Raw genomic sequence first — 288,358 nt, 5'->3', positions numbered from 1 at the left:
GGTTCTCGGGACAGGATTCCCGATGATGTCTCTGCCAAAATGCAATGACCAAGCCGCAGAAGCCATGTGGCCTCTGCGTCACGGCGTTCTGACCTACAACATGCCTCCCCATGGGCCCGAGTGAAGGTCAAGGATGACTACTCAGACGCCCAACGTCAGGCCTAGCACACACCCATAATTCAGGTTTGCGTTCCCCACCCACCCGCACGCCCTCAGCTACCGCCTGCCAGCCCTCCACCACGACCCCCAGTTACGAGGATCACAAGGACTGCTGTGGCCCTTGGCTCACTCATTCAACACATAGGACAACGTGCCCCGAGCCGTGAGTGCTCCAGGGGCCAGAGCCACGGTGTGGAACAGAACGGTGGAAGACAGACTTACAGATGAAGGGCTAGGGGAAGATGGAGTGGCCACGACTGATTCTGCCTGGAGGAGGGATGTAAAGGGAAAGGCTCAGGCAGAGTGACATTTAAAAAGCCAAAGAGCTGTCAGTTCACTGAGGCCACACCTCTTCCTTGCCTGAAGCCCTCTGCCCACGGCCTCCAGGGCTGGGGTTTAATTTAGTGTTTGTAGGCAGGGGACTATTTGGAGACCTCCAGAAGGCTCCGCCCCTCACTCCTGAGGAAACCTGGCTTCTTTAAAGGCCGGCGCGGACCTTCCTTGGCAGAGGCCACCGGGGGCTTTGATTGAGTTTAACGTGTTCCCTCTCCTCCAAGGACAGGAGCCCAGCCGGCCAGCAGATGCAGGAAGAGGCGGCGTACGTTGCACAAACCGGGAACGTGCCTGCAACACTCAGAAATGGAATGGGTGTCCCGGAAGGCAGGGGGTCTTTGTCCTGCACTTGCTGCAGCGATGAAGATGGGACGGTGGTCAGCGGTGCACCACAGACAGACCCCGACCCGACAGGGCCGTGGCCTCTGAGCCTCACCCCACTCCTCCGAACAACGCAGACAAAAACGGCACCGGCCTCACAGCCGTGGGTTCACGTGCGGTACCGTGTTTGCAGCAACGACTGGTGTGTAAATGACCCTACACACGACTTGTTCCGAGGCCCCATCAGCAAGATCAGCATCGGTGTAATTAATGTACGAGCTCTTCAGAAAGCTCTAGGTGGAAGTTATCATCATTCCTCTTGTGATGAATATTTCTGTCCTTTTTCCTCTTCCCTATTTTCCTAGTAAATATGAAATCAGTGTCTTCCATGTGCACGCCACAGTTTGGGGCACTGTAAATAATAAAAAGACCAGGGAGCATTGTGCAATAAGATCTAGATTAAAAAAACAGACTCTTTCTTGGACCCTCAAATTGTTTGTATGTGGACAGTATTTTATTGCATTTCTGTTACATAAATGGAAACAAAAGCAACATAAAAATTATATGTCTACTTCCTGCCCCAGGAGACGAGGAGACCTGGATGTGCCCAAAACTACGTGGGGCCTAAATCCTAATCTGCCTTTTCCCTCCAGACCCCGCAAACTCCCCAAATACAGCTCCACCTGCATGTGGGAGAAGGTCACTGCAGTGGGTCCCCCAAATTCATGTCCACCTGCAACCTTGGGTTGGACTTCACACAACGCACCTCCACACAATGCTAGGACCGTGTCCTGCCACAACGGGCCCTGCCCTTTGGGGACCCCCGAATCTCAGCTGGTAGTCTTCCCACAACCTGGGACCAAAACGTCCAGAAGAATCTTAAAAGTGGTGGCTTGTAAGGGGTGACTTTGGAATACTTATTTTGATCATATCGTTTTGCAGGTCTTAACGGTTGGCACGCTCCCAGTGCGAGGCAAGACAGGAAGGTTCAGGCAATCGAACCTCCTCCACCAGAGGGACTTCCTCGGCGCCTTGTCCCCTCTCTCAAAGATTTCAACACGGGATAGAGATGCTAGCTGTTCAGTGAAGGAGCTCTTACTGGATGTCCTGGGCACCTGACCCATGTGCATAAGACTCTCGGAGACAGATGCCCCCCTTTCCATGAACGGCCCACTTTTCCTCTGACTACACAGCTAGCAAGTGAGTGGTCACCGCAGACCCCTCCTAACATCCTGTCTCCCACTTTCTCCACTTTCTAAATCATAACTCTGCATCGTAGAGTCTTATAAGCCTGATCTGGGGAAACCATCTTATTATCAAACCCCAAAGTTAGGCATCTCCAGGAGCAGTTCCCACAATGCACAGCATCAACCTCTGTCACTGTCAACCTATGACCGGATGCCATGGACCCAGAGCAACGGCCAACGGCAGGAGTCTGAGCCTTCAAAGGAGCCACACCTGGATTTCTGTGGCAAGCATCTTCGGCCTGCAGGAATTAAAACAGTAAAGAAAATCAGCTTTAACTCCCCTTTCACTAGGGGCACGTCGTGAGCAGAGGCGCTTGGGGAAGCAGATCTTGAAAGCACAGAGCTGGGCATCGTCCCCCCCTGCGCTGCTGATATTTGGAAGGTGCCGCTCCGGGTTCTGCGTGGAGACAAGTCAGCACTTGGCATTTCCCGGGAGTGCCCTGCTCCTGTTAAACGCGCCTCCCGGTCACCCTTCCTGGAAACCGTCCAGCCTGGAGATGGGGCAGCCCTGACAGAAAGGTTGCTCTCCCTGCCAGCTGGGGGAAGTGGCCTCCTCTGTCACAGCTGAACTTGCAAAGGGTGTGCACAGGGAAGGTGGGGGCCCATCGGCTTGGACTCACCCCCAACTCCCTGGTGACCCTTGTCTGGTCACCTGCCCTCTGCGTTCCCGGTGCTCATGGAGCAAACAGAGAGGACGGGGACAATGATGACCACTTTCAGCAATAACATTCAGCAACTTAAAGTCCAAGGACTTGCCCTGGCTGGTGTGGCTCAATGGACTGAGTGCCAGCCTGCAAACCAAAGGGTCGCCGGTTCAATTCCCAGTCAGGGCACGTGCCTGGGTTGTGGGCCAGGTCCCCAGTAGAGGGTGCACAAGAGGCAACCACACATTGATGTTTCTCTCCCTCTCTTTCTCCTTCCCTTCCCCTCTCTCTAAAAATAAATAAATACAATTTAAAGAAAAAGTCCACGGACTGCTTCATTCTCCAGGATTCAGAGCTTTCTAAAGGTTATATTGGGGGTAACTCCACATCCTGAGTTGGCACGCCATTTTTTGCCAGAGCAAACGAGGTGACTCAAGAGTCAGGTTGGTTGTTTCCTAAAACTGGGTACAGCACGTGGCCAATGGGGATGCCAGGGGCCCACAGCGGTTGGGCGGTGTGTGGGGACACAGAGGGTGAAGGGCAAGGCGGGGTCAGCAGACAGGATCCTCATAAGAAGACAGTTCACGTGTCACCAAACAATGCCAGTGCCATCCCCTGCTTGTCCCTCCTCTCGTTCAAGCTGGCTGACCCTGTACGGCTCTGCACTAGTGGTGTGAACAGCAAAGTCATTGACTCCAGTGGTCAGGGTTCCCCAGAGAGTGGGGGACGGGGACTGAGGAATGGGCTCCCACAGGGGTGGGGCTGAAACCCACCTGAAACGCACAGGGCAGGCTGGCAGCTGGGACCCAGGGGGTATGGGTCCTGCAGCCTCGGGCCTGAACCCCACAGGGCAGCAGGCTGGAGGCTCAGGCAGCGTCTCTATGTTGCCGTGTTGCAGAGGATCCCACTGTGTTTCAGGAAGCTTCTGTCCTTTCTCCTAAGGCCTCCAACTGGCTGGGCGAGGCCCCCCACACTATGGAGGGTAATCTGCTTGACTCCAAGTCTGCGGAGCTCAATGAGAGCCACGTCTTAAAAATACCTTGGCCACAACACCTAGACTTGTGCTTGACCAAACCCCCAGGCGCCGCAGCCCAGACGGAGACACAGAACGCAGACCGTCACGGAGCCCACATCCAGTGTCTCCCTGAGGAGGAATTCCTGGGTGCAGAGCAGGGTTTTGAAGGCAGCCCTGCCTGCCGAGAGAGAGCATTCACTGGGACCCCCTGCAGACCCTGGTGGCCCCCGCAGTGTCACCCCCGGTGGCCGCTTTCATTACCCCAGTTTCCAAAAGTTCAGAATCGGGACTGGTGCCTCGAAAGGCCCAAGGGGGCAGAAACATCAAGGCCACCAAAGAGCCCCAACGTCCCCTCCCTGAAACAGCACCAAGTTTATGTTCTCCTGCCAGGGCCCCGCAGGCCAGAAGAACGTTGTGCTCTCCCCTTTTGTTGTTTTTCTTCCCCTAAATCAGGCGAACGGCAGAGCCCGAGGACCCTGGGTCAGAGGCCACTTAGCTTAATTGAATGGAATGTGATTTCCAGGCGGCACAGATGGCGATGGAGACGCTGTTGTGTGGCTTATTATCTGACCTGAGGTGGCGGCCCCCGAAGGAGCTGCCTCCTGATCACATCCAACGGGCTGCCCTGGCAGAGGCAGGGGCTGGGATCAGCTGGGCATCGGGAACAAGCCTTCCCATTTGGTGCCCCGACCGGCCCACCCGAGGGGTGCATGAGGGATGGAAGAACTGAGACCCGGAGAGCTGGGCTGCGTTTCCCAAGCTCACAGGGCCAAGGCTCGGCGTCTCCATCGGATTTCCCAGGCAGCTGTCTCCCCTAGAACACCCCACCTTTTCGGGTGACTCCTTGGGGAGGTGGGGGACTGTGAGGAGGAAGAGGTGGAAACTTGTTTCTGAGAAGTGGATCATGAGGAAGAGGAAGCCCCACCGTGAACTTGACTCCTGCAGCCCAGGGTCCGCACAGGGTCACAGGCTCTGCTCTCAGGCAGTTCCGGTCCCAGCTCTGCCCTTCTGCCCTTCGCGCTGCAGAAACTCCTGCAAGTTCCTTCTGCTTTCCGAGCCTGTTTTCTCATCTCTGGGCTGGAAGCATGAACGGGCTTTCTCAGGTAGGTGCCTGCCGCAGGGATTAAATGAAACAGTGCGCGTTCAGGCCCCCCCCAGAGCGGAGCGCACAGTAGGTGTTCCAACACTGTCGGTGAGCTGACTGTTACCAACACTGCCGTCTCCTCCGTCCTGGTGGAGAGGGCAAGCCTGGGGCTCGGGGGACCTCAGGGCAGCCCCCTGTGGGACCTCCGCCACTACTTCAAGCACTACTTCTGTTTTCTCAAAAATGGACATTTCCCATAAGAATGCACCTGAGTGCAAACACGGTGAGTTTACAGGTGCCTCTCCCTCCCAGAAGGCCTCCCTGACCACCCCTGAGTCACCAGCCTTCCTCTGCCCCTCCGGTCCTCACCACTTTGTCCCCTCTAAGTTCCATCTCTTTCTTTTTCCATCAGACCAAAGCTCTGTCCTTCTCCCCAAAGCACCAACCGCTTCCATAGGTCGCTGCCAGGACCAAGGCTATTCCTGCCCCCATTCTACGCATCCTCTGTATCGTCCTTCGTCTCTGTTCAGCTCGTACTGGGTGCTTGCACATGGAATTAATTAATGATGCCTTTGCAAACCTCATTACCTACCGAGCAGGCAACACCGAGTGGTGAATGCCCGGACACAGACGGTACACCCCGCACACGGAAGGGCAGGCCTTGAGAGAGGAGGACCCAGTCCTCTCTCGACACCCGCGGCTTCCTCCTGAACCACCGCTGCCTCCTCCCTCCACATTTCCCCTTTCTCATCTTCCTCTCCCTCCCGTCGGTTCTGACTTGGTGTTCTCACTCTTCTGCCAAAACTCCACCCGCTTCTCCCTGGGCTACATAGTCTCTACGCTGTTGGCCTGGGCCGGGAGGGAGAAGGTCAACTGCATCTCTCATGGGGACATCTGGCGCTCAGGAGGGAGAGTCCTTAGGACTCAGAGATGGATTAGAACGTCTCAGGCCATGGGGTCACCCTGGAGCAAAGAGAAGAGAGAAAGGAGCCGGTGGCAGGTCCTTGCTGTCAGGGGCTGGGCCTGGGCTGTCCACATAGGAGTGAGCAGAGCACCTGCCCCACGGCCCAGGGGAAGGAGGAGGGGATCCAACAAGTGACGGAGAAAAGGGCTTCAGGAAGGAGGGGGCAGAATAATCACCCTCTCAGCTCTACTCCGTGTTCTGGGCTGGTATCGGTTTCTCCGGAGGCCTCACAAGACAATGCTCGTGGAGCTTTTCTCTTTGCCAAGACAGAGTCTGCTGCCCTCTGCTGAGGCACGGGAGAAAGGTGCCTACCTTTCTCACCTGTTCACACACGTTACTCTTCCTTCCGAGGGCTGACCTCTGGTCCTATGTCATCCCCACATGTGTGTGAGGAGCAAAGGCAAAGCAGCCCACCACGGTACGGAGCAGCCTGTTCTATGGGCCTTGTTTCCAAAAGGGGCGAAGCCACGTCAGCTTGAGCATCTGAGCAGGCTTCCTGGAGGAGGGGGCATATGAGCGGAGGCTGGGAGGATCAGTGGGGGTGAACAAGAGCAGATCTGGGGACGGGCACTGCTGCTGACCTGTAAGCACGTGGTTCTACCGCAGGACGGCCAGCACACAGCCCGAGTCCTCTATGCCACACGCCCTTCCTTTTCCACCTGAGCACACTTCCGCGTTTCCATTGTCTTACACGGGCAGATGTCTTGGGATTAGCTCTGGCAATGACAGCAAGAGTAAGGGGGTGGCGAGGGAGGTGCTTCTCCAGTCCGTTCGTTGTGGCTGCCCCCCGAGCAATGTCCTGACCTCGGGTTCCCAGCGGATGTGTGTTGGACGCAGGCAGAAATTGGAACGTGCACTCCCACGACCTCAAGAAAATGGTCATTTTCAACAAGAATCTCCTCCTGAGACATACTCAGAATGAGACAAGGACAGAGAGCAATCGCCTGCATATTTAGATGGAGGTGATACGAAGGGTGATTAATTAACGTCTTCGAATGTCGCAGGCGATGCCTGCCTCATCTGCGCGCCCGACTTGGCCTCTTTTGGACCCACTACGTTCCCCTTGTTTGAAATGAGGTTTTAAATGGGCCTTGCGCGTGGGACCGCGACAGACAGGATGCCAGGGATGGTGATGGTCCTCGCAGGGCGTTCCCGCCACGTGGAAAAGAAGGATCGCAGGCACTAGAGTCAGGCGGCCCGGATGGAAATCCTGGAAACCCTCTCTTCTTCCGCTCCTCTTCCTGGGCCGTGGCCGTGGTGATTTTGTTTGGATGTTGTAAGGACCACACGAGGAAGTACACACATTAGAACAGGTGAAAAACAGGACTGGGGCTAACAGACACGAGCTCCGCAAATGTCTGTTTCCACCCTCCCTGCTCACGCAGACTGGTGTCCTTCGGGAAGCAAGGGCAGCGAGGGCCTGGGGCGGGGGGGACTGTTTCTGTCCCCAAAGATCGCAACTTCGGCCTCTGAAGAGGGAAGACAACTGGGACCGGGGGCCCTCTGGTGATCGGCAGAAACAGGGGGACAAACAGTGGGACAAACAGTGGGAGTCTCTTCAGAAAAGATGACGGTCAAGGCCCCACAACTGTGCGATGCGAGTTAGTAAGGAGAGTGCTCACTGAATGCCAGGTGCCCGTCCCTCTCCGCGATTTATCATCATGGCAGCCTAAAGATGCAGTTTCTGGGATCGATGGGGAGAAAGAGAGATCGCCTTGTCTGGGCACCAGCCGTCACCAGGCCCGGGGACCCAAGGGAATGGGGTCAGAGGGAGCAAGCGTATGGATGAGCTCCATGTTCCCTGGAATGAAAGGGTTCGGACCCTCTCCGCCAGCGTTTACAGGCTGTTAGCACCCAAGCAGGACCTGCGTCCCTGGACCAAATCATCCCCCTTCTCCAGGAAAGGGCAGGAGCCACGCTCAGGTGTTCAAAGCCCTGTTCTCTGCCCAGCCCTCACCTGCTCCGTGAGCATCTTCTCTACTCGGTTCCTATTCTGATAGAGGGAAAGAGAAGTAACTCAAGGACGATAAAGATGTAGGAAAGAACAAATAGGACTCAGAGCCTTAGAAACACAGGCATTAGCAAGGACAAAATGGTCAGCAAATTAAACCTTACTATAATCCACCGCATACATTAATAACCACCACGATCACAGCAAATCAAGGTCCTCGCCGCCCCAAGGCAGACAGGCGACGCGCTTCTGAGCAGTTACGAGAAGCCCAGCTCCCTCTGATTAGGCGTGTGCAGCCAAGTCTGCAGCGTTGTGGACAAGGGTTGCCCGGCAACCAGGAGGTTTGGACAGAATACTAAATTAGAGTCTTCAGGAAATTCTAGTTATGCAGGAGTTTTAGCTTAAAAATGTCAAATATCAGTCACCTTTAAAACTAATTTTTGGAAGGTTCCTGGAAAATTGGCCTCAGGCACTTCAAAATATGACTTGCTGGTGCCCTGACTAGTGTGGCTCAGTGGGCTGGGTGTCTTCCCACAAATCCAAAGGTCATTGGTTCAATTCCCAGTCAGGGCACATGCCTGGGTTGCAGGTCCGGTCCCCAGCTGGGGGCATGCAAGAGGCGGCAATGTTTCTCTCCCTCTCTTTCTTGCTCCCTCCCCCTTGTTCTAAAACTAAGTAAATAAAATCTTTTTAAAAAATACGACTTGCCGGAACTGTGTGCTGTTTGCCCATAAGGGACATGGATGGGGCATGTACTGGGGGCCTTGCTGGCTGTGCCCAGGAGGACCCCATGGTGCTCCAGTGGACAGTCACAACACCACTCATGGCTGTGCTGTTAAAACCACAGTTTCGGAGCAGACACCCTGTGCACCCCGCCGCACCCTTCTTCACCCAACCTGAGCTCACCGGGGCAGGCCTGGACTGCAGCGGGAGCTCTCCGGCCGGTGTCCGGACTGAGGACCGGCCCCTACCAGAGAGCCCCGTGGCTTCCTGCCAGCGCATCCTGCACTCTCCCCAGCTCCGGCCAAGCCGTCTCCGTCGTCTGTCACACAGACTCCTTCCTGGAGTAGACGGGGATTCACCTGAGCTAACCGCTGCCTGTTTGACTCGTGACAGCGGTGAGGATGGTGATTTACGTCCTCCTTTAGCTGTGCAATTAAAAAAGAATTTATTGAACCCACTTTTTTTTAATGCCAGACAACTGAACCACCAGAAGCCCAGAGTCCAGAATTAGAAGCCTGAAAGCCAAGTCCTAATTTTTTTGTTCTCTATACCTGACTTCATTAACCCTCCTTTATACCAATGGATACACATGGGGAGGGGGTTCCCTACCTAATATCTGAAACTTTCATACTTCGCAAAATAGGGGGAAGAAGTGGCGTTCCACCCCTAGGAACTGGAGTGGAGAGTTTGTGGGCCTGGAGATTTTGCTCCATCCGCAGAGTTAACAAACATATTGTGTGGACCAATCCCCTGCTTAAAACCCTTCCAACGACCTGGGAAGAAAGCCCGTCTTCTCTTCACAGAGCACAGGTTTTCCTGATGTGGGCTCCAGCCCCCTCCTCCATTTCCACCTCTCACTTCACACTCCCGTGGCAGCAAACGTGCGTTCTGCGCGGGTCCTCACCACCGGGCTCGGGCTCCAGTCTGCCTCCGGATCTAGCACGACTTCCCCATCGCCGTCTGGCCCCGTTTCCTCGACGCGTCCTGCAAACGGAACTCAGGAAACACCAGCTCCGGGAACCTTTCTTTGTCCACCTTCCCGAAAGACGAGCATGCCTTCCCCAGGTGTCTCGGGCATGGTGTCTAGTGCAGGCTGCTCCTGACTTCTTTTCAATTTTGGTTTTCATTTGCAGTGTTTATTCCATATTATTTTGTACTAGTTTCAGGAATACAACATAGTGATTACTAGGCATTTCTATACCTTATGAGGGTCCCCCGATAATTCCAGCGCCCCCAGCACCACACACACAGTTATCACGATGTCACTGACTGTGTTCCCTGCACTGCCTTCCCATCCCCGTGACTGTTCGGTGACTGCCAAGCTGCACTTCTCCGTCCCCTCACCTTTGCAGACGGCTCCCCTTTGACAGCCATCCGTCTGTTCTCTGTGTCTGTGAGTCTGTTTCTATTTTGCCTGTTCATTTCGTTCGCTCTTTAGATTCCACGTGTGAGTGAAATCGTAGGGTGCTCACTGGTCTTTGTCTGACTTATTTCAGGCAGCGCAATACCTTCTAAGTCCATCCATGCTGTCCCAATGGTAAGGTTTCCTTCTTTAATTAAGGCTGAGTACTAGTCCATTAAAGGTGTATCACAGCTTCGCTGTCCACTTGTCTACCGACGGGTACTTGCGGGGGTTGCTTCCGCAACTGCTGCTGCTCCTGATTCTTCTCTGCTCTGCAGTTACTCCGTACCTGTTCTGACAGCACTTTGGAGACCCTGTGGGCCTGCGTGCCCTTCCCTCAGCGGACTGAAATCTGTGATGTACCACCCTTCCCATTTTTGTTTTCCCAAGACCTAGTATTGCCCCTCAATACTGGTATGGGCTCAATCAATGTTCTTTTGAAAGCAATTTTCATAATCATAGCTCATAAAAGCTAGCCAACACATGCAGAAAATTAACAAACAAACACGTTTGGCATGAGGTCAGTAGGTAGGAGGGAAACCTATTATTTTAATAATAGTTTATGTCTGCATTAGCAAAATACCAGGTTGCCAGATTTGCGTTGTACTCTGCACCGTTATCTGCAGAAAAGAAACCTAATTGAACAACATCTCATCTCTCCTGACTTGAAAGTAACAGGAACTTCAATTACTCAAACGATGCTAAAGACAAAAACTGTGTATTTGAATCTGATATTCAGACTCTACCAAGTATTTTTCGTGCGGAGAAGACCTCCATGAGAAGAGGACCCAGACAGAAGAGCAGACTTCAAACACGGAGAAGACAGCACTGAAGCCCTCAGCTGGGAGACCTGCTTTTATCTGTTTGAAGAGTTTCAGCGAGGTTTCTCGTCCCTCCAGTTTTTGTTCACCAAAGCAGTCATGCATTAAGTATACACCTCCGGTGTACCAGGCACGGGGCTGGGATAATCCCGGTCGGTGGGATGTGGATAAATGACTCGTATAATATTACTACATTCCAATTTATAATAATAGTATTTTCATGATTTCCCATACACTGTGGTCATAGCATATCTATAAATTCATTGTGAATATTATTATATGAACTTTGTCAAGGGGAAAACAGATTCAAAAGACTAAATGACTCTTTCATTATCCTGTCATTGATTTCACGCCAGGGCTGGGACTTGAACTCAAGTCTCCTGAAGCATGACTCCCTTGGTTTTTTGGGTGGTTTTGTGGTTGCTTTCTAAAATCTCTTGTTTGTGTCTCATTATCCAACTACGGATTTTATCATTTTAAACATTCTTTCCTCCCTCCCTCCCTTCCTCCCTTCTTCTTTCCCTTTCTAGAATATTTATTGAACACCTACTTTGTGGCAGGTCCTCTACTAAATATCCAAAATCATTCAATGGTTCAGTGATTGAGAATTAATAGGAATACTGCTGGTCATCAATCATATACATATAAAATATAATATAAATTCACAGAAAGTTGGAAAACTATTTATTTCCCAGAATATTAAAATATAGAGAATATAAAGCAGCAGTTGGGGGGCAAAAAAAAGATAATTTAAAAATGATTTCCTTCAAAATGTTAGTGTACAAAGAAGACACTTCTGGGAAAAACAGCTTGTACTATGTTGCATTTCATTTTGAAAATAATAAGCAATGATATGGAAGTTCTTATGTGTTTGCTCTGTTGTGAGAGAACAAGTAGCAGGGCCAGGATGGAAAAGCAATATCCGTTCTCTGTTAGTCTTTTTTTCAACAAAAACTTTTATTAGTTTTATTTGGTTTTGTTTTCCTACACACAAATAATATTACATGTAATTTTTTTAGAAATTTAGAGAAAATGGGAAAAGTACGAAGAAGGAAACACAACCTTCTGTTTCCAGAGGAGAAACATAACTCCCGATAATGCCCGGGATCTGCCCTCCTGGCATTTCCTCACACGCGGGCGCTTTGGTTACATTATTACATTTGCCAGGTTTAGCATCATGTCTGTGCTCCTAGTGAATCGCCCCTTTCTACTAAGTACCATAGCATACCTTTTAAACTATACTTATTCTGCGATTGAAAAAAACGGAGCTTTGAAGTATCGTCCCCTCTGCTGCAAGGAGCTGGCTCCAACTCACGCCTCAGCCTCGAGTCTGACAGAGTGCGTGTGTGGCCCTGGGCACATCCATTCTCTCTTTAGATACCTGTCTCAGCCTCTGGATAAAAAGGAAATCAGACTTCCAAGTTCACGTGTTCTAGAATTTTCCAAGGGTCCATCAGTACAGAGCCTTCCGCCTGCCCACATGCGAGCCTGGGGGATAGTGGAGAGGAGCGGGACTTTGTACGTCTCAGGGGTGGTTTTTTAAAAAATGTTTATTGAATTTATAGGGGTGACATTGGTTAATAAAATTACGCAGGTTTTAGGTGTACAACACTCTAATACACCATCCGCATATTGTACTGTGTGTCCACGGCCCAAAGTCAACGGAACACTCAGCTGTAAAGAGAAGAAAATCTTACCATATGTGACAGCACGGATGCACCCGGACAGTACTACGCTAAGTGAGATAGGCCCGTCCGAGAAAGACAAGTACCGTGTGATTTCACTCATGTTTGGAATCTAATGAACAAAATCAACTAACAGACTCAGACACAGAGAACAGACTGACCGCTGTCGGGGGAAGGGGTGGGGACTGGGCAAAAAAGGTGAAGGGATTGAGAAAAAAAAAAAAGCTCATAGACAGAGACAATGCTATGGTGATTGCTGTAGGGAAGGGGGTGTGGACGTAGGAGAGGGTAGAGGGGGATAAATGGTGACAGAAGGAGGCTCAGTGACACTTGAAAGTGCAAAAGATGACCAGTGGCCGTATTGCCTGCTGCCACAGCTTCTCGCTCTGTCTGAACATCCCCAGAGCCTGCTCAGACCCACCGACAGGGGGTGACAGTGAGCTTCCTGGCTGGGGTTGGCTCCCTTGCACCCTAAATCAGCCCATCGCTTCGACAAGTGAATTCTCTCCAGCAGAATGATTGTGAATAGAGCTGATGACCCGTCTACGTTTGCCCCTACTTTTCAACTGCTCATCGCTCTCTTCTTCAAGTCTTATCAGAGCAGGGAAAAAATCTCCATCTGGTGAGCCAGAACAATAAACAGCTTTTTTCCAAGGACATATAAAGAGACATACAGTAGAGGAGACTCACAGCCCAAAGCCCAGACTGAACGATGCTGTCCCACTCGTTGGCTTTGACCAAGTCACTCCAACTCCTGAGGGGCAGCATCACCGGGGGGCACAGTGCAAGGCTGGAGTTCAGTGGATGCAGGGGCAAGGTGAGTTCAAGAAGCCCACTTACCACCTCTGAGCTGAACCCTAGCCTTACCCTGTACACTGTGTACTGCATGAGTCATCATTATTCTTTCACTAATGTCATCGTGCATTTACAGTGGCCTTCCAGGCCCCCAAGATGTAGCCCACGGCCTCCCTGGCCATTCTCTACCCCGTCCCCTGCCTCAGTCCCTTTAGGGGCTCATGAGCACTGAGAGGGATCGGGGGCACATGAGAGTCAGACTGACTGGCTCCACGGCCGCTGGCTACGAAGGCTGAGCCAGCCGCTTTCGTTTTCCGGGCCTCAGTTGTCCCATCTCTAAAATGGGACCAACAGTAGCTATTGGCTACTTTGTCTTTGTTTGCTGGTATTAATAACACATGAAAAGAACAGAAAGCTGTGCTTTGTTTTACATCAATACTGTTTTTACTTCCTGGAGTTCAAAAATAACAAAGCAAAGCACAGATGCACAGAGGGATGTGGGGTCCTCACTGTCTTCTTGGGAAGCCCCTTTTGCTGTGTCTGCCTGTCTCAGCCTAAGCTCCTGCCGGCACCCCTCTTTGATAGGCCCTAGTGACCTTCCCCTGACCTTTTCTGGTCTAGAAGTCACATGTCCCCGATGTGACACCCCAACAAGGTTTACCGCCTTGTGCTGGCTTTCTCAAACCTTGCCCACGCCTTTGTCACTGGCCCCCTATGAAACGTCCCTCAAGTAACTTGATTGAGCGTGTCATCCGGGTCTCGCCAGGACTCTGACTGATGCCACATTCCGTAAGTAAGGGTTTCCAGGACTTCTGTATGTATACATTTATTCATTCACCCAACGCTGACTGAGTGTGTTCGGTGTCAGACACCGTCAGAGCTGCGGATTTGGACAGTTCCGTTGCCCTCCTTCTCTCTTTTTCCGAAGGTGGAATAATCCTAACAAAAAGTCTTCACGTGATCTGTTCATCCACTCTACACCGTACCTGATGCCGTGTTTCCTGGTCAGACGGGAAAGAGGGGGCAGGGGGACACGCGTGGGTGGACACGTGCCACTCAGGTCTGTGGCTCAGAGACTTCCTGGGGCCCTGGAGTGGGCATCTGCCTGCCTGTCACTAGACCCTGGCCTGACTCCCAGAAGTCACACTGTGTCTAGAACGCAGGTTATCAGGAGGCCTTCCTGGAACACCAGCCATTGCCATCGTCCCCTGTCACTTCTCACAGCCTGACGCGGCTGTGACACTCACGAGGCTGAGTTTCCATGCTGTCCCCCCAGCTCCTAGAGTGGGCTCTGGCCCATAGCCAATGCCCTGCGATCACCTGCCAATGTGCATTAGTGAGTGACCGTGACCTCTCTGGTCCTCTGCCTCCAATTCAGTGTTAAATAAGGCTGGCGAGACCAGGTAACAGGACAACTCCCCCTAGCACCCATGTGACTCTTCAGAATTCCACAAAATGTACAACCTCACGAAAGCACTGGCTGACTTGAGTTGAATGTGCGCGGTTGCCCCTCTGGGTTGTTTCCTAAGGCTGCCATGGCAAAGGACCACCTACCCGAGGCTTCGAACAGTGCAGATTCGTTCTCCCCCTCCGCTGGAGGCCCCAAGGGGGAGTCGGCCCCACGTTTCTCTCCCAGCTTCTGCTGGTTGCTGCAGGGGCAGGAGTTCAGTCTCGACTCCATGATCCTGTGACGGTGCCCCTGTGCGTCCATGTTTCCTGGGTCCAGATTTCCCTTTCAGAAGGATGCCGGCCGGGTGATCGCATTAGATCCCACCCCAATCTATTCTTAACTGGATTACCTGAGCAAAGGTGCCAGGGCTGAGGATCCAACCCTTCTTTGGGGGGCGGTGTTGAACTCAACTTCACGACATCATCCTTTCAAATGGTTCCTCCATACGGCATGGGTGCTGCCTTTGGTAATGAAGACTGCTTTAACCAGATTGGGTTTTCTCCTCCTGCGTGAAAATCACCTCCCAATCTCCTTGCCCCTTGCTGACTTTTTTGCACAGCTGGTCTTTATTAAACATTCATTTTAAAACAGCTCAAGAATTTTATCTGTGGAACGTGCCTGTTCTGATGCCATAGCTAGATACGCAGTCTTTGCTCCCTGCCCTCAGGAACGCAAGGCCCCCCATAGGGAGAGCCCCCAGGACATGAGCGTGCTCTGGGTGGAGGAGGGAGCCCCTGCAGAGGCAGCAGAGAAGGCAGCCACCAAAGGGACCCCCTGGCTCTCCCCCAGGACCCTGGGGCCAGCGTCTACCTACCAGGAGGGCTCATCACAACACTCTTTAATCGATGCATATTTTTAATCTCTCCCCAACATAGCTCTTTATGATGCAAATGAGCCTTTCAGACCTGTGTTTGTTTCTGTTTGGGATAAATTAAAAACTATTTTGGCAGGAGCTGCATCCTTCCAGCAGTCATATGCTGCTGATTAATCACACATCACAGACAGGCAGCGTGTGGGGTAAAACAATTTCATAGCAATCACGGCCCATTATTTAAGATTAGTTTGACACATTGCCTCGTTTTATTATTATGCCTTGGGTGTAGGAGGGGAAGAGAGAGAAAGAGAAGGGAAAGAGAGAGGGCATAGAGAAGGGAGAGGGATGGGGAGGGGAGAGAAGTGGACAGAAAACCCAGAGTTAAAAGAATAGGAAGGAAGGAGAAGCAAAGTTATGTGCTTGTGGAGAGTTCGGTAATCCAGGGGCACCTTCCTGCAATCGGATCACAAGTGCCGCACCAGGAACTGCAGTTGTGTGAGGTCTGGGCAAGAGGGGTAACGGACCTGATCCAGGAGCCAGTGAGAACGGCGCACTGGGAGCAGAGAAGGGAGTGAGTCCCCTTGCCTGAAGACACAGAGTTAGGGGAAGGCTCCCGGCAAAGGGGACATCTGAAAAACATTTTTGCAGGACAAGAAAGAATGCATCTGTGTGCTGGCTAAGAAGAACATCCATGCATTCCGCATTTACTGTGGCGGGCACTCAGCTCCGGGCACCCGAGGGTGGCGTTCTTATCCCCGGAGGAGACGCAGAATTTAAGTGATCTGTCCAAAGTCACACCACTTCTCTGTCACAGAGCAACACAGAGCAATCCGGGTGTGGATGACTCCCCCGACCGGGATCTGTATCGCTGGTCTTTCTAGGCTCTTCTGTAGTTTAGAAGATTTTCTGTGGCAAGTCAGGTCCATGGGCTGGTGCTTCTGAAATTCTTGCCACGGGCGACGAGTGAGCAGGGCCCTCGTGGGGTGAGCAGGACAGGCAATGACACTGAGTGACCTCTGCCCTCCCACAGCCTAGCCCCAGGCGTGGCTTTCCACCACCCACCCTTACAGCAGGGCCCGCTACCTCTTCCAGACGCTGGTTCAAATCCTGTCAATCACCTTCTCAGGAGCCTGAGAGGCCTTGGAATGGGCGGGTCGGTGGTGGCGCTGGTGGGCAGGAATTCCTGTGTGGCCTCTGTGACCCTCGTCCTCTGGCTTGCACAGGGGGGCTCCTTCACATTGCTCGTCACTCCAACCCCTCCTCACTCCAGGGACTTGGAGAGCTCCTGAGATTCCCCATCCCTGAGCTCACATTTCCTGGTTCTTCAAGAGGAAGTGGAAGAATCAGGAAATGTGATTCCTGGCTTCCTCTTTCAAGCCACATAACAATGTTTCTCCCTCTTGAAGGCTCTTTTCTGATCTCTTAAGAGTTTGGATGGTGCGTAGTGGCCAGGGCAGCGATGGAAATGGAGGAAGAGGGGAGAAGGGGGAGGAGGGGGATTTCAAAATCGACTCTCCCGAATCTAGACGTCTCACATCCTTTTCCGTAAACATCGGGCTCTCCGTGCCTGCAGGTCCCGGCCATGCTTCACTAAGGACCATTATTATGCGTTGAATTATTCAATGTTCTGGATCAGTGTTTGTCTTGCTTGAATAATAGTATTATTTGCTATGTATTTGTCATTGTTTTTTCTGGTCTAGCAATCCTATGGGTGCTTTGTTTTGCACAAACACATAAGGGTGTCCAGTCAAAAATCCTGCTTCGATGAAAGTCTGTCTTGAAGATTTATTGTGAAACACGCGAGAGTAGCAACAAGTGTGTTTGCTTTAAACTCAGCGTGCAACCGCCTCCCACCTTCCACGTCTGAAAAAACATTTTCTGCGTAATTAAGGACTGGACTTTTTGGCATGTTCTTCACATGGGAAACTTCCCGCTAATCTAAATAAGAGTTAGGTTGTGTTTTTCCAGGACTCCCGCACACTGTCAGAAGGATGGAAGGCCGTTGGCCAGAACCCTCATCCACTAAAGCAGAAAAGCTCGGGTGTTTTGCCTTTCTTGTCCAATGTGAGTATAATCTCATCGTATAATGGGAAATCCAGACTCATGATATGAATAATTCTCTTTTACGGTCTCAGGGCTTTAACTGGTAATCAGATCTTCATTAAGCATCTGTAACACCCTGAGAGCCGGTGTTTCGGGGCTGGGCCGAATGGAAGGCTCCTCATGTTCGCGGTTCGAAATTTCTCAGAAATGTAATTGGAATTCTCTGAGGACCTTATTTTACTTCTAACCACTAATTTTTCTGTTCTCAAATCACTTTGGTATATCTATTTTTATCAGGATCAAAACTGTCCCCATTATTTAATTACCTAGGGATCAAAAAATAAAATGTAATTATGTTGAAAGACTATAGATTTCAACATATTGGCATTAAAAATTAAATAGAATTCAAGATGTAAGTTTAAACATCTATTTTCAAAATGCACTTTACTCTTCACATATTGAAGATTGTGTACTAACATTAAAACGTAAAGTACAAGTTTATCAAGCGAAAATAAAATTGTAGGCTTTGAATGGATTTCGAAGCAATCCCAACCTTACGAAGATTTGCAAGTGTAGTACAAATGCTTTTTACCTAAACCTTCTGCTCCATCATTCCAGATTCTTTAGCGTGTATTTCCTGCAACTGACCAAAGTCAGGAAAGTGACAATCGATCCCTTACAGGCCTATTAGATGCATCTAGCCCTCGGACCCCAGGTTTGGCCAACCCCCAATAATGTCCTTTAGCATAAACGTTTCCAGTTGAGAGTCACACACAGCATTTGGCTGTCCTGTCCCTCCCTTCCTCCGACCTGGAGCCGCTTCTCGGCCTTTCTCTCACTCTCCTAACGTGGACAGTTTTGAAGCCCACGGGTTCTTTACATGGGAAAATGTCCCTCCACCGGTGTTGCCACGAGCAGACTCAGTTTATGCGCCACGTGGTGGGGATTTCACCAAAGTGAGACTGAAGTCCTACTCAGTGTCACCCTATCGTGTGACCTGTGGTTTTGAGTTGTCCAGGGACCGAACACTTTCGCACTGATCACGTGCTTAGCGTGGTGTGCGGCAGGCTTCTCCGCAGCACAGCTGGCTGAGGCTGTGCGCAGCAGGCCCGTGGGTGGAGGGCGGGGGGCGGGGCACAGGGCCCTAAGCAGCACTGGATCTGGGGCAGGGTGGAGCTGAATGTCAGAGGCTGTGTAGGACCAGAAGGGCAGCCACAGGCAGGGCTTCCTGGCCATGACTTCTCCCAACAGTCATTTCTTTGGATGAGGTTTTGAAGGCCAATTTGAATAGATATTAGGGAAGCCACCTGATGTCAGCGAGCAGGCTCTAAGGCAGAGGGTCAGGTGGAGGCATTTTAAAGAGGGGAGGGGAGCTCTGGAGCATTTCTGTATGAAGACAGGAGACCCAGGGTGTTGGGAGACTGTGGGCTGGATGTCGTGGGGATTTTGAACCAGTCCATGGGGAGAGAGTTGCCTGTTTTCCACACTTAGTTAAAGCAAATCCAGGACTGAAAACTGCTATTCACAACATCTTACCTATTTCCTTCCTCTTTATGCACTCTCTGCCTTTCCAGATGGACATATAAATGAACATAGCTCAAACTTAGAGCCCTGGACCCATCGTCCCAGCTCAACTCTCTCTCTCTCTGTCTCTCCTTCCCTTTCCCCTCAGTCCACCTCCCATAGATCAGAACCCTTTCCTTCAATCCATGGGGTTCTGGATCACAAAGTATAGAAAATATAGTAATAATTCTCTTCCGAGACAACGCTCCTGGAAAAAAGCAACCTCTCTGCCTACAGAGACCCGTTTCTTGTTCACCACCGAGAGCCTTCAGCAGAGCAAGGCTCACGGCCATTCTGAGCTGCCCCGCAGGCTCTATGACAGGCGGGCCCCCCCACCCTGTCGTCCACCCCGTCGCCTCTCAGCAGGGTAACTACAGAACGGGGTCTGGGGCCTGGTGCTTAAAGTCGTACCGAGTGGATAATCCTCATGCATCCTCACAACCCACCTTCCAGCCAAGGGTCACTGCCCTCTTTTTATACATCTGGAAACAGAAACCGAAAGAGGGAAACTAACCGAGACACCCTGCGGGACACCGTGTCTGGACTCCAGCACGCTCTCCGTTACCTCTCGGCTGCCTCTGTTGTAGGAAAGACAATGTTTTCAGCTCGGTTTAATAAAACGAAACAAAAACCAGAACTCTGTGTTTCAGAAATTCTCTTCAAATGGAGACACTTCCCCTTGACCATACCACGGCCCAGGAGCTCCCTCCCTCAGAGAGAAGGGTGTGCGATTTCTCATTGAGGACCCTAGGGCCGGACCCCACGAGAGGCGGGGGGACGGGCGGTGTGGCAGACCTGGCCGCCTCTACGCATCTGCGCTTGCAGGGTATGACCGACTAGATTTTCTTCCCGCTGATGCAATTTTGGATGCAGCTTCAGTTAGAAACTAAGTTAACTGAAAGCCTCCATCCTACTCAGGAATCATTTGGAGTCTGGAGAACTATTTACTTTCCTGCCTAGTCAGACGTTTGGCATCCAGAAGCGATCAGGGAAGAGTCTGCAGTTTCATCGTTTTGGGAGTCCACCTGCCCAAGCAACAAAGTCTGCTTCCACACTGCCGACCTTTGCCCCAGCCTCACCACTGAGACAAGGAGGTGGAAGCCAATGGAAACATCTCCAAGCCTGCTGGACACCCCGAAGGGGGCGATGAAGAACTATGGATTCTCCCCTTTTTGTGCAGAAGGGAGACAGCTGTCTACCTCCTCTCCAGAAGAGAAAGCACCATGCGCTGTTGAAGAACGGAAGGGACCCTGGCTTCCCACTTCAGCCTAACATTTTGGAATGTGAACCTGTCTTTCCAAGGACCAGCTAAACCCAGGAGTCCCCGCCTTTTAAAGCCCAAAGGTGTCTCCTAGAGTGGGGCTGGGTGCCTTGGGAAGTGCAGTCAGCAAGCATAGTCCTCCAATCTCTCTGGCACATCAGGGCTTACCCTAGGACGACAACTACCAGCCGGCGCGTCGCGAGAATTTTTTAAATCCGTGACACCTGACCAGGTAGCCAGGGACTCTAACTTCTTTTCCCTTAGATGGTCACCTTACAAAGCTGACAACAGCCCACACAGCCATAGCTGTGTCCTGTGTGAATGAATCAAAATTACACCTGTTTTCTGTCAGGTCGGTAAAAAATACACTTTTTAGCATGCCACAGTTTAGTAAATAGTTTGTGTGTGCCAGGAGATGAAGGAGGTTGAAAACAGCCACCCCAAGGACCTCCGCAGGACTGAAACTATTTAGCCGTCTGAGATCGGAGCGGTGGGCCTGAGACACGGCTCCAGAGCTAATTCTCAGCGTGCGCGGGAGGTGACATGCTTCCCGGGGAAATAAAAGCAGCCGCTCTCTTTCTACCGTAGACACTTCAGTGTCTCGGAATACTAAGGCTTCTTCCAGGAGCACCGAGGAGTCCCAGGAAGTTTTGCTTTCCCACAGCAGCACCTCACTCCCTCACAAGGCAGTTGGTCGCATTGTTTAAATGCTCTCGTGCCTCTCTGACACCGACAGAAAGCAATATTGAATGTCAACTGCCCCTGAAAAATCAAACATAGAACAACAAATGCTTCGGTGGAAAGCAAGGGGTAGTAGCCATCATACCCAGCATTTACTGATTGCCTGCCAAAGCCCAGGGACCGTGCTAACTGCTTCCCGCACACTTGGCCCTCACAACGGCCCTGTAAGGCAGAATCCACCGTTAGCCCATTTTAGAGATATATAAACTGAGGTGCAAATGACTTAGGAACTTTTCCTGAGGACCCAGAGCTAGTATGTCTTTGGACTCACTCCTCCCTGGCTCCAAGTCACCTCGTCCCGCATCCCCTTATAAGCTGGTTTCCCACTGTCGTCTCACCGACAGGCCTTCCCTTCTCTGTGACATTTACCCTGACAGCTCTTCCAGAGTCTCTGTCAACCTTATCACTGTCCCCTGGATGCTCTTCTGTTTGTCCCAGTCCTTTCTAAAATGAAGTGCTCTGAATAGGATCCAAGCGCTTTTGTGTTAAGATAAGGAACTGACTTTTCTTCTACCCAGTGATTGAGGCTTTGAACGGGAGGACAATAGGCAGATTTGCATTGTATAAGGTCACTTCCACAAGACAATGAACAATGACCTGGAGCGGATCCAGCTGGTGCCCAGGAAGGGACAGGTTTGAGGGTCACTGAATCAATGCAGACTGGAGGTGACTAGCAAAGTGACAGGGCGTGACCCTGGGGACCTCCTGCTCCATTACACGGGCCCCAGTCTACTCACTCTAATTATCTTAGGCTGCTTTTCACCTTTGATAACTCCGGTCTAATTAATTCTTGGCGTTCTTACTATAAATATCTGGGGCCTCTATTACTATGAACAAAGGGGTTTACAGCCCACAATGATAAAGGGAGTCATGGAATGAAATTTCCCAGGACTAGGGGAGGTGCCATTTGGGAGCTGATGGCTCTAATATTTCTCCATAATATTATCTCCACGCTGTTGTTGTTCATCCCCGACAATTGCCATGTTGTTGCTGGAGGGGGAGGCGTGACTATAAAAACGCTATTCTGGGAGGGAAGGGTTCCTCTCCTCTGTGCAAATCGTGGTCCCAGGTGTTCAGCTTTGAGATATGGTTTGGGTCACGCTCTGCCTATTGGCGCAGGCACCCCCAGAAGCCTAATACTCAAGTGGTGAGGGGACAGGAAGGATTCTGTCCCCCATGGTTTTCCTGTAATAAAAACTCACAGGCAAATTCATCCAGGCACAGACCATCTGGGGTCATTTGTATCCATTCCCACAAACAACCAATGTCTGCTCCGTACGGGGACACACGAGGGGGGGGGTGTCCCTGTGCACGCCTGTGACACACTGTGGCCCTCGTGGAGAGTCAGGGGGTGTCTGCCTGGCCTTTCGCGGGCCCCTAGAAGGAGGACGGCATTCAGAGGTCACGGGGCAGAGACACACCTGCTGCCTGGCTTTCAGGCTGAAGAAGAGAATCTGGAGATCGCAGCATCAGCTTTGGAGAAGCTGGTCTTTTTCAGCTTTTTTTCTTCTTTTTTTTTAGACTCTGCCCTTTGCGTTTTTGCTCTGGAATCACTCTCCTCAGACACTCTGGGAGGCTGATGCGGTGAGGCGCTCCTGAGGCGGTAATTGCTGAGCGGCACCACCAAATCAGACGCCCTGCTGGCCAGGGCGGGTGTGCACTTGTGGGCTGTCTCACGTGCTTGAAGAGTACAGAAGGCAGAATTCCATCACAAACTGACAGAAGGTTGTTACTGATTTATTCCAGAAGGAGCATGCCTTGGGGTTTCCTATGTAACCAGCCCCGAATTCAGGGTTACAGTTCGCAGCACTTAGCGGGCCTTCCAGTGAGATACTCGACAGCCTAGGAAAAATTAAGGTGTAAGTCAACCTTGCCAAGGACAGCAGGCGATGTGACTCAGATATTCTGAGGCATTGCGAACAACAAAAGTTTGCAATACGAGTTTCATTTTTAGCTCTTTGTTTTAAAAAATATTTTGCAACTGTTAGAACAAAAAATACAATATTTTAAGAAAAATGGTTTGAAACCCCAAGCTAGGACAATTTCCCTAAATACATCAGGCTCTTTTTTGAGAAACATAGGCAATGCTTAATAAGTTAGTTGCAATAATGAAAAATGATAACAGTCATATATATAAGCTATATATAAAAAATGTCCTAAATGCTTATTGTAGGAAAGCAAGTTGAAGACACCAACCCTACGTGTCTCCTGGATGTTAATGCATTGCTATCATTTTCCACTTAACACTAAGCCTCAAAAACATGTCCAAGCAACTCTGAGGAGGGTAGACTGTAGCTCCATCGTTACCTACAAGATAACTTTGACCTGTAAAGAAGCCACACGCTTATTTATGGCACTCACGTGGATCTGTGGAGTGCAAGAGAAACCTTGAACTCTACACTCGTAGGGGGGCAAAACAAATTTGACACATATTCGCCTTTTGATGTAGGTTTAAATTAATCTATCTTCTGTTTTCGAGAAATAATCGCTGTAACACGTTTGTGCAAAGGATTGTGGGCAATATGAATGCTACAGGAGTCCTGATGTTGGTAGGCAGGCTGCTTACTTTCCCTCTCTCCCTCCTGCCCCAGGCCTCACTCAGCGAGTGGCTGTTTGGTATTCAGGGCAAGACATTCAAAGGGAAATACATTTTAAACCATTTACTTCACTTCCTTAAACATGACACCTTACTTGTGGCAAGAGTCACTCATTTACCTTCTTTCCTCTATTAATATTAGTCTGTATTTTTAAAGGTAGACATGAGGGAACTTAAGAGAGTCATTGCTCCCCCTGTTTTGTAGTTAACTACCATCACACGACCGTCAATGCTTCCTAAGGCTCTGAGTCCATCCGTTCTGCGTGTCTCTCTCCAGCAGCTAAGGAATCTATCAAAACAGCCTCTTCCTTTGTGTGTTTCTAGGAGCTGAGAACATTGAATAAACCCAATCACTGTCATCAAACAGCAACACTTTTTAAAAAAGATTTTATTTTTAATCAGAGGGGAAGGGAGGGAGAAAGAGAGGAGAGAAACATCAGTGTGTGGCTGCCTCTCACACGCCCCCCACTGGGGACCTGGCCTGCAACCCAGGTATAGGCCCTGACTGGGAATCGAACCAGTGACCCTTTGGTTTGCAGGTCGGCACTCAACCCACTGAGCCACCCCAGCCAGGGCAGCAACACTTTTGAAATCATCATTTACTCCCAGGAACCAAAGCTCCATGCAGAAGAACACTGAATGGATCCTTTATAAGAGTGATCAAAAGTAATCAAATTCTGTGGTCTTCCTGGATTATCAGATACCATTGAGCTGCAAACCTATTACATGGCATAGGGTTTGCTCTCCGCTAAAACACCTGCAATGTGGGGCAGAGCTGAAGGAGTTTCCCATGGAAGAGCCTGGGTGAAGGGAGAATGTAGTGAAGGCTTACCAGCACCTAAATACATAAAACTGCAACGACTGGCAACTGACTGAGCTGTCTCTACACCCTACGGAGGCAACCAGGCGCCCAGCCCCGCACTGCCAACTGGTGTTCTTCCAGAACTTGCTAAGCTCTAGGTCAGTGGACAGGGACCTTGTTCACGCACTCCCTGACCTTCCTCCTGCTACCTCCTGGTCCATCCTCAAAAAGCTTCCTCATTTACTTCAAACTGCATCTCCCCTGCCTTCCTCAGGAGCAAGACAGCAATTTAAAAAAAAAAAAAAAAGGAACCCCCTTAACATCGTGCCCATGTGAATTTCTGAGAACATTTTGATCGGAGAAATTCATTTGGCCGGAAGAGCAGAGCAGAGACAGGATAAAATGAGGTGTTGGGATACGTCCACCGAAACCATCGTACTTTCTATTCCTGCAGCATCGTCCCAGCACTGACGGATCCCTGACTTCAAACACGGGGTCTTGTCAATTTCTCACGCTCGTTATGGACGCTGCCTGTCAATCATGTCTACTTGAGAGGGAGCCTTGCAAAAGCTTCCTAATCAGCCTTCACAGCAATATTTGTGTGGGTACTGATTTAATTTATGTTTGCCCTGTCCTCTGTTGCTGTGGGATTAGCATTTTTGGCTTAAAGTGGGAAATCAGCACACATGGCGGAGCTCTTCTTCCCGGGACCGCGCAGACCGCCTGTGGTCCCCGCGCCGCCCTTCATTTCCCAGTCTGTTTTATCTGCGTTTCCTGGAGCTACATATTTATGGGTTCTCTCACCAGCTGGCCTATCTTGAAATGTTGTGTGCATCCTATCTGTTGACTACTGCAGAATATTTTAAAATTTATATTTCCATTTTCTAACCATACATGTAATGAAAAAGTTGCGAAGATTGAAAAAAATGGGGATTTAGGAATGGAAGTAAAGAAGGAAGGAAGGAAGGGATGGAGGGAGGGAGGGAGGCAGGAAAGAAGGAAGAGGGGAGGGAGGGTGGTAGAATGAAGGGAGGGAGGAAGGAGGTAATGGAGGGGGAAAAGAGAAAGAAGTCACAGTACTGTCACAGATGAAATGACTGTTCACAACTTAGCAGGTGTGCTAAGACTGGGTGCCAACAGTGTAAAAATGGAAGCCCGTTTGCCATATCTCTAAACATCTAAACATCATAAATCAAACGGACAAGCTGAGAGTAAGATGTATTTTCCCACCTCTCTCGACAGACCCACCTAAATCATGACCTGGGGGTTCGGACTCAAATAGTAAGTTCTCAGGGTCCCGGGGGTTTCTGGCCTGCACACAGCAGCGGGGCCTGTCCCTTCCTCTGACACCAGTGCTGGCCCCTCCCATGGGGTGCCACACAGGCAGGCTTGTCCCCATTGAACGTAATCCAGCCGGCAGATCTAAATCCTAGGTACAGACTCCAAAATGTCTGTGTCTGGGTCAGCTCTTTGTGGCACAAGGCGTACTCGAAAGGACAGCTTTGAGGAGGAGCCGGACCATTTCAGCAGGGACTTCGAGAGTGTCTGGGAACGCAGACACCGCCTGGGGCAGGGGTGAAGTCTGCGTGCGGCACAGTGTCTGTGACGCAGATGCTTTTGCGGACAGAGAGGACGTCTGAGGACAGCCTGGGCGGGGTCCCTCTTTCAGAGGACTGAGGTGCGTTCCTAGCACAGGCTGGTGCGTTTTCTCCTAGGGTCTTTAAGCACACATTATTTTATCGTTGTAATTGTAGTATACATATGGCTCTGCATTTTAATTCATTAAAGTCATTTCTGGTAGCATTACATATTTCATTAAACATTTCTATGGCTGCAAAGATGACCCTAGTGTAGAATACTTTATTTATCCAAATTCTAATCATAGAAGATTTAAATTTTTGTCTGGTATCCATACTGCCAACTGAAATATGGGATATGAAAGACCTCCCCATTTAAAAAATTATCCAAGATAGATTGCTCAGAGTCGATTGGGCAGAAAGGGCAGGAAGGAAGGAAGCCGGCATTGAGAAGCATGGCGGTGAGAGCAGGAAAGCAGCAGATGATGTTGGGGAGGGACGTGGGTGCGAGACGGGAGTGTGTTGTCATTGGATGCAGAGACACCACTAAAACTAGTGCCCGTCTGTGTGGGGGAGTGGAAGGCAAGGGGGGTGTCACTGAACACATGGAGTGATGGTACCTGAACCTTAGAGGGAGGGGTCACCCTGACCTTTTCCATCCGAGTCCCACGCACAGTATTAGCTCTTCATGAGAACTTGAGAGGTCACTGAAATGCAGTCTCTTTCCTTCTGCGTGGGGGCTGGGGCCGCCGGCTGAGCCTGGGCTGTACAGAGAGATGAGAAGTCGAGCCATGCGGGGATGTAAAACCATCCATCGTGGACAAAGGCAGGAAATGCTGGTTGAGGAATCCCTTCGGGTCCTGTGGGCATGGTCCAGGTGCAGTCACATTTGCAACCAAGATTCAGAGTTTCTCAGCAAGCAGAAATGTGGGATGGTCCCCAGTACCACTCAGCCTGGAAGGAGCCTTGGACCCTACAGAGAATGGCCAAGCACAGGATGGGGCTGGGCAGCAGGTGAAAACCAAACAAAGCAGCAGCGAGGAAGGGAGAAGCTGCGAATACACAGGTCCCAAGGAAAGTGCGGCAGAGGGCCAGGGGTGCTAAGCTAGAAGTAACAGAGACAGGTGTGCTACTGAAGAGAAAGAGAAGATCAGAAATGGAGTGAAGGATGGAGAGGTCCCAATAACTTCCATACTGTGCTCTGAAAGAACCCTGGCAGGATCTGCTCCTTCTCTCCCCAAGGGTCTGTCTCGCGGCAGCCTCGTTTTCAGCCTCCATGACCTCCCCTATCGCTCTCCAAACTCGGCTATGTTTTCATCCTCTCATGACGTCCCCTTCGGGCCTCCCCTTGCGTGGAACTGCATCCCTCTTAAGGACCCTGAATCAGCTGCCACCCTGCAGAGCAGATGCTTGTCATTCCTCTGTCCCCCGTTGATCGTGTGTTCAAGGACACGTGTCTTGTGAGGTCTTGTTCTGTGGTCAAGAGGGCGGCCCCATGCTTGTTTCACCCTGGACTCCCCACGAACGAAGGCAGGGTGCAGGGGGGAAGAACGCTGTTGGTGCCATCGAGAAGCCACAGGACAACTTGGCTGACTTGTCCCTGTGCACGTCCCATCCCATGGGAATCCAGTCATCTTGGTAATTACTAAACCTTGAAGGAGAATTTAGTTGATGGCCTCGTCCTCCAGAGCGGCGGCTTATGTACACGCACTACTTGGTCCTTGAAAGTGGTTTTCAAGCGAGCGTTGAACCCTGCAGTGTGGGGATGGCTCGAGTATCCGTAAATCACAGGCGTGTTTCCAAGCATTATTGATTTTCTATTGTCAGTTACTACTTCATTATGTTTAGGGAGTTTGTTATTTATTATCGCAGCTAAGCCACCCAACGAGGTTGCCACAAATCAAGTTACTGCTTCTCGAACTAGCTGCCACGCTTCTTTATGGCCAGTCTGGGAGTTGACACGATCAAACGGCATCCCTAACTTCATTTCAAAGTACACCACAGACAAACGACGGTAACGTCAGGGCTACTAAGTACTTCACTTTGACTAAAAAGCCCCAAGGGTTTACAGTGAGGTATTACAAAACTACAGGGCACCAGGATTCTGTTCTCCGAGGGATGAGCCCGCAGACCTCAGATTGTTTCAGGCCACGTGCCCCAGAAGGCGGCCCGGTTTGGGAGACAGAATGAACAGGGTCGGCGCAGGGTGAGGAAGGAGCAGTGGGTAGACGATGCAGGTTTTGGACCCTAAGACCAGCTCTGTGAGGGGAGGGAGACACAAAAGCAGACCTGGGGGACTATTCCTCGGTGTGGACGTTGGATATCCCGTTGCCTGGGCGACGCTCCATGGCGATACCTTGGACAGAGTGGGAAAGGCCACACCAGAAGCTCAGGAGGGTGGTTTCACACCGAAGGACGGGATTCCCAATGAACACAGGTTGCAGGTAGTGCGGCATGGCCTCACCACCACCCGTGGTCAGCCTCGTCTTCCTCTGAGACCCCAGCTTTCATGCTATAGGTGGGGAACCCTGCTGGGTTCTACCCACGCGATTTCCTGCCCTGCTAAATCCCTCCCCAGGATGGCAAGCAGTGCGTTGTCACCTCCGCAGACAGATGAGTCCTGTGCGGCATTCTAGCCAGGCGTTTGCTCTCCTGAGAAATTCAGTGAGAATGCAGGAGCACTTGGCTGATAAAGTTGCATAAAATAATAATAATAAGCCTGCACAATTATTCATTGCTCTCATCTTCCACGCTTCAGTCTGATGCCCAATTCCCCATCCATTATGCGCGGAGGACTGTGCTGAAATCATCATTTACGCAGCTATGAAAACATTTCTCTTTATTGACTCAATCTATTTTGTCCTGTTCTGCCAGTTTTTTTAAATCCGTGGTGACATGCTTTAATGAGAAAATGCATTCTTTTACTAAATTTTGGTGTAATTCTGTGCATTCTCTGCCACCTCTGAGTTGCCCGAGGAGTGGACGGTGCTACTTTATAGCCATTCTGAATCATAGCTATGCAAAAATAAAATAAAATAACCAAATATTATTGAGACTTGTGCATCGGAATCCTGGGCATTGTTTCAAAAAATGTATTTCTGGTCTTGCAACCATTTCCTTTAAAATCTCAGGTGATCTGATTAGAAGTTTGAGAAACCACGAATTTAAGATTATGTTTCTTCACTTAAGGAGAAAGTCATACCTCAAAAATGCAGCCAAGAAAAGTTACCTCCGCCCTTCCTCCCCAAAGCGTGGGTGCACCTGCCCCTCCTCACTCATCACTGACGGCGCCTCACCGTCCCCTTTGCCATGTCTGCTTCCAGCTTCTGCTTCAGCGGTAGCTTTCTTCTTGGTTCTACCCTCATCCGAATTTCTTCCCTCTTCCCTTTGTGGCACCAGCTGTTTGTGGAGTAGCTGTAGCTGCTCCTGTGATTTCAACTGTCACCTGTAGGCTGGTGGTTTGGGAGCTGAAGAACCAAGACCGTCAGATGGAAGTGCGGTGAGGCTGGCCCAACACTCGCTGAGAGGTCAGGGGTCTGCACCCCGAGGACACTCCCAGCTGTCTGGGTTCTGAATTTTTATGTGCTTCACTTCGAGCAGTAGAGAACTCTCCTCCAAACCCCCACACTTCTTAAATCCCAGGACACCTGACAATCTATGCTTGTCAGCTTGTGCTTGGACACCAGATCTGTGGGACAAATGGTCTTTCAAGAATTCACACAGATTAGGGGTTTTTTTAGACAAGAAAGACAAATGCAACCATAAGTCATTAATTTGGTGACAAGAGATTTTAATTCCTAGATAAGTTTTGAGACTTCCAGGGTCAGAGGCAAGAGCTGATGGCCACAAGAGTCTAAAGTTTCCCCCAAAGAAGGTGAGATCAGGAAGGAAATCTCGAAGTGATAAGGCGCCTAGACTGAGCTGAGACCTCCCGACAGCACCAGCGTGGTGGCCTTCTGAAAATACCGAGCCGAAAGTGCCATTCCCACTCAACGGAAGTGCCATGGGGACAGGGGGCTGTCTTTCTCCTTCATTGATATACCCCCCGCGCCATAGCAGTCACTAATGTGTAGCAGACCCTCAATAGCATTTCTTAAAGAAGTAAATAACCCCCTTAAAAGCCCCTTATAGTAGGATAAATCCGATACTGAGCAGCCGCCGGGCAGGCAGGGGCTCTCCGTCAGCCTGCGGCCAGCTGGACTGCACGTAGCCGAATGCCGCTCACGTTTCTTCAAAGTTGCTTTTCCTTCATGAAAATTAAATGTAGCCCTTCTCTGTTGTGATCTCGCTGTGTCTAATTCACTCTCTATTTAAAGAATTGAGCTACATACACTGTTTATAACTGGGAATGTAACAGTGAAAAAAAAATTGGCACCCTTGACTTTGAGGGGTTTTTAGGCAAGAGAAGAAGAGAGACACAGAAATGAGAAATGGCCATGAGGAAAGGGACACCCACGGTGTGACAGGGACCACAGTGGGAGCGGAAGCAGCGGGGCTGGATGCCCGGGAAAGGCTTCTCCGAGGAAGCCATGCCCTGGCTGACATTGGACATGTGGGCGGGAGCTTCTCACACGCCCACCCAGAGGCAGGCCCGCTGCCTAGTTTGCTGTGTCTGGGGCCAAATGAGCACGCACGTCCCCTGGTTCAAAAAGTGGTTTGTCTTCCATGGTGTCTTGCTCAACGTGTCCCAGCGTTTTTATTTGGTGTGTAATGCCATTCTTTCTAAGGAGAAATTAAGATCTGAGGTTATTAGTAGGAGTGTATCTTCATCACAACCCCCTGGACTGCGCCTTTTCCTCACTGTGTGGCCCGCAAGACACCCGAGGCGCAGAGGAGCTTGTCAGTGTCGTCCCGGTTGTATTCCCAGCACTGGTGCCGCCAAGGGGGACAAGGACGTGAGTCCCGCCGCACAAAGCATGCCCTTGGCGGTGACCTGGTGGGGACCTAGGACTTGGTGGGCATGTGTGCGCCCAGGACTCGCAGCTGTGACCACTAATGCTAGCTTCACCCCAGTGAATCTTATATTTATATTTACATTTGTACTTATATTTAAATCTTATATTTATCCCTACCTTGTCTTCAGAAGGGTGCCCTGAACTGCCTGCCCGGAAATACATCGAGTCCATAGTTAAAAGACACTGAAGACAGTAACCTCCAGCTTTTCGCGTGGGACTTTTTCCCTGTTATCCTCAAGCCCACGAGTGGCAATCCAACAACTAGGTTGCCGTGGGGGGTGACTGCCGTGGAGTCTGGCAGGAAGAGAACTTGAGTCCCCAAGAGAATGTGCGTTTGCTGTTATGCCTCTAAAAGAAACCACCAAGAGCAAAGAGTCTGCTTATGATACGTGGGTGACCTTCTAACTCACTGAGTCCCTTATATTCCCAGAATCCCAGATTCCAGCTAACGAGCCATAGTACGATGTATTCTTAATGTGACCTTTCAGGACGGTGAATCTCCGTATTTGCCCCACAACTGTGGGGCACCGAAGGTTGATTTTGGAGGGCTTTCAAACTGCAGAAGGTGAAAGATGTAAACGGTAAACAGCTCCCAAAGATGAAAATCTGAGGGACGCGCTAATGAAGGGCGGTGCACTGGGCCTGGGCATCTCTTCGTGGCTCGGAATCTTTCAAGTTTTTCCTTCTTCAGAGAGTTCTGCTTTTCCAGAATTCATTAGGAGCAATAATAACAATCATAATAAAATGAGAAGATCAACATGTAACTATAAGAGACCTGACACAGACTATGATCTGAAATTAACTGGCCAGGGTCCCAGACAGCTCACCTGAGCTTCTGCTGGTATTGGAAACCGCCCTTTTCCTAATGGTTGACAAGCTGATCCCGGGGAGTGAGATATCTATAGTGCCCAGTACAGACTCTATCACCTCAGCGCTACGACGGAACGCAGTTCTGTCTCTCTAGTTGCGTGGTGTATAAAAAGCTCCCTTTGAAGCTCCAAGTGTGAAAATTCTTCAGGTCTGCATTTGTCTTTTTTCCCCTGAAACCTTCCAGAATAAGCCAGGTGACCCATGACCCCTGCATTCTCTCCGAGCCTTTGGTATTATCTATTGTTACATATATATACACCAGTCAGGGTACAGCCAGAAAAAATCCACAGGGACACATAGGAGGTATTTGTCGCGAGAAGCTGGCTGCCACAGGTCCGGGGCTGGTTGCGCAGCCTTGCGAGGGCTGGGTCTCCCACTCAGGTGATGGATCTGAAGTCCCTGTGGGGCAGGGAGTCAGGGAGGGGGTCACGAGCAGGCTGGAACCCCACAAGCATGAGCTGGAGTCCAGGGTCTGGGGGGAGACTACACATGGCACCAGGGTGAGAGTGGATCGGCAACAATGTATGCTGGTTACAAAGTTGCTAACGTCCCTCTTCCGTCTCTCTTCCGCCTTCCCCATCTTGCCAGAATCTCCCCTGTGGCCTGTCCTAGGAGGAAGCCCTTGGGAAAGGGAGTTTTGTAAAATGGAGATCAATCTAGCCAGGCTGACACATTAAAATGACACCCTGCTGCATAAAGAGAGCCTGCCAACGCACAGTGGCTTAAAACGATGAAAGGATAACGGTGATTAAAAGTGTTATCTTTCTCATGATTCTGTGGCTTCTGTGGGGAGCCCGGTGTGGGGTAGCTTGGCTGCAGCTGGGTGATCTGGGATGTTCTCGCCCACATACCTGTCTCAGCTGGCCCGGCTGGGCTCCCTGCAGGCCCGTCTCCTAGCCTCCAGCAGGCCGGCTTGAGCCTGTTCTGATGATTATCATAAGGTGCCCAGGGACAAACCAGGATCCGCACCAACGTGGAAGGACTTCGTAGTTTCCGGCCTATACAAGTCACGTGTCCAAGGCTCCTTTCAAGCGCTGGGAAAATGCACTCGATCTTAACAGGAAGAACTGCAGAGAATGGGGGGCAGGGGTGCCCACTCCTTCTTCCCCACATTTATCATGGTGCCTGCTCCCTCCAAGTTCATGGCCCTGGCACTGGTCCAAGTCCATGGAGACAATGGTACTCGCTCACGGGGCTACCTCCTTTTCTAAACTGTTTCTAAAAAGGGGGACTGGCAGGGTCAAACTTGTGTTTTAGAAAAATCACTCTGGACACTTAAAATACAGCAGAAAAAAGCAGGGGACAGTGATACAGTTTCAGTGGCTTCGGTTAAGGGCCAGCAATGATGGCCCATGAGCCAAACCCAGGCCGCTTTGTCCAGCTGCTAGCGAAGAGTATTTTCCCATTTGTAATGGGGTGTAAACACAGAGAGAGAGAGAGAAACAGAGAAAAAGGTGTGATTACATAGCTCGTGATGAAAAAAGCCTACAAGAGTCACCACTTTGCTGCTTGGAGATGAAATGTGTCCACCGACTCTTGCCCTGCAGCTACTCCTTCCGTGAAATAGAATCCAGGAAATTTTTTAAACACTGGAAACATTCTTGAACTTTACATTTGCACCGTAGCTGACAGTGGTATTTGTGCAGTGAAGCTGTTTTGGTGGAGAGAACAAGCATGTTTATTGGTGCTGTTGAAACCAGGCTTTTAATCCTGAGAGGAAAGGCACACAGACATGGGGGGATAGGCAACAGTTTGGACTGGATTTGGAGCCACTCGGACAGTCCAAGAGCAACAAACCCTGGGCACCCAGGTTTTGGTTTCTAGATACCGTTTCCCATGGAAAAACGAGGGCTCCTTGGACAAATGCCTGAGTTTAGGTCTAGGGTCGGAACGCTCTGGGGTAAGCCAAGGATATCTCATGCCAGAAAGTACAGGAGCTATTGAAGGCTGATGGGAACATGTCAGGTAGTTAGAAATTTGTTTGAAGCCCAAACCCCAGCCAAACATAAAACAATTTAAATAATAATCACAATAAAATCATCTCATAACATGGAATTTAAAAAACCAAAAGTTCATAGAAAGACTCAAAACAGTGGGGTGATTGCAGGGAGGAGAAGAGAAATCGCATCTTTAGGGGGGAATAAGAGCTTATGAATGGGGATATAGTTGTAAAATTGCAAAAATCATCAGTATTAGTCGCAGTTTTCCAAAGGAACAGAACCGGCAAGTTATATGTTGATATCCATGAGGATATTTATCGTAGGAATTGGCTCACACAGTTGTGGAAACTGGGAAGTCCAAGGTCTACCATCGGCAAGTTAGAGAACCAGTAAATCTGGCCAGAGAATTTAGTTCAAGGTCAAAGCCTAAGTAGGGGGAGGGGCACCGGGGAAAGTTTCGGAAGCTCAAGAACCAGAAGCTCTGATGACCAAGGACAGGAGGAGACTCATGTCCCGTCTCGGGAAGAATGAGAGCGATTCCATCCTTCCTCTGCCTTCTTCCCTCTCTCTGATGCCTGCCCACCTTGAGGAGAAGGATCTTCTTTACTTGCTCTACTGATTCGGATGTTGATCTCTTCCAGAACTATCCTCACAGACACACCCAGAAACAACGCTCTGCCCGCTGGGGGAACCCCTTCCCCCAGTAAAGCTGACACACAAAATTAACTGTCACATCGCCTCACCCCAATCACCACCACCCTGTGACATTTCCCTTCCGGACGCTTCCATTTCAGGTGACTGCTTCCCCTAAGTTATATGAGTAGCAGCAGCAACACATTGGATTTTGAAGCCTAAGACCGTGGTCCAAGGGACAGCTTTGGAAATGACGGGCTCTGCTATTTTATTTTGGTTGGAGAGTTTCTTTGAGCTCACGCGTCCCATCTACTCACCATCAGTGGCCAAGACGCATCTCAGCACCATGGACCAGCTGAAATGAGATGGTGGACGGCGGGGTTTTGTAAGCTACCAGACAAACATGAGGTGCTATGAGGTCGCCTGAACACAGACAACAGGGTTCGTTTAAGAAAGTATTCATCGAAGGCTACTCCCTAAATAAAGCTTCACAACAGCCTGAGAACCCCGAGTTGCATAGTGCAGAGTGAGGAAAAAACAGTAGGTGCCCCTCTACGTTTTCTCTCTCCCTCCGATCCTTCCTTTATTTTATTCTTTATTCATGTTTATAGACACCCCTCACTTGTACAGCAAGACGCCAGGCACATGGCTGGGCAGAACCGGCCTCGGACCATTCTCAGGCAGCCCCTTCTCTTCCATTCCTGTTGATATCGGTTTCTACTCAGGCTTTGAGAAACGCACCACCGCCGAGGGTCTGCTGACCTCAGCCTTCCTCACGGGCCAGGTGGCCGGCTGCAGTCACGAGCCCTGCGTGGCCCCCAGACGGCCCTGCTTGCCAGAGATGACAGATGGGCCCGTGGGGAGCCTCCCATGCTCCTTTTGAAGATCCAAGTGTATCTATTTCTCTGTTCATGACCCATGTTTGTTCCTGGTGAGGAAGTGCAGGGGTAGGAGATTTCTTGATTTATCATGCACTTTCTCTTACAATTCTTTTATTTCTGACACTTGCGTGTGGTGCAGAAATATATATATCGTCATTTCAACATCAACACTTGAAATTTTGAAAATCAACAATATACCCGCAGCTAGAGAACAAACAATTAGGAGGGAAAAAGGGTGTCTTTCTTGTGCTTCAGTATTTCAATAATAAGGGAGAGAATGAAATAATTGAGTTCAGTCTGTTCCCCTCCAGTGGTGTGATGTGAAATTGCGTTTCCGGGGACACGTTACAACCATACATGCGAGTGGCTGAGGATTAATCTTCTTATTGCTGGGACTATTTGCAGTGAACAAAGAATCCTCAAACTCAGATATGCTATTTGGAAATTTAGCTTGATTTTTATAAAAACCGATCTATACCGAAGCTCTCATGCAAGATGGGCCAAGGAGACACGCGTGTCAACGTGGTAGAGGTGGATGGGCGTGGAAAGTCAGAAGGGTTTCTTGGCCTCCAGTGCATTGTCCACACACACACTCTGACATGGTTAATCTTTTCAAAACACATCTCTCCTCCCACTGCTACCCAAATCTCTCGGCTAGGCCTTCTGTCATCCCACGTGAGGTTAAAGGAATCCACTGTGGCTCGGCGCTAACTAACCAGATACATCACTGGGGAGGACTCTGCAGCCCCACCTTCCACTCCCATAAGGCTGGTCTCTGGGGTCACAGACCTGCCAACTTCACCCCTGTCCATAGAGTTCCCGCATGTAAAGTTGGGTCCGGTTGTAATGGAAACCGACTCACTGTACACCAGATATTTTACCCTATGAGTTTAAATTCTTACAGCAACTCCATAAGACGTATGTTACTATTACTATTCTGTAGAGGTGAAAAGAGAGGGACAGAGAAATTCATTTTACTAAGTCACAAAACCTACACGTGGCAGAGCTGGGACTCGATGCCAGCTGCTTGCTCCATGGGCCCCCATTTCATCACCGCAGTGTTTCTGTAGAGGGGTGGTCTGTGGGAGAAAAAAGAGCTCTGCATTCGGAATTCGAGTTCTGGTTTTGCCATTTCGGAGCCACTGAGCTAGGGCAGACTCCCTTGATAACAATGCGACTGCTGTCTGTGGAAAGGAAATGAGAGCAGCGTCTTATCAACCTTTGGGCAAAGTGTGAGCAGCGATGGAGGCACCTGTGAGAAAAAGCATGGGAAGTGAAGGTCTGAGGAACTACAATACAATAGACCTTTTCCTTCCTCATTCCATTCTCTAAGGTATGTCTGAGGCTGCTGGAAATTGTAGCGGACTCTGAGGGGTGTACGAACGCATAGAGGGAAGTACGCAAGATGGTTCTGCTCTGACCGAGGGAGGGAACAGAGACATAAAGGGAGGGAGGGTCCCCTGTGTCACCGGGACAGGTGAGACCTCACACCGGGGTGCAGTGGTAAGTTGTGCATACACGGAACGCTACCCTGGAGTCACCGCTAGACAAAGGGCTAAACTACAGAGCCCCATAGACAAAACGCTCCCCCAAGTGCTCAAGTAACCAAGAGAACGACACAAGAAAGAAACCCCAGAGAAAAGAAACAAAAAGATTTCAAAATAAAAGGGCCAACATAAGCCCTCACATGTTAACACGTGTACTACATGTACAAGGTCTGTGCGTACCAGTTCAACGGTAGAAACTGGGAAGGTAGATTTAAAAAACCTGACTCAACTATATGTTGTCTGAGAAAACAAAGCTCATTGAAAATATAATGATATGTGTAGGTTGAAAATAAAAGAATAGAAGATACACTATGTGACCACTAATCAGCATGAAGGAAGACTGATAGGTTAATTTCAGAGAGAGTCTACTTCAGAGAAAATAGAATTATCAGAGGAGAGGGAGGCCTTGCGTGATGATAAATGGGTCAGAACACCAAGAAGACCAAGAAATTACAAATGTGTACACAGGACGCACAAAGCAGGGAAAACGAGAGAAACAGACAAACCCACAACTAAAGCTGGAGAAAATTCTCTCGACCACGCTAGAGCAACTAGATAGAAAACAGGTAGGAACGTGCAAGAACTCCACGATTACCACCGACCAAATGACCTCACGTACAGGTGCAGAGCGACACACTAACAATACTAGGGTACGCTTTCTTTCCAAGCACCACGGATGCCACCCCCACCCCGGCAGCTGATAGGGACCCTGGGCCTAAAACAAGCCTCCACCGCTTTTTAAAAATTGAAATCATCCAGAACGTATTCTCTGACCACAAAAGAATAAAGGTAAAAATCAATGGGTAGATAACAGGAAATCTCGAAAAATTAGGCAACTAAACAACAGACCCTTAATAATGAGTGAGCCAAAAGGAAATCTCAAGGAAATAAAAATACACTGAATTGGATGAAAATGAAAAAATAATACGATGCAGGAAATGGATGCAGGAAAAGCATTTGGAAAATTCAACCCCCGTTCACCACAATAACTCTCAGAGAACAAGGGAGGGCAGGGAACTTCCTCATCTTGATAAATAGTATCTACAGCAAACCTACAGGCATGTGATTTGTTGAAATGCCCTGGAAGAGTTCGTGTTTCCCCACTGGGATCAGCCCTAGACGTTCCGCTAGCCATTCTTACTCAGCATAATGAGACGAGAAGGGGAAATTGCAGGGTCACAGACAAGGAAGAAAGTAATAAAACTGTTTGTATTGCAGATGACATGATTGTGCCTGTAGATACTACACAACACAGAAAATAATTCCTGGAAGTATGAAGTGAATTCAGTAAGATAACAGAATACAGAATCAACACAGAAAAAGTAATGTATTTGCACGGCCTAGCCATGAATGCCCAGGCACCAAAATTAAAGCTACAACACCACTGAAATCACGAAAGAACGAAATGCTTCGGTGTAGATCTAATGTCACATGTTCAGGAACTGCACACTGAAAACTCTACAACGCTGATCAAAGTGATCAAGGACAATTGAAAGGAATGGAGAGAAATATCATGTTAAAGAATTGGAAGATACAGCATAGTAAATATTTCAATTTTCCCCAAATGGAAGAATGGGTTTAACACAGTTCCCATGGAAATGTAATACTCTAAAATTGATATGGGAAGGCACATAAACTGTGATAACCAAAACCATTTTGAGAAAGGGCAAAATGATGGGGAGAAGCACTCCAGCCAGTTTCCAGGCACCCAGAGCTCACGTAACGGGGAAGGCAGTGTGGTGGTGCAGGGGCTTAGACGCATTAGGTCGACGGCTCTGAAGAGAGAACCCGGAAACAGACTCCTTGCGTGTGCGTCCCTGATTGTTTTTCAGGAGGACGAAAGCCATTCACGTGGGGAAGGACAGTCTTTTTAACAAATGGTGCTGAAGCAACTGAAAAAAAAAGGCCTTGACCTATAAATGTCGCAACGTGAGTAAACATGGACTCAAAATGGACCAGAGGCTTCAGTGTAAAAAAGTCAAACTACAGAAGTTTTAGAGGAAAGACGTGGGGGGAAATCTTAACGATCTAGAACGAGGCAAAGCGCTCTTAGACGAGGCCCTGAGACTAGGACGCGTAATGTAAAACACGGGCGCCTCAGACCCCATGGAGAGTGAAAAAGTCCCCGTCTGCAGGAGACTCAGCGTGCGGTGAGGCAATGACTTAGAGGTGGGTAGAAATGTTTGCAAACCACATACCTTGCATAAAGAAAGAACCCTGGCAACTCAACAGTAAAAACAATCTGATTGTAAAATACATAAAATTCATAAAATGAGATACTGTGAAAGGATTTACAGGTGGCAAGTGAGCATAAGAAACAGTGTTTGACGCCGGTAGACATTAGAGAAATGCAAATTAAAAACACAGTGCATTACTGCAAACCTATCAGGAAGACAAAATATAAAGCGTGACAACAGAAAATGACCAGGAGAACCAGGAGGAAACAGGTTGCTAATAATTCTTAGCAAGGATGCCACCTAGCACAGATACTCCCAGAAATGGTTTGCTAGTTTCTTACAATGAACATGCAATTACTCTATGACCCATCAGTTCCATTCCCGTACATTTATCAAAGAGAAATGACAACCTATGTTCACAAAAAGAGTGTCCATAAATATTTGCAATAGTTTTATTTGGGATAGCCCCGAACTTGAAACAACCCAGGGGTCCCTCAACAGGCGAAAAGCGAAACAAAGCGTGGTCTGTCCATGCTCCGGCATCCTGCTCAGTAAAAATAACTGTTGTTACATGCAACGATTTGAGTGAATCTCCAGAGAAATGAGACTAAAGAAGAGTAATTCCAAAATGTTACATGCTGGGCCATTGCACTCACACAGCATTGTTGAGGTGATACAATTAGAGATGCGGAAAGATGAGTGGCGGCTAAGGGTTAAGGACCGGGCGCGGGGCGGGGCTGCAGGTGCAGCTGTGAAGGACAACACAAGGAAGACAACGTGACAAACGTGTCCCGGGGCTCGGCACCTCGGCCACCACGGCCAGCACCCCGAGTGTGATGTGCCCTGCTGTTCTGCAAGGGGCTCCAGTTGGGTAAAATGGGAAAATGCACACGGGATCTCTCTGTATTATTTTTTACAGTTGCATGTGAATTTATAATTATACCAATTTTTTTTTAAAGTAATGGAAAAAAGATGCTCACGTAACTGGTGATTTTTAAGAACTTTCCCCCTAGCTAGGGCAAAGGGCAATTACTCTAGGGGAGTTTGGGTAGAATATTTTTTAGATTGGATGGTTTTAGAGACACAACAAAGAAAGGGATTAAAGTTGTAATTTTTCCACTTAGTAAATATGTGTAAACAAGGTCAATCCTGTGACCCTCAATTTAGCTTCGAAAAGTGAATGAGAAGTCATGTGGTTCAGGGTTATTATGGGGCTGGAAGGGGACAGAGAGGGGATAGAGGTGGGACCACCTGCCGCTTGGAGGCCAGATGAATTTTCCGAATACAGTATTTTGTTGACTCAATTACAATGTAGTCACATAGAATGTGTATTTTACACGTTTAAATGTTAATCAAATGAATTATGCATGGATGTGATACGTCAGGTGTCGCTCAGGCACTTCTGTGCTTACTGTCACTTAACCTTCAATTTTATTATTATTATTTAGTAGTAGTTATTGTCACGTTTCCTTAGAAGGAACTCTATGTCTACGTGGACCTCAGTGACACAATCCAAGATCGCACAGCTAACGAACGTCACCATCCAGGGTCATAAATCCATGTCAGTCTGAGGTTTCAGTTACTAGAGGGTCACACCACAGTCACTCTTCCCCACCTCGGGGTGCAAAGCAGTACAGGAATCTACCTCCCCGGTGAAAGCCGATGGGGGTGTCTTGCAAGTACCTGCCTTGTGCAAGGACTTCTGCAAAGTGTGGGCTACAGGGAGTGGAGAAATTTCATTTAGGGTTCCGAGGAATGCCAAACTGGGGGTGAGGTGGAGGACTTACACATAGCTCTGATCTTGGAAACGCAGCGTGACTATTCAAGTTATTTCACGGCATGGCTCACGCACATTCGTATACTGGGCACATGTCTCACAGCTACACCCTCACCCTCGCTCCCCAGCCTGCCCTTCAGCACAGTGCCCACAGTTACAATCAGGGGTCACTTTGCTGTCCGCAGGGAGCCCTCAGTCTAGTTGAGGTGGAGACTATCAAATGGAGTCGGTCCGGTGAAACACCCGCGTATTCAATGTGATCACATAATGTGCATGTACTGTGCGTCAGGCACGTGGCCAGACTCTGAAGGGCAAATAAGCCTAGAAGTAGTGTAATAGCCCAGTAATCAATCGGTTGTAGTTTGGATAGTAGTAGTTTAGACAACAGTAGGAGGCGGAGGAGGGGGAGGAGCTGTAACAAAATAGAAGAATCACTAGCACCTAGAAAGAGCACAGACCAAATTCAGGATTTCTCATTTGTGGCCCTTGTTACCCAGAGGTCTTTGTGTTATCTGGTACAAGTTACATTCCCACCCCTCTCTCCTTCCCGTCAGTACCTCCTACCAGCGGAGGGAACTGCGGGTTGGCACGTAATGTAAGAATGTACAGGTAGTATGGCAAGAGCACCTGCCCCAGCCCACGCTTCGGAGCATCTGCAGCTCTGGTAGGTAATTACCAGCAAGGTGACTGTGCCTCCTTCTCCCAACTTCTTTGTTTGATGGCTTGCCGTGGCCACCCAGGTTTCTCCGCCAGCGACTGCTACCTGAAAGGAGCAGGTAGATAACACCAGCAGGACCAATGTCCCGCAGTGAGGGGAGGGGGGTCAGGGGTAAGTGACCTCAGCTTATCCAGATTTTGGTAGGAAGACGCTAATGTTTCCTGGGAGACCTTGGGTTTGAGTTCCGGTTGTTCCGAGTGGCAAATCTACCCATCCAGACCCTCTTTGCTGGTTATCCACTTCCCCGTTCCCACTTTCTCACTCCCTTTCTTGTATTGGGTCGGCCAAAAGGTCTGTTTAGTTTTCTTCCATAAAATAAAGGACACATTTTTCATTTTCACCAATAACTTTATTGATCTGGATAGTTTGAGTACATCGGCTATCTCTCACATGGTAGAACGTTAATTGTTCACAATTAATGTCTGGATTTGATCGCTATCAACTCCACCTGGTCTACCCAACAGTGGAGCATCATCTACCGAGAAATCACCAGCACAAAACTTCACAATCCAAGTTGACACATTCAATCTGTCACAGCACCTTCTCCATACACTGCACACATCTCTTTTTGCGTTTCAGTTGCGTTTTTATCTTTCTTGAAATAACAAAGCATAATGTGCCAGAAAATGTTACATTTTTTCTTCCATCTTCAATATTAAAATGGCTATACAAAAATACACCAATTTCCGTTACTTTTTTCTAAATGCACAGCAATATGACAGCCGTCACAATAGCCTAACCAAACTGTTCCGAATGAAGGTAAAGACCACTAAGCCTTACTAGGGCCATGTCACAGAAAAAAACAAACGAACTTTTTGGCCCACCCAACACTTTCTGGAATCATCTCCCAAATAAAGGACTTGCTTCAAAATCCTCATCTCAAGGTCTGCATTAGAACGGGCAAGATACTCTGACAGACAGATACATAACTGGCTATAAAATGAGAAGTGGCAGGCTTCCCTAACAGCACTCACAAATAAGATGCAATAAGCATCACCTAAAAACACTATTTTCAAGCTTGCTAGGACATGCAATTTTTCATGAAGCCTATGGGCTCAAAATGCCAATTGTGAAGAGATAATTAGCTCTCCCTGCTTAGGAAGCTGAGTCCCACAAGGACAGGTCTCATCGGTCAGTTTATACCCCCCAGCCCAGGGCCTGCTCCAGGGTAAATATATAATTTAAAAAACACGAGCACATGAATGAAAGAAGAAAAACAGAATAAGGCTGGTTTTTACTCAGAATAAACGTGTTACTGGTGTTCTGTGTGATGGGTAGAGAGTGTGGAATATCACCCACTAGGACTGATAAATAACTTATTTTTACCGATGGCATGTATATGTGTATACGTGCACTTGCCTTTCCCCCCAGAGCCAGGCTCCTCATAGAAATAAATGGAGTGAAAAGACATCGGAAGCCATGAGAGGGCAAGAGGAAGATGTTCTGAGCTCACAGGGCCGGCAGGAATAAGAAGTTCCTGGATCAGCATTGCAATAAATGAAACCTCCGCGATGCCCACCCGAGGGAGCCGTCCACCCCCTCCTCCATCTGCTGGATAACAAAGCTGTTGATTGTCAGAGGGTTGCCTAGAGGGAATTCAGCCGGGAAAAACACTCTCTGATGAACACAAGTGTTGGTAGGAATGACAACTCTAACAGGATTGGCACAGGGTATAAATCTCAGAGGCACATCACACCCAGGGACGGGGAAGTGCAGTCCATTGTACATGCTCATCACCATGGACACGTGCGTATTCCGCAGCCTCACGGGGTCCCTCCGCAGCCTAGCGGGGTCCCTCCACATATCTAGTCCGAGCTAATGATGGGATTCTGGGGTTTACCTGTATACAGAGACAGCTACAATGAGAATATAAGACATAGGGTGATTTAACAGTCTTAAGAAAACTGTAACCTTAGAAACTTCTATTGATACATTGAAACAAAATAAAAATAAACCCCGTCATGGTTGACATACATGCATTCTGGTTTTTTCCCTTAACTGTAAGTGCGCTAAGGGAGGGAGGCCTTGACTCTCCAGAAAGATACGCATAGCTGTTGTCTCATATATTCAGTAGACATCCGTCTATTAGCACAGCTATCTCTTCGCCTCTGCCTGGGAGAGGAGAAGGGTATAGAGACAGCACTTGAACAGAAAAATCGTCATTCTGAGAAAACCACTAGAAACTGGGCCGAAAATACAGACACACTGACACCCAATGATCACACACAATACACTGGCAACACGAGCACCTGACATCGTGTTCCAAGCTAATGGCTTAAAATAACGGATTAGCCAAAATCCCCACAAGAAGAGATGACAGTTCAGATGAGATGCCATCTTTCACCTTCGAAGACCTGAAGTGTATCTGAGATGCGTTACAGTTGCACACGATGGTGAGAGTAGCAAGCTGAGGCAGAAAACGCTGGGAGCCGAGCCTGAGGACCAGCGGCAGAGAAAGGAGGCCTTAGGAGGAGACTCTGGGTGGGAAGAGCCCTTATTAGTTTATACAAGCGAGCATTCCCAGTCACACCATTGAGTCTCTGAAATTCTTGACTTTTAAAGGACTTTCTTGGGAGAAAAAGGCTCTATTAGGTGAAAACACTACTTCTTTACTTCTATGCATATACTGCAATTAATATTCTAGTTTGGCATAAATAATTTTAACAGACGGTGAGGAAAAGCGTGGGGCAGACAATGTCAAACATTTAAAAGGACTGAACTTGGGGAAAGAATGTTACGTACTCTCCCTGGTTCCAGACAGGAGACCCTGCGATGGATGAAAGATAGAAAAATAGGTCTGACAGGATGTGAGAGAAACACCTCTCCTTGGCTATTTTTGGTATAAAGATGATGCTAGCCTTTTGATATAAATTGGAGAATGTCTCCTTACTTATTTTCTCAAATTACTTTGTCATTGCACATTTACTAAAATTTATGCATAAAATAAACTGCCATGAAAATTTGTGTTCACATATTTTATTTAAGTGAACAATTTACCTAATGATATCAATTATTTTAATTATAGGAATATAATTTAAATTTTGTAATTTTTAAAGAATTTGGGTAGACTACTTGATTAGCTGTAATTTATAATTGTCAAGTTCACCAAAAATGCCAAATTTATTGGCAGGAAGTTGCTCATAATGTTCTCTCTCTTTTAAATTTTTGTCAGGTTTTGCGTTGCCCACCACTGTTCATTCCCGGTCTGTTCATCGTCTCTTTGTCGGTGCTAACAGAGATCTATTTCTTTACTCATTTTTAAAACAAAAATTTTCACTTTATTCCCTTTTCTTCTTATCACTTAGGCTCATGTGTCATTAATTTCTGTTCTCAGCTTTATTGTTTATTTTTCCTCTTTTGTGTTTTATTTTGAATTATTTTAAAAACTTAATTTGAATGGTAATGAACAATAAGGAAGCCTTCCCTCTCTGCTAATACAAGCGTTTAGTGCCCTGCACTGGCCCCAGACTCCCAATTTCGCCGCGCTCCGCCTGTTAGGATGCACAGCCTTTCCTTCCCGTGCTGTTGAATTAGACACATTTCATAAATGCTTAGTAATTCCGTTTGACACATCATTCATTTAACTGTTTAACAGTTTATATATATTAGCGTATTAACATGCAATAAATTGCAAACGTTTGAAAAGATGAGTCACCACCACAAGGCAGGGAACCTGTCCATCACAAGAAAAAGCTTCCCTGTGGCTCCAGATAATCCCCCCATCTGCCCTCATTGCCCCCCCGCCCCCGTGCGCAAGCCACCAGTGACCCGCTCCCTATTGCTGCAGACGAGTTTGCATTCCTAGGCATTTATGTAAGTGGAGTCATACAAGTACGCATGCCTCGTTGTCTGGCTTCTTTTACTCAGCACGATTATTTTGAGATTCAGCTGGATTGTTGCTAAGCAAGATGTCTAATCTAATAACCCCACACCGCGTAGTTTTCAACTCAGACAGCGTACTGTCCATCTCTACAGGCCTGAGGGAGCACCCACTGTACCCCCCACCTCTCTTCTTGCCCTGCTCAGTCCTTGTCCACCCTGGGGACATGTCAAATCCGGCTTTAACTGTGTCGGTGTCTTTGTCCACTAAGGCTGTCATCTGTGACATGTCTGGGTTGGATTGGTTGATATTTTTGTTCACTAAGCCTCATATTTTCCTGCTCCTTTGAATAAGTGACAGTTTTTGATTGGATGCCAATTTTACCTTGTATGTAATTTTACCTTTGCTTTAGATCTCAGCTAATTTATTGCAAATATGTTTGGTATTTGCCTTTACGTTTCTTTGGAGAAGAGAAGAACATCATCTGGTGTAGGGCTAAATTTGTGCCGTTACTGAGGCAAAACTCCAAGTCCTCTTCTTGATATGCCATGATTTCTTTTTCGTTCTAGCTGGTGAGAGCAGTAACCATGTCCAAAATCATTTGAGCCAAGGCTTTGCTCCCTCTAGATCCCCTAGGATGGTTCTTACCCTGCCCTGGTCGTTTGCTCACACACGTCACCAGGGCTCAGTAGAAAACTCAGAGGAAATCTTCCGCAGGCATCTAGAACCCTCTCTCTGTTCAGTCCTCTCCCCTCTGAGACTCTGCCCCAAGTCCTCCAACAGGAGACCACCAAGCTCTCCCCTCTTCCGTGGTCTGAAGACAATGCAGACATTGAGCTGCGGCAATCCTAGAGCTTATTCCATTCTTTCCCATCCTTACAGCCCACTGTCTCTCATTACCTGACGTCCAATGCTTTGAAAGGTATAGTCTTATATATTTTTCACTATATCAGTTTCTTTCCAGACAGGGGAGTTACCTATTTTTTGTTGTATCATCTGGGATAGAACAAGAAATTGCAAGTTCTTTCTTAAAGGCAGATCGAAGGGACACGCTTCCATAACAGACACAGGCAGCCAGGTGTGGTGGAAAAGTTATGATTGATAGGTGACCTGGACACCTGGCGTCACAGCATAATCCATTCTGGATACCAGCTGACGGCAGCAATGACCGAAGGTGGCGGTCAGGATTCTGTCACTCTCTCTAAGCCCTGTCTTGGCAACACCCAGTGTTCTTACTCAAAGTCAATGTGTGCCCATCTTGACACAAAAATTACATAAAAGCATCATTAAAATACTTAGTACTTTTATTTACCTCCAACTGGCCGTATTAGCAAAGATACCACACTTATTCAAGCATAGCTTCAGTACAGGTCTCCTACGCCCTTAACCCCAACTGCGTCACACAAAAGTGCAGCCTTGGACCTCATTCCCGTGGGAATTCTGTGGGCACTGCTGAGTCCTCTTATACCCTAATCAGGTGGCACTGGCGCTGGTTAGGGAGCTGGGTGAGGCTGAATCGGGTGAGTGCATCAGCACACGGAGGGCAGAACCAAGATGGAAGAGAGACATGGTTACCTTCCGCTCAGTGCAAAGGGGTGAGCTTCATAGCTCATTATGAGCCAAACGGAATCGCACAATTTATTCTGCTACCATTGCAGAGCAAAGACAGCTAGCTTTGAGAGTGTAGAAACCTGGAAGCTTTAGAAACTTTAGAGACATCTTTCTTTGCAGGACTTCCATTAGAGGAAAGTACCCATCGATCACTCGGCGCCAACACTCGCAGACCCTGCTGGAGAATGGGTGCCAGTAGCAGCGACTGTACATCAGCAAACAGAGCTTTTGTTTTCATGATCAAACTATGTAGCCTAAATGAGGCGTCCCTACCCAGCAAGCACCGCACCACCAAAGACAGAGTTCCGTAGCTGCCCAGAAAACACGCAAAGAGAAGCCAGATTTGAAATAACCGTTGTTTGCCGCTACTTTATAAGCAGGACAAAAGACTGGGTGACTGATTGCACTGATAGACTCTGGTGCTTACTTAACTGTTAAGGGAAGAAAAGTGCTTCCATGTGAAAGAAGAAATGTTCGATTCCTTGGGTTTCAATTGGACAGAATTAAAGATTCATCACTTATTAGGTGCGATTGCTTTCTAACGTTTATTATTTCTGTAAACTATGGAGCAAAACTGGACCTGTCTCCTCTACATTGTGAGAGTTTACATGGGCCAACAGAGTATGACACATCTCAACTTTTATTTCAGAACTCTGGGAAGAGGAGTTTGGCCACTCTAATTGGAAGTGAGTTGAATGTAGAGTCTGAATTATCACTGATCTTACAAAGCAAGAACATTAATGCTCTAAGGGTCGATTCATGGTAAAAAAAAAAATGAGAGAGAGAGAGATACAAGAAAGTCTTAAAGCTCTTCTTCACTTACCGTTATTATATTATCAAAATGAGAGAGACAGAGGAAGGAAGAGGAAGAGGAGGAGAATAAAGACAGAGAAAGTGGATTCATGGAATGGCACACAGAGGTGGTCAAAAGTGGGGTTACGGTTGTAGTACATGAAACACTGTTTATTCTCGTATTAGTATTCACTGAGCATTGTATTATCCATTGGTGTTACAACTGTAAACCTACGTTTGCCCACCTCTGTATTTTGGGAAGCGCAAGTAACAATGTACCCCTTCAATTATACCCATTTCAGGCTCGAAAAGGCCACAGACACTGAAATGAAGCTGGAATCTGGACACACACAGAGAGCATCTGTGAGCTTTAATTTCATATTATATCCTCTGCAAAGTGTAAAATCAAAAGCATGAGCAGCATTCACTCACTTAAAAAGCTACCTAAAACATTTTGAAATAGATGTATAATAGATAATAGATAAATATTGTGTCCAATATGAATTTTGTGTACATAATTTTATGTAATTATGAATTTGTATTTTACCGTGAACTGTTAATTAAAAACCGCTCCAGAATAGATAGAGAACGGGAAACACATATTGGCCGGAGAAGAATGAGGGAGGCAGGTGTGTTAATTCTGCACCTGCAGGAGAACACTCCCTGGTGTGACAGGCCGCCCTGAGCCCGCCTGCCTCTCTGCACACACGCAGGCAACTTCTCTGAAATGCTGCGCAGTCCACAGGCCCATGGAGGACGCGACCCTGGTCAAGCACTTACTGACTCCATGCCTCAGCCCATGAACAGGCCGGCGATGCATTGCAAGAGGGCATCTCACTGCAAGTGGGGATGTTCATCCGTTTTTAAGAAGAGTGTTTATTCTTCATGGCAACGCTGTGCCTGTCTCTCAGGAATGAAACACCCACCCAACTAGGGGGACCTGTCACAATGAAAAGCACACCCAAGGGTCATTCCAATGGTGGCCATAGAAGGAAGTGTCCAAAGGGAAGGCTGCTGGAAATGACCCCGGAAGTGTGGCACTCAGTCACTCCTGTGTTGTGACCACCCCATGACCCCAGCTACTCCAGTAGATCTCAATGAAGCACCTGCTTCTCTTGGAGAAAGCCATTCAGGTGGCATGGATTCCAATGGCCTTGTAACCGTTTAGCTCTGTGTGCATGACCTTGGGCTAACAAAACCAAACGGACCAGACACATTGGAAGGAGAACAGGAAGCAATACCCCCCACATGCCTCCCATCGCATACCATGAATTATTATCAATACTGTGCTTTTCTGTTGAATGTAGCTGTCTGTGAAGATCCGAAATGCCAGCTCTGTCAAGAGTTCCTCTCTCCTGCCCTGCCCTGGAGCAAATACTGATCATTTCAGAAACGCACAGAGAAATCAGTAAGTCACACAGGCAGTTAAGACTTGGGATTTACTGGAAGTACTACATTTTATTCCTGAATTTTTATGTTAGTGCCCTTTTTCTCCCTGTACCTTGAAAGTTTCCATTTTTAGGAGACACTCAAAACAGCATCTCAGCAGGTGGTCTACAGTGGGGTTTGATTCACAGGGTGGACGGCGCAGTTGCTACAGACACACTTTGAGACGTGTCCATAAAATAAGATTTCCTTGGCTCTCTCTGGCTCCTTTGCTCTCCATCTTTGCTATCAAGGAGCTCAGTTCTGCTATCATACTTTATTATTCCAAATTTTTTCAGCCTGCCACATTTTATAGCATTACTTGTAATTCAACTGCAGATTTATACCATACACGTGACTCTCCCTGAAAGGCATTTCCTATTCTCATTCAAATACGCGTGTTGCCAAAATTGACATGGTTAGCGGCAGATTAAATCTTCACTCTGTTATGGTTCAGTTTGCCCTTCATGCCCTAGTAAACTGTTTCCCAACCTTAGAAGGCGACTAGAGGTAGTCTGATTTGTGCCGGGCAAGTTTTAAGCACAGAAGCAGGAGTTCTGTGGGCTGTGGTGGCGTGTGTCTCTCTCTGCTTCACAGGTGGCTCTGGAATCGTTCACAAGGTGACTTTGGTGCAGTGTGAAGGACACTTGACCTTGCACAGGAAATTTCAGCGACTGATCTCCAAGGAGCCTCCTGCCATCTGCGTCACTCAGGGAGTTGCTGCCGACACCCTGCAGCTCAGACCCCATGATGCGCTGAAGATGGTGATGTTTTGAGTTGTTACTGCTATTGTAGGGGTTTTGGATCACGTGATGGCTTTCAGAAGGACAGAAATGTTCTGATGCCATATAAGTACTTTATGTAGCACCACAGAAAAGCTGTCTGTGTGTGTCCCTGTGTGTATTTCTTCGCGCTTGAAAGGCGCCATGTATGATGACCAATACAGTCTCTCACTAGGAAGGAAAGAACCAAGGGGCAGGGGAATCACTGATTTCATTTCTGTTTCTAAGGACCAAGACCTCTTTATCCTCCAAAAAGAATTCAGAGGAGGAAGCGAAAAAGGGAAGACAGGCAGGAGGGAGGGAGGGCGCACTTCAGGGGATAAAACACATAAGCAGAGGATGCTGTGGGTAAGACTCTGGTTCAAGGAAGGACCGAATCTAAGTAGAAACTGGCGGGGAAGGCACAAACCCAGGGCTGCTGGGTCCAGCACTCTGGCTGCTGGAGTGTGAGCGATCCAGAGCGACTCGGGGCGGGCCACTCAGGGAAGCCCTGCAGGAGGTGGCGTCTGAGTGTGGAAGCTGTGTGGATGGTGACTCCGGCCAAGTACACAGCCCAGCTTGTGACCCTCCTCCCTTCCTGACCATCGGTCTCTCTCCACCTGGCACACGGCTAAGAGACGGTTCGGCACAGCAGTCACCAGGATCAAACAGGACACGGAGGAGACCAGGGCCTGGCATCCTGTGACCAGCCGCCCGGCGGTGGCGATCACATCACTGTTCCCATCGGCGGGACGGATGCTCTCAAGTCCGAGGGTGGGCACGCAGTCCAGCTTTTCTGTTCTCACCTTAAGCACAGCGCTGGGTCTCCCTTTACGTCCCTCGGTTCCTTGTTCATCTGGGACATGAAACTAGCTGATTCGAAGGGTTGTGTGGATTGAAATGAAGCTCTTCCATCAGTAGCTGCCACAAAGCCAACATCTGAAAAACGTTAGCTGTTATTATCACTGCTGCTGTGACCATGAGGATGAAGGTGATGATGGTGATGATGATGATGATGTTAGGAGTGAAACTCGCGGCGGCCAAGCACTTCCCGTTCTCCTAAGGCAAGTAGTTGGGCCACCCCGTAGGGGAAGCTCCCCATGCTGCTGTGTCAGGAAAGCTCCTAGGACACTCTCCACTGAGCAGGGGGACAGGGTGGGGGATTCACCTGTATTGTGAAGCCAGCACGGGGCACAGACTAGGGACTCTTGTCACAGAGCAAAATAAATGACAAGGAGTTGGGATTAAAACCTCCTTCTAATCTCTGTAGTGGATTTTTAAATTCCCAGAAATCAAAGCCTGTCAATTTCTCCACAGCGACAGCGAGACAGAAAACACCTACGAAGGGGTAGTCCCATGTCTGACCGCAGGAACGCACTACGCCTGTATCTCAACACCCACGGGCGGCGCTACGCCTTCTCTCTGCCGATGGTTGCTGTGTGCCTGGTCTGCTGGGCTCTGCAGAAATAGTCACGGACAAGAGAGAGACTTGAGGCCAAGTCCCACCCAAGTGGCAAAAGCAGCCAGAGAAGAAAAAGCCCATGAACGGGATGATGCAAAGGGGACAGGTGAACAAACTAGAAGAGGTGGCAGGGAGTTCCTTAATCAAGTGGGCCCTAGCTGCATGCTTGCCCTTCACCATTACGTGGGCTAATAAATGCTTCACTGCGTGTGGACATTTTGAGCTCTGCCTTTAAATTAACACCGGACAGTGGGCCCTGTTCCGAGTTATTGCAGAAACAAGGGAATAACTCCAATGACGGCAATCATTACGACTAAACAGATAGAGTGCTGTAGCTCCTCATACGGCTAACGTTGTAATTATACCATAAACAATTGCAATGTATCGAGCGCCTATACTACGCCAGTTGTTTTATATTATCTATTTTCTTCCTCACTAACGTCTTCCAACAGGACATGATTTCCCCAGGTTTAGATGCTAGAACCGAAAACTGCAGAATATAAGGGACCTATTTTTTGCACTTTTGACCCTCACAAAGATCTTTGTGTGCCCAAACACAGAGCCCCCTTTATGCATCCCTCACGCAGTATGAGAGCCCCGCATGTCACATGAGGGGCTGGCCTTCATGCTGAACGTGAAGGAGAGATGGCGAAGGGATTTTTAGACACAACATGGACGTGGTAAGACCAAAGTTCATTGTTGAAGAAAGTGTATTTCTGTTACTATAAACACGATATCGTTTCATCCATCTCCTCTGACACGTGTTCGTTTTATTTCTATCTCCAAGTCAGGGCTCTTCCTTACATCACTGGACTGGAACTTCTTGGCATCGTCATCTCTGGTCAATTTATTTTAAATAATGGTATGTACTTTGAAACATCCTTCTTGGCTTCAGTAAGAACTTTGGAATTAAGAAAGCGATACCCCTGCCATTAATGTTCGTTAACAAATGTTTGCCGAAGCGACGACCTTAGAGGGACAGGCCTCCCGTCACCAAAGGTTTCACGTTCTCTCCACGAAGCAGAGAGCTAACGGAACTATTCTCACTGTTTAAAAAAAAAGGATCTTCAAAACATGCACTGTTTCCGTTTAATGGTTGCACAGAGCACTTTGTTTTGGAGTTTTAATGGTTCGATTATAACAGCCATTTCGAAAAAGGAATCACAGCCATTACCACTGAAGGCCCGGCATAAACTGTGGGCCGTAATCGCTCACAGACTTCCCCAAAACAATAACGTGTCTGCATCACATCTGCAGGGTTCTGCTGACCTGATACACGGAGAGAAGGTTATCGCAAACCTCAACCGAAAGGCGGATGAGGGAGAAAGGCGCCTGCAAGGATAAATATCTCCCAGTTTCTCAAAGTGAAATTTAAACTGAATATGAAGTATCAAAACAAGCGATTTTTACCTTCTCCCTCATCAGCTCTACTGTATCTTTCCTGGGTCTGAGGGCTTCAGTGTAGGAAGATGCTTAAAATTATTTAGGGTACTGTATTTTAAATATGGTTTTGGCTATGGAATGCTCATTCACAAATCTTCTATAGTCTCAGTTTAAAACATCTATTAAAGTGGATTTTTATTTGGTTGAATGAAGAGTGAAGTTTTCATAATTTTTGTCCCACAGTCCAGTCCCCTCCCCCATCTCTTCACTTGGCTAAGCCGACGCCACAAAGCACTGGAGAATAAAATCTACAGTCCTGTTCTACTCATTCAATTACACAGCTGAAAGTATCAAAACCGGAAAATATATACGAATTCCTCCTCTATCTCAGACCTAATTAGTGCAAGTCCAAGACAGGAAAGCGGGTTTCCCGAACTGTTGAGCAGAGAACATTCCGTGATGTTGCCTATTGTCCGAGCCTCTCGAGCTTTCTCCTACCTGCTCGGTGCTCGCCCCGACCTGACAGGCTCCGGCCTCTGCTAACAAAGGGTTGGACGTCCAATTACCACTTTCCCGGAGCAGTGAATGTAGCTATATTTAGAATCTGCCAGCGAATAATGTTCTAATTAGAAAGTAATTTGAAGAGGATAAAGGAACAGCTCCTTTTTTCACCAAAAAACACAGAAGGCAAGGGAACGTAATATCTAAAATAGAAATGGCAAAATTCTTGGGAGAGTTCTTATATTACTTGGTAAGCCAATATTTTATAAAATGAACCATCTTTACGCAATTAGTTCAACATCGGCCTCATGTGCCTGTGCCAAAGGCAGAGTCTTGCATCTGAAGTCAGATTTATCAAACGAACCCGCTGGCTGCTGTACAAGTCGGTCGGATTCCTGCTGCAACACTGCCTCCTACAAATCTCTGTGGCCTGAAAGGACAATATCTGCTGGCTGAGTACAGATCTGCAGAACGCCCGTGCAGGGCGGAGCAGCGGGCTGGGGGCTTTCTGTCCCTGAGTTGTCCACAGTCCATGATGAACGCCCAGTGTCCTCCAGTGGGACGGTTCCGATGCAAGATCTACACCGTCTTCCTGAGATTCCAGAGACTTCCAGCCCCCCACCCCGACAGAAGAATAGTAATCTGCTCAATAACACATCTTTAATTATCTTCCTTTCCAGTCTCTTTTCTCAACTCCTACTGAGGCTTCTTTACATGACCTTACGAGTAAGCCCGAAGTGTGCAAATCCTCCTCAAAGCCTCTGATTGTTAGCTAAGATAACAGCTCTTGCAAATCACACAGGAGAGCCCTCAAACACTCCCCCCACCCCATCTCATCCCGGTGTTTTTCTGAGATCCTTCTCCCTCCTGCTTCTGCCCCTCCCCCAATAGCTAAAAGCAGGAGAGCTGAGGTCACCAGGCCACCCCAAGCTCAGCTGCTGGGTCTGCTGCCCTGGAAGATGGTGAGAGATGGCCACGCCCCCTCCCTGTATCCAGGCCATATACCTAGATGCTTTGGATGGCCTCCCAGGGCTCCACCTATGGCTGCCAGCCCTGGCATCTCAGCTGGCAGGAGCAAAATGTGCTGGGGTCGCCATGATGCCTGTGAGCACTGTCAATTTCCAAAGAGGTTCGTGGGGGGATGCCACCACCCTCCCAGCTTCCTGCCACAGCTGGGAACCCTGCAGGAGTGAACTTTCTCATGGCTAATCATTTACCCTGAAGTATTGTTACCGGATGTCCCCTGATCCCACTTGCCAAGACACAGTAAACAAAACCAATTTCTGATTCAGAGCTGTCTTGATTGGCCCTCCAGCTCAGTAACAGACGTCATCTGACCAAGGACAACTGCGGGAGTGGGAGGGGGCCGGGGACTCAAAACCTGGAGAGACTGGGAGCCACATGTGGGTGGTCTCCCTTCCACAAGCCTCCACGTGTGCGCTCGCCTCTGACTACAGAGATCTCAAACCAGCGGCTGTGTCCTGGCTGTTAGCACTCCCGGCTTGCCACGGCAGCCCTCCTGCGAAACGGTCTTCTCCATCCACTCAAACAAAAAGAGCTTGCTCTGTGTTTTTCCCCCCAATTTAGTATCCTACCTTTTTCCTATGCTTGTCAACACTTCTTGAGATGTGTAATTATTTTACCTATTTTCTTGCCAGCTTGTATATTGCTTCTCTCCTTGGACAGAATGCAAGCCTCGTGCCAGCTGGAACCACGGGTGGGGGTCTGTCTGGTCAGTGTACCTCCAGGCTGCAGGCTGCTTGCTTGGTAAGTAACCAGCAATACCCAAGCCAGCCTGATGGAATGAATGAATGCTACCCAAGCCACCTTCTCTTCCTTCTTCTGAAAGCTCCTGCATTTCAGCAACTCACTACCTACCACTTGCTTTTCCTGCCTGGCCTATTACTGGCCAAACCCTCCACCCTGGGGCCCCTTTACATGGCCACCAAACCCTGGGGGGGACTGTCTGGCATCCTGGTCTGAGCACAAAGCTCTGATTCTGAAAGCTGACACCCTGTTTAAAATGCAATTATTTCCCACCTACAGATTTTTCTCTCTCTGGCATGGTCAAGCTCTATTGGTTCTTTATAGCTTCCTCTGTTGCCATGGAGAAAGATGGATTTTTTTTTAGCTATTATCGTCCAAGGCCAAGGGATATACAAACAGAAGAGGTGGGAATTAATTCGGACACTCTTTTTGCAATTAGCGGCTAATGACTGCATCCTCGAAATAGACCGGCTGCAATCCCATTAGTCCAGAGTGGGAGCTGCCCAGGCTTCCCGTAATAAGATGTGGAATGATGACCCACAGCGGGACGGACAAAGGGCTTCTGGGGAGAAGATGTTTACTGAATAAACAGGCTGGTCACCCGGAGGGAAGGACTCATTTGCGTTTCCTGTTTTAATGTGGGCAAATGTTTTTCCTCTCAGAAGGGGCTGCATTAAGGAGCAGGCGCATTTTGCCAGGCTCCTCCTGCAGAGCCTGGAGCCTGGAGCCTGAGTGAGATGGTGAGACTGCATGTGGCGAGGGAAGGGGGGCGTGGGCAGGGTGGGCCATGTCTCTCTGCTCCCAGGACCGTGCTACAAGACTCATTCATCACTCCCGTGGGGTGGGATCTCTGAAAGTCTTCCCATCTGCTAAAGAGGCTCAGAGAGGATGGGGGTCGACCAAGGTCACGGGGCTAGCAAGTGGCAGAGTGAACCTAGACTTTGGGTGCCCCGATTCCTGACTCTTCTTAAGGTGTGTCTGACGGGCTACACGCGTGTGGGAATGACACATCCCCGCGGACTAGCCGCCTTGGCTGAGAGCATCCGAAACGCACAGGACCCTCCCACAGAGAGTGGAGATGATAACAGTCCACGGCCGAGAAAGGGTGCCGAGTCAGGTCACCCTCCGTCCTCATTGAAACGAACAACAGAAGCACCCTTTCCTTTTATCCCCTGTTGTGACCCAAACTTCAGACTCGATTCAAAGGGGGGTGATTTTTCCATGACGTCCTAGTTCTTCGGACAGAGCTGGCATGGCCTGAACAGGGTGCGGTGGACATTTCATATCCCATCTGTTGGTCTCACGGCCCTTGCTTCTCACCCGGTCAGTACGGTACTGGTCAGGCGGATATCAGGGCAGTGCGATGGCCCTGGTGCCGGATGCACCGTGCCTGCCCAGCTCTGCCCTCTGGCTCTGTTGGGACAGCAGGCAGCACATGGGGGTTGTGACCACCAGGGGTTCTTTGACAAAGACACCAGGGGATCAACCCGCAAACACTCCTCCACCTGGCCTCACGTGGGTGGGGCATTCTGAGCCACCTTCCAAGGAGTTCCTTCTAGAGTCCCAGTAAAATTTAGCGTCAGGTGCCTTGAACAGTGACCAGCTCACCTGTTCACCTTTGGCTTGGTCGTTCTGCCATTCTTCTCAGGCCATCTGCTTTTATCCCCTGGGTTTAATTTCCAAAGTAAACTCCCTGCATGCGTGCACTTGCATTCACTCTGCTCGAGAGGAAGCAAGAGAAGACACGGAGCGACGGGAAAGTAGGGACGGAGCGGGGAGAGATGTTTCCTATACGCAGTTGGCTCATGTGAGGACAGAGACGGAGGAGGCCCGAGATCAGCAGGCTGGAGACCCAGGACAGCCCGAGGCACAGGTCCACGTGTGTGTGTGCGAAGGTGCACTCCCATCTCCGAGTGTGTGTCCACTGCTCCATCTCATCCTCACTCCTCCTCACACCAACGGTCTGCTTCGCCTGAATCAAAATAGAGAAAAAATGACCGTTCTCTGTGCTTTCTTTCAGGTGCTTCACGTGAAGGGACGCAATCTGGTTCAAGGCCGCTGCAGGCTGGACAGTCTCGAGGGTCAAAAAGTCCCATAGTGGGCATGGGAGGTAGAATGGGAATTGGACCTTAAATGATTGGGGGAGACTATCCCAGGTAAAATGATAAACAAAAACCACCTGCAAGAGAAACGGTGGGAGGACCAAAAAGTCAAATCAGAGTGAATAAACAGGACACGCAGGAAACGATCGAGAAGAACACACTGGGCCAGAGAGAGAAGAGCCCAGACGGCCGTTTGAAAAAGTCCGTGCCTTCTCTGTACATTGACATCGGTCCCCGGGGGGCTCCCGATGGGGCGACAGTGAGAATTCACACCTCACACGTTTCCGTAATCAGATGTGGCAATGCCAGGTCTAACCGAACCCTTCACCACTGTCCTCTGTATTCATCTGCCCGGTCGGCAAGCACTGGAGCCCCTCTGTGCACAAGACAAGGTGCTCTGAAGTTACGCACTTCTAAGGTATTTGCAGTACAACCAAGATGAAAATACCACAGAGGACCTCGGGTATCGGCCAGGTCCTCGGGAGGAACTCAGGTCCCTGCTCAGGGTAGTGGAAGACCCGGCCCTGGGGCAAGCCCGACTGAAGTGTGCACCCTGCAACAGCAGCTTCCTTCACCCCTCGACGCCCGGTTCCTCCGGGTGAATAAAGGGTAGGACACACACGGCACAGCGCCCGGGAGCGCTACAGTGAGACGGTGCGTAAATTAGGGGCTTAGCCGATGTTAAACCCCTCTCTGCCCCCACGTCTCTCCTCTCTTCTGTGTCTCAGTAATGGCCAACAAGAGGACATCGCTTAGGGCTGCTACTTGGATCTACCCAGCGGAGGAGGGATTTTTACCTCCATTGTTCATATCACCCCACCCTGCATACCCAAGCACACAACTGATCGTGATGCTGTTTCTAGCATTCTGACTTAGATACGTCCCGAACTGCCCTGTGGGCCCAGCCTCTGTCCCTAACTGTCCTATTTACTCCAATATTCCAGCAAACACCTGACAGTCCCCAGCTCCTCCTTCAACTTCCCTCTCCCTCTAAATCGCCATCCTTACTTACATTCCCCCACTTTGCAGCTTGTCTCTCTGACGACAAGGGAGTGACGTCCAGGGACCCCCACCCCCCACTTCCAGCCCAGGGTCTGGTGTGGAGCAGGAGTGTGCAGATGGCTGCTAAATAAATGAGCCCACGGTTTGCACATCATGGGGAGGAGGAAGTGCCTGCAGATGAACCACAGGGGAAATAAACTGTCTTGTTGGAGCCTCCAAAGAGAGAGAGATAGACAGAGATACATTCAGGAAAACAGGGCTAAAGAAACCATTTATTTCACTCAGGGGTGGTGTTTGCAACAGAAATCATAAAAGAGGTAATGTTCCTTCGCGTCTCCGGTGGGCGAATGAACAGAGCCAACTGCAAAGAGAGGGAAGTTTTTCCTCCCAGTCGGGCTTGTGGAGAGCCTTCGACGGATTCTCTAATTCCCATAGTTCAACCTTGAAGCAGATCTTGTCACTTTCCCCTTAACAGCACAATTAGTGCCCGGGAAATGCATTTCCCGAATGTTACTAATGTGTTCAATGCACTAAAACTGGAGAACAGAGGACAGAAGTTAGGATGCTCTGCTATGCCAAAGAACTTCTTACCTTTTGTTTTTTCTTCAGGGTGTATAAAGATATCTGTTTATTACTTTTTACAATCACTTATTGAGCAATGATTGACATACAGAAGCTATACATACTTCATGTATAATACTTGCTGAGTTAGGAGATAGGTACACGTGCATAAAACCACCCCCACAATCCACGCCCTACACACACCCACTGCCCTAAAAGCTTCCTCCTGTCCTCTTCAGCTGTTAGTATTATTTTTGTGTGTCTGTGATAAGGTCGCCGAACATGAGACGTGTCCTCACGGCCGCCAGCGCAGCATTAGCTGCTGCACGCCCTGTGCTTCTGCAGACCTCCGGGCCGGACCCGGCCCGCGTGCCGGACCCCATGCACGCTTTGACTGCCGGCTCTGCCTTCTTCCTCGGGGATGGTTAGCATTTTACCGTATGCGTACTCATTTCTACTACTCAGCCATTATTTGATGGGCAGGGCAGTTGTTTCCGTGTGTGGCTCCTGTGAGCAGAGCTACAGCAAACGTGGCCGTGCAGATACATCTTGGGGGTCCCTTAGCAAGACTAACAGAAAAGAAAGAGAAGCAAATAAACACAATCGGAAACAAAAGAGGAGACATTATAACTAATGCAACTGAAATTTTAAATATTACAGGTATTAGGATGAAAAATCATATGCCAAGAAATTATTGTGCCAAGTCCTAGAGATATACAAATTACCAACTCTTAACCAAGAAGCTGTGGGAGACCTAGACTGACCAATAACAAATGAGAGGGGGGATTGGAAATAAGAAAAGTCTCAACAAAGAAAATCTCAGAACCATAGTGAATATGAATTGCAATTGAAAAAAAATAGGACCAGATAGATTCACAGGTGAGTTTTACCAAGCATTTATAGATTTATAAAAGAATTAATACTAATCCTTTTTAAATTCTTCCCCCCAAAAAGAAGAAAAAACCCAAGGCCAGCAGCACCCTGACACCAAAGCCAGACGAAGACTCTACAAGAAAACTACAGGCCAATATCCCTGATGAACATCAGGAAAAAATTACCCAACAAAATGTGAGCAAACCAAATTCAACAGAGCGTTAAAAGGATCAGACACCACGACCAAGCAGGGATCTCTCCCTGGGACGCAAGAATGGCTCAACATGTGAAAATCACTCGCGGTGATATCCCACACGAACAGAATGAACATAAAAATGACGCGATCATCTCAATAGATGCATAAGTGTTGGGGTACATTTTAGACTTCCCAGTCTCAGAAATGTTTCTCATTGAGATATCGTAGTGAACAGAGGACAGAAATTAGTTTTTACAGATTTGGTCTCCATAGCTGGGGTCTAGGACCTACAATTTCTGTCTTCTGTAGTATTTCTCAATTTATAAAAAGGCATAATATTGAGGGCCGTTGATGCGGGTGTGGTTATAAGAGATTATCCACTCATCCGTCCAAGTATTTATTACCTGTTAAGGCTGGGTGGTGTAATAGACAGCACTCTTATCACTGAAGAGGCACAGATAAAACAAGTTATTTCCATCAAAAACAGGCAGCCAAAAAGGTGTCCCAATACAACATAGGTATCGACATTGCAGAAGGACCTGCAGGAGCACAGAGCAAGGACACTACACACAGACGCAAGCCATGGGGGGAGGGGGGAACGAGGAGAAATTGGAACAGGCAGACGCGGTACGTCACTGGGGTGTGGGTCACGCCGACCTTCCCAGGGCTCAGCTCCCAGCTCCCCTGTTTTCCCGCTCCCTCTCCTTGGTGACCTCCTTCTTTCTCATGTTTTCAAGCACAAGTTTATGCTCACAGTCTCCACATTTACATCTCCTGCCTAAACCTCTCACTTTGCGATGTCCAAACTATCGTTCCCAAGTCCTCACTGACAGCACTGCTTGGATGGACCATGGCGGCCCCTTACACTGCAGGAGGCCCGAGTAATTATCTTAAGATAATCTGCTCTTCAAACCTCCTCTTCACTCAATACCTGCCCTTCTGACATTCTCTCCACGTTTGATTCACCTGACCAGGCTGTAGAACTGGAAATCCATCTTATCCCCTCTCTTTCTGGCACCTCCACTAGCAGCTCCCCTTCAGTCTGCTGGCCCTACCTCTCAGGCAGGCCCCCACTCTGGGCAGCGCCGCCCCCCACCCTTCCGCCACCTCTCTTAGTCTAAGCTGCCATTTTCTGTTACCATCACTACCAGAATATTCCATTTGTTCTTCTCACATTTCCACCTTCTGTCCCTTGTAATCAACTCTGGGCACAGCAGTCTGAAAGGTATTTTAAAATACCAACCTCTTAGGCCAATCCCCTGCTTCACTTCCTTCAAGGAATAAATCAACATGTTTGCCCTGAAATGGAATTCCCACGTCCTCACGTGACCCCGGTGGCCCACACAGCCTGCACCCCATCTATTTTCCAATCACCCGTTTTCTAGCTTCCCTCTATGATTCGGCAATGGGGGCTTCCTTCCCTGCCGGTGTCTCCACCACGTAAGTGCTGGCCGGTGCGCTAGACATGTAATAGGGTCCCGCAGACGCTCTGTACGTCTAGCTCCTTCCCATCCACCCCATCTCAGCTCCAGGAACCCACCACTTCCTCCAGGAAGGCAGCCAGGACCATCCTACGCAGGGAGGTCTTTAGCAACAGGAACAACTTCCCGCTCTGGTTTCCTTCACGGCGTTTATCATGGGTGCAAGCTTACTTAGTTGTTCCTTGCTGTCCCTCGTCCTCAGGCAAGCGCAAGCCCCGTCATGGCAGGGGTGTGTGTGTATCATTTATCAGTGTGCACAGCAACTTCCAGAGTCTCTGACACGCGACAGGAACCCACACAGGTCTGAGGGACTCCTTACCGGCTTACTGCGTGGGTGAGTAACTCGATGAATATGTGTCTTCTATTAGTTGTGAAAGCTAGCTGCTCTTTAAAAAAAAAAAAAAAGCCTTTATTCTTTAAAAGCTAACTTCATGCTCACATGGTAGTTGAATGTGGCTGTTCCCCGGCAGGAGATTCCCTGGGAGACTGTCCTGCGGCAGAGACTGAGCCTCCTTTTCCTGCAGTCCCTCCAACTTCAAGGTTCGCAGAAGTCTCCTCATCACGCAGCTTGCAGACAAAGCTAGAGAGCGGGGTCACTGAGAGGGCGGTACTGGGCCGCCCTTGAAGTGCATCCCAGCTGCCCACAATCCTCAGGCCACGCCTATCACATGACCCATCACGTGTCCTTACCTACCTGCAAGGGAGTCTGGGGAATGTAGCCGAGCTCTGTGCCCCATCTAGAGTGGGTGCCGGCCAAGACTGACGTGCTGGGCCTGACCCCTGTCGGTGCTGAGAGGTGCTGAGACCCCTATCCGGTTAGCAGGAGCTACAATATGGCTGCCAGGTAGAGAATGCGAGAAAAAAGCTGAATTTCAGAAAAACAACAAGTCCTTTTGGTGTCTCCAAAGTGTCATAGACCATATCTATACTTAAAAAAATCTATGTTGTAGATATATGCATATATGTATACATACACACATGGACATATTTTTATCTGTGTGTACTTCACACACACACGTAAAATTATATACATGTATACATAATTCCAATTTGGGGAGCACTGCTAAACCTGGAGCCCGAAGCTAGAAGGTATGAGGACAAGGACCGGACCGAGTCCCTGGACAGGCTTCACGTTAGAAAAGCGAAGACACACGTTTCCTCCCACCGCGCGGCGAACTCTGAAGTCGGAAGCATCTCTGTGACTCAGGCGCCGGCCCACACAGGTCGCGGAAGCACATGCAGGTGCACAGGTCCTGGGCACACACACCAGTAGGGCATCACGTTGGGACACACAGAAGTCCGCATGTGCCACCAGCAGTCACAGAGCGTGGCCACAGCCCCGGAAAACAGCACAAAATCCCCTGACGGTGGCAGCCGGGAAAAAACGGCAAGAGGCCAAAAAGAAGGAATGAATTTTATTTGGTATTGCCCAGTTTGCTGTTTCTCAAAGGGAGTACATTTCCTTTTCAAATTAAAAATATCACACCTCTGTAAAACAGCCTTGGTAGCTCTAATTAGAGTGTTTGTAACCCGAAGGGGCCCCAGGACACCTGTAAGAAGTAATTCACCTCGACACCGTGGGATTCACAGCTGGCCTCGGGCTGTGACTCAGCCCCTTTGGCAAACAGAGCCTTTCACAGGCTTGCTCTGAGAGATGAAGCGCAGTGAGGCGATTTTTAAACTCACAAACCGTTTGGTGGCAGAAATTAACCCAAGGACTTTAAATGATATCCATTACTTGATGGACCGCTGATATTTCCATTTTTTTTTAATTTCTCATTGGAATGTAGAAATACTCCCTTTCTGGTCTTTTACACCATCTCCTTTCCCACCGTATGACTTCCACAGCACAGTTATCGGACAAGACCCACTAACGACAAGGGACTGCAGAGACTGGACTCCTGAACAGGTACACGACAGTAACACTGAAGAGAAGAAATAGTGGAGGGAGCCTCACTTGGCCTTGCGGTGCAGAGGGACAGGAGGGGAACACGGGGCTTTGTCCCCGGGGGCCATGAGACAAACCAGGGAGAGGACTATGAGGCCTGGAGACCCAGCAGAGGGCTTCCCACACCTTTCGCTGCGGCCCATGTCCAAGTGGAAGATGACAAACGAAGACTGCACCCAAGCTGGATTCCTTCAGCTACGGCTAGTCTGTATCCCGATTACACATTTGCAGCAGATTCTGTCTATATTTCTACATTGTACCCGTATTTCTATCACCGCGGCTCCTGTGAACGCCCAGCCAAGGTCTCCTCTGATGATGTCCTAGTGTAAGCCCCTCTCACTGTGCACCCGCGGGCTCTCTCTCTCTCACCCTGGACCGGGCACTCTGGAAGCACCGGAGAGTGTGACTGCAGACACAGTCCTCAGCCAGTCCCTACACGCTGGGGTGATATTGAGGCAGCTTTTACACTGCGCCCCACAGGTCCTGACAGGACCGACCAGTAGCCACAGCAAGTGCCTGCCCAGGAGCAGAGCACCGGCATCGACTCTCTCCTCCACCTGCTCCCCCTTCCCCACTGCACTGCGGGTGATTCCAGGACTGGCTGCCAAATCAGGCTCTCGTCTCAAACCCTTGTCTCAGGAACTGCCTTGGACATCTCAGACAAAGGCAGAAAAATCAGCTTCATACTCTCTCTCTCTCTCCCATAAATAGAGTGGCTACAGCTTTAAATGTTCATATACCTTCAGGTATATTAACCTCATATAGGTCCATCTGACGCCACCACTTTAAATTTCAATTTTGTAGAAAAGACAGGGCCTGAACTCGACTGGCTGCACTCCCCTGAGGGAAAGCAGGTCATATGACCTCTGCCGTGACAAGCTCCTCACCTTTCATTACGGAGCGTGAGCTTGGGCGTTTGAGGGGAGGCGAGGGGCAGAGAGGATGAGCTTGCAGTTCGGCCTCACAGGAAGTAATACAAGGAAACAATGGGCAGCCCCTGTACGCACCAGGTGCCCTTCCCAGTGCTCATTTATGAATGAATGGTAACCACGTGATTCTCCTAACTCCACAGAAGACAATCCCCACTTACTCGTGCGGCATCTGAGACACAGAGAACTGATCTCCCCAAAGGTCTGCACCTAATAAGTGGCGAAGCCAGGACGTGATCCTGGATCAGACAGAGTGGACCCCAAATCAATAAACAAACCGGAAAACACCCCGAGGCTCCAGCTCTATCCTGGCTTTCTGATGTTGGATGAGAGGAACAGACTGGGTCAGAGTGTTTGGCCGGATTCTGCCTTATTTTGTGCAAGAGCTGCCTTTGGGTGGAGCTAAATCTCTAGGACCTCAGTTTTGGATGATGGGGGGAGGGCGAGTCCACAGAGCTGGCTGGTTTCAGGCCAATGCTCCTTGTGTCTGAATTACATTACATCATGAGAAAACGGTCCTAGGTGCCCCTGATGGGACATGCCCACACCAATAGGACCCGCGTGTCTGGACAGGCTGTGACCACGGCGACTCGGAACACAGGCTGTAGCTGGCCCGCCTCCCAGCTGTGCTCTGTCTCAGTGCGTGACTGCGAAAACTGGTTAACTTCCCTCTCAACCAACGCTGTCACCTTCAGTTGAGGTAACGATGTGCCAACCTTTTGGATCATGGGAAAGACCATGTATATACATACGTATATATGCGAGGTCTGTCTGGAAAAGTCCGGCCGTTGTTAATCTAATGAGAACAGTTTGTGCGACATCAATGTAACCTGGCAGCCAAGGAGAGTGGACCGGAATGCACATGCGTGAACAATGATGACTTCACTGTACTAGTCAGTGGGGGCAGTAGATGCTATTGAGTGAGCATGTGTACTGTGTGGCCATCGCATTACAAATGACTGAGCCAGTAGAACAACAAATCTGCATCAAATTTTGCATTAAACTTGAACATTCCTCTGTGGAAACTATTTGGATGATTCAGTAGCTATGGGCAACTGGTGATTGGCAGCTTCATCACGACAACATGCCCGCTCATGCATCACATCTCACATAGAGTTTTTTGGCAAAACATCAAATCACCCAGGTGACTCAGCCCCCCTACAGCCCAGATTTGGTGCCCTGCAACTTCTGACTTTCCCCAAAACTAAAATCACCTTTGAAAGGGAAGGGATTTCAGACTGGCGATGACATTCAAGAAAATACGATGGGACAGCTGATGGTGACAGGGAGAACTGTGTGAGGTCCCAAGGTGCCTACTTTGAAGGGGACTGAGATGACATTGTACTGTGTACAATGTTCTTTGTATCTCGTATCTTCTTCAGGAAATGTCTCTATTTTTCATAGTACATGGCTGGATACCTTCTGGACGGATACCTAGGTCTATGACTATACCTATACCTATATCTACATCCATTCTATACCTGTATCTGTAGAGAGAGACAGAGACAGAGAGACAGAGAGAGAGCGCGCGCTCTTTCAAACACCTGTGGGCAGCGCCCGGCACCTGGCGCCCGGACCGCAGACCCCGTCCCGAGCTCTCTCCCTGCACTCAAGATCGGCCACTAGGAAAATACCGTCTTCATCTTCGTCATGCGCGGTTTCCGTGGGGCACGAAAAGCAGTATCGGATTTCCTTGACTGTAACCTGCTCAGGACGTCGCCAGGTCAACGATATTTCACAGAATGGGAACAGGGTTTTCAGGGGCCCAGATGCCTGGAAGCCAAAGCATTTCAGGCAATAACACCTTGCCAGCTCATCCAGAGGGGGTACTCGTTACAGATAATTATTTCTCCCCTTTTGTGACATCTGTCTCATCCCTCAGGAAAATGCTCTGCTGAGCTCGCCAGCTGGCTGTTCAGATGGGATGTGGCACCACTCAGGTGGTGCCGTTCAGCAGGGAGAAAATCAACCGACGAAGCAGTAAACAGCCACAACCTGCCCACCTCATCACTGAGGACCCCGTCATCCAAGCTGCTGTCCCCAGGATCCCCACCAATCACTGAGCTCCCCGCCACCACATTCTCCCTCCACAGGGTGGCATGAAACGGTTAAATAAACTGATGAGAACATCTCATCTCTATCCGTTACTGGTACCATGGCTGGTTTTCTTAATATGTCAGGGAAATTGCCCATACTACACCTGTCACAGGTGAAAAATCTGCATAGACATGCATAATTCATGAGTTTCCAATCCCAAAGAGAAAATCACCAAGATTTGTTATTGCCCAAATGCCAGTTGTTACAGCGATGTCTCAGATGTAATTGAAGGCTCTGGGAAAAGGCGATGGGTGGAAGAGGGTTTTCCACTCACTCCATATCCAAGACTGCCTGTCGTGGACCAAGATAACTGGTGCTCCCCAATTTCAGTCCCCCACGCCCCACCCAGCATTTCAGCCCAGCAGGCGTGTCCCCGATTTAAGCATGCCGGATGTGCGGCCACCTGGAGCAAGTCGACTGGGTGGGTGGGGTGGGGAGTGGGATGGGAACTCATTAATAGAATATGACAGACTTTCCGGCACAAAAAAAGATAATTTTTGTATTTTCCATTTACCTCACTGCTTCTTTAGAAGAAAACTTGGATTCAGTTACATTATAAGCTTTGACCTTTTCTCCTACATTGTCTGAAATGTTCTCACATTCCTCTCTGAACACCCTTAAATATGGCCACTTAATTATTTTACTTCAATTAGGTAAAAGTTGTTGTAACATTGCAAGACATTTAAACACTATGGAAATATATACATTTTCTTCCTTTGAGTTAAACTCTAACCCTTAGATGTGTATGCTGTGTGTATACATTGATAAGCTCTTGGCTACATGCACCTTGTACACACATTGTTAACTCTTGGGCATGTACACTTTGTATACACATTGTTATACTCTTAGGTGTGTATATTTTGGGGTCATTTTCTATGCATTTGTGTACAAGTAAAGGGTCCGGCAGAAGTAACGCCTGCTTGAGTGTGGTTGGTAGGGCGATACTATGGGTGTAATAACTTACAGTTTTAACTGGAGCCCCGGTCAGGGCACTGTGACTAGCCACGCCACTCCAGCTGGACGGCAGACTGTGTGGCCTCTAGTAACAGAACCCTCGGGTTGTCAGCGGTCCGTGTCACTGGGCTTCGTTTCCCATCAGTGAAGTACTGAAACAACAGTACCACTCTCCACGGTTGTTGCGAGGCATAAAAAGAGTGTGTACACGCGTGTGTGCTCATTACTTCAAACGGGACCTGACGTTAATTAAAGGCTGAGTATAAATAGAGTATTTCACGAGTATATTTCGCTTCAGTAAGTGCTGTGTCCTGGAAAGGAAGTCTGTTTTTATTTACCCAAAAGGCATGGCACACGCACCAGAGGCCCCCAGCCTCGCTCAGAGCAGGCGGAATACAAGTTTGCCGAGTTGACTTTGTGAGAGTAAAACTCTCTTAGAATTATATCAACGTTAAGAATTTGTGTGACATCTTAGGAATTTTTATATCTATTTTCTTCTTTGAATAAGTATGGGAAAATGCTGTTAAAATATCTTAAAAAAAACGTTTAGTGTGTGCCTTCTCTGTGATATGCACATGGCATGAAAGGGGGGGGGGAAGACGTGTCTTGCTTTTGAACAAAAAGCTTATTTCTTATGGAGGGAATCCTTCCTAAAAGCCCAGCGTCAGAGGAGCTCTGTACAAAGTGCCCGGAGAGGGCCTGGAGGGGAAGCCAGGTCTGGCGGGAGGAGCCCGGACGCTTCAGGACGTCGGCCTGCTTTCCGTGAGACAGAGGTGTCCTTCAGCCACAGCAGCTGCCGGTACCCCGAAGGCTCCGTGGGAGGCTGGAGGCTGAAGCAGACGCAGATTGTTGGGTAAAGAGAGAGAAGGGGGTTTGCTCCCGTGAAGAGGGGATAACTCTGGAAGGGCTGCCTGTTTCTAACATAGTCCACTGCACCCACCAAGTATAGAGACGTCCAGAGTCTGGGGGCTGACTCTCAGCCCCAGCTGACACCCAGCACCAATCCAAGCACAGCAGGGTGGGGCGGCTCATCTGGTGTTTGAGGCAAATCTGTCACACATGCCAGAGGCACCCCCAGGCCAGGGCAGTGCAGGGCCCCCAGGTCTCACCTGTCCTGGTTCCCTGTGCTGAACCACACACAGACTTCGGGAACCAGTTTAACTCCCTACTCCCCCAAGAGCACTCCCGAAAGGAGACCCCTACCCCCGGACATCACCACCCTGGGATGAGCGGTGAGCATTGGTCGTTTGGGCTTCTGCCATTGACATCTGTCCAGCCTGCCAATCGCCTTCCTTGTCGGACTGAATTCCACACTTGGTGAGTTTTAGCACAGGGCACAACTGCCCTTTCACTGTGCAGGAAGTCCCATTTCGTCTCTCTCCTGCGCCCGGGCATCTCGGGGTCAGCCTATCCAGAGGCTCAGGGTGTCAGCTGGCATCTTTTTTCACTCTGGTGACAGTGTGGTTGCCTGTGGAAGGGGCCTGGCGAGATCTGGGAGGGGGGACTGGAAGGGTGTGGGGACAGGTTTGGGGGTGACAGGTATGTTCATTGCTATGTGTTGATGTGTGGATGACCTCCTCAATGTGTAAGAGGCTAGACTAATATTATAATACAATATATTATATTTATTATAGATTCAGGGTCCGGCACAAATAATGCCCCTTTTTTATCATAAAATCTTTTATTACAAAACCATAAATGTGTCATTCCGTAACATAACAATATCACACTCAAGCACACTATATGACATTTTAGGTGAAATGTTCAAACTAAAACTATAAATTATAACACCCACATTATTACCCTACCAACCACACTCAGGCAGGCGTTACTTCTGCCAGGCCCTGTGTGATAGAATAAATGTAATACACGGAGAGAGAGAGAGAGAGAAGGTGTGCTTTTTTATGGTGTCATATTATACAAAATAGATAAACACACCACAAAGTTCAGTCCGCAGGGAAAAACAGATTTGGGGTTTGATATAAATTATTTAAATTCTGTTCCTATGCCCATGAGTTGCAACACTGCAGGCAGGTGGTTTAACTTTCTGAGCCCAGCTTTTTTCCTCTGTAAAACGGAAATAACAAGATCCACTGGACTGAATGGTTACATGAAATAAAGGGTATTTCAATTTCCTGGCTCACAGTAGATGCTCAGTTAGTTTTTGAGTTACTTTTCTTCCCCGTTACACCAGTTGATCGATAGTTTTCTATCGACCTGTCCATCCCTGACTTTAATATTTAGCGCATATTCTTCCATTCCCTGTCTGAGATCTATGCGTCTGTAACGGTAGCATGAGGGGCAAGGGACTTGATGAGCGATAAATAATAAACGTTTGGAAAATGAAGTCACTGGTGTTGATAACTGTTTTCTATTTAAACAGCTCTTGCAACATTGTATTTCCACATTGTGCTCAGGCCCACGAGCTCTAACTCTGCCCGGAGTGTACGAATGAAGACACAGGCTCTGGCGAGCTGCAACCTGACAAGCTAGAGCGCTTTATTTCGGAAGGCTGGGACTCATGTGCGCGGGGACGTCTGCAGAAAGGCAAACCGACGTCATTAACGCGTCAACCTCCAGAGACGGCACTGAGCAGTCACCAGTGACCGCACGGGGCCAGGCACCTCTGAAGGGCACAGCTCGGGAAGACAGAGCCACAAGGAACGCTTGGTTTGATCTTGTCAGGGGCTCATAAATGTTTCATGAGGCCTCCTCAGAAGAAAAGGAAGATAAAACCTCTCGAAATGACCTCTTTTGATTTTCTCATAATGGGGAGATAATAAATCCAGATGAAACATCAGGCTGAATGAAGACCTGCCTTTGGAAAACCTGAAACTGCCTTGTCAGAATCCATTCTCTCCTATCTGATCCTGCAAGTCCCGACTCCTCTGCACTTGAAGAGAAGGAAGGTCATCAGATTGTCACCGAAAGGGTGGCTGGGAGTCCACAGGCTGATGGCTCTTTTCCGGGAGGGGGACCCATTGGGACTGAGCCTGACTCTTTCCCAGGCCCCAGGAGTTGGCTCTGCAACCCCACGCTCACGCCCCCCTGTGGCCACTGGAGCTCAGTGACTGCCCAGCTGAGGCTGAGGCTCCCCAGGGCGGATGGTGTGAAGGCTGCACCAGGAAGTGGAGGCATGTGTGAGCCAGGCCTGTACCTGGTGAGCCAGGCCCCGCTGTACCCCAGATTTCTCACCGGAACACAGGTCCCTGTTTATGTCACCAACACCGATGTTCGTTGTAGAAAGACAGGCAGTGTGCATGGACCTTGAGACTACCATGCTAAGCAAAGTAAGTCAGGCAGAAACAGTCAAGAACCATAGGGTTTCACTCATGGGTGGGATATAAAATGAAAGCAACAGAGGAACAAACAAGGAAAGCAAGCAAAAACTCATTGACACAGACATGGAGGTGACCAGAGGGGAGGGGCGGGTAGTAAAGGGTAAAGGGGGTTGGATATATGGCGATGGAAGGAGACTTCCCTTGGGGTGGTGGGCACACAGTGCAAGAGACAGATCAGGTGTCACAGAAATCTATACTCCAAACCTGTATCATTGTATTAACCACATGTCACCTCAATAGATTAAATTTAAAAATAAATAAAATAAACGTTAAAACTCGGTGGAAAATGTACACAAGAGCAAAGAAAACAGCACGATCATTTCCTCAAGAAGCAAGCATAGCCTCTGGTGCGTTAAAAGGAGGAATCTTCCCAAGATAAAAAGTTCCAGGGGCAGCTCAGCTGTCCCTCCAAAACTCTCTTTCGCGCTGCCTTTGAAAACCAGGTGTGATTTACCTGAAGTTCAGGTGAGATTCACCTGGCACCACCCCGTACCAAACTCACTGGCCGCAGGGAAGCTGAGCCTTTAAAGAGAGGCCTTCGAAGGTCATTGTGGTTTTTGCATAAGGCAGCTCACCAATTTAGAAATACAAATAAAAATAATCAGGGCAAATCTCCGGGTTTTAGGTACCATGATACAGGTACAATGGAGGCCAAACACACTTTTTAAAACACGTGTGAAAGTGCTAAGAACATAGTGGAATTCACAGTGTTCACCTGCACACACAGCCGCACAGTAACCGTCTGCCTAAGGCGCTCTCCCAGGAGACACAAAAGGCCCTCTTCCTCCTGCTGGGGAGGGACTCAGCCCCTCAAGGGTCCTGCCGCATCAGGCATTCGTTCACCTAAAGCCGTTTCTAAACATGAGAATGCTGCTGGACAGCAGCCCCTGGGCGGCCAGCAGACCGGCTCTGGGAATGCCTGGGTGTTTCCTGCCTGTTCGGTGTATTTTAGCCACCGTTAACCCGCCAGCACGCGCCGCCCCCACTCACATCTGCAGCTCCTGCTACTCGGCTGGTTTCTACCCCAGCAGCAGGGGCTCTGCGGCCACGCCTTCCCTGAGCAGGCAGGTGGCTCGGTGCTCCCTTGTGAGCCCTGATGTCTGCAGAGCCACTTGCCAAGATGGCACATCCTTTAGGAGAGACCGGGATGTTACACAATAACCCAGGGTCCCAAACCCTGATGGTCTAACACAGCACAGACTGATCCCTCGTGCTTGCGGTGTCGGCTGCAGGTCAGCGGGTGGTCAGGGTTCCCGCAGGGGTGACGCTGTGAGAAGACCAAAACCACCATGTGCAGACCAAACCACTAGGACTCTTGTTAGAGTTCAAATTCTGATTCAACATATTGAACTTGGGCAGCGCCTGAGCCTCAGCAGTTCTAACAAGCCGCAGACGACATTCACACTTCCAATGCACGGACCCCTGAGTAGCCAGGCTCCGTGACACAATGGAATCCAGGGAGTCAGCAGCACTTCACCAACCTGGGGAGGAATTGCAGGTAAACTGAACGCCAACCGCAGTCACACAAACCGCCGGTCACTGATTGGCCCTGTATAAGACAGGATTAGTGTCAGGTTCGGTGACTGGACACCCTTGACTCAAACGACCTGGGTTCTCTCTTTGCTGGGCCAGTTGCTCACTGCGGGACCCTAGCAGGTCGCGCCCCTCTGACCCCTGCCTCCCTTATCTACAACTTTACTACAATGTAGTAAAAGTACCTATCCGTTACAGCCCAGGCAGAGAATGACGCACCGTATGCGCGGCCCAGGCACTGCATCTAGCTCTGTCTCACAGGGGCTGCTCCGTTTCCCCGGTCAGCCATCCCAGTCCTCAGCAGGGAGAATTGCTGACCCTGAACTCAGTGCTGCCAAAAGAGCCGTGGCTGGTAACGACCTGCTTCTGGTCTTTGTCACCTCTCGGTATCTATACATCATCGCCCCAGCAGGCTGCAGCCTCGCTGGGGGACACGTGGGATTTGGTCATTGAGGGGACGTGACAGGTCCCTCCAGCTGGACCTGGGCAATCGGAGGCTCCTCACCCCCACCCTCCGCCTTGAAACATACGCTCTGCCCACCCTGCCCATAGTGGAACTCTTTTCAAGGACACAGCCTCGAGAGAGCGAAGTGGCCTGGGGACCCTCTGGATGGTCTATGGGACTGAGCCCTGTTAAGGCCTCTACACAAACTTTAAAACTCCCAATGGCAGGGGAAGGGATCTACACCCTGGAAGCCCCTAAGACAAGCCTCCTAGGTAAGTCCCCTTGCTTCCCAAACTCGCCCCCACCAACCCTCTGCAGCCTGCCTCTTTCTTCCTTCTCCCCTTGCTCTCCATGTCCAGGGGCCAGTTTGTGAACCTGCGATATCTCAGGTGGCTCATTGCATTCTGGTTTGAATTACTTAATTTTTCGGATAACTCAGAGTAGCTTTTCCACCTCTATCGTTAGTATCAGACATTTTCAGAAGTTCCCTTCTCACTGAAGTGTCTTGTGGTCTGTCCATCCCCATTGGCCAGGCCCGGTGAAACTGTGTTCCTCTGGGAGAGTCCTGATGTCCCGGGGAGGCCCCTCTGCCTGGTCTCAGCCTGCGTGCGCAGCGGGCTCTGTGAGCCCCTGTGTGGCCATGCTCTTCTGAGACGCGTTTTCATGCTGCATGTCTATATTTGTCTCTTTGTTTCTACTGTGAACTTAGGTAACATTAATTTTTAAAAATGTAGGATAATGAAGGTGGTAGCCACTCTGTGGATAAGACCCTGCCAGGTCAGCTGGCTTCCATGTTAGGCTTTAGACTCTGGAGGTTACATAGATCACAGAACATGCAGGCTCAGGCAGAAAGCGTCTCATGGGGAGTCGAGACCACGTTGTGTAAGAAAGAAAGAGAAGGGCAGACAGGCAAGTGGAAATCACATCAGCCTAACAACTGAGACATCCTCTGTGAAGGCGTGGCCAGACTTCCTGTCACACCTCGGAGAGAATTCCATGCTGAAATAAAAGAAGCACAGTCCACACAACAGTTTCAATGGTCCACCTGCACAAACCATGGAGGGACTAGCATGGAGAGCAAGTCTACACTTCCCATCGGAAGGCCGATCGCAGGCGGGACAGCCCCTCCACACGGCTGCCGCCGGTGCTGCACCAAGCAGCCGGCGAGGAGTTAACTGGACACCCTTCGATCTTTGCTCCGACTTTGCGAATCTAGGATTCTGCCTGCAAGCCCCAAACAGGGGGAGACTATGACCCCAGGTCTCCAGTCGGGGCCCAGCCTGCAGGGGGTACTCGGGAAGGACAGACAATGAGCGATCAGGCCTGTTTCCTCCCAGACCCCAGGGAGCTGTCTACCTGGCAGGCACCCTAAACCTGCCTGTTGACGAACAAATACCAAAACAACGCTTTTGGAGCCTCTGGGTACTGGGTTAGCTTTGTGAACAATCAAAGACTTTTGAACTAGAGACAATCCCTTACCCTAAATTTCCCGTTCTATTTGTGAAGACACAAGCAACAAATGTAATCACCTCGTATTCACATTCGTGCCATAACTGTTTCTTACCTGGTGCCTGTAACGATCCCCATTATCTGAAATGGTTCAGTGCCACAGCCAAAAACATGTGATAGTTGGCAATAACAACACAGCTAAAAAGGGTCCGGGCCACTTCATGACGCTGTGGAATCGTTATGTTCTTCAGTATTTAAGTGAGGCAGATAACAAGAGGACATTAAAATTTTAGCATCCTCAAACAACAGTATGGTTATTGCTTATTAATTGTACCAAAGGAGCCAGCTAATTCGTTTAATAGGTAGCATTACGCGTGCCAGGGCCCGACCAGAGCAAGGCAGCGGGCGGTAAGAGTCCTTTAGAGGGACAACAGACACGCTCTATTAGCAGTTACTCAGCACACCTAGGACGGGTGGAAAACACAGAACAGACTGAGAAGGACCTCAGTGTACTGCCCTTTTATTTGGAGGCAGATTACAATTTGTGCATCATAACCATCATTTTTTAAAGATTTTATTTATTTATTTTTAGAGAGAGAGGCAGGGAGGGAGAAAGAGAGGGAGAGAAACACTGATGTGTGGTTGCCTCTTGTGCGCCCCCTACTGGGGACTTGGCCTGTAACCCATGCATGTGCCCTGACTGGGAATCAAACCCATGACCCTTTGGTTTGCAGGCCAGCACTCAATCCACTGAGCCACACCAGCCAGGATAACCACCATTTTCAACAGGAATTATTTTTTCTCCTTCAGAGAAAACTAGAAACCCTTTGCAAACTTTTTTTTTCTTAGCTTTTTTCTCCCAGTAAGGGCAGGAGAGAGGGAGGGAAGGGCGGAGAGAAATGTCTGAACGGTTGTTCGGTGTAGCTGTCATGAACAGAAGTGTATGGAACAAAAGCGAAGCACATTTTGAATTTTAAAAATGCTGAGCCATTGTTTTCTAAAAGCACTTCTGAAAATCTGTATTCCTGTCTTCACATATTAATGAATGTATTTCCCCACCCAAAGGTGATGGTGTCAATACTTTCATTTATTTTTAAATCCCTCACCTAATAAGTTGAAAATTATATCTGATAATTGTTTTAATTCATATACCCTTCATTTCTAGTGCATTTTTCCCTGTCAAGTATTTGCCACTGAGGTCTGTCCGGAAAAGGTCCAGCCATTGTTAATACAGTGAGAACGGTTTGCACAACATCGATGCAACCTGGCAGCCAAGGAGAGTGGACTGGGATGCACATGCGTGAATAATGACAACTTCACTGTACTAGTCAGTGGGGGCGGTAAATGCCGTTGAGTGAGCATGTGCACTGTGTGGCCGTCACATTCAAAATGACTGAGTGAGTAGAGCGATGAATCTGCATCAAATTTTGTGTTAAGCTTGAACATTCCTCTGCGGAAATTATTCAGATGACTCAGAAGACCCCACCTATGGGCAACTGGTGATTGGCAGCTTCATCACAACAACACACCTGCTCATGCATCAGGTCTTGTGAAGTTTTTTGGCAAAACATGAAATCACGCAGGTGACTCAGCCCCACTACAGCCCAGATTTGGCGTCTTGCAACTTCTGGATTTTCCCAAAACAAAAACCACCTTTGAAAAGGAAGAGATTTCAGACCATCGATGAGATTAAGGAAAATACGATGGGACATCTGATGGCAACTGGGAGAACTGTGTGAGGTCCCAAGCTGCCTACTTTGAAGGGGACTGAGGTGACATTGTCCTATGTACAATGCTTCTTGTATCTTGTATCTTCTTCAGGAAATGTCTCTATTTTTCATATAGCTTGGCCGGATACTTTCAGACAAACCATAGATACATAGATAGACATAGATACAGAGGGATATGTGTAGATGGAGATATGTGTGTATATATGTAACTTTTATCTAAGGCCACTCAATTAACTTGGCCATGGAGCACCCAGTGTTCTAGCCTCAATTACCTTCCCAAGAGCTTCCCCTGGTAAGCTGTTCCTTTTCCAAAACTGTGAAATTCTAACTGGTAGCTAGAACAGAATCAGTAACATAGTAACATTTCTCAGGAGCATGCTTAGGGGCAGAATCCTCTTACCCATGCACTCTTGGACTCCCTCCCCCACCCCGGCTTCATTTCCTTGGCTCCGCTAAAGCCAGTTCTCTGCCCTTTATCCCAGCCTCCCCCTGCTTCCTCCTCTACCCTGCATGTCTTTATCATCGTGAATGTATACATTCTTCTGCCAATTGACTAAGAACCACCTTCCATCCCTCCACCTTCCTCTCCACCAACATCCAATGCACCGGACATTCTACAGTCTCTAAGGCCAAAGGTGTGTTGAATCTGTCACCTTCTGTCCACCCAGCTGCTGCCCAAGTGGCAACTCTCCTCACCTGATGGAGGAGTCAGCGGTGTCCTACCTGGGCTTTCCTCCTCCAGCCCCACCTCCTCCACGCCTTATTCCCCAGAGGGATCTTCAATAAACACACCGTGTGTCTCGGAACTGTTTCAATTAAAACTCCCCAACAGCTTTTTTTAATCCTCAGAATGAAGCCCAGACTCCTCACCATGCCTGTAAGGCCCCACGGGACCCGGCCCTGGTCCTCTGACCTCAGCTCTAAGTCCCACACCCCTCCCACGACACGGCCCGACACCTCACTTCCCTTCTGCCCCTTGAACACAGCACGGCGGTCCCTCTGTCGGGGACACTGTGGTTGTCCCTACACCTGAGGTGCTTCTGTTCTGCCTCATCAAATGGCTGTCTTTCTCCCTTTTTTCAAATATCAGCTCAAACTTCACCTTGACCCTGGCACTTTCTTTGTATAAAGTAACACAAACACAAATACACATGCACATCTATTTCCTTATTAAAATTGAGTGTCATCCGGAATTCCTGGTTATGCGTTCGCTGTCTCCTCCCCCCACAGCCCAGACTGATGAGAACAGCAAAGCCGTCTGACCTGTGTGCTGGGCGTGCACATCCCTAAGAGGATCCCCAGTACAGAGTGGGCGGGGACTCAAGGAAGGCTTATGAAATGAACGAGCGAGCAGACGAGAGAACAAGTAAAATATTAAGCTAGACTAGCTTCTGCTTGCCTTCTGTCCCCATTAGCTTATGAGCAGAGACGGGAGACGGCAGTACAGCAATTAATATTTATGAGTCCCACTCTGTGAAGTGCAGGGATATCACTTCCTGCTCAAGGAGCATGAAGATATATTTTCTTTCTAAATTTAGGCTACCCTCTATGAACAGGGACAGAATACAGTCGAAATCAGGACCGATCAATTCTGACAAAAGAAGCGTGAAACAGGCACAAAAATATGAAAAAAGCAACGGTTGCCTCTGAGAAGGGATGCCGGTGTGTTGCGGAGGGACCTTGAGAAAGTCCTTCAATTTTTTCCACCTGTAAATGGAGTGCATTCGATCTCATTTAAAGTCCTTTGTAGACGCGCATTCTGTGCTCCCTAATCGAGTGTCCAGGGAGAAGCATGTGAGCACAGGATGCCTGCTGTGGGGAAGCGCTCCAGGTGGATGGTAGGGAGAGGCAGTGTCTGCGTCCCTACCTGCTTTCCGCATCTGTCAGGTGACCCTCTGTTTCTAGTCGTTTCTTGGGTAAAACAGCACCTCACAGAAGAATCCCCCACATGGTTATTTGTTACCTATTATCCTTAAGCAAGTCACTCGCTTTCTCTTGGCCGTAGTTACTCCACTTCTAAAGTGAGGAAATGAATCTAGCATCTCACTAAGTCGCTCTGATTAAGGATCCGCACGCCAGCGTCTCTGCAACGGTGACATCGCCTGTGAATGCCGATCTTCTGCTGCTGGACAATGTGACAGGCAGATGAGAGAAACGTGTCTAAATCCAACTCAGGGGCGATCACACCGTGACTCAGGTGGATCAGTAATGTTAGTATCGCCGTTGCTGTTATCGTCGTTTTTATCAATTTAGTGAACACGTGTGCATGCTTATCATGTGCCAGGCACTGAGCTGAATGCTTTATAAACTCATCGATCTTTTCAAGCAAATGCGAATGGAATTCCAACTTTACAGATGAAGGAACTGGAGTCTGGGGTAATCAAGTCCTCGGCACCAGAAACCCCCATTGCACGGATATGCATGTTTTGAGTTTAACACATTTGAAAGGACCTGTATCACTTCTCCAACACACAGAACAAAACACGTTATGCTTTGGTTTGCCTGCTTTAACTCCATGCTTGTTGTCCACCTTCCTGAAATGCATCACACAGAAGACAGGCAGTAGGAAACCAGCTTGACCATACGCGATGCAAAGGTTTGGCCGATACAAAATGACAGTCACCAGGTGTGAGCCCAGACCAACTCCTCCAGGCTCCCCCTGCCCGTTCACTGAGGTGACAGGGTCACGCCTTGGGGAGGCAGTCTTGCCCGTTAGTGGGCAGCTTCGGATGTTAAAATGTGCGATGTGACGTCATCGTAACAACTGCTCCTCAACACTACCTTTCATATTTCCTTTCTAGTACTCTGGAGCCTCAAAACGAACCAGACAATAATAATTTTGAAAATCAGCTCACCTGCTTACAGCCGGTGTAAGCAGGGGCTGTAATATCACAAAAAAATCTATTTTTGTGACTTTGCAAATCACCAAAAGATCTATTTCCATCCTCATCGGACACTGAGAAACAAGTATTTTTAATATCTCCGACCACGTGGCTGTCCCAGAGTCACGTTTTAGAGCACAGACCAAGCTCTTCCTTGAATACGTTTTCCTAGCTCCTCATTAAATATTTTCTCCCCTTGCCTACGGCAGTCCTGCCGATATCAATCACCAGATCGCACCTGTCTCCTCTGGTCGAAACTGAAATCTCTTGGTTGACATTTGGAGGCCCTTGGTGAACATGAGCTGTATCCCAAGCACACAACTGATGCTATTCTCCCGTGTTAGTGTTCTGCCTTAGGGCTGGAACTCGGGGGGCTGGGGGCACACCGAGCATAAATCTGAAGAGGGTGACCATGTGGTGGGGAGTGTGGAAACTGTCACGTGAGGAGGGATGCGAGAGTCTGCAGACAATGCACCCATCAGAGGGAGAAGTGGCATGTGCCTTCACATATTTGAAAAATTTTTAGAAAATTCTGTGCATGTTTGCACAGCCCTGGAAGCTAAACTCGAATAGCAGATGGACATTCCAGGGTGACTGATGTCAGCCCACTCAGTCCTGCCCGCTCCAGTCTCATATTTCATTGTATCCTGACTCCTTTCAACGCCTGAACTGGTAAATGCATGAGAGAGACTTTTCCAAAATCACACCTTTGCAAATGGAAAACAGGCCATCTTGCAAGTCTGGCCCTAAACACCTGCCTCTCAACCCCTTCCCCTGAGTGGTATCTCAGGACCCACGTATCCATCCATTCCCCTGCACCCTGTGTCCGTGTTCTATTTTAAACCCCTGTTACATCCTCAACAGAACTCTGAAATAAATCACTTAGGAAGGCTGTTGGCTTCAAGGGAGCAGAAAAGTAGAGTAAAAATAAATGGTGTGGAATTTTAGAGCTCACTCACCACGTCAAAGCCACACAATTTAAGGCTGGACATGCCAATGGCATAAGACAGTGAACTTGATATCAGCGAAAGAAGTGGAGTTACTAGACCCCAACATAAAATGATGTAAGGGAAGTCTCACAGTGAATGGGAAATTGGTTCAAAATTTTTGATATGGGATTTCCTGGTCTTCTGTATCCCAATGCACATTGTGTGGAATCCATAAAATTAGTTAATCGCAATTATGTTGTAAAAGAGGCGCTCTGGGTGTGCTACAGTGCATACACAGCTGAAGAACAAACGCGGATGCGGGGAGATGGGTTACAAATGTTGCCCATTGGTGCAGGTGGGCGATGAGCCTCCACAGGAAGTGGAGACATTAGTACGTCAGCAGACGGACAGCTACACTGTAGCCTTCTTGGGGTCAATAGGGGAGTCCCCTGACACAACTCAGAACCACTCTTACTGTTGAAGGTCAGCTTAGTCTGACCTGCTTTTCCAGGCGTTGGGAAGATGAACCATCTATTTGTGAGGTTCTTTAAAAATGCAGAGCATATTCTGTATTTATTTTTTCATGCGTGCCTCCCCAGCGCCCATGGTAGTGTCAGCCCACCGGGAGTTGGTGCCCCATCTCTGTAGCCCCCACCGCCACCGTTACACCACGGTCATTTGCAGAATATTTCAGAAACATGTCATCCATTTAGGTAAATCTTCCCTAAATTCATTTTCATTTAATTGTATCGATGAATGCGGAGGCTAATCACTTGGAATCGATTTCTATCGATTTGCGTCTAACTGAATTCGGTTAAGCCCCAGCCATGTGCACTGAGGGGATTAAATTGCACAGGCTGATTGCTCTGGCTCCTCTCCCCCTGATGGTCCTCTCCGAGGTGGAGAGCGTGCAAGGGCGTGAGCCTGCTGAGACTGGGCGTAGGGACAGGCTCCTAGGCTGAGGGTTATTGAAAAATGATTAAGATTCAGCAAGTGTTTCGATGATTAAGAACACCTTCTACAGAGAGATGAACTGCATAGGTCCTGCCATTCCAGTGAACTCTTGGCTCTGGAAATAAATAGTTCAAGATCGGGTCTAAGTGTTGCTCTTCTAATGGAGTTTGACCTTAGTCGTGTGAAATGAAAAATGTCTATGGAGACGAAAGAAGGTACAGAGGGGAGTTACAGCTCATTCAGCCTGGGGCGATTCCTGTACCTTTGTTTTCAAACATTAATACACAGAATAAACCTGCAAAGAGGTGCTTGTGTTGACTCCACCTTGTTTAAGGGTTCCAGTTCTCCCAGCATCGCCTGTCCCTTCTTCCGGCCACCCTGCAGCAGCCCGCCCTGCAAGGTGAGTCCTGCCAGACAGAGCCCCGCCTCAGACCCCTGCTGGGCTGAGATCCTGGGGCTTCTCTGTTGACTCCACTACAAGGGCCCAAGGGGTGAAACTTGGAGCAAGGATGAGTGGGAGCTGTCGTGAACTGGATATTTGTGCCTTTACTCCAAAATTCATTTCTCGAAGCCCCAACCCCCAGTGCGCTGGTATTTACAGGTGAGGCCCTCGGAAGGAAGGACATTTAGAGGTGGTCAGGAGAGTAGGGCCCTTGTGATGGGCCTGTCATCCTTGTAAAAAGACGTGGACGAGGGGTCTCTGCCCTGTGAGGACAGGACAAGAAGAAAGCCACCTGCACACCAGGAAGAGGGACCTTGCCAGGAACCAGATCAGCTGGCACCTTGATCTTGGATTCCCCAGCCTCCAGAACTGTGAGAAAAACGCGTGTCTCCCGTTGAAATCGCCCAGTGTCTGGCTTTCTGTTACAGTAGCCTGGGCTGGCTCGTACCGTAATTAATGAATAAATGTCTTACCATCTCCTCTTGCGTGGAGGGCCTGAGACGCTTCTCCTAAGGCTCTTGGAGTGGTGATGTGGGACCAAAGGGCCAGTCACTCAACCCCACGCACACCTGTGCCTCGATGCCCCCCCGCAGAGCCTTGCTCCTCTCCCTGCCCTGCTCCCCAAGTGCAGTCCAACCTTGTTTCAGGTCTGGCTCCTGGGGAACCCAGGCTAGGCCACTGCAGTTGTCTTAGATTTGCGGATGAAGCATTTGAAGCTCATACGGATATTGTTTAGCCAATATTTCACAACACCAAATCCATCGGACCTGAATTCAAATCAAGGTGCCCATTACAATATGCCTCACGGGAGGAGAAGCCAATCAGCATGGCCCATCCGTCATCCACATGGGCATAGGGGACCTCTGACCTGATCCTTGGGGCTCCTGCATCACCCCTGCCTATGCTTTGACAGGCTCTCCAGCATGGATGGACTGACCTCCACCTACCTGAGCAACCTTCTAACCCAATCAGGAGCGACTTTTTGCAGGAGGTATTTCAGAAGCTCTCTGAGGCTCCACACACCAAATGACTTGTGTATGCGGAGTGAGACCCAGGTGACTTTGTCCCCATGGCTGCCATGGTCCTGCTTTCTGTGTTGTTGGCCTTGGATTCTTCCTAGACTTTGGAAGTCTACCAACTTGGATTCTACCAACTACGGATGGGAGAATCACCGCAGGCCCTGGGCCTTTGTCACCAGGGAACCAGCGTGCCCTGTGCTCCAGCAGGACCCCAGTCTCCTTGGAACAATTTCCTAACTTGGGTAAGCAGCTAACACAATGCAGGCCCCCAATGACTGTGAGAAAGAAGGGAAGCAGGAGGGAGGGAGGCCCAAAGCCAGGTAACAGAGAAAACCAAGGCAATGGCTCAGATGCTACCCACCTCCCCTGCCCATGTGTTCTTTCTCAGCCCTCTTCCCGGGACCCACCCTAGACACGCCGAGCTGACAGCGTCTGAGAGAGGTAGGGCTGTATTCACTCCCAGCTGATGACAGACTGGTCTGCGGTTACCTCTGGATGCAGGTTCAGTGCCTTCAGGGGGTCTCTCTGATGCTCCCAGAGAGCACTTTGTTGATGCTTTGAGAACAAAGGTCTCCGTCTTTTCATACCGTCTTGGGCCCTGTATGTCAGGTAGGCAGCCCCGGATCAAGTTGTCGGGAAGACAATGTAGCTGGAACTCAATGTAGCTGGAGCCCCGCTTTGGAAGGGCCCTAGCCAAGTATTCAAGTAGAAAATGTGCAAACATTGATACTGTAACAGTTTATCAAGACGTGACACATTTGCACAGAACTGCTGTGTATACGACCTTCTCAGAGCCACAGAAAGCCATGGGGACTTCTTGGGGCACGCACGTTAACCCCCACACCAGGCTAAGCATCATTTGAAATCCCAGAGTTTTGTTTTCTTTGTCTTAATGCTTTAGCGGGCTACAGTCTGTGGGTGACCCTCTTCCACAGTCTGTTGTAAACTCTGGGAAGATGGAACGTGTGCCATTAACCTCTGACACCCCAACTTCTGGCACGGAGCTCATCACCGACAGGCAGCCCTAAACGACTCTTTGCCTGACTTTCTACCTTTGCAACACTGTGCAGAGAACACCACACAAGCCAATACCATTTCCCTAAAAAGCAGTGGTGGGAACTTTTTTCCCCCTTCAGTTTTACCCTCTACCACTGAAAACGGGAGGGATCCAATGGCAGACAAAGCAAAAAATATTGTGAAATGCTTTTAAGAAATTGCGATCCAAACATTTTTCCTAATGAGGACCCGAGACATCTGTGGAATGCGGGTAATGAGCTCACCATGCCCGGTAACGAGGAGGCAGCCCCGTGCCAGCAGGTCAGAAACTCACCCGTATGTTCCCATTTTGCAGCAGCATCTGGGCACTTCGACTTTAAATCCTGGAATATCCGAATGAGAAAGGGGCTCGGGGAGCATCTGTTCTGGCACCATATTTCATGTTCCGGAAATGTGGACCCAGCACGGACTTGAGAATGTGCCCAAGACCGCATCGGAGTCCAAGTGGGACCAGAACCTGCCATCCTGTGCCTGATGGTCTCTGTCCGCCTAGTTTTAAGTTCTCGGTCCTTATCTCTATCCCTTTCTCCTCCTCTTGCTAAGAAGAACAACAAGAAGCCACAAAACAAAGTGAAGGAGTCCTGACGGAGGGCTGCAGCCACTCCCGTCCATTCCACTTTGAACTGTGGGGACCGGGCTGTTTCCAAACTTACTGTTCAAGTCGGACCTTAACACGATCACAAAGGTGCGAGAAACCTGATTGGACTTTTGCTTGAAGTTCCCAACTAAGAGGAAGGTCTCTCTTACATCCCCAGATGCCACTTGCTCTACACTGAGCCCGTTACCAAAAAGGCCACCTGCGAATCCCTAGGGAGGTGACCAAAGGCAAACACTGGCAGCTCACCTGACCCTGGGCGGGCCTGCCTGTGGGCGGCAAAAACATTTCGAGGGGCTTTGAAAGCTTTGTCTTCTATGGACTTGGCTCCCCTGATCTGGGAATTCTCCACCCTCCTCCTCTGCCCGCCCCCACCCCCCACGTGTATGAGTCATTCTCTGTCCCTTCAGGTTTCTGCTCAAATGTCACCTTATCAGAAAGCTTCTCGGGCCTCCTCCTCGGTACTGCATGCCACTCAATCTGCATATTCCACATCTCCTTATTGTCACTGTGACACAGTTACAATGTGACAATTAATTTTATACAGCGTTACCCTGTGACAGCACAGGAGACACAGCCACTTGTTTCCGTTGTCTCCTCCCCACACCAGACTGTCACTGCAGGAAGGCGGGCACTTCCCTCTGTGGTCTGTCAGCGTGGTTTTGTCCGCCTTTAATGCTGCTGTATTCTGCACAGTGTGTCCTTGATGGCGCGTGTAAGCTCTGAAGGCCTCTATGCACGAAAGTAGCTGTGGCCAGAATGACCCCTGGCTGCATCTTAAATCCCCAGGTGGGGCGGTGGTGGGCTGTGCTCAGCCCCCACATTCTGTCCCTTGTTTGTCCCAGGGTGTCCTCTGGTTTTGGATTCTAGACCTTTATGCTTTCTGCCCTTCCCCCCAACAGCCAGCCTTCCGAAATGGGTGGGACAGCCATTTATTCAGCCCCCAGGTGCATCTCTGTCAGTGGGGCACCTGCCTGTCACAGGGTCAGTGCGTTGGACACCACAGGTTCGGCATGGCATGAAGCACTCCGCTCTGACACGGGTTTTCTTTTCTTTCCGGCAGCGGCACCAGCAGCACAGACTGGAGAGTCCATCTGGGAAAGCAGGATGGCGACCTCGCTACAAGAACCATCATGTAGAAAAGAGAATGAGAGGGAAGGAACCAGGTCCGGGGACAAAGGACTGTCCTTCCGTCCTGGCCGCGTCTGTGCTAAGGAAGGAGGCTAAGCGGTGACCTCCAGTTGCTGTCCTCCCCTGCAGTGTGTTTGCTGTGACAGGTGGCAGTGGTGCCAGGGAGGGGCCCAAAGTCCTCCTTGCAAAAATGGCAGTCCGCAGCCTGAGTGTCCCAGGGGCGAGAGCCTCTTGTTCTTCAGGCGTCTGGATGTCGTTGCCCCGGTATATAAACCACACAAAATTCAATCCTCTAAGGTGCATCAGAACCCTGAAGCACCCCTGCATTCACAGAGTGCAAGCCCTCCTACTTGGTGGGGGCGCGGGGAGTGGTAGCCGCTCGGTAGGTCAAAGAGAACTTGCAGAAATTGTCCCACTGCCCGAAATGTAACTGGGAACCAAGAAGGTCAGCTCGGCATAAGGACACCCAGCTGGGAAGTGCCACGGAGGCGGAAGACTTTGGAACAGAAGGTGAAACTTCTTTCCCCGGGGAGGAACAAGTCCTTCCCAGCATCCCATTCCATATTCTCCCTCTCCTTCTCCACCCCTCGCCACTGCCTCCCCTTCTTCCTCCCTCCTCCCACAGACACACAGACGCAACCTGCAGACACACCCCAGAAGGGATACAAGAGGGACAACTTGCCCACTTTTAGGCAATTATTCCCATATACCGTTAACACAACAGAACTCGCCCAGCCATCTGCACCCCGAGAGAGCGCCCTTCTTCCCTCCAGCCCCCTGCCCTCCTCAGCTCTTCCATGACGAGCTCTTGCCCTTGATTCAAAATGACAGTTCTGGAGGGTTAGAGATGAGCAGTGATTCCACATCAAAAAAACCCACACAAAACCCTTCACGAGGCTGGAGGCCCAGCTCTGCCCAGAGGGGAGTCCAGGGCCACATCCCTTGCCATTATGGTTGCGTACGGAGCTCACATCTCATCTCCCAGAGCGCTGGTGTCAGGGCTGGAGGAAGCACTTGTGTCTCCCGGACCCCACGTATTCGAGTCGGCTCCCTTCCACGCAGCACCGCATCACTTCAAACACCACTGACGCTGGAACTTGAATTTGGAGGTGAGGAGGGAGAAAAGAGGGAGAAGCAGCTGTGGGGTGTGGGGGGTCACTTATTCCACAGAACGGTGAGATGCTCAGGCCCCCAAGAGCAAAGGTGTGTGGGGTGGGGGGAGCGCCCACAGGTTGGGCTTACACTAAGAGTTACTTTTTCTCCCCAAGAGACAAAAGATGAAAAAGTTATTGAAGACAACATACCACACTCTAAGCCCCTTTTGACTTATTTTGTAAGACACGTATGAAGCTGCAGGAAATAGAGCTGGGCGCAGGGTGCCGGGGCCATGGGCGCCTGTGTTCCCTGCTCTCGCTGCGCTCTGGGCGTGTGTGGTGGGGCAGCATGGTCCGTGCAGGCCTATCCATAATGGACAGAGGGCTGAAGTTCAGGCTGAAGTTCAGGCTGTGGGAGAATCTGGGCCAACTCGCCTTCTCTTTGCTTCTCTACAGATATGTCCCCAAAGCGAAAGATGCATGCTTCTCTCTCTCCACTGACTTACCCTGAGTCTGACAGTTTGTATGAGCTTTTGTATCACGACCTCAATTATCTTGAATTTACTGCATCATGCAGAGGGGGCAAGCAGCCTGGGCCAGAGGAATCACCAGGCTGACCCTGCGTCTTGAATTAAATAAAACAGTTGCTTTTAAAAGCCCTAATTGCTTACCAACTATCTGTTAAATAAATTAAATAATAGTGATAGTACAAAGGAAACGAGCTTTATCTTCACGTGGACCATTTAATTATTTTCTCCATGTTTACTCTATAGATAAATAGCTTGTATCTGAGAGGAGAGTAAGGTTTGGAAATCTTAGGTGTCCTTCATTACTAAGCATCTGTGATCATGCTGTGCTACAAAAAACAACAACAAAGTAACTGGATTTGCTCGGAAAAGAAGCGAGCAGATCAGAGTTCTCTGCCGACAAGGCCCATCCTCTCAGTTAGGGTTGGGCTCCTGGGCCAAGGACACGCGCCCAGGAAGGATCTAGCTAAGAGGACAGGAGGCGAGGGGACCGCCGAGCACATTTCACAGAGGGCTGCACGCACACAAAGGATGTGACACAGGGCCAGTCCATCGTCCCCAGGCGGGCACACTGCAGGCACTTGAGAATACGGGTCCTGCAGGCAGACACCCTGGCACCAAACGGAGACAGACAATTAAACAACCTGTGACTCTGAACAAGCCACCCATCTTCTCTGTGCCTCAACTTCATTACCTGTCGAATGAGGCAACTATTGGAACCTAATTCATAGAATTTTACTGGGAGGGAGAAGGGAAATACATGCTGTAGAGCACAGTGCCAGGCAATGAACAACAGTAATAAGTACTGGCTGCTATTATTATTATTATATTCTCAATAGATTGACCTTCAAAGAAACGTTGAGTCGTGGCCCATGGAAACATCTGTAGCTCCATAGGGATGTCTTCTTGGATGAAATCTTCTATTATAATTTTATCACCATTTTCAATAATATTATTACTGTTACCATTAGAGTGAATCATTAGTCATATTACTAAAGGTAAGAAGTTTAACCGTGCTGACATCAGGCAGATAAAAGACATAATATGATTGAACTACAAATCTTGTTTTATTGTTTCCAGAACAAGAAAGGGCAGAGATATAATGTATCAATTACTGCACCAGGCAGTTTAAATGAGATCCTGGAATTCTCATGGTGACCCCACCATGTCTAGTCCAGAACAAGGCTGTATTTCATTGAAGGGATGAAAGGGCATGATGTGGGATACAGTAGAAATGAATGGGATGGAATGAAATGACACAGAATGGGATGGAGTGAATGGGAGTGGATGGGATGGGAGTGAATGGGGGTGGATGGGATGGAGTGAATGGGAGGGGACAGGGTGGAGGCCATGGGAGGGGACGGAGTGAATAAGATGGGAATGGGATGGGATAGAAAGCAAGGCCTCTCTGAAGACCACGTCTGTCTTTCTCAGTTTGACCTGGGGGTCCTCTTGCATGTCCTGTTCGTGTGCTCAGATGCCCTCCCCACGCCTCCCATCCTCATCGAGTGAGGAAAGGAGGCCCAGGTGCCAGCACAGGGCCCCCCTCCGGCCAGTCCGAGAACTCGATACATCCCCAGGCACGAAGCTCATCGTTGCTTGGTATTTGTTTTAATGGTTAGAGAGAATGGATTGTGACTATTCGATGATACTGAAAATTAGGTTTATTTGGAGATAAACTCATCTCAAATTGCTAAAACTGTCATCTCAGGTTGCAAATATTCTGTTCACGCTTGAACAGAAAAGAAAAATACAGCCTCTCCTCCCACCCCCCAGTGATCTATAGGAGAGAACTTGAAAGCCCATCAAATTAGAATTACATTGTTCTCCCTGGCCCTCCGCCAGCTTCTCGCAATATTCAAGGCAATCATTTCATTTCAACAGCCCAGGGAAAAGAATATGTTTTTCTCAGTTAAAAAAAGTTGGATTAAAACTTCAGATTTTAAATAACACCAGGCCCAGCCAAATTCCTCGAGCCCAGCTGTCTGAGACGAGGCTGGTGTGGACACGCTGATGCATATGCTGAAAGGCAGGAGTGGGATTCGGGACCCTCGGGTGCTGGTCCCCTCGGGTGCTGGTCCCCACTCTGTCCCTGGGTTGCTGACAGCCCCTGAGCACTGGCTTGATGGGTCTGACACTTGCATTTGCTCCCGGGGAGAACGGAGCACCTACCACGCGTCCCAGAGGGGAGAGCCACGACGGTGGCCGGAAACCAAGCCACACCTCCCAAAGACTCGCTCCCTCTCACGGGTGTGGAGCTTGTTCCCACAAGACACCTGTGAATCTCGATTTCTCCGTTGGCCGAATGAGAAAAACGGGGCCTTCTTCTCCGAGGCGGGGGCCGAAACGCTCCGCAGGACGGTTGCTAACTGCGGGCCAGAATACGGCCGCCTGTAGACCGGCTGCCTGCCTGCGGAGGCAAAGCTCAGGCTGGAGTGCGGTCCTGCCCACTTACTTACCCAGCGTCCACTGCGGGGCACAGGCTGGGGCCACATGACCCTCAACCCCAAAACAATGACCCTCTGGCCCTTTACTGGAAGTTTGCCGACCGTGGAGCAGAGGGTGGCTAAGGACACTCGCAGCTGTGACGTAGGAGAGAACGCACCCTCTCTTCTTTCTTTTTGTCGCTGTGATCCTGCCCACTCAGATGTGTTGTAAATGGTTTTTGGCCTTCTCCCTTTCTCCTCCTCCTCATTATTCTTTCTTTTCTCCACAATGACAGCCTGGACACAAGTCCGGAGCCTTTGTCAGGACACAAAGATGTGGCCCTGCCTCCTGGAGACTGGCCCTGGCAGCTGGCCCTGGGTGGCACCCTTACTCGGGACGCAGCCTGCCCCGGCTGCAAGCAGCAGCTACTCCTCAGGCAGGCTGAGGCGTAGCCCCGCCCCGCACTGCCCCTCTTTACAAGAGCAGGCGCTTCCTGTCATTCTTTCCCGCCTGAGGGCGAGCGTGTTGCGGCCGGGCTGCCTCGGCCCGTCTCAGGACCGTGTTTACCCCAGGGCCTGCCAGTGAGGCTGCACGGACGAGCATTTTCTTCAGAACTGTGTGCACATCACGCCCTGAGATGGACCCCCAGAGAGGCTGAGTCTTTCTATTGTGTGCTTACCGGTAAGTGGTTTACTGGACGCTGGAACTGACACCCAGGTCTGCGTCACCCACAAGCGGGCGAGTAACTAAAGAACAGCCTTCTACAGCTTGGATGCGGTTTTTACCCTTGAATTGGGAAACAACGAAGCTGGTGCCTCCGGGCTCTCTGCTCTGCAACATTGTTCAACAAGGAAACCACACCGTCACCGCAGGGCCGTAAACTAACCCCCACTTTACCCGAGGGGGACCAAGTCCACCCGCATGGCCAAGTCCACCTGCACGACCTGAGATGCATTTCCACGGCCCACTCATCAGCTCAAAGTGGGCCCAATGATTCGTTCCCTGAAAATGGGAGGAAATGCTGGGCGAGTCACCCACGGAATTCCCTCCCGCTGGGAGTCAAGTTTCCTGGTGTTCTGGGGCACTCAGCAGGTGGCAGGCAGAACCCTCAGCTTTACTCTTTTGGGGAAGGAATCTTTGCCCCATTAGGAATAAAATTCTCCCTCGTGCTTGGTTTCCCTAGAACTGGTTTTTCCTGCCCAGCCTCTCCCGATCGTACCCCGTGACACTTGTGACACTTGTGGGACGTCCATTCCACCTCTGCCCATTCAATCCATAAGCACATAAATGTGGGCAACAGAGGAACAGCAGGATTTCACCCGAACAAAGGCCCCTCGACAACAGAACAGGAAACGTGGAAAGAAGTCCCCGCCAGCAGCTGTGCATCAGGAAGTCTGGTCTCACCGGAATCTGGGTCTGGATTTGCTCTTCTCTCTCCGAAGCTCCCTACCCAGAGGGGTGGGCAGCCTGGCCTTCGGCCCAATGACCCGACCAGGGTGCTACTGGGCAGGCCCTTCAGGTCAGCGTTGGAACAGGGCCGGGCCTAACCTTACTGGGCTCCCGCCCATCCCTTCTCCAGGTTTAGACTCTCTCCTCCTCTTCCACTTTCAGCAGGGGTCCTGCTTGCACGGAATGGATACTCCTTGAGTCACACCATCCTTCATCTCTGGATCATGAATACAAGCTCAGAAAGTACCCAGGGATGCCTGTCTTTCTCGTCCACCCACACAGACCAAAATCCGCTTATACTTTTGAAGTCATTCCACTAGATTTGCAGGGGCAGAATACGCAGAAGTAGGCCCAGTGCCACACCAGCTGGAATCATGCAGGCATCCCCCAGCGCACCTTCTGGAAGCTGCACTGGGGGCATCGTTCTTTCTATATCCCGAGAGCCCATGCTGGGCGCAGGGGTGGTCTCCTCCCGACAGCGACACAGGCGCACGCCTCCAGAGGCGATCACAGCGTTTCTCCCAGAGAGACCTTTAAGAAGTCTGACAAGTTGAGTGATTTGTTCCGAAGCAGGTGGATGTCCCTTTTGGGGACAGGTATATCTCCTGGGGGGACGTTTCTGAGGCCCCTGAAGCTACTTTGGGAATGCTTGTTCATGTCCAGGGCCAGGTGGTGAGAAAAGGAGAGACTCCCCCTAAGAGTATACGGCTGCCCTCTTCGAGCTGCTGTGATGGGAGACAGAAACCGCAGCTCATCCTTGAAAGGCGGGGGTGGGGGAGGGCACATGTGCTAAGGAGCTGGCCGGCTACGGAGCGTGACATGGACGCAGTGAGCTGGATTCAGTTCAGCAGGAGATCTCTAAACAGCCACGCCCGGGGCATGCCCAGGAAACCCGGGAGGGGAGGTTCACCCTGCTGGCGTGGTATCAGGCAAACAGCACATCATCGAATTGTAGGGATGAAATCACTCTCAAGGAAGAAAAGGAGAGTCCAGATTTATTGATCTAGTCCACGAAGGTGCACGCGAGGGAGTGGTGATAGAGGCAAAGGCCGCAGGTGGGGCCAGACCATACAGGTTTCTAAAATCCCACTACTCGTCCATTGACAAAGAGCCCCGGCCCAGTGCCCAGTCGCACGAGGCTCTACCCATACCTTTATAGAGCGAAACCAGGAGCACTGAGAAGGTTGCGACATCATGCCTTCTAGACAGGGGACCCTGGTGCTGGGTGGGAGGCGGCATTTGATGGCCTATAAGACCACCAGTGACTTGCTCTTCAAGCGGGGAGAGAGGTGGGGGCTGGAGGGGAAGAGACCAATGAGGCAGCTCTGGGGACGCAGCAGGCTATCCAGCATTCCATGCAGGAGGACGGGGAGGAAGTTCAGAAAAAAATAGAATAAACTCCCTGTTGACATTTAGCTCTTGAGATTATAAAGCGAATTTATGGTGATTGCTTCCAAAAGGACATGGAGGTCTTGAATGTTTCAACAACTGGTCTCACTCACAGTGAGACCAGCGAAGGGCCAGCGCCGTGGCCGGTGAGACAGGTGATGGGGAGGGAAGTCGCTGAGTGCCTGCTGAGTGACACACACGCTACCATTTCTAACCCTCCGGACGGTGTGTAAGGGAGATGCCGTGCCAGCACTCCGGGCGGGGGCGGGGGCGGGGTACAAAAACATGCAAGAGGACGCGACTGCAACAAGATAAACCGCTCTGACCGCCGACTCTGCGTGGGCCAGCTACACGCTTCTGTGGGTCAGGGGGCCCTCGGACAGGGTCAGTGTTGGGGCCGGGGGAAAGCCGTTAGGACCCTAAGGTGGGCACTCGCCCCCGGGGGTCTGTGAATTGTGCCGTAAGCCATCTGGCCTTAACGGGTAGGCAATGGAGATGCATTAAAGGATTTAAACCCAGGAGTGTGGTGATGCTTTCTAAAATTCTGAACGATCAGCCTAGCACTACATGACGGAGATACGGCAGGATGGGGAAGGGCACGAGGCAGAAAAAGCAGCTGGGAAGCAGGAGCAGTGAGCCAGGCAAGACAGGGTGCAGGGTGGTGAGAGAGCAGTGGGGGCCAGGAGGTGGGACTAGATCCAAGGGGTGGGCCAGGCACGCAGCTCGCAGGAAGAGCCGAGGGTGCCAGGCGAAGGCCGGGCAGAGTGGGCTGGCTTTGATGGGACTGCGAACTCCTGACGGGCGGTTGCCAAGCGCATGCACAAGACAAGGTAAGAGCAAGAACGGGCTGGATTGAGCAGTAAAATCACACCAGACTCTCAGATTCAGTTTCTCACTCACACTGCTCCCTGTGGTCCCTGCCCCGCCCATCAAGCGAGACAACATCAAAATGGAAGGGGCTGCTGACTGTGTTGCAGATTGTGGGGACACTGTGCAGTGGGCCGGACGGTGTCCCCTAAAGTCCTGCCCACTCAGAACCAGAGAAGGTGACCTCACTTGGAAGCAGGGTCTTTGCAACGTAACTGGAGATGAACTCGTCAGGGAGGAAGGACGGCTTAGGACACAGACACGCACAGAGGGACAGGCCGTGTGAAGTCCGAGGCCAGGGTGGGTGGGATGCAGCCCACCAGCCACGGGGCTCCAGGAGCCCCAGAAGCTGAAGAGGCAGGGAGACTCCTCCCCACGCGCCTTCAGAAGGAGTGTGGCCCGGCCAATGCCTGGCCACCAGACCTCCAGCCTCCTGAACTTGTTTTGGGAGCTTGGGGGACAGATGCGCCCCGTCTCTAAGGAGCCAATTCCATGCTGCGGCTGCGCAGTTCCACCTTCTGAAGCTCTGTGTAGAAGCCATGAGGCCGAAAGCACAGACATCCCGAGGACGCAGGAGGCAGTGAGGAACCGTCACATGACAACCTTTCAGGGGAGAGAAGGAAGTGCTGGATGACAGCTGGGTGGCAGCCACTCACAAGATGTACAGTGAGGGTCGCACCCAAGCCCCCCCGTAGACGGAGGGAGGGGCCTGAGTGACAAAGGTGTGGGGACAAAGTGGCACAGAGTGGGGTTACAGAGCATCACGGGGATGCACCAAGCGGCACAGGGAGCACAGCTAATAGCATTGTAACAACTGCGTGGGGGCCGGGTGGGCACTGGCAGGACTGGGGAATCACCCTGTACAGCACGAGTTTCCAACCTCTGTGTTGTTCATCTGAAATGAATACAGAATAACGTTGAAGGTAAACTATAGTTGAAAAACAAAATACACAAAGAGGGGCAGCTTCCCAGGGCCCGGCGGACCTCTGGTGCCTTCCAATTTTATGGCTGCATAGTGGACTCTTCCCTTGGCCCCCGCTCAGATCTGCTCACCACGGAATACAATCTTATGGTGCTGAGAATGTCTACACGAGGCTGCAGACTGCCACCTCTGGTGTCCCTGGCAGCCTGTCCCATTGCCGTTCCCAGAGCAAGCCCCAGGAACAGGCTCGTGGGCCCATGTCCCTCCCAAACCCGCCGGCTTCACAGGGCCCACGCATGAACTTTGTGAAGTTTACCGTAGCACGGGAGAGGTCGCCATAGGGACCATGAAGTCAGACCACTGAAACTTGACTCCTTTGGCTGCTGTTTACCAGCTCTGTCTTATGAGACAAATGACTGGAGATCTCTGGCCTTCTACAGATCACAGGAGCCAACATGAATCACCTAGAACATGGCCACGTGGTGGTGACTCGACAGGTAATCGCTAGCAGTAAGGAAGGTGACAGCGCCACGTCACTGGCACAGAGCCGACTGTGCCCCCGCTGCCCCCACCACAAATACCCCATTATCCTCCGCGAAGACACTCAGTTCTGAGAGTACTAACGCTGTCCGTTTTCCTGGACCTTTACGCTACGTTACACATTCCTTGAGAGCCACGTTGTGTCTTAGTCTTTTTTATATGCCTGCTAGTAGATACAGTGTCGGGGGCAGAGTGTCTCAGCGAAATTATTGCTCTCACCCTCTCTTCCCCTGCTTAATCCTTTCACAGGGTGTACAAATGGGCCACAGAGACTTGAAAAAAAGTGCTCCAACAATTTGAATAATTATATGGCATAGGCATAAAGTATTTCTAAAGCTAAACCCTAGTTATATGTTGGAAAACAATTACAAGGACAGTTTGAAAATCTAAAGCCCATCTTGTACATTTTTCTATTGTTAGAAATGGGCTGAGTCAAACGGTGCAGTATTTTTCCCCCTCTCCTTACTGGTTATTTAATTCTACCAATCTTATTTCCAGTTCAATTATGAAACCGACATGCCACACATACCATACATCCAAAAACAAATTTAGTTTTCTGAATAATAATTAACATTGTTTCAAAGCGAGGGCCGCTGTTTATCATTGATTTAAATTAAATATTGAGAAGGAAATTAAAGAGATTTTTATTTCATTTATTCAGGAGCAACATTACAATTTATACAAATGAAGGCATAATTAAACAGCCTGCCATTAAATTACAATCTGCATCTCGTGTAAGCAAACACATTAAAACCGAAAATGCTTGTCGTGAATATGAAGCCAGCTTGCCTGGGGAAGGATCACCCCGAATGTATGATGTGCGTTGTAGCAACTGCTCCATTTGCTTTCCAAAAAGCATCGCGGCTTTGATACGATCAGACTTATAGGCTGTGTTACTTTTAAGATACATAGTTGACACAAAATAATTCTACTGCTACTACTAACAGCCGGTACTGTGATAACCCTGGAAAGCACTTAACTTCCATCAAGGAATGTAATAAGCTCCTTCCTGAGGCGGGCACCACGATTATCTGTTTAAAGAGTGTCTCTGTTTGGTTTGTTGGATTGACTGACAGGTTGTTTTGGTCTGTTTTAGGGCGGGAGAAGGAGAAGTCACTGCAAGCAGCCCTGGGAGGAAGGAAGGCATGAACGCCCTCCCAGCCTGGATGCCTCATGCCTCGGGGCTGTGAAAGGAGAAACGGGCACTAGAAATGACGACACCCAGCATTCCGTTCTGGGAACCAGGTTGCAGCAGAGCAAGAGGGTGAAGGAACCCAACAGAAGGTTCTAGGATAAGCTCAGTCCTGGGACCCTTCGGTGGAAGGTGTGTGCTCATCGAAAGCCAAGGTCCTCACTGCGGAGATAAGAATGACATATGAGCTTTGAAAACTCAGGATAAGAGCGTTCCCTTATATTAGCTCGATGATTTGAACAGATAACTGGGCCTCTCTGAGTCTTCGCTTGCTCATCTGCCAAAGAAAACAACATTCAAGAGCCTCCCCAAGCCCCCAAGGTCAATGTCACAAGATAATAATAGATGGTGGCTGGTATCTACTAGGTCCTCCAAAGGGACATTCACGAAGTGCTTGAAAATTCAAACTAGAGTTGAAAACAGCTTGCAAGCGAGAAGTGCCATCTGGACCATGAATCAAGGAATAGCGGAGATTCCAAAAAAGATGGGATCTCAGAGAATTTCTCCTTAGTTACCTTATCCCTGTCTCCTCCTCCGCTAGCCCCACCCCCTTGATATCTGGCAGCACGATTGTCCATCAGAATGGCTCCTGCTGATTTACAGTCCCTCTAAGGATGCAGTGCCCATGAACGCTGACCAAGGTAAAAACACATGAAGCAGTAAATATGGACATAAATAAGCAAATGAATGAATAAGCAAGCGAGTTTAGCCGCAGCGATTCTGGGAATCACCAGAGGGTAGTTGCAGAACAGTGGGTGAGACCTGAGGAGCATGGATCGGACCCAGCGAAACCGATGCAGAGGAAATGCATGTGATGCCAACAGACCTTTAATGGTGGGATGCATCTCGGCAGAGAAAGCGAACCTTGTCACCAGATGGGTCAGCTCATTTGACAACAAAGGACCCCAGTGCTTCGCCTGGAGCGGCGCTGGGTGCTGAGCAGAGCGCAAGACCCCCTCTGCTCCATAAGCAGAGCCACTGGCCTGCTTCAGGTCAAGTCCAGGCAACCCAGGCGGCTCCACAGTCAGCCCCACTGAGACACTCTTCTCCACAAACAAACTAATCACCCTTCTTTCTTCCCTCACTGGTTAACAAAACCAAACGGGCGTCAGCAGCTCAATTCTGTGACACGTCACCTGTATGTTGTACTGTATGTTCACCACCCCAAGTCACATCTCCTTCCGTCACCAGTTACCCCTCCTTTACCCTCTGCTACCTCCGCCACCCAAATTAATCATCCTTCTTTTTTAGGGTTTCTTCTTTTAAAAGAAGCCTCAAGCCATCTCCACTTTCCTGTAACTCGTGAGTCTATCCCCACACCTTCCCGGGGTATCTAGGGCTTCCGTAGGAGTTGTGCTAGCTGCGCCCAGGGCCTGCCACTTGCTTTCGTGGGAGGGCTCAGAGGAGCGGGTCAGATTGTCCTTCTCTTCCCAGGGTGTTGGGTATGCCTGTGTCTTGCTGCCCATTTTTCTGGACCCGGAGCCCCTGCTCTAGGGTTACCGACCCTGTGCATGGTGAACTCCCACTGTTCAGCAGGCCTGCGCCCCCCCCCCCACCTCCATCATCGTGGTACAGGCCCCCTCTCCTCCAGTTCCTATCCCTGTGGTGAGAGTGAGAAAGCCACAGGAAACAAAAACTGCAAGCCACAGAGCCCTGTCCCCTCCCCACCCGCCAGCAGGTGATCCAAGACTGGGCTCCGAATCCCAGCAACCGCAAACCAGGATGGAGAGACCTCAGCCAGGGTGAGTGCCCTGTGGAGTGAATCTGAGCAGCTGGTGCCTGGCAGCTACTTTGGGCCACGTAGAACGGCAAACAGTGGCAAGCTGTGCTGATCTCAGCCTGTGTCCCAGGCGCAGCCACCGCCCTGCCCTTGCAATGGCGAGGCATGTCCCCTAGCCACAGCTTCTGCCCTTTACATCCCAGGCAAGTGGGAGTAGGCTACTGCAGCAGGCGCCCTAGACACGGCAGCACAAACACTCACCAAAGCCAGTGTGCAGTTTGCTGCTTCTTCCAGTCCCTCTGGTGGGACTGGGTTTCCATTAACAGATGGCTTGGGGAATATATCCCACTTCTACCCAACTTCATCCTCAGTGACTGAACCTGCATCCCCGGTCAAGTTCGGTTCTGCAACGCCCTCTGGAGAAATAGCTGTGAGCTCCCTGGTTTCCGAGCCTCTGCCCAGGTGCTACCACGTGGCAACCAAAAGTCTTTCCTTTTCAAGGACATGCCGCAGTGTCTTTCTATCCCTATATTTACTCTGCGACTCTTTGTAGCACCACAGAAGAACGAAGGTGTTACTGATAGAGTTCTCTACACAAACTTCGAGGAACTGGCCCAAGAACGCATTTAACGCCCCTCGGTGGCTCCCCACCCTGGCACTGTCTTAGCTGGGGACACACGAAGTTGTGGAGATTTTCCATCAGAAACGCCTCAGGTGCTACTTATTTACCTCCTTAACTTGACGCAACTAAACAGATACACGTCAGGCCTTCCAGGAGCTTCTGGAAGATTCTTTTCTCACACAAAATTATGGCTTTTTTCTAGCAGATTCTAACAAGATACTCTGAACTGCACCTACCACCCCCACCCACATCTCTACCTCCTACCTCCAGAAGGACTTTGCTTTATTACCATTCTGTGTTGATTCAACTCTCTTTAACTACTCACGTCTCCCTTTGCTGAGGATGAATTATTACTTCTTTCCCCAACACAGCCTGTTCTCTCAAGCCAGCCCCACCTTATTCCCCTCGGATGTACGTCCTCGGCTCCAGTTGGCCAATGAAGAGTCTCTCCTAGTAGGAAGCACAGGTGAACCAACACCCAGGTGTGCTCCCTCCTAAGGCAGCGTCCACTCCACGACACCTGTGTGCCACATCACCTGTCCTCTTAAATCTCTCTCAGAATCAGGGGCCGTTTGATACAGTTCAATGTCTGGCCTTGACCCTGACCTTGAGAAAACCATTCTCATCAGCAGAAAACATTTCGGCTGCGAGGAAATGGCACTGTGGAGTGGCCAATGCCTTGGGTCTTACTAAATGGCGGTCACCGATTGGATTGCTTCAGTACCCAGCTGGCGAGACCGGTAATTACCTCTCAGGAGCCACAGCCCTGAAAACCGTTTTCTTTATTGTTTCCTCCCCTTTCTCCCCAAACTAACAGGGACCACGATGGCTCTCCATTTGGCTGTGATTCCTCCCGATATAATCAGTTGTTACAAAGAAAAATCATTAGCATGATGCAAAATTAATTAGAAAGGTCTGTTGCAATTTATAAATATGCATATATAGTTCCATAAATCTGAAGATTTGGATTTTGCTCGGTGCCCCTCGGGGTGGGTGTTCTGCATGCTTGCGGCACACAGAATGAGTAACCCAATCAGATTGGCTCTGCCATAACCGGAAGCCATTTATTTGGCCCTAATTGGGATCTGAGAAGTTATTAAAGCATATTTTTGGAGTTTGTTCAAATTAATTATTGTGAAGCCAATGGATTTATAGGCAAGCTACTTTCTCAAAACATTCTCCCCTGAACCAGCTGTCCCCTGTTCTCACAAGTGGAAATCTGATGATTGGAGCGAATGTAATGGGCTGTCAGAGGCGGGAAGAGGGGCGGGGGACCCAGGTTTATGGCAGAGGCTGGGAAGGTTGTAAAATAAAACCCAGGGGGTTTGCACCCAAGCTCTCAGAATCCAACTCGCAAATCACTTTACAGAAGAAACACGTTCACTGAGAGGAGGAAGCAGCCTGCTATGCATTCCAGAAGGACACGCAGCTCTGTTCTGTAGATTTAGACTCGTCCTTAACACGCGATCGTCAGTCCACTCAAGTAGCCTTAACGCCATGCCCCTGGCTCACGTGACTGGATGGGCTGGCGCACTCTGCCTCCACATTACGGGGTTCAGGGCAGGGCTAACCGGGAGGAAACTGGAGTTTGATTACACGATGACTTAGAATCTTTAATGAGACAGGAGTCTAGGTATTTATGTTCTTTACCCCTTCTCTAAATTACACATGCTACCTACCTGAGTTGGAATTAGGATTTGTAACCATAAAAATACATTATCATCTTAATCAGTGTTTCTAGTCTAATTGAGGCCACCTATCAGGGTGTGGCACTCCAGGCCATCTGTAACCTGGCTGACCACCACGATGGGACCCCTCGCTCCTCAGAACCAGGGACCACAGCCCGACACACCGCCATCAATTCCTTGTATTCAGAGTCCGTATCAAAGAGAGATCCTTACCTGGGTATGCCAGACGGCTAAGGGGACACAGCATCGTGTATCATACCTGTTAGTTCAACACTTGACATCGTAGAGAACATTCCATGTAGAGCAGTTTAACGAGGAATGGGGTATGCATGTATTTTTATTTGTACATGTCTGCTCCTCAAATTTCACCCAAAGACATTTTGTGAAATAGGTCAGCTTTCTGTTTATACTGCATGTTAAGTGTCAGCAAACTTTCTCATGACCCTTTGGCTTCTGTCATTCTCCTCATTTCTCCCTCCCCGGCATGGCTTTCTCCGCAATATAAGCCCCTCCTGGGGCGATTCCAACAGCTGTCCCTCTCTTGTGAGCACATTATGAACATAGCACAGTCATGTGCCAATACGCCCTCTCCAACTCAGCGAGTCAAGAGGAAGCAAGATCAGACGAGAAAGCATCCCACGTACGGGCCACGCTACACACTGCAAAAGTCATGAGTGATTTCTAAATAACCGTTTCGGACTTGCTTTTCTGTGGAAGGGATCTGAGGCAGCACCTGCCTCAGGCACGCCCCGAATTCAGTGAGAAGCAGGTAAACATCACACTACCTTGGGGAGGGGGCTGCATGCGGCAGGCTTCGGGGTCTCCGGGGACACAGCTCCGATCTTCCATGTTTGAAACAATGAGGCTGAAGGTGTGAGTGGTTTCCTGGGGGGGCGGGGAGAAAGAGAGAGACACCCCATCTGAAGCACAGTTCTCTCAAAAGAAGTAATTATCGGTCCCTTACCCCTGTTTGACCTTCCAAACAAAGATGTGGGCCATTCAAGCACAAAGGCGGGCGGTGGGAAACAAAGAAAGCACCGAGGTGGGAGTCATCTGTGGAAAGGCCACCCCCAGGAGAGAAAGCACACGGCAGTTCTCCTGGGACCCCACCCCACTTCACTGCGGGGGCTCGGCACCCCGCTGCCACCACGTCCGTGTTGGGAAGCCAGAGGAGGGCCACTGAGGGTACTGTTAGCGGGCAGTGACAACCAGGGCCCTACCTCACTTCCTCCTTTCAAATCTCATGCAAAAATATGCCAGACCCGGGTTTTAGTGTAAGTGTTTTTTTTAAAATAGCCTCTTGCAATTGGCTATTTTCAGCCAGCAGGTGACAAGGGGGTAAGCTGGGTGAGCCAATGCCAAGGACACAGCGGGAAGGCTAAGGAGCAGAATGAACACAGCTGTGGCCAGAATTCATTACAGCACGTGGACCTGAAGAAATTCCCAGGGAGGGTTCATAACGATGTCGGGACACCGAACATAGAAAAGAGTGAACTGCATTACAGAGAGTGTGAGGACTTAGAAAGCCTGTATCTAATCATCATCCTGCAGCGGAAAATAGAGCAGAAACTATAGCTTTGGAAGCGATTGCTGATAATTTCATAGATGTTTGAAAAACATGAGCCCATGAATATAAGAAACACAGGCATACTGAGTGGAATAAACACAAAGAAATCCAACCCTGGACACCCCGTCACAAAAACAGACCGCTACAGACATACTAGCAACGTTACAAGTAGTCAGAGAGAAAAGGTTAATCATTTGTGATGGAAAAATAACTAGACCGATAGCAACTTCTCAAAAAGAGAGAGAGAAACATAATAAAGAAGAAAAAGAAGCCCAAAACCACGACACAGGATCTTCAAAGCACTAAGGTAGAGTCACTACCGAGCTGGCGTGAGGCGTTCCATGAGACTCTCCCACAAGTAAAGGCACTCCCAGTCAGACACACAAGTGAACGCAGAGTTTATCCTGAATAAAATGGGGCTGAATTATCTATTTTGAAAAAATAAAAACAGCCCAGAAGGAAGATCTAAGAAGCAAGATCTTAATTTTTAAACAAAAATTTTTGCAAACATGAGTAAAGTACATATTGTCTGAGTAAAATAATAATAATAATAATAATGACAATTCTGTTAAATTTGTGGTTGATAATATGAGTCACAACAAAATTTGGAACTGCTATCATGTGTAAATAATGACAGAAGTGATAAAAATCTTCCCTTGTTAGGAAGAGTGAGGTTAATTGCACAGTATAAAAATCCAGTGGAAACATTTGAAAGAACATGAATGAGATGTATAACTTAATATCCAAAGGAATAAAACACCATAAATAAATAAAATGAGAAAATAAATAAAACAAAAGGGATCAGTTCAAAAGAGAGGCAGATAAAGCTTAATTTAAAAGTTTTTAAAAACTATAAATAAAATAAAAATTGTAAAGTTGGTGTAGTTACTCTAATAATATAAATAGACCAAACTCTTCAATTAAAATATTTCCAAATGGATTAAAAATTAACCATAGCTATGTTTGGTTTATGGGACACCACCCAGAAATATTGAATGGAAGCATATGGAAAAAGACATACCCCCCAAATAATCACAATAAGGCTGGCTTAGTTTTTAAATGTCATACAAAATAACTTTGAGACCAAAAGAATAGTTATGAATACAGACGCTTAAATACAGTTTCATACCTATATGATCCTGATAAAATAGCCTCAAAATACTATATAGAGAGGAACAGCCCTGGCTGGTGTGGCTCAGTGAATTGAGTGCCGGGCTGCAAACTAAAGGGTCACTGGTTCGATTCCCAGTCAGGGCTCATGCCTGGGTTGCAGGCCAGGTCTCCAGTAGGGGGCAGGTGAGAGCCAACCACACATTGATGTTTCTCTCCCTGACTTTTTCCCTCTTTTCCCCTCTTTCTAAAAATAAATAAATAAAATATTCTTAAAAAGAATAGAGAGCAATAAAATAAAGAAATCTCCACTATAGTGGAAATTTTGACACATATTTCTCAATGGTTTACTGTGTCGAGCACACAAGATTTGACCTAGATGGATAAGATTTGAGTCAAAGACTAAAGAAGCCAGATTTAATGGACATGTGGAACCCTTCCTCAACCATTGGAGATCATAGTTTTGTTCATAATTGACAAAATTGTATAAATTAAAAAAAAATCCCATCCCATTCTGGATCCTAAAGCCCGATTCAACAATTTTGAAATATTGGCATCATACAAGGTTCTCTATCTCCGATGCGGTCCTGTGAGAAGCCACAGGGCAACAGACTGACGGTGGCCTCTCACAGAGCTCTGGGCTCAGCCATGTGACTCGAAGAGGAAGGAAAGTTGGCAGGAGCTTGGGAAACAGCTTGTGCACAAGTCCTTCTGTCTGGGGCCCGGGCCACTGCCCCAAGCACACGCCTAGGGAGGCTTGCTGGGGACTGTGCCAGGGGAGGGGGAGCACAGAGTTCGTTCTAGACCAGCTGGGAGGCCCGTGGAGGTCCTGCGGGACCCTGACCAGCTGGAATTGTTGAGAGGGCATAGGGTCCCACAAAAAGCCAACGCACACGACCGAGATCAGGCGGTTCTTCAGCGCTTGACTTTATAAATGGGCCGGGGGTATCGTGTGGCCAGATGCAGAATTCCAGGCTAACAGAGTAAGTAGGTTTCAAGTGGTATTGACCAATCCCTCCTCCAACAGACTAGGAGAGGAAATTTTTCCTTGTAATCTCAGTCTTTTGACTACGAGCAAGTGATGTTATATCTCATGTGGGCATAGTTTGCATTTAAACAGGGAAAGGTATTAAGTATTGAGTCAGGTCTAGAATGTAAGGAGCTCAGCACTAGTAAAGAAAATAATAAATAATAACTTTGTGTTATCCATTATAATTTATTACACAGGTAATTATATAATCTATAATATCATGTAATATAATTACATAAGTTATAATTCCATAATTTATAATATTATGTAGCATATAATTTTATAGTTTTATAATTTAAAAATTGTTCAAGAATGTGCAATTTATACTGTTAGACTGGAATATTTATATATAATTTTGCACACACACACCACACCGCATCCGCGCATGCGATGGCCCACCGCCCACGGGCCATGCCCTGGACCGCGAGCCCTCTGCTTCCACTCGGGGATGTTTGTGGAGCGTGGAACCGATGAAAGCAGGCCTCTCCCTGGAGTGGCAGGACGGTCACGCACCAGCCTCCACGGGGCCTGAGTAATTTATGTAAAGGGTGCGCCTGTTCCTGCCAGCTGTGAACCACTTGGTAAGGGGACCTGAGGCTCAGTCCAACTGCCTCATGTCCCCTGCATGGCACGCAGGGAGGGGGACAGTGAGACGTAGGAGGGAGATGTGCTGGCACCTTTGAAGTGGTGGTGGTTGCTACGGAAACCCTTCTGGAGGGTGCACAGGAGAAAGTCTGTCTCCTGAGTTCAAAGGACAGCTTCCGAGACAGGTGTCGGTTGGGGAAGGGGCTGGACAGTGGCCCCAGTCCCTTAATGCCCAGAGGAGAAATCTCAGTCATTAATCGGGGAGGTTGGGGGCTGGAGGAAGCTGCCCCTCAGAACAGCTCAATACAGGGTTCTCAAGAGAAGCCTGAAGTGCACACCAAACAAGGATTAAATATATAGTCAGGTGATAAAATGTAATTCCACTGAATTCAAGGTAAGTCAACAAATACCGCAGGAAGTCTACCCTGCCAGGCGCTGGACCCAGAACTGGCAGTTTGGACGTTTATAAATAAGGCAGAGCCCCTGCCCTCAAAGAGAAAGTCAGGTGAAGATGTAATAAAACGTAAGAGTGAGGAAGGCTCTGACCTGGGCAAGACAGGGGCTACGTGGAGAGAGAGCGGGAAAGTAGGAAGGAGCCCCTGGCTGCGCTGGGGGTGGGGCGTGCCACACTTCTAGGGCGGGATGCTACGCGCCAGGGCTGCAGCTGCTCTCCGACGGGGCCTTACTCTCCTCTGTGCGACTTAAAAAGTTTGGGAGAGTGATTTGTCAGAGAAGGCAGTTCTGCGAGTTAAATGAGAGGCACGCAGCCTGACTCACAGTAACTGCTCCATGCGTGTTAGTTTTTATTACTTCCCTAATCATAGCAGTGCTCACCAAGGACTTAGTAAGGGTGAGGCGATTAGCTGAGTAATTGTTTTTTCAACAAAAACAACTCAAGGAATTGTCACCATCACAACTCTCTTGTACCAGCACTATTACAGTCTCCTCTTCACGATGAAAGCGATGAAGACAATGTCAGGCTAGACAAGGTCAAGAGCACCAAGGTCTTCGTAGCAGAGCCTGTGGTGGAACCCAGGCTGACTGCAGAGCTCCGGCATAAACACATATACTCCGAGCTGCAGCAAGCCCTCCGCCAACAGCAACAGTGAACAGCCCCTGGTGTCTCCTGTGTGGCAGGCAGGGCACCAGCTTCTTCATGCCTCCATCACTTAATATTCTTAACGACCTGGTGTGGGAGGTGTTACCATCTTCACTTAGCAGACAGGGAAAAGGAGACACCCAGAGGTTAAGCAACTTGCCTGAGGTCATGCAGACACTCAGTGGCAACACTGAACTTGGACCCCGGCGGGCTGGTCTAGAGCCTGTGTGCTGAACCACCTGCAGGTCAGCCATTCTGCAATGGACATTCATGCATGTAGGTGGGGAAACTGAGGAAGTGGTCTCAGGAGCAACCCTTGAAGGGGACCGAAGGGAGCAGGGTTGGTGGAAGGGGAAGTCCCACTGAGATGCGCTTACAAAAAGCCCTCGGCAGATCCCCCAGGGAGCTCCCAAGATGGGGTCACCTCTCCGAGTTGTCCCAAGTTGAGACAAGTGGGCTGGGGTTGATTCCGCTGCAGGGACCAGTGATCAGGTGCCATTTGTCTTGGAAGAAGTCACCACCTGAGGGAGGAGGCAGCGCCCCCTGGTGAGGAAGTGCCCCCTGGTGAGGAAGTGCCCAGGGAAGAGTTCAGCTCTAGGGTTGGCTAGAAATCGCCCTCAGCTGTTCACCGCGTTCTGCCCGAGCCGCATACATTTAATGACTCGGGGCTGCGGTCCTGATCATTGCCACAGCCCCTGCCTCTCCCCAAGCCCGAGGACCTCGCCCCTGCCGGCCCAGCCCCCACCCAGCCACCGCAGAGGGAAGCGGAACAAATGCCCAAGTCCCGGGGCTGTTCCCACTCCATCTGCCAGCCGCCCTGCCTCAGAGGGTGGTCAATTCCAAAACGCCATGTTCCAGTTGGCTTTTGCGGGCCACCCCCACCACCGAGCTCCCCGAGAGACTGTGTCTGAATGAAGGAGGCCGAGTGGGGAGAACCCTCCAGAGCAGCAGCATGGGGCGGGGGCGGGAGGGGGGGGCCGGGATTGAATGGGGATATTATCCAGCGGTGGTGGCAGAGACTGCGGTCAGTCCTGTCAGAGTCAGCGGGGGTCAGGGACCAGCCCTTCGGAGCTGCCTGAAATCGAGGCTGGTGCCCTCACCACCTCAGCTGGGCCACGGGCTGCCCCCGGGAGGGGGCATCGCATGGGGCAGAGCAGCTCACCTGTGCAAAAGGCAGCGCCTGGGGAGGATGCCTGTGGAGGACCGGCTGGGCGCTGCCAGCAGGGGACACTCAGGGCAGCCGGGAGCAGGAGAACCTCTGTCCCGCACAGGACTCTGCTGTACACCGCAGCCTTCTTGTACTGGGTGACCCCTCAGCCAGTGACAGGAGAGCCCACGCCGGAACAGTCAAGGAACGTTACCTGGGGGAGGGGCGTGGAGGTGGGGCAGAGGGGATGAACCATTTCAGGTGAGAAGGCTGGTCACCTAATTCACTCACACGGAGCGTCCCTGTGGGGGTCACTCCATATACTGTGGCCCCTGCCACCCCCATGACCTTTTCACAGGCTGGTGACCTGGAAAGTTTGAGCGAAATGACTTGCGGTCTTGCCAGGGGCAGACCGGGTAGGGCAGGGACACTGGGAAAGGGAAGAGGAACCCTGCTGCCAAGGCTCCATCCTGCCGCAGATGTCCCTGCGGCCAGTGAGACTGTGAGACAGTGGTCAACATTCTCACTTGCTTCAGAATTTTAAGTAAATAAAGTTAAAGCATAAGTTCAGTAAACGAATATCACAAATAAATATTTCTTTGTACTCCTTTCCAATCTATTCCCCTTTCTCTGTCCTTACAGGAAATGGTTATCCTAAAGTCCCTGTAATAACTTCTTCTATATACTTTTAATGCTCACCCAGGGATATGTTTACCGACTTTTTGTAGCAAAAGGAAGGGAGGGCGGGAAGGGGAGAGAGAGAGGAGAGACAGAGATAGAGAGAGACATCAATGTGAAAAAGAAACATCGATCAGTTGCCTCCCCTACGTGCCCTGACAGAGAATCGAACCCACAACCTTTTGATGCACAGGACAACACTCCAACCACCTGAGCCACACAGCCAGGGCCCAACAAATATCACTAATAACAACAATTACAGTGGCTGGTTTTCCTGGAGCACTTGCTATGTGATAGAGTCGGCCGGGGCTTCCTCTGTACCATCCTGTGATAGACCTTTGAGATACACTGTTATTTCCCCCCATTTTGCAGTTAAGCAAACGGAGGCACAGAAACTTAAAAAATGTACCAAGCTTACATAATTAACTTGCACAGAAATGTTCAACTTTGCAACAGTGTTTCAAGTCGACATCACCATCAGTTACCCATCAGTTTTTTTCTGGAAGACTCTGAGCCCTTGAAGATACAGTGTGTCCCTTTGTCTCAGCATCCCTAGGCCTATGACAAGTAGCCCCTAACAGAGGAGCACCCAAACGAGCAAGTAGACAAATGGGTGAAGGTCAGTCAGCACAATGTAACTTCCCTCACAGCGTCCTGTTTCCGACCCCCAGGGCAGGAGGCCCTCCTCCACTCCACTCCACTCCCCTCCCCTCGCATGGGCCGTCTTCTTGCTCCTCCCATGAAAGCACCCTGCTTACTGACCCCCACCCACCCCCCTGCAGGAGAAGAGCAGCCCTGCTCAGTGCCTCACATTCTCTTTACAGTCCAAGCGTCAGAGGCAGCTTGGAAGAGGCAGCTTGGAAGACGGGGCACGTGCAAGGTGGGCGTGAGCCCCGGGACATCACAGAGGAGTCGCAGTGGCACCGAGCAGGCCTGGCTGGGAGGGGGCCCCTAACAGTGTGCCAGAATCAGTCAAAGGCGCATCGGAGGCTCGGAACCAGGCGGGGCACAGAGGCAAGGGCGTGAAGGATGAATGAATGGATACATACATGAATGAACAGATGAATGGACAAACAAGTAACACTGATGCACCCCTAAGAAAACGGGCCAGCCAAAGGTACAAACAGATGTCCAGGCGTTGCAGTTTGGACCAGATGAGTAAATCCTCCAGACTTCCGGGGGCTCTGGCAGGTGCCGGCTGGGACGCAGCTCTGGCTGGGGACCACAGCCCTCTGCTGCCCTCCAGTGGTTCAGTCGGCTACAGCGCGCAAAGGCTCCCTCGTGTGTTCAGTCTCCCAGGGCACTACTGTCCCCTAGACAGGAACCTCTGTGACATCTCACGCCGCTCACAGGTGTCAGTGTAGCGTGACGTCAGGCACCATTGCAGGGAAAGTGGAGACACTGACTTTGAGCTTGACCAACAAAGTCCACATCCTAGTCTGTGGACTCCTGCTTTTCAGAACTCGAATGTGGCTCTTCTGCTCCTTTGTGGAGGGGACACTATTAGGTGGGGGGGGGGTTGTGACAGACCGAGAAACTGCACCGGTGCTGTGTCGCTGGGCAGATGGAACTGCCACGCGGAGACAAGGTCCCACGGGGACCTCCTGTCGCACTGTCCACAGGGTTAAGTACACGCTGGCTTTCTGTGCATGAACCCTTCTTGTAGGAAGCAAATGGAAACTCCGTCCGAACTCCTGAGTTTATTTCACTCCATTCCAGGACCGGAAGTGTCCTTCGTGTTATGAAGTACATTCCTTTTTGTTTCCAATGTTTCTTTTGACCTTGAACCTGACACTGGCCGTGTGTCCAACATGCTGTCCGAACCCTCCCTTAGGGACCCTGTCCTGGCCAGCGCGACCCCACTGCAGAATCACAGAATGACCGGCGTTACGTATGGAAGGGAAGTTGGGGGATCCTTTCCTAACTTTCCGCTTTATCTTTAGAATGGGCGAATTTTCACGTGGGCACAAGCAGCAAGTGTGAATAATTTCAAGCTCTTCCACTGTCACACTCAGTTTTATTTCAAACTGATCTGAACTGAAAAGGGGAGACAGGACACAGGCTAACTCCTGCTTTGTGCCAAGCATGCTCAGTGCTCTACCTGCACTTGCTCGGTAGCCATCGCTCTGGTGGAATGAGGAGACGGCGTGCCACGTGACAAGCGCCCAGACATACTGGCTCAACCACAGCTCATCCCTCTTCCCCTCACCATGCTATGCGTTGACTGGGCTCAGCAGTGATGCCCCGCCAGACGCTGCCACGTGGCTGCAGCTACACAGCAGCTACAGAGAGAATCCTCCGAAGGCTGGCACTAGGCCGATGCCCCAGGCGGCGGTTGGCGCTGGTTATGGCAAAGCTCAGGCGAACCCGTCGGAGGGCCTAGGGAGGGCCTCTCTCGGGGGTGGGGTGGTCTTCCAGCACAACGTGTGGGGTGGAGAGCCCACGTCCCAAGAGCAGGTGTTCTGCGAGGGAGAGAGCAGGTGCTCCTGGACCAGCTAAGCAGAATGACTAAAACTGGCCAAGCACCATTTCCGCAGAATTCAATTGGCCAGAGCACTCCCAGAGCTAGTTCAGATTCAAGGGCAGGGAGAAATAAGTATGCTCCACCTCTGGACAGGGGCCTGGCAAGACCCTATGGCAGAGGAATGTGTGGGCTGGGAGACATCGCTGGGGCCCTATTTAGAAAACAGGATCTTCTACGACAATTCACGTACCTTCGCAGGGACACTGTGCCTACCACTCCCCCAGGGACCGCAGCTGCTAACCCTTCACAGCATGGGTTCCAGGCCAGGGTCTCAAGTGCCCAATGGGACGCAGCTGTGGCGATCCCTGTGCGGTGCGCCCATAAACATGGGCCTTGTGAGGGCAGTTCATCTGAGGAACTCTGAACCAAAGATAAAAAGTCATGTGCTCTCCACAGGTCAAAGGTGTGCCAGCGGAAGGGTGGCTGCCACGGGCCTCCCTGTTGGAAGGGGGGTGCATGGCAGGTACCAGCCTCCGCACTGCAATCCCAGAATCCAGAAGGGCCACTTCCTGCCGGAGTTTTGACGTGAGCCCTGTCCTGCTGCCTCCGGAGTGGTTCTCGGGGGCTCTGCCCTCCCGTCCGAACCACCCACCCCTTCCCATGTCAACTAGCTTGTTTGCTGGCGGAGCTGCTGCTCAGCCTGCTCCCTGCCGGTCTGATGTCTGAGGTCCGTTTGTAAGGAGGTCCTTTCCATTTGGGACAATTTCTGTCTCTTCTGTCCAAGCAGACAGTGTTACTGTCTGAACAGTAACAAGTAACTAAACAATAGCGACTAACTAACCAAATATCTTACAAGCATCAGGGGTTTGAAGTGAATCTTACTGAGGGTTAGTCCAGCAGAAAAAAGTCCAACAACTGTCTGAGACGGCTCCCTCTCCGGCTTCAGCCCAAGACCAAGGTTCTAAGGAAAAACACCCAGAACTTACCTAGAAGCCTTTTCTGGATTGTCGAGGAGAACTATATGAAAAGATTCTGAATTTCTTTTTCTGAAACCCTAACAAAGAATTTCACAGCCACACACCTGAGCTGGCCTCTGCCCTGTGGACATTCTGGGGCTAGACCTTCGTCGCTGAGAGAGGCTGCTTGTGAGAAGCAATTTTAGTTTTTAATCCAAGAGGTCCTGAGTTCTATCTCATCTAAATTCTTCTGGAAAGCGGAGCAATTGCGTCTTCAGCTTGTTCCTTTCTGTTTTTACATTATCATTTGTGGTAAAAAGAAAGAACTTGGTATTTCCGCCATTACAACCAATAATCTTTTCAGCCAACGACACCCGGCTGGTACCGTTGTGTCCCCAGTCGCCGTGAGCGGCGTTTCTCTTGCCTTTCCCTTGCCCAGCTGCCACCCGCACCTCTCCCGTTTCTCCGGCCTCCTCCGGGGGAGCTCTCCCGGCCCTTGCAGACCCACCAGCGGTGGTCCCCGCAAGGACCTTCGGCGCAGTCGCAGAGCCGGGGCCACCTGTTCCGGGGTTCGGTCTCAGCAGCACCCCTTCACTTCTGGTGCCGATCTCCACTCTGGTCACCGACTGCTGTGGGACGGAGCACGCGAAAACCTAGTGGCTGGAAAACATTACCTGCTTTTGTCTTTCTCATGAGGCTGCGAGCTGTCTGGGCTCCGGTGACTTCTGTTCACACTTGGGGTCTTTCAGGATCTTCAGACAGTTTCCGGAGTCTTCTGCAGGCTCAGGTGGCTGGACCTTTGCCAAGACTCACTTGTGAGCCGGCAGCCAAGCAGGGGCCGTTGAACGCTGCCCTCCGACACACTTGACCTTCTCCCAGCACGGAGTCTGGGTTCTGAGCTGGAACGGCCCAAGAACAAGGGTTCCGACAGGCGGGGCGTGCAGGCTGCTGGCCCAGCGCCAGGCCTTCACCTGCGCTGTGAAACTCCTGCGCGTATTGTCGGTTGAAGCAGCCACAGAACCCCAAGAGATGGCGGGCTCCATCTCCTGCTGGCTCCTTATGAGATCACACTGCAGAAAAGCTGGTAGAATGGGAGATACTCTTGTCACCAACTTTGGAAAATGTATTATCCACAGAGGCACTGTTCTCTGATTTTATACATTTAAAAAAAAAAGGAAACAAAAGTTTTGCTTTATCTCCCTCACTCAAGGGCATTGCTCAAACAATTATCTTCTGTTGATCGTTACTATTTTTTCTATTTTTAATAAATCGTTTCTATCACCTAGACACGTGCTGTCATCTCTCTTATCATAAAGTGAAAAACTCTCTACTCCATAGCAACCTTCAGCTGACACCCATCTGTATGTCTCTTCCTATCAAGATCTCACCTTCTCCCGCTGTTTTTTTCAACCACTCAGCTCAGGCTTTGCTTTCTCTCAACCAGCCTTCTCTCCTCGACACCACCAGAAAGGCCACTTCACTAAACCCACGGCCACGGTTCAGTCCTCCTGTTACGTGGCCTCTCAGCCACATCGGATACAGCTGACATTTCCTCTTTGAAACTCTTTACTTAGTTTCCCAGCATCTCTACACATGGCTTAACTTCTACCCGATGGGCCACTCTTCCTAATTTTCCTTTTGTAGTTTCCTCTCATCTTATAACCTTAAAGTATGGGAGTCCCACAAGTCTCGGTGTTTGGTCTTTTCCCTTTATATTTTAAAAACTGTATTATTACTCCCAATGACGTCATCCGATATCATCGATTTCAAGACCTCCTACGGGCTGACGTCCTCCAAGATTCCATCCTCAGCTTAGACCTGGACGGAACCCCAGACCATACATCCAAGGGACCACCCGCCTTCCCATAAGGTCTACCAGGCATCACACACTTAGAACACCTCGAACAGAACTCCTGTATTTCCGCCCCAAAAGCTGGTTCTTGTTTGGAAGGGTGGCTTGAGTTGATGGAAATTCCACTGTTCCATGAGGTCAAACCAAAAATATATCGGATCCTCCTAAATGTATCTGTTCTTCTCAGACCACAGGCCTCACCCATCAACACATATGCTTTGCCTTACAGAAACCCAGAATGTGCGCACTTCTCGTCATTTTCATCACCACGAGTCTGGTCCAAATCTCCACCACGATGGTTTCAACCACCTCTTTCCTGTTTTCCTTCATTCAGACTTATCCCCTGTGACCTGTATTCAACCAGTCGGCAGGCCACGCCTGTGAAACCGATGTCCGATTCTTACACTCCTCTGCTCAAGCCTTCCGCGGGCTTTCGATGTCACTCAGCGTGAAAGTGAAGCTCTTTCCGGGGGTCTACAGCAGGGGTCCCCAGCCTGCGGGAGGCAGACCCGTACCAGTCCGAGCCTGGTAGGAACCGGGCCACACAGAGGAGGTGAGCTCAAATGTAATGCGCTTCAATCATTCTGAAACCACCCCTCCCACCTTAGTCTGAGGAAAAATTGTCTTCCACAACACTGGTCCCTGGTGCCAAAAATGTGGGGGACCGCTGGACTCTATAGGACCATGTCTTAGGGTGTGCACTGGTCTCTCCCAAGAGATGTGGCAGCAGCTGTAACAAGGGAACTCCCGTGCTGAAGGGTCTGTGTACATTCCTGACATCAAGGCCTCGCTCTCTACGGCCCCTGCCCAAGGCTGGGGTTGCTGAGGGCAACAGTGGTCATGCCCCTACTGCTAGGTGTTCCCGTGCCTCTTCTGTGGCACATCCTCCCTGGTGGGCATGGGTCCCCAGGCTCTGAACCACACCCTTGTGCCCTCCCACACCCTTCCCCATGCCTCCTCATCTCCATTTCATTAGATGCTGTGTATTTCCCATTGCAGAATCTCAGGGTGCTCTTTGAGTCACCCTTTACTGTAAAAGGGGGAGACAGCTGGCCATCATCCCTGGTACCTCAGCCACCTCCTAGAACACAGGAGGCAGGATGTGTTTGCACACGGCCACAGTGCAACCTTGGCAAGGGCTGAATCTCTAGGTTCCCAGATTCTTGTAACGACGCACACAGTGAAGAAGTCACAAGCTCCCCATGGGTAAATAATGCTCTTCGAGGCCCTGGCCAGCTGGCCCAGTGGGCTGGAGCATCATCCCAATACACCAAGGTTGCAGGTTCAATCCCTGGTCAGGGCACATGCAAGAAGCAACCAGTGGGCACACGGATGGGTGGACCAACACATGGATGTTTCTTTTTCTCTCTCTGCCTCCCTTCTTCTCTCTTGAAAATCAGCAAATAAAACGTAAAACGAAATCATGCTCTTCAATTTTCTTCACTGGGAAATCAGTAAAACGTGAGAACACAAGACAGTTTGCAGCAGGTGTGGAAATTCAGACAGCGATAAGTTATCACTAAATCTGGCACCACACGGAGCAGTATTTCTGAATAATTCCTTTATGCCTGTCATAAGAATTGGGCATGCAATTCTGTGCTGCGATGCATGCCATAAATGCAATAATTTATGGTTTGTTTCTACCCACTAATGAGCAGTGTCGTGCTAAACTTGGGAACAAGCACAATTAGAACTATAATCAGTTGTGACATTTTTTGAAATGTTTCTATTTAATTATTCTTTGCTACAGACTAACATTAATAGCTTTTTTTTTTCAGAAGACAAACCACAGTAATTATTCCAGAGAAAATGACAAAGATAAATGACATCTAAGCAGGAAGCAGAATTGATTCGGAGACTGACGGGTGGTCGCTACGTGAAAAGGAAGGTAAAAGTTGGATGATTTCCTCCGATCAGCCTATTGGCATCATCTAAAGAACGGACAGGAAGTGGTCCAGTCCAGCCTCCCCGGTCCTCTGCTCTCAAGTGCAAAATCTGCCTTCCCCTGCTTTCCTGAACAGTGGGCCTGGTGCAGGCTCTGGAGCCAGGAACACGTGAGGTTGGGGGGGAGGGGGCTGGCTCACCAGGCACTTTCAGAAATGCAACTTGGGCCAGGAGTTTACCCGCTGTTTTCTGGGAATAAAAGTCCCAACTTTTCCAGCGCTATATTGAAGGTTTGGTGATACAATATAACCAGGCAGTGAAGTAGCAGAGGTTTTTTTAAAAAATAGGCTCTAGAGTCAAGCTGCCTTGATGTGAATTAGATTTCTGACACTTTTTAGTTGTGTTAACTTAGGCCAATTAAAAATAATAACTAAAATGTAAACAAATTATATAGGACCTACTCTTTGCCAGGCAGTGTTAATTTATGTTAGCCAGTTAGTTCTCCTTCCTCATTTAAATAGAAAATCATAATATTATTCTCCACTTCTTACGTCGTCACTGAGTGCAGGTGAAATCCTTATGAAGACCCCCTCCCAGGCGACATGCTCTGCTTTTGTGGCCGCAGCCCCGTCTCGGTGGGATGGGGGGTCTCGGAGAACCCTCTCCTGCCTGCATTCGCCATCACTACGCTAACCCTCGCCAGGATCTTCCCCCTCCGTGGTCTGGCGATCCCTCTGGTTTCAATCCGCCTGTACTTTTGCCCATTTTCAGAGGATTCTATTTAAGACTCTTCACCTCTACAGCCAATGGTCCAGGCCCAGCCGGCACAGAGCGTCCACAGAGCACTGAACCCGCTCGGACCCAGAGCCGCAGGTCTTCTCGTGATTCGTGGGAATAAAGGCTAACTCCCTAACCTCCTTGCCCTCCACCCTCCATGTGTGCACACACGCACACACACGCACTGGCACACACATGCTCACACACTCACACGCAAATACTAGAGCCACCATGCATTTCCTCAAGACAAGTGACCGTTCCCTGGACACCCAAGGGCCCCAGTGGCCCCCGAGGCTCTGGAAATGCCACCTGGTGTTGGCCTCTGACCCTTGGCCTCTGACCCATGGCTGTGGTCCCTTCCTCAGAGGAACAGATGGACCCACACTCCTTACAGGTCTGCTGCCCTTTGGTCCTAGAAGGTGTCTGCCCGTCGCTGACATCACTCACAGTCACTGGGTCATTTGTTTTCCTTTCTTGTCACAAGCACATGTTTACCGAGAGGAGAAGCAGCCCCCATTAGCCGGGAGCTGTGCAGTTTGCTGGGCAAAGTCAGTGTTTGCACTGACAATATTATATTCTCCTCAAAAGAATTCCACTTCACAGCTGGGAGGTCAGGCACACACAGGGGCGACTGATACAGTGTCTCATGGTCAGCAAGGAGCCAAGCCACACTCAGGCAAAAGCCATCTGCCTCCCACACTGCCATATTTTTAGAATTGCTGGGCAGCCTGGCTGCTGGCAACACCCTTAGGAGGAATGGAGCGATCAAGCCTCAAAGCAGGTAGATCGGAGCACAGGCCCTTGTTCCCGCAGGAAGAGCTGTGAATCGCACGCGGCATCTCTGTGCCCGTGGCACGGGCTGAAAGCCACAGGCTCGCCGAAGACCCGGACCAGACCGGAACTGTTTCCCGACTCTGTTTAATGAGCATCTCCAGGTTCCGATGCAGACGATTGTACGAGACCAATGGAGTATGTGTCCTTTGAGACATTTACAAAGAAGTTTGTGGAGTAGGTGGGATGTAAGCTGAGACATTCTTTCCCTTCATTGCTGGATGGCAGGCTCTTCTATTTCTGCTAAAATGAGACGTTGGTTTCTCCAAGAATCTTTCTCGGTGCTCCCTCCCCTGCCCTAACCCTTTCGTCTGCAGGCACAGTGCACAGAGCCTCCTCTCTCTCTCCTCTCTCTCTCTCTCTTTCTACCTTCCTCCACCCATTTTTTCTTTTTTTTTTTTTTTGGTTTGGTCCCACTCTCCTTTATATAGACATTTCTCTTATTAGCACTTGCCTTTGGACACTGACAGCCTTTATTTAATCTTTACCTTCACTTGACTTGGAGCATCTGGAAGGAAGGGTCCATTCTGACTCACCTTTGCATTTCTGAGTGAAGCGTATCAATAACTTCGCAGGTGTCTTCTATGGATAATCAAGGGTCTGAATGACTGGGACAAGCACAGCCCGTCCCTCCTGGCACGAGCTAGCAAAAGCACGGCGAGGCCACTGCTGCACTCTGGTGCAATGTGGTCACTCACGGTGAACTCCTTTGTGACTGAAGCTGGGGTGCGGGCAATGCTTGCCTTCAGCGATGAAAGGCAACACTATTTCTTCTCGGGCCAACACGATTTTGCAGTGTTGCTCACTGCCGCTCTCTGTCCAGTTTGAAATTATTTTATTTCATCCAACGGACCCAAATAAAAAAGAAAGAAGACATTATATCCTGGTCACCTTAACAGTATTTCCGTCAGGGCCTCCACTATCATACTTTAATTTTAATTGTTCTTTCTTCTTTTCCTCTTTGAGTTCTATCTCCAAGAGAGGAAGCTGGCAGGGGTCTGCTCACAGCACTTCCTCCGGAGTAGAGAACGAAAGGGCACGGACCAATTCCGTGGGCGGTGGGGGTCGACTCTCTTCTTTCTGCCCCGTGCCCTGGCGGCCTGAGCGACTCCCTACCAAGCAATTAACATTTCAGACTCATTTTCTCAACTTCATAAAACCTTTCATTTCTGAGCTTTTATTTGGGCCATGTTTTACTTTTCCTAATACCTTTTCCATAATTTATCATTCATTTACATTTCAATTAAGGACACTGGCTGTTTGTAAAAGCTACCCCGACAGGGAGTGTGAAAGAAGTGATGGGGGCTCCTCTCATCCGCATTTCCATCACCACCTCATTTTCCCTAATGGCACTGAAAAGATCGTCGCCCTCGATGGAGTTCGCCCCAGTAACGGAACTTCCCTTTGGAGTAGACATTTGCATGCGGCACTGGACATGTTAATGAGGCTGATGCTGGCTGGACTTCGCCCCGGGGACCTTCATCCAGGAGAGTCTCAAATAGAAATTAAACTGCATCCGGCACCCCCAGGAAGATGCCCATGGCCTTGACTAATGAACACTTAACAAGGCAGCCCTTGTCGTCGTCATAATCCCCTTGTCTTCTTTGGGCCCTTCTCGCGCACGTCACTTTGCTGTCGGCAGGGAGACGGGGTGTAAGGGAAGTCCCCAGGGACACGGCCGGCTGTGTTCCGAGGACTTCTGCATATCATCCCCTCGGGGATTCCCAAGCCACTGGGGGAGAAACTGGCACCTACCAAATAATTATAACATAAATTATAAAGGAGAATAACGGAAGGATAAAAGCAAACATTTATTGAGCTCCTATGATTGGCAAACATATTTTCTTCCTAATGTTTTCTGCCTAAACTCATCCCTTGTAGCTTGTTAACAACAGATACAAATCACAGCTGATCGTCATTGCCAATGTGTCACAGAGCGGCAGGCTGTCGGTGGCCCTCTCACCACTGCCACCTCAGGGCACAAAGACCCAGCTTCCAGCTGTCAGCACCTGCATTTGTCTGCCTAAGGAATCTCTCTGGTTTGCCTCCCTGCTAAGCCAATGGTGCCACAGAATGAAAGCACTGCCTTGTCAATCAACAGCTCTCAGCCAATGACTGATGGGAGGTGGTGCCTATCTCTCCCACCTCCCAGCAGGGCTGCCCCAGGGGCACATTCTGAACAGGGATCCAAGATCCCCACTTGGGAGTTAAGCTCCAGTTAGGGACAGTGTCTGGGAACTCACCCTCCGTCGACTTCCTTTTGGTCCTAACTTCTCCCTCACCTGGAGGCATTCTTAGTGCCACCTGTCCAATAAGCTACTTGGGTTTGAATCCTAGTTCTTGGCCTGGGACTGGGGCCCAGACATGCTCTTCTGACACCCTTCATAAAGAATTAAATCCTGCCCCTGAATCCCACGTGGGACCCTGGGTTTATGGTCCCTGAGCACACTCAGACAGACTTCCCAGTACTGCCTGCCTGGCTGGATTTCTGGTTGCTATTGCCTTCTCTTCGGTTTGTCCTTCCCACTTTTGTAATGCCATGGAGCACTGAATCATGGTCCCCAAAAGACATACCCACCCAGAGCCTCTGAATGTGAGCTTACTTGGAATAAAGGTCTTTGTCGATGTAGCTAAATTAAGGACCCCAAGATGAGGTTACCCTGTATTAGGGGCAGGTCTGACCCGAAGGTGAGCGCCCTTGCACAGAAGAGGGTAGGGTACCAACACTCCCGGACAAGTCACAGGAAGACAGAGGCCACATGACACAGGACTACTAGTACCCATAATCACAATATGTTTGGAAGCAAGAATGAAACGTGCTTTGCATTTGTTAGAATATTTTAGTAGTTATATATTTAACAAAGACTTCTATGCAGTCAAAGGAAGGTTACCTTGCCCAACGCCATAACAACCTTATTAGGTAGGTACCATCATTTTCCCAGTCTGCAGATGCACGGATGGGGGCCCAGACTTGTTCAGTGAACTTTCCAGAGCCCCAGCTCTAGCGTGCAGAGCTGGGCTTCAGCCCCAGTGGTCCAAACCCAGGCAGTCCTCCCCTGGAGGCCAGCAGTTCTCAAAGTGTGGCCCCGAGAACACCGTCTTGGTGACACTGGAGGAATGATCACAAATCCAGGTCTCGAGCCCAACCTCACACTGACTGAATCAGAAGCTCCACAGGTGAGAACCAGGCACCTGAGGAATAACAAGCTTTCCAGGTGATTCTGACACCCCCTCGGGGTGGCACAGAAGGGGAGTTGCCTCTCCAAACAGCAATGACATTCAGGAAAGCTGTGTTTAAGTCCCATACAAGCCACCAAATCACCACCTCCATTGCCTGTTTGGAAATGAATTTAATAAGCTCTGTCCCACTTGACTTGAATGAAGCGTCAAGCGAGTTAACAGAAAGAGGACCTTTACAAAAACACAAAGAACTTTAAAAATAAAATAACTCAGCGGGGGCATTCAGTTTTCAAGGAATAAGACATTGAGCTTTTGTCAAACACAGTGTGACGTGCACTATAATCAGACACCTAAGCTTTTATCTAGAAAGAGAATATTTAAGTTCGATCCCCAGAATCAGGCAGGAGAGATTCTACAGGACCCAGGGCAGGACGGTGTGCAGGGAGAGGGGACAACACAGACAAGGTGAGCGACGAGGGCACGTGGTTATGAGGGCCGGGGCACAGTGCAGGTGGACACGGTCAGGCGATGCGGTCACTGACGCGCACAGGGCCCGTGTGCCACACAGAGGACCCGTGTCTGCCCGCCCCCAAATCTTCTGACACCGCCACGCGTTCTCTCAACCATCAGCTCTCCCACCGATGCTCATCTTTACCAGCATCACTGAGATCAAACAGAGGCGAGAGGCCTCTTTGGTAACCCAGAGGCAATTTGCGTTCCCCGAAGACGAAAACTATTAAAAAGTAACGTAAGCATGTGTTCTTATTTGCTTTGCTAAAGACTTGAACCATACTCCCCATAGTGAAATGACGAGTTTCCCACCCATTCGGCTCATCACAGCTATTTGAAGCTGTGATTCAGAGTCTGTCCTCTGTCACCAGAGCTGGTATCCCTCCGGGCGCCTTCGACACAGGCTCTGGACCCCCGGGCCCCATTCCACACTTGGCCCGTGCCCCTCAACTCTCTGGGCCCCCAAGGCTCTGACACGTTTCCCTCTACACAGCCTCTCTGCCCCTTTATCTTCACTACACAAAACTCTTTCTAAGCAAAGCTCGGCCCTCTGGGCACCAGCCCCTCTGCCTCCCAAACCCCAGGACCACCCTCCCCCACACCAGCTGTGAGATCCCACCTGCCAGGTGACACCTCTATTTCCTGCCCAGAGCCTTATTCCAGGATTATAATTCCTTCCTGCATCAGACACTGGTCTCACAAAGCTTTTACAAGGTGCCCATTCATTCATTCATTCATTCATTCAAAAGGATCATATTGACAGGCGCTTCCGTGGCTCAGATGATCCTCAAAGACCATCCCACCTCCATCGCTGTGTAGTTTTATGAATCTGGTAGACCGACTCCTGCTCTATTCCTGACTGATCAACGGTTTCTGATGAGGACTGACTCCAAAAGTTCACCTCAGTGAACGGCGGCACGCCTTCCGGACAGAGTCTAGGAGAAGCACCTCCCTGCCCCCCAGGCACAGACCGGGAGGCCGTCTGCATTTCCTGTTGGAGGAGAACACCCCACGTTTTGCCTGTGGTTTGTGTATCTGTCATTCCCAGCCGTGGTCCCTCACCGCCCCATCCAAATGGCAACGTTGCCTTTTCACATTAAATAACTCAGAGGTAAAAGAAGAAAACAAGGGAGTTTTCAGCAGGTGGCTCAGATTCCTCAGCTGTATCCTTGCGAACTAACATTGTTGCACCGCAAGCTAAGCATCAAATTATATGCAAATGGCACTTCAGAGCGCATCAGCCCCAGGGGACTCTCAGACAGAGTGAGCCGTTTCCTTCTTTGTAGTTTTTCTTTGTTGTTCTCCTTTGTGACATACGGCATTGATGGTAAGCATTTGACCTGCTCTACAAAACCTGGTTAATCAGCCCAAAGCAGATAGCTGGTGGGATAACTGCGGAATGAGTACAAGGTCAAGGGTTACTGTCCAGAGGCGCCAGACTACAGAAAAAGCATTCCAGATTAGCGGAGCCAAGAACTGGGTTTTGGTTTCCAGTGCCATTATTAATTTACACAAAAAGTGTTAACACGGACCGTGGCATCTCTCCCCCGGTGGCGCATCTGGGAAGTGGGGCTGGCCAGTGCGGAGAAAACAATTGGCAAGTTGGAATGCGCAGGAGCTCTTGCTCACACTGAGGTTTCAAACTCAAAGTGAACTCAGAGACAAGGTGCCCCGCCGGCTCGGGCCAGGACCTGAGGGAAGCATTTCTCCAGCCCAGAAGTTCTCGGTCCTGGAACTGCTGACGTGTCAGACCAGGTGGTTTCCTTGGGGGCTGCTCTGCACATCTCAGGACGTTTGGCATGACTCCTGACCTCTGCTTGCTAGATGACCCTGGCACCTGCCTCGTCATGACAACCCCCAAATGGCCCCAGATGCCGCCAAACACCTCCTGGGGAGCCCTCCCATCAAAACCACCCCAGCTAGACCTGACCAACCTGCCCTTTCCCCTTCAGCTCCCTGGGATTGAATCTCAAGAAACGCGCAAAGGTGAGGCGATCAGACTCAAAGGAAGTGACTCACAGAGACCAGACCTGACGGGGCAGATGGAGGAATCAGGTGGCAGTTTAGTTCATGTCAGGGTTTCGCGCTGATGCCGCAGTGACCCACTAACACAACCCCCCCATTTGTGACACTCCCTATTCTTTTTCTTTCTTCTTCCTTTCTCCCACTGCACCCGCAGAAGCAGTGTTCTGCTCACAGGAAAAGAAACACTCAACCCCTCCATCCCACTGGGTACAGAGGTAGGTGGTGAGGCCCTGAGAAGGTCCTCAGCCCCCGGAGAGACCATTTCATCCCGCTCAGAATCCGCTCCACCCCCTGCAGGGGGCAGTGAAAAAGAGCTCGTGCTGTTTTTCCCTCAAGGTGAGAAATCATACCGTGAAAGAAGAGACAGAATAACAAAGCTGGAAAAGTAGAGCCAAGAGCAGGGGGCTCTCGGCTGTCAGTCCAGCTTAAGAGACGAAGCCGGAAAGGCTGCGGGTGTCCGCCCTGAGCTGGGCAGATGTGCAGATAGAGGAGAAGAGGGAAGGGTGGCCATTGACAAAGTAGGGTGCGAGAGGGGCCCACAGCTGCGCCGGGGTCCTTTCTGACTCACCAAACGTGTGTGCCATAGCCACATCTCTGTGACTGAGCCCAGGACCTGGGAGCGTGGAATCAATCCTGGGAGGTGGAGCCTGGCAGGGAGTCGGGGAACGTCTGGAGATGGTCAGACCACTAATGGGCAAGGACCCTGCAGCTGTGAGTGATGGACTCATTCTGGGATGACGCTTTGAACGCTCGCTACGTGCCCGGCGCTGCGGCCGGGGCTGGGGATGTATTAATGAATAGGACACAGAAACAGTCTCTCGGGAAACAAATTCTGAAACAAACGGCTTAAGTTTTCACGGAAGCTGTAACAGTTTCAGCAAATCATACTGATGCAGGAGCAGATGAAAGGCACAGAGAGTGTAGCACGGGGGCTCGAGAGCAGGAGTCGGATCTGAGTCTTCAGGAGCTGGTGTTGTTTAGCAAGGGCAGGCGTGCCCCAGTCCCCCAAAATGCTTTCCCAAACATAATCCTCCTCTGGGTTCCCAAGTCAGAGAATGACACCACCATCCACTCAGCTGCCTGAGCTGAGCCAGAACCCTGAGTGTGCACCCTTCACCTGCCACGTCCGATCATGCAGGGGAAGCCACCCGGGGCGCGCGCAGCGAGGAGGTAGAGTGACCTGGTGGGGATGGTGGCTGTCTGAGAGAGCTGGGAGGACCGCGCTCGATCAGGAGTGTGGAGGACAGACTCTACTCGAGGGTTTGAATTTTATCATACACGGGCTCCTTGGTGACCTCCACCCTTCGGTTAGCCTGACCACAAGCAATTTTCAAACCCTACGTCAATGAAATTCAAAGCATTCAAGGGTCTCCCCAAACCCAAAACAAAAACCAACATTCCCCAAAGTAAGTTTGACTAAAACAAGGAAACGAGGGCTCCCGTATACGTGCGAGAGTCTTCCACACTTTAACGCGTGTCTCCCAGCAGTCCTGGCAGACAGGCAAGACTGACACGTTCACGTCACCGCTCACTGAGGGACCTGGGGTGGAGACAGGGCCCTGGATGTCCCCGGACGAAACTGGCCCTGAAAGTCAGGTCTGTGGGACTCCCAACACACCCTGCAGCATGTCGTGTGGTTCTCCGACGGGCACCATCGCCTGGGGGGCATCCCGTCATCCGCCATTTGTAAGGGGTACAACACCATGGGAGGAGTTGATTCCTGCCACAAGGAAGTCCCAGGACCCTGATGTGAGGACGCCCTTTGGGGAATGAAGCGTGGTTGGGACTACAGGTCGGACGCGAGGCACACTTGGAGGGCACGTAGCTGCTTTTGTCCTGTGTTTCAGGGCAAGAAGATAAGGACTCCTGTGGTTTAAAATAATGAGGAATTTAAGGACATCACCATGTACAGAATGACCATACACTGTCCCCTGTTAGCGGTCTTGTAACAGTGAACGTGTACGTCCCACGGTTACCATCCCAGTTGAATTTTGACCCCCCCAACCGCTCCAGCTGAAGGAGGCAAAGAAACAGAGAGTAACGTCCATTTTTGTATTCTACATCTGCCTAGCCCTTGAGCTCTTCAACGAGCTTCTTCATCTTTCCGGATCTCAGATTGCTGGTGTACGGGAAGCTTGAGAAAGCCTTATTCCTAACGTTTGTGTCAGGATTAATTGAGACGATGTTCCCCGTGGGTACCAAAGTTCCAGGTGAGGAAAGCAGCACAACTGGATGTGACTTCAAATCCCACCCGTCACCCTCTTCCTGCAAAGTGTGTGCCCAACAAATTTTACAAGAGGAGACTTGCAGTGAGCACTGTGGAGTGGTTGTGAGAACACGGGAGTCTGCAGGGAAACAGCCCCACGCGGTGTGGGGAACTTCCAAATGCTCGCAAGCGGTAGGTGTTCTCATAATTCATTCAGAAGCTCTCTACACGCTGACCAGACCCTCAGAAACAATGGCCTCATCGCCGTTACTTTCCGGGCACAAGCAAGATGAATGGCAACATTCAGTCTTCAACTCGTCAATCAAGAAGCGTTAAGTATCAACAATGTTTCTCATCTTTTCTGGCTAGGTGTTTAAGATGATTGACAGAAAAGAGTCGGAATGGTATCGACTTAGAATGGTACTTCTTCATCCTGCCTGAGTCCAGGGATAAAATTACATCATGAAAGTTGTAATTAGTAACCACAAAAATAATTTTACAGCATAGGCAGCTCTTCCAAATGTGTCTTCTTCCCTGATCCTCACAAGAATATGGCGCAGTGGATGGTGTGGCTTATCTAATATCACAGAACTAAGACCAGTCATTTCCACAACCAGAGAACGATGTTGCAGGTGCGCCGAATCGGACCTTAGCTTTCCTGATACGAAGTTGCATGCACTCTTCAAGAGCTCACCCTGCCTCCAAGGCCTGCCAGAGACAAGCAGGGGAAGGAAAGCAGAGCAAAGAGGAAGGAGAGGTGGACTTCAGTGGACTCTCATCAGCGTGAGGTGCCCCTGAGGGGTGGGAGAGCAATTGGCAGGGATGCTCCTAAAAGACTCACAGCATCAGATTCTGAAGGAGAAAAAGGTGATCCTACACGCATTCCTTCAGGACATCTTTGCTGAATGTGTTCTGTGTACTAGATGCTGGGGATAGGAGATGGATAAGGCCAACAGGACAGCCGGACCCTGTCGGAGTCTGGAAGGGGGGTTAGGTTTTGATCAGATGACCAGAAGCCATTCCGGGAGGAGGGCAGAGCACAAGCAAAGGCATGACATGGGAATAGCGCAGAGCAGGAGAGGAACCTCCACGGATCCGTGATGCTGAAAAGCAAGGTGTGCGGCAGGGGGCCAGCACAGGGGCTGAGCGCACAGCAGGCGCAGGGGCTGCTGGCTCCAGTTCCCGAAGGTCCCTGGGAGTTTTCCTGCAGCGTCTTAGGTCGGGGCCACTCAAGGAGTTAGGGCTCCTCCTGGACAAATGGGGAGGGGAAGAGGGAGGGGCACCCACTTTTCTTTCTGATCTACTCCAGTAAATCAGTTGTCCAGTGCCCCAAAATGGTCCAGCTGGCAATAAATCTAGATGGAATTTCATTTAGTTCTGTTTTCACACTCATCCCTCACAACCTCCGTGGGGCTCAGACCCTGTGGAATCACAAAGAAGGTGTCTGGTCCCCTGGCCCCCCAAGGACGGCTGCAACTGGATGTGACTTCAAATCCCACCCGTCACCCTCTTCCTGCAAAGTGTGTGCCCAACAAATTTTACAAGAGGAGACTTGCGGAGTGGTTACCATCTCCATGCGGCTCTGAGGCATCTCTTTAAGGGTCATTCTACGGAACTCAGACATCATAAGATGTGTTAAATTAAGGAAGGTGATTCCTCTCTGTTTTTAGCCTCTGTGCTCCTGTTTTCTTATTTTAAATGATCCTTATTACACAAGAAAGAATGAGCATGTACCTACATTCATAGGTAGGGTAAGTAGTCCGAAGAGCAGCTGTTATTATAAAGCTTAAACTCTAAAAAAATTGGCAAAGGTTCCCATCCTATGCATCTGTGCAGTGCACAGTGAAAAGCTGAGGAGGAAGCGACTCGCATTTCCCCCTCGGGCTGCAAACGCAGCTGCGCCGTCTCTTTCGTCTTGAGAGAAAGGTGCTTTGGTCTTTTGCTTCTCGGAATCTGCGCCCACACGCGTCACTGCCGAGCTCATCTCTCACCCCAACGTCCGAAAAGCCCCAGGGAACAGCCACTCCTGGTCTGGCACACAAAGGTGTTTACGGGGACCCGCCCTGCTGTTTCTCGGAACTTGGCAGGAATCACGGTTCTGAAGTTTAACCAGAAGTACCGCAGATACAAAAGGAAGTCGTGGTTCTGAGCCTTCTGAAAACCGAGGCTCGTGGTGACACATTTTGTTTTCACATGATGACCATGGTCGGCCAGTCTCTGAGCCTTGGGGCTACAGGGAGACTGGTGACATATTTAGCTCTGTATTTCCTGTATCCAGCTTGGGTGGCGACTCTTATGCACCTAACGAATATTTCTCAAGTGGAATACTCACTTGTTCCTCACCAGATATTCAGAGCAATTCCCGCGCCAGTGACAACCCTGAACTCCGAGGAGGTTACGTGATCACCTGAGTGGTAGGAGCAACACGGTCATCTAAGGTCACACCCAGGTGTCAGGAGAAAAGCTGAGCCTGGGGAACCTGGGTTTGGCTCAGCTGGGAGCAGTGGGGAGCTTGCTGCCGTCTCAGGAGCTGGGAAGGGGCAGCGGTGGCGGCAGAACCTGCGTAGCGCATGGAGTGGAATGGGGAAGATGGGCCAGGTGGAGAAGCAGAGGAAGGGTTCCATTGCTCAGCCAGTGCACCACCTGGAACCGAACACCTAGCACGTGCCAGGCGCTGGGAATTCAGTGCAGACGGAACAGTGAAGGCTCTGGCCCTCGTCCGGCTTATGCACTCTTTGTTCTCATGAGCCCGTGATGGGAGCGAATGGCTGTGCTTTCTAAGGATGAACCTGCCCACTGAGGATGCTCTGTTCCCCTCCCTCGAGGGGAGCTCCTGGACAAATGCTGAGCGTGGGCCAAAGGGCCCCTATCTCATTGGGTTTCTAACTTCATGAGTGGGTTTAACTGACTAAAATAAGTAAAAATGGTATAGAGAAAAAATGGTATAGATAGAACCCTTGTCTTCTATCCATTGGGTTGCATTTCCTCCTTTTCTCAAACATGAGGCCCACCATATTTAAGGAGAAGAATACAGTGGGTCGCACTGAAGAAAGGAAAGTGAAATGATTGGAAATGTGACTCGTCATTCACTGTGAATCAAAGTCACCATGAACACCTAATAGGTGCATCATTTCCCCACGTGGAAGGAACTTTAAGAACACTCAAAGAATCCTTACCCTTCACTTTGAGTGTGTATTATCATGTGGCCTGACCACCCACTGCGGCTCTTGCTGCCTGATGTCCCTTGTCCCGTTGTTTGTGCTTTGCCGGCGTCTGATGCCGCCCAGAGTCAGTCATCAGCCTCCCGAGTACGAGAGAGTTAGGAGAGAGAATGCCTCACACAGAATCCAGTGAGTAGTCAGTGGATGAATAAGGGAAAACACGAAGTAACAGGTAAAGGGTCACAAAAACATCAGCGCCCTCCCGAGATTTGCCTCCACAAAGAATCTCCAAGATTCAGAAGGTGTTCAGAAAGGGCAGGAGCTGTCCAAGCACTGTGTCTAACAAGAGTGACTTAGAGTGGTACGGATTTATCGGGGTCTCTGCCGCTTCATCCCGCTATCGAGGGCTTGACGGGCGAGGGTGCTGTAAGAATAACACAGAGTCTCACCAAGAAGCTCTGAACTCTCCCAGGGTATTGGAAGTGAGTCCAAGAGTCATTCCATGTAGGGGTTAGCTGTTCACCACACTTTCTCATTATCATCTTCTGGTGAGGACTCGCTCTCCAAAGACGGTGGAGCCAGAATGCCATGCCTTAGAAATAGTTGGAAAACAGAGGCTGTGGCCTGAGCAAAGGATGCACCTCTTACCTGCCCAGGTACCCCCCCGCATTCCCACACTTTGTTTGACTGGGCCCATGAGGACAGTGTGTGGGGGAGGAGGTGTAATACCTGAAGAGGAAAAGAAAATCCTCATTGCTGAGTGAACATGCACCCCAATGTGTAGCCAGGGCACTTAGAAGCCAGCGAGAGCTGGAAGAAGGCGGCGTGGAGGGGTCTGTTCCCAGGAGGCAGCCCGCCCCGAGTGCATGATTGCTGCCGGCACATCCATTTACGAGTGACTCTATTTCCCTCCCTGAGAATGGAGAAGCATCAGCAGTATCTGCCATGGTAAACCGGACCCTTCAAAAAATAGGACAAAAATACAAATCCTCTCACTCCCCCAGGAAAACGCATACACCTCTGACTAATAAACACAGCTTTACCGAGGTGGGATGAGTGCACAAAAACCACACGTACTTAACGTATACATTTGTATGAGAGTGCACACACGACCCTCACCACTCGACCATCACCACAATCAGGGAGCAGACCCATCACCTCTGAGAGTCTCCTTGCGCACCTTTGGGGCTTTTCTGGCTTTGCGATAAGAATTTTGCGTGTAATTTACTAAGCTGGGCAGAGCCTGTGAAGCCCAGGTATGCGCAAGGACTGCCGGTCTGAAGTCTTTCAAGCCCCTTCAATATGACAGTGCGGAAAGTGCCTGGTCTACAAAACAGGCTTAGGAAATTGGCTCACGAGCCAGGCACAGGACCTGCGTAAGTGACGGCGGGTGCGGGGAGGGAGAGAGGCTGGGGACACGGTTTGGAAGGTGAACCTGGGCTCTGCTCCCTATTCCACGCATTGCCTTCATGAAGGCGCTGGCACGCAGAGCCACCGTTGGTGCAAAGTCAGCAACAACGTCACTCACGGCACAGACAATGCCTGTGAAGAGCCCCGCGGAGGGCCTGCCAGGTAGGCGGCTCTCAGCACGTGCATTCCATGGAAATTAGAACCTAGTGCTTATTTACTCGGTGCTTTCCCTTTGCCTAGACATACTCGGTCACAAGAACAGGCATACACAATGCCGGGCTTACAAAAACACAAGGAGATAGAATAAAAGCATGCCAGTGCTTGAAGAGACAATAGGCAGATATTACTTAGAGATGAAATAATCATAAGAAAGCAAACGCTAATTGAGCATGAGGCCCTGTGTTAAGCAAAGCAGTCCAGAGAGGCAAAGTGCCTTGCTCAGTCCGACTGGGGTGTCAGAAGGAAAGCTGGGTGAGAACCCAGGCACCTGGGCCACCTGGGCTCCAACACTCTGCAAAGAAGCTGAGACCCTGATGGGTCTCCACTGGATGTGAAGAAAACAAAAGTTTTGTGGAACACGCCCACGACCTTGGACCAGAAGGGATTCTGCAATATAGCAATGCAAGAGAGAGCTGCAGACGAGAGCTGCCGCCTGCAGCCCGAGTCTTGGCCCTCTGCTCAGACACAGTGATTGAAGAGCGGTGAGTGGGGTGGATGGGGAGGGTCCGGAGCAGCTCACTGTGGGATGCAGAGGCTTGGCTGGTCATGGCCTAGTCATGACGCATTTCAAGAATCTATCCATTCTCTTTGGTTAAAGAGACAGTGATAACTCCCCTACTCACAAGGCCATAGGGAGGAGAACGTGAGACTCTCCAATACAATGTTCGCAGAGTGCCCAGCAGGTTATGGGGACTCAAATGTGTTGGTGTCATCCCTTGCCTGGAAACACCCACCCTCCTCCAGGTCACGGACTGGTGATCGCCCATCCACACTGCAGAGTGCAGTGCGTGACCATCGTCCCCCTGCCCTACAGGCAACCTCAGGGGCATGCAAATCCCCCACCTCCAGAAATGCGTCAGAGGGAAGGAATGACAGCTGACACCACAGCTGGTTACCTGCTGACACTGGCTCAGAGGGCAGGGCAGGCTTTCCATGGGGTGGGGCAGAAGTGAAGAGAGAAAGGTGAGGCTTCTTCCTCAAGCATCAGGGGCATAAAAGTCTTCTTACATTTGCTGTGAAAGAAACAAACATTACTAAACAAAGATGGTGCAATATCTGGTTTTTTTTTATGAGGCTCCTGAGAATCAACCCAACTGAAGCATTTCAATTCACTTGAATGAGAAACGTGTTTAGTATCAAAAGAGCCCAAGAAGACACTGGTGTGAAAGGTACAATCTCAGAGGTTGGTCAGTTACCGTGGCACACTTACTGGTTACTTTGTACAATGTAGATTTGAAGTACAGTGGTGAAAACATTAAATGTGACATTTGGAAAAAAAAAAAAAGTCTTCTTACAAACTCTAGCGAAACGGTGGGACCCTACCGGCTGTGAGCTACAGATATTGCTCCTCTGCAAATGAGCCTGGGAAGAGACCTAATTAGCATCTACGATTTAAGGCCCACAGACATTAAATCACTAGGAAGTATGTGGAATAAACCTCAGGTTTGACATTCTTTAATTATGCTCATTTTCATTCTGTAGCAGTAAGTCTCAAGTTCTAAATAAATAATGTCATTTTTTAAAAAGCTTCAAAAATCTACAGTACCCTTAATTAATGAGATGCAACTGTGTGCAGTTCTAATAGCTTTTTTTAATGTTGTATTTATTGTTTATAATTTTAAGATTATTTTTATTGAATTCTTTGAACTGTTTGGGGAAAAAAACACTCATTTTGGTACCGCACCTACCGAATACCTTCACTAACTTCTCGGTGGGAAGAACCTTGTCTTATCGATCTCCGCACATTCGATTAGTATCTCCTGAGTACGTGAGTGACTGAGTGGCCAAGTCAACGAGCCCACTGCCACGTCTGAATGTCATCGGTCTGTTGAATGGTGACCCTAATGCTCTCCTTACCTCAAAGCGTGGCTATGAGCAATAATGGATCATTCATTTTAGCGGGGGTGGCGGTGATGGAAGAACAGCCAGGCAGAGAAAGGGGAACGAACATGTATTGAGCGTCTATCCTATCCCTGACCCCGAGCTTGTCACTGACACACGCCGTCCAATGGAATTGTCACAATGAAATTACTCAGACATTATTTCTCTCGTCATTTTATAGACAAAGAAAGTAGGGCCCAGAGAAGACATCATTTTTCCAGTCACAATGAGTGTGAGCACCACCCAGGTTTGAAAGGAGGCAAATTATTGGCATTGGAGTATGTCAATAATAAATTTAATCCCTCCCTCCTTACTTCCTCCCTTCCTTCCTTCTTTCCTTCTTTCCTTTCTTCATTCCTTCCTCCCTCCTTCCCTCCTTCCCTTCCTTCCTTCCTTCCTTCGTAAGTTATATGAATGTCTAATCACAGGGTTGTACAACTGAAACTAATATAATATTATACATTAACTCTAAGTTAAAAATACAAAATTATTTTAAAAGAAGAGAAAAGGAAGCCAGTCTTGCTTGCCCAATACACCCACGCCCTGCTGAGGCCGGCGCAGAGTAAGAGTGGGAGCTGCATTTATCCGTCACCACGGGCTCCGAGTCCCCGCAGGCTGTCAGCGGACTGCTTTGCTCACCCCCAACATCTCCCTCCTGGGTGGGTGCTGTGACCCCCCGCTGTGCAGACAGGGAACAGCCTCCTCCCAGAAGCACCAGAGGCAGGTTGGAAGACCACGCAGTCAGACGCCAGCATCCACTCTCTGAGCCGCTGGCTTCCTCTGGAGTCTCCGCAGTGAATAAGAGCAGGTAGGCTATTTTAGCCTAAAGGAAGCCTATGCTGCTGCTGGGGGGAGCTGCCTTGGAAGGGTGATTTTGTAGAGACAGGGTAAGTCTGGTTCTGCTAAACTCCAGAGGAATGAAACAGAGCCAGTGATTTCTGGGGTGCAGCTTCCAGCCCAAAATAAAGAAAAACCTCCTGAAAATCAGAGCTGTCTATCAAAGTGAGGAATCAGCAAAGTGAGGAGTGTCAGGTTCCACACTAGTGGGGACGTCACCCCATCCTGGATGGGAGCTTTGTCGGGGACCCTGCGGTGGCCATTCGTGCAATGAGCAGAGTGTGAACAGACCACCGCTAGGTCTCACGCAACCTATCCCAGCGTCCACAGACCCCGCAGCCCCCTGGGGACGATGCCCTCACCCCAGGCTGGCCACCCCCAGTGCTAGAGGGGGAACCAACCTCCCTTTTCTCTGCCCCATGGAGTCTGCATGCCTCCCAGTGCAGGAGCGCCCCCTGGAGCCGCCTTTGCCCCCACGGCCACCTCCACGTTCTTAAAGGGCAGGGACCATGAGACTCTCTCACGTTTCAGTACTAACACCTAGTGCACTGCCTGTGTTGCAGAGCAGACGGCAGAAGAGTCTGCTGAGTGAAACCAAACTTTGGCCGTGGTTGGCGAGCGGAGCCACCGGCAAACAGCCTTTGGAGAGCCGGCCCTCTGACTAAAGTGGGACAGGTGCCCCTGCAGTGAGGTAAGGCTGCAGGTAACCTAGTTCTGTCGTTCTGAGCTCCAGAGTCTCTTCCTGGTGAACAGGACTCCAAGCTGTCCCCTCAAGGTCAGCTCCAGTGACACCTGCAGCCTTCTTCTTCTTCATACACTAGATGTACGTCGCCTATTTTTCTGAAAGACCCCGAAATGAGCAAAACGCACAGACAGGCTCCCTTCAGTGTCTCTGTTTCAGAAGCAAGTGAGTTGTACCTTCCTGTTTGGGATGGAGCTATATGCTCCAGGTGCAGATGTGTGCGCAAGTTCATTTCCAACGTCACCGAGGCCCCTGAATAATCACCACTCAGATGCTATGTACGCACTCTGGGCAACGCACCCCCGGGGCATACGGACCCACCTCAATCCACTCACCTCGACTCTCCAAATGTTTCTCCAAACCCTCTGCAACACGCACACGTTGCTCCGAGTTCCTGGCCCGTGCCAGAACTATCCGCTCAACAACTCATCCGTTTATTATAAAAATAGCTAGCACTTATGGATACTTACCATCTGCCAGGCATTGTGCTAAATGCTTTACATATGGTAAATTATTTAATCCTCACAAGAGTGCTATAAGGGAGATACTATTATTTTCTGCAGTCATTTCTTTATTTTTAAAGTTCTTTCTTTTAGATTCCTTTTTCCTGTCCTGTGTCTCTCTCTTATACCCTTGTCTGTTTTTCTCACTTTGCTTCTTCCTCTTTTTCTCATCGTTCCTGAATACCTGCTTGGAGATTCCAAGGGCGCCTGGGTCGGTTCATCGACTGTAACGAAGATACTGCCCTGGTGCGGGACTTTGGTAGTGGGCAAGGCCGTGCGCACCTGGGGTCAGGAGGTATGTGAGCATCTCTATACCTTCTGCTCAATTTTGCTGTGAACCTAACACTACTCTAAAAACAAAGTTTACTTCAATAAAAAATTAAGTTTATTTTTAAAAAAGAATGGAGGGGACGAGGGTGGTGACCGAGGCACTGAAAAGGTGAGAATTTGTCCAAGTCACACGGCAGTTAAGCTACATGCGCTGACTGCAGCCCAGCCAGGCTGGCTCCAGAGTCCCGCCCTCGACCCCCTGCAGGACACCACGTCTCTGGCCAACTCCGCTTGGACAGGGGTTGGTTTCTTGAGGGACTCATTAATGGGGACAGCTGGGTAAGTGCCTTGCTAGAGGTGAGTTCTGAGAGTTAGTTTTAGGAATCAGAACGGGGTGCCTTTTTCAGCCTGAGGTGGATGGTGAGAACCAGGCGTGTGGGCACAGCATATGCCTTCCTTCCCGGGGGGCTGGCAGTGAGAACCAAGGGAAGCCAGTGTGTGGTCAGATCGATGACTGGGGGAAAGGCCCTGCCATTGCCATCAGAGGCCCTGCGTGACAATTAGAACCACGCTGGCGGTCACCCCATATTAGTCTCCTGAGGCTCCCAAAACAAATTACCATGAACTTTGTGGCTTAACGTGCCAGAAAAATATTCTCCCGGAGACCTAGAGACGCAGAGTCCAACAACAATGCTTCAGCAGGTCCTTGCTCCCTCCGAGACCCTGCAAGAGACAACCCTCTCCTGCTTCTTCCCGGCTCCCGGCAGCTCCTGCCAGTCCCCGGTGTTCCTTGGTTTATGGACACACCACTCAGGCCTCTGCCCCCATCTCCAAAGGGGCTTCCTGCCGGCACGTGGCTCTATGTGCCCTCCTTCTTCTTCTAAAAGCACTCAACATTGGACCTCAGCCACACACTAATCCAGTATCGCTTCACCTTAACTAATCACACCTGCAAAGATCCTGTTTCCAAATAAGGTCACATTCTGAGATTCCGGCAGAACAAAATTTTTCAAAGACGCTAGTCAACCCACTGTAGTTCACCCTCTGGCCCCCTAAAAGTCTGGTCCACCTCATGCACAAAAATGCATTCACCCCATCCCATCAGCACCAACACTCAGCCCATTGCAGTATTAATGCTGAGTGCAGAATCTCATCTGAATGCCATCAGACTCACGCGGCTCCCAATCTCACCTAAATCCCTGACATAAGGGACGGATGAGACTCAGACACCCTAACTTACCTGTAGCAAGGCTTCTATCTTGCTGTTCCTTATTCCTGACCCCCTCGAGTTAACCCCTGCTCCCACCAGGGTTGGCTAGAGACCCGGCCGCCTGCAGGGCATTTGTCCATGGGCAAAGTCGCTCTCCATCTGTGGACCCGTGAAAACAAGTCAGCTGCGTCCAGAGCACAATGGTGGAACAGGTGCAGGATGGAATTCCAGGTCCAAATGGGAGGAAAGGGAAGGAACAAAGGAGCCGCGGGTCCAAGCCAAATCTGAAACCCAGCCGGGCCAGAGTGATTTTATATAGCCTGTAGGAAATCCACAACGGTTTTAAAGGCAGTTTAACAGATGAAAATGCTGGGAGCTTGTATGGAAGAGACTGATACCGTTAAGAACAAGCCGCCAACTGTCGACGGGCAGGACCCAGGCTGGGGAAGCTGCTGGGCTGCAAAATGGGGTGTTTCCTATGGAAGAGAAAGGAGCCACCAGAGGGAAGAGACAATGGCCCAGCAGGTAGGACTCAGCCCAGAGAGTGGAGCCAAGAGTCAGTCATGGGGAGGGCTGGCCTGCCCAGGAGCATGCCCCTGAGTCAGCGCGTGGAGACGCAACAATGGGTCCGTCCGGACCCCGGCGTCGCTGTGCACTTGTGACTTCTGCGTGCTGCCTGTTCCTCTCCGTTTCCATAGAAGGGTCTCCATCTTACCCCTTCTCACCTCAATGTGTCAGGGGAGGCAGAGGCCTTCTATTTTACCTAAGAGGGGTCTAGCTCACCAGCGGGCTCCCCAGAGGATACACACCTGGTGCAGGAGGGGCAGGGACAGGTGCACTTTCAGAAAGAAGGTGTCCCTGGAGCCTGCTCTGTGTCAGAGAAGCCCCGCCCTCGTCCAGATCTGGGGCAGCCCATCAGGACCTGGGTGTCAGCCTGGCTCCGATCTAATCGGGAGGAGAGTTTTTAGGGTCCTGAGACCGAGAAGAACTTAAATTGATTGAGGGGAAATTGTGAGTATTTTGTAACCTTAGGGCAGGCTCTAGTAGGTTACAAAGAGTGACCACAAATTCCTCCTCTTTCAGCATGCACTCCCCTTGGAAACGGGGTAAGGTGGCTTCTTCAATCAAGAGGCAGGCTCTATTTCTTCACTCACTTGAACCTGTCTGGCCTTGGGACTTGCTGTAACAGCATCACAGCTGAAACACCTGGGACAGGAGGTCTGAACCTCGGGCTGCCAGCCTGCCTGCTCACTTTGAGACCGCCACGCACACAAGTCCAAGCCAACGTGCTGGAGAGGCTGGTGGAAGGGACAGAGGTGCCCCACCCCACAGCTGCACAAACCCCCAGACACGGGCGGCAGGCCACCTTGGACCCATGGTCTCCACTCCATCGTCTACAGTCAATGAGTGACCCTAGGCAAGGCCAGGGGCCCCCAACCCAAATGGCTAAACCGGTTTTGAGCAAACTAAACAACGGCTGCTATTGGAAGGCATTGAATTACGGGATGGTTTGTTGCAGAGCATTAGAAAACCAAGACACGAAAGCACATTCTCTTATGCAATGGCAGTAATTCCAAAAACACTAAGGACATTTATTCTTCATAAAAATTTAAATAATTTCTTATATGATTTTGTACTGATAAGGTTAATATTAATCTCCCGGATTTTTCTGATTCATTTCACATATGAACACGTTACAAAAGCAATTACGTACCTGGATAGAAAAACTTCTAAAAACTTTCTACACAGCAGAGAGAAAGAAGGAGCTTACATCCTTTGCAACAGCATGGATGGAACTGGAGAGCTTTATGCTAAGTGAAATAAGCCAGGCAGTGAGGGACAAATACCATATGATCTCACCTTTAACTGGAACATAATCAAAAAAGAAAAAAACAAACAAAATATAACCAGAGACATTGAAATTAAGAACAATCTAACAATAACCAGAAGGGAGTGGGGAGGAGATAGTGGGGAGAGGGGATTACAGGAACTACTATAAAGGACACATGGACAAAATCAAGGGGGAGGGTGAAGGTGGGGGAGGGAGGTGGGTTCGGCTGGGATGGGGGGGTGGAGGGATGGGGAGAAAAGGCAGACAACTGTAATTGAATAACAATAAAAATTTTTAAAAAAACAACTTTATTTTTACACCGCTGCACGTTTTTGTGTCCGCGCTCATGACTCCGGGACGGAGCTGGGGCTGTGCCGTGGCCACACCGGATCGCACGGGGTCAATGTTGCATACGAGCTATACAGCCAGTGCCTGGGGACAGCGGCTGCACAACGCACGTTAGCTCACGGCCTGCAAGTCCACGATACCCCGAGCCGCTCCGTCTCTCTGCAGTTCCTACCTATCTAGAATTTTCTTTCACAGTTCCTTGTCTGACTTTGAATCGAGCCCGTTCAGATTCTCTGCCACCGGTTTTGCTACCGCAGTCTGTCTCATTAGTATTAATGGCAGTGACCCCTGGCACGTCAAAGCGTGAACATTAATGACAATGGCTTGTAATTACAGAAGCCAAGGTTACACGTGTTCCTTCTGTGGGTAATTTCCATTCCTAAGTTCATTAAACTCTTAAAAGTAAAAAGGTCAATAGTGATTTATTCCCGGGGCAGCAAACTCAATAGCAACCCTGCACAAACAATCCTTCTGCCGCGACGCCCGGCGAGACTAATGGCTGATGAAGGTAACTTCATAAGGTAGGGAGCCGCCTCCTTGATCCCTTGGGTTTTAAAAAGCCCAACGTGACATAGAAAGAGGACGTTCCCACGGCCCGCCACCCGGGTGAGGAAGACGGAGAGTGGGGGCAACGGGGGGCTGGCGGCCTGCGGCCGTGCCCACTCGGGATCCCAACATACAGAACACGGCAGGGCGTGGATGCCGCAGGCAGGAACGTGCGCAGCCCAGGCCTTCACCGAGCTGCTGCCTGGTGTTGGCGAGAAGAAAAAGAGGACACACAAAATGGTTGGCCCGCGATGACTCTGAGGAAGGTGGATGGCAGAACGGGAGCCAGACATCTGCTAGGTACAACCTTAGGGCAGCGGGGGTTCCCAGACCCAGCACCTCCCGACCTTGGCCCTGACCCACCCCCCACTACTGGTAAGAGAGAGATGGACACTGCGAGGAAGCTACGCTTTGGGAGCCCGGCTTGACCTCTCCCACTTGCCCTGAGTGGCCATGGGCCAGGGCAGGGTCTGCGGCTCGCTTCGAGCATGAGCTGAGGAAGCAAATACAGGCTATCGGTAGATTTCCTGTCTCAGACACCTGCGTCGCTCACCTGTCACATCAGTGGAGTAGAAACCATTCATCTGTGACCTGGCCTGGAAATCAGTCACTCCTTCTCTCCTTCCCCTAGTGTCTTAGTCCCCAAGACAGAGGCTTTCTTCCTCCTTTTCCCCCTGCCTCCCTTCTCCTCTCTAGTTCCTCCTCCTCCTCTCTCTCTGTCTGTCTCTCTCTCTCTCCCGTTATATACAGGGTATGGTACAAGTAACACCCTTTTTATTACAAAATATTTTATTAAAAAACCATAAGCATGCAATTCTGTAACATAACTATCACACTCCAGCACACCCTCTGACATTTTAGGTGAAATGTTCAAATTGCTGTTCACGTCACGTGAGACATTCACATACCCTTCCTAACCACACCCAAGAGGGCGTTACTTCTGCTGGACCTGTAGACCTACATAAAATCATATGTATGATAATACTAACATAATAATTACTCAATATTCTTCGGTGCCTTATTGTTAATAGGGGCTCAAAATGTCATTGTTTGGTCTAAGATACACATAATTGTTTTTCTCTGAGTACTTCTCTCCTTCTAACAGATGATTACAACCAGAGTATTTTGAGGGCACTTGAACAAAAGATTTTAAGAATGCCACACAGAATCTAACGGAACACAAATATTATTGTCCATCGCTTACCAAGCCGGACGGCAGCGATATGTGCCAGTATTATTTCCTCACCTCATTACCACTTAATTGAATTAAAGCTGAATTTGTTTCTATGCTGTATAATTAGGAATTACAGGTAAGGGACAGGACCATTCTCGTTATCGGCCATCTGTTTATAAAGATGTAGCAACAGCGAAATCCCCAGGAAGGCGGGGTGAAGGCGGGCACACAGAGACTTCTGGTGCGGAAGGGCAGCCCTTGTGGTGTGGAAGGAGAGATGGGCTCAGAGATCAAGGAGTCCCAGAGCTGGTTAGAAGTAAACCTGGGCTACCACTCCATTTATCAGCCACCTTACTTGAAATGTATTTTCCTTTCTAGAACCATTTCTTCGCAGGCGTCCAAACAGATGTTCACCCACTGGGCACGCTCAGTGGATGACAGACAGGTGAGTGAGCAGCCAGCTTCCTGAGCAAGTAAACCCTGGATCGAGGAGAGCAGGCCATTTTAAGGGACTCCAAGAGGCACAAGGTCTCAAGGAAGACCCTGGAATGTTAGCAAACATTAACTGGCCGGGGGAAGCTGGACAGGCCCGGCCGGCGACAGGGCTGAAGCACATCAAGGCCCGGGGATGGGAAAAGGCAGCTGGCAAGGGACAGACAGACGGACAAGGCCGATTCCAACAGAGCGTGTGTCTCATGGGGCTGGTGCTGGAGCCTGGAGAGGAAAGTCAGCAGATTCTCGGAGGAAACTGGAGGAAAAGGCCCAGCCTACCAGGGCTTCTGGGAGTGAGACCAAGTACTGCTCTCCTCCTTCCCACCTCCACCCTCCCTTGCAGCGGAGGCAGCCGGCTGGAGGGAGACAGCGTGCAGGCCAGCGTCTCGTTTTTATGATGGATGAATTCGGTCTTCCAGCAGGGTGAGAACGGAGAGAGCGCTAAATGGCACGTACTCGGGAAATTTATGTTGCGTAGCTAAACATCATGTCTGTCTCTCTCTTCCCGGTAATCTCGGATAATGCCCAAACGGGCTCTTCATTTTCAACATCTGCACAGCCTTATGGTCGCTGAGAACTAAGGTGCTGAGTGAAGGAAACAGCGCAGTCATAAAGTCTGTCGGAAAAACAAAGCTTGCTTTGGAACATTAACTCCTTTACTGAGAAATCTCCTCTATTCCTCCAGACGCATTTAGTAACTTTGCATCTTCATCTCCAGGTGCCACTTTTCTCCTGCAAATGCTCTCCTGGCATTTGACGGGGCCTGGCGGGAGGAAACTCAGAGACATTAGCATAAAAAGCTCATTGCCAGGACAGAGAGGCATGGGGCCCTCTCTCCCACGCGGGTTCTTCCGCCCCACCTTCGGCACTCGCTTTGTTTTATAACAGTGGAAATTCCCATGGGGGTGGTAATTGGAGCAAGATAATAAGTCCGTCTACACTGTCATAAATTGGCAAAAGGCATGGAACTCTGGGGCGGGGAGAGGCGAGAATGAAGGATAACCAAGTGGTTCCATTGGGTTTTAAAATACATACGGAGCCGTTCAATAAATAGAGGCTGTTTCTTCTCTTTCTTCTCCAAGGTTTCCAGGGATTCCTGTCGCGCTAACGGTAGGGGGGAGGGGGCGGGGGGGAGGTGTCCTGATGGGACGTGAGGCCGTTGCCAACTCTGCACCTTGGCAAATGCTGTGCCATCTGCCAGATGCCCCCCCACCCTGGAGTTCCCGGCAGACAGCAGCTCCCCACCCTACAAGATTCAGCTCACCTGTTTTCTGCAGCCTGAGCCTGCCCGAACCCCACGAAGTGGGATCCCTTGGCACTCCCGTCTCTGAGCTCCCATGAAACCACAGACCCTTCTCTGGTTTTGTCGCTGCCTTGACAAGCACAGGGACCCTGCTGGGCTGTGAGCCACAAGCTGGGCGGGGGCTGGAGGGTGTCGACACTTGAAATCTCCCTCACTGGCCCCTACGCAGTCCTAGCACAAAGTTAGACATGCACCATATTTCTATGTATTTATTACCTTTTGCTACCTAACTGGTGTCCACAAACATCACAGGTTAAAATGACACCAGTGTCACGCAGTTTCTGCAGGTCTGAGTCTAGGCAGGGCTAGCTGGGTGCTATGCTTTGGACGTCCCCAAGGGTCGTCTGGGGCTGGGTCCTCATTAGAGGCTCAGCTGGGGGAGGACCTGCATGCAGGCTCCCTCAGGGTGTTGGCAGAATCTGCTTCCCCGCGGTTGGGGGACACACGAAGCTCTTTTCCTCAAGGAGGGCAGGACTTTAGCAAGAATCTGCTAACAAGTCAGAGGCTCATAGGACACAGCAGAACCACGAGTGTGGGACTTCGTCACCCTTCCACATCCCTGTGGAGCAGGTCACCAGCCTCCCTCCTTAGGGTGGGGGGACACAAAGGCACAAAGACCTGGAAGTGGGGTCACGAGGCCCCCTTCCATGTCCATCCATCACACCACCTGCTCAATAGCCCTTCACCCCAAACAAGCCGCTCTGTCTGCTTCCCCAGCCTCCGCGTCATGGAGCCTGGTACTGCTGTGCACCCGATCTTCTTAGGTATTTGAGGGCCTTTGCTCAGTTCCCACCTCGGAACCAGGGGTCCTCAGAGGGCAGAGACCTGTCTGTCCTATGGTACCTCCATAGCACCTAGCACGGGCTGGACAGATGCTAGGTCTGCAAAACTGAATGAACTCTTCAGTTGACAGAGAGAGCAGGTGAGCGTACACCTGTCTGGGTTCTCCCGGACCCCTGGCTCGCCCTTGACCCCTGCTCCCCTTTGGCCACCTGCTCCCCCTGCCCCCTGTGGCACCCTGGAGCCCTGTCTCTCTCACCTCAGTCAGGCTGTACTGCCTTTTGCTCCCAGAAATGCCCCCCTGTGAGCGGTCACCTGCCCACGTCTGACTGGGCCAACCCATGGCTGCCCGCCTGGCAGGGCCTGGGACAACACTCAGGTCCCGTGCTCCCTGGGGGAGGCTCCTACAGAGTACCATCACCTTCTTCCCGGTTTTTAGGTGTAAAGACACAAATGTTCTCACTGAGTGGACAGAAAACACACACCACACACAGAGACAGTGTGTCTGAAGGAGCACACTCAGACACCTGAACTTCGCAATCCAGAGCATAAAGAGATTAAGAAGGAAATGCTCTTTGAAGCCGCAAAGGGATGGCTCGTTTGACAAAGGAGAAAACTGAGACCTACAGAGATGGGACTTGTTAAAGAGTGTGAGGCTTGAACAGTCTCCCCACCAAATTACGAGCCTCTTGAAGGTAGAGCTCCCACCTTATAAGCCCTACTACCCTCTGGAGCCAGCACTGTTCAGCAAAGTGAAGGAACCCCACCACTGATAGTTGGATAAATCGTCAACTACCGATTGTCAGCACGTGACAACCCACGGACACAGCAACACATAACGTACGAAAGCTTCTGTTACGTCACTTCTGGGGACAGCTACTGTCTTATCTCCCCGGGACCTCCTTTTTCTGGAACGCCACCCCCCCCCACACCACCAGCCAAGTGGTTCCTGTGGAAGCTACTGTCAGTGAGTGACACACGACCCAACTGTGGTCAGGGGTGTGCGCACGGTACAACAAGGCCCTCTTCTTCTTTTCCCTGTAATTTTGAAGTTAAAACTGAGCAGGATCCGTCCCCTGGGTGCCAAAAGCTGTAATGTGTAAGACTCAGGTGCTGTTTACAGCCACGATCACCCAAAACGGGTTTGAAACTCGGAGGAAGCAGCTCGGGAGAGTGGAAACAAGGAAGATGAACAGAAGAGAAGCAGGGCAGAAGGAAGGAAGAGAGAGCTTTTGGAAAGGTTCACGTCCCCAGCCCAGCTGACCCCCGAAACCCACCTGCACCTCCATTCTCAGTCCCTGTGCAAACCCCGGACACCTTTCAAATGACTTTTTGTGGCGCCAGTTGGCTCACGCGGCGTTCTACACTGAACAGAAGGGCATGGACAAGCATACGCATTTACCCCTTACAGTTATTTCAGAGCAGAACATCTCGCCCATTTACAACCTCTTTTGAAATGTAAACCAGAGAGGTAGTAAGAAAAACCACACTTCATCCCCAGCAGCAAGATGGTATCAGACGTGTGTCGGGAGAAGGGACAAAAGGAGAGACCTTTTTTCAGTAGCCCACACATTTCACTCGTTGCCAGGCTGCTCTGCTGGTGCAGCAGGCGGGTTCAGCTCGGTGCACAAGGGCCGCCAGCGAGAAGCCACGGCCACGAGGACCGTGTGTCATGTGATTGTATGGCCCATTGTTTCATCATTCACCCTCCACTGGCTCCATCTGCCTTCAACCTGCTCGCCTTCACTTTGCACTCGCAAGTGGACCTTCCCTGGCACCCGCCGCAGCAGACCCCGCTCTCAGTCGTCTCAGTGTCTCAGGAAACAATATGATCCGCTCAATTTTACGTTCAGAAGTAGGATTCTCAGCCCTGGCTGGTGTGGCTCTGTGCACTGAGCACTGGCCTGAGAACCCAAGGGTCGCTGGTTCGATTCCCAGTCAGGGCACATGCCTAGGTTGCAGGCCATGTCCCCAGTAGGGGGCACTTGAGAGGCAACCACACATTGATGCTTCTCTCCCTCTCTCTCCCTCCCTTCTCCTCTCTGTAAAAGTAAATGTATAAAATCTTTTTTTAAAAAGACTTAAAACAAGTGATTCTCATTTCCTACTGCCCACTTTGGACAATGTTTTACTGTGAACCTGGAGTAGAGTGAATGTAGAATGCAGAAATATCGAGACGTTCTGTTCAAATGCTTCTAGCCTCTGCTCTGTGAGGCAGTCACTCACATCGACACCCCTCAACACACACACACCCCACACAGATACACACCGCACACACCGCATATACACACCCGCACACACCACAGATACACACTGTACACACCGCAGATACACACCTGCACACAGCGCCGATACACACCCGCATGCACCACAGATGAACACTGTACACACCGCAGATACACACTGCACACACCGCAGATACACACCGCACACACCGCAGATACACACCTGCACACAGCGCCGATACACACCCGCATGCACCACAGATGAACACTGTACCCACCGCAGATACACACCCACATACACCGCAGGAGAGCCTGGCACTTGGCCAGAGACGTTAGTCACTATAGCACATTTTTTGAGACGAGGCGCTTCTCAGTCTGTTAAATTAATCACACAGCCTTTGCGCAATGTCATGACTTGAGGAAGAGAAATGTAAGTTTGTCGTCTGCCTGCGGGAAAACTGTGCTGTGGCAGGTAAAGGAAACATGCTCATGAAGAGTGTTTCTCCACACTTAGCGAGAAAGTAAAGAATGTGCCAGCAAACAAAGAGAAATTACATTAGCAAGTTTAACAGAAATAGTTATATGTAAGGAATTAGCTGAATAAGTGTTGGAAATGCCGAGGTGGCAGTGACAGTAACCCCATGAATAAGCCCCCGTCTAGCACGGGGCGGGGGGAAGGGAAGTCACTCAGGTTGCGACTGTGAGCCACTTAAACGAAACACCATGCAGGGCTCCTCTGAGTCTCTGGCTCTCAGTGGGGTGATTGGGGCTCTGGCCTGAGGTCCCTACCCTAGAGCAGCCCTCTCCTGCTGCCTACTCGCCACTCGATTAGCTTGCTTCACACCACTGGGACAGCAAAAAGAGGCACAGAATGAGGAGGGCAAAGGAGACACAAGAAAAGGGCAATATTGCCCCAGGGTGAGCCAAACCCATGGGACCTGGACAAAGGAAGTCATCCCAGCATGGGCACACCCGCCACCGGCTGGACCCCACCACACGAGGTCATTGCTAGGAGAATGGAGGAGCCACCGACCGATGGGCGGGCCCGAGGGGGACAGGTTTGGAAGGGAGTCTCAGAGATCAGTTGGACATGTTTATTTGCTGTTTCTGTTTGACATGTGTATGTCTAAGAAGGCAGCTGGGTGTGTGCGTCTGGAGTCAGGTGCGAGGTCCTCCGTGAGGCAGAAATTTTGGAGTCCTCGGCCACCTGAGACTTTAAATAGTTGGTGTTTAATGCAATGACATCAAGTGAAACCCCCGATGGAATGAACACAGATAGAAAAGAGAAATAAACTGAGGTGTGAGATCTGAGACACACCGAGGGTTAGTGGTTGGGGGAACAGGGAAAATCCAGCAAAGACCACGAAGAGGAAACGGCCAATGAACAGTCTCCCTGTGGAGTCCCGGCCACCGAGCTGACAAAGACGTCCAGGCAGAAAGACTGACTAAGTTGTCCGATACTTACATCATTCAGGATCCAGTGAGGAGACAGGAAACCCGGCAAACATTTGAACAGACCAAGTTTGAATGGAGGCGTCGTTAACTAGACGTTGAAGACTGGACGAGGGAAAAGGTGAGGCACCAAGGAATCTCGGGGGCCGGAACCTCAGGAAGCTGCCACCACCCCAGGGCCGGGGAGCAAAGAAAAGAGTGGGTGCCAGCCGATTCAGGGGTTTAGGGACAGGGACCCAGGACGCAGGTGTTTGTGAACTCAGAGAAGGGGCTTTATGGGGCTGTGTCCCTGACTTCCAACAAGTGACAGGGGCCAGCTGCCGTGGGTGTCTCTGAGGAGGTGTGGGAAAGCTGGCCACCCGGCCTGCGTGTGGGATTTGGGATCAGAAGCTGCTGTGGGGAGGGACCGCCACAGCCTGGCTGGACAAGCATCGCTGGGCCACGCTGCTGGGAATGGGGCAAGGGCAGAAGAGAAAGCAAATAGAAAGTTTCCCTTTTCCCTTTTACAGCCTTCCCCCTGAACACTGTCAGGCTGGATGACGGCCTTGGGTGGCCAGGGTAAGGTGGAGAACCAGGATGGACAAGGGCCTAGGTGACCAAGGGGATCAGAGGGCCATCTACATGGACACGAGTTCGCAGAGAACAGGGGACAGTGAGCCAGGAGCTGCTGAGCGAGGATTCAGGGAGAACCCTGTGGGGGCTGCCAGTGGAGCAGCAGGAACCCTCTGCTGAAAAGAGAGCTACCCACCCGACCGAGCACCGGGGCTCTGTGTTTGAGGAGGAACTTGGAATCTCAAGAAACAGAACAGCGACTTAGACCGAGGGCTGACCTCTTCTTCCTGTGAAGCATCAGAGGGTAAACACTTTGGCATATTCGAGCTCTGCAGCCCATCACGGCCCAGCTCCACCCATACAGCCCGAAGGCCGCCGTGGAAACATGTAAATGGACATACGTGGCCACATGCCAAGAAAACTGTCTTTGCTGACGTGGAACTTTAAATTTGATACAATTTTCATGTGTCAAAAATAGCATGCTTCTCTTGTTTCATCTTTCAGCCATGTAACAATGTGAAAACCATCGCACCTCCGGGTCAGGCCAGGCAGGTAGCCGGCGACGGAGTCTGGCCAGCAGGGTATCGTTTGGTGACCCCGGGTTTCAGCTCAGGCTCCGCCTTCACAATGCAAGAAAACAGCAGGAAATGAGACATGGGCACCACCATGCCTCGTTAGAGGTGGAAAATAGGAGTGGGGGGTTGGACAGAGAGGCAAAGAAGTTCATGAACTCAGGGAAACCGTGGACGAAGTCGCACATCAGAAACTGCGATGACTTAGAAACTGATGACCTGGACGTGGAGGGACGCGGCGCACACCTCACCAGCCCCACACTGGACCTGCAGAGCAGGCACCTGCGACAGGTGTTCGTGTCTGGGTGGGACCCTGCATTTCTTCACGGCCCCACCACAGCCCCGCCCCGGCCTGGCTGGGCTCCAGAAACTGGCCACAACAGCAGGTCGGAAGCCACTGTTTTCCTAGCGTCAACATTTTCAGGGCGGATCTGTCTTTATGAATCAAGGTCACAGCGGATCTGAGAGAAATCTGAGATGACAGAAGAGAGACACCCAGACCCTGGTAGACAAAATACCGTTTACCAGTGTGCGGATGGCTTTCCAGAAAACACCGGGAGGACTTGCAGACATGCTGGGGAGGGAAATGGCACTGCCTGAAGCAGTGAGCTTCTTCCCATCTGCCCCGCAGTGCTCCAGAATCACTACACTCTAAACAGCGTTGGTGAACACTGGACCCCTCCCCGCTGTGACCAAATTGTCGTCGGAAACCACCGTCTTCTGGCCCGTTTGCATCCAGCCAGCCCGATTTCATGCATCACCTGTGACTCTGACAGGGGGTTGATTTTAAAACTTGACTGTTGGGTTTGAGCTTACGTGTTGCTTTCTCAGAGCGGTCCGAGTCTCCGCCTACTTTGGTTTGTTAACTCATTTAATCTGGTGCTAGCTGCGGGTGTTACACTAGTTTTACAGAGAAGGGGAACTGATGGAAGCACAGGGAGGGAACTCACCAAAGACCCTGAGTGATAAGGAAAAGGCCTGGGGCTCCGAATCAGGAGGATGTCCGGTTCTGCCCGAGAAAAGCTCCGCCCCTGGGCCTGACTATGAAATCGCTAAGCTCACACAGGGAACGGCCTCACGCTGAGGATCCAGGATCAGCGTTTAGAGCTAAATCATTATAGCCCAATGACACCTTTTAGAGGACTGCCTTTTACAAACGGCTCACTGTGGAGGGTCCCCAGGGAACTGATTAGTCAGGCGTTTGGTGGTGAGTTCTGAGAGCTTTTAAAAATGCGACTGTAAAGAAGGCGATCCCATTAAAGTAATAAGTAGAACTACTAAATAAAACAGGTAATGGCTCTGCCATAGTGAAGAATTTAGTATGACAAAGCGAAAGACAAATAACTCCAAGGAAGGTATTGGGAAAAATAATTAGCTATTTAGAAGAAATATAATTACTCTGGGTCCTCACCTCCCCACATGCATCAAAATAAATCTCTCAGCAGTCAGAGGTGAAATTTTAAACAGTGCTCAGAAAAAACAGAATTGAAAATCTGCCAAATCTTTCGGGAAAGGCTTGGCGTTTTGCATTCTAGAAGAGGGAAGAAACACACAATGGAGAATGGACAGATTTGAATACATAACAGTTAAAATGCTTTCTACGAAAAAAGTAACCTCAATTAAAAAGGCAAGCATGTTCTGCTATTTTCCGCAAATAATTTCCCAAGGGTTAGGCGCTGCATAATACAAAAGGCTTGAGCATTAATAAACGAAATAACAGCAAGTCTCCAGTGGAGAAACGGACAAGGACACGAACAGAGAGCTTACAAAAGCAGAACAACATGTATTTATCAAACATTGTGAAATATTCAACTTTAAAAATAACACAGACCAATATACCTAATATCATGAGCAATGGTGTCATGCCTCAAAATTGGAGAACTCAAAGCTGTGTTGACTTTGGGTGGTGAACACACCACGCAGTATACAGATGGGGTATTGTAGAACTGTACACTTGAACTTACATAACCTCAGTAACCAATGTCACCCCAACAAATTCCATGAAGTTTAAAAACTCAAAAGTCCCTGCATTTACAGGCATGCCTCCTGCGTGGGCAGGCGTCTGTTTGCTCCCCGTCTGCCCGCCCGCAAGCAGAGACGAGGACTGGGACTGCCGTCGTGCGTAACTACCCACAAAGACCTTCGCTCATCCAGCTTTGCACAGTTGAAACAGGTGGTCACAGCGGCTTTACGTGCAGTCGTCGAACTGGGGACAACCCAAAGGTCGTCGCCAGCTGAGCGGTTCACCGAACCACCGTGGATCCACACAAGGGGATCCTACTCATCGATGTGAAAACAGATTATTGGCACCTGCCCAACATGTATGAACCGCAAAATGGCTCTGCTGGGCCAAAGAAGCCAGATGTCCCGCCCCCCCACCGCCAAAAAAGAGAAGGCTTTCTGTACGATTCCATTTCTATAAAATTTTAAGAAAAGAAAGTTAACGTTTAGTCACAGAAAGCATATCTGTCCTTGTCTTGTGACGGAAGCTGGGGATAAGAATGGGAGGTGGGAATTAGAAAGAAGCACACGGAACCTCTGGAGGTGAGGGATACGTTCACTGTCTGAATCACGGTGTTGGTGTCACAGGCGTGTACAGACGCCAAAACACAGCACTCGCCACGTGAAACCCACGTGGCTTGTCGTGTGCCGGTCAGAGCCCAGCAGAGCGCTTCAATACAGAATGCTCTGGGAGCAGACGTGGGGACGGGGAGCACGGGGTTAGTAATGTATACTAGCAAGTTTTTTGTTTTTCATCCTTTTTTCAAAATCGGAGATGAGCTTGTTTGCCCAAAGTGGAGAGAAAGGTGAAAGTTTGGAAGTTCGGACTGAGCTAAAGGTTTAAAATTGACCCAAAGCAAACAAGCATGGAAGTGCTTGCTGACTGATGGGATATTATTATTAAACAAAATGGGTCCTTACTATGATAAAAAAATAACTTAAAACAAAGACAATGAAGTACCATTCTAACGCTCAGAAACCATACGCTATGATTGGGTGGATGACGCGTCACTCATCACAGCTCTCTGTGTGCAGACAGGGAGCGGCCTTGTGTGGTGAAGACTGGGCGTCTTGGAGAGTTCATTCTCAAGGGGATGGACATCAGCATGCTGCCTATTGACAAAGAGGCATGGGTTCTACCTCTTCTTTAACACTGTGTGTGAGCCTTTTGCCAGGTTGGGAAATACTTCTTTAATCTTCACACATAATCCATTATGTGTGAAGAACTATCACGCGTTGCCCACAGATGGGCAGTGGAGCTCCTCTGGACATGAGGACAGAGTTCCCCTGTGCTTGGCATCCTTTCATGATGGCAGGGGATGCTCTCGGTGAGCAGGAAGCAGGGGGTCCGCCGGCAGCTCAGCGGTGTATCAGTCCCAGCAGCAAAGGTGGAGCTGGCCCCCCTGCATCTGGGTGCATCCCCTCGGTTCCCCTCAACATGCTCACCTCCCATTGCCCCTGTCGTCCAGCATAGCTCTGTGCCCGCCCTACTGTCAGAGCCACCCAGGACCCTGCAGGACAGGTGCACTTGGAGAGTGATCCGGAAGTAAAATGTTTCCAAATCCCTAACACGCCCCGTCTCACTGTGCCTCAGAAGGAAGAAATCGTGTCCTCCATGTTGCCAGAGCCTCTCTCAATAATCCTACAATCATCCCCTTACTTGTTAAACAGCCCACAGGAGTGCCGACCCAGAGATGACCCAAATACTCTAATGTCCTTGGGCAGCCATGGTAACAGTTCCATCGAGGGGACTCAGTTGCAGGACACTTCTTAGGGCTTGACCTTCCTGGAGGGAGTAGGGACATGACATCCGCTGTGTGCCCAGTCTTCTTCCAGGGCCCCTCTCGGAGTCCACCCTCCCTGCCGCCCCCAGCCTCAGTGCCAGGGCTCCACCAGGTCCTCACTCAGCGCCTGGTGGTTTACTTCTCCCTTTTCACACGCTCGTGTGTTTGGGGATCAAGTGTGAAATGGGGGACGATGCTGTGGACGTGCCTACATATGAAGGAGAAGCTGCTCCTGTCTTTCAGACGGCAGAAGAGGCTACTCCTCTCTGCTGGAAATCTCCCCTCCATCCTTTTATTTTAATTGTAACTCTTTTTCTTTCACTTTCATTTTTTGTTTCTTGTATTTTTCCCATTACCATCTAGTCCCCTTGTACCCCGTCCCCCCTCAATCACCACACTGTTGTCCGTGTCCGCAAGTCCTTTCTCCTTTTTGCTCCATGCCTCCACCCCACCATGCTGTCACTCCACACTCCCAACCGGCCTCACCAACCTGCTCGCCCAGCCGCCCAGCCAACACTGGCCCCTGAGAGGCACCTGCAGAGTCATTTTGTTCTTTGTTTTTGTTTCTAAAAAGGATCACGGATCCTGGGTGTGAACGGTGTGGAATAGCATGCCTAATTTTAGTGCCCATGCGCCAGCCAACCATGTTAATTGAGGTTCTCTTTGCCATGGACCTTGTTCATTACGTGGTAATCACTCTGGGCCCTGGTGCCCTGCATTCCAATACCAGGGAGAAAAAAAAATCCCCCTGTTTGTTTTCAATGAGATTTTGACTTCTTCCTACTTAATCACATACCCTATTTTAAGGAGAGCAATACTCAACATCCCTAGAGTTGAAGTGTTTACACTTTGCCTCCGTCTATCTTCAATCTCTTAAAAACCCTGCAGCGTTCCATTTCACAGACTAAAACCCAGCTCCCGGCATTGTTCATCACGAACTACAGGTCAGGAATTACATTAGGCACAGGGATCTAAAGAGAGCTACTTAGAAGCAGTGCCGGGACCAAATGCTGAGTATTCTCACTACAGTTAGTTAACAGGCATCACACAAGCAACCTATGCATATTCACAAACTAGGTGCCTCTTCATGGGCCGCTGACCGAGCATCACAGGTTCGATCCACGCACTCCGCTTCGCATTTGTTATTCTTAGCCCAGGATGATGGCAGTCGTCCTAATAAAGCTCTCTCTATGCATTATTGGATTTACAATGAGGACACTTTTTAATGTTTCAAAAGTTCTCAATTTAATGTTCTCTGGAAATTTTCCATGAACAGATCATTAATTTTTTGGAGAACAATAGTGGGAAAGGGAGTGGAAAAAAATTGAGCGGTGCCAACATGAAATCCCCAAGGCTGAACTGGTGAAAAAGATTTAAGATGGAAGAGCTATCAGAGCAGGAAGTCATCACGCCATTTAGGAAATTGATCACCTGTACTCCTCCTCATGACGGGCCTGAGAGAGACACCCGGAGGTGACTCCGTCCCCAGGAGAAGGCACGTGCAGGGTGCCCTGGGGTGGGACAGTGTCTGGACCTGGCATCAGGGACCACTGGGCAAGTGACTGAACTTCCCTAAACCTGTAAGCCAACTTGCAAAACGCAGGTAACTTCCAGCGAACTCTCAGGGCTACAGGGAGCCCTGAGACCAATGCGATACAGCAGTGCCCTGCGGAGGGCCTCAGTAAGTTCATCGGCCCTCTTGGCTCGGACACAGAATGGAACAGCTACGGAACACATCACATTGCTTCGGCCTCAGTGATAACACACTCACTGACTTAATGAACGCTAGGTACGTGTTCCCTACTCTTTGAAGGGTTAACTCGAGGAATCAGAAAGCAGCTCCTGCATCTTGATAACGGGGGAGGAAATAGAGTTGGAGGTGGGTATCAGTCCGCTAGAGCATCCATAAAAAACCACCATCATTTATGCTTGGCGAGATGCGACAACTCAGCTAGCTCCTCTGGGCCTTCGTCTCCACTGCTGCCAAAATGCACTGGTAGCGCACGCATAAATTATTTCCCAAATAGTGGTGGCTCGATAACTATTCATTCTCTTCTGAGCCATCCCTCTAAAGAGTGCAGTCACCTTGTAAAATTACGGTTTCTATGTTGTATGCATTATATTTTACATATCACTTTCACACGATGTCATTTGATTTTATTCTTAAACTGGAATAAAGAAAAGTTGAGGTTCTTAGTCAAGATGAAGAAGCTGAAGCATATTTTCTGGAGATAAAATCTTGTTTTAAAAATAAGCTTTAGAAGCACAGTGGGGAGGCTCTTCTCGTTCATAATGTGCTTGGATGATTAGTCCATGAAAACCGGAGATGCTAAGGGTGTTATCCACACCACATCACCCAAGTACTTGGGGCAAGTAATTGGTAGCAAGGAGCTAGTGCATTAATTTAGAGGGAGTGTAGGCTTCATTTTGTGCTACACCTCAGGTGGGCTTTGAATAAACACTTTTCCAGCTTTTCTGAATTAATTAATTCTTGGCCAGCACAAGCTTACTTAATAAGATAAGCAATGATTACCTTTACGATCAAGAGTACAATATTTACTAGAAAAAGAAGGAACTAATTGTTCAAATAGATTGTTTAATTTATTGATTATGGTGTCCCTCTGAATTAGGTATTATTTGCATTTTCTAAATGGGTTCCCCAAGGAGCCGAAAAATGAAGGGTCTTTGGCAAGCGTCCATGGCTGACGGAGGGGGAGAGGATTTGGAGACCGGTAGTCCTGAGTCTCAGTGTGTTTGTGGGTCCAGCTTTTCTCCTTGCTGCTGACCCTCTGGATCAGCCGTTGTTGTTAGAAAATGGAGGTCTATCAGGGGTGTCCAACCTGCAGCCCGCAGACCGCATGCAGCCCAGGATGGCCGTGAGTGAGGCCCAACACAGTCTTAAATTGGCGTGAGACAATATGAGACTTCTCTTGTGATTACGTGTTGCAGTGTATTTGAGGCGTGGCCCAAGACAACGCTTCCTTCTTCCGGTGTGGACCGGAGATGCCAAAAGGCTGGACCCCCTGGCAGTGCAAGATCACGTTGGCTGTAAGTAACTCACTTGTGGAAACTTTGCAGACTCTGACGTCTCCCATGCATTTTGTATATTTTGGTTTTTTACCTTCCTCTCCCCTCAGTAAACCTCCCGCTGCTTCGATACCCACGGCGCTAAGCGTGAGCCCGAGTCGGACGCCTTGCTTGCCTGCCCTCTCCCTCTCTCGCTGCACCCCACCCTCTGCCTTTAAATCAAAGCCTCAGGACAGAAGCTCGTGGAGTCTGGCGAACCCTTTCAAACACCCCATCTGGGCAAGTCTTCACAGAGTATAATTTTCGGCCCCTGCGTGGGACCACAGGATGAGCTTTGGCCAAAGGGATTGCAGTAGGTGTGATACAAGCTGAGTTATAAAAGGGGCATGAACAACTGGGCTTGGCCACTGGGCTCAAGGTCATGGCCACGGGGCGCTGGACTGGGCAGAGGATCAGGGTGGAATCAGGTCAGTTGTCTCAGCCACGGGCTGTGGAGCTCAGAGGCCGCCAGCCAACCCTGCACGTGTCGGTGAGTCCTGTCAGTGTTGACAGAGCCTCCCAGCCAGCTGACACCCGCACGGGAGCAAGACACGCCTCTGGCCGTGTGCCCTGAGGACCGGAAGTTGCTTGTTGCAGGGTGTTATGATAGCGACAGAGAAGATGTACAGAGGAGGTGCACACCAGCCGGCCCGAGCTGAGGGGGATGGATCAGCACGGGGCTGGCAACCGGGGAACCGCATCGGCATGGCCAGGAGTCTGCCAAATGCCGTGTTAGCCGCAGCCGGCAGGGAGGCTCCTCGTTAAGTGCTCACCACGGAGTGTGTACGCAGACCACACTGGGGGCATTCTGGGGCCCACCTTGGAACACACAGGGTGGGGCAAGAGTAGGCTTACAGCTGTTCACATGGAAAATAACACAATAATTATAAATAATACAACAGGAATTCTGTGGTTCACACACTCACAACTGTAAGCCTACCTTTGCCCACCCTGTACTTGGAGAGCACTTACTCTGTGCCGAGCACTTTGGTACCTTTGCCCATTTTCCTCAAAGCAAGTACATGAATTTAATATTTATATTATGTTATTCATTTATAATAGGTATTGATACATATGGAAGGAAACGGAGTTGAATAGTAAAGAGAAAAGGATATAGTGAAGGAAAGTAAACCACTGCCACCTAATGTGTTTTTTTTTTCTTTCGAGACAATGTAGCCAATTTCTTATGGACTGCTCCAGGGAGCAGCTACCACGGCACCTAGCATCTACTCTAGAGCTTTCGGCAAGCACGCCTGTGAGGACACAGACCCGCAGAAGCCAGCCTGCAACGTCGGCCGCCGCCCTGCCCATCCTACAGATCCAAAGCCCAGGCCAGCGTGGCTACCTAGCTGTCACAAATGTCACCCAACCACATGGCGTCTGAGCTCCATACACAGTAAGCCCAATGGCTAAGACACAGCCTCCTCCGCGGGATGCGTAGTTGTCAGTATGTTACAGCCCTTACCCTCCTTTTGTCAAGGGTATAATGTCATCTCACTTTTTTAAAAAAGCCACATGGCTGAGAGTTCAAAGGACTAGTCTGCAGCGCCCCTGGGAAGAAGGGCCCTGTGCGCCGTCTGCGTAATTCTGAAGGAACCACCGTCGCCGCTGGAGTGGGCACAGCTTTGCTGTGGCAGCGGGATCAGCAGACGCCCCCACCTCAGGGAACGGCCGCACAGCCTTGCCGCTTTCACAGGCCGGCGTGTGTGCCTAGGGCCGCGTCTGCACTGCCCCACCGCGCACATGTACCTTGTGGAACTGTTTGATCCTTGTTTCCAAAACGGAATAAACCAGCAGGACCAGAATGGTGTGAGGTCATATCAGGAGCACGGGCTTTGTCCCCAGGTGTCAAAGGCTTCTCTCTCCAAGGTCAAGTTCTCTGGCCCTCAGTTCCCTCACTGATAAAATGGGGAGCATGATCTCCATTTAGCAAACTGGTATCAGCCCTTCAGAGCCCAGGGACACCGTCCTGGAGAAACGGAGTAAAGCAGCTCGTTCACTCAGCAGCTGCTTCTTAACTCAGCAGCCATGGCCACAGCAAACACGCCCGATGGCTCCTGGACACGGTCACTTTCCAACAGAGTCGGTCCCAGCCCTCCCACAGCCCCACCATTCCCATCTGCAATGTAGGTGTCAAGGAAAGAATTCAGCCCTTGCAGCGGAGAACTGTGAGTAAATCCTTCTAGAAGCTTCCTTATTGTGTGCAGGGTCTGTACGGGCTGCGCCAGGAGTCAGGGGGTCTGGCCCTCCCCTGGCTCTTCCCTGTCCGGGTGCCCTGTAGCGCCACCAGTTCACAGGGCTTAGAGTCACAGCCCGGAGAACCAAGAACCGAATGTTCAGCGTGACAACAAGCCACGAGCCAGATGATTCCTACTCTCCGACAGCAGGCTGGCCCCCCCGCAATGCTCCCCCCGAATCACTGCCGCCGCCGGTTGTTTTCTGACCCGCCTGCCTCCTCGACGCCCATATCAACCCCGATTCTGAGCTTCCAATGGGAGCAAGAACTGAGGACAGTTTAAAAAGAGCTTTTTAATATGTAGGTGCCCTCAGAGGTTCCCGAACACCTATTTCAAAACAGCAACTGATAAATGATGATAAGAACTGGGAGAGACGTTGCACTCAGCGGTGGAACTGAACTTCCCTTGGTCTTTGCGCTGGTGCGCAGCCACGTGGGGACCAGAAGACAGTCCTGTCTCGGAAATGAGGGTCTGTTGAAACGTGCGCATGACGTATTTACTGTATATAACACACACCCACGTTTTTGTGCGCATTATACAGGGGATTGTTGTGCCATGATTATACCCGTGGTGTGTAGTCATTATACCCCTGTGTAATGCACATCTTCATTTTTCCCTCAAAATTTTGGGCAGGGAGTGTGCACTGCATATGGTGAAACAGGATCCTCTGTCCATCGCTCAGAAGAGAGGTAAATAATTTAAGTCATTACATGACAACCTTCGTTTTTAAAAACAATCCCCCATTGTTATGAGCACCCATGGAAAAATCCCAAAATGCAACCTGCCATAGACAAATTGTGGCATTTTTCATTTTTTCACAGGAATGGATGGGACCCACAGCACCTCACTTAGGTGGGCACAGCCCCTGGGTCCCTGTGTCCAGTGCGCATCCTCTCTGAGTGGCTTGCTGACGCTATCTGTCCCCTTCCCCCAATAATCATGCACTGTTTTTGTTTTTAATAATGACATTCTATTTGCATTTGTGGAATGGAGTCCCAAGGATAGATTAGAGAGAGAGAGAGGTGACAAGTACAACACAGGAGAGCTGTACCTGGGGAAAAGCACAGGTCACAACTTCTGCCCATGAGAGCAGTTCAAGGACAGGACCACCCTGCGTGTGCAGGAACGTACAGCTGTTGGAACCTGGGGTGCCACTCTCTCCCATTCACCCACCAATCTCTGAGGATGCCCCTGTGTCTGCAGCTTAGTGCTGTCTGCACAACTGAGGAGTCCCAGAGTGGACACAGGCTGTCGCCTGGGGCCGGTGGTGGGTGTTTTGAGGTGGGAGGGGGAATAGGAGTCTCAGCAGCCGCAGCATTTTCCAGGGAATGAGACGTTCTGGCCAGTCTGTGAGCCAGCCGGTTCTGACATTTCCATCCCACTCCACCCCAAAGAATCGGAGTAGGTGGCGCACTCAATTTGAGGAGAACATGGCACACTCTTCTGCTCTTTCTCAGAAGGGATGGATAGAGGGGGGATTAATTTGTCTTTTCTTTGGGGAAGTCCCCGATGCAGAGTGACATTTGCTAACTCCAGCTCCCACGTTTTATCTCGGCTCCCTGGTCTAACAGGGAAAGTCCATTTGTCGCCTTCTTCCTGCACACAGCCGAGCAAACGGCCCGTCACCGTGGGAAGAAGGCAACATCAAACCATGAAGTAAACTGTGACTCTGACGGGAAATGGCGCAAGCAGCTGAAAAGCAGGAGGGAGCGTTCCTGCCGGTGGGAGAATTTGGGAGCCATCGTCACTAGAGCAGGCCATGTCATGACGCCTAATTTTGAAGCTACAGTCTGTCGTTTGTGTGGAAATGCACAGGGCGGGGGTGGAGAGGAAGGAGCCCGGACACCGGACACGTCACCCGTGGAAAGGTCAGCTCGCTCGCTCACTCCCCTGTCTGGTGGAGACGCTACTGCAGGCTCTTCTGTGAGACGTGTAAAAACTCTTCGATCAGCTTTCGAAAATTTCCACAATTTGTCCCAGGTAAATTGCCAGGAGGAAAGATGCATCTGACAAATGTCCTCTGGTGGATGGTCCTTTGACAACCCAGCCTCTGGCATCCCCAAGTGCTCGTGGCCACAGGAATAGGAAGTAAGGGGCGCTGGAGAGGACCCTGAGCCTTGATATCAGATTCTGTCTTCAGAAGAAGAGGATTCTCAGTTAAAAACTTCATTCTTCCTCTCATCACAGGTGACACCCAGTGAACAGCTACTTGGCTCCCAGCAGGCCCCTTGTGATTGCTCCTGCAGTGCAGAAGGGCTCCCACCACTACCATACTCACCTGTGGCCAGGGGAACACACCTGGGGGCGAGGACAGCCGTGACCTTGGAGTGCCTTTGTGAGGATTTAGTGAGATGGCTTCCATGAGGTCCTTGGAGCGGCCTGTGCCCCACTGATCCCTGGGATTGGGAAGATGGTGCAGCCTGAATTTTGCTTCCACTGGTCTCGATTCCTCTGGGGGCCAAGCTGTGAAGCAGGTGGCGGTCTTCCCGGCACTGGCTACGTGTCTAACTATAGACCCTTGTCTGTCCAAGGCTGTGTCCCAACATCTAGGCTCCCTGGAGACTCCCCAGAGGAGGCAGGCAATGAACTTCTAGAGAAGACGGTGGCCACCTCAAGGACAGACCAATGGCAACCTCCTGATGTCCATCTCCCTGACCGCTTCTGACTCAGGCCGACCAGAAGCGCCCTCCCTGCTACCCCTCTGTCGTTTTATAATGGGGAACCGTAGGAAAATCTGACCTACTTCACTGACATTTGCTAGGGCCTCTCCAATCCATAACACAAGACACCATGTTCTTCTAAATATGTTTCATAGACAGTCAAGGCATCCTACTAAGAGATGTATTCTCTGCGTTGTCGCTATTTGGGGATCCATTTAGATTATAGCTACTGAACGCTGGCAAACTCAACCTTCCCTTTCCAGCCTCATCTCTGTGGAAGCTACTCTATTAACTGCATTAACCTGGCTAACCTCTGGTAAATATTGATCGAATCAAATTAAATGGGAAGGCAGCCTCTTTCTGAGTGTGATTCCAGAATTAAAAATAGGGTGTCTACGTGGTGAACTTGAGTGAGGACGTATGTCCAGCCGTGGATTGAGAACAGTGAATTTTCTCCCTTATGAGTTCAGCTATTGAACAGCTCCACCTGCCCGGTGCAGGTGAGGGGCTGTGAGACAGGAAGCCACTGTCCACACACCCAGCTCTGCAGTGGTGTGAGCTCAGGCTCGGAGCCGACGGTCACTGTGAACTCCCTTCCGTTAGAGCTGGGATGCGACAGGCCGCTGGACATCTCCACATGGACAGACTACGGCCAGCTCTATCAGTATGTACAAGGCTTCCCCTGCCCTCTGTCCCCCAAACCCACAGCCTTCTCCTTTGCCCTAGATTATCACTCTTGGCTGATACTCACTCTAAATTATTCCTAATCCTCGCCCATTCTACTCCCACCTTAAATCCCAATGATTAAGAACAGGTCAGTGGCACCCTCGCTGCATGGCTCCATGGGTCTACAGCTCAGAAAACTGTCGATCTCTATAGGCAGGCTCCACAAATATCAGTTAGGGATGAGCCCTTGTCACTGCCAGCACCCTTGTCTGCTGGCTCCCAAATCCAGGAACGTGCTGTAGAACATGCATTCGTGGCCCTCGGGGCATTTTCCGTGTGACGCCCGGGGGGTGTCCTTAGCAGCCACGTGTTCAGACAGGACACCTGCCCTTCTGAGGGCTGTGCACTGTCAGAAGAGACACGAGTGCCGGAGAATGGCCTTTATATATGCACACCTACTGCGTCAGGATGTCCTTAAACTCCCATAAAGCCTCTGAAATGGCAACGATGATTTGTGTTTTAAACACAGGAAATCTGGGGCTCCAAGAGTCTGACAAAATTCCCCAAAGTCTGAAACTGATCAGTGGCAGATGGCCCATCAGTACAAAGACCACCACCTGCCACTGGACCCCATGTCCCTCTGAAACAGCCAACTAAGGAAGAAAAAAAAAAAGCTGAGTTAGGACTAAGAATCCAAGGCAATTTGTGTCAGACCGACTCCATCTTCCAATATCAACATTCTTATTTACATTCTGGGAGGGGCAAGGAAGATCTAGATTAAAGAATTAGGCTCCTTTTTAAAAAATGTAAATGGCAAACTTTGAATCTCATCTAACTAATTCCTTTGGGCGTTGATGCTGAGAATTACGTTCTCCCTAGCTAACTTTTTTATTACTATCACACTACCACATACTTGGTACCCCAAGCCAAGTTTCTCTCCTTGGTATCCACAACTCACATGAAATCAGGGCCTCCTTTTATGTAGCAAACAGCAGAGATCCAGGGAACCAAGAACGAACCAGACTTGTCATTTGGCCCTTGGAAATTGATTGTTCTGCCTTTTCCCCCATACGGGGTGGCAGTCCAGGTACTTTTAGTAAATAGAGCACCCCACTCTTTTCTGAAGAGCAACAGTGCCTGCCTTAGGAGCACCCCATCCTGCCACAGCCTTCATGGGCCAAACCATCCCAGTGGGGGAGGCGTTTGCCCGCCACCTGCAGGAGCATCATCACAACTCGCAAATCCAGGGCGTGCCGGGAAGTCATCCGGGACACTCGCTGGCACCCAGTAGGCGCTGGACTAAAGCTCTGCTGCTTCCTTCCTATTAACAAGTATGAATGAGCAAGCAAGTTCTCCTTTCGGTGGAAAACAGTCTCCGTGTTTTGGCCACACACTCTCAAAGGTCTGTACTAATCACAGAATCTTGCAGATATACACATTTGTAAACATACACAGGTGCAGCAAGGAAAGCTGGAAGGAGCCATTCACGGCACACGCCCATTCAGACAAGCCAGCGTGGCAGCGTCAACATCATACATACACGACTTCAGAACAAGGAATCGCCCTGAGGATAGAGAGGGGCGCTGCACTCTGTCCACCAACCTGATCTGTCAGAGACCCCTGAACACCCGGAGAAAACCAGAGTTGTTTCTGGTGACAGAAATCGCTCACCGAAGTAGACCATACGTACTATGGGAGGGAGGCGTAAACTGTGTATTCTTTGGCCACACGGGTTGAAACAAGAAACTGAAAACAGAAAGGTGTTTGGGAGAAAAATCCCTCAAATATTTGGAAATTAAACAACACACTTATAAATAATTCAAGGACCAAATACAGAGTCAAGGATTTTAAATTGAATGGAAAGGAAAATATGATATTGTAATCCGCGGGGGACTCGGGGGCTTGAAGAGATATTGACGGCATGGAATGTTTGCATCACACAGGAAGAAAGCTCTCATATCAGCGATCTAAGGTGACATCTCAAGAAACCAGATAACAAGCGAAGGAAAGCAAAACAGGCAAAAGAAAGAAAAAATAATCCGCAAAAAGCAATGCAATTGCAAAGAGAAAAAAATAGAAAATCAATGGGAAAATGGTTCTTTGAGAAGATCGATAAAAATGATAAACCACTAGCCAGACTAAATAAGAACAGGGGAAAGAAGACACAAATTGCCAATATCAAAAACGAAACAGGGGACTTTACTAGACATAGACAGGATGAGAAAAAATAGGAATAAAGTTATACCCACACACTAAACCATCTCGGTGAAACAGACAATCTACTTAAAAGACGTAAACACAAAAGCTCAATTAAAAAGGAATAGATTAGTGGATAGCCCTTTAACTAGGAAAATAATTGAATTCATAGTTAAATGTGTCCATATGCAATGAAAGAAGAAATATTAAAAATCAATAATCTAAATATCTGTTTGCAGAATCTAGTACAAAAGAAAAAGCAGGTTAAATCCAAAGAAAATGGGCAAAAGGGAAGATCAACATAAGAAAACAATTAATTCAAACAGAAAACAGTAAGAGGTGGGTGTACGAATATTCAAGAACGCGAACATTCTAGACACAAACAGGCTTCTCCTTGGCCCCGAGTCAGTCATCATTGTGAACCTCCCAATTTTCTAAAAGGCCCGGAGGTGGCAGAGAAGAGTGAGCCCACTGCGGGGCAGCTATCCCTGAAGTGGCGGACCGAGTTGATAACAACGGAAAGTTGCAGCCGGCGGAATTCCTCACAGGCCCCTGGGTCCCATCACCCTGGTTTCCTGACAAGAGTCTCGAGCCATTTTCAATCTGTGCTTCATTAGAGAGCGGCGCACAGGCATCGGGCACAGACATTGGGAAAACAAGCTGTGTCCAAGGGGTCCCCCTCCTCCCCACCAACACGCCCCCCTCCACCAGCGTCTGTCCTGCAGATGCTGGGGGCCACCAAACGCTGCTCTGGGACAGCGACACCCCACATCTGAGTCATCCCACAGAATTCCTTTCTCTCAATTTACATGTGAGCAAAAAACATGGTAGGCGTTCCCCCTGTCATCAGGTCACACGAGATCTGGCTTTCATGGCGTCCCTCCCCTTCCCAGGCAGCCACGGGGTCCCAGATCTCCCAGCTTTGGTCAAGTACAGCCACGTTACTCCCGGCTAGAAGGGACAGAGAGAGTCCCAGGATCGCTGCATTGCCTTGGGATGGCCACTCAGCAGCTGTATGCCTCAGTTTACTTTTCGGGAAAAGGGGGACAATAAGCATTGGTATCTGGCCAGTTCTGAGGATTGAATGGAATCTATAGGATCTTCATCAACTTTCCATTTCTACTTCTTTGTGGACCCAAGAAACTCCTCCACCAAAACCCCACCCCACCCAGCCCCACCAGACTCCAGGAGACCTCCCAATGTAAACCTCCAGGTCTTCCCTCAACAAAGGACCCCTTCCAGGTGTGCCCATGGGGATAAAGAAAGGCTTTCTAAGTCAAGTCCAAGTCTATCTTTTCATCTCAGTTAGAATTAACCTCATCTGAGTCCAGTGGTTCTCAGCCTGGGATGACTCCCCCCCTACCCCACCCCCTGCTCCCCGGCTATGCTCCAGGGGACATATAGCAACACCTGGTCCTCACGCCTGGGGCATATTATCTTGGGTGCAGGGGCCATCGCTTCCGCTAAACATCCTACAATGTGGAGGCCGTCCTGCACAGCAAAGAATGATCGAGCCCAGAAGGTCAACAGTGCCAAGAAACCCTGCAGGAACCTGTCATCTCTGACTTGATCGGACACCCCACTGGGGCCTCCCCCAGGCAGAGTGGCTTCCCTGCGCATCTTTCTCAGCCACGGGTAGCGTGTTCCCAGAGGAAGGAAGGAAGTTCTGAGTGGGCGTAACAAAGTTTGGTGGGTAACGGATGGCTGGCTGAGCCTGAGTCGCCTACTTTCCAACTGGATTCACCTGCCCAGGTTATGCAGCTCCATTATCTTGGATGCCACCCACAGAAAGTAATGGGATGTTAAAGGGAACCATTAGGCTGATTGGCATGCACTGACATCACGGAGTTAAAAATCCCCCGCCGAAAGTCCTGTCCATCACTCATCATACCAGCTAGGGGAACCTGAAAGCCACGAGGAATTCTGCACCGTTTTAAAAAATGTTCTTCCTAGCCCTGCAGACTGACGTTATATTTTGCCCTTTTGGGAAGAGAAAGCCCTCATGATGAGCGATTGCTTGGCTTTTAAAGACCTTTCAAAGCATCGTGACGAAGGTTAGGCGTTGAAAGCCCCACCAAAGCGCCTGCAAAGAGTTTCTGCTTTGCATTTCTCTCCTGCATTTGTGGTTTCAGCTGTGAAATGCCACCCAGACGTCGTAAGGGACAAGGTTCTGCGACCCAGGGTGACCTTGCACATTCACCCTGACTTAGGGCCGAGGGTGTGGGCCTTGGCCCAGGCTCCCCCTCCTCCGGCCCAGAACACCAGGCATCTCAACAAAGGTCATTGCTTTGTCAGGAGAAGCACACACCCGGGAATTCTCATACAATTTTGTGCTCATTAATTTTTTTGAATAATATCTGAAAATTTGGGTACAGCACAGTCTTTTTCTTATAACAACAGTTGGCCAGAGTGGCCCCTATCCCAGACCCCTTCTCACTCTCCACGGTGAAGCTTTTTGGGGGGTCTTGAGGACCCTGGCTGCCACCTCCTGTCCATACCCCCATCATGGCCCAGTTCTCTCCAATGGATGATTCGGGAGGGTGATGTGCTTGCCTTGAGTCCAGCGTCCCCACATCATACTCTTTTAAAAGTTTCTTAATCCCAGTAAGTCCCACCACCGCGCTCACACCCCTTCCCATCTAGAAGGGTCTCCAGACACCAGCAGGCTCACTGCCATAGCCCATAGTTAGCAGGGCCGCCAGAGGGTGTGAACAGATTCCTCATTTTCAGTCGCACTTCACAACATTCTGGGGGGACACGACCTGCTGTCCTGATGCTGTCACCTTTGGGGGTTCCAAAGACTGTGGGACATACTCCCTGTGAGTGACGGGCCTGTCATAGCACAGAGCCCACCCAGCACAGTGCCTGATGGCATACCATCTGCAGAATAAATGAGTAACTGAATACCCACCGTTTACTGAACACTTATTATTTACCAATTGCTTGTCATATATTATCTCAATTAATCATGACCAAACTCTAGCAGCGTGGGTGCCATTGCTCCCAAGGGACACACGCAGGCACTGAAGCAGACAGAGGAGAGATCCCCTGTGGGAGGCCTCACAGCTGGTTTTCACAGCTCCCTGGCCCTACGGCACCTCAGAGGAGGGAACAAGTGAATGAGCCTGTGGATCGGGGACCGAGGAGTGGATGCGCGAAGAGCCCAGGTGTCTGGCTGGGTGTCACACCAGGGTCAGGGGCAGCAACCCTCAAGGAGGCTGCACCTTAGAGTAACTGTGGAGATTTTAAAACAGGGTACATGAACGCCACCCCAGAGATTCTGCTGGAATTGGGGTGAAGGGAGGGCACGGATTTTTTTTGAAAGCTCCTAGGACATAGCCATGCACACTCCAGTTTGATAACCACTGGGTTAGAGAAAAGGTCATTTTTCACCAGGTCTCATTGCTTGATGAAAGAAGTAAAGCTATGGGCTTCTGCGGGAGGCCAAGAGTGTGTCTTTTTAACATTCATATCAAGTGATTCTTATCTTCTAGGGAGAGTGGGCACCATTGTACTAAAGGTGGGGCAGCCGCGTGCCCTGGCTGGTGTGGCTCAGTGGATGGGGCACCGGCCTGCAAACCAAAAGGTCGCGGGTTTGACTCCCAGCCAGGGCACATGCCTGGTTGTGGGCCAAGTCCCCACTCGGGGGTGTGAAAGATGCAACAGAATGATGTTTCTCTCCCTCTCTCTCCCCCTCCCTTCTCCTCTCTCTAAAGACAAATAAATAAAACTTTAAAAAAAGTAAATAAAGGGAAGGCAACTGCGTAAGTAGCTCCTGCCCTTGGATTAGGACGGGACCTGGCCGGGCAATAGGCCCGATTTCGCAAGAGGGTGAGGGTCAGGGGAGAGAGGGGCTTTGCGGTGCCACCTAGTGGTGGGCGCAGGGAGCCACGTGGCTGGAGTGAAGGAGATGCTCCCTTTACAGACAGGTCAGTAACTTGGCCTCTTCAAACTGACAGTCTTTAAATGTTTGTTTAACATTTACTCAGTGGGGTCCAGGGGTGATTGATTTGCTATTAATGTAAAATGTGGGCACAGCAATGTGTTTATTTGGTTTGCACATTTTATTGCCGTGACAGCATTCTGTACGAAGAAAAATCGTTTAATAGAGTGTTAGATTTGGGGGTTTTGTTTTGAATCACTTAAATTTTCAACTTTGGCAGGCATGACGTCAAGTTACATTAAACCATTTATTCTGTGGCTGTTGAGAGCCCCTGTGTATTATCGCTGAGAGACGCAAAAGCTGCCCTTCTGTTTGGGGTTGGGGGACAGGCTCTTGGAAGAACGAATAAAAACAAGCAGTGAGCTCTGCCCTCTAGTGGAGCAAATTCTAGTTGCAGAGAGTCACATAATAGGAATCTCAGAGGTGAGCCTCACTCAGAGCCACGTGTCCTTCAAAGGGAAAACCCGGAAAGGGATTAGTCTCGCCTTGGGGCGCCTCAGAGGGCTTATCATGGGTGCGCACTGTGCTGTGTCCTATCCTAAATGCCTTGGATAGAGGCAAACAAAACAGACACGATCCCGGCTTTCGGGAAATTTGTATTCTGGTTGGGAGACTGAACTAAACAAAAAAAATCCATATTAAAAACTGAGCCCTGGCTGGTGTGGCTCAGTGGATTGAGAACCGGCCTGCAAACCAAAGGGTCGTTGGTTCCATTCCCCATCGGGGCACATGCCTGGGTTTCGGGCCAGGTCCCGGGTAGGGGGCAAGCTAGAGAGGCAACCACAGGCTGATGCTTCCTTCTTTCTCTCTCCCTTCCCTTCTAAAAGTAAATAAATAAAAGCTTTAAAAAATGAAATAAAAATGAGCAAAGGACTAGAATAGACATTTTTCCAAAGAAGATAGACCAATGAAAAGGTGTTAGACATCACTAATCTTTAGGAAAATGCAAATCAAAACTAAAAGGAGGCTATCACCTCACACCTGTGAGAATGTCTTTGTGGAGGGACCCTGGGAAGAGAGAACCCTGGGACAGGCTTTACCTGCTCCGAGGGACTCCCCGTGGTCCACCGACGCCCCAGAGCTTATTAACGCAGACTCCAGCAGGGCTTCCCGGGAATCATGTGCACTTCAGAACCAACTCTTTGCTTCCCGCGCTGTGCCCCACACTTCCCGACTACACCTTTCAACCAATCGACTGAGCCCTACCTCATCCAATCAGAACTGCTCCATGACAACCAATCAGGAGTTGGTAACACTGGCCAATCAGAACTGTGTGATTCAGACCAATCAGAACTGTGGGAATTGGGGGTCCTCATTTACATAAAAGTATCTAATTAGGAACCTGGGGGAAACTTTATGTATCAAAGAAGTCCTCCCCTCTGTCTTTTTCTCCGGCGAGCACTTGTTTTTGTTTGGTTTTGGTTTTGTCTGCGGGGGCTGCTTCTCCTGGGTTTGCAAACGACCTCAATAGAGCCTCTCCTTTTTTTATTCTAATGCCTTTTGGATTTATTTACAGTTATTATTTTAAGAGAGAGAGATAACAAGTGTTGGCTATGATATGGAGAAAAGGGAACCTCACGTACTTTCAGTGGGATTGTAAACTGGTGCAGCCACTATGGGGGAAAAACAACATAGAGGTTACTCAAAAGATTAAAAGTACAATTACCATTCAATCCAGCAATTCCACTCCTGGGAATATATCCTAGGGAAACAAAATTATTGCCCCAAAGAAATATCTGCACTCCCATTTCACTGAAACGTTATTCATAATAGCCAAGGGATGCATGCAACCCAAGTGTCCCTCGGGGGGCGAATGAATAAAGAAAATGTGATTTTATATATAATGGAGTATTTTTCAATCTTTATAAAAAAGAAAGTCCTGTCATTTGCCACAACATGGGTGAACCTGAAGGACATTATGCTATTATGCTAAATTCTAAGTGTAACACACCAAAGACAAATATTGTATTATTGCATGTTGTCACTTAATACACGGAATCAAAAGGGAAGGAAGGAAGGCAGGGGCCAAACTCAGAACCAGAAAGCAAAAATGTGGTGTCTGGTGACCAGGGGTTGGGAGTAAAACGGGGTGGTTGGTAAAAATGTATACAAACTTGCTATTATAGGACAATAAGTCTGGGGCATCTGATGTAATCATGTGGCTGAAGTTGGTACCACTATTGAATAATTGAAATTTGCTAAGAGAGTAGAACGTAAATGTTCTCACCACTAAAAAAGATAAGTATGCAAGGTCGTATAATGAATGAGATGGGGCGATGCTTTCCCAGTGTATACGTAGACCTAATCATCATATTGCGCACTTGAAATACCTTACGATTTTGTCAATTACACATCCATAAACCGATGCTGGCAGAGAATCGCAGGGGGCCAGGCTGACTGTGGGCTGTGGTCAAGGAGGCCACCCGAGCAGGTGAAGCTGAGCCATGAGGGGCTTTACTCCGGCTGAAATGGAGAGCCATCCAAGGGTGTTAAGAGGGGGCGAGTTTTCTGCTGGTTCCAGCCCATGGACACCAGTGTTGTGGCTGGACCAGCCCCTCTGGGTCTCAGGATTGCCCGACACACCTCAGCAATGATCGGCAGGAAAGTTGGGGGTGGGGAGGGCATAATTGTTCACAGGTGCCTGGGGCCACAGAGCGAAGTCAGGTAGAGAGAGAGTCAAGGGGCTTGGGGTTCTGTTTTTATTGGGGTCCGGGCTGGGGGTCTAGGATCTAGGTCTCACTCTTTATTTGTTAAGAGCAAGAATTTAAAGTGCAGAGAGGGAAAAAAGAACAAGCCCCAATGGTCAGTTATTGAAATCAACCAAAATCTCCAAAACAAAGCAGGGTGGGGGGTGGAGAGGGGCCGGGAGGAGGGGGCAGCCTGGTTCTTTATCTAGTCCTGGCTGGCCACCATGTTTATTCCAGACCACATCTTCGGGGTGCAGGCCTCAGCCTTCACAGTGCACCATGGGCACCTTCATTACAAAAACCAGAAACCCAGTGTCAGGACTGACATCCCAGGGTGCCATGGGGTACAGAACCTGGCTTTGCTTGGGGATGACAGCTCCTAGGAGCTCAAGAGACCCGTGGTGGGGAACAGTGGCTGGAGAACAGTGGTGGGGACACTACTGAATCCAGCCTGGATGGGTCCCTAGCCAATCTGGGTTTTATTTCCTCCAACTCTGAAATGGGAGTAGCCACCACTACTCTGCTACGATATGATGCCTCTCCAGGTGTCAGAAGAAGGCGCCCAGTGGAGACAGTCCCTGCCCTGGAGGAAAAAGAACCTTAGCCTCCCTGGGTGACCCTTCCGCGAGCTGTGTGACTTCCTGCTCGTTCCCCCTCTAAGTGGCAGAATCTCGTACAATGAAAGAATCCGAGGATTCCCTTTGCTCTGCAGGCGGCCAGAGAGTGTGTTCCTTTGAAAGAAAGCTAGCCGGTACTGTCCTTCCTTCCGACGGGGTCAGGTGGCCCGTTGAGAAGGCGACTTCCGAGCTGATGACTGAATAACATGTGGGTCTCCATGGAGGAGAGCTGCCTTTTCCGGCATACTTCCTTCTCCTCGCCCTGGGGTCTGCTCACCACACACCTCAGTTAGGGCTTGAGGATTGAATTGGAATACATTCGTTCATCAAGTTAATCCCAGCCAGAAATCCTAAATAGTCACACTGCTCCTCCCTAATTCTACCTTCTTCGGTGTTTCTCTCTTTGTTTACAAAAGCCAATTCCACCTTTACTTTCTCCTGCGCAGGCTCCAAGCCAACTTTCAGAGGCAGGAACTGAACCTCCGTGCTCCAATGAGCACTTTTCTGTTGGCCAGCCTTTGGGCGCCCTCTGCGGGCCACGTGAATGTCTGCCACCGGCGCAGCTCCAGCCAGGGGATCCAGGGAGGGGTGTCCCCACAACTGTTCTCTCAGCCACAGTCTGAATTTATTGTCTGTCTCCCCGGAGCAGGGGACCCCTGTCCTTGGGCAGAGCTGTTAAAGACACCCCAGGGAGAAAGCCTGCGGGGGCTGAAAGGCTGCTAGCTTAGGAATGTTGGTATCCATTTAGGACCTGCTGTGAGCCAGATATTAACTCATTCATTCATTCATTCAACACATTTTTATTGAAGTGCCAGGGCACATGAAGTTCCCTGACCCTCCTAGAGTCCAGTTTGAGTTCCCTCTCTGCTCTGCTCTGCCCAGCCCCCGAGATACCCTAGGCCCTTCCCACAGTGGGCACCCCGGGAACAACCGCCAACCTTGGGGTGTCCTCTCAGCAAACGCCGAGGCGATTCCTTCAGCCCCGCCCACATTCCTCAACGTTACTGTGCATTCCATAAACACAAAGTCCTGGGAAAAGAAAGTCAGAAGAGTTTTTATTAATATTGTTCTGTTTCTCGTTCATAAAACAGAACAAGCTACACAAAATGCCAACCAAAGAGCCAAGGTAGAAAAATAGGAGAATTCTATTGGCACTAATGACGTGGTGACCACGGTCGCCACCGGGCTGCAGATAGTTTGCGCAGGTGTGCGGGAGGCTGGAACCATCGCATCCAGGTGCGGTCGCCGGAATAAAGAGACGTTAGGGGTTCACAGTGGCATCAAGCTACACATTCAGGTTCTTTTTCAGAGAGAGGGGCCCGTTGGAGACCCTGCCTCACTTCACTTTCTGCGATGTAGCAGCTCACATTCGAAAACTAAAGTAACCTAAAATAGACCTAAAGTAATAAAATAAAATAGCCCCCAGAGCCCTGCAGCGTATGACCAGTAAGCACAAGCCACGGCCCCCTTCCCTGGTCTAGCCCGAGCATATGGGCACACGTGGTGTTTGATAACCTGCTTTTGCCTAGTGACTTGAGAGGAAGCAGAAAGAGAAGCCGCAGAAGACTGTATGGGACAGGCTGGGGGGGGGCTCCCTGACAGACCCGGCTGGAGCGCACTCCACTCAGCTTCTCCTTTGGCACATTCCCTCATTTGAGTGGCACTCCTGTTATCACTGTGGCATTTCTCCGCACAATTTCCTGCTTCCACACCCCTATGGGATGTCCAACCCCAGCACCAGGAGGGGTGGCTAGTTAGAAAGGGTCCTGGAATGATGACATCCTCAATGTCGCCCACCTGTCCTCCTGCCCCGTGATTCTAGCTATCTGGGCAGTCTTCCAGTGTTATGGGCCTCTGCTCCCCCTAGATGATAAAGTCTTGAAGGGCAGGGTCCCATCTGACTAGTTTCTGTAGCCACCGGTGCTTGGCACAAAACCAGGCATTTAGTTTTCAGAGATACCTTCAAGTATAAGTTATAGGGAAATTGTGTGGGTGAAAATCACAGACTTCCGTATTAAGTTCTGTACAGAGAAGACAGGGCCTCGCTTCTGCCCCACACAGTATGTGGGACAGAAGGAAGTGCTCTCCTTCAGGGAAATAGCACAGAACTAGCAAAGATGCCGGCACAGGTTATTGGACAAACCTGAATTATTATTCACCTTCCGCAGACAAGAGCTGAACGAAGCAGGGTATTTTGTCAAACATGATAATCGAGCCTTTTCCACCCAAGTTGTAAAAGACGTTTCAGGCTGTTGCAGTAAAAAGAGGCTGGGGACCATTTGCAGAATTCAAACTCCCAAATACCTTAAATTAGACGTAATATAGTTCTCACTGGGTGTCCAGCTTTAGCCTTCCCTCCACTCTCAACTTAACAATGGCTCAAACTACACCCTGAGCAGGACGATGGTTTTATTAGAGATTATCCAATCACGTACTGAAATGAGCTGGAAAACTCTAGCATGGAGGCTCTGGAATCACAATAAAATATTCTGAGTGCTGGAAGCTTAAGCCTAAAGTTTCAGGAGGGTGACCTGTCTCCAGGCCACCATGGATGAAGCACTTTGAGGCCACAAAATGTTTTGACTTACTATAAAGAAAAGTTCCTATAGCGAACCTCTCTTTATAAGACACTCCTATGGTACCCCCTAAAATTTTGGAATACCTCCTTCTCTGCAGGCACTGTCCCAGGCACTCTGCCTCCCCTTCTCACCCTCTGGCCTCAATGACCTTTCGAAGAAGATATTTTCAAATCAATTGTACAGACCAGGAAACCGGACCCGAGCCCACATGGGCTTGAAAGCAAGCCCCAGGGATTAGAGAGGCTCTGCCCCTTACAGAGACTTGCCACTACGACGCCTTGCCCTTGAAACTACTCTCCTCTCTCAAATTCAGAAGCTTAGAGGGTCAACGTGAGCCAAAGTCAAGGCTGTTCTGCAAAAGAATCAGTTGCTGTGGATGGATTGGATGAAGGGCCCGAGAAGAAACCGCGAGCTTTCAAGGAACTGACTGCCCTCAGCAAATGCTCGCTGAATCCCAGCAGCGAGACGCTGATAAATTAGACATGCTCCTGCTCCCCAGGAGACACAGTCACACGAAGGAGACCTGCAGGGATGCACATGAACACACTGGGGTGTGGAATTAGAAAGGAGGGGGTCCCTCCACCTTCCCCCCGGGGCCGCAGCTCCCCCGCTGCTTTCGAACTGCCACTAAGGCATCTCGTTTGCCCCAATTAACCTCAATATTAGCAACTGTTATCTCTACATAGTTCTGAGAAACATAACAAACTGTAAAAACAAAACACAAAAATGATGCTGAGAATGAAGACGTACGAGACCATTATCTTGGCAGGCATTTTGTTTATAATTTTTATCATCAGTAATAGAATGTCCCTGTTTTACATTATATATATATATATTATATTATATGTATATATGTATATATATATATTAGATATCTATACTTCAATAGAAAGAGACGTAGAAAACCCTTCTGAGATGAGGCATGACACTCGACACTCGACACTTATGTACAACACAGGTGTACATTCTACACGGTTACAGCAGATGCTCAGAGCCCGGAGAGTGTTACAAAGACAGCAGAGCACCCCCAGAAAAAAGAGGTGCACCGTGCAGCTGGACGTTTATTGCCGTGAGTTCTCACTGTGTCCAGACAGCATATGGAAGTTAAAAATGGTATCTGGTGTTTGGCAAAGACAATGGTCATCGGATACACCCTGGCTCCAGCACTGCCGGCTCCGTGGCCTTTCAGACGACCAGGGGGCCACACGCTTGGCTGACGGGAGGTGGAAACACACAATGGAAAGCACTTGTTGGAGGGGCAGGGCCCCGCACTGGGCCGGAAAGGAGCAGTCGCTACAGAGGGAGGGTCCCACAGTGAGCCGGGGGCCCAACTCCCAGAGCTGCTCTGCAGGCACCGGGTCCCTCCTGGGTTAGACGGTGGGTTGGCACAGGTAACAGAGTCTACATCTATCGGGAACTCGGAAATATACCCAGTGGGAAAGTGACCCATGGACTCACTGAGCCCTCCGTGTTAGGACCAGGACACCAGGAGAGTTGGAAGAAGACCCACAGAGAAGTCTGTCTGCCTTTGCGGAACAGGCAGCTTCTGGCCTTTCTCAGGGAATCCAAGGTCTAGCCTCCAGCGCGGTGGCTCCTCTGCTCGCGTTTGGTTTTCCCAAAGCCACTTGTGAACATGTGAGGAATCCGAATTCTCAGAGGAGCCATGGTTTTATGACCATGACCTTGGTAACCCAAGGTCATGCATGGTCCAGGTGCTGGGACCGGGAATCTGGTCCCAGAGGAGCGTCCACACTTTATGAGGCAATTCTGCACAAGCAGGAAAAGGGGTCTGGGATGATGACATCGTCCATGTCTCCCATCTGCCTTCACACCTCCGGAAGATGAGCCTCCCGGGTCGGTCGCCCTACGGTCCCGGTTCGTGTGTCCCCAGCACAACTCAATGGTTCTCTGGGCTTCCTGTAGCCCACGGAGTGTCCTCAGTCTTTGGGACCACATTAAACATCTGGTAAGTTTCAAAGCTTCCCCTGCAGTCACTGAACAATCTAGGTGTTGTTCTCCACCTGACTGTCCTCGTCCTCTTGGACCTCACTTTTGTTCCTGCTCTCTTGGGCTGCTTTCTCTTTTGTTCAAATCAATGGTAACCTTTCCTAGCCCTTTATTTTCCTAAGGCAAGAAGACATTTCTATTGAAAGATACCCAGCACCCTTCTCAGAGCTCCCCTGAGGCTGTGAGTCCAGCACACCTCCTCCATTCAGATGTTTTGTCCTTCCACAGACAGGAGGAGCAGCTGGCACGTTAATGGTTTTAATTTTTTTTTTTTTTGCAATTGCATCAAATGCTAACCGAGCATTTCTTTGGAAGTATACCAGCAGGAGCTGCACACACGTGTGCATTAACCTTGGTGCCCCCTCTGCTAGCTTGAGTCAAAGTCAATTTTCCCCACCGCAAACAGAGATTTAAGCAATCACAAAAACAATGTTTGGACCAGGGCTATGCACAGAGAGCGTCTGGAGAAGCAGGGGAGGTGAGTGGTTCACTGCGTTCCAGCCAGTTTCCTTTATGGCATCACCTCCATCCCCCTCTCACACCTCCAATCGCCCGCCCACTGCTGTGATACCATGAACTTGGAGTTCAGAAAGCATTCCTTTGCCCCTTGCTGAGAAAACGTGAGGGGGGAATGACAGTGTGGCATCACATTTTCTTGAGCAAGTGGCACATTGAGTCCGTTAAGGGTTCTATTTACACAAATATGTTCACTCTGCACAGAGGTTAACCTGAGTTCTGAGATGCTTGTGTGCACTGCACTGAATTAAAAATGATAAAGCTATGCACTAGTGTCATCCTGGACACACCTGGTTGGATTGGAGCCACTGGCGCTTACAGAGGCGGGCTGTTTATTTTCCCGTATTTTCCCCTAGAAACCATCTTGGATGAAACTCCAGGGGGGCTATCAGTTCGGGTAAAGTCTGTCGCCTTTAATTAACACCGCGAGCTCGGCCTTTGCAAGTCTCTGAATGGAGGATATCCTGTCCCCGCCCCCTGCCTCCCTCAGCCCCTCTGCTCTGAGCTCCACCCCGGAACGGCTGAGAAATACAAAAGGGTGACTTGACTGACGCTCTCCTGGGTCTTCCGTGGTTCCGGCGAGCTCCCCAAGGCCATTACTTGAAGTAGTTGAGTCCCACCACCAAGAAGAACTTCTCCAGGAAGAGCTCCGAGTCCAGCACGGCGATGTGAGCGGCCCGGCCGATCAGCGCGTTGGCGGTGCTGGGCAAGGCGTGGAGCACGTTGTGCCGCACCAGCCTGCAGCCCTTGGCTTCCACCAGGGGGCGCAGGAGGTTGTTGATCATCTCCGCGTAAACGGGCCCTGCAGGGGGGAGGGAAGCAAGCAGAGACGTGGGGGGCGGCCAAACTCTGCAGAGGAAGCAGGAGCAATGAACTGGGTGTGCGCCAGGCTCCTGTCCCTGCGCAGGACATCAGGCATGCCCGACTAGACAGAGTCCAGTTTGTGAACAGACGCTGATCTTTTAAATCGTCATAATGAAACCCGGCTTACCTGTGTGCCTGTCCTTGAGGGCCGTTTTGCACATCTCTATCCTGGCTGAATGAAACGGCACGTAGCGGTCTTGGGGCGAAGCCACCAGCACGACGTTTTTAAAATACTGCAGACCTGCAATGAGCCAGGTGGGTGCGCTGAATCCAGGGAGCTTCCACCTGCCCCTCCGGTTTGCGTGCACTGAACAAACCCACCCTGAGTCAGGGTGCGAACAGACAGCTGACACACAGGTGTGTCCCTTCAGAAGGACCTTCTGGTGTGAGAGGCTGAGAAAAGTTTGCTGCAGGGGAGTTTTTGTGCCGTAGAAGGAAGATGTGGGCGTTGTGCCCATCGGGCAGGGACGCCAAGGTGACACCGAGTGAGCTACTCTGGACAGGGCAGGAGCAAGGTGTCAGGACAAGGTTTTTGTGGGCCAGGAACACTCCAGAGTCCTCGCCCCCCGCCGCCCTCTGCTCATAGCCAGGACGAGTGGGGCTCCTGCAGACAGAGGGGTGGGGGTGGAGTGGCGCGCCCTGGGGCCTGCCTGGTAAGGACCTGCCCCCTGCTCTGGCAGCGTGAATGGAGAGTATTTGCCCGCCCTGGGGTAGGTGGGTCTGCCCCTGGGTGAAGGAGCTGTGAGCTGGCCCCCAGGCCTGGGGCCTGAGCTATGAGGAAGGGAAAGGAGTGCTGGGAATCAGAAGCCACAGCTCTCCTGTGGAGAGAGCCCCTCACGCATGCACCTCGGCTCCCATCTGGGATGCCTTTGCCATGCCATCAGGGAGACTGGTGAAGGGGCAGCTGAGTTCTCGGGTGGCCTCCTGCAAGGGAGAGGCTGTGCCTCCCGATCAGACCCCACTACGAGTGAGTTCACATAGGGCTGATGCCAGCTGGGGTCACAGAGGAGCCCCAGCTCCCACTCAGGACACACCGTGCAGGGGAAGCCACGCACCTGTCTTCTGGCTGAGCTGGTACAGGAAGCACTTGCGCAGGTCAGGATTATCCCTGAATGTCAGCTGCAGGAGGGACCCGGATTTCTTCAGCTTCTGCATAAGCCACAGGCCTGGGGACACCGAACCCAGCCCAAATCAAACACATGAAACCAAGCAGAAATAACAGGGGAAAGAGCGACACACAACTGTGATTTTTCGTTGACATTCTATGAGAGATAGTAGGCGTCCCCTTTTTGCTCCCAGAAAGCTGGAAGCCGGAGGGAAAGCTGGACACCTAGTCCAACCTCGCTTAGCACCAACAAAAGGCCGTCTCGCTCCACCCAGGTCTCTCCCCACCGTCCACAGTTGGAGGAGGTACCGAAGTCACAGGATTCCATCGAGAGGAATGTCCGCCTCTGGCTTCACCTCCCTCTGCCCCGAATGAATGGTGACGAATACCAGGCTTGGCAGAATCTTACCTGTGCTGACCAGGGTGCTGTTGTTGTACAGGGTGCCCAGGTGGGGCCCAGACAGCGACAGGAACGTGTGGAGTTTGTTGAGGTAATACCGGAACCGCGGCCTGGTAAGGACCGATCGGATGATGATGTTGCCCAGAGAGTGGCCAATGAAGCTGTTTAGAGTCAGGAAGAGTGACAGTGACTGATGGCGAAAGGCCCACCCTAGGAGCACAGATGCGGTGCCCGCCACCTCCCACCAGGTTTAGGGGCCATCGCCATGAGATTGGGGCCGCCGATGCACCCATCAGGTTTCCAAACTCTGGCTGTGTTGAGCTCGAGATGGGGTCTCCGTGAGTGGCAGCTGCTGTGCCTGGTGTGGCCAGAGAGATCTGTGGGCAGCTGCCCAGCTTCGTATTATGGGAGCGGCCCCCTTCCCCATCTGGTCTCCCTGTCTCCTCTCGGTCCACCCAGGGGCCCTGGCTGAGCGTCTAACTATCCTGGCAACGCACAGGCTACAGCGGCAACTACTCCTGAGGCCACTCATGACCCGACGTGGGACCACCTCTCCACGTGTTTCATTCATCTCTCATTCCCCCGATGCCCTTGTCCCTCTGCCTGCTCTCCGTCCTCACCGGCCACCCCCCTCCTCTGAGCCCACTCCAGTGCTACCTTCCTCTCAGGTCTGGGGATCCAACACAGCGTTACTTTCAAATTAAATACCTACTACGGAAACCCTGTCCTATGTCCCATGCTTGTCACCGCACCTCTGGGGGCCTCTACATCCTCATTTGTGAGGCAAGGAGGAAGTGACATTTTATCCCTGAGGCCTCCGTGGGCTGGCGCACACTGCATGAGTCACCACCATGCCCACACGCGTTGCAAATACAAGCTGGTTCCTATCAGCCTCGTCCTATACACACGTCAGCTAGGTCACCTGCCACAGTGGGAGGCCACAGTCCATGCCCATGGAAACCCTCTGCTTGGGCAGGGAACCCGCTCAGCTCTGTGACACACCATCTCAGTGCGCCGGTCCCACTTCATGGAAACACAGCCTCAGTGATTTAAAGGCTTAAAAAGGTTACAACCAGGACTCAGGCTTGTGGGCATCAGAAGAACAAAAATTCACACCTAGGAATGTCCGACTAAGTCCCAGTCTCTCTCTCCTGAGACCCCAACGTTCCCTCTCCTGCGTGCACGCTGGGGTAGATACGGGTGTGTCACCTCTGCTCTGGGAGTCCTCTACGTCACGAAGAGTCACCAGTCCGTGGGCCCCGGTGGCTTCGCGCTGCTCTCCTATACAGCAAACACTCAAAGCACCCCCGCTGCCCGGCGCCCCTCTTACCTTATCCGGGATATGGAGAGGCTGTACAGCTGGATGTGCTGAATGATCTCATCCAGCAGCCGGTCCGTCATGGTGTCAAAATCTGCAAACGTGTCCATCTGGAAGAAGGAACAGGAAACAGGGTTGGGTGGGGTCGCGGCAAGGCTGGGCTCTCCCACGGACTATCTTCCTCCACGAAACACCATGGCGTGGGCTGGGAGCTCACCTCAGCCGGACGCTGGGCCACAGGCTGGAACTCAACACCGAGAACTAGGACTCACAGCCTGGGGCCCTAACAAAGGACCTCGGGGATACCAGAGATCCCTCAGTGAGGAGGGACAGACGGAAGAGAGGGAGAGTGGCACAGGAGCTGTCCCCTGGCACCACTGCCCCCATGTCACAGAGGAGGAACTCTGCTCTCAGAGGGGACGAGGTCCTGAGCCAGGACCCACACCCAGGCCTGCCCAACTCTGAGCCCCTGCCCCTCCCCAGCTCAGCCTTTGGATGTAGCACCAGGCCCTGTCCTGGGGGCAGACGTCTGCTTTGACAAGGATCCCCAGGCCATCTACGTCTTAGGAAGGATGGTCAGAGGACAGGAGGGCATGACAGGCCAAGGAGAAAGGTCACACATGTGTGAGGATTGGCAAGGGCAGACATGGGGCAGACATTCTGGAAGGGTTCGTGCAACCTCAGGGACTAACTTTTGGAAGTTCAGACGGGACCAGGGAGGGAGACGTGGGGTCAAAGTAAAAAGACAGTTTCTCATAGGAGATGCTGGCCTACCATGTCACGGGCTGCCTGGAGCTGCGTGCCGGGGCCAAGAGGTCTCCTGAGTGTCCATCAGGGAGGGGACGGGGCAGGGGGAGTGACAAGAAAGCCTGCAGGGCCCCTCATCACCTGCCCTCCGCGAGCCCTAAGGCCCTAGAGGGACAAGGCTGACTGGTCCGTTTCTTAGTGTCCATGGACAAAGAAAGGCCCGTGTTTGCAGCCAGGTCCCCTGCTGTCTGTGGGTGCACAGCCGCCCTGGTGACCTGGGGAGGCCTGCATCAGGGGCGGCTCTGGGAGCCTCACAGCCCAAGGCCCGCAGCCCTCGCACCTGGTTCTTCTCCGACATCAGGAAGTCCAGCTTGCCCCCGGGCAGCCCCAGCTCAATGAAGGTCCTCACCAGCCGGAGGTCCGCGCTGTTCCCTGAAACCATGACAAACCCACCCACGTCAATCCCCTCAGAGCGGGCGCTCCAGGGGTTCCCTCTCCTTCCCCTCCGTTTCCCGCATTTACCATTTTTTGTTAGGCAGCTAACAGAACTAAAACGAGTCCAACCCAGTTCTCCCTGCATTCATTCCACTTACCATTCATTCATTCCATTCCTTCCTTCCATTCATCCATTCACCTTCTGGACAGGTGTGCGTGCCAGATGCATCCTTTCTCTGGGGGCAAGGCCTCTTCCCTGTACCCAGCACACTTCCTGCCGCCCACCGTTGCTAACCACCCACTTGTTGAAGGAGTGCCTGATCCAAATGAATTCACGTTTATAGCACAGAACTTTGGGGGGGAAACCGCTCAGGAACTCACCATCCAGGCCGTGGACACAGACTACCAGGTGAATCCCGTCTTCCAAATTTTCCTCCTCTTCCTCTGGTGGGAAATACGGTATGTCAGAAGCTAGTACGGATAAGTCACTGTACAGAAATCCATCAATCTTCAGTTCTTTTTTAAATTTCTCTTTGGCCTGATAGAAACTGGAGAATACACTAGTTAATCACACGCCACGCTGAGCACTGCGCACTGAATAGGAGATGGGTCGAGCTGGGATGTAGGAATGATGGACATCTAAAGGAAGTGTCTGCCCAGGGGCCGAGGCTGGAGATGCGACCTCCGGGGAGACAGCGGGAAGGGAAGCTTTGTTCTGAGCAGGGATACGGGACAGCACCCCAGGAAAACCGAGGGCTCCTCTGGTCTGGGTTCTGCAGATTTCTCTGTGGTTCCCGCACTGCGCAGGCCTGGTGAGGTCCTATCCAGCTCCCAGGACCCACACAATCTTTCCAAAGACCTCCCCAGAGTGAACGCTTCTCGACCTTGACTGAGGCCACCATGGCCTGGCTTCCAGCTGCTTCCCCTGGGTCATCTCCCAGCCTCCAAAGGGAACACATTTCCCACGACGAGCCATATCATCGTCATCTTTATCACCATCACCACCATCATCATCAGCTTAGCTGTCACCTTCAAAAAAAGCCTCTCCTGGCCACCGTGTCTATTCACACTCACTGCCCCCAGCCCAGTAAGGTCCCTCTCCCCACCCTGGCTCAGCTGTACAAACATAAGCCATCCCATTTGCCCACTTCCCCTCACTTACGGCTCTCCTCTCGCTGTTAGACTGCGGGCACAGTAACTGCCAGGGCAGCACTGGCCAGGGACTGGGAGCTGCCCCCCAGCTGTTTGTTACCCTGATGGTGGGGGACATGTGGATATCTAATAATCTTTACGAAACAGCGATCCGATGTGGACCTGCCTGGGCCATTCCTTTTGGAACTAAGGTGACGATGGACCCTTCAGCATTTTGCAAGACAGTGCGTACGATGGGATGCTTTGATAAAATGATTCTGTGATATACTTGGCCAACTATACAGTTTGCAGGTGAGGTTGCCATAGAGCTACAAAGCCAACACAAGGATGAAGGGTGGATCTGGACATCGCAAAAGGGACGACAACGTAAAGAACCACACACAGGAGCTGACGAGGCAACCCTGGTGAAGTCACACTACTCCCGAAGGCCCCTGAAGAACCGCCCTTTCAGAACGTGAAAACATGGGAGTGCACGGCACTCACGGAGAGCTGTTTATCATAACAGACACCGCAAAAGAGACTTAGATGGCCAACGCTAAAATAGTTTGTTAATAAATCATGGTACATCTGTGCTACGGAATATCGTTTAAACCGGAAATGATAATGCAGAAACAGATCGCTAAACACAGAAAGGCGTTTCCGGTACCGTAGGCTGGAAAACACTTGGTTTGTACAGAACTACCCAATTTTTGCGTAAAAAGAATGTACAGATCCAGATCCAGATAGAAAAACGTGTGGAAGAACTCACATAGCGGCTGCACGTGAGAAGCGGGCTGATACGTTTTACTTCTTTACGCCACTCTGCATGTCTGACCTGTACGGTGTTGACATATTATGGTGTTTAAACGAGGAATCGGTGATCTCAGTTTTGGAATGGGGTGCATGGCACTGAGGAGCACGTGGGAACACGTGACTGCCGGCGCTGGGCCAAGCACGGCCCCGCGGACTCACCTGAACATCCTCTCACCGACGTCTTCCTCCGGCCGGCTGGAAGGGGCGGAAACAACCCCAAAGGAACCCGATGGTTGGTGCGTGATGGGAAACGGGGTCTGTTTGGAAGAGAAGCCAGCTCTGGCAGGGGTCTCCTTGGGCACAGATGAGAACGGGAGGCACGTGGCAGTGCAGGACACGGACAGGTTGACCACCTCCACGGCTTTCAGGCTGTCTGGAGAGAAGGTCTCTGCAGGGGCCAGGTGGGGCCCCGCGGTGGAGGAGCCAGGCCGGGGGTCCTGGTGACCCACAGCCTGGGAGTGTGTGGAGGGAGTCACAGCGGAGCCCCCCACACCTGCCTGATGGCCCCCCTCCAGGGGCACCGCCTCCTCAGCGCTGCAGGGTGAGCTGCTTGGCTCGCCGGTTGAACCCAGGCCGGTGGCTTCAGCAGCTGGTGTACAACTCAGGTCAGGGACCTCGTGGTCCGTGAGGTGCTCCACGCCAGGGTTGCCGCTGTCGGACGGAGCGCTCACCCCCACATGCCCATGTGCAGACATGCCCCTTGGGGTCTCCACTTGTGCCCTAGGAGAAGGTCGGTCCCAAGGGCCTTCAAGGGCTATGATACGTGGTATCTGAAAATTCAGACCTTTGGTTTCGACCCCTGGCAGGGTCTCAGTTCTGCCATCAGGACAAGAGGGTCCTTGAGGATCCGAGTGAATCTCTTTGTCTTTGGGGACGTCTCTGGAACCAGGGCCCTGCTGGCTGCCCGCGTCTGAAGCCACCTCCACGAGGGGATGCCTCACCCCAGTGTCCTGGATTCGGGAGCCACCACTGGGTTCCCTACAAGGCCGCGGGGGATCTGTGCTCTCGGTGTGACCGGCCGAAGTTTCTAGGAGACCCCCTCCTTGCCGCACAGTGTCCATGTCTTCGGCAGACTCCTCGGGGCTGCTGATTTGGGGTGCCGACACCGACTTGGTCAATTTGGTGAGCGCCAACTCCCGCTCCTCCTCCTCAAAAGGCAAAGAGCTGATGGAGGTGAGGGATGCCTGGATCCCGCTGGGCAAACTCACATTGCTCTCGGTGCGTCCGCCCTCTAAGGAGTTCCTGTGCAGGGCGTGTCTTCGCACCAGCTGATGCGAGCCCTCCCGGTCGCCGGGCAGCTCCGGAGCCCGGCTGCGGGCCTCCGACCAGGCCACGGAGCTTGGCTCGCTCTCAATGCCAGAATCCGAGATGATGGAGGAGGATCTCTTGATGAGCCCGGAGAGCACTGACACGTCCTCCTGCTCCTCTGGGGGAGGGTCCTTTGGGGACGCCCTCCAGGCAGAGTTCGGTGGATCACAAGGCTCACTGGGGAAGAGCTTCACAGTAAGCGGCAGCACCTTACCATCCTGGGCGGCTCCCTTTCCCACAGTCCTGAACTCATGGGGTGCTGTCTTCTCCGAAGAGGTGGCATTCGAATAACTTCCACCCGCTGCCCCTCTGCGGTCTGATTCATAATTATCTCGAAAGTGTTCACGCCCATGCTGATCACTAGCGACCACTGTGGGCTCAGCTCTCCCGGGGGGCTTGGTGCTGGCCTTCACATCCATGTAGTCCGGGCCATCCCCTGGGCTGGGGCTCCTTCCGGGCTGGCTGTCATTGGCCAGTGAATGCGTTCCAACGTCAGACCCGTGGCCAGTCCGACACGCACCTTCAGGCAAACCTGCTTCGTGCTGGAACTCGCCGATGGTCAGGTACACCTGAGATTCAGAGCAGACATCCGCCCGGCTGGGGGTGGGTGTGTTCTCGCCTGACTCTGCACAGCCAGTCAGCTCCTCATCGGAGTCCGTGTGGGGTGGTTTCAGGCTGGGCAAGATGAGGCACTGCCGGAAAGGTGATTTTCTGCTTTCCATATGGCTCTCTTCTCTGTCTCTTAGACGCGTTCCTGCAGGACTGGTTGCTGGAACATCAAAACAAGGGTAAACATTCGAATTTTGCCCTACAGAAAAAAAAAGAAAAGAAAACCACATACTATAGTTTAAGACTCTATGGCCACAAATTATCCAAATGCCCAATTGTATCAGAAAGAATCGGGCTGGACTCTGTGCCTGGTTCCTTGGAGGTAAACTCTCAATTCTTAGAACTTCCCAAGTGATAGGGATGTCCTGGTATTCATGGGCCCCGAGAGCTGAGGGGGCCCGGGTGACCACGGTGAGTCCATGGTCAGTTTATGCTAAGGAGGCTGCTCAGAATGGGGGTGGCAATGCCGGGAAGACCAGCCACGCCGTTAGTGGTGGGGGCTTTGCGCCAGGTGATACCAGTACGACCTCTGCCGGGGAAGGTGGGCTGAGGCTGAGGGCTGGGGGCTGAGGCCAGCAATGTGGCCAGCAACTCAGTCGACCCTCCTGCATAAGGAAACCCAATAAAAACTCTGGAGACTGAGGCTTCGGTTTCCACATACGCCAAACAGAAACGGTTGGGGGTGGGGAGGGCTGATTTCCTATTTTATTTAAGAAGTTTAAATCTCCCTTATGGTTTTAATAAAAGTTAGAGGACTATAATCGCTATTGAACATTAACCAGAAGTAAACCATGGAGACACTCAGTGTAAAAACGGCACGGACTTTGAAGCATCATCACCTCACACCTGCAAGTGAAGGTTATGATCGGGTCAGGATCGGCTTCCTTTCCTGGACACACTCTCCGCATCGTGAGAGGCTAAGCCGATGTCCCTTCCTCTGGGGGAACCGCCCCACACGCTACAGCAAGCTAGACACCCGCTGTTGCAAATTCCCAAACCCCCTCTGCACACACGGAGTGTAACACGTCCACCACCATGCTACAGTCCATGGGGCATTTCTTGCTCCCCCAGGAGAGCAGGGTTTGTGCTTTAGGACTAACTCGATCCCCAAGGCTCGCGCCAAGTCTGGCACGTAGTCAACGAATTGTGTTCACAAAACGAATTGAGGAGTAAATGCCAGCAGAACAGAGCCAATGAGTCTCCTTAACTGTATGCATTGGTTTAAAAAAAAATGCGAGTTCATTTTCATGTAGCCCCACAAGCGGTCCCCAGCACATCCCACAGGCGAAGCCCTGCACTAGACCTCGGGCTGGGGAGAGGGGAGGTGGGTACTACTGATAACAGCGAGCCAGTCTCTGCCTTTCAAGGACTCAGAACACATCAGGAGGATGTTGGTACCAGTAGTTGGAACCAACGCGGGAACACTGGAGTTGGTTCTCCTGTCCAAAGACCGTGGGCCGTGTCTGGAGAACGGGAATGAACCTTTTTCCGAGGAGGGGGTGAGGAGTCCTACTAGGAAGAGGGATGGCGTGGGCAAAGGCCAGGAGTCTGCGGTGCCCGGTCTGGCCAGGCAGCGGTTAAGCTCCACGTGGGGGGAGCAGGAGTGGCCGGGGGAAGCAGGGGGGGAAAGCCCGCAATCTGGATGAACTTGAATGCCCAGCATAAATGTGGAGTCTGGTCGTTATATCACAGGTGACAACAGCATGGTGGGTTCTGGGAACAGAAAGAAAAGACACACCCGAGGGAGCCTAGCCCGCTGAGACGGGACTGAGGGAGGAGTGAGGGGGCTCGGCGCCGTAGGGAGCAGCATTTTACTGTCACCACAACAGCCAAGGCAGAGTGAGAGTCGGGTACTAACTAATGCCACTACTGGACATCAGTTCAGCACTTCCTTCGGGCCGGTCGGTCTTAAGTGTTCTGTGGACGGACCCCCCCAGGGCTGGCGGGGGTCCTGTAGACAGAAATCGCCACCCGTTGGCCCAGTTCCACACAGTTACCAGTGGTCGGAACAAAGCGGAAATCCAGGGAGCCTGGCCCGCTGTGCAGGCCTCCGGCGAACGGCTCTGTCGCCTTGGGACAGGGGAGTGAGCGTGGGCGGGAGGAGGGGCCACAGATAATGGAGCCAGAACTTGAGAGTGCCTAGCACACAGTGGGTGAGTGCCTAGCGCACAGTAGGCGTTCTGGCCGCAGTAAGGTGGCAGACCACAGACAAGTGTTACCCTCGGATGTGCAAATACAACTCTTCTAGTTCCCTTTTCACTCCACTAAAGGGTGGGCCGCAGATGAGGTAACATCATTTCGAGTTAAAGATATTAAGGCGGCTGCCAGGCCCTTGAGGAAATGGAAAGAGCTCTTGAATTGCTGACACTTTTGCTCTGGGATGGAAGAACCATCCAAACACGTTGTAAAAAAAGTGAGAGGCCAAGGGAGGCATCGGGTTTTAAATGGGGGTGTGGATCCGTCTGTACAAGTTGTTTCAGGGATGGGGATGGGTCAGCTGAAAGGTGCTGGGAGGGAGCCAGGCCTCTGGGAGCAATGGCCTTGGGGCAGATGGGCGGTCAGTGCTGGGGGCCCAGTAGGGAAGTCACAAAGAGAGGCCGGCCCTAAAACAGCGAAGTGGCTCAGAGAACCTGCCTGGGCAGGTGTGTGCCTGCAGGGTGCTGCCCTGGGGTGGGGGAGGGGCGGGGAAGCCCCTGGCAGACCAAGGTCCACTCTCCAGCTAATGCTGGGGGGCGGGGCTCCGCGGAACTGCAGCCAGTTTGCAAAAACAAAGCCGGGCACTTTGTCTTGAAGGTTCACACGAGCTCATGGTGTAAGGCGTGCGTCCATGAGGGTGTCCGTGAATACGGGTAGGCAGCCTGCACCCAAGCCTAGTGAAGGTAACATTAGACAGTCTGGGAGTGAGGGCTGGCTTCTTCTCAACTTCTTCTCTAACGCCTCAAACTTCCTATGGTTAAATCATAAAGCTCTAACGAAGAGGAACATGCAGATGCGCGCACACACACACACACAGTCTCACACACAAAGCTACAAAGTACAGCTTTCTCCCCCAGCCAGGCTGGCTGCCATCACTAGAGCCACCATTTGGGTGTCATACCCTGTGTGGACACCAGGTGTCAGCGTGCAACCAACAGCCAAAGAGCATCCTTACTCGCAAGGCAGCGCTGTCCTTGGAGGTCACGGGGACTTGTAAACATCCTGCCAACCTCGGCTTGTGGACACCCTGAGAGGTACGTGGGCACCTGAGCCCCGCGGGTAGAAATCCTCACCGTGGCGGCTAGGCAGGCATCGTGGGCTTCAGAATCGGGGGAACTTGGCTGTGAGTGTTGGCTCTGATGTGCTGCCTGCTCTTTAATGCACACTCACATGCCTCGTGCCTCAGTTTCTCTCTGTGAAATAGGGCTTGCAGGATTAAAATGCTAAAACGTATTAACACCTCCCACAGAGGGCCTGGCATTTCTGATCCCTGAAGGGATCGTGGGCGTGTTCCAGCTGCTGGTTCCCCTGAGCCGGGCTCGGGAGGGGACAGAGAAGGACACTCACTGCCTGTCTGGCTTGCACCAGATTCTGCCGAGATGACCTCTCAGCTCATGTGAAAACTGTGCAACACCAGCAGCACACACTGTGTGTGAGCACGCACACGCAGACGTGCTGTCTGTCTGTCCTCCCTGAAATGAGTCGCCTGGATTGGTGGAGGAACTGCATTACCATTGAACTAGAAACGACTTTATATCAGAATTGCATGTCGAGATAAGAGGATCCCCCTCCAATGCTCCCAGCACTCTGGCAACAGGGCAAATTTGGTTGTGTTTTGCAGGTAAAAACATAGGACATCCCTCCCCGGAAGGAGTGGGCAAGGGAGTCTTTATTACCATTGTCCCATTGATACAGGAGCTTGTGAGTTTCACTGAAAAAAAGACAGTCCCAACAACTCCCTAACCTTAGTTCTGGTGTCTCCTGTGTGAGCTAAGAAGCCCCCTCTGTTCATTTGATCCCACGGCCCTTGGGATGTGAATAGAGTGACTTCCAGGAACCCCCTGGCAAGCTCTGTCCCTGAGCCCTTCCAGAGCAAAGAAGACACACCTGTGGCAGGGCCGTCCACGTATCTGTCCTCGAAGATGACTGGCAGGGTGCTCCAGTCGCCGTCGATGTCCAGGCACTCCGCGGGCAGCGGGGGCATGGTGGTGAGGTATTCTGAGCTCCGGATGGCCAGAGACAGCTGGCTGTGGGCCTGGACCCTGGGGAATGCACAGCCAGGTGAGCGTCGGAGGAGGAGTTCAACGCGGTAAAATCGCGGCCCCATCCATTCCCCCACCCCAGGAAAACATTTGGAAAATGTTCAGCAGACTCTGACAGCCGCCATCTGTCTGCCCACCCTTCCTGGCTCCCCCAGGCCCCCGAGCCCAAGTCTGCTTTGTGGTGGAGCTGGTCTGGGCACTGGGAGAGGCCGTGGGCCACGACCGCACAGTTGGAGAAGCACAGGGCTCAGTCATGTTCCGTTCAGTGGAGTGGAATAGATGCCACTCCGGTGGAACGGGGCTGGGTCTCCCGCGGCTAGGAATCTCACCTTTCGGAGGAGAAACCGAAAGCTCTGTGTTTATATTCCTATCTCTCTGACCGCCCTCAGCACTCAGGGTCTGTCGTGGTTGGTGGCACTTGATTTAAGAACCAGCCACGACAGCCTTTCTTGCTCACTGTGTGGACGCCGGCACCCTCGATCAGGGTGTAAGTTCTCTGTTTAGGGACCATGTCTTTTAATTCTCCCACACAGGGTTCTAAAAATGCCCCATCTCCTTCCTCTGCAACATCCTCAAATACCCCTCCTCCAGCAGGGATCTGGGTCCAGAATTCAAAATGATCAGAATCCCTAATTCAAAGGCTAGGCTGGTAGAAAACATTCATTCCCTTCTCCTCCACTTCCTGCAGAAGGGAGAGAGTTTATTCCCACCTCCCCTTCCGGAAGGAAAAATATGAGCGTTCCATTGTTTTTCTCTATGCCAACCCACTTTTTCACACTGGAAGAAGAGGGTGTTACTGGGTTGTGAGTTTGGAAGAAGAATTGAGCATGCATAGCTCATGTCTGTCTGTCTGTCTTCAGCCCTTTTGGGAGCAGCCTGACCCCTGGAGCCCCACCTCAATCCCTGGCTGTGCCAGCCACCGGCTCCTGCAGCACAGCTGTGGCTGCAGAACTCTGCACAAGCCCCGAGCCACATGTCTACTTCAGCATTCTCAGTAACAGATGACGATGAACATGTGTGCATCCGTGGCACTTTGTATGTTCACATGCAATACACATATGAACTATGCACATTTTCTTTCTTTCTTCCTTCCCAGTCGGCGCCTACCCGATGAAAGGGAACCAAGAATGTATTCCCTTCCTCAAAGCCCAGAAGTCCGCTGCAACTTCCTAATCCTCGGGCCCTTTCTCTGAGTGTTCAAATGGACTCTTGTTGTAATTAATTCTGAACTTCTCAGTCATCGTCAGAACTTGGAATTTGGGTCCAGTTTTTAGCTTAAACTTACAAAGTATTTTTATGGAACAGCGAGGTGCGCAGAATGTGTAAACAGGCTGAGGCATGAGCCCAGGGGACTGAAACTGGACTCCAGACCTGAAGAGCTCACCACGGAGCCAGGACCCGATCAGGTCATTAAACCAAGTGGTGCTAACGCAGCAGGAAGGGCTCAGAGAGTCTGTCTGAGTTATGTCCCGCAGGAGTCATCTCCTGCTGGGAGATGGCCCCAACCACAGGGACTTTGTGAAAACTCGACCCAGGGCATACCTGAAACTGTGCTTAGGCTGTGTTTACCAAATGACTCAAAATGCCACAATGACCTCACACCTATTCGGTGGCTGTTTTCAGAACAAAAACCCCAAGTGCTGGCCTGCGTGTGGAGAAGTTGGAACCTTTGTGGGACCAAGACGTGGTGCGCCCCCTGCGGAGAGCAGGACAGAAGTTCCCCGACAACTTAGTAGAACTACCATGCACCCCCGCAGCCCCACTCCTGGGAGTGCAGCCAAAAGGACTGAAACCAGGGTCTTGGGAGAGGGCGGCTCTCCCGGGCGCAGAGCGGCATCATCCGCAACAGCCGAGACACAGAGCCGGGCTGAGTGCCCATGGGCAGGCAGTGAAGAGAGGAGGTGTGGTGCGACTCAGTGGTATTCAGCCTTCGACAGCGGGAAATTCTGCAAGATGGGAGCCCGTGGGTGAACTCACAGGGCATTACGCTAAGTGAAAGATGCCATTCGCAGAGGACAAACACCGGTGATTCCACTTTTCTGAGGGGGCTAAAACAGTCCATAGAATCAGAGAGCAGGGTGGTGGTTGCCAGGAGCTGGGGGGGGGGCATGTTGGGGAGCTTCCAATCTACAGGCACAAAGTGTCGATGAGCAAGATGGGCAAGTTCCAGAGAGCTGCTGTTCGGAGCCCATAGGGCCTGGTTTACTGCCTGTTGATTTCAATGTCGGGGGTCCCCCGGTTCCAGGAGCACAGCCCAACAGCATACAGATCCTTCTGGTCTAGAGGCTGAAGAACCCACGTTTTATTCTTTGGGGTGAATTCTTTAGGATAATCGCTCAACACCACACACAGGAGTCGGAGCAAGTAGGCTGGGGGCGGGATACGGATTCCCACAAACCCACTGGCTCACTGTGTGGTCCCAGATAAATTACTGAACCCCTTCGGGCCACCCAGGTTTCCCAGGTTTTTGTTCCGTCAACGTGGGAATAGTAACCGTTCCTACCTCAAGGAGTGAATGGACACGCAACGAGCTGGCGAGCAAAGCACTCAGCACAGCCTCTTGCCGGAGTCGGGTTAACAGGCTAAGCTTCAGGGCGGCAGGCAATCGTTTTCAGCCCTACATACAGAGCATCTCGTAGAATGAATGAGGCTTAAAAGTTGCACAGTGGGAATTAAATCATCAGGATAGGTCGGTACACACAGCAACGGTCCACATTCATCGCTCCAGCAAACGCCCACTGAACCCCTTGCTGTGTGGAAGGTACTGGCCAGACAGGGGGAACGCAGGGAGGGACAATAAAAGGTACCCTTGCTCCTGGCAAGCTCTACCTCATTTCTGAATACTTTCTAAATATTGCAGCCCCGGCAGGAAAGCGTCTTCGTTGGGCGTGGCATCTCAGCATGACCGCGCACACTCCCGGAGAGGGGCAACTCTCCCCTGGGCCGCCCTGTCTTCCTGCTGGCCCACCCACGTTTTGCAGGCTGGCTTTCGCCTCGGATGCCACGGGTTGCCTCCCTGCGGCAGCCCCGCCTCTCTCCAGCTCTGATCCCTGGGGGAGCATGCCCCCTGCCCCGCACGGCAGCCAGCAGAGCGAGGAGCCTGCCGCTCTCCCCATTTAGGATTCGCTGCTGTTGGCAGCCCTTCGCGCCTTTCACAGAGCGATTTCTCAGTGAGAAACGAAATGCCCCCTTCTCTTCCACAGTTCTTATTCTTAATGACCTAATTAAAAGTTTATTTCCTCTTGAATAATTTAGTGTCTACCCTAGCCCATGCTTTAGGTTATAGTTTAACATCTACTATCCCTCGAATGATTGCAAATTTCTCTTTCCAGTTATACTACGGTACAAAGGTTACAACCCCCTCTCACACGGATGTGTACTTTCCATAGTGCTTATTGCATTCAGCCTCATATTATGTGCTTACTTCTACTGCTGGCGTGTAATGTCCTTGAGATAGGAGATGTGTGTTGTCCCCCCTCCCGGAATCCAGCACCCCAGGGTCTGGATTAAACAGATATTTGCTGCATGAAGGCACCTCTCTCCCTTTCACATCTAAGCAACGAGTTCAGAGAGGCTCAGGGCCTAGCTTGATGTCCCAAGTGTTACAAGCTACGGAACCAGGATTTCAAACCGCGTACATGGGATGTGAAATTCAAGGTCTTTCCGCCACACCCACTGGGCCCTAAAAGAAAGAGGTTAATCATAGCGGCCACGGTACAAAGTCCGAAGTCTTTACCCTGGTCACTGGGGCCCCTCTCATGGGCGGGTCCCCACCGACCTGCCTGGCCCACCCTGCTCCCTTCTCCTTCCTGCTGCTCTTCAAACATTCTGTGTCCCCACGCGGAACTGTCCCCTGTGACCCCCTTCGCCTGCACAGTCCTCGTCACTGTCAGGCAGGGCTTTCGACAACCTGGGCTATCTCCAGTTGCTCTGGCTAAACAGGCGTCCCCCTCCCCCAGGGCAGGGCGGAGCCAGTTCACCCTGGCTTGCAGGAGACCCTTGTAAGTCCATGTTCTGTGCTAATTGAGACCGATCAGGGAGGGAGCAGCCCCGCAGTGGGACGAGGCCGACACTGCCACCAGAGCTGATTGTGCTTGCTCCTCTCAGGTCTGGTCACTAAGAATTGCAGAGGACAGCGGCCGCTCCCTCCTCGCCATGATAACACACAGCCTGCCCGTCTCTCCATCCGAATGAGCAGCCCACAGGCACCGTGACTTTACTTTGCTCCTTGCCGTGTGCTGGGTGCCCGTGAGTGTGACAGACGACTGTGTCACTCACTGGCCCTTGTCTAACCTTCCCTGCGGCTGCTACTGTGGGCTCCACGTGCAGGGGTGTCCTCGCTGGGTCCTCACAATTATTATCCAGCCCATATTCCTTATTTTCTTTAAGGAAAATAAGATTTGGGAAGGCTTAGAAAAAAACAAACAAAAAAAGAAAAAAGCAAAGGTGGCATTAAAATAACCCTCTCAAGGACCTGCTGGAGGTAAGTGGAGGGACGGGTTTTGAACCCAGGTTGGCTGGTGCTCCATCATCTGTTGGTTGTTCAAGGGGTTGCCATGTCAACAAAATTCTTCCGTGTGTCCTGGCGGTCCCCCATGTGCGAGCACACTCGGGAACACAACCGTGGCCCGGCTGTCTGGGGACCCCCTGTGGCCGGGTAACTCAGGAAGCAGACTCCCTGAGGCCCAGCATTTCTCTCAGCTCGTCTGACTCTGGGTTTAGAAGATACATTCGGCAGCTCTAGCTGGGGGCTGGACCGAGGGCAAGAATAAGTGACCGAGACAGTCTCTCAATATTTCTGAAGAAGCTATTTTGACGTGCGGGTGGGTTTTTTATCTCGGTGCCCTCTCGCTTCCACAGTCCATGAGGCCAACTGTGAATGTCAGTGTGCTTCCCAAACACAGTGAAGTGGGGGGGGGGGAATTAGGGTACAGAGATGAGGGCGAAGACAACCGGGTGTGTCCTGAGTGATGGGGGAGGGGTGGCACCTCAAGTGTTTCTCCCGCGGGACCCACTGCGGCATCGCCAACATCACTCCGGCTACACGGAGTTCTCGAGGGGCCCCTGGCATTCAGAAACACAGGAAACCCTGGGACTTCTGTGGCAAAGGCCAACACATCATGGAGGGACCAGGGCTTCTGCCACCAGTCAGTCTGAGCGAGGAGGGCCTCATCTTTCGTCAACCCTCTGACCTTTCTATGTTTGCATTTCTCCTTTGATTTTGGAGGAAGGGGAGCTTCCTCCAAATCCATCGGCCCCCCGAATGAGGCAGTCTGGTCTTAAATCTTAGGCTGAACGCACTTCATAGCCACCGCAAAATCCCTGGCAAAATCGGAGCAGGGGGGACGGTTTCTGACATAGTTTGTAGCCGCACCATCTGCTTCCAATTCATTTTGCAAAGAGGACTCGGCACTGATGTCTTCAGGGCCCAGGAAGACTGGCTTCTGTCTGCGGCTCCATAATGACACTCAATGAAAGAAAACTTGGCTGTTGACCTCTGCCACCTGCCAGCTCCTTCCTCGGCCACTTGTCTGAGTCCTCTGCCTGCAGAGCAAATGCGACTCAAGGGACAGAGGCAGGAGACGGCTCTCCTGCACAGTCGGAGGTGAAGGACAGCAGCCACTTGGAACAACAACGTCCTGGGCGCCCACTTTAGGGTGTGACGTGGGGGAAGGTCATGGGCTACTTACAAATTTTCCTGAAACGTCAGGGCGGCAGGTTTTTGGTGCTCCATGTAAAAGAAGGCCTCGGAGAACCTTCGGACCTGCGGAAGAAAGTCATGTAAAGAGTTCCCTTCGCTGGGTGTTGGGCATCTCCTTGATTTTCATAAGGAGACTGAGGCCCCAGGAGGCACGCACTGAGAGAAGGAGCTGAGCCCCCCACCCCCACCCCAGCACTCGGAAACAATAGCCTGTCTCTTCCTTCGTGCGGGGTAGGGACGGCACCTCTCACAGCTCTTGCTCGAGCCTGCTTTATGGACACAGTTTCGTGCATGCTTATGAATCTGCTCTTGCCTCGCTTTCTGTCATTTTTATACATAGGTCTTATTTCTTCCACTCGAATATAAGACACTTGAAAACAGGGACCATAAAGAAATGTGGATGAAACGGTATTTGGGAAGCCAGTCATGGACTCGGATATTTGGTCCTTTTGCCAACTTTTATTAGGTCTCAGGACTTGCCCAAGCTGGGAGCCAACAACTGCACCAAGGGGGATGTCTTACCTTCCAAAATACCGTGTATTTTGCTGTGTATAATGCACAATTTTTTGCCCAAATTTTTTAAGGAAAAAGAAGGATGCGTATTATGCTCGGGTATAATGATTACATACCATGGGTATATAATAATGATCCTGTGTATAATGCACACGAAAAACATGGGTGCGTGTTATACACGGCAAAATGCAGTACTTTTCAAAACACCATCAAAGCACTTGTAACACCCCAGACATGGACTGACTCTGCTACCGTCTGGTAGCCAAGGAAGCTCTTTCAGGAATGGCGGAGCCAAGGCCTGAGAGGTTACGCCAGGCCACAGCCACCTCCGGGCCGGTTCACAGGCAGCCAGGACCAGCCCTCCAGCCCGCAGGGTCCACCCCAGATCTTGTTCTGCCGAGTGAACGCACTGCTGTGAGCTTCGTCCAGGGGCCACCGGTGTGGGACTCATGCCGTGTGACACCTTACCCTCAGGGTGTGATGCTCCTGTGCGAGGTGAGTGGTCACGTGGGCATGTAGGGTCACCGTGTCGAGGAACAGGGCCCACAGAGCCATGAGGTGGGAGGCGAGCCAGGCGAGATCCTTACTTATCTGCTCAGCGATCTTCTCCGGGTTGTTCAACATCTGGGGAGGCAAAACCGTGAAGGTGGAGGGCGCTCCCCCAGGGCACCACTGGGGCTCCTTCCTGACGGCTCTGCTGACTGCTCTGTGTTAATGGCTCTCTCTCCTTTCTCTGGACGTGACTCTCTGCCCCCTTGCAGCCCGAACTCCGCACTCTGCAATCACCACAGCTTCCACTTATCAATATTGGCTATTCGGCCACCTGCACAGGCGGTTCAAGTGCAGGACTGTCTACCACAGAGCCACGCAGCCCCATCACGGTAGGTGTGGCCACAACGTCTCCGGGAAATGATAAGGTCCTTGGTGCCTCCCAGCCCCAAGGCAGTGAGGTGATTTCCACATGGTGGGCGCTCCACAGCCCCAGCAGCCTCCTCTCCCGTTACTCCAGATTCCTTCAGGGGGACCGCAGTCGCCTTCCTAAAACTTACAGAAGCCAACCTACACACTCCCTGCTTCTTCAAGGGAAGAAGAGTAACTTTAATCCAGGAGAGGTGAGACAGAGGTCAAGTCTCCTAGGAGAGAGGCAGGGAGACAGCTGACGGGGCTGACCCTGACTCTTAGGCCTCACCATTTGTTCAACAAGCATTCAGTTCCCCGGAGAGCCCCCTGGCCAAGCCCCGACCCTTCTGGCAGCTTCTGCCTGGTGTGTGAACCAGCCATTTCCCAGGAGACTTCTAGTCCTGGGAAGGTCTCTTCCATTTTTATATTCCCAGCAAAAGGTACAGAGTAGATGCTTAATAAATATTTAGAATGTTCACATGGAATAAAGATACAAATGCATCGCTGCATTACTGTAGAGCTCTGTGTTTGCAAATTGTCTCAAGTCACCTGAAACAGTTTCCATCTCCGACCCCATCCACCGGAGATGGATGCATTCAAGACTGGATATGGCCACTAAGTGGCAATATCGTGCCTCTTAAACTCTCAGGGCTGTGAACACAACTTTTAGGGGCATTGTGGAGTGGGGGGGGGGGGCTGTTTTTTCCACTCCAAATCACCAGGCTAGCCCTGTAGCACACCACCCCCATACCCCTTTCCCTCCCTGTCACCAGCCACACCCCTGCAGAAGTCAGCTAATTCCATTGCTTTGTGCTAAATAAAGCCCGGGCACCCTGGGGCCCGGAACGGGGAGGAAAGCCGGCCATGAGTCCCTCATGAGATACGTCTGCTAGACTCATCCGCGGAGTTCTCTCCTGAACCACCGCAGGGATCGGACACGACCGTATGACCGGGACTCCCACGCAGCCTTGGGTTCAGGCCCCAGGCCCACAGCCGAGAGGCTCAGGGACTTTCAGGAAGCCGCACTCTTTTGCGTCCACTTGTGGAAAGTAAGTGGGGACATACCCGTGCCTCCTGGTGGGGCTGCTGTGGGGGCAGCGTCCTGCAGCAGGGCAGGTGGGTGGGCAGCACCCAGGGCGAGGACCAGAAGCTGGCCTCGGGATTGTTTTAGTGTAAACGTGGTCACCTGCTGTTTCCTGCCTAGAGACACACCGCCTCCCACCTCCCCCTCTCCAGCCCCCAGAAACTGTCACTTTCCTCCATGGCCCCTGTGACTGGGAGTTAGTCCCAGCTTTGCCCTGTGCACGGCACACAGGCCCCTTCCTGGGTAGCTCGGGCCCCCCCAGGGGCCTCAGTCACCGCATTGCCTCCCTCCCGGGAGCCCTGCTCACGGATCCCCAAGTGCAGCCCTGCGCCCATGCCCTCCGCTTCCAGCCCCCGAGGCTGGACGGCCCTCCTACAAAAGACAGGGCTCCTTTCGTGCCTCCAGTCCCGGCTCCCACGCAGCCTCCTCTCTGGGGTCCACTAGCTTCTGCCTCCTCACAGTTCGTGACCCACCCTTCTGCGGTCCTCGGCCACGCAGGTATCTGTGTCCACACCTGTGACCACAATGGCCTGTGCAGCCCAGTGCAGTGACATGTGTGAGTGCCACCCTCGTCACAGCCTCACAGTAGACAGGAGGGGACAGGAAGGTGCTTGAGAGGTTGTCACTAGTGACATGCACCTGACCAGTACTTACTAAGCACACGGTCTTTACACATCCTTGATGAACTTTGGGCGAACGCTCACTACGGTCTGTGTCATCACATGGCGGGAGCTTGCCCCCTGCCGGGTCTGAGTCCGCTGGGTACAGGGGCACGGTCCCCATTCCCCTCTGCGAGAGGCAGGTAGTTGGCAGTCAATCAGAACTTGTTAAAGGGATGGGTCGTGGACAGGGAGGTGTGGCCCAGGCTCCACAACACAGAGACCTGTTAACCTGGTGAGTTTCCCCAAAATATCCAGCACAGAGCTAGGCACACAATGGCTGACCAATAGATGTGTAACGACTTAGGGAAACGGGAGGTTAGTGTGTTTTTCAGCCTAGAGGGGGTCCTGTCTTCCGTCTCTATTTCTTTATCAAACAAGCAACTACATTTGTCCTGCATAACGACAGCCACTGAGACCCGAGGAGTCAGTCCTGCAGTTACCTGTAGCTCTGAGCACAGCTGGGAAAGCGTCTCTTCGACAGCGAGGGACTCTAGGAAAACAAAGGACAACACGCAGTGAAACACACACACCCGGAAACGCAGCAGCTGCTAACTGCCTCACAGAAGCATAGGGTCCCGTGGGCATTAAAGTCACAGAAACACAGCGCCGGGGAATCCCCTCTGGCCTGTCCAATCCCTCCTGCCTACGGGGATCATGCTGGTCAAGTGGATGAGCGGACATGGAGCCCTGTGACTTCACAGTCCCTGAGGTCACCACAGACTCTTGGTGCCAAGTGATGCCACATCCTTTTGTGCCTTTGCCGGTACCTGTGCATGGGCACACTCACACTCACACGTGTGTGACCCCTGTGGGACACGGGTTTGCATCTCTACCCATACAGAGAGGGGAGTGACCGGAAGCGCAGAGAGGGGAGCGGCAGAGCTGAGCGATTGTCCAGCTCTGCGGACTCGGATGCTCCTGACCGTCACAGCTGTCCACACCACAGAGCGGCCCTGGGATCCCGCCGTCTTGTCAGCTGAAACCCAGGCGCTGGGGCCCTGTGCTCACAAGATGCTCACAGTTTCGCCTGTGTGCGAACCCTCCCCCGGCTCCACAGCACTAGAGTCAGCGGACTGCACTCGGCTGGGGCGAGGGCTCTAATGAAAGCCCCGCTGCCCAGGTGACCGAGAGCAGCCCTCGATGAGCACATACCTACCCACCCGGTGGCTGTCTGCAGCCTGTGGCCACCCCCCGGCACCACGGCCTGTTGTCACACTAATCACGGCTGTGTCCTTGGAGTCAGGCACAATGTCTGGCACATAGTAGGTGCTCAATAAAAACATTATGGTGGCTGCATGGACTCCCCCCAACCCCCCAAAGCTCAGTTCCTTTGGACAGAAAGAAGCGAAAGCGGAAGTCAGTAGCTGCTGAACGATCTCTACTTCCCTCCGAGCCACGCAAACTGCTTTGGCCCCACGCCCATCTTGGCTGCGTGCACAGCATTTGAATCTGCAAAAATACCAGCTCCACGGCCGCATGACTGGGAGTGGCGGCTGCCTGGTCTGCAGGGTTACAGCTGCTAAAGCTCATTGGTAAGCTAGTGCCGGAACTCACTGCATCCACAGGCTGCACCTACCCCTTCACCAGACCCCGAGTAGGAGGAATCTTAGGGGGCCTCTGCCCTCAAAGACCCCAAGTCTAGTGGGGAGGAGAAATGTGCAAGTGAGTCATTGTTACGTGACGTGTTTGGCACAATCACAGACAATGTACGCGGCCACAAATACTGCCAGAGCCAGCATCATCTCTGCAGGTGAGGTCCAGGGGTACAGGGAGAGAAGCTGAGGGCCCCAGCCAGTTTCTGCTGTTGACCTTGAATACCAGGCTCAGGATCTGGTCTAGGACAAAGGGATCTCATTCGAGGACTTTGCACAAAACCTCAACATTTTACCCACTGTAAATGAGTGACATAGTAAGACCCTACCCCGGAGTCACAGCAGGCTCTCTGCACTCCTGCTGGGCGTCAGCCACTCATCGCTGTGTGACCCTGAGCAGCCGTTTTACCTCTCTGAGCTTCTACTCCACCGTCTGTCAATCGAGAGGACTCAGGTCCAAGGGTCTCCATAATGTCTGATGATGGCAACAAGCAATGCATCCCCAGAAAACCAACTGTGAGGGCCACAGAGGGGTCTCTACAATCATCCAGATTGGAAGGTACATGTGTATGTATTTCTGTAAGTTGCAATACTGTAACCACTGCCTAGTTAAGATAAGGCTGTAAATCAGCATTTTTCCTTAGGAAGCAACTTAACATTACGTTCCAGTAGTGCCAGGGATGTAGCAGGTGTTCAATGAATGCTTGGTGGATGGATGGGTGAATGAATGATTGAATGAATGCTCGCTCCTTGAGTTGCTTGTATCTTTTCTTCCTGCACCTACATATCTGAGGGTCTCTCCTGCTGGAAAGACATGGGGTCCAGCGATACTGACCTGAAACCAGGCTTCTAAGTCAGGTTTACAGGAGCATGCCAGCTTTGCTCACGCCCAGTCAAAACAGGCACGGGGCCGCGGGATGAGCGTCCCCTGGACCCGGGCCTTACCCAGCTCCGTGTGCGGCAGCTCAGGGACGTCCCTCATGATGCTCAGGAAGTAGGCGCGGAGCCCGCGGTGGGCGTGGAGGAGCAGGAGGCACAGTCCCCGGTGCCACCTGTGCGCACGCTGCATGCAGTTCTCCGAGGGCACGTAGAAGCTCCCCTGTGGGGCGACAGAAACCAGAGCTGAGAGTCACCACACATGGCCTGGTCCTGAGAAAAGTGGGAAAAGTTTGGGGTCTCTTCCCGTGTACGGGGAAAACACCGCATCTGCCATACCTGTCTTAGCATGTTCATGTGACAGTAATGACAGCCATAATAGTGGTCATAGTAAGAATAACAGCAGAGGCTGATGACAGCACTGACCTCACAGGGTTGTGACAGCGGAATGGCACCCCCTACAGGCCTCTTTCCCTTGTCCCCATGAGAAGAGGGCATGAGGACTGACCAAGGTGGGCTTCTCAGAGAAAACGCATTGTTGGAAGTCAGGAAGAAGCTACGAGGTGACATCATCAATGCCAGGAGAGCTTTCCAGGAGGGGCTCTGAGGGTGAACATGTAGGGCCTCGCGTGAATGATGGCTTTTCATTCCGAGCTCCCTTCTGGTTTGGACTTAAGAGACACGTTCCACAAGGGCTGGAATCAAAAGCCTTTTCCGTCTCATAAGCACAAATCCCACAGCTGGACACCTGTGCCCACAGGCACACATCCCCGTGTCTCATCGTCCCCGGGGTGGGAGATTGGAAGTCAGCCCAGCTGGGGAAAAGCGAGTGGAGCAGGGTGTGAGGTGGCCTCCCGGACTACGGAGCAAGGACTCTGCTGTTTATGGAGCACCTGGGGAGGCCCCCACGCGCCCTTCTATCTGACCGTCCACAAGCAGTGTCCACGGCCGATGCTCTGATTCTGAGTTCCAACATGAAATAGAAACACGTGGAAGCCCCCATCTTCTCAAAGAAATGCAGTACAGATGGCCCACTCCCTGCAACCCATACTCTTCTGTCCGCCTTCTAGAATATGTCCATGTGCCCATGTGCGTGTAAGTGTGCCTACACACTCGACATACACAGATGTGCCCTGAGAGAACACACACAGACGCACAAGTCGGCAAATGCACTGGACACTCATTGCTCTGGTCCTCACTTTGATCGCTTATGCCGTGAAGTCCGTTCTTAGCGGACCAAATCATCAGTGGGAGGAACTCCCATTCCCATTTCCCAGATCGAAAGGCGGCGGCCCGAAGAATCGAATGACTTATCCAAGGTCACTCTGCTCTGCCCGCAGTGGACAGGATTCCCGAGTTCGAGTGCTAAATGGAGGCAATCTTTCCTCGGTGTGCCGCACGGGCCTCTGGGAACTATGCAAGGTGGCAGACACATGTCCGGCGAGGTCTGCGTGCTCAATATGGAATTTTCAAGAGAGACATAAAGAGTATGTTGGGGAATCTTCATACGGCTTATTGAGTATGGTTACTGAGACCAGACAAAGTCAAAATGCTAATCCACCAAGAAACCCTGGGAGAAATCACATGGCTGAAGATCATGATACAGAGAACGAAGCAAAACAGACCTCGTTCTGCATAAGTTGCTCACCAGCACTGCCCTTTGAAGGAGACTGCCATGCTGCAGAAAATCCCATGGGCGGGCCCTCTGGGGTGTACAGCCCGGGGCCGTGAGGAAGGGCCGGGGCACCCCCGCTAGGATGGCATGATGAGGATGAAAAGCCTCACACACTCACCCCAGCACAACGAGAGAACATCAGCAAAACCCCCTTTCCAACAGCCCCGAACAGGACCTCTAAATAACACAATAGGGCGAGCGCAGCACGAGGCTGCCGGTGAGCTCCCAGTGGAATGAGGGCACCTGGCCGGGGCCGCCCTGCAACAGGGGCATCACCTGTAAGGGGGCACGGGCGGTAGGGCTGCTGTGGAGGAGTCAGCAAGACTATTGGGCAAGTTGAGGGTGCGCGATGCCCCAGTACGATGTCCGTGGGCAGGGAAACTGACTTTGGTTCACACGGTGATGGATCGTGCCACTGAAGCATCCACAACGACCCACTTGGAAACCTGCAAATGGACTTGAACTTCATGGGAGTCTTTGGGGAGCTCCCATGGGGCCTGGCTGGGGAAGACACTGACCCTAGAGTCTCTTGGATGGGCCACTCACTGTCGGTGTGACTCGGCCAGCCCCTCAGCGTCTCACGTGTCGGTGTCTTAATGTGGGAAGTGGGGATAATAAGGCGAAGTGCTTACTTGAGTGCCTGGTTTATACCAAGTGCGTACTGCATGTTCGCAGGGAGGGTTGCTTTTTGCTTCCCTGACGATAGAGGTGGCCGAGCTTGCTCTGCACTCGGACCTTCGTGTAAATGCCTCTTGAATCTGCATCTCTGATCTACTCCTGCCCTGGGCTCCAGCGCTCTACTCCAACCTGCTGAATTTGCCTTTGAACCTGGAACATCCGGCATACAGGGATTCAATTAATGCAGGCATGCACGAACGAATGGGTGAAGGAGTTGTGGCATCCTCTACAGGTCTCAACAACGTCCATCCACCTGGACTTGATGAATATGGACCTGGACTCAAGGTCCAACTCCCCTCACTTGCCTCTACTTCAAAATTGTGGGGCTTTCTCACGGTTTGGGGATTAGACGGGGATTTGCTAGATCACCGCAATCATCATGCTGTAGATACCGATGACCTATGTAACTACATTTATTCACACGTTTGACGAAATACATACACAATCTGATTTTTCTTTGGCAAGTAGTAAACACTGGTAACTTTTCATTTAATTCAAACACAGCCATGAAAGAGAGACACATTTTTTTGTATAGAAATATCCATCTATTGTCTTGTGTGACAGTTGAGGAGGAATGCATAAATTGAATTGGTTTTAATATTCTGAATGTTGATCTGAAAATTGCAAGTCTATCAGACCTCAAAACCTAGAATTCTGTTAATAGCAGCTACTGGTCAGGGTACACCTGCTGTGGGCCCACTATTCTTCGGTCCCTGGGCTCCTCCTCTTCGTGATTCAGTGAGTTTTGCATTATTATCCCACTTTTATCAATAAGAATATAATAGTAATAATAACCACAACAGCATAATAAACAGCTAACATTTATTACCTGATCCTATTAAATGTCAGGTCTTCAGTACTTTCCAGGTAATAATCATTTATTCTAATGCCAGCCCTGGGAAGTGAGCACAACTGTTTACGGACTGGGAAACTGCACTCCCGAGCGGCAAACCCATTGGCCGGTCTCGTGGCGTGCACGCGGTGGACCCGAAATTCAGACCAGTTCCGGCATAGAGGCCACACGCTCTCGTCACAATGCCAAGTTCGCTCTGTGAACTGAGCCTCAGGAAGTTTTAAGAGTTCACCTGTGTTCACACTTCGACTCACAGCCACCCTTACTGAGCTCTTACTGATACTTCGCCTAGTTTCCCTGAGGACGAGAACGTGGTCAGGCCTGGGCCCATGGGTGGGCAGGGGTGGGGGGTGGGGTGCGGTCCCAGGCCCAGGTCACACTCCCACCCGGGCACCTGCTGGGCCTCCGTGGATGGTCCTGCTGCCCTTGCACCCAACATCACCCCAGCATCACAGGGCTCTACAGGGAACTACCAGTGACCACAGAGAAAGCCACACGGCTTCCCTCCCTCTGTGAGCTTATTTCCCACCCCCGCCTCCCCACCTGGAGACCAGGGGCAGAGTCCACCACCCACCCGTGTGGTCGGCTGAAGCGATGCAGAAGAGGAAGGGGCGCAGTGAAGGTGGGGAGCTGCCTTCGGCCCTCTGCAGGGCTAATGTCGGGAGCTTACTGCTGAGGTCCTGCGGAGTGGGGCCAGGGCCAGGGATGGAGGTTCTGAGAGAAACAGGTGTGGGAGAGGCCCCACATTTGCACCCTCGCTGTGCTTTCTCCATGGAGGGACACCGTTAGCACAGTGCCCCGGCTCCTCCCTGCCCCTTTCTGAGGCAGAGGCGTAGTGCTGGACAAGAACTGGGCTGTCCCGGTGCTCCCTTCCTGGGAGCAGGTCTCCCTCGGAGACACTGGTGTCCATCATCCTTCGAGTGCCCCACAGCTCTGTGACAGCCCAGAAGACGCATGCAGCGTGGGGCCGAGAGTCAGCCCCCAACGATCCCAGTTGCTCATTGTTTCCATTCCTGATCCCTAAACACGGCTTTCTTTCCTCTCTGTGTGCACACCTGTTTGAAGCAGTGATTATGAAAAGGGACTTTTTGGATTCAGCGTGATGCAGAAAAATCACTGCGAGGTCAGTTTGACTGACCTCCACTTTGCGGGGCAAAGGAACAGAGGTCCCTAAAAATTCAGTGGACTTGGAATTGCAGGAATAACCCAGGGTCAGGGGGTCATGTCCAGCCTTTGCGACCCACCAGCTCCAGCACCTTGGCCAGGGACTGGCCTGCCCTCATGGGGCAGGAGTGAGGAAGAAACTTCCCCTAAGCACCACACAGTCCATCAGTCCTGTGATACCATCCGTGGGAATCCCATGTGGATCCTCCGTGGGATGTGCTTCCGTGCTGGCTTTTCCTGTAGTAACTTGGTCAACTCCTACATCACCAAGGGATTCTGCCCTATTTAACCCTTTAATAGCAATAACTCATTACTAATTAGGAAAGTTGATATAGTGGTACCCCTGAATAGTCCACAACCATCCTCTGTGTTACCGTCATGCCCAAGATGCATTTAGGGTGAACGCACACATTGTCCCCATCAATCTGTCTGACTTCAGAGAATTCTATGTTCGTATTACAAGTGTGATCGCGAGTCCCATTGGGTTGCCTTGGCGTGGGGTCAGTTCAGTTCCATTTATCATCGTGACCCCACTTGCTCTGTATTTGGTGCTTCCTGTGTGCCAAACACAGCTCCATAGATTAACACACCCTGTGCCCACCCCCTGGAGGAAAGTATTCTTAAGTTGGAGGAACCAGGGACACAGACGCGTAATTGCGGGGAAATGTGGTATCACATTGGAAGAACCTTTGGATGCTAGGAATGTGTGATGGGGCAGGCAGGGAAGGCTTCCCGCAACAGGGGGCACTGCAGTGGGATCTTTAAAGAAGGGATGGAGAGAGGGCGGGCTGAGCGCAGGAGGCTTCACAATCAAAGACTCAGTGGACAAAAGAATCAAGTGCAGGGAAATGCAATCACTGGGTGTGCATCTAAGGTGAATGAGTCCAGCGGGGAAAGGCAGCGAGGATGCTAGACAGACAGGCTGGAGTCCTGTCCTGGGTGTCCAACATGTCGCGCTGACCCAGCATCAGTTCCCAGGCACCCAAGGCACGTAAGAAATGGACCAAACAGGTGTCGGTGACCCTGTCCCGGAGCTGGGAAGCGTGTGTCCTCTGGCTCCAGTGTCTCACGGGTCCTCACCTTGGGTCTCCAAACCTTCAGGGAAGTTGAACTCCGTGATGGGAATGTACAGAAGTAGATCGGGCCCTGAGAGGTGAAGTCAGTGACTCTTGGTGCCGTGGTCACTGAGACAAGTCCAGAATTCCCAAGCGGCACGGCCTTGCTCTGTTACCCCACAGGGTCCTGTTCCGAATTCAGCAGCATCCCAGTCTTCCCGGATGAGGGCCAGTGAGCGGAGGGATAATGGAAATGGCAGGGGGGTGGGCAGCCCGGCCATCAGATAAACCGATTAATCATGTGGAGTGTGAAGGGTCAAGTAATGACCCCTCCCAGCCCCGAGAGTCCAGTTCCGAGATCATAGACTCAGGTATATCAGCAGAAGAAGTGAGCTGTCATCTCTGGGAGTGACACCGCCCCGGGACACTGTGACCATTGTAACTGTCTGCTCTGGAAGCAGGAGAGGTTCACTATGGTGTGCTGAGATGTAAAATAATTTTATGCTTTGTGATTTTAATTAGGAACGGTATTACATTGTTTTAACGGACACCGAGGGAGGCCTAGAGTCGGCATCTGTAATTCCTCTCCTGTTGTGGGTTCTGAAGTCTGTCCCGTGAATGTGGCCCTTGTCTCTCCCCTTAGGACCTCCAGCAGGCTTTCCGCACGTGGCCTATTCTGTAGGGAACCTGAAAGGCGGACCAGAGCGGCCAGCAGGCCCTGAAAACAGATTTCACAGTCCCATGGCGCACGTACACGCAGCTCGCAGCAGTCCCCGTCTGGCGGCCCCAGAGCACCCAGGATCGCGGCCACGAGTGAGGAGGGAGCGACGGGGACTGTCGATGTCAAAGTCAGGTGGTCCGTCCAGGGCAGAGCTGTGACTGGAATGAGATGCGCCTGACTCCAGGGTCCACGCTCCTGACTCTGCCGATCCCTGCCTCCCTTTAGTGGGTGCCCCCTGAACCCTGGCTCTCCCTGCAGAAAGCAGACCAGTCTGTTCCGAGAGATTATCAGGGCGAGTGGGAGCCCACGGCATCGATACTGTCATATTAGAATGTTTCGTTCTCTGTGAAACCAGCTGCAAGCAAGTCTGGTTTTTATCAGCAAGATCGTAGTAATTGCACAATCAAAAGAACAGCCTTTGCACAATAAATCAGTGTTTACTTTGAACTTTCAAATCAGCTCTTGTAACGTGTGTGTCAGATTCACCTGATTTTATGGACAGAGAACAGAGTGGTGAACCTCCCAGAGTGTCAAGAATCGAGTTTGCTACAAAACAATGTTTATCAAAATTAATAAACCAAAAATAATCTGAACACATTTTAAGTAAAATTTGGATTATGTTGTGGTCACATCAGGGTCAAGTATAGCTGTGCATTGCTTGTAGCTGTATTTGCCTCAGGGCTCAAGATCAAGTGTGAAACGGAGGGCTACCAAGGTGATAGCACTTATATTCCTAACTGAGGTGAGGGCATCTGACTTGATTTTATTGCTGGTCTGCACCTGTCGACTGCTTATCAGCTGGTGATACTCCGTTGGGCACGGAAGCACCTTCTCCATGACGTACAGCCCGCTGTGTATTGGTGATCACTGAAGAAGTAGGAAGAATAACAGCAATACCTGCGAGCAACGTGACGGGGTAGCTAAACAGGTAACTCGAGGAAGGTATTATATTTAGCAGAGTGTCTGGCGAAGAATGACACCTGGCAAAGACTGGAAGACTGTACCATGGGAACCCAGATGAGGGGCGTGCCAGCCCGTTTGCAGGTGGGGGAGGGGAGGGGAGGGAGTTCTAAAACGCACAGAGGGGCCAGGGCAGAGGGCCCGGCCGGTGGAGTGAGGACGCGGCTGTCATGCCAACACTCACACTACACAATTGCTGCTCCTTTTCTCTGAGCTGCAGAGACTGAGGTAGAAGAAGGGGAAGTCGGGGGGCCAGCACCCCACTTCCCTGCAGTCGTCCTAGCACAGGGGCCTGCCCCCAGCTTGTCGGTGCTGTGACAGAGCCTTCAGACGCTATGAAGAGGCCAGCTCACGAGTCTGCTCTGTCCAGGGACTCCCCAGACAGCAGACCCTTTAACCGAGGTGACGGTCGTCAGTGAGGACGTTCTGAGCCCTCCACGCGTGGAAAGGCTGAGCCTGTCTGTCTGCTCGGACGTCTGCGGGGGCAGCACTTGCATTTTCTAGTGTTCTGCTTCGTCTGCTCCCCGTCAAAAGGAATTCCCCAGACTGCGCGCAGCGCTCGGCCAGTTGTGAGCAGTTGGCAAATTGGATTCTACATATTTAATTACGAACATCCCATAACTCAAAACTGAACAAGTTTGTTGTTGGGTCGTCATAAACCCCAAACACTTTTCCGACGAAGGTCTTTATTTTTACAGCCTAGTTTGAAGGAAGGCCGTGACTGAAAGCAAAGCATCGCTGTTCTCCAGTTCGATCAGGTGAACGTGTTTTGCAGACACTACCCAGTCGTCACCACGTAGGATGTCTGAGAGACGGTGGGCAGAGAGAAGTGGGCACAGACCCGCTGTCAGGCCCCCCCGGACAGAAACGCTGCTTTGCAAATTGCAGACTCTGAGACTGCGGGCAGGGACCATGGCTCCACGGGTACCACTCCGCATGGGAGAGAGATACCACCTACCGTATAAGAGGGTTGACAAGATAAAGCTATACAATAAACCAATGCCTGTTTGATATTGAGAGCACCGTACAGTAATTCTATAAGTCATAGCTACACTGAATAAAATAGTGGTTACTATTATACTCAGCATTACAGTGAATTCTATGATCTGTACTGATACCACTGCAGCACCAGGAGACTGCGACCTCATTCTCCCGCACAATCAGGAGGTCACACTCAGGACGGAGCGGAGGCAGGCACGAGGGGGGCAGGAGGAGAGGATGGTTCCAGCTGCTGTGCTGTTTTCACTTTGCTGTAAGTGGCTTTGTTTTCCTGGACTTCGATTCTTTACTAGCTGGCTTGCTAACCAAGCAGGAGCATCTCTGGGGGAAAGGATTCTAGCTTACTGAGATTCAAATACGGAGGCAGGTCCTCTCCCTGGCAAATTGCTGAGTGCGGATTTAAGCTAGAGAAGGGTGAAAGCAAGAGGCAGAAAGACATGGGAGGGAACTGGGGGCTGTGGGGGGTGGGGGTGGATGGACTCAGAGAGGAAGCCACGCTCCTGGGGCTGGGACCCACTGACAGGTCACACGGGCACCACAGAGAGGAGGCGGGGTTGGTGGATGTGACTAGGTCAGCACACGGGCAAAACTGGCCATCATCCTACTTCTGTTACTTCCAATTGTAACTGCACTAAAGTTAATGAGACCATTAACTTTAGTGAAGGAAGGAAGCAGGGGAAGGAAGAAGTTACCTCGGCATTGATCCTGTGCCGATCACACTAAATACACGAACCATGAGAACAGCCTGTGGGGAACAAGTGTCCTGCTTGGAACCACGGTTTAAGTGAGTGCAAACATAGCACACAGAAGAGAACTATCTCTTCCGAATGATCTAGCGCCGGCTGAGAATTCTGGTTCAAATAATTATAATTAGGAAAGATGCCTGGCCTCTTGGATTCTCAGTTTCCTCATGTGCAGGACGGGTCTCACACTTAGAAACACCCGTGGACGTTAGAAGACTCGGAAGAGATCATGCTTGCCACAAGTGAGCGCGGGATACAGCACACAGTAGGTGCTCAGTAAATCCCCCTCCTCTGGTCTGTTTCCTGGGCCCTGGATTTCCACGTCCGACATGTGCTACAGCCACCGACCGACACTCCAGAGATCCTGTCCCACCTGTTCCATGCCCTGAGTCCTAAAACGCACACACGCACACACGCACAGAACGGACTGAGCAACACAGCCAAGAAAGTTCTTGCCGACACTGGCAATATGCCCTTTGAAAAATTAAATGGAACCAAACCAGAAAATAAAACCATTTCTAAAATCCCCACGATAAACACTGGCCGCGGAGCACCGCACACACTGCAGGTGATGATAAATACCACGTGTGCACCCCGAGCCGGCCCAACACGCGCTCACGGCAAATGCCATTCATAATCACCTCGCTGAGCACTAGTGATCTGGTTTCCATGGGAACAGGAGGTAATATTACACCACTGTGCTTTGATGGATCTTTTAGTATTTCAATATTTGTAAAGTGATTTTTCAAGACAATAGAAACTATCAAATATATTCTATTATGCATAACACCGGAGACAGGGAGAGTGGGGTTGGAATGCTCCTTTGGACCTGTTTGTTTTTCAGGGGGGAAAGGATGCAGATGGGGAGGACAGGACGATGTTTTGGGGGGAGGATCCCAGCAGCCAGCCCTACTGTAGTTTCTAGAATCGCTGAGCCTGGATCCTGCCCCTGGCAGCTTCCACCACAGAGGTGGCCTGGTGGCCTGCCTGTCACAACAGCAGGTGTTACTGTTACTTCACTGACTTCACACTCCAGGTCAAAAGGCAGAGTCTGATTTAAGTCTGGATTTCTTTACTCCAAGTCCAGGGCAGGAAACACAGTAACCCGTGCCAAGTCCTGGACAGCTCAGTGAGTCATGATGCTCGGGCTGCGGTTTGCATTGGCTCAGATGGAACAGTTATGAGTACAGACAAGTCAGGGAACACCCCTGCTGCATTTGGGAGGAAGAAACTTTCTATACAGGGTGCAGGTGAGGTGGGGTGAGGGATGGACAGGGCGAGGTGCTGTGGAAGGCTGGTGCTGCTAACTCGGGGCTCTTTCCTGCCAGGTGCTGATCCTAAATTAGGCCCACAGGTGTTGGAAACTGCCACCCTGGGTCCTCTCTGCTTTCCACAGCGGGACCTGAGCCAAGTCAGTCCAGCTCCCCGACCCTCAGTTTCCTTGTGTCCAAGATGCAGGTGATGCTCAGCTCAGGGGGTTATCATGGACACATTAAACAGGACACAGCACAGAGAGCATCAGGAGCCACGTGGCAATGGCCACCCACCTGGGGCCCATTTCTGGGGCACCTGCTGGTCTGAAACTACACGGTAGGCTAGTGACTGCCCATCTAGGAGCTCAGAGTCTAGTGAGGGCGCGGCTAGAAAACAAGCAAGGACGATGAAATACAAAGGTTCAGTGATAAGAGTGAGCAGGAAGACGTGGGGGCCCAGGGCAGGGACTCCTAAGCCACCCTGGAGTCAGGGGGGTGGACAGTGGGAAGGCTTTGGAGGAAGAAATCCTGAATCAGCGAGCCCGGTGGGACATGCAGAGGCACCGAGGGGAGAGCTCCTGCTGTCTTCTGCACAGACACAAAGTGCATCCCCAGGTTGGTGGAGCCCCCGAGCCGTGCCTCCACACGCTGTTTCCTGTGCGCATGGTCTCCAGCTCAGGAAGGCGCTGAGCTCAAGGGCTAGGGTGGAGGAGGTGGTGCAGGCCCGTGTGTGCCAGCTCCCCAGTCTGGACCTGTTGGTCCGCTCCAGGAGACCTGCCCTGGGGAAGGGGTAGAGGGAATCGCCGGCGGGGAGACTTTTGTAACACTCCTTTCTTTCTTCTTTTTCTTCTTTTTTATTGTTGACACTCTTACAGATGTCCCCCTCTTTTCTCCTCCTCCGCCCCCTCCTCCTAGCCCTCACATCAGCTGGGCTAAATCAGAACCTCGAAATGGGGCACAGACATGCGTAAGGTTATCCAAGGCTCCCCAGGAGGTCCCGCTGTGCACTCCTGGCCAATACCGACTGCGCCGTCCCCAGCTACAGGGCAGCCCCAGGGAAAGACTCCCTCTGCCTGTCATGGCCATCACGTCACCACCATCGGAGCTACTGAAAAGTGCAGATTTTTTGGACTGGTGATATCTACATCTATGTTGACAAACACATCGGGAGCCGGGAAGCTGGGAGGTTTGACAGGCTTGTGTCAGCGGTGGGCAGAGCTGTGTTTGACAAGGCACCTTTGACAGGCTGAGCTCAGCTCCGGACTCACCTGAGCCAGCTTCTTGCTGGGGGTGGGGATGGGAGCAGCTACACCAGCCTTTCGGTTGTCTCTCTGAATTTCCCTTTCTTCCTAAAGCATACACGTGCCTTTTAGTGCAGGGTGAGACTTGGGGAGAGAGAAGGAAGAGGAGAGGGCAGCTGGGCCTGCAGGTGTTGCCTGCATCACCCTGGGGGCCCCTCGATGACCCCCCGGCTGCCAGGATTCTCTCCATTGCTCACCCACAGCTCTACTAACCCCGGGCCAGTGAAGATTTGAGACAGAGGACAGAGAGGCAGAAGGGGCTTCAGGTGACAGGCGTGCCCTGTCTGCAGGTCTGCAGACCGGGCTCCAAGCAGGGCACAGCAACTTTGTGAGGATGCTCTGTCTCTCGTGCCAACAAAGCACATGTGCTTGGTGGAGTCCCCGGGGGGGCGCATGTGTTCACCATGCTTGCCAGGACATCACCCACACTGCCATGCAAAGCCAGTCGGTCAGTTGCTGGGTGTCTTCCTTGTCGGGGCTACAGGGAAGTCATTCAAAGGGGGGTCGCTGGGCTCACAGCCTGCATGCTTCCTCCCTGCATTTCCTGCGCTGTGGCCCAGTGTTGGGTGCCCTCTGCCTGGGGCCCGCTAGAAACCGAGTCTGAGAGAGTCACCGCCAAGGACATCAGGGCCTGGCACTGGAGGCCTCCCGTGGTCTGGTCCACTGTCCACCAAACCCCACCACACACCCTAGATCTCGAGACCACACCAAGTCTCCACGCAGGTTTTGCACGCCAGAGTTCTAGTTTTTGAGAATTGCAGGTGCCTTTCTGCCGAGAGCCAGAGTCGCGGTCAGGGTAGCCAGACCGTGCTGCAGCGACAAATAACCTGCACACTCAGGGCACACACCGCGGAAGCGGGGTCTCCGTCTGTGCAAAGGACACACTGTGGGTCAGTAGTTTGGGGGGCGATTCCCAGGAGCAGGGGCCCAGGGATCCTGCCATCTGCGACCCTCTCAGCTTTAACGTTCTCTGAGGCACCACGCAAAGGAATGGATGGACAGCCTGGAGCCTCACACAACCTGTTTTTAAGGAACGAGCCTTCTGTATCCCACTGGCTGGAGCCCGACACATGGCCCTGAACTAACTGCACGGGAGGCTGGGAGGCTTGGAGAGGTGTCTTCAAATGTGCGTGTTCAGAGGACACGGGACTGGGGAGGGTCCGGCCAGTGTCTGCCCCCACCGTCACTCTGATCCCCAATGGCTTCTCTCTTCGTCCCATACCCGGAACAGCCTCACGTGAAGGGAGCTCTCTCCTGCGCTCACAGTGTCCTGTTCCAACTGTGAGATTTCTGAGAAACCGGGGATTTCTGTGGGTTAGCGTTCCGTCTGGGTGTGGCTCCTCTTGGCCCAGCAGCCTATGGCTGAAAGTGAACTGTCCTACCTGGCGTACCAGGGCAGGAACGGGAGGGGGACTGACGGGGACACAGAGCAGCCACAGGTCTATGGCCATCGGAAATCCTGCTGGGCTGGGTGTGGGGAGGGCTTCTTCACGGGGGACAAATTCTGCTGCTGGTTGGGACTCCTGGGTCCATGGAACCTGTGGCCCCTGGGCCTGCCTTCTGGGAGGTGGAGGGGGCGGAGGAGAGCACGGCCCTGGGGACACGCAGTCAAAGCCCACTGCTTGCTCTTTGGCAGAGGAGGAGCAAACGTTGGGATCACTCCCCAACAGACTTGAACTCGAAGCTCGCGGTTTGGTCAATATAGCCAAACTCAGCATGCGGCTGACCTTCGTTTCTGGTCTCTTCTATGTGCTCTTAAATCTGTTTCATTTCTTTGAATTTTTTTTTTTTTTTTTTTTTTTTTTTGCGTCTGGGTCTCTGTATAAACTAGACAGAGGCTGACTTGAAACTTTCTGGGTCGATATGGAGAAGACTTGAGACATTAATCTGATTTTTACCCAGGGTCCCTGTCACTGTATTCAACCAAGAAGTTTTCCTGGGATCTAATACTCAAAAGTGTGTTTCATTTTCATAGCAATCTTAACGTTTGTGTTCAAAAAGAAATCGGCTTTTCCAACTCTGCCCGTCGCTATATTTCTGCACAGACCTTCTCGGCTGTGCTTCCTGTTTGAAGGAGAGCCGGGACTTCCCTGCACTCTCCTCTTCCTTGTTACAGCTCCCTGAACAAGCCACAGGTAGCACAGACTCATGGCTAAGGCCCGCTTCCTAGCCTCTTGCCCAGCACAGTGACTGTCACGGCTGAGTGGGAGGAGCTAGTGGCTTCTACAGGGTAGGGGCCGAGGATGCTGCTAAACACCCCACAGTGCACAACGTGGGGTGGGGGGGGGGGGGCCTCAGCAAACACACACCCAGTCCGCCGAGCTGTGCTTCCTCATGTCTGTAATCAGGACGCGAAAATGAAAAGACATAATCACTGATCCCAGAACCAGATTATCACTTTTAGGGGCATAGACAATGGTGTGGGGGTTGCCTGAGGAAGTGAGGGGTGCTAAGTCAAGGGGGACAAAGGGGAAAAAAATTGGGACAACTGTAATAGCATAAAAAATGAAATATAATGTAAAAAATCCCCCCAAAAGATTTAAACTTGTATTTGTATGGCTGCATTGATGTAAAGATGAATATAATCCACACTGGATCAGAACCAATTTTTGCTCTGACTTGAAATACAATTAAAACCGTCTGCTGGCCTCTAAAGGTATCATGACCCCTAGGCTCTGGGCCGCCTGCGTCTGGTGGCTAAGCCGGCTGCGGTCACTGCTCACGCAGAAGGGAGACCCTAGCAATGTATCATCCTACCTACCCCACCAGCGCACCCAGCACTCCCGGAGCACCTACATCCTGTCAGCGATGGCAGCACTGCAGAAATGCAGACGCCCCCCAGGAGGGGCCCGAGACTGCCATTTTGGTCAATTCTGTGTCTCCAAGGCCAGGCACAGAGCCTGGGGCATCTTAGGTGCTTCGCAAGAGCCTGCTTCATAAAACACCTATGGAGACATCACTGTCCAGAGGGAATTATACAGCACGATGCGTCAACAGCACTAATGAGGATCCGTGTCTCCTATGCAACTCGAGACCCTCGTCAAAGGCATGAAGGTGCTGACGACGATGAGCACAGGTATGTTTAGAGCAAGGGCAAAATGCAAAGCACCCGATAAAAATGGTGCAGGGAGTAAAAAGAAGGGCACTCCTGGGAGACTGGAGATTTCTACCCAGAAGTTAGTGCGGTGCCTCAGGTTCCCCGCCTCACCTCGCCCTGCCAGAGCCATGCCTCCCGTCAGCAAGAGGGGGCTGTCACGGTCCAAAGCTCAGCGTGGAAGCCAAATGCCCCGTGGAAGTGCGTGAAGCGAGTGTGAGTCCTTTGGAGGCAGATTCTGTCCTCGGTCCCACACAGCCCGACTTACAAGGGAGACGGCCCCAGCACAGCAACCTGCATTGTCTCCACGGCTCACGCTCCTGCGTCTGGGAAGCCCTCTTCCAGGCCAAGCCGAGGACAGAGGGGCTTCACTGTGGTGGCCGGCGTGTTCCTCCCCAACAGAGTCACCTGCCCTGGCCTCCCCTGGCAGAGCTGCGGACATCTCCGCAGGCCAGCAAAGCACTGGGGCCCCAAATGGATCCACTGGGGAAGTTAATCACCACAGTCGGCCTGCAAGGGCTTTCCTTCTCCTGCCTTCAGAGGTGCTCGGGCTCCTGGTTCCGACACTCCTTCATTCAACAAAGATCTCCTGAGGGCGCGCCCCATGCCAGGCACACACGGGTGAGTCGTCGGCACCGCCTGGCAGCACAGAAGAGCCAGTGTCCCTGCTGTGGTTAACCATCAACCTCGTGGTGAATGACATGGGTGGGGAGGTAGCATCACAGGCTGACGAAGGTCACACCCCAGCCTGATCGCTGCCCAGCTGCGTGACTGCAGAGACCTAGCTGGACCCCCTCTGTGTCAGTTTCTCTGCCTGCAGAAGGAACATGGGGAACAACAGAGTCCCTGGGCGTCACGGCTCAGCAGAGCACCCGGGAGCAGCACAGGTGTGCAAAATGGAGATTTGAAGTGATCAGTATCGCGTCTCCAGCCTGCTGACCTAACCTGTGATCTGGGAGGGTCCGGCCTCAACCATCACGGGAGATGATCCCTTAAAATAAGTAAACCTCTCCCTGAGATGTATGTGTGTGTCTGTGTACACACGCCTGCCACCCATTCTGGTTCTCTGGAGAATCTGGGCTAACTCAGCAAGCAGGTGTGGAGCGCCCCCCGCTGTCCAGGCAGGGTCAGGGCTGCCGCAGTACCAGCAGCAGAGAGGCCCCCAGGACGACCTCATCTAGTCCTCTTCCCACAGGATGAGAAACTGACGCCCAGAGAGGGCAAGCTTCTGACTCAGGGTCACAGCAGGTTGGTGTTGAAGCCAAGAGCAGAACCGCATCGGAGTCCTTTCCTTTGGCTTCCTGCCCTCACGACCACACTGGGGCCCTTGGAGTAACATTTGACTGAATTATTATTTGATTTAAGTATGTGGATCAACAAAATGAAATATCATACTAGCAGAGGGTTTTACAGAGCACTTTGACGCCCGGCTCCAAGCTCCAGGCTTTATGTGCTTATTCATTTAATCTCAGCCACCCCGCCAGGCAGGCATCAGTGTCCCTTTCAACAGACAAGCCGCGAGTCAGAGAGGAGAAATAATTCCCCCGGGGCCAAGCTGCTGGCCCTGATGAGGAGAGACACAAGCCCCAACTCCAACTCTAAACCCGAAGTCTGGGAAAGGGGCTCCAGGGAGAGCAGGGCTAATGACAAAGCGACACGGCATGTCACCGCGCCCCTCACCTCCACGTGCTTTGTGATTTGGCCGGCCAGTCAGCTCATTTTGCTCTGAGACTCGAGTTTCTGCAAATGCCTCTGCACAGAGAGCCTTGTTCTGCAGGGAACACCTGCTCTCCAACCCCTGAGCTGAGGCTGCAGTCCGATTCCAGTGCATTCCAGGGGGATTCGTTGATGCTTGAGGCTTCTTGGAGATTTGCAGGCAGAGCCCTCAGGGCCAGCAGGGGTGGAGCATGGGGAGGGGGTGTACTCTTTGCCTGGCTGCCCTTGCCCCGTGGGAAGGAGGGGTGAGCACTGCACGGAGCCCACAGCATTGGATGGGGTCCAGATGGGGGATGCATGGAAGAGAACCGCGTCCTGAAGATACACCATTGAGCGGAGCTCCGAGAGCAAGTTCACAGCTGAGCACCCACAAATAGGCTATTTTATCTGATGCCAGGAAAAGACACGGGTGTCTTCTTTGACACATATCCCCAAAAATAGCCAAGAAAAAAAATTATTTAATAAAAACTCCATTGTATCACATGCCTGGTAGGAGTCTATTTCTGTACAGTTTTTACACATATTAACTCCTGAAATCCTCTCTGAGATATAGGTGTTATCCCATTTTAGAGTTGAGGAGCCTGAGTTTCGACAAGGGTGAAGGAGTCCCCCACATCACACAGGGTTTAGTGCAGTGGTGATCTGAGACCAGAACCTTCTCTCTGTCTGCCCCGTGGCAACAGTCTAGAGGTGCAGATGTGGCCGGGTCGTGCTCCACCACCTCAGCTGAGATGCAGGGACCCTTCACCCTCCACCCCGAACCAGGCCGCGGGGCTTTGAGCAGTCCCCTTGGCACACCCACGTCACCGGAGATCCCTATCCTGTCCCTCCACCGCTCTCTGTCTGCGGGGACAGAACAGAACGTCCATGTGGCTCAGCTCCTCCACCACCCAGCCTTCCACGGGAGCAGGACTCACACAATGGCATCAGTCATTAGTCCCACGCCCATTGCTCCAACCCCGTGAAGTTACTGAGCATTAGCAACCCCCTCTACAGGTGGGGAAACTGAAGCTCAGGGAAATGAGAAAACGAGACACAGAGCCAGGTTTTGAAGCCAGCGGAGGGCCAACCAGCTTTCAAGGTGACCACATGGTCATGGGGAAGCCACACACGACAGGCCCGTGACCCCCCAGAGAACCGTATCCTTCAAGGGGCCACGTGGAAGAGGTGCTGTATGAAGACCCTTTTCCCAGTGCTGGCCCCAAGGCCTGGCCTTTGGAATGGGTCTGATGGATGCCGCAGAGATAAAAGAAGGGATGGACAGGTCGATGACAGGGAGGGACACAAAAGCGAAGAACCTCTAGGCGGGACAGTGAATAACGTTGGAATCTCATGGAACCCACACACCCTGCAAAGCAAAGTTTGCTGGTCACGGTGCCCCCACCCTCTCCCGTGCGGACGTTACCTCCGAGGAAGTCGGCTTGCAGTATCCGGCCCCGAAGACCAGGTTTTCCAGAGAAAGGCTAGACTGCTCCGGTCCCGTGTCTGGGCCACCCTTACCGAGCCAGGAGCCTCTTCCCGGACGAGTGAAGCTGAAGAGGGGAGAACGGAAGAGGTAGAAACAGAATGTAGAGAAAACCACAGCACCACCAAGTCAGCCCCCTAGGGGGTGGGGGGAGCCCACAAGACAGGCCCCCCGTAGAAGAGGAGGTTCTAGTAGGACCATGGACGTCAGGGACTGCCGTCCGCGGTGTCCATAGTGGCTGGAGACACTGCCACGTGTCCCACAGACAAAAACACAGACCCTGTCCAGTCCTGCAAGTCACCACCGAGATCTGCTGACCTGGCGTGACGGTGGCCATCCAAGGCAGCACCAAAGGAGATCGGGGACCCTGGTGCAATGACTTGAATTTATCTCATTTTGATTTTCATCAATTGATCATTGACAAAGTCTGCTTGTACTCAGTTTCTCTTTCTTTCCATCTCTTCTATTAAATACCCTGATGGTCATTGTCTTAGACGGTAAACACTGAGAGACAGACAGGCCTTACTCCCCCGGGCAGATTCCCAGTCTCTCCCCACACGGACTTGATAAGCGACATTCTCAGACTGCAGCATTTCCAGCATGGGAGGCCAGCAAAATCTCCTGGAAGGCTTTAATCCTTTCTGCGTCTCTTACTTCACTCACTCAAACATTCCTGAGGCTCACTCCCCATGCCAGGCAGTGAGTGGGTGCCAGGGTGGCAGGGTTGTTAAGGCGCAGCCCTCACCGCACACTCTCTGGTCCAGAGAGTGGCAGGTGTAACCGGAGGGAGGGAAACCCAGGCCCGTGAGCACAAACGGTTCAGGAGCCAAACTGGGTGAGGAGGGTGACTAGTGACAGCTGCCACTCAAGGACAGCACGGCTGGGTGGTTAAGGGGCAGCCAGGGAACCTGCCGGCCAGGGCCGGGCCCCCGGAGCGGCCCCCGTCAGCTCTGGGACATGGGCATAGCTTTTAAATGTCCCCGTGTCTCTGTCCCTGTGGGGTTACTGTGAAGGTTTCCTGAGGTCAGACAAGCTCAGCTGTTAGTCCTGTGTCTGGCAAATAGCGATGACTCAATAAACGCTGGCTCTTATTATCAAAATATCACACATACAACACAATGTAACAATCATTATTATGTTTGTACAGCTATTGTTGATGATACCACGGATTTAATCAAGTGTAATATAACCATCTGTCTGACTTGTTTCTAATTGAGATTTGAAGCGAGTGTCGGGCTTTGCTAGAAGGAACGTTCCAGAAGCCACATAGAATGTATCCGAGCAGAGATGCACGCGGCACGTTTGGGGGCCAGACTGCAAATTAATAACTAAAAAGACTCGTTGTTTGACCAAGGCATGGTCTAAAGGGGATTTCCCAGGGGATCTGAATCCCGCCACGGAAATCTCGGGAGGGTTAAAAATTGGATGCTTCTCTTCAGTCTGCTCCAGGGAAGGTAGGGTTCTTTCGAGGTTAAGTTTTCATTTCACACCTGCTTCTTTCTGGTTGGATTGAACGGATGCCTCGAAAATGGCTTTGCTAGAAAAACTGGAGCTCGCCCTGTTTGACAGGCATCTCCCATCACTTTCCAGGCTTCCCTTTGTTCCCAGCCACAGTGAGCAAAGGCACAGAAATGCTTCCCTCGGAAAAAAAAGAGAGAGCAGAAGACAGCTCTATTTTTAGCCCATCCCTGGAGGAGCTGAGCCCTGGCGGTGAATTCCTGCCCCTGGCCAGGCTGTGGGGCAGGGGCGGGGGGGGGGGGGGGGGGGCGGGTAGGGCGGGAGCTGAGCCCCACTCCGGCCTGGCCACAAACACCCTCAGAGGACAGGACCCATTAGTGTTCCTGTCTGCGAGAGGAAGGTGGCTGTCTCTGGGCATTAGGTGACTTCTCTGATGAGGCGCAGTGGGAGAAAAGCCAAGCTGGGTGTAGAATCCGCGTCTCTAGGCTGATCTGTACTTTGCTGGTTACAGACAGGGGCTCCTGCCTGTGTGCCCTTGATTCCTGGGGCCCTCAGTTCCCCCGCCCGCCTGTCCCCTGCCCCTCGGCGAGGGTCAGAGCCAGACCCTCTGCTGGGGAGAGGCTGCTCTGTCCTGTGCTAGTCAGCACTGGCCACCTCTGTGCCTGTCACGCACCCTCCACGGAGGTGGAACAGGAAGGTGCCTGCCCGTGCCTCGGGGCCCGTGACGTCATACCTGATCAGGGGCTGCTGCAGAGCCACCAGCGCAGCGTGGACGGTCACCGAGATCACCGACAGGTGGAAATAGTCGAACATGACGGGGACCTGGTGGTGCAGGCCTCTGCGCGGGTGGAAGTGCAAGCCGAGTGTCCGGCTGCTGATCACGGGGGCCCCTGCCACGTCCCTCAGCCTGGAAGGCAAGCGAGCGAGCTCCCTGAGTCATGGCGGCTGACTTCTGCCCGACAGCCTCGCCCCGGCCGGCCACCCGCCGCACACGCATCATCCTGTCCATCCCCTGCAAGTGCAGCCTGGTACAGACTGTTTTTCCCACAATTGGCAAGTGGAAAAACCGAGGCTCGGAGAAGGGAAGATAGACATCACTGCTGCTCCCTGGCAGGTCTGCTGTCCCTGACACCATGCCCCTGTCAGCGACTGGAGGGAACCTGGACTCCTTCCAGGCTCTGCCCCACAGGGCCCCTGCCTGGCCGGCCTTCCACACACACTGCATCTCCCGGCAGGTATCCCACGCTGCACTGCCTGTGCAAGTCTGTCCTTCCCACTCCTCTCCTACCTCTCAACCTCGGGAAAGTGACCAATTCATCTTCACAGCCCCAAGGCCTAGCCAAATACACCGCAAACTGCAGGAGGCGATCAAATGCTTGCTGATTGAAAGGAGCGATGGGAAGAATACACGCGCCCCTACGTTCACTGTGGCATTATGTACAGTAGCTGAGACACGGAAGCGACCCAAGTCAGTAGACAAGTGGATCAGAATGCCGTGGTGCTCACATACCGTGGAATGTTACTCGGCCACAAAAGACAGTGAAATGCTACCATTTGTGACGGCACAGGTGGGCCTAAAGGGTATTACACTAAGTACAATAAGTCAGTCTGAGAAAAACAGATACAGACAGAGAAAGAAAGAATGATTTCAATTATATGTGGAATCCGAAAAACAACATAAATGAACAAAACAGAAACAGACTCACAGACACAGAGACTGGTGGCGGCCAGATGGGAGGGGCTGGGGACTGGGGGAAAGGTGAGGGGACTGAGAAGTACAAATGGGCAATTAGAAAACAGTCTGGGGATGTCAAGCACAGCCTAGGGAACACAGTCAGTAACGGTGGCCAGGTGGGAGTTGGAAACCCTGGGGGACCGCCTGGACAGTGCGTGACTGTCTAGCCACCAGGCTGGGCACCTGAAACTAACACAAAATAATACCGAATGTAAACTGTAATCGAGAAAAGTGTTTTTAACCTGAGAAAAAGGGAACGGCCGGCTGGCTCCCAAGCACAAGGGTCTGATGGTTCCATCAAGGCCCCCGCCCTCATCCTTGTGCATTTTGTCATGGGGATGAGTCTGGTTCCTAAGAGATAAACTGACCCGCAGGCAAGGCCCGGCCATCTTTGGTTAGCTGGGCGCTTGCCCACCTGGCTCCACGGTCTGCTCTGCATCCCTGCACACCCTGCCGTGGAGCCCTCAGGCACAGGCCCGGGAGAGCCACAGACACGACCTTGGGGCTCGAACAGCAGGGGGTGAAACAGATGTCAGGGTGGCAAAGGTGCAAGAGCGTGAACAAGAATTTAAGCCGCATTCACAGGAGTAAAGAAATCAGAAACAGGGAGGTGATGGGTCTTGTGTGCTGTGTAAAGGGCAGACCAACGAGTGGGGGAAACACTCAGCTCTTGGTGGGGGTGGTGACTGTCAGCTTAGACAAGGTGGAGAGAAACTTGAGGCTCTGTGAGCAGGGTGCCCGGGTTCTCACAGAGCAACTGAAACAGGAAACGACATCACAGCACAGAGAAACACGTCTCCCTGGAGACAGAGAGGTGGCTGAGGTCTCGCTGACGTGAACTGCCACCTGGACTTCCAAGGCACAACAGCATGGCGTGGTCCCCGAAGGCAGGAAGGGTTTCCTGCTGGGCAGGGCTGTGCAGGGACAGGGTGGGGCATGATGAGAGGGGGTGGGCTCCCCATCCCCGCGCCAGCCTGTGCCCCTAGGCCTTTGCAGAGCCACAGGTGCCGACGGGAGGCTAGACGAGAGCAGAGTCTCTCACCCCAGTGACATGGACGTTGGGGACAGAATAACACTGTCCGGGTGGGGGTGCCGTCCTGTGCCTTGCAGAACACTCAGCAGCATCCCTAGACTCCATCCACCCGCCAGGGTAACGACCGCAAGTGGCTGCACACATGGAGTATGTCCCCAGGGGTCTGGCTCATCGCCGCTCCCGAGGTGAGCCCCTCCTCCAAGGACACCTCGTGTCATACTCTTCTGTGTCATCCCCACGCAGACCTGCAAGCTCTGGAGCGGCTGTCTGCCTGGGTGACGTCTATACCCAGGATGCGCACCAGATGCATCCCCATCCTTCAGCCCTATTTATGAAAAAATATGGCATTTTTGATCCTGCCGCAGCCACTGTCTTCCTGTTCCTCCTAGCTAATCTGATTCTGCGTGGAGGCCTGCTCCGGTGGTTATCAAGTGCTCTTTGTTGTGGAGAGGAGACATCATGCAGCAGCCACAGAGAGGCTGATTTGGCAGCCACGCCCTTGGGCTGGGCAGAGACCACCTCCCTTCATCGTCCCAACAGACCCAGGAGGTGTGGGGTCTACAGTGACCCCACTTTACACATGAGGTGACTGAGGTCTAGGAAGGGACAAGGACTTGCCCATGGCTCAGGGCTGATGCGCACAGAGCCCAGGTGGCCGAACGGGACCCATTTTGTTTGGGTCCATCCCCTCTACACAGGCTCTCCATTAACTCCCGTTTCCACGGCAAGAAGGCCTGTTTCCCGTGTCTACTGCAATTTGTCACAAAGATGGCCTGGATGGCCCAGTGGGGCGGGATTTCTAGGCTGAGTTTGGGATCAGGGGCAGGCTTCTGGGAATGTCTACGTGGAGCAGTGGGTGTCTCTGAAGGAAGTGGGCATAAGATCGGGCAGGGGAGGGTCGATGAAATAAGTAAATGGGAGAAGCCCCAAAGGGTTCAGTGCCGACATGAGAACAGCATAGGCAGGGCTCTGCTTCTGAGTTTCCGGGTTAGGGACAGGCCACTGTCTTGAAGGGCTCTACGCTCCACTTGCTGCTAGAATGAGAACCCTGGGGGACAACGGGGGGAAGATGAGCTTTCTCAAGCACCCACCATCCCACCAAGGGGTAAACAGAAGTGATGGGGACAGCAGGTGGCCGGAGGGGCTGGGGGTCCACACAGGAGTGCGGACTCTGACGTTGCACCCAGACAGCCCGGCAGCACCACAGACAGAGGCTCCAACCCCAGAGCCTAGCAGTGACCATCTGCACAGCAGCAGACGTCTGTCCTCACTGGACACCACCATCTGCTCTCTGATGGCTCAGCAGTGGCCTACCTGCGGCTCAGGACCCACCTCAACTCTCCTCCTTACCGAAACTCCTGCAGCAACCAGACACATCTCAGGTACAGACAGCCCTTGAGAAGGGGGCGGGGGAAGTTCTGATGGAGAATCTGGACTTTGGGGGAATTGGGAGACTATTCCGCTAGCTCTAGCCCATGGGCCCCCAATTCCCCATTCCCCATGGGATAAGGTGACGTATTGCTGATGACATTATAGAGACCAGAGTTGAAGATTAATCCACAGAGTGGCCAGAGCATACTTTGATTCTGCCAGCAGAACGGATGGAAAGGGAGTGCCCCCCAGCATAGCCTTAGGCCTATTGAGAGGGGCCTTCAAGTGAGCTCACCCTGCGGGCCCTAGAAATGGGGACCTTGGGCCTGGGTGCCTGACTGATCCTGCAAACATCCTCAGGAGAGAACCTGAGAGTGGCTGCTGCATCAGCCAAAAGAAGACTGAGCCGCAGAGCAGGGGAGGGGACCCCACCGGCGGGTGGTGAGGGTTAAAGGGTCCAGGCTCACTTCCCAAGCGCCAGATGTGGGTTCTTTTGAGAAGAATCTTCTGAAAGAGCTTCCTGCACGGAGTGAACAAGCCAACCAGGGGAGGCCTCGCTGCATCACAGAACTTCAGGGCAGGCGCTGGAGGGCTGCCTGACGGTGCCATCTCCAAGGAATGGCTGTGAACACCACAAGCAGCGCCAAGGACACAGTGCCTCCCTCTGCACCGTGAGGAGAGGCCCATTTGCAAGTGAGCCTATCTGCTCCGACTCTGCGCCCCTGCAACCTCCCCGTCCTCGCTGTGCCTGGCCCACAGGGCCGCACTCCCCAGTGGGGAGAGAGGAGGGGCACACAGAGTCCTGCTGACCAGGGAATCCCCTCCTCAGACAAAGCCTGGGGCCGGGTGGGCGAAGCAAGGGGACAATGACAATGAAAAGAAGCTATGACCCGGGTGAGGGTTTAGAGATCTGGTCATACACTTGACCAGATTTTTCAATGCCTAAAAATAAGGATTATTTATGTATTATGCACCCCGCCCCGCCCCGAATCCTGGAGGGGCTCTGTGCTCTGCCAGTCGACCGAAGGGTGGAAGGAGGAGCCCACAGAAGAAGCACAGAGGAAGCAGGTCTGAAAAGAGGAGAGTCACCTCCTGCCTCTGCAACCAGACCGTCACACATGGACAGATTTTCAGTGTCAGGCGGCTGGGACTCAACAGCGGATATTTGTGCCCAGTCGTGGGATCCCAGCAGAACCTCCTTGGAGTCAGAGGGGGCCGTGCGTGAGGTCTGCCAGCTCAGAGAGGCCCGAACCTGAAAACCTAACGAACACCGCACTGGAAATGCGTGGAGGGGCCGGGCAGGAGGGTGTGCAGGTCCCTAGAGCTGGGAAGTCAGCGGTGTCCTGCACCTAAATGCAGGGTTTGGAGTGACCACGAAGGTGAGCTGAGCCCACGCTCCTGGGGAAGCTGTGGGTGTGGACAGGGCACAGCAGCTCATTCATCGGCACATTTCTGAGGACGCCCCAGGGGAGGGGGAGGGCTGGGGGGGAGGGGATGCTGTACCACAGTCCAAGGGTTTGGGGGACACTCACTGTTCTTCACTGTCCGTAAAGTGCAGGTCCACCTTGAGCTGAAAATCCACTTCGCTCAGTGCCTCTTCCACCTACGAGACAAGCAAAGTTCACGGGAAGTCAGGGGTCAAGGCTGGCCCAGGTGAAAAATTCAGCCAGTCTCTTTCCCAAAGTTCAGAATGGGAGTCTCACCACGAAGTTAACGATTCATGATTAAAACAGAATTTCCACGTATGCTCCATGGAATTCTGATCGAACAGGATGTCTGTGAGTATTACATGGAAAACAGGAAGGACTGATGTAGTCCAATTTGGGGAAAATCCAGCCTGCATAAAAACTCTAGTGAAACCATTTTTCTATGTGGCAGGGCTTCTGAGAACCTCCTTCTGCTAACAGATCTGATCTGGAGTCGCTTTGAGCAGGGTGCAGTGACCCAGCGCAGCCCCTGCGTGGGGACAGTGGGGCAGGGAACCCACTTGGTTAGCGACGGTGGTAACATCAGAGGTGTGGGCCCCTCTGCCCTCCCGCGCCCTCGCCTGCTCCCGCCGCTGTCCAGGGACGTGGAGAAGTGGGTGCTCGGGAAAGGCGAGTCATTCCCCAAGGCAGCTCAGTGTCCTAAGAAAGCCCATCCTTTGTCCTGAGAGCCACTCCATGTCACCATTTATTCTTAAAGACACTTCAGCGTTTCGTGTCCCATCCAGGGCTGCATCTATTATCAGCTTTCAAAAACAATCTGTTTTCATTAATTAGCACAGGAAGCTGTCTGTCTGTTGTACCTGCCAGGTTCTCATGTACCTTCAGTAGATGCCCACCCACCCACACAGGAAACACCGTCAGCCCCCCTCCCCAGAGGGAGCTGCTTGCTAAATACCAGAGCTCCCCGCAAAAACGCAAAAACGCAGGTCAGGGCTGCCCCTGGCTCCTCCCCCTCCCGGGCTGGGCAGAGCCCTTCTCCCCTGCAAGGGCAGAACCCTGGTTGGTGTGGTCTTGGCATTCAGTGCTTCCTGGTAAATTTGCTTGTTTCAGGTTATGACCCGGAAGCGTGTGAGTCCGGTTTCATCTGGAGACACAAGGTTTTTAGCCCGCATAAAGTTGCAAACGTTTAAGAATCAAACAATCTTACATTTCTATGACGGGTTTCAGCTTATGGGGAAAAAAAGGAGGAAGAGGGGGAGGAGCAGAGGGAGGAGAAAAACAACAACTCAACAACCCCCAGGCCGTTTCTTTTGCCCAGTGCCCCCAGTCAGCTGGTATCAGTAAGGGAGAGACTGGTCTTCATTCCTTCTGGGTCCCCAGCGCCAGGAATAGAGCCTGCCATATAGAAAATATTAATGGATCTTGAGGAATAAATAGAGCTCTTCTCCACCCCCACCCTTCTTGGGTTTGTTTCTGTGCCAGAATGTTCTCATCCACAGGGAAGGAAATCTCGCACCTAAAGGCCTCTTCGGAAAGCAGCTCCTGGATACGCGTAGCTCGGGCAGAGACATATGGGTGGAATTTATCTTTAGGTCCCTGGTGTTTTAAAATTTGTTGTAAAAGAAGCACTTAAGAGTTAACATTCTGCTGATCCAAGGGCTATGAATAACTTTGTCTCCTAGCTTTGTTTTGCATAATCAGGAAGCTCGCTTTGTACACACAGCCCAAGCCTGCAACCTCCTGCCGCCACTTCCTGGGGAGAGAGCCTGGCCAATCGCGCCCCCCACCCCCTTTGCAGCTCACTCACGGCTGAGCCAGATCCACTGTGCACTCCAGCTTCGTACTTGCCCGCCACGCCACTGGAACCGGGGGACGAGTCCTGGGCCCAGCCTGGCTATGACGTCACCGACGTCTCAAAAAATATTTCACTTCCAAGGGCTCCAGAATGAAGTCACTGGCTGCTCTAACCACCCATTTCATATTTGATTTTTGGCTTCCTGCCCCGCCCTCCAAACATGCCTGCTCATGTGTGCACACACATGCTCACACGTGCACACACACTCACATGCACACACATGCTCACACACTCACATGCACTGTACATGGGTCCTTCCGTCAGACTGCCTCATCTTGGTTAAAGACATACCTCCCTTCAAAGGCCATTTTTTTCCAGCATCTGGAAGCAGTTTTGCAGATAGTAGTGAAAATACCAATAGCTAGTATGTACAGAAGACTCACTATGTAGCAGGCATGAGCTCCCATGGTCTTATTTAATACGAATAAAACTATGAATTAAGAAGTATTATCTCCACTTTCCATCAAGGACATGGAGGCTGGGTGTGGTACAGCCACTCTCCCAAGCCCATCGCATTAGAAGTGACCTCTTCCCCTTCCTCCTGTGAGCGTCTGGTCAATAACAGCATCCCCCTCGCCTGGGCTGCCGGGAGGGATGCTCAGCACCTCTCCTGCAGGCCAGCGTGAGCAAACCGAGCTCTGGGCGTGTTTCCGCCACACTGACCCCGGGCTTTGCCCCTTTTTCTGTTTTCCTGTACTCTGGCTCATTCTATTGCTATTTTATGAGACTAGGTATCCTGTAAGCTTTCCCAGATCTTCCGGAGGATTACAGAGTGTTTAAAATAAAATACCCACCCTACCTCCACACCCCTGTTCCTCGCGACCATCATTAAAACATCCCATCTTATGCCTTAGGCTTCGATTGCTTCTGTCCTCAGTCACCTCTTGCACTAACTTACTGTGTCCTCACTGCATAGACTGACTCTTCATGGCTACATTTCCTGTAGCACATGGAACGGTAGGCTTGGCGTGTGGGCGGTGCCTAAATGTCTGTCCCTGATGATGGCTGTGTGCACGTGTGACCGTGAACTCTGGCCCTCCAGTTACGAGCGGTATTTTGGATGTTGTAAGCAGACAGATCATCACTGGATAGGAGCTAACAGGTCCATAGCAGACACACAGTTTTATGGGCGTATCCAATGAACTCTTGTTGTCACCGATTTGTATAGAGTGATTAAGTATAACATCGCTGCCGTGTGGATTACCCCAAACACAGGACTAAACCATTAGCTTGTAGAGACGAGTGAGTCCACCTACAGAAGAAAATGACACGTACTGTCCAGTCGATGCCCTGTTCCACTGCAGAACTCAGGCCCGTGACAGCCGGCCACGAGCCAAGCCTTGGTGTCGGGAAAATTAAGTAGAAAGGCTTTAACCTGTTGGGGCCGGAGCGAGACTCTGAGGCCATCAGGATGGAATAAGGGCCAAGGTGCCTGAGGAAGGCCCAAACCCAGCCTGCAGAGAGACTGACGACGGTGGCCCCTTAGAGAGAAAGTGCCCTTCTTACCACCATTCGGGGAAGCTGGGCTTGAGCACGCACCCTAACCTGAGCTCCTCAACACTCAGCCTCAGGGTGTCTTTTCCTAACCTTTCCCTTGACAAGCAGGGTCGGGGAAGGATGGCGAGGACTCCAAGTACAGTCCCTTAAAGGGAGGACTCACAGACCCTCTGTACTCCAAGGCTGCCTCACCACCCAGGCCGAGGGGTCGGGCAGGACTGGTGGTCAGAACTGGAGAGGGAGCTGCACGGCGTGGCCCCCACCGGAGGCCTCTGGTAGAAGGACACAGACAGTGGGGGGCTGGCGAGCACTGGACACCCACCTCTCTGGGGGGTGAGGGAAACCCTGATTTACAGCCCTGGCCATTCCGGGGGGTCCACTCTTCCATAGCAATTGGCTTCCACCTACTGCTGTGAAGTCACTGAACATGGAGTCGGAAAGAGGTGGGCATCTGCGGCTGTCTAGTGTCAGCAGGCCTCGGCACACTGATGGACGCAGACCAGTCAATGGCCTGGCCCTCCCAGAGCCCGGGCAGGGGATATGCCCCGTTCCCCTCTCTTCCTCCAATCACCTGCAGGACCTCTCACGGGCCAAGCCCAGATGGGACCCAAAAGGTAAGGATACAGCTGATGGGCGTGGGCAGGCAGCCTCCGGGGTCTAGAGCAGGTGGGGAAGGTACACAGGGGAGGGAGAGAGCAGTGTAAAGACCGGTAGCGCAGCTAATAGGGGTTCATTCTGATGGTTTGATCTGCACTAAGGAACAAGCACCCGCGGCCACTGTGAGGCATAAGGCAGACAGGGACCAGGCTGACAGGGCTCACCGGGGAGAGTCCTTTCTGTTTGCAAAGAAGAGCTTCCAAAGGCCCCCAAAAGAAGAAACTCCAAATTCAATTTTTCCTTTCCCAGCCAAGCCACCATCCACTCATTATTTGCTGAGACGCCCCAGTACAGGCGTATGGCAGACGGCAGGGATGCAAAGAGAGACAGGAGGCTCCAGCCCCAACAAGCCCATGGATGGGCGGGAGGGTGGCCACATTCTGAAATAAAAACCCGTGCTACTCACTGCAGCAGCTTCTGACAAAGCCACTGGCCGTCCAGCACCCGACAACATGCTCTGCACCACCTCCCACGGCCTTCAGTGCTCATCCGTGACCTCCAGGCCCACCTGTCTCTCCAGCCTCATCTCCTGCTCCGTTCCCTGCACCCAGTGGGCAGGCCACCTCAGCCCCACTGCTTCTCCTGGAGCCACCCACCTCCTTTCCACCTCAGGGCCTCTGTCCCTGCTGAGCCCCTCCAGAGAGGCCCTGCACCTGGGCTCTCAGCACGCCAGGCTCCTCCCCGGCACTCGGGTCTCAGCTTCATGGTGGTCTCTCTGGGAGGCCTCTCCTGTCTGTCACTTGTCCTCCGGGGAACAATCTCCATCCTTGTGGAGTCAGGTTGAAGCTGAGCTCTGTGCGATCTCATTCCTGGAGCATCTACCACGAGGCAGCGGCAGGCCCTGCAGAGCGGGCGGGCCAGGAAGCCTCTCCCGCAGGCCTCTACCAGGGGAGCGGACTCTTCCTCGTCACGCCCCTGGAAATTCATCTCATTGATGGGTGAGCTGAACACACAGCAGGGAAAAGGCCCAGGGACAGAGGTTCATGATTTATTTACCGGATTACAGTGGGATGTATTGATCTAACATTAACATAGAAGCCCCGAGACACCAGGGGTTTTTCTTGTTTGCTATTTTATCTTTAGCCCATCATAGGTGTGCTTAATGGGGGTTCAATAAACCTTTGCTGGAAGGATGCATTAATGAAGGAAGAATGAGTGAGAGCGCCTCACCTCCAGCCACACAGGGGCACGTGGTCACTACCCAGACCACAAAAGATGAGTACAAGCAGCCACAGAGATGACAGGAGGATGTCAGATGGCCAGGAGGTGTGCTTCTGCGCACCACTTGGGGACACCTCTGACGAGGTGTTCTCAGCCAGGAGCACACTTCCACCTCACTAAAGGAGGGTCCGGCGGGAAATTCGCTGCTGGAACATGGCAGCAGGGAGTGGAGGTAGGACCGGGAGCATGGCGGCAGTGGTCTTGACCTCAAACATTCCTCTGATGGGCGGGCGTTGATCTGATGGATGAGGCCTCTGTGGTCAAGCTCCCAGCAAACAGAATGAGGCTCCTGGGCCTCTGGGCCTTTTTACTCATGCCATTCCCTGCTGAGATGCCCTTGCTCTCTCTCTCTCTCTCTCTCTCTCTCTCTCTCTCTCTCTCTCGGTCTGCTGCACTTCTAGCATGTGCTTCTCAAAGCCAGCTGCTTGGAGAAACCACTGACCCCTCCCAGAGCCCACCGGTCCCTCCTCCGAGCACTGCTGCGCCCTCGGTTCGGGTGCACGCTGCCACACTGCCAACACTGCCTTTCCTGGTCGCTACCAACGCTTCGAGGGCAGGGGCCTGCTTGCTGCCTTCTTCAGGACCCCCTCACCCAGAGGCTGCACCCCCAGCCTGCACAAAGCAGATGCACACAGAGTGTGCCCGGACTGATGAACAAGGGGCAAAGGGAAAGTGAGAATGACAAAAGTCGGCAGGTTAGTCAAGGGAAACTTCCTGGAAGAGGAAATAAGCGAGTGTAGACACGGAAGGACGGGAGCACCAAAGTGAGCAAGTGCAGGCATGTGCTGCGATCGTGACTCCCCATCTGCTTCTGCAGACTCCACAGCACAGCAATAGCTTCAGTGACCATCCACCCCTCCATGGAGAAGAAAGGTGCAGGGAAGGGACAGCGCGTGGCTGCCGGTGGGCCCCACGACTCACCCGTTCGCCGTCCAAGAGCAGGTGAGCGCGGAAGACGGCGACGTCGCTCATGGGCACCTCCTCGTTCCTGTACAAGATCTGGAAGGCCCGGCTGTGCACAGTGCTCTCGTGGGCGCAGGCCGAGTGCAGGCTGCTGCCGTCTGCAAGACAAGAATCCGCGGGCGTCCATGAACCCCAGGACCATCCGGGGCCTGCTGCCCCCTCAGGCGTCTCTCCAGTTCAAGGAAAGAACGGCCCCAAACCACATTCCATGCCCAAAGGTTAAAACCACGGCAGAATGAGACCCCATCACATACTGATTTCTGTTCATTGAATGGGCTGGCATCTCAGAGAACCTGGCCCAGCCCCTTACAGGCCACATGACCTTGGCCAGATCACTTGCTACACTGTCGGCCATGCTAAGTTCCTTACCTGCTGATGTGTCCCCTCCTCCCTGAAGCCCTCCATGACCCTCTTCCCCAGAAACAATGAGGAAGCTGAGGACAGAAACTGCCCTTCATCTACAAGGACATCCTACTGCCCACAGAGTCGCCCTCTTCTGGAAGTGGCATTTGCACAATACGAAAAGCACTCTGTCTTGAGTTTTAGGTAAATGTGCTCATTCTAATTGCATTAGATACCAATTTTTTTTTAAGGGAACTTGTCCATCTCCATGTCCTCCTCTATGTTCCAGATCTACCCTAATCCCTCAAGACCGTTTCAAAGCTAGGTTGAACTTCTAGATGACACATCTAGCCGATGAGCTCGGGAGACCTTCCCTGCTGACCAGGGTCATCGTGGAGAGCGAGGGCAAATGCCTGCAAATCACCTAACACGTCCACTGCGCAGTCGGAAAAACACAGGACTGTTCTAAAATAACCAACGCTCATATTTACATAAAGCGATGATTACCTTCTAAAAACGATGACCACCTACTTGTACTTTACAGCTTCCTGAATGTTTTTGAAGGTGCTCCTGTCCTTAGTCCTGGCAGGAAGTGGCCGGGGTAAGTTTGACCACAAATGGAAAGACGCAGGTCCTGAGGAGAGGCGGGGCCCACCTGTTTGCTGTGCCACAAGGCAGCATGTGGACTCCTCCTCACGTGCATCTATGTAACACCCGAGAAAACGGTCTCCAGTAAATACAAAGTGAAATGAAAAGCACCCGCTGCTCAGCAGAAGGCTGGTACTCTGTAAAGCCCTACTGAAAAATGAAATGGCATGGCTACAAAGGAAGCCAAGAAAATAAGGAACATCCATCCAAACGGCCAAGGAAAAACTGCTCCAGTACCTTGTGTACTGTTCCCAGACAGCTTAGAGTCCCTTGGAAACAAGGACAAAATGTCCCTGTCACCTCCCAGTACACAATGACATCTAAACAAACACCTGCCTTGTAGCTGCAGAGTAAGAAGCAGAAACATGTAAAATCCCAGCTCATTTCCAAGGCTGCTCAGAGGTACCTGCTGTAACTGGAACTTCGTCATGAAGGACACGAAGTAACTGGCCTGATGCAGCCCATTTAAACCTGTTGGATTCAAAGTGACGTGGCCTTTAGGTAGCCGTGATCCCTGTGTGCAACTGCCTCTCCGTTTCTTATTTGCTGCGCCAGCCCTTTGTCTCTGTCAAGGTCTAGTTCATCCATCAGCCAGACTGACACCATGGCAGAGGACGGAAGGTCAGAGCAACACGAGGAGGAACAGCAGCACAACAGTCCAATCACTTGCCTTCTTGGGCAAGGGACATCACCCCGTGACAGCAGCTTTCCACGTGACAGATGGGCATGTCCACATGGACCTCCGTGGGGCCAGCGTAGGCATAAGAAGGAAAAAATAAATCGAGAGCCTAAGACCAGGCTCACACCAGGCACGTAATACACAGCAGAATGACTTTTTAACCGAGTTTAGACACAGGCCTGAGCCCTGTCGGTTGACTCCATGTGACTACATTTTCACTGGCCGCATGTCCACAGATTAAACTCCTCCGATCTGGAGCAGATTGGCAAACCAGGCCGCAGGACTCAGCAGTATTTGCAGAAGGCCATCCAACCCCACCGTGCCCCAGGATGCCCAGGACGAGGCATTACTTATACCCGATGGAACTTTCTGTGTCATTTTCTCATCACTGTTAAGTAGGACATAAAACAGGTGTCTTCTTACAGAAGGAGGCTCGCTGATCACAAGGAGCCTGGTGGGATGGTGGGACGGTGGGCACCACGGAGACAGCGCCTGCCTGCTTTGTTCCTGCCAGAACCCTCCCTTCTTAAATGACAGCCCGCTCTTGGATGCCATGCCCTTTATCCTGCCCACGCCCCGCGCCCTGACATTGGGAAGGAAGCGCTACTTTCTTCTCCTGGGCAGGTCGCTCCCTGGGATGTCTTGTGCCGGCTCTCCTGCTCGTTTTGCTGAGCCTTGCTTGGCAGACAGAGGGCACCAGGTACCTACTGTGCTGCTCCCCCTCCTGGTACACCCAGGCCCTTGGGCACCCAGAGGCGCAGGAAGTGCATGCTCTCTGAGCCCTGGAACAGCTTGCTCATACTGTGGGGTGCTACACCTTTCTAGCTGTCGGATAAGAGCCGCTTTTTATTTGTTGTTTGCAGGCCAGATGTCCAGTGGGAAGGGGAAGACTGTGGACTTCTGAAACGTCTGTCTTCTTGGGTCAGGGTTGGTGCCACGCGCACGTGTCTGAAGGCGGGGTTGGAACTTTGAGGGGAAAGACAGGTGGAAAGGAGGTGAGGGCTGGAGGAGAGGGGGCAGAAAGGAAGAGGAGGGGGTGGTTAGAGGGAAGAGAGCAAGGCAGAGGAGGAAGAGAGACTAGTCAAGGGTCCCACCCCACCGTCCAAGAATCCACTTGACACGGCTTCATCTGGAATTCCAGGCCAGAAGGCAAGGGGAAAGCCTTTTGGTTCCCACATTTCTTTTCCCAGTAAAACGTGTACTATCCATACTTTGCGTATCTATGTACCTCTAAGTGTTTATAGCTCGAACGCTGACCTTTCCTTGGCTGAGCACCTTCCCCATCCCTCGCAGTCTCTGTGATTGCAAAGTTTCCGTGCTGTTCATGCGGCATGGACTCTGCCCAGAGTCCAAGCCCACAGCACTCCCCTGGGCCCAAACGGCGGCCCGAGTCCTCTCCTGTTCTGAGAGCACGACTGTGTACAGAGGGGCTCCCCACAGATTCAGGTTTGTGCTAAACAGTCAAAATGCTGGGAGAGCCCCTCCAATCCCCAGGTCTGAGGACAGCCGGGTGCGTCTGGGGTGGGACCAAAGCAGATGCCGGAAAGCTACCACTGGACTTCTTCCAGCCCAGGCCTCGTTCACAGGGGAGAACCCTCCAGCACACGGGCGCTCATGGTACTGGAAAAGCCAAGTTGGATTCTAAGCAACTCAAGGTCAAGACCTTGGCTTTCTTATGGTTTAGAACAGGACCTCCCTCTGTAAGGCAAGCGTACATTCTAGACTTGCCCCCTCCCCCTCCACTTTCACACTCTGTGGCCTTGGACGGGCCATTAAATCTGAGCTTAAATGAGGAAGAGTCACACCCCGCCTACTCTTCATAACAAACTCGAGGCTCCAATGACGTGAGGAGCCAAGAAGGGCGTGCTTAGCTGTACAATTCTTCAAAACCGGAGCGCATTTCCTGCGGAGCTGAAGATGGCAATGGCAGGGATTCCTTACACCAGGCAGTCTTCTGCCTATGTCTAGGAACAAGACAACAGAAAGGCCCCTTGACGCTGAGCTTTATTGTTTTGTTCTAACCATGTCGGAGAGCAGGCAGAAGAGAAAGCCACCTCGAAGTGGGTGTTCCCTGTTTCCCCAGGAAATGGCTGGTGGGATTCCTCCTAACGTGGGGGTGTTTTCCAACTGGCAGGGCCAGCGGACACAGCACCAGGGTGAGGAGCTAGAACCTTCTGCGACTCCAAGAAAGCTGCTGCTTCTCCTGGAGACACTGCCCCGACAGCACTAGTGGGACGACGGGCATGGGGAGAAAGGAGACTCCTGGGAGAGAAGGGGACACCATCCTGGTGACTTTGTCTGGAGTCTGGAGGTTGGGGAGACCTGTTGGACGGGGACAGGCTTGTCCCACCAATGAGGTGTCAGTGTACTGTGTGCATCGGGCATGGGCAGCTGTTTCCAGGAACAACGGTGCCCTAACAGAGGCTGGGGCCCCAGATGGTGCCTCTGGATGCTCACCATGGCCCAAGGGTTCAGGGGTCAGAGGCTGGTTGGGCGACACCATGGCCTGCACAGTGTCATCTGGCACAAAGCTTGAGCTTTGAAGAGCAATGGTGGAGAATGTGGACGCTGCCTAAAGAGGTAAGACCCGGGCGCCCAAGGCCCAGCAGACCCCGGGTCCTGCAGGGAGTTCACCATGGAGGGCACGGTAGTCCCCTGACTGTCGGGCACATGTCCCCAGGCCCCCAGTGGCTGCCTGAAACCCCAGGTAGTCCCTAACCCTACACAGGGTGGGAAAGAGGAGGATTACAGTTGTTCGTATGGAAAAAGACGTGCAGGTTAGGCTGTTACTACAATGGCTTTATTAACTGAAAAGCGTGTCGCAGTGTACCTGTAAACCCACTGTTGCCCACACCTGTATAAACTGTTTTTTCTTATTAAAAAGTTTAATGTATAAATTAGTCATAGTAAGGGATTAACAACAACTACTAATGATAAAATGGAACAATAATAACAATGCACTCTAATAAAAGTTACATGATTGTGGCATATTTTTCTCACCTAAGGATATGTTTATTGATTTGAGAGAGACAGAGAGAGAGAGAGAGCGCGCGAAACATCAATTGGTTGCTTCCCATATGTGCCCAGACCTGGGATCGAACCCGCAACTCAGGAATGCACCCTGATGGGGAATCGAACCTGCAACCTTTCGATTACGGCGTGACGCTCCAACCCGCTGAGCCGCCTGGCGGGGGCCGACTTCGGCATCTTTAAGGATAACCAGGGTGACCGAACACAGGCCCTGCAGTGCTGCCACAGTCCATCTGACAGCCCAGACACAGCCAAGTGACTGGGGCAGACGTGCGGGACAGAGGGATGACTCACGTCCCAGGCACGATGGTGACGTTTCAATGTGCTGTTCCGAACAGGGGACTATTGAAAATTTATGAACTGTCTATTTCTGGAGTTCCCCATTTAACAGTTTGGACCGTGGTGGCCTGCAGGTAAAGGAAAGCACAGAACGTGGAACTGTAGATAAGGGACTCCAGAGAACCCCCTTCAACAGGGACTCCTGACTCACGGCAGGGGCGACCAGACCCCGTCCCACTCCCCCCCGTGCTGGCGTTTGGAGGGGCCCATTTCCCTGGGGAACCTCGGAGCTGTCGGGTGCTGTGCGGTGGCAAAGCGGGTTGGCACCTCTGCCCCCGGGGCATTTAGGCCCACGAGCACCTGCGTGGAGCATCTGGAAGGATGCGAATGTGCCTGTACCTTCAGTTTCTGAAGCACATCATGTGGGTGACACATCAGCAAGGGCTGCACTTTACTTGTCATTTTTATTGTCTTTTGAAAGAATATCCAACGTTCTGAGTGCTTTCAACTTCAAGTGCGCTGCCGTACACGGAATGTTAAATGGCTTCCATGCACATGGATGGTTTATGCCTCGTCCACAACCCCACATTAGTATGTTTCTACGATTTATGCCATAAAAGACAGTTATCCGTTTATTAAATTCTTATTACCACCTTGTACTTCAGGTCCCGGGCAAAACCCTGGGACTCAGCAATGAACAATCAGAGGGATCCCTGCAGGGGGGTAGTCCCCCACACCTGTCCCTGGACTGGTCCCCCTGCTGTCTGTCCCCACAGGTGTCTCCTTGTGTGGACAAACCCCTCATCCCTCCAAATACAGTGCATCACTGGCGACACCCTGGGCAGCCCGTTTAACTATTTTAACCGAGCTGGCAGCTTACGCACCACGAGCTGGGTTTGTCTGTGACATGGAATTCGTACCAAATGGCTTCACCCATTCCTCCCATCCAAGTACTAACCAGGCCCCACCCTGCTTAGCTTCCGAGACCAGACGACATCGGGCACATGCAGGGTGGTAACGCCGTGGATGGGTTTGCTCACTTCTAATTGCTCCACAGAAACTAGCCTGAGTCCCAGTACTTCCCATTCTTTCTCACATGGGGGTGAGAGCCTTTATTTCACTCACGAGGAGACTCAGGATCCGCCGAGGTTAAGTGCAGCTTCAGCGCCCAACACGGTCTAGGGGAAGATCGAACAGCGACTTCAAACCTTGGGGCTTTTCCTTCACTCTTTCATCCCTTAGTCTGTGTGTTCACTCGTTTATCATGTCACTAAACAACTGTACAGGCAGCGTGTCAGACACACTGCCAGTCCCTGGTGGTGACACAGCAATGACAAGGGGCACCCCTCCATATGCAGCCTGGTGTTTCCCAACTCGGTCCTCTTCAGCTCGCTCACGACGCCGTCACTTCTGCTTCCCAGAAAAAGACTCTCCGTCCTGGAATGATGGCTCAGCTGGTTCACGGTCACTCAGATTTCACTCAGTCAACCCATTCACGAAGTACTAATGAGTGGGGAGGGCTTGGGGACATTTCCCAACGTGAGTGGTAACCGGAGTATTCAAGAGTCTGACTCCTCACCTACGCTGCAAGAAAACTCAAGCTACAGAGCAGACCTCGGCCGGGTAGAAATCCCTGTTCCCTGAAGTCAAACCAGAGAACGCAGGCCAAAGTGCCACTTAACCCACTCAAAATGACAAGGCCTGATGTTGCGATTTACTAGCAAGCGCCCACCCATCAACACCGAGTGGGCTTAATTAGTTAATTATAAACCAGCGTGATGGGCCCATTAAGTGAGCCCAGCAAGGCCGTCACTTGAGAACACTGAGTTAGCCAATGTCGTGTGTTGCTCTGTAATCTCAGAAGGAAGAGGCCACCTCTCACGGACTCATCTGCAGGCGGCGCACCTGCCAGGCTCCCTTGGGTCCCAGCCGCGCAGCCCTCTCAGGTGTCCCGACTGCAGAGTGCAGTGTATTCTTCATACCTCATGGTTTTGTAAGAACTAGGGCTGCGTTTGAGTTAAAGACAGGAGCTGGCTGTCGGCTCTGCCGTCGGTACACTGTGCACCTGGGAATGGGAACGTATCCAAGCTGAGCCTCAGTTGGCTCACCTGTGAAGTGGGGATGGGCAAAAATACCTGGTCAAGGACTGGGAAGGAGATGATTGCAGAGCACCCAGCACAGGGTCTGATATTTGACAGGTGCTCAGGGAAACCCCGGTGGATGACTATGCTGCTGGGTGGGGGGGTCCGCAGTGGGACTGTGCAAAATGAGCCACGACAGAACGCTGCCTGCTGCCTGAGAACTCTCGGGACACTGGGACAGGAACCCTGTCGCCCCGCAGTGCTGGTGTGGCCCAGGGCTGCGGGTGCCACCTGAAAAGACAGAACATAGGGCACCTCCCTGCCTGCTCCTGGGAGACTTGGGCTGAGATTTGAACTCGACTGGCCTCGGTCCCTTATTAGGCAAAAATGTCAACAACAGCAGGACTCCGCACCCCCTCACCTGCTAATGGAAAGTAGGTTCCCGCTCCCCTCGTTCCTTGGGATGGCTGCCCCCAGCCTCCTGCGTCTCCAGGTTGTAAGCCTGCGCACTGGTCTGGGCCCCAGGTCTTTGCTCCCTGGCAGGCGTTTCTCTCTCCCTAGGGACCCTAGCCCATCCCAAGGCTCCCTGGACCGCTTTTACACTGAGAACTTGAGAGTGGATGACGCCAGTCCACCTCCTGAGTGTGCGTGATGTCGACAGAACCTTCCGTCAACTTTCCGGAATGTGTTCCTCCTGAGATCTCTTACCCAGCACGGTAAGATACTTCCCGGTCAATGCTGGTTCTCCTTCCCTCTCACCCCTCAGTCATCTGCAGATGCTGAGAGTTACACTCCACACGTGGTTCTAATGAATCCCTGCTGTGCCCTTTAATGGTTTTGTCTCAGCGTTGACCCCTGGAGACTTTATTTTCGGCTCCTGCTGTGACCATTCTTTAGTCTATCACTAGACAATATAAAGCAGGCGTCATCAACCCCCTCCCCAACACAGAGAAGAAAACTCCAGTTCTTTACTGTGGTGTGACTGGCCCATGCGATCAGTGTGGAAGCCACAGTCAAGGTGACAGCTTAACACGAGCTGGCCCTCGTGCGGTGTCCAGGCCGGGCAAACAGTGACCAAACGCACAGCCGACCGCCACTCCCAGTGAGCCAGTCCGCGGTCTTGGCAGCAGTGGTCAGCCAACACCGTGCGTGCGAACTGGGCCTGGGCTCGGGCAGCTAGCCCGCGGAGGCGGCTGTTTCCTGCCGGACCCTCACACGGACGGGGCCTCCACACCACCCGCGCCCCTTTGCCAACAGCCTGCACTAAGTATGCCGAAGCGCACAGCGCAGGGCCTGCTGAGAGGGGACAAGCAAGGCTCCCTCTTCCCACCCTGAACCCCATTCTGCCTGGGAGTCATTAGGAGACACAGCCAGCGTGAGGCGAAGAGCCCTGTTTATGTGATTCGGACTTTCCTGGGCCACCTGCTTCAGTCGTATGCTTCCTGAGAGCTAAGTGTAGTCAAAGTTTTGGCTAAGCAAACATTTGTTATAGCAGCAGCCTCCCCTCCCAGTCATGGCCCCAGTGTGTTCCATGCAGCGCAGAGCCGTTCTCCAGCCCATGGTGACCTTGGCCTTAGTGGGAGACTTGGTACAAAAATAGTACAGAGCCTGAGAGTCACTGCCGAGACCAGGTGGCCACTCTGTGTCTGTCTTTATAGAGATGGAAGTGCCCTCTGGGGGCCAGTCCCACTGCCCCGGAATGAGCCACACTGACCAGTCCAGGAAGATCGGCAGCCTCAACACCCCCTAGGGGCTGCAACCCCCTGCCCCCCACAACACAGAGCCCTGATGGAGTGGAACTCCCCATTCAGAAAGTTTTCTCAGCTGCACCCTCTCTGCCTGTGCCTCACCTGCGCCTGTTGGACTCACCCTGTCCACTGGGGCGTACACCTGGGTCAGCCCTGCAGTCAAGAAAGGGGGTGGGATAGTCCACATGGGTTAGCCCGGGAACCAACGAATCAGAACGCATGCCAGGCACAGTGATGGAAAGCATCCCATAGGCCACCTGCTGACTTATGGGCCCTAGGGAACAAGAGGGCCTGGGGGCGGGGCCAGGCTAACTGGCCAGTGTGGGGGAGGCTTGGAAAGGTCTGAGCAGTAGCTGCTATTTCAGCTGCTCACAGCAGATGCCTTGTGTGAGTGGAAGTAAACACAGCGCCCCCACACCATGTGCAGGTCAGCCAGCTGGTCTTCCTGAGACCTGGCCCTGTGGCCAGGCTGGGTGTCCTTTCTTCAGCCAGAGTGACCTGAGCTCTTGTCCTCCAGGACTCAAGAGAGCCGTGCAGCTGACACTTCCTCCTGCCCTTCCTCAGCTCCATTCCCTTCTGCTGCACATCTGTGCCAAACGCCCCAGCTGTGCCGTCCATCTGTGCATGAACTTGGGAGGGACTCCAGGGCTGGCTCTCTCCTTCCAGGTGGCCTGCAAGCCTCAGCGTCCCAGATCACTTGGTGACTTGGATGGGTCGCCCTTACCACACCCGGCACCTCGTCATGGACCTTGGAGTTGACACGGAGCAAATGCAGGATGGACGGGTTTCTACCACATAGCCAGGCCAAGCTCTGGGACACTTCCTGATCTGAACTCGTGCACAGCTGCCTTAGCCCCCGCCTATAACTGGACCTGCCTTGGACGCAGCTGCAGCAGCTGGAGTGAATGACCACCTGCTTACAGGATCTGACACTTCAGGGAGCAGGCCCTCGAGGAACTGGTTCAGGAGCTGGTCCCGCCCCCTCTTGCTAGCCTATTTCAAACACTGTTGCATTCAGTGAGCTCCCTCTCTCTGTCACAGCTCAGAGCGAATGTTCTCGCCTCTGTCCCCTATACACTGACTCCTGGACACCACTCAGCACTCCGAAGATGCCACTCACACCCCCAAACCCTCACACTCCATTCATCAAAAATATTAACAACCCCAAGGCCTGGGAGGGACTGGGGACTCAAGATAGTCCCCCCCGTTGGAAAATGCCCATCAAAATTCTCTTCCCGTGCGTGAATGTCAAGAGTATCATACATTGAACTTCTACTTCTAACTGCCCGTAGGTGATTGGTATGTGTTGGGTCCCATTCAGAGACACGGCAAGATGACGTGAGAAATCTAGAGAGCTTCCATAGGCCACCGGGACTCAAGGGGGACACTGAGGGGCTTGGGTTAGTGTCTAGATTTTCCCTATTACAAGGGCATGATAGTCCCGTCATCACTTTGCTTTCTGTAAAATGGAGCTTTGATCCTTAATTTCAGGGTTGTCGTGTGTAACAAATCGGATGATGTAAATGAATGTCCGTGGCTCGCCGTAAAGAAATTACGGTTCAATGTTCTGATGTCTTTCTTTCTTGTCTGGGGGACTCAGCTCCTACCAACATCTGCTTTGCCAACTGCAAGTTTCTTTCCGATCAGACCTGGCTATTGCTCACTAGTTCCCAGAGGTCCCTGCACAGTTCTTGCTCGAGAGGGTGATCGCTAACATTCTTTCTGAACATTTTCTCCTCTGACATTTTCCTCCACTAAGCTTTCTTCTTTACATCCCCCAAGACCCTGCTTCCTTTGTCCCTTCTTCCAAAGTTCTCTCACTCCCTCCTCTGTCCCTAGAGCGGTTACGCCCTGCTCGCTGAGAGCACCTGTCACAGAGCATCACAGAGGGACGGTTCTGTGTCTTTCTGTGACCAGACCGAAGTTCCCAGGGCCGATGAACCCATCACTCCCCACCCGCCTCCTGCCTCCTAGTGAGGTGCTGGGCCCAGGAGGCCCGGGATTTTATTTGTTAATGAATGGAGAGCCTCGCCCTTCTCTCAAAATCCTGCCTGTGTCTCTGCGGCCTCACAGATGTCACCTCCTCCTGGAGACTGTCTCACTGCGTGAAGATGGAGGCAGCGCAGAGTGAAATCTGCTCTGTATTCGACTTCAGACTCTCCACTCACCTGCCAAGGACTTACCCTCTCAGAGCCTAGTGTCCTCCCTAGTAAGCGGGCCATGGGAACCTCCTCTTCCGGAGGGTCGCTGTGAACGGCAGAGGGCACAAGGACAGCTGTCATTGTTTTCTTTAGAAACGCATACCTACTCCCACTTTACGCCCCTTATTTACACACGTGGGTGTCCCATATAGTCCACGTCCTAGTTTATTCCCCCACCCACATTCCCTCCTCGCCTCCATCACTCTACAAGCACAGACCGCAGGACCTTCCTGTGGGGCTCCGCCCTGTGACCTCGGGGAGTATTTCAAAGAAACTAAGAGTCTGGCAGGATGACTGGTAGGGCACTAGCCTCAGACTGGAATTCCCCCCACGGTGGGGCTGAGTCCTCAGTAGGAAAGGCAACTTTTCTTTGTTCAGCTCTGAGCCACCATCCGAGGTCTGAGATTGACACATCCAAGCTGGGGACTGAGAGCTAAAAGAAAAGCACACGGTTCCATGGACCCATTTCACAGATAGGAACTGCGAGGCTCAGGGTGGTGGAGAACCCAGCCCAAGTGCAGAATCAGCACTGAATTCCAGGATCCAACCTCCAAGTCCAGGGCCCTGCCCCTCCCTGATGCCCCCTGGGACAGTGAAGGACCACATCTAATGGTCTCTCAGTGCCTTTGTGTCTGCACAAATTCTATAACCAGCCTCTGAAAGTGGTAGCAACACCTGCCTGGGTGTCGGCCAAGGCTTAGCCAGTTGGCTCCAAAATCGAGGTTTGTGTAGCTCTTCATCCTCAGAATCAATTACTGCAGCTTTAGAGTCAATTACCAGGTGGCCGGTTCACAAGCTAAGTTCTTTCGGCCCAGATAGACCTACTGCACCAGACAGCACGTAGCTGCTTGCTAGATGTTTGTTGAATATGGGTTTAAAAATATATTAGTTTGGAAAAAAGTATAAAGCCATTAATCCACTGACCTTTAAAAAATGTTTAAAATAACTTCCTTCTCACTTGATCGCTAGAAAGAAAATGACAGAAATGTGGAGAAGTCAGGTCAGCCACTTGACAAAACGGAATGATCCAGAAGCAGCCAGCTCCTTGGCCCTGCTTGCTTATGGACTCTCGGAGAGTCGGGTTTCTCCTTCGAAAACAGAAACAGAGGTCCTTTTCCCCTAGAAGCAGCACTCGGCGTATCCCTTGAACAATCCATAGGCGTTTATTGGTGCCATCAGTGCAGATCCGTGAGAACGCGGGTTGGCCGACCATGCCTGGTTCAGAAGGCCGAAGTAAAGTGCATTTACTCCAAGGAAGATACACAAGAACATTCATTTCCAGGAGTCACGGCTTTTGTTGTGCTCTAAACTTGACCAGTATCGACCCAAACTTCTCTAAACTAAAGCAATCAGTACTGGGAATGGTGCTCAGGTGAAGCTTTCAAGCAGGATTTAGGTGGAAGGCAAAGCATCTTTAAATGATGTCTGGAAGGGAAGTGAAATTCCTCTCACTCGTCCACTCATCCTTCCTTCCACCCATCTAGCCACCGACTCAACACCTGAGCCCTGGGCGACACAGGCGCGGTTCCAGGCAGTTGACCTACAACGAGTAGTTCTTTCCTCACAGGATTTACAATATAGTAAGAGAAAGAAAAGAAACCCTCATGTCCTAAGTGCCACAAATATAAAAACAGAAGGAAACAGAAGTGTGGAACATTTGATTTGGGGTGGGGGTGCTGACGAAAACAACCATTGTCATGGGCTGTTAAAGGTGAAGTTCGACAGAGGCCACAGCAGACCGTGCGGACCAGTGTGCAGGGCCAGACTCGGAAGCAGAGCTCCCAGAGGGAGCAGCGGCTGAGGGCACCACCCGCGGAGCCCACCATGGGAGCGAGAGAGTGACATGGTGCCCGTGGAGGGGGAGACGGGATCAGGAGACAGCACAGATGCAGCTGCTGCTATGCCGTTGGTCTCTGTTTGCACCGCCTCCCATGGAGGAAGGAGAGAGGTATCCCCTCCTTCCATCCCAGAATGGGGGGCCTGCTCTAGGAGCTGTATACAGTCCCACAGTCTGGTGAGCAGAGGACCAAATACATGTTCACTTCTCAAAAAGTCACGGCCAATCCAGGCAGAGAATAGAGGCTAATGCATTGTGATGAGTTTAGATGCTCAGAATTTGTTGAGTCAAAAGAGGCAGCATTTATGGACCAGCGGTGAGACCCTTGGGGAGAAGAGCTGGTCTGGTGTTATTTTAAAGCCGTGATCTACTCATCCATCCACCCATCCATCCATCCATCCATCTATTTATCATCCATCCATCTGTCCATCCATCCACTTATCTATGTATCTATCCACCCATCTTCCCATCCATTATTCATCCATCCACCCATCTGTCCATTCATCCATCCACCCACCCACTCATCCATCCACCCATCCATCCAGGATCAACCTATCGATCCATGTATTGATATACCCATGGGTCCATTCATCTACTCATTCACTCCTCACCCAACCACGGACCATCCAACCTCAACTCACTCATCCTGTCAAACATGTATGAGGCCAAAGTAGATTTGACACGTCCTTGCTTTTTAGGAGACCCCAGAAGGGGGGTACAGTTAGACCCAGGTGGGGACCACCACACTTCAGTGTGTAACTTCGCACCCAGCATCCCTGAAGGGCGAACCATTGAAGGCACCTGCACTGGCTTCTCCAGGGGACAACCAAAGGGGACAAAAAGACTCCAGCAGGGAAAGCCCGTGGACGAAACGTATCTAAGGGAAAGATGGAGCTGCAGGCAGGCTGAACAGCAGAGAGCGGCAGGGGGGTTGCCCACATGGGACCCCGGAGGTGGCATCTCAGTAGCAGCATGGAGCCACGTCTCAAATGCAAAATGACGGTGAAATCAAACAGACACAGATACAGGTCCCGACCCCACCGCCCACCTCCCTCAGCCTCAGTTTCTCCTGCCCCACGTTGTTAGCTACACCTTGCGGTGGGAAGGATAAATTCTATTTGTGTGAGCAGGAAAGCCCGACTTAAGCTGATAGGCAAAAGCTTTGATACATCCAACTTCAAAGGTTAACATTTATTTTTGCTAAAAATATCCTAAAAACAAAGTTAAATGCCAATGTACAGACTAGGAGAAGTTATTTTCTGTGTGATATATCAAAGAATCGCTTTCAAAGACACGTCTGGCAGGAAGGTAGGAAACAAAATTATATCGCTGAGGAGCAAGTTAACTGAAGGAAAAGAAAAAGAAAAGGTTGTAAATGGGCAATTCACGAAAGGGAAATAAAAATAGACAAGCGGTACACACAAAGAGGGTCCTCCTCCTCCGCAATCAGGGAAAAGCAAACCCGAACTAGACGCCTGATTCACCCTCCCAGGGGTCTGTGGGGAGACCGTCTCATTCACCACTGGCGGAAGCTGCAATGGGCACTTGGAAATGCACGCCTAGTTTTCTCCCTGGACGGGCTCTTCACACCACACACAGGAGGCATGCCCAGAAATGCTCGCTGAGTGCTCGTCATCATTTACAAAGCCCCCCAGGCAGGGGTCCATTCCCTGAACTGGGGGTGCATATGATCTTTTGGTAGAGAAACAGTGTTACTGAGTAACTCTCCCTACGGGTAGACGCACACCTCACCAGGAAGGAGAGGAAGGAGGCGTGCAGCAAGGGTGACGTTGGGGTCAGCCTGCAGGACAGGGTTCCAGAGTGGGGAAGCCCTTCTGGGTGAGCAACATCCCGAAAGGTCTGGAAGAAAGGAGGGGGGACGAGCAGGAAGGGCGGAGAGAGGAGAAGCCATGACACCGAGGTCGCGCCGAGGCACACAGGTGAGAGAGGGCAGGGATTCTGACAGAGAAGCCTGGCCTGGAGCGTGGCAGTCTGCTCACGCAGCATCCGGGGCTCCAAATGCCTTTGTCTCTTCCTCTTCCTCAAGTCCAAGCTAGGGGATAAGTGAGAAAAACATCCTACAAGATTCAGAGAATGCAATTTGTGGCGACTTGTCTAAGATCCTGCTAACCTTTGCTCTTGTACGGAGTCCAGAGTCAAGGCAGGGGAGCCAATGGGCCCAGCCCGGGGACTGGGCCACGATTCAAACTCTCCGTGCAGTCCCCAGTCTATGGTGTTGCCTGGGATAGGCAGGGGGTGGCTCTGCTCAGGGACCTGCCAGCTGGGCTCTCTGCACCTCCGCAGCCTGCTCTGTGCTCTCGTGATCTGCAAACTCATCAGCTGTTAGCTACGCGGGACTTTCCATAACGCGGACACGCCTGTGCTGATATTAACCGACCTGAGCCAGCTGTACTGGCCTGACTCTCGCTCAACAAACAAGCTGGCTGGAAAGTGTCTGGATGCAGGTGGTAACATTGAGACTCGAAGAAGAGCCAGTCTCAGTGAAGGGCTGGGGCCTCGAGAGGTCCTCTGCCTGCGTCCTCACTACCGAGGGTGTGCCTGCTGCAGGGCGCTCCTGAGGGGCACTCGGGCACAGCGCGTTCGTCCCATCCTCACAAGCCTCACAGAAACGGCACTTGTCCCGTCACGGAAACGGCCAAATACACCCCACGGTATTCATGAAATGGAAAGTTGTGAGGGCGCTAACACCCAGCATAGGGAAAGAGATAATCACCAATTTGTAATAAACAAAACCAAAAGATATCATGAGCAGGTGAATTACCTCCGTTTTCTTTACATGCAGAGAGAGACTAGAAAGAGAGGCGTTTAGAAAGAAAAGTGGAGAGAGAGGAGAGAGAAAGAAGGGAAGGAGGGAGAAAACGGCCTGACAGAGGAGGGCAACTGGTCAAGGGCTGTGTTTGTATCGATATGATGTCCAGTGGGCGGGGTTACGGCATGGTTTCTGTTCCTGTCCTTTCGGTTTCGAATATATTCTCCATGACCCTGGGTGCGTTTTACAATCGGAAGAAACCCACCCCACGCATCTACCTGCCTGAGGAGCGGAACAGGCACGGAGAGCTGCCCGAAGTCCCTGCTGTTTACCCTGTGAGCCTGTCCCTCTCTTCCTGTTCCTGTCTCCCAGACCCCAAGGCCGCCTCCTTCGGTCCTTTGTGGTGGGAGCTAACGCTCTGAAAGGAGAGTCAGGTCACCATAGCACCTGACACACACCTGCCTCGACACTAAAATCCTACCCTGGCGGCTTCTTCCTTTGGTTAGTGGTCCCCCGCCCAGGCTCCTCGATGCAGGAGCCCAAGGAAGGCTGACGCCCCACACAGAGAGCCGCCTGGGGACGGGTTCCTCAGACCATGTCCGGTGAGGGGGGCAGGCAGGCCTGGGAGGAAGGGACCCCACATGCAGGTCCCATGGTGGCTTCGACATGGACTCACTGGAGCTACAACTCTGCAAAGAGACAGAGCGTCCTTACTAGAGAACATGGCTGCTGGCCCCCTGGATGCAGGCATCAATTACCAAGCAGGGAACAGGGACAAGGACCAGCTGCAGGAGCCTCGCCTTCACGGAGCCCTACACTACAGGGGCCGGGGGGAGAATCGGGGATCTACACCCAACTTTGTGCACACAGGGCTGAATGGCACAGAGCAAAGGCACCCAGACCCGGCCAGGCTGGGTGGACTTCCTGGGGGAAGTGGCTTGTGAACAAAGTTCTGAAGGAGGCGGAGGAGGAAGGAGGAGAAGGGGTGGGAAGACAGAGGGAGAGACACACAAATGGCTCATCTCCCTCACGTTAGTGAGGATGCTCACCCCCATGCAACACAGATGCATGCTGACAGCAGTGAGTCATACGGGGTGGGCGCAGTAAACCACGGGGGAAGGGGACAAGAAAGCAAGACCACTCCCACGTGGAGAGGACACGGAACTGCGGATGTGATGATGCGGTAACACGGGGTGGGGGGTGAACAGGGAAAAACAGAGGGTGTCACACACAGCCCGGGGCGGGGGGTAGCACAATGGGCCGAGGCTATTTAGTTCCCAAGGAAAGTGGGACGCAGTCCAGGCTGAGCCGGGGCAGGTGTTGGGGGGAACTTGAAAAGTTTTACTTCAAAGACCTCGAAGACAAAGCTTAGAAATTGCTGGTAATGGATACACTCTAGGCCCCATCAAAAGCCTCTCTGTGACTTGGGCCCTGTCTCTCTGAGACTTCCTCTTTGAAATCCAATCCCATCCTGTCTTTTTCTCTTGGTCTGTGGCCAGTCCCTCATAAGCTTCTTTTTATTGGCCCACTGCTGAGTTCCGCCGGCCAGAGGTCCTCGTGCCTGGGCTTCCAAACCCACGGAATCTCCACGGGGAACTTGTGCACAACGCTGCCTTTTACCCCTGGGGTCTGCTGGTGAGTTAACCTCAGCTCAGATCCCTCCTGGCACAGACTGTGACTCCCCCGGGCTGGGCCGCCGATGCATTTCGTCACAACTCAGTCTCTCACAGAACTCAAGTCTGTACAACGTGGCAGCGTGGTTTCTGTGGGGCATTTAGTTAAGTGATTCAAATGTACGGCGTTTGCTGAGGAAAAGCAATAAAGACACGAGGCTGTTCTGATTGACATGCGGGCTCGGAATCTGGAGCTAGGGAGTCTTAGATGAGGTTTTTTGTTTGTTTTTGTTTTCTAATTGTATAAGGCGGGGTGTGTGTAACATTTACAATAATCCCTGTTTGTGTTTGTGTGACAGACACCTCGTACGCCCATCCGCCCCCACACCAGTTTGGGTTCTGCTTTCCATTTTAAAGTCTCCCCCAGGATCACTCTTTGCCTTGATAGTATTCAAGAATTTTCAAATTGATTCAAAAAGGGAAGTTTCAACAAAGGTCCCTGAGAAGGGGACCGGCCTGAGCCTGTGGGGGACTCTGGAGTGTGCTACACGTCAGCTTGTCCCTCCTGAGCCCAGGAGCTGGGCTCACACCCCTGTACTAACCACCACTGGGTCACAGCAGGCGCTGGGGGTGCAGACAGGAACAATGGCAAAGTGCTCCCAGGAGCCCGGGGCAGTCCTCCAAAGCTGTCCCAGGTGCCCATGACTGCCAGCGGCCCTGGAGCGGGGGTGGCCTCCTGTGCTGGGTGTGCACGGGCCCAGCGAGAAGGAGCTCAGATTCAGTAATTAGGGAATTAGCAATGCGACAGGGGCAGGAGATTGCCATGGGAACCCACATGAATTCTTTCTTATGGTCCAGTGGACTAGAAGGCTGGAAGGTGAGGAGGGAAGGGATAGGCATTCAACATGGAAGGAACCGCAAGAACAGAGGCAGGAATGCCTGTGGAAGACGGAGGGCCTGGGAAGCCAAGCAGGTTTAATGATTTGATTTCCAGGACAAAGGGTAAGGGACTGATCAAGCCTGGACCCCAAGGGAGCTGGGTTGCTGGTCCAGCTGGCCGCACAGATCCCTGGCCTGGGCAGGGAGCCCGAGGCGAGTGGGCTTCGGGGTCGAGTGCTGCTCAGGGCCAGAGGCCCCAAAGCTGGACAGGCTCCCTTCAGTCTCAGCCCATTCAGGCTCCTCCCTCCTGAGCACCTGAGCCCCACTTTCCTCACGCCCCAGGTGGGTGCTCCCAGCCTGGGAGCTGGAGTGTTTTACCTGCTTAATAGTCTCCGTGAAAACAGGCATTTTTGATATTTAGGTGCACTTTAATGGACCCCGAAAAGAAATTAGATTGATTCACTTGAAGAATAAATGTCTCTCTCTCCCCGCCCCCTATGCTGTGAAACTCTTAAATGCTTCCACTCAATAGAAATGGAAATTACCTCTCAAAACATTACTGAAGCTAATCACTGCAATTTTTACACGTTTCCACAATTCCCAGCACTCTCTTTCCTCCCGCGTTCGTGAGCGATGGCTGGCAGGGGCCTGCCTTGCGCCTAATCATTGACCAGTCTCAATAAGCCTGAACGATTTCTCTCCCCCAAGTCTGACTTCATCGATCAGCCCCCTACGGCAAAACACTATTTGTTTAACACAACCCAGTAGGAAGAGCCTGCAAAATCTATGAGCTAGCACCATTTTGGCGGAAGGAAAGAGCCAGAACTAGTACACTTAACGCTGATTCGCAGACATGGACATGCCGAGGGTTTGCGACCCTGAACTGAGAAAGCACACCCGAGACCCACAAAACGGAGGCAAGCCCTTGAGGCGAGGAGGGTCACATTTTTAAATTTCTTCAGGTTTCTCTCCCTGAAATACCTTAACCCTCACATTTTAGTTGACTATCAGTCACCTTTGTTTCTCAGGCCTATGTGATACAGCGATTTGTAGTAAATAGTATATATTTGGTCTTTGCCCCTTTTCTGACACAGAGCTTCTCAAACCTTTGGGATTTTCAGAAAGAGGAAAAAGGTGTCTTTTGGTTTGTTAAAGAGGTGACTTGCAGGAATGAGCCCCTCACCTGGGCGATCTGACCCTATTCCAGGTAAGACAGTGTCAGAATTGACCTGAATCATTCATACACACACATGTATATGTATTTATATGCATAAATACTGATATACATAGAAAGTTTGAAACCAGTTTCACACACATTTACATGGGTGTACATAATAAAATCATTATGCATGTGGATATACATGTGTATAGATATGTACATATATATCCCATGTACGTATGTCGTATGATTACTGCTAATAATAATGAAAGCCACATTTGAGTACTGAGACACAGAGGGAAATTTCTGAGAGCCCCCCAGCCTGGAGGAAGGAAGAGTGTGGGCCCTGTTCTCTCCTGCCCAGCCTCTGTGGCACAGCTCCCGGGGGCCAGCCATGCCTGTCCATGGGCCTCATCTCAGCACCTGTCCTGGGACAGGTGCTGCCTGGCTGTGACCCGTCTCCATAGGCACCTGACTGTGGCCACAGTATGAGGAGCCTCAGAGTCTGTGTCCTTCCTCAAGGCCAAGGTGCTCACACACACCACACAAACCAGGGAGCAGCACGCCCTGCTGGTCACAGGCTGGGTCCCAGCCCGGTGGGCCCAGCCTTGCCCGCGTCCCACTCCCGGCCTCCTTAGGGTCCATCCTCCCATCCGGTCTTCAGCCATCATGTGCAGCCACACCCTGCCCGGACAGCCTCAGCCCCCCTCAGCCATGCCGTGGGCTCCCTTTGTCTTAGTGATGTCAGATTGCCCTGTTTCAACATCCCCCCTTGTCCCCTTCGTCTTGGGAACGTGGGTCAGCCCCCTGTACAGGCTGTCCTGGAGTCCCTGGCCAGCTTCCTCATGAGCAGTAAGAGTGGCAGCTACGCTTACTCTCCCCAGCTGTGGATCAAGCACTGTGCTAGGCCCTTCTCCGCACCCCCCACACCGTGCCCTCAAGCCCCAGCCACCCCAGGCAGAAGGCCTCATGAGCCCCGTTGGAGGGAAAGGGAAGCCAAGGCTCAGATGCCGAAGTGCTGGCTCTGGCACTGCCGTGTGGCTCTAAAGCAGATGGCAGGGACGCTAATGCGGCTGTGAGCCTGGGACCTTCCTGCCGTCGGACCTGCCTCCCTAATCATCAGATTTCTCCACCTAACGCTCTCCATTGACAGAAGTTCAAGGAGAACAATTGGAAGACATCACAGGACGTTTCCCTTTGATGTTTTAGAAGAGCCAAGGGACGTCCTGGCCTCAGTGACTCATTAGAGGCTCACCCGTGAGTGATACTGTTCTATTTCCGGCAATGACCAAGACCCCGAGGACTCGAGAATCGTGCTGAACTTGAAGGCCAAGTGCTCCCCACGGCTCCCACATCTGCACAGAGCGCCTCCCTCTGTACCGCACTCCCAGCTCCACGAGCAGCGCTGACACTCTGTCACAGCTGCAGTGTGGCCACCTGTTCCCACACGTGTCCCTTCCACAACGCCGCGGCTGGGATCCTTCTGGAGCACCCAGGGGGAGGTTCGCTCCTGACTGCGGGGAGCTCAGAGCCTGTTGCAGTCTGTTCTGAGATACACAACTGACTCAGACGAGAACAAATCCTGGGTTTCCAGAGAAACCGCCCCCCAAATCACCTTGTGAAAAAGTGTTGAAAAAAGACAACACAATGGGATGCGAGTTGCGGCTGCATTTCACACGGGGATGATGGTTTTCCCCATTTGCGGGACCGAATCACAAACATCTAGCTGAGAAAATTCAGTGAGAAATCGTTTTGCATCTAGCGAAGCCGCGTCTAAGCCATCTGCATAATTGAAATGCGTTTCCATGTAATGAGGCTACCAGAACGCGGACATGTGGAAAAGGAGAACCAAACTGTGGAACTCTGCCCTTTCCTTTATGAGACCACATCGTGTGCTGGCACGGCGCTCTCACTGAGTCTGGCTGTGCCTCTGAAACTGAGTCAAGCTGCCTGGAGGGCCACTGTATTCCTGTGACACTTCTGTCCCTGCCCCCCCAAAGACCAGGCTCCTCCAGGTCAGGAGGGCAGCCTCTACGTCCCACGACCAGCAAAATGCTCATAAGCCAACAAAAAACTCCTCTGCGTGTAGCAGCCACCTCATCCAGCTAACGGTCATCATGAGCTGGCACCGTCCGGTCACTTCCACACCCAAGTCATTTGGCCCGACCGCAAACCTGCCATCCCCACTGCATAGCGGCGGAGCCTGAAGAACAACCGGTTAAATCACTTGTCCAAATCCGCCCAGCAGGGAAGTGTCTGGAGAAGGGTTTGAACCCAGGAAGCCGGGAGCCTGTGGGCTCCCCACCCCTGCATTCTGCCACTCCAGGTACAGCAAGCTCTTCCCATTTTCACGTTAGACAGAAGCAGACAAGCCCAGTTAAGTCATTTGTCCCAACGAGATCACTCCACTATGAGTGTCACATCATTCGATCCCAAGTGTGTTCTGACCCTTTCTGGCTCTTTGTCAATATGTCATGCCTCACTGCCGAATTATATGTCTGATATGTATTCACATATATATATTCAAATATATATACACATATTTCTTCTCTTTAACTCAGAAACGCATGCGGGAAGTAGAACGCTTGTCTGGATGACTGCCTGCGGGTGTGAGTGCGGCGCTTCCTCCCACTGCTCTACGTACAGAGGGAGCCCGTGGAGGGGCGGAGTAGGGTTCCCTTCCCGTCCAAGCCAGCCTGGCCTTGCCAGTGACCTTGACTAATGGAAGTGGGGGAGTGGCCCTGTGCCAGCTCCCAGACTATGCCTGAAGAGACCTGCAGTCTTTTTCTTTCTCCTTCCTGGTAAACTGAGCTACCTTGTAAGAAGCCAGACCGCCCGACGGAACGGAAGCTCAGTGTTCCCTCAAGGGCTCCAGCTCCCTGAACACAGGATTGGACCTGCGAGTGAACATGTCTCAGATGCCCCCTCCATGGAGCCCGCAGCGGAACGCAGCACCTGAGTGCCCAGCCGAGCACCCCCAGTCAAACCACATGATTTCACTCATATGTGGAATCTAATGAACAGACTGAACTAACAAGGAAAATGGGGACAGACTCATAGATGGAGAGCAGGATGACAGCTAGTGGGGGGGTGAGAGGGTGGAGGGGTCAAGCAAAAAGGAAAAGGACTCACAGACACGGACAACAGTGCAGTGATCGCTGGGGAGGGAGATACGAGGGGACTAAATGGTAATGGGAAAAATACAATAAAGATTAAATTAAAAAATAAAAAGAATCAATCAGTGTTTTAAGCCATTAAGGTTTGGAGCCCTGTATAACGCAGCAATATCTAACTGAAAATAATACAATTGGAAAGTCCACTTCGAGGAAGCCATCGGAAACGCTGCCTACTCCCGAGCCAGGGAGCGAGCCTCGCTGTAGTCATTGCTGGCCTGGGTCAGCCTTCTGCTCTAAATATTGTGCCCGTGTGAGACTCAAGGGCACCCGAACGCCTCCTAACTACCCTGTGTCAAACTAGACCAAGAAAGAAAACAGCTTTTGATCCGCAACTGCATTTTCTTTTTCTTTTTCTTTTCTTTCTCTCTGTATGGCCCTGACTTCCTCCTTCTTTCCCAGGCTGCCCGCTGGGCTCTGCCTGCTGCCAGGGGTCCCACAGGCCCCCGGTCCTCACTGCAAGGGCCTCTCAGCTCCCAGCGAGGCTTGGCGGCTGCCACTCCACTGAGTCACAGAAGACCGGGAGTCCTCGTCAGCTTGGGAATAGATTCCACCAGATCAGCTGGGTGTTAGTCCCACCTGACTTCCAGGTGTCACCCCTGAGTCAGCGTCCTGTCCAGGAGCTCAGGGCCTGCCGGCCTCAAAGCCCTGGTCCCAGGACCACCCACAGGTCGGAGTGATGGAATGCTTACCACGGGCCAGTCCCTGTCCTGGCTCCTCTGCCCTTAGAACCTCTGTGGAATGTAAAACACACTTTCATTTATACACTCTAAGACAGGAACCCTGCAGAGGGCGGAGTTTTAGTCACTGTTCAAGTGAGGAAAGGAAGCTCAAAGTTGCCATTGTCCACGGTCACACAGCTAGTTCATGCAACAGCAGGGTTCAAACCCCCCACTCTCAGCCAAGTTCACAAACTTTCTTCTGGCAGAAACTGGGGTGGGCGGAGCTATAGCACGGGCAACAGCAGAGCTGGGGGGGACCACCATCTTGGGTGCCCGATTTCTTCCCCAGAGAGAAGAGGGGTGTGAAAGAGAGAAAATCTGGGAAGTGTGGCAACTTGACTATCGGTTACACCTAACTCTGCCAGAGTCGAGGGAGGAGCAGGTGCAGTCCGGCATCCTTCTCTTTCTAGAACACAGGTTCCAGTCAGCCTGATGCCTGGCAACCATCGCAGTCCCCTCGGTGTCTTCTGAGTGACCTAAGGGGCCCGCTCCACCCTCCCCACACCTCGCACGCACGCTTCCTCCAAGGAGGAGTGGAGCAGACCGGAGTGTGTACACTCCTAGTTGGTGGGGATTCGAGTAAATGCAGGCGATTTTGCTCACCGTACCCCCTACTCCCACAGTGGACGGTCTAACAGCCGGCCAATCACAAAAGGACTTTCTGAAGGGTGGCTGTAACCAGAACCCTTACGTCTACTGGACTTCATTTGTACAATATTCTTGGCTAGTTTCACTTGTCCAGTTAAAGCTGAACAGATTCTCCCTAGTTCCATGTTTTTTATCTCCTCACTTTCTCTCTCCTCCATCCCGAAATTTGTCTCCTTCTCCCTGAGGTCTGGCTGAGCTGTGCATTTTCCAAATTTACTAGTGTAAATCTCTCCACCAGGCCATAACCTTACTGCCTATACCTTACTGCTTATGGAATGAGGTGTCTATTTCTGACTCAAAACCCTATTACACTGCATACCTGCTGGGAGCCCTGGACACCTGCCTGTACGCCCGCCGCCCCCAGTGCGAACGCGGACTGTGTTGGGCAATCACGCCCCAAGCTGAGAGTGTAGCTTCTGAACACCCTCAGCTGCCCACTGATTCAGTCCCCTGTACCTGGCTGAGCATCCAGTTCTCTTCGACAACAGGTTCCTCTTACCCCCGCCCTGCTGGGTGCCGTTTCCACCTTCTCCCTCTCTGGTTTGACTTGAGCCAACACTCCCCATGGCCAGCTTTATACCCAGGTCCCCTGGGACAGCACTTCCCTTAGCCAGGTGTCCCTTGCAACAATGCACACGCACATGGCCACACCAACAGCGGGTCTCCGTTTCTGAACTCACTCACACGGTCTCCAGCAGGGACTCGCCGGGTGTCTCCATGTACCTGGCACTGCGGAGCCCTGACGCACAGCCATCAGCGCAGGTTTACTGCCAGCAAGCGCCCCACCGCCATCCTCCTGCTCACCTGTCTGTCCAACGACCGAGGCGCTCAGTCTGTGGGCGATCCTGGAGGACACCTTCAAGGTCACTCGGATCTGGTAATACCTAAGGAAAGAGCAGAGGACGGGCTGCTGAAGATCACACTTCTTTTTGTTGGCTGCTTCTGAAATCACCGAGTCTTAACCCTTGAGGTCACAGGGAACTGTGGATATTTCTAGGCAGCAGGTGGGAGCATGTGCCGTCAAGAGGGCTCAGTCTATCAGCAGGAACAGTGGACCAACCCAGAGACGGGAAGCTGGGTTCACCTGAGAGCACAGGAAGCACACACGGGCTACTGGTGACGGGAGTAGAAAAGGGACGACAGGTCGCACGGCACAGGTACACGAAGGGCAGTGGTTTCTCTTTAGTCTGAGAAGTCCACTGTGTTTGCGTGGGGCTTTGCTGCATGGTGGAAAACACATAGGGATTGAGTCGCTATCATCTTGCACCACAGATAAGCACTTGTTTTAGAAACTCCGCAGCTGAGCTGCAAATTCTGGGTTACAGCCAAATACTATGCCCAGTGCATTTCTCTGGCCTGTTTTCAGTCTGCCAGTCCTATGGCCAACCTCCATCCTCTTATGACATTGTGCCAGCTCCACATCATCACGATGCCCTCGGAGCAGTCCTCTGTGCATAGGTGCGGAAGCATCTCCCGAAGCCCTGTGCCTCGTGGTCAGTGTACCCACGAGGCTAATGTTCCCTCGCATGTACCCGAACACATTTCTTCCATCGTAACTATTCTCCCCTTTCACTGATCATGAAGTAGCCTGTGAGTGAACCAGAGTGAAGTGGGAGGAAAATGGACCATAGACACACCAGTCGCTCACAGCTCGCTGGGGGGCTCGTCTGCTGTCAATGTCCTTGCACTGGGAACATACGTGTGGAATGTTTCTGCTGACATGCCCGTGGCGAAACTGAGGCAATGTAGGGCGAAGGGCCCTGGCACTGGACTCTTGTAGCTTGGGCCACATCATGTGAGAGCTGTGTGACTTTGAACACATCACACAACTGCCCTGAATTCGTTTTTGTTTCTGTAAAATGGAAAGGCTTGTAAAATGGTAACTGTCCTAATGTGTGCTTCCAAGAAAGATCGTGTGGACATATGGCTTCCTAGTCTTCCCCTGTGGGCAGCGGAGACACAGGCAACAGAAGAAGCTTCTCCGAGGTGGAAAAGAGAGCGAACAGCCTAGGGACTTCCAGGCCCAAGGGATGACGTGGTGGTGAGTTGTTGCATATTCTTTCTCATCTATTCCAAGAGAAGCCTAGAAATGCTAACAGCTGAAGATAAAAAAATATATAAAATAAAAAACACAACCAACAAAACCCTGCTTTCTCTAGAGTAAGGACCTGGAAAGGGGCAGCCTCGCATGACAGACAGTTTTTAGACAGTGGTAGCTCAGCACTTCCACTGGCAGCGCCAAGGGCCACGTAAAAGCCGAGAGGTCCATTGAGGCCAGTTCCCTCACCTGGTGAGACAGGTTCTGAGCAGGGAGGCGGGTTCTCACCACTGACGGAGAGTGACGAAAATCCCGCCTGCCCTGCTGCAAGTGGGGACCACGTGGGCAGCCTGGGTCTCTGCCCCGGCCCAGCAGGACCAAGAGCACGAGTGTATCCGTGTGATTTTGACAAGGGTGGAAAAGCGATTCAGTGAAGGGAAGTAACCTCTTCAATAAATGGTCCCGAAGGAACTAGACATCCATTGGCCAAACCAAACCCAAATGAGACACTCGACTGAAATCTCACACCTGGTACAAAAATCAACTCAAAGGAGATCTCAGACTTAAAGGCAAAAGGTAAAACTACAAAACTTTTAAGAAAAAAGTAGAAGGCAGCTTTGGAATCTAGAGCTAAGCAAAGAGTCCTTAAACTTGACACTAAAGTGTGCTGTGTAAATTTAACATGGGTCAATTCAACGTCGTCAATATTAAAAACTTGTCTTCTGCAACATGCTCTGTGAAGATGACGAGGACAAACCACGGAGTGAGAGAAACTACTTGCAAACCCCATGCAACCGACCCTCCTTAAGGATTCTGTTTGCGAATTCTCCTGCTCGCTTCGTCCAGGTATGAGTCACAGTGCGACTGGCCGTGAGTTCAACGTTAGTGAATCAAATATAACGTATAACCCACCTAAACAGAAACGCATCGAAAACAAGGTCAGGCGTTGGCCAGTTGACGAAAGGGCTGTGGCAGACGCTCCTAGCACCCTGACCCTGTAGTCCCCTGGGAGCAAAGGGCGGGGTACAGAGACCGAAAAACCCACCATGAGGTCCACAGGGAAGCACTGTGGCCAGCGGCCACTAGTGCCCTCGTCTGGGTGAAGGAGACCGAGGCCGAGCGTGGTCCTGCCCTGCCTACCGGGGCTGCGCTTTATAGCAGTGGCCTCGTACCGCCGTGCAGCCGCATTGGCAGTGTGTTACTAGGTGTTTCAGTATTTCAGGGAAACACAGAAATTTGAATTTTAATAAAACGACTTTAAAACTATAAATGGTGGCTCATAAACCAATGACCATGGCAAAAGCGCTAACAGCCACCACAAGCAGAATTAACAACAGCAACCTGGCCCCTGTGTCGACAGAACGAAAGATGCATGCAGGCTGAATTCCAGCGCGCCAATTCATGCAAATGCAAAATGGCCCTGGTAAGGACTTCTTTAATAAAAGACCTACGCGTTTCAAAAATTCCGTCATTATAGGAAGAGACACAAATCCCACCACAACCCCCCATCGCTACCACCGGCTGTAATGTTCCAACGGCTTCTTCGCTGGACGTAAAATGGGTCGATCACTGCCAGAAGCTGCGCGTCACTTCCCGATCAGACTGTGCTTGGAGCAGCTACAGTCATGCTGGAGATTTATTAAGCATCCCTGCGCCAGCACCTGTATCAGTGGGACTTCCGTGTATGCAATCTCGTACGGCCCTCCGTAAATTCTCTGTGAAAGAAAACACCCTCTCAAGTGCCAACCAAATAAAAGCATCGGGTCACTGTTGACATCGGACTGCTCATCCAAAGCAGTGAGGCCGGCAAAGGGCAGACGGAGCTCTAACTCCAGAGGCACAAGGTTTCTACACCTTTCGGGAGTCACAGGTGGTTGCATAAATCAAAACCCTCTTACAAACAATTCCAAAGCACTGTCTGAATTGTCATTCCTTAAAAACACTGATGCCACTGAATAGTGCTTCAAGGGTTTAGTCATCGTTTTGAACTGCAGATGCTTTTATAAGAACGTGTTAAAAAGAAATGTTTCAATAGATGAGGCTCATCTGTTTGGGCACTGTCCTGATTACACGGAAGGCTGAAGCCCCCTGAGTTACCCTCTCGTATCTGACATGGACCTTCTGCCGGGTCATAAATCCACACACCACTTCACTCATGACGTACACGGTAGTGTTTAATTCTTTCAGGAAATCTTTGATGCATTTACCATAATTTCCTTCCTGAAGATGAGAAAACTAACCTCTAGAGATGGAGAAATTTGGAAATAGTATATATTCATTAAATAACATTTAGAAGCAAATCTCCAAAATGACTTTATTATCTCATTATGAACATCCTTTAACTCTATGTAGAGCCACCTCCTTCCAGCCGGGGTCCCTCAGAAATACGCTGAGGAAAGGAGCCCTGAGCTCACGTCCCCGGGGACGGAGCCAGCGGGAGGACACGGTGGGGGAGCAAATTCCGGTCAGAGAGAACAGAGACGCTAAGCGCAGGGGTGGACGACTTCAGACTGTGTGCTGGAAAGGCTGAGTCATCCAGTCTGCATGGGCTCCTTTGGGGAAATAAAAATAAAAAGAGTCATCCTTTGTTGACAGCCCTTGGTAAGAGCGACCTGAAGTGTGCCCTTTCATGGTGTGGTCAGCAGGTCAGTGCCTCTTCCACGACACTCATGTCCCCGCCTTTGGCATCTGAGAGGAGTTTTGGTATGCAAAGCAATCATAAAAAAAGACCCAGGGGGGAAAAAAAAAGACCCAGGAAATGACCAAAACATTTCCACTACACACTCACAGACTGATTCATCTGTTCTGACAGTCTCCGCCCACCATGGCCAGACCGCAAAACATTCTGTTAAGTTTTACCGGCCCCCACAACACATCAGATATTTTTTCAAGAGAAGGCGACTCCAATAGCTCGATAAAATTTGTGTGTGTATCGAGATGTGGTCAAACATCATGATTGTAAGGATTTATTTAGATTCTGCGGATACAGCGAGGACCCTCCTCGTTCCTTGTTGCTATCTCCTTGCTGATCTGGAAGAGCCTGCGTGGCTCACACTGCCAGCTGTGGGCTCCAAATCCATAATCCCCCACCCCCTCCTTACAAAGAAAGAAGATTTGGTCAAGTATTCTCATCCCCCGCCCCCCACCAGCAGAACTGTGCGTGCATGGACCATAGCTGCGTGGGGAGTGGTACTTCCCCACCTTGCAGTGTGTCTACAGTCCACCCATACTCTGGGATGCTTCATGTTCTTTGGCTTCAAGTTGCTAGCTTGAAATTGGCCATGCTGGGAGAATTCACATCACGAGGATCAACAAATGCTACAACTCTCTTTTTCTAAGCCAGTTCCACACACTGATCAGCACGCCTCCCCCGCCGTGGCCCTCTCCCCTCCTGGCCGGCATCACCCTGTTCTTCTAACCAGAAGAGACATGACACCTGAACAGGGTCAACAATTGGGCAATTTGGAATAATTCTAAGGAAGTCACTGCTGGGCATGACTCAAATCGTTGGGCCTTCTGGAAATATCTGTTTTATTTTTCAGAGACACCTCATTAAGTAAAACCACACTAATGGGGCTCCTGGGACAATTGTCCCCTGACTCGACGGGAAGAAGGGCCTTTACAAAGCGCGTGCCCTTTTCCCACGGACTTGGAGGTCTAGACAAAACGTCCACAGCTCTTCCCCCATGGTCCCCTCTTTCAAAACCTGAAACGGAATCCAGCAGCAGTAACAACAATGACGACACCCAGTCGTATTTAAAGCTCTCTGGACTTCCGTTTTCTCGCTCACCAGTGGGGGTGCTGTGGCTTTGTGGAGTTGCTATGAACAGAAATAAATGGGCTCCAATAAATGATGGGTATTATTACCACTATTCTTACTCCTTCATGTCGGCTCCACACTGTTCATAGACACAGGTCCCTATGCACACAAGCGGCTTCTTAAGAACTCAGACCAGCAGCCCAACCAAGCAGCCCTGTTGGAGACACCACACATAAAAATCGGGTTGCTGAGCTGCCGGGGCCCTGCGAAGGGCCCCCCGTCCCTGCATCTCGTCTGCCGTGTTTGCTCCCGCCACCTGTGCCTAGTGAGTCAACCCAAATGGGCTTCCTCATCTGCCCAAGCATCCATGCGTCCAGGCTGCTCGGAGAAAAGCGGCTGGTGCAGGCTCCCTTTGCAGGTAAAAGGAAGGCTCCTTCCATAGGGCCAACATGCAATGGGATTCGTCACGAGCTGCCTGGCACCCAGTGAAGCTCGACAGGTGGCGGCCCGCCCCCCTTTCAATTTGAGGGAGCATTTGATTTTCCTCGCATGCATGTTGCTTGATTAAATGAGGCTGCGTGCAAAGCCGGCTTTCAAGCTTCTTGCACAGCTTGAAATGACATGGGCAATTTAGAACCTCAGACCAGAAAATCTGCCACACAGCATCACACTGTGACAGAGGTCTCTGCGGAGAGAACGCTTCTAATTGGCAAGACTGGATCCCGTGCCGGTCCCCAGCAGTCAGGGGGAGGACGGCTTGGGAAGCGAACATCACTCACAGGTCCTTTGGGCACAGGCGACAAAGGCGTGGCATGAAAACGTGACGGAACCCCAGGGTGCTGGCTTCCACCCCAGACAGGACAGGTGTTAAGCCCTGGATTTGCCACTTATGGGTGGCACATGACCTTGAGCAATTCATTTTCTCTCTCTGAGCATTGGTTTTCTCAACTTAAAAATCAGTTGTTGCGACGATGAAATGGGCCGTGACACGTGGAGCCCCCAGCACGGAGCCCGAGGTATTGCAAGCACCAAGTGCTCTTCAAGCCACCATCATGCTTGTTACCAAAACTCTGACTCACCCAGATCGCTAACCCTTAGTCAACACAGAAAGGGTGAGGAGGGTCCCAGAGGCCACCCAAGTGGTTTGCAGGGTCCCCAGTGCGGACTTATCATCCAACCCATTGAGCCAACATGTCTGGGCATCACTTCATTCTTGGATATATGCTGATACTGAGTGATAAGAAGAAACCTTCGACCAACCGATGGACAAGTTATCTCATTGTTTTTTCAGGTACATCGTAATTGTCAGCAACCACCACCGCTGCCGCGTCAGAGTGAGAGAACAAGGGAAGTCACCCGTTCTGAGAAGCCAGCCTTGAGTTGGGCCCTGCCCCAGGTGTTCGACACGCACTGTCACACCCACCCAGAGAGCATTCATAAAAGATGCCCGTTGTCTCCTCCACGATTCCTACGAGGACCCTGGAGTTTCAGAAAGATGTCTCTTACCCATAGATGTGGAGCTCAGAAGAAGGACTGGGGCGGAAGCTCATGGCTATGAACCTGCAAGGATGCAAAAGCACCCTTCCAATTGGAGTCAACTCGCCCACGTGAGCCAGCAGCCAATGCACAGGTGCGGGAGGACTCATAATCAGAGCACAAAGGGCCCACATACTGAGACGTCGTGCCAGTGACAGTAATGGAACCGCCACTGCAAGCTTCTGTCTGCTCCGCGCACATGCTTGCCGCTCCGTCAGAGTCAACTGCAGTTGAGCGATGTTGGGTGCAAGGCACCAAGACTGGGGTGAGGACACACACAGGGGAGTGATGAAAATGCCCCTGCCCTGGAGGAGCTTCCAGTCACAGATGATAACCCTAGTCCCGGGGAGGTGCTCAGGGTTTCTGAGGGGAAGAGATGAAGGACAAGGTCAACTCGGGGTACAAGACGCTCCCTGATGCGGGAGGCAGGGCATGGTCAAGGCAGAAGGGAATTTACACTGGTCCCTAAAAGTAGTAGAATGTGCATGAGAGACCTCATGTGTCAAGAAACAGGGGCGAGAATCAGAGTTCAAGGCCAGTAGGATGGTGTGGCTGACCGTAGAAGGCAGGATCCCAGACATCACCCATTTCCAGCAGAGCTGCACTACGATGCCAGTCTCAGGGGAACAAGGCTGGGACTACGCTCAGTAGGTCTATGTCCCCCGAAGAGTCACCTTGTGCGTTCTGTATCAGGGCGCAGGCTGTGGCCGAGAGTGGGATGGTGGGGGACGCCGTGCATGCTGTATACTGCTACGCGTGAGTTCACCTGGCTTATCCAGGGTATGACCCATTTTTCAAGAATAAGTTAGTGCCACTGAAGCCACATGCCCCCATCACTCTGTCCTGAAGAGTAGGCAGGTCTGGGCCATGCTGGGGAAGAAGGAACAGCATTCAAGTTCAAAGAACAGTTTGAGAAGATGCCGAGGGGTGTTCCTGGAGAAGGAGGGAGTACGTGGGGACAGAGGGGAGCTGCGTTTGGCCGGAGTGTAGGATGGAGAAGGAGAAAGGAGGACTGAGTATTTATGCTGGTATACGCTACTATATAGACAGACGGCCCCAGCTCCCCTCCTCCAGCGGGCCTAAGTGTGGTGGTTAATGGCACCGCTGTGAGGTCAGAGTTTGGTTTAAGTCTCAGATTCATCACCTCCCGACCTGTGTGACCTCCGAGCCACCATTTCCTCCTTTGTAACCTGCAGATAAACAATTAGACCCAACTCATAGGGTTGGGTGAGGGGGACGTAAAAAATGTTTAACACAGCCCCAGATAAGTCTCCAATAATCCTCACCTGGATTGATAGAATTATCGCCATTATCGTCCTAATACAGAAAGCCTTAGTGGGAAGCACTGTGCCACATTGGGAAGGTAAGGTCTTCGGAGTCACACCTGGGTTGGAACCCTGGCTCTACCACCTGCCAGGTGTTTCACATTTGGAAAAGCGTTTCTGACATGGTTTGGGGCTTCGTCAGTCTGCAAGGGACAGCACCCCGCCTCTCTGAGCCTCAGGTTCTGCGTTTGCCAAAGAGAGACAAGAGCACCCATCTGCTGGTCTGTTGTGAGGAATAAATGAGGCAACACAGGAAAGGTGCCAGAACCCGGTAGGGACTCAGAAAACACAGGGGCCGAAAGCATTGTTTCGGATGACATCACCTTCAGCCCTGCCTCCCTCCTGAAAAAAGAACCACACAGCCTAGAATGAGTCACTACTTCCCACATGGGCTATGATGACAGATAAAGTAGGTCACTACAGCGTGCACAGAAAACAGCCAGGTGGATGCCCGTGGGTGACGGACAGAGAGAGACAGATCGATGACAGGTAAGCACACCCGCCAACCGTTCGCTCAGAGAAGAGCCCTGGCCGACACCCAGCCCAGTCCGATGAGAAGAAACTGCATCGCCGTGGCTAGTTTTCCTCCCCAAACCCTCTATGTCTCTTAATTGTCTCTTGATGTGAAAACTGCCAGGAGTTTGAAGCCACTCTGGAGTCTTCCAGGGATCCTCTTTTTTTTCTTTGCATAAAAATTGCCACACTCTCATCAACCAAATCTTCGTCTCGGCAGAACTGTTCAGATGGAACGGCCACACAGAAGCTCCATTTGCGAGGCTGCGAGGGGTGCTCGGCCATCACAGTGAGGGGGGACGTTGAACCTAACCATCATTCTAGGAGGCAAACTGTGGCTGGAACGTCTCCGTGGTCAGGCCAGCTAGGGAGTCAGTGGGAACCCCGCAGGTTGGCTGTGAGGCTCAGACGGACCCAGGCTGCTGGGACCTCAGCCCCTGGCCTGACGGAGCTGCAGCCTCGTGGCCACGGCTGTTGATGGTAACACCCACAGTACCGTGAGGGCCGGCTCAGCAAGTTCACCAGGGAGCAGGCACCATCTAAGTGGCCTGGGCAGAAGGAAGGCAGGCACTGAACCAGGAATGGCAGCTTGAATGGGAGCAGAGAATGATTTGGTTCGCACAGGTGGAAACCCACGGGGATGAAATGGTGGATTACATCCACGGCTTTCAGTGTGAAAACCGTACCCACTGACCACTCATCAGGGGGGACACTGTCTTCACAAATGTGTCCCTGTTGAAGCCCTGGCAGAGCTGACCTTGTAGGTCCACCTCCACTTTGACCTCCCAGCCCTTCCCTCTGCAAAGCCAAACACTCAGTGTGGCTCTCTGACATCTCTAATCCCCCGTCCCCCCAAAGTGGGAACGATGGAAAGGAATCTCAGCACACGAGGCCTGTCCGGAAAATGTCCAGCCATTGTTAACATAATAATAATGGTTTGCGTGACACCCATGTAACCTGGCAGCCAAGGCTAGTGGACTGGAATGCACATGCGTGAACAAGGACGACTTCACTGCACTAGTCACTGGGAGCGGTAGACACCATTGAGAGAGCGTGGGTACCGTGTGGTTGTCGCATTCAAAATGACGGAGTAGAGCAACGAACCTACATCCAATTTTGCATTAAGCTTGGACATTCCTCCATGGAAATTATTCAGGTGATTGAGGAGGCCACAGCTATGGGCGACTGGTAACTGGCAGCTTCATCACAACAATAAACCTGCTCGTGCATCACATCTCGTGCAGAGTTTTTTGGAAAACATCAAATCACCCAAGTGACTCAGCCCCCTAGAGCTCAGATTTGGAGCCCTGAAACTTTTGGCTTTTTCCAAAACTCAAATCACCTTTGAAAAGGAGGAGATTTCAGACCATCAGTGAGATTCAGGAAAATATGATGGGACAGCTGATGGTGACGGGGAAAACTGTGTGAGGTCCTGAGGTGCCTACTTTGAAGGGGGGACTGAAGCATCACTGTCCTATGTACAATGTTTCCTGTATCTTGTATCTTCTTCAAGACATGTCTCTATGTTTTATATTACATGGATGGATACCTTCTGGATAGACATTGTATTTTAATAAAAAAAGTAAAAAAAAAAAAAAAAGGATTGTTTGTGACAGAACCAGACAAATCAATTAATCGATCTCTGGCAAGCAAAGATAATTGTATTTCTGAGTCTATTAAGGCCCATCAGGGCTGGTTAGCTAGTTTCACAGGGAGCTGGCTGTCCCTGGACATCAGGCTGCGACGGGCAGCACCACGGCATCCACGCGGACAGCATTTTGTTTCAAGAGCCACTTGACTCACAACGCAGCCATTTTCCCCCAGGACAGGAAAGGACGGTGAGTTTGTTCAAAGAGGATCACAGTCCCAACGCTCCTGTGAGCATCTGACCTTTCATGTCAGATCTGAGAGTCTGGCTGCAGGTCCTTCCTGCACATCTGTTCTGCGCACGGGACTGCAGGTATCTGCAAAATCATCTGCCTTGAGAGGAAAACCTTCGAGATCACCCCACAGAGCAGGCACGGCAAAGAGACAGAAGACGATGAAAAACTTCACTCAATGCAAACCAGTTTGCTTTAGAGCCTCATATAAATTAAGATTGAAGATGCAATTTAAATTCACTTTCCAGGACATATCTTGGTTCCCTTTTAGCTAACAATATTAGGATGTTCGCATTCTCATAAATAGGTATAAATAAGTTATGTATATACTGACGACTTACAGATATTCACATATGGGCTGTATCATCAGTTGCTCACTTAAGTATTATGTTTCCTAATGAGAAAATTAGAACAAGATCTGCCCCCTGCGTTCTGACCCCCAGAACCCGTGCTAGAACGCCAACCCGAGGCTCTGCAGGAGCTCGAGCCGAAGGAATGTGCGGAGGGAGCTACGATCCACTCTCCTGTTGCGGGTCAGCAGACGTCACACCCCATTAAGAAAGCATTGGTCTGGGCCACTAACTTCCCTACAATCACAAGTCTAATAAAGCCAGGCCGGGATAAATGCTATAATCCCCCACCCCCCTCCCCTCCCCGTCTGTGTGCTTCCCCTCAGTTCGGTCCCCCTGACGTCACCGAGCCATTCTGATCTGCACCGACCTGCCTTTCCAGGTCTGCCGCACGGCCGGCTCCCACTCGGCAAGTGACGAGTGACAAGTGACAGTTCTGATGCTGTCTCCTCCCAGGGCAACTTCTCTGACTCTGCCCACCGATTGGATCCCCCCACCTGTTTCTCCTCACAGCCCCCCAAACCCGTCTTCGTTACAGACCGCAGTGCGCATCATGGTCCCTTTCTGTGGAGTACTCGTCTTCTCACTGGCCGGTAAACACTCGAAGGGCAGTCTGCTTGCATCGTCCCGGGCAGAGAGCCGGCTATTATGGCATATATCGGTGTTTCTAGTACTGGATGTGCGAGTGGACAACAGAACCAAACGTAAGATATGCTTCAGGAAGAGGGGAGAGGGGATCCCTAAAAACCGAGCTGCGTTCAGTCAGTAAGAGCAACATGCAGGGTGGTTGGGAGAGGGGTTTAGAGGGGAGCTGGACTTTGCCCAGGGCAGAATTTTCATGGCAGACATTAGGAGGAGGAGGGACAAGGGTCTGAGCACAGACAGGAAGGTGGAAGAAGGTCAAGGTCAAGGTTGAGCACTAGGCTGAGGAGTGAGAGCAGCAGTGACAATCTAGATCGCATCTCCTCGATACCAGGCACCGTGCTGGCTGGTCTGCCTGTATTAACCAATGCAGTTAGCACTACAACCCCACGAGGAAGACTTTGTCAACCCCACTTACAGGTGATAAAATGTGGCTCTGAATGTTTTAAAGAGACATCCTCACACTCTCAGTGCTTATAAGTAGCAGATCCTGGCTTCAAAGGCAGGTCTGAGTCCCAAGCCAGGATCCCCAAGGCCCCCAGGCCCTGCTCGCTGTCGGGATGAGCGTGGCTGCCAAGCACAGGGGTGGCGATTCATGATGCTCGTGCACTGGTTTGAAGAGGTGCTTTTCCTTTGAGAATCTGCCTCCATCTACACAGACTTGGGATAAATGCAGACGGACTATTTGCTCCAGCAAGGGGTGGCATGCCGTCTGGCACTAGACTGACCACCCACAGGTAAGTATAAATGTACCACAAGCAAGCAACTCCCCGATCGGGGTAATTCTCATGCTAAACTCTGAGTTCTGTGTCCACGTGGTTCCGACACAGCATCTCACAACAAATCTCGGGGAAGCATCCGTCAGGCCAGATGGGGAAATGATGAGCTGGGATGCCTGGGTGGAGGTTCAAGGGGACATTTCTCATCAACTGAGGAAACCAGGTGGCATTTGGATGACCACGGTCAAAGCCAGTCTGAGGAAGGGTGCTCCCCTTCTTTTGCAAGCCCCAACTCCGATTTCTATCACCCAAGCACCCCGTGGAGCATATACTTAAACATACATCCTCATGACCCCCAAATGGAGCAGCTTCCTCAATTCCTACCTTCCTTCTGTGTAATGCCATCAGCAGATCACCCGCCGTCTTCCACCCTGTGCACGGGGCTTGCGTTGCAGCCACCACTTCCCTGTGGAGAGCTTACTGGGTAAAGTAATTACATTTTACCCAAGAGTGGCTCTTAGGGGATTCAGAGCAGAAAAATCCTTTGCCCTTGAACATCAGGGATTATGCCCATCAGAAGCTCCCCTGGCAGGTGCAGAATCCTGACTGGCATCACACCCAGCTGTCCTCACCATCTTATTGCTAATGGGACCTCTGAGAGAGAGCCTAGAACTCACTCCACCCCCCTGACAGGTCTACCTGCCTTCATCCAATGCTGTCTGGATCAGCTTAGGAACGTAGGTGCTATGAATCCCATCCTCAAGCATGTTCAATCATCAGAGTAGGTCCTTATCCACATGAAAATAATGTCCACACTCCTGGACAGCACACAATGCTAGCATTAAGAGCTAGGGGACATTTGTGAGAGTCCTCCTTGTTCTGTCCGATGGACCAGTGGTTGGTCCCCAACTCTTGATGATTTGCATGTTTACCAGTAAGAACATTTTTGAGCACGCAACCCCTCAAAACATATACTTACTTGTAAATCGTGTGCATGTACAATTCTGCTCACGTGTACAATGTGTATTATAAACACAGGAAAAGGTCTTTTAAGAGCTAAAAAATGCAATAATCCATGCTTTAAAAATTAATTATTGTATGTTTAATGGAACGCATAACGTTTTTGTTCATATATATACGCATGAGTGATTCAGAGTTCTGCCTTTAGTTTAGCCTAATTCACTATTAGATTTTAGCGGCTAGCACGACTGACTAAGATGCCTCTGCAAACCACACAGATCTAGAAAGATCGGCGTGACGGACTTGCTGAGTAAGTCACGCTTTCCATACATTTTTTTCAACCTGCTTGACCGACCACACAGGGGTCTGCTCGCGTTTCGGGTATGCCACCCTGGAATGTCCGGGTTTCGGGCAAGCCTCAGTCAACACCTGACGCCCTAGTAAACAGGTAGGATGAGGTGTGTTACGAGTAATTACAGTTACAAATCCACCTACCAACTTTTCAATAAGTCCAAATGGCTTAGTCAGCTTATTTTTTGACCTGATGAACTTGTCATGCCGTCTCCACGGGTGTCATCAGCAGGCGTGGACAAGGGGAGCGTAGGTGGGGCTCTGCCATTCCCTGGGCTTTGCCATACTGTCATCATTAACATTACCTTCAACTCGTGATGACTTTCTTACAGGGGTTGTTTCTAAGCCATCTGCTAGGCCATGAGGGTTGGCGCAGTTAAAACAAGGAAACAACGGCCAGATGTCCATGACCGGCCGGCCACAAGCTGCAATGCACTGCAGCGGGAGGGGTGTGGTCGGTGCGCTTGCTGGGCCTCACTTAGAAGCTGTGGGGCAGCCGCTTCCATTCTGACGCCTGAGTGACTGAGGGGAACTCATGCCCTTGAGCCATGTGGACTCAACAAGGCTGCCAGAGACAAGCGGGAGTCTGACTATTAAGGAAGCTTGATTTTCCACTGATTTCTGGTGAAAATAATTGGAAATGGACACACTGTGCACCTCTAGGTCGGACACAGCCCACTTCAGAGCCAGCCTCACGGAACAGGAGTGATGCGGGGTCCTGGGCGAGGAAGCCCAGGCCCAGACCCCACGTCTGCTCTCTGAGAGCCGTGTGCTCCTCACTGCCAGGTCCCAGGTCACCTGCCTGGCATGATACAGGTGATTCCACTTGCTCCTATGGTTGGTGACAAGGCATCAGGGGAAAATCAACAGAAAAGTGTCTGATGCTATGACAGACCCACGACATTATCGAAATGCTTCCTTTTTTTATAAATGTGGAACCTGGAGAGCAGAGTGGAGGGAGATGATGCAGGGGCTCCCAGAAACAGTAGCCAAGCCAGGACTCAGGGGGCCCAGCCCCAGCTCCAGGCCCTTCTCGTCACTCCACCCAAGTCCTAGCCGAGGGAGGGGGCCAGACCGAGGGCAATGGGCAGCTAGAGATGCAGAGCTTTGCCGGCTCAGAGTGTAGCTCCAGAACCCTGCCCAGAACCCCTCATGTCGCCCCTCTCCCTGGAACACAGAGCTGGCCCCAGACCATTCCTAGTAATGCAGGTCACCTGCCACCAGGACTCAGCCCCACTGAGGTCCATCTTTTGTACCCAAGCACCATGGCACTAAGAGGCACTTGAAGCTTTCATTTCAGAGTGGTCCCTTTGAAATTCGAACTGGCAGATAAACGTGCACAGATTCTTCCCCTTCCATTAAGAGACAGTGTCCTCTTCCCGACCCAGAGTCCAGCCTGGCCCTGTCCTGGCTTTGGTCCACAGAAGGCCATGGGAACAGCGTGATGCCGGTCCGGAGGCTAGACTACAAGAGGCTGCATGCATTCCCACCTCGCTCTCGGACCGAGCTGCAGACCAACAAGCCGGGCCAGCCGGCTGGAGGATGAGAGCCCGCAGAGGGCAGAACCGCAGCCTCCCGGCCAACAGCCCCCACCTGCAAGCACAACCAGCAGAGATCAGCTTCGCCCAGTCCAGCTCCACGGAAGGAGCCTCTGGGCTGAGCCCAGCTCAGATCGCCTATGCACGGAGTCAGGAGCTAAATCCAAAGTCATTGTGTCAAGTCTCGAAGGTTAGAGTCATTTGTTACACAGCAAAAACAAACCCACAGGTGCCTACGGTTCTGCTCCCTTACTGTGCACACCTCACACAGTGTCTATGAACTCGGGTCCCTGGTCTGTAACTGGGGGAGGGGTCGCGGTCACGTGAGGACAGAGTCCTGGGCTGGGTTTAGGTATGGTCTGCAACCCTCCGCGTCCCCATTTCCACTTGCAATGACCCTGAGGGAGAAGTCTGTCATGGGAGCCCCCGGGATCCTGTGTGGGCCGGCCAAATTCAGAGCAGGCCCTCACAAACCAGACGCCAGTGTACTTCACTACGTATTTAGAGAGGACGCTGTAAAGCCTCAGTTTCTGAGAGGGCAGGTTATCAGAACTAAACAAGCTCCATTTCCGATGAATTCACTTTCCTCTAACACGGACTGACAGCTTTAGTGGAAAGACTCACTACAAAGAGAAAAGGCAGAAGAAAGTGCAGGAGGAGGAGAGAAATTAGCATTTTCTAGTCTCTCATATACGGTTTATTTTTAAATGCACTAGAGGTTTGGATTTTCCACTTGGCAGGAAAAATAATGGAAGTCCTTTTTTCATTAATCCCACAGTCCCTGTAACCTGCCCTCCCTTCTCCACCCCCTCAGCCCCGCTCCACCCCCTGCCGGGAGGAAAGACACACGCGCACACCCACAAAATACAAATAGAGGAGCGGACTCACCCTCTCTGAAAGAGATCCACGTTATAAAACTTGTGGAGCTCTACAGAAAACTCAACCGTTCCTTGTACTTCAGACATGATCTTTCTGGTTCATTACCTGAAAAACAAGAGAGAAACGACAGCTTGAGCTCACACCCGCCTGACACAGACAGCCTGAGCTTATAGCACAGGAAACCACACCGCACCGACGCAGGTGGATGGGACTCTCTGACGAACAGGGCTGTGATGTGTCTGTCACCTGGATGTCCTCACTCATCGCTCCTTTCATAGAGAATGGCAGAGGGAGATGAAGTGACTTGCTCAGTGTCACTCAGCTCATGCCTGGGGGACCAGGACTGGGACCCAGATATCCTGGTTCTATGGCAGGGTGCAGTGGCGGCCCTTCCCCCTCAGTCTCCCACCTGTGGCCTCCCAGCCACAAGCACCTGCTTCACGGCCAAGAGCAAACGGAGCCCGTCCACTGTCCACCTGGGCGGCCCTGAGCTACTCACTTACTTCTCCCCTCCCCAGTGTCCTCGTCTGTTACACGGAGACTGGAACTAGCACACAGCTCCCACCGATGGTGTGAAATGAATGTGCCACACGGAGCCCTTGGCTCAGTTCCCGACATGCAATAAATACTCAATAAGTGGGATATACCATTAATGACAATTAATAATTGAAAGTACTTTTTATCATGGCGAAAGTGATACGAAGCCCATCTTCCTTCTGCCCCCCCAAGACAGCTCAGGACCAGACCGTGGGGGCTGTGGCTCCAAGCCCAACCTCCCTGAGCTCACAAGACCATGCTGGGCCTTCTCTGCTTCCCAGCCCTGCCGAAGGGCGCATCCGGGAAAGTGTTTCTGAAGACACAGAGCACCGCCTGCCCCGACCTCTGTAAATCCTGCCAGAGGGAACTTCAAGCTGATGAGTCTGGAAAGGCCTAACTCACAAAGTGGGCTGAAAACCCACTTCCCTAATGGCTCAGCCACAGAGACGTGCCCTGGAGCCCCCTAACTCATGGGAGCCAGTCAGAGTCTGACCGCCTCTCAACTTCAAGCTCAAGCCATTTCCAGGAAAAGGCAGATGGAGGGGCCAGCACATAAAGCCACCTCCAGGCACAAGGCTTTATCCCCCCCAGCCCATGTCACAGCTGAGCCTGAATCAGTTTCCCTGAGTTCTCACAGAAGGTGGCCTCCCGAGGGCTCCTGCTCTCTCACGTGCAGGGGAGCACGTGGGGCCATGGGGAGGCGCTGTAAAGGGAAGGTGAGGACGTAGGTGAACGACGTCAGTCATTTCCTGGCCAACCGGCACTCACTCATCAGAGGTAGCTGTTAGTATTGTTATTTCTGCCTTTGGCACATTGGCAGAGACTCAAAGAGACCCTCATTGGTTCCAGACCCAAAGCATTGGGCTTCCCTCCGTTATTTCTGATGTCCGAGGGTTCTGGTCGGATGACCTCCGCGTCCGTTAACACTGAACAATTATTTATACTTTTCACTGCAATATTTCTAAAATGTTTCCTTAGTTATTTACATTTTCTAAAATGTTTGAGAACACTTTCATTGCCTCTGAGGAAATTTGTTAAAAATATCAAGAACTATTGAATATTTTGGAGAAATACCACGATCCTAAATCCTCCGTTAGCTACTGCTTGGCATCCAACCCTTTTACAAACATGTTTTCCTTTAAAATGTAATTTTTCTTTTCAAACATCAATCTTCCAAGTGTGTGGCCTTTGAAAGATGAGTCGAAAAAAAGCCGCGTTGATCTTCCTACGCGCCAGCCTTCACTTTGTGGAAAGGACACGCAGAGTTAGTGTGCTCCTAAGACTATAAATCAGAGAATTACACGGGGTGAGTGGGAAGGTTCGGGAGAGGGCCTGCCCAAGCTGCAGAGCAACAGGGGGAGGGCAGGGAGGGCGGCCCCCGCATCGGGGCAAGCTCACCCAGGCCGCAGACCCCGGCCTGTCCGAATGCACTGCCTTCTCTGGCACCTGAGAGATGCGGCAGGAACCCTTCCCGGAGGACCTGCAGCTGCCTCCTCCCTCCCCAACAACCACCCCCCCCAGGCCCTCAACTCCAGGCCGCCAGGCTAAGGAGGCAAAAGGCCAGTGGCCCCAGTTTGCTTCCTGATCACCGTGGGAGAATCTGTTTGTTGTCGAGGAAAACAATCTCCTTAGGGACGAAAGCCAGCATTTCATTATCCGAGGAGGGAGGGGTGCCTAAGAGCCTGTTTCTGTCTGCTGAAGGACCATCTCAGTGGCCTTGGGGCCCCGCCCTGGGCTCGCCTCTGCACGGAACGTGCACAGGCCGAGGCACAGCTCGGAGCCTCAGTGTTTCCCTCCCGAATAGGAGCCGACACTGGCCTTTGGGGCTTTGCTGAGGAGCAAGCGTGGACCATGTCCTGGAGCTTCTCACTGGGACCCGGCCCACAGGACTGCTCGAAGCCCCAGGGATCCCTGGACCCCTGAGCCATGTCCTGGGGCCATGGGTCACACAGATCAGAAGGGAGAGAGTCAGGCCACCACTGTGGTCCACAGGGACAAATGCCATGACAGAAGAATGTACAGAGAAGGCAACAACACCCAGAGGTGATGACTTCGACCCATGGGACAGCCCGCCCGAGTGCCTAAGGAACGCAGCAGCCTGAGGCACACAGCTCAGCCCATCAGCAGCTGAACGACCTCAGGCAAGACCTTAATCTCTTATACCTTAGTTTCCCCAGCTGGAAATTGCTATGGAGTTTGCCATATAACAAGTAGTTAAACAAGTACAAGCTGTTACGATAGAACATATAAAACCAGTGTTGTGGACATGGCAGGAGAGAAGCGAAGAGTAACCCTGGGCAGGCTGCGTGCTTCTCTGGGGCGTCCACCTGGCAGGGGCCGGAGCCACACCGGAAGTTGAGTTTCTGACTCTCCTCCATCCCAGCAAAGGCAGCCCCAGCGGCCTGGCCCCCTGACCTTTAAAAGCACTTTCTTTCTGTCCGTGTGAAAACCCACATGGGGGCATTGGTGTGTCTGTTTATTCCGCATGGGAAGGTGATGCCAATAGAAGCACCCACACTGGGCTGGGGTCCTGCTTTCCTTGGGGTCTGTGCCCCACGTAGGCAGCATCCTAAGATGCGGGTGTGATGGCAGGCGAGGTCCCACAGCCTGGTCAAAGCTAACGGGTGTAAACTCGGGCAGAGGCCTTGAAGCCCCAGAGGCTAGGCGCCTGGCGCCCCTGCGGCGCTCAGCACAGAGCCGCTCCTTCCCGCCAAGGCTACAGGCCGCTGGCACTCAGCCCAGAGTTCAGCGGCAGCCACAGTGGGGGAGGTCTCATCTGTCCTGCCTGCCCACTGCTGAAATGCATGCACGCAAATGAACATGCAAGTGTGCACGGCCGTGGGAACACGCACAGCAGATGCGTGCTGTGACTTGACCTCCTGGAGAGATGGCACAGAACCATGGAAGGGGCAGCAGCTTCGATCTGCCACACCTGGGCCACGGCCTGACCATCGTGAGGACGCGCTGGGCTACGTTAGACTTGTTCCAGCCCTGCTGGCATCGTCGCAGCCATTTTGCAGTGATTTTTTTTTTTTTTTTGCAGACTGACATTAATGTGTATTTTTCAGCAACATTATGGTGCTCAATAAAGTGAACAATGCCAATATTAGAATAACTAATAACGATAAGTTATATAGTAGAGATTACGTATAGCAAAGACAGGCTTAAATGCCTTTAAAAAAAGTCCACCCTGGAGAGTAGGGGACCAGCAGAACCTGGGCTGAGCAGGCAGACAAGGGCCAGGTGTCTGGGGCCTGGTGTCAGCACCCAGGGCCTGGGGAAGCACACTGGGCAGTTAAGTCCTGATGCTCTGATCCTGGGGGACACAGAAGCCGTGTCTCTCCTGATTTGGAGCTGTCACCCTCCCCCCATTCACAGGGGAGGGTTCAATGCCCTGACAGAAATAATACCAGTTAGAAATAATGGACAGTCCCACCTTGAAAGGCACCTGTCCCCTGTGCCCGGATGAGCGCCCGCAGGTGCCAGAGGGAGAGAGCTCGAGCACATGACCCGGGGGTATCCGCCTGTCAGGGGCCAGAGCAGCCCCCGAGAGCACCCCAGCAGTCCCCAGCCTGTCTGTGGAGCCCCCCCCCACCCACTGCAGAGCTCCGAGTCCATTAAGGTGCTTCAGAGCGTGTCGCTGGTGGAACGGCAGTCCGCCTAGCACGAGGTGAGCTGAGCCCTGGGAGCTTCTCTCTTCAGCCCTTTGCGAGCACCGGCTTACAGGGGCCCTGACACCCGACATGGCAAAGCGCAGCGATTCAGGGGCCCCTCCGTCACCTCCCCCGCCCCCATCACGCAGATGAGAAGTGGGAGGCCTCAAGAGGGAAGTGGCCGGTCACTGTCACAGCACGGGAGCTTTCAGGACCCCGTCTCCCCACGTCTCGTCCAGCGACCTGGAATGGCTGGGGGTCAATGTGTTCACGTCCATGGTCTCCTCTGATCATCTCAGGTGCCCCGCCAGCTGAGAAGAACAGGGAATGCCATCCCCACACCTGCGTGGACTGGGGAAGGAAGGCTGTGACCTGGGTCCACGGGGACCTCTGAGCTCTAGGCTTCACCAGAGACTCAGGGGTCACACAGCTCAACCCCCTCATTCTGGGGCCGAGGAAATGGGACATCTGCATGGCTTAGGCTTGGTCCAGAGTCTCAGAGCCATCTGCCCGAAGGGTCCCTACTGGACCTCGGTTATCCTCAGACTTTGCACAAACCCCCACCTCTGCTGCGGCGGCTGCCGCCTGCAATGATGCAGGAGAGCCAGACGGTTCAGACACCAGCCCTGCGGGCCCACCCTCGCTTACTCGGTCAGCCCACCCCACAGGACCCTCCAGACAGCTGCCTCACAGTGCTCCCCTGCACGGCACACATCCACCAGGTCGACCCTCACATCACCTCCCTACCTGATAAGCTCCCAGGTCCAAGGCAGCTTCCCCAGGCAGCCCTTCCTGGAAGGTCCTGCCAGCACCCTCCCTGCACAAGCCCCACCCCCTGCGCACACCGAAGCAGCCCCCACATCGTGTCCCGGAAGCACATCCGCCTTCCAGGTTAGACTGTCAGGTCCTGAGAGGAAGGACGCCCCCGAGCTGAACCAAAACTGGGCAGAGAAGCACGTGCATTAACATTTGTGGGATGAACAAGGGAAAGAGCGAAAGCAGGAACCAGCACAAGAGAAGTGCACAGGAATGAACGACTGGATTCCTCTCCCACCCAAACAAGTAGGAAGCTAGGAAGCGGCCGAGCATGTGGAGCCTGCGAGGCAGAAATCGCTGCGGGGCTTACTCTGCCGCGAGTCAGCGGCGCTCCGGCTGTCCTCCGGGTGTGTCTGCAGAAGGGAAGGAAGGCGGTACTGTCCTTCTGTCCTGCCTGAGTGGGACCCGCAGGGGCCCCCGCCTCTGGGCGAGATGCAGTGACTGATGGCACCCCCTCCACTGCGGAACGCTCTGTTTATCCATCCCGAAGCCACGGCGTAAACAGGAGAGGAGGTGAGACCAAGCCGCCAGGCTGCCACTGAACGTGTCAAGGCTGGCATTTCCCACGCGCTATCTGTCGGTGCCCCGGCCACGGGCGCTTTCCGGTGTGATTTTGCATGCATCTGTCATTAACTTCCCAAGTGTGACAATGACTCAACCTGTGTCTGTGGTTCCCCAGGGCCCACCCGCGAGGTCACCAAGGCTCCACTACCAGCCCCTCCCCCAGATGTGGGCGCCCACTGCCGTGGCCAGAACAGAAAGCCACATAGGGACACCATAGGGAGGCCTGAACAAGGATCTGGAACGGTGTTTTCTGGGGCTTCCGGGGAGCCGACAGGAAAGCAGGCATCCCACTGCCTGCCTCGTGCTCTGGTTGGGATGCAGAGGCTGCAGGCTCCACAGGGCCCCTTGCCCCCGGGGTGGCAGGAGGCCTTGGCCTACTCTTTCCCAAGCCTCGGAGGCTCTCCCTAAGATGGCAGGGAGCTGGGCCTCACCTTCCTCCTGCTCTCATCTCAAGGGTGAGGTCCACAGCAAGCCTCTGCCTCCCCTCATCTCCTTCCCAGCAAGTCACCCTGTTCAGCAGTTTCGGACCATAAGCTACCCATGGAATTCTTTACCTGCTTGATTTCTGTCTCCCCTCCCAGATACCCTTCCCAGAGGGGGCAGGCTCTCCCCAATTCCCAGGCTGCCGTACCGCTGTGGGCAGCAAACTGGCCCCACAGACAGAGCCCCCGCATAACTATTCAGTAAACTGAAGGTAGCCATTGAGCTGAGTCCTGCAGGATGAATAGGGTTTAGGAGGTGAGGGCTGACACAGGTATATTTAAAGGGGACAAAGGAGGCCCGGGGTAAGGGGACAAAACTTTTTGAACAGTTATTCTACTGGATGCTTCATCTTTTTTTTTTACATTCTTTTCTTTATTGTTCTTTTTTTGGTTTCTGTTTTCTCACATTTTTTTTTAATTGTGCTTCTGGACGCTTCATCACTTTTTTTCATTTAATCTTCAAACCCCACCCTAGCAGAGCATCATGAAAATGCGTGTGCATCTGTGGGAGGGGCACGGGCGCTGCGGCAGGCAGCGCAGCTTCCGGGGGCCACACAGCTAGTAAGTGGCACCATGGCTTCGCAGCAGCGTGGACTGCGCTGTCCCCGTCCGTCCTTGGCCCGCGGGGAGAGGGGGAGGAGAGGCTTCTGGGGAAACCGGAGTCAGGGTTGCGCTGGGGGCTTGGGGGAGCAGTGCAAGGCTCAGAGGGAAGGCCCGGAGGGACAGGGTCATGCAGGGCCTGACGGGGTCGCCTTCAAGTGTATGGCACAATGCACTTGAAGAAGGAAGCTTCAGCCTGGCTGGGATATTTTTTTATATTTATTGATTATGCTATTACAGTTGTCCCATTTCCCCCCCTCACTCCACTCCATCCTGCCCACCCCCTCCCTCCCACATTCCCCCCCCCATAGTTCATGTCCATGGGTCATACTTATAAGTTCTTTGGCTTCTACATTTCCTACACTATTCTTACCCTCCCCCTGTCTATTTTCCACCTATCATCTATGCTACTTATTCTCTGTACCTTTCCCCCCCTCTCCCCCTCCCACTCCCCTTTTGACAATCCTCCATGTGATCTCCATCTCTATGGTTCTCTTCCTGTTCTAGTTGTTTGCCTAGTTTGCTCTTGTTTTTGTTTTAGGTGTGGTCATTAATAACTGTGAGTTTGCTGTCATTTTTACTGTTCCTATTTTTGATCTTCTTTTTCTTAGGTAAGTCCCTTTAACATTTCATATAGTAAGGGCTTGGTGATGATGAACTTCTTTAACTTGACCTTATCTGAGAAGCACTTTATCTTCCCTTCCATTCTAAATGATAGCTTTGCTGGATACAGTAATCTTGGATGTAGGTCCTTGCGTTTAATCTTGGGTAATGGAATTATGATGTGCCTTGGTGTGTTCCTCCTTGGGTCCAGCTTCTTTGGGACTCTCTGAGCTTCCTGGACTTCCTGGAAGTCTATTTCCTTTGCCAGATGAGGGAGGTTCTCCTTCATTATTTGTTCAAATAAGTTTTCAATTTCTTGCTCTTCCTCATCTCCTTCTGGCACCCCTATAATTCAGATGTTGGAATGTTTCAAGATGTCCTGGAGGTTCCTAAGCCTCTCCTCATTTTTCCGAGTTCTTGTTTCTTCATTCTTTTCTGGTTGGATGTTTCTTTCTTCCTTCTGGTCCACACCGTTGATTTGAGTCCCAGTTTCCTTCACATCACTATTGGTTCCCTGTACATTTTCCTTTGTTTCTCTTAGCATAGGCTTCATTTTTTCATCTGGTTTTTGAACAAAATCAACCAATTCTGTGAGCGTCTTGATAACCAGTGTTTTGAACTGTGCATCCGTTAGGTTGGCTATCTCTTCCTCTCTTAGTTGTATTTTTTCTGGAGCTTTGAAGTGTTTTGTCATTTGGTCCTTTTTTTTTTTTTGTCTTGGCGCAGCTGTTACTTAAAGGGGCGGAGCCTTAGGTGTTCACAGGGGCGGGGTAACGCTGGTTGCTGCCCTGTGATGCTGTACATGGGGGAGGTGCCGAGAGGGAGCAATGGCACCTGCTCCCCTTTCCACCGGATTTCAGTCTTTCACTCCGCTACCCACAATCAAACTGGGCCCCTCTGGTGCTGGTTCCCAAGTGGGTGGGCTTGTGCATGCCCTAGGCCCCTGTGGGTCTCTCCAACGACCTCTCCTATGAGGCTGGGAGTCTCTCCTGATGCCGCCCCAACCCCCACGGGCATTTTCAATCAGAGGTTTGAGGCTTTATTTCCCCGCGCTGGAGCCCTGGGTTGCATGGTCCGCTTTGCTCCCTGCCTTTTGTCCGGCTTATCTGTGCGTGAATGTGGGGCTGCAGGGTGCTACCCGCCGCTCTGCCTGCCCCATTCTCCGCCACTCTGAGTCCAGCCCTCTCGGTTTATCTGCGCAATTGTGGGGCTGCAGGGTCTGCTAGTGGTCAGACTGCCTGCCCCGTTCGTCCCACACTCCGCCAGTCTCGGTCCCGCCACGGCAATGCGAGTCCTCTCCGCCCGGCTGCCCGTCTCCGCCCCTCCTACTGGTCTGGATGAATGTTTATTTTTTATTTCCTTGGTGTCGGACTTCCTTGCTGTTCGATTTTCTGTCAGTCTGGTTGTGTGAGGAGGCGCAGTGTGTCTACCTACGCCGCCATCTTGGGTCTCTCCCTGGCTGGGATATTAATCTTTATAAAATGGCAATGAACCACCTGGTTTTTGGCACGAGTGAATCAGGAGTGCATGCTTTTTAATTTCTAAAAACAATATTCCCTCTCTCAACGTCCCAGCAAAGGCTACCCAGGCATGTCCACGGCCACAACGAGACCCCTGGTCCATTCAATCACATGACTAATGTCAGCACTAACTAAAGGCCTGGTTTGCGTCGGCAACTGCGCTGGGCACGGAGCGAGACACCAGCGAATGCGACAGGGGCTCAAGAAGGGAACAAGACAGCTGACGACTATTACACAGGACAGTACCAATGACAGGGGACCCTGCGGGAAGCCCACCCTGGGCCCACGGAGCCCCTGCGTTTCCTCAGGAGTGAGCGGCAGTGGGAGGTGGAGACACCCAGCAGGCCCCGCACCCACTACGGTTCAAGCACCCGCGGAATGCAATCGCCAGGCAAAGTCGTCAGCTATGTTTACCCACAGGCACGGTGTTATTTGACATTCGGCAATTAAAGTGTTAACAGTTCACACAAACAGTTGCACAGGCAGCGTAGGGAGCTGGCGGGCTGGGGAGGGAAGGGGTGAGAGCTGAGCCAGACTCTCCAAGGGACCACACCTGAGCTGGGGCCAGGCCTCAAGGGGTCTGCTCCTCTGCCCCTCCCTCCAGCTGCCCCCAGCCCCTGCCGCCAGCACTGCACAGACCCAGGTCCCCACATGCTCTGTGGCCAGGGACAAGGGAGTCCCTGGAACAGACCTGGGATGACAGGTGGAGAGAGAGAGAGAGAGAGATGATACACAGATTGACAGACAGGTAATAGATAATGAATAGATGAATGGATGATAGATGGGTAGATGGATGGATAGATAGATGGTACATGGATTTATAGATAGGTAATAGATAATAGATAGATGGATAAATAGATAGGTAGGAGAGAGAGAGAAATACAGTCTTAGAGATGTCCACTCTCCACCCCTCCTCCTTCCCTCTTCTCTTTTGCTGCCCCCCAGTTTACAGAGGGGGACCTAGAACCCCAACCCCATATGACCAGACTCTCCCCCTTCCACCTCCAGCCCCAGCTCCCCCCACCCCCCATGCATGAGCCTCGGTCCACCCGCCAGCACCAGAGCGGCCTCCCTAGCTCCCACACAGACGGCTCCTGGGCTGTCCCTGACCTCCCCAGCCTGGCGGGCTCCCCTTTCACCCTCTAGATGAACTCACACCTGCTGCCCAGAGACCCAGCAGGCTGGCTGCATTAACATCAGCTGACATGTACTGGGGGCCCCGTTCTGAGATTATTGCAGAGTTATTGCTACAGAGAGCACTGCCAGGGCCATCCCCGTCCTGCAGAGGAGTCACAGAGAGGCTCAGCGACTTGCATGAGGATCACACAGCTAAACAAGCAGCAAAGCCCTGGTTATATCCCAGGCAGTCTGGTGAGCCGGCTCCTCACCACTCAGCTGCTATCCCTCAGGTAGGCACTGCCCAGGGCAGGGGGATGCTCCCCTGCCTCTCAGGCCCAACTCCAAGCTCAAATACAGCCCAGGGTGGTAGTGGGCAGGACTGAAGACTACCCCACCCCAGAATGGAAGAGGTTAAGGCAGGGGAACAGCTCTCATGCTGACTGTCACATATACATTCACATAAGGTTTGGAATTTAACCGTCTCCTTTAAATACACGCTGGCCTTTCCTGTCTTTGCCACTGTTTCTGCAAACTGTTCTTTCCTCTTTTGGTCCCTGGCCCCGGGCCCCTCCCACCCAAATCCAGCCTCTCCTCCCAACTTGTACAGAGTCCCCTCGGTAAACTCCCTTGGCCAGAAGACTACTCAGCACCTAGCTGAGTGTGAAGACATTAGCTTAGAGAGCAGTTCACACCGGTGTGTGAATGAAGCCAAGAGCTGCAGCAGGTAGGGAGGGGGATGCATGTCACAGCAGGAGCTGAGTCAATCCTGTCCCCTCCCTCACCTTTTCCTTCTGAGCCAGATGGGACCAGAACAGTGCTTTGGGAGACCTGAGTTTGAATTCCGCCATTTCTAGCTTTGTGACCTTGGGCAAGTCAGTTAACGTCTTCCCGGCTTCTAGGTACAATGGGTGGGGTGAGGTGGGGGGTGACGTTAGCTCAGCACAGTCCTGGCACAAGCAGGGGACAGTGTGCTGGGGGTAGGTCTGTCTTCCCCATGCCAACCTCCTTACCCTCTTTGTCCCCTTCCTGTCCTCTGGGAAGGAATTGGAAACAGCCTCCCAGCCTCTTCCCAAAGGAATCTCTTGGTCAAGTCATCTGGGAATCACCCAAGAAACAAGGTCCCCTGCCACGCCGTCCTCCTCGGCACGGGCTCTCACTCAGCCCACAGTGCCCTGTGGGGTCAGCGCTCCTGTCTTACCCATGAGCTCACTGAGGCTCAGACTGGCCACAGTGCCCCACATCCCAGCGCCACCGACTGGGGGAGACAGGTCCCAACTCAGGTGTGCGCACCTGAGAATAGCAGCACAGGAGTCAGGCCGCCAGCTGTGCCCACACAAGGAAGCCGGTGCTTTAGACAAATCCCTGCCAGATGGGGAGGGAGTGACAGGCACAGCCAGGGCACGTCATTTAACAGGGAACGATTGGGTCACTTGTGTGCCTTCTCAAGACCTTCCTTGTGCTCCACGTCTCGGCCCTTCCCCCCGACCCTGTGAAACCACCCCCACTGCCCCAGCAAGGCGCTGCCGACACATGGAGTTAACGCCATGCCACTCGGTGCCACCTGCTCCCGGCAGGGAAGCCTGTCCTGAATCTCAAGGGCTAATTATCGAATGAGACTGCAGTTACATTAATTATATCTAAATGCCTCCACTTGCACAGCCCTGCCAGTATCTCTCTCTGCTCTCCGGCCCTGCTCTGGTGCCTGGGTCCTTGAAGGGATTCCCTGCAGAACCGCCAGCCCCCAGATCAACAGAGCCTGGCAGACAGATGCCGGCCCTGCTGGGGTGGCCTGGAAGGTGTTCTAGTTTGCACTGCGGGCAGGCTCCACCTGAGCCAGACACAGAGCTTGGAAAAGCAAAGGAATGCAAGGGGATGGGGGAAACTGAGGGCCAGAGACACCTGGGTCTGCCTCCAGGCCCTGCCCCTCACCACCTGGAGGCCCTCACCCAACCTCTCCTGCACCCGACCTCTCTGCTTCGGTCCCACTAGATTCCAGAGTCTGAATGTGAGCAGCTATGAGGCGGACCCTCAGCTTCCTGGGCCCCAGCTGATCACCCTGGAGGCAGGTCTCCTGCAGGCAGCAAACATCTATCAAGCATATATCATGCGCCAAATGACATCTGTGGCACGTGGCACTGGACACTGGAACATCCATGGCACGTGGCACTGGAACATCCGTGGCACATGGCACTGGAACGAGAAAGAGCACTGCTGATCTCTGCACATTGGGGGCAGACAGCTGGAAAATTCTGGACTCCTAAAAGACCTCAATGTTAACTCCCTACTGCTTAACGAAGAATTTGGGCAGATTGTTTAAGTTTTCAGTGTCTCGTTTTCATTGTCTACAAAATGAGAACAATAGTTCGGTTCTTCACGCATCTGTGATGATTAAAATAACACAAAATCCCACCACAGCCTGGCTCACAGCCTGTGCCCACTGGCCGATGCTCTTCTATTGGGGCTCTGCACACAGGGCCCAGGGCACCAGGCCTGCGGCGGCGGCTTCCCTGGAGTGAGCTGAAGCGGTTTCCTGGGCTAATATGTCCCAGGTTCCAGTTAACCTGGGCCCGAGCGGCGATGTGTGGTCCCCCTCTGGCTGGAGAGCAGAGTGGTGGGGTCACCCACCTGCCCAGGCGACCAGTCCCATCCTGAGCTGCCCATGAGCTGAGTGAGCAGCTTCCATACATGCAGGTCCCACAGGCACTTGCGGCCCTACAGGGGGCCCGGCTCTGGGACAGAGGAAGTGGTTCCAAAAGCTCTGGACCCAAAGGCCAGCGTGCCAAAGCCACACGCACCACAGAGATGGGTCTCAGAAGCACACCACCTGAAAGGAGGCAGACACACAAAAGGCCATGCATTGTATGAGTCCATTCTTATGAAATGTCCAGAGCGAGGAAACCGTAGAGACAGCGTGTGTGGCTTCCAGGGGCCATGGGAGAGGTGTCAGTGGGTGACAGCTACCTGGTCATGGGATGTCCTTCAGGAGCAAGGACAGCACTGGGGACTAGACAGAGGTGACAGCTGCACAACACAGTGATGTGCTACGTGTCACTGAACCCTATAGGTCAAACTGTAAATTTCACGTTATGTGAATTTCACCTCGATTACAGATAAGTGAGCTCCAATATCACGCCTGCTTTTACGAAGGGACCCTCATATCCAACAGCTCAGTAAAGACCCATGAAACCATTCCATACATGAACCCTTACGGTCTGATTGTGTGTCTTCACGCTGACTTCAAGGCTGCCTGCTCCCCTTGGCTTCCAGTTCTTGATTTAAACTCCACAGGCTAAGTCTCCGCCTCCATCGTCATCCAGGGGTGACCTCAGAGCTCGTGTCCCCAGAAACTCCTCCTCTGAAGAACACACTCACTGGGGTCTTCCAGCCTCAGAGAACAAGGCGCTGCCACCCCTTGCTAATCATAGCCCTGTTGGGCCTGGGGGGAAGGCTGACTGCCCCTTCGGGAGTGGCATGGGCAGCCAGGGCAGCCACCTTCCCCTGGACACTACACCAAAGTCACGGCCTGAGGCAATGTACCCCGCCTCTGGTGTCCCCGCACGGCCCTGGCCTGGGAGCTGGGCTCGCCCAGACATGGGCCTCAGCCTGCTCCTCTCCCTCAGCTCCGGGCCATACAGACTCAGAGGGGACCTGAGTTCCGCAGCTCGGCTCCCCCAGCTGTGTGAGGGTCGGCCAGCCGCTTCGCCCCTCCTGTGCCATGACAACGTGCCGCCAAGCCGTGCCTGCAGGGGCAGAGTGGAGTCAAGGCACAGACCTGCCCCATCCCTGCAGGGGCTCCTGGGGTCCCCACAGATGAAAGGGCCCGGGAGGGAGAGGGCGCCCATTGCATCTTCAAGGGTATGAGGGTGCGTCTCTAACCAGAAGGATGCTGCTAAAAATAGCAGTTCTTCTCTGGATGATTTCACATGAAATCTGCTCAGTCGAAATCTCACTACCTGCCTTCCCCACCCCTGCAGGCCTCAGGGGACCTGGAACAGAGATCTCCATGCTGCGTGGAAGGGTGAGCCATGGGTGTTCATAGAAGCCAGCCCAGTTCAGAGACACCCAGGGAGGCTTCTCCTCACCCACCCACCTGCAGACCCCAGCCAGGGTGTGGAGTGATGGCATGCTCTGGGGAATAACTCTGCTGTGGCCCTTAGGGGCTCCCGGGGGCAGGGGCCAGAGAGAGGCTGGTGTAGGGAGGACAGGCTGGTGGGGACACCCCCCCAAAGTGGAGGTCTTTCATTCATTTGAAGGAAGCGGGTTGATGTCATGGTTTTAAGCGTGCAATTTAAAGGTGTGCGAGGCAGCCACGGAACATACTCGTATGCCACATGGAGAGGGCAGGGGTCAGACCCCAAGAGGAAGGAGTAAAAACGTCAGTCCCCACCCAACCTGGCCCTGCCTCCGCCTCTACTTCCCACACACGGAACCTGGTAAACTTTGGACAAGCTCTTGCTCAAAGGCTGACCAGGGAAGAGCACACAGCTTGTGACTGGGACTTGAACCTGGGCCTCCAAGCCTCTGAAACAGCTTGTTCCACCCCAGTGCCTTGTTGGGGACCTTGAGTCTCAATCCCTCATTAATGAAAGAATAACAGGAGTAATAAGAGTGATTTTTTTAAAACACCAGTTTAGGGCTCTCACAGCATAGCATCAGCTCATCATGTGATTTATTTTCCAGGGGCTGTCCCAGGTGCCATCCCGCGCCCCAGCAGAAACAGTGACAGGGTCCCCACTCACTCCCAGAGCAGCCGGGTTGGACAGTGTCTGACTGTCCTGTCCATAGCAACGGCCCACAGCGTGCCCTGTTACTGCTGGCCTTTTGCTCATGAAGCAATGGAGGCTCAGATGGATGAGTAATTTCCACTAGGTGCAGAGTTCAAATATAGTCCGTCTATGGGAGGGGCTGAGCAGTCATCTTCACCCAACCGTTTCCTCTCAAAACGAGTGTTTTTTGGGTTCTGCCCCATCAGCCCCGGGGCCCGGGAGAGGCGTCCCTTATGATGCACCCAGGGAACCAAGGGGAACCAAGCGGGAGGGCTCAGGGGTCCTACCACCCCACTGCTAAGAGACCAAGCCCTCCATCTATTACATAGAAGACAAGGGCTTCTGCATGACTTCCCTAGTGAGGGGTGGGGAGTTCTCATATACAAAAGTTGCGCAAAATTGTATTCACTTATGTATCAGCAGCACCTAGAACTAAGATAGACACCCAGCATCTTCAGTGAATGCTTAACAAGAAAGTAGTGAATGAGTGAACTTCGGTCCCCACCTCATCACCTCCCGGGCTGATAGCCATAGGCTGACACAGACTTCCTGGTGACTAGTTATGTTCACATCAAAATTCACTACCAAAATATTCACACCTGAGCCACCCCACCCCAACTTCAGAGGGCGAAACACAGAAAGACAGTAGGAAGTCCTGATCACAGAAGGTATTTGGAGCTCACCTGGCCTTGTGGACCCTCGACGAGGTTATAAACCATGAGTATCTATCCTCGTTTACTGAAATTACCTAGCAAAACACCTTTTATTTTCTCCTTAATGTTGCCTTTAATTGGCACGCACTCTCTCTGACCCCAAGCTCCGGCGTGTGCCTCCGTCCTGCTGAAGCAGGGTGTGGATCGTCCCTCATTCACCTGCTTTCCCTTCACATCAGGAGCCCCAGGACAGGAAGTGGGTTTTGTTCCTATCCATTCCCCAGAATACGTGGCACTGTGGAAAGCTTCAGTCAATGTCAGATGGGTGAAGGGATGCTTGGGGTGAAGGAGTCAGAGCCCCCTGTGCCGACCCCTCTGGAACCTGGGCTTTGGGGGTTCTAGAAGCATGGTGATGCTTGGTCGGAAGGTCACCTGGCTAATGTGGGAGCCAGAGGCAGCCCTCAGAGACCACCGCTCGGATAGGGTGGGAGAACTCGAATGTCCCCGACCAGGAGACATGGGACACATCAATGCCACACACCCAGGATGCTGTGCAGAGTGGCAGGCTGCTGACTCTCTGTCAGGCATGGCTGAGGCATACAGAGGAGAAAGTTCCAGGGGCCAGGGACTGGGTGGTAGACCAGAAGCCCGGTCATTGCTGTAGGCTAACACCCCAGGGTCTCCCCTGGTTTATCCCCATCTCACCCTCCACCCACCAGCTTTGGATGGAAGTGGGAGGGAGGGAGGAGTGAGAGTAGGATGGGAGAGACGACTCAGGGGAAAGTAGGTCAGCCACCTCCTCTCCGGCAGGATCCGGCATGGAAGACGCTGCCTGGTGCCACCTGCGGAATCCCCTCTCATTCCTCAGCACACTGGTGCTCGGCCTGGTTGAAACCCATCCACAACAGTGATGTCACTACCTCCCAAGGCTGCTGGGAACTTTTTGCTCCCCAGGCTACCCACAGGCTCACTCCACGCTGATGGGTGGGAATGTGCCCTAATTCTAGACAACTCCAAATTCCAGACTGACATGCCCTGTTCGTGGACCGAGCTCCAGGCAGCTGGGAGCTGTGAGAAGCGCTGCCTCCCACGAAGACGTCAAACACTGGCAGACGCTGAGGTTTCATGTCCGAAGTTCGGTGGTGTAGAGACTAAACCACCAGCCACGTCAGTGCCTGGGAGAGGACTTCACAGTGCAGCGTGCCAAACAAGCAATTGGGAAACTCGGAAACCTCACAAAACGTCTGCGCTCCAAGAGAAGCACCCTCCTGAATCACATAAGGGAGCATTGTGTTACAAAATTAGGAACCTGGACACTCTTCTATGTGAAATATTAGTTGGTGTTAGATCAAAAGAGGTTTCCATGCTCGACTGCAGCCAGCGGAACCGGCTCAGGCAGGTGCCGAGACTGCAGGGCTCCTCGGAGCCTCTGCCAGGACAACTCCTTCTACACACGTCTGGTGCAGCGTGTCTTCTACCTCCCCTGACTGCAACGTCCTCAACGCACGTGGTCTCCTTAGCCGTCCCTGCCTGACAGCTGCAGACCCAAGTGGCTGGGCCAGGAAAATCACCAGCAAGCCCACAGGAGGCCCGCGGCACGCACCGCACCTTTCTTCCCTGAGGTGGTGACAGCCGCAGGCTGGAAAGGAACCCAGCTGCTTCCCAGCCTGGGCTGTGAGCCAAATACGGGCCCCAGGGACATAGTCACAGTGATTTCCCGGCCTTCAGCAAAAAAGAAGAAAAATGTCCTTTTAACACCGGCTGACGCAGCAGCAGGACCTGGAAGGGCAAGGATGACAGTCTTTCTAGCTAATGCGATATTTTCCTACAGAGATCTAATGGCCAATTGCACTTCCTTCCTCAAGGGCCTGGCAAAGCGAGGGGCTGCTGGCCGGGAACTCTCACTGTGGTGATAGATTTGCGGGTAAAGCTACAAGAGCAAACTCACCCCATCACTTCCCAGCACTGTTTGCCTTAAAAGGACCTTCACAGAAAGTGCCAGCATCCTGGGGACTCAGGCCTGGTCTGCTGGGGCAAGCCGGGCTTGCCACACACATCCACACTGCCCGCGTGCCGGTCAGCTGGGTTACGGATGGTTGCTGAGTGCCTACTCGGGTCTGTCCCTGGTGTGTGCACTCACGTGTGTGTGTGAGCGAGAGAAAGAGAGAGAGAGAATTGGCACAGAAGCTCTCCAAGCAGTACAGCTCTTGTGCAGGGAAAACGGAGAGAAAGAGCAGTCAGTCCCAGGGGTCTTAGGAAACTGCAGACTCGGAAGGACCTGGCACATTTTCTCCCAGACAGAACCAACCCTTCCCACGGGTGGGAAACACACAGAGCACTTCCGGTGTCAGACCACACTGCGCAACGCCACTTACAGAAAAGGAAGTTCTTATTTTGCCAGGGAAACTGAGCGCACACTCAGGAAGTACACAGGGGAAGGGCGCAAAATGGAAAACGGTACCGCGGCCCCTCAGACGACGAAACACAGAACTACTGCATGATGCAGCGATTCCACTTCTGGGACTGGAGCCAGAGGAACTGAGATCGGGATGTTGGAGAGACGCCTGGGTGTCTGTGTTCAGTGTGGCATCGCTCCCAACGGCCACAACACAGAAACAGCCTGTGTCTGTGGACGGGGGAAGCACTGAGCGAGCGTGGCCCTCGTGCACAGTGGATGTTACTCAGCCACGACAAGAACAGAACCCTGCCACTTATACCCACTCGGATGAACCTGGAGGGCGTGATGCTGATCTCACCTACATGTGGAATCTTAAAAAGCCAAACTCGTAGAAGCAGGAAGTAGCAAAGTTGTTGCGGGGGGTAGTGGGAGTGGGAGATGATGGGGAGATGATGGTTGGAAGGTAGAAAGTTTCAGTTTCGCAAGACAAGCTCCAGAGAGCCCCGCCGCAGCACGGAGCTGGGAGCCCCCAAGGCTGGGTTGTGGGTTTAATGTTCGAGAAGAAGCCAGGCCTCATGTTGTGTTCTTACCGCACCGAGGCAACGACAGCAACCAGAGTAATAATCACAGAGACAGGTGGGGACTTTGGCAGGTGACAGATACATTTGTGGCCCCGATGGTGGGGGTGGGTTCACAGGTGCAGGCTTGTCCTCAAGCTTGTCGAGTTGTACAGATGAAAACGGTACAGCTTTTCACCTGTCAGTCGCACTTCAACAGAGTGGCTGAAATCCTCAGCAGGGACAGTGTTCCCATTTTTAGTAAGTGATAGAGTTGAGAGAGAGAGAGAGAGAGAGAGAGAGAGAGAGAGAGAGAGAGAGAGAGAGAGAGGAGAAACTAGGGGAGACGTCTCACTCACGTCCGATTCTGTGCTCAGCAGACACTTGAGCCAGCTGTGAAAGGACTGGACAGCTTCCGTTACCACGCCCGCCTCGGACAGGACCCACAACCTTCCCACACCCCCCTCCTCCAGTAACGGCGATCAGTGACATGCGCAGAGCACTCACTGGGCCAGCTGCTGTGCCCAGAGCTCATGGCCACCCGAGGAGGTGGGCATTCCCTGGTGAAGGGGTTCGACTGCAGAAAAACAGCCCCTGTTCCTGTGGGGCTGAGCTGGGGAGCTGGGCTGCCATGAGCAAAGGGCCTCGCCCGGTGCCCGGCTCACAGCAGGTGTCCACTAAGTGGCCGTTCTCTTTCCAGGATGTTGCACTGACCCTGGCCTTCCCACACTGCTCCACAGACCCTGGTTCAGCTGTCAGTGGTGACAGTGACAAAGGATTCAATCACAGGGTCTTCACCTGGGTGGGAACTGGCCAGGCCAGCTCCCTCAACATAGAGTGTGGGAACTAAAGTCCAGAGAAGCAAAGAGACATCCCAGGACATGGCACAGTAGCAGCCAAGACGGGGCTGGGACCCAGGTCTCTCAAATCCATGGCGGACCTTCTGCTCCCCTCATGGCTGCTGGAGGATCAGAGCTAAAGCTGACTTTGCAGACCATCGTCAGTGATTTAAGTGGCTAGGGACAGAAGGACAAGAGGCCATTAATTAGTGTAAAGAGCTAATTAAGAGGACACAGCCCCAAGGGGAATCTGATTACTCTCCAGAGTCCAAGAATGAGTGACAGGGACAAAGTAACTGAACAGACTGTAACCCTTCCACTCCTCTTGGTGCCACCTCCCAAAACACAGCTTCACTGACCACCTCCCCAGTGCCTGGAGACTGGAGTCCACTTCTCTGGCATGGCATTCGAGGCCTCCCCAGTCTGGCTTCTTAGCCTCTTCCCTCACCCCTCCTCTGGGCCCATCTGTAATACTTTCTCCCTTCGTCCTCCCACCACCCTGAATCAAAATGCAACTAAGCTCCTAAGACCCAGTTAGATGGTACTTTCTCTCTCGCAGGGCAAAATAAACCTCCCTTCTCTATCGCCAGAGTACACAGCGAAGAGAACTGTGGCAGAATGGCAGGGAGGTTAGAGACCTGCCGCCCACTAGTCATGTGACCCTGAGCAAGTCTCCTAACCTTCGTGAGGTTCAGTGTGTGCGGTGAAACAGGTAGCCCTTCTAAGGGTGAGTGACCTAGGTGACACATGACACCTGTAACATGCTCAGGACAATGTCTGACATTGACTTTGTGTGCTCTCATATAGCTGGACCAAAGTGTAACAATATGAGTGATTATATGTTAGTATTTACTCTTTACCTTGCAACACCATCATTTTAGTCTTTCCCCCTTCTCTGCAGTGTGTAAGCTCCAGGGGGGTCAGATCTACAACTTGCTCATTCATTCATTCGAAAATCAGTTACTAAGTGTCAATACACATCACACATTCTGCTAAGCACCGGAGATACTCAGCCAAACAAACAAATGAAACAAATAAAAACCACACAATTCCTGTTCTTTCTCAAAGATCGCACTGCTGGGGGAGAACGACAGGTAGTGTTTACCTTTGATACCTTGTTAAACTAGAACAATGGTCTGTACAACACGGTATTTGACTTTCAAAGAGCCTACCCCTGAGGAAGTACTTTCCTTCTCAAGGTTGAGCATTGGACAAGGCCGTCTCTACACATTATCTCAGTGACTATTTACAACTTCCCCCATCTTCCCCATTTTTAGATGATGGCTTTGCTGGATCAAATGGCTTATTCCAGGCAATTCCGAAGCAACAGCACTACGAGGTTTCAAACTCAGGGCAGCTGGACCCAAATCCCCTCTCCTTCCCACTAGACTTCAGTGCCTCCATTTACTGGGTATTTGGTCATTGGATCAATAAATAAACCAATAAGGGAAAGAGCATTAAAAAGAGGGGAATACCTTTTCAGGATCCCATCTGGGCCTTTCCTTCCATGATGGGAACCCATGATGTTCTCTCGCACAGCTTTTCACAGTACTGCTAATGTTCACTGCCAGCAAGTACCTCTGCAGTGCTCAGCGGGCCACGGTCAACTCCAAGCACCTGTCTCTTACTTCCAACATGTTGGCCACAAATGCACCCCAAAGCCCTGTTGTGCCACCCACACGGTCACCATCATCTTGTACTCGATTTCAAAACCGCACACTGTGGGTGTTACCATTACTAATAAGGTCCAGCATGAAGTGAGTGGTCACTAGTTGCCAGGCACTCTGCTGAGTGTTGACACTCATGGACGATTTGATCGTTACAATGACCTTTGAGGTGGGTGGGGTCCCTCCGACGTCACAGCTGGATGAGACTCAGAGAGGGCAAGCGATGTGCCCAAAGCTCAAGGAGGATAAATGCAACGTGGGGCTGGATCCCCAAGCACATCCTCTTAGGGGCTAGATTTCAGCCTTCAAACTCACTCAGGAATACCAAATGTAGCCGGCAAGAAGACCGCACCGCTCTGGGCCAGGCTCCTCGCCAACAAGATGTTTTGTGGAGGGAGTTGGGACAGAGCCCAGTCATGAATTCATAAAGCCACTCAGAGAGTGTGCAGTTCTGTGCCTCCCAGGTGTGCTCCCCCCAGAGGCCACAGTCGAACATCCCTTGTTCACGAGGACCCCTTGTTGGCTTCACTGAGCACCCCTTTGGGAATGGATCTAGCCCAACAGAGACAGGAGGGTGACCTCAGCCTCACTCACCCTCTTTGGAGTGGACAGAGCACAGGCTTAGCCTC

At 51.6% G+C, this 288,358-nt stretch overlaps 1 protein-coding gene across 1 annotated transcript; it reads right to left on the bottom strand.

Moving 5' to 3' along the window:
• Positions 1-169,716: 169,716 nt before the first annotated feature.
• Positions 169,717-267,041, bottom strand: FAM135B (family with sequence similarity 135 member B). Its single transcript, XM_053930452.1, has 20 exons — positions 266,965-267,041; positions 251,285-251,348; positions 231,994-232,006; positions 226,614-226,753; positions 220,568-220,638; positions 215,630-215,803; positions 213,379-213,505; positions 195,831-195,984; positions 193,734-193,783; positions 191,116-191,271; positions 190,124-190,197; positions 184,279-184,433; positions 178,438-180,355; positions 176,716-176,882; positions 176,240-176,331; positions 175,165-175,262; positions 173,844-173,995; positions 173,385-173,495; positions 172,457-172,570; positions 169,717-172,267 (listed from the first exon to the last, which is right to left on the bottom strand). The coding sequence occupies exons 1-20, from the start codon at positions 267,039-267,041 to the stop codon at positions 172,062-172,064; spliced, it is 4,113 nt and encodes a 1,370-aa protein (XP_053786427.1). The 3' UTR covers positions 169,717-172,061.
• Between the last annotated feature and the right edge of the window lie 21,317 nt (positions 267,042-288,358).

Source organism: Desmodus rotundus, chromosome 8 (assembly GCF_022682495.2).
Source record: "Desmodus rotundus isolate HL8 chromosome 8, HLdesRot8A.1, whole genome shotgun sequence".
NCBI lineage: Eukaryota > Metazoa > Chordata > Mammalia > Chiroptera > Phyllostomidae > Desmodus > Desmodus rotundus.
This window is presented reverse-complemented; position numbering and strand designations above follow the sequence as displayed.

Bases quoted from the DNA above. Each gene is read 5' to 3' on its own strand.
- FAM135B (XM_053930452.1), bottom strand. From the start codon at position 267,041: ATGTCTGAAGTACAAGGAACGGTTGAGTTTTCTGTAGAGCTCCACAAG. The intron at 195,985-213,378 runs GTAACGTCCGCA...GTCGCCCCACAG, and splicing joins GCAAGCCGACTTCCTCGGAG to GGGAGCTTCTACGTGCCCTC. The intron at 173,996-175,164 runs GTAAGAGGGGCG...GACTCTAAACAG, and splicing joins CTCTCCATATCCCGGATAAG to CTTCATTGGCCACTCTCTGG.